Source organism: Ornithodoros turicata, chromosome 6, assembly GCF_037126465.1.
Source record: "Ornithodoros turicata isolate Travis chromosome 6, ASM3712646v1, whole genome shotgun sequence".
In the NCBI taxonomy this organism is placed as follows: domain Eukaryota; kingdom Metazoa; phylum Arthropoda; class Arachnida; order Ixodida; family Argasidae; genus Ornithodoros; species Ornithodoros turicata.
This window is the reverse complement of record NC_088206.1, coordinates 23,971,094-24,242,866: the sequence shown is the minus strand read 5'-3', so window position 1 is coordinate 24,242,866 and position 271,773 is coordinate 23,971,094. Positions and strand designations below refer to the sequence as shown.

Genomic DNA, 271,773 nt, shown 5'->3' with positions numbered 1-271,773 from the left:
TACACTGCTCTCTGTCAATCCAAAATGTTAAGAAACCTTAAATCTGAATATTTAAAACACTAAAAGTGAAGCGTCGGCTCTCTTAGGAGAGTATCGATGTGGATACAATTGTTCGATAACTATTAGTGTGCAGAATTAATATGCAGACAAATGAAAAATGAAAATTTTCACATATCACTCGTTTATTTCCGACTGTTAAAGTGAAAATAGTAAAGAAACAACTCAAAATTTACATATCGACGTTTGTGACGCATCAAAAGAAAGAAAAAGATAGATCAGTGGCCAATGCAGTCTCCCTTCTAATCAATAACAATCATAAGCCTTCCATTCATGGAGTCAGTTTCTTCCTTCCATTCATGGAGTCAGTTCAGTGACTTGTTGACGGTCACTATTTTGTACAGCAGCAGCCACAGCCTCCCAAACACTGTTCAGGTTGGTGTACTGCATAGCCTCACTGTAAATCTCCCTTTAAGAAAGGTCCACAATTTCTCGATAGGGTTCAGGTCAGGTGAGGAAGGGGGCCATATCATCATTTCTCATCTTTTATGCCTTTACTGGCTGGCCACACAGTGGAGTACTTCGATGCATGCGATGGAACATTGTCCTGCATAAATATCATGTCTGAAGATGCAGACCTTCTCCGGGAACGCCGCTTGAAGACTCGTGCTCTTCTACAAACTGGAAGTAGGCTTGAGAGTTCATTTTGATTCCATCTTGAACTGGATACGATAAAACTAGGTCATATTTGATAATACCAGCCCATACCAGCACTCCACTTCACCTTGCTGGCGTCTGACCGAAGTGGAGCCCTGTGCCCGTTACTGATCCAGTCACGGGGGGGGGGGGGTTAATATGTATTAGAACAAAGAAAAAGAAAGAGAGGAAAGGTCAGCCAAACGGGACGTCGGCTTGCTATTCCGCAAAGAAAAGAGAAAAATAAATATACAAGAATAAAGTAAATAAAACGAAAACAAAAGAATTAGGAAATAAAGAATAAACTAACAAACGGTGAAAGAAGATGAGATAAATTAAAGAAAAAGATGACAAAAAAACGATGACGTTCATGCGTTGAGGGTGAGAGGTGAGGGTGGGGCACTGAAGAATGAGATGGCACGACTTGGGTCCACAGGTTGTTCATGAGACTTCTGTCGCTCAGGAACAACCAAACTGCTTTTGTCACAGACCGCTGTGTGGAACGTCGTACTGGACCGAGCAGAGAGGCAGAGAAAAGTCTGTGCACCGCAGCTCGAGTACGCGTCGACTGAGCGTGGCTCGAGGGTGTCGAATATGTGACAGTCGAGGAGGAGATGTGGAATATCAGCTTCAACAGCGCAAGCGGGGCATTTGGGCGGGTGGAGAAGACCCATTTTACAGAGAAGCAGAAGTGTCCTGGCGACATTAAGTCGTAGTCGGTATAGAATGGACGCTTGTCGACGCGAGCAGTGGTGTGTGGCAACGAAATCCATCGACGGGTAGATGGACCGGAGATAATCATTCAATCGGACAGCGTCCTCTTGAAACTGCCGAGTGCCGCTGTGGCGTATTCAGCATCGACATGCTGAGGCTGAAAGTAGTAGCGAACAGTTATTGAAGATAACGTCCCCATGTGCCGAACGTGCTAAGGCGTCTGCGCGAGTGTTTCCGTGCAGGCCGGTGTGACTGGGTACCCCTTGGAGACACAGGCAATGAGCCGAGTATAGAAGTCGGTCTTATGTTGCGACAGTCATGGTGTTTAGGCCGCCGATTGCTCTGGCACAATAATTTGCCAGAACGTCTAGCGACGCCTTGCTGTCCGTGAACACAGTCCATGCGCCAGGCGCTGATGCCGCAGTGCTGTTCAACGCGGTCAGTCGTGCGAAGGGCTCGGATTCGGTAGATGACGTTTCGTAGGGGCGTTTGTGCACCAGTTCAAGGTTTTCATGTGGTATATAAAAGTCTTCTGTTGACCCGCCTTGAGACACTGATCCACCAGTGTACACGGGGGGTCATTGAGAGTAAGGTTAGCTGAAGTGCTCCAACGTAAGTTGATGAGCAACAGCGGGAGGCACAGAGTTTTTCTTCAGAAGATCAGGAATGTGCATGTCACATACAAGATGCCTGCGAAGAGTCCACATCGGCGGGGCATAGGAACGCACTGATATTGTGGTGGGGAGGCACACTTTCAGGCGGTCAACAGCAATACCAAAGATGGAGACCAGACGATTAATATATCGATGAGCCGAAGATAATGGTAGGAGTGCTGTGTCAGGTCCATCCATCTGGGCCGTCGAGAGTAACTCTCATCTCGTCAGTCCATAAACCCTTTGAAAAATCTGTCATCAAGTATTTCACGCCGAGTCTTGACATTTCAACTTGTCATGTCAACTTCTTTCAAATCTCCTTTTTGTGCCACTTTTGACCAGGAAAAGGACTAATAGTTATATACACATTGACGGTGGTCACCTTCTTAGGCCACGCCGTCTCAAACACACGCGCCATTGCACAAATACACATCACCTGATACGCTGAAGTTCAATAAGCATTCAACTTAATACAACGCGGAGTTGGAAATTATGCATAAAAATGACGATATGGGCAAAATACTCACCGCCTAATAAGTGTGTGTTTGATAGTGTACGTACGTACGTACACAATACGTACTACACGTACGTACGTATGTATGTATGCATGCATGCATGTATGTATGTCACCAACTTGGCACAAGTTCGGTAGAAGCTCGAGCACAGCCAACTGCTAGTTGCGGTTTCGTCCGGTTGGATTGAATCAGATTACTTTAGTATCCCGAGAAGCTTGTGAGCCTCCCGCTGGAACTTCTCTGCATAATTCATTCGCATTGTCTGCATGTATTTCACCATTAGATCAATCTGATGACTGGTGAGATGTGAATGACAGAATACTACAATATATGCATATTTATTTATTTATCTATATGCTCAAGGTAGAGGGGTGTGGTGGTTAGTTATAATTCGATGGAATGTACCTCATTCGAAGGAACGAAATTCATACAAAACAATGACGATGGAAGGTGGTTCCACTTCACGCTTGTCCTATAGGTGTGAAGGAACTACAGATATTATAATATGCATATTAAGAGGAAAGGTGCCGGAATTGCGTTACGTGAGTTCCGTTTCCGTTAACGTTTCTAGGCTTCAATTTCATTTCCGTTGCGGTTTCCGGTAGAGATGGGGCGAATCCAGAATTTCCAGACTCCGAATCTGAATCCAATGAAGATTCCACGAATCCACGAACCTTTTGAATCCTTTCTTTAAAAAAGAGTTTAAAAAGCCAGGGGAAAAACACTTTTACTGAAAAGTGTTTTGAAACAGAATTTGATATCTTTTTTTTAATGAATTACAAATTAAATAATAGTTCACTTTCAGAGAAAACATGCCCTATAGTACTTCTCCCTATGTATAACGTGTTGTTCATCGACTACAGAAAACACATAACCTCTCGAGTCTGAATTCTTTCTATAAAACTAAGAAACAATCAAATGCAAAACCACGTTACTTTTAAATTTGTAATGTCGGAACTGTATGCTGTGGTTTTAGAGCGCCCCGGGGCCCGCCGGCCAATCAAGCTTTCGGCGGACTCAAGAGGCACCACTTTTAAAAAGAAACAAGCAAACGTGGGTTCGAAAGTTTCTATTACCTATTTTTGCACGGGTTTTCGGATTCCCGAATCTCGAATCCTTGCATAAGGTTCGAAGATTCGTGCATCCAGTTAGCCCATCCCTAGTTTCCGGTAAAGGTAATGAAAATATTTTTGTTTCTCTTTCTATTTTCGTTTCCTGCGGAAATCGGGTATTAAACGTTTCTCGTTTCCGTTTCTGTTTCCGGTAACCAACCCTGCACAAGGATCACCTGACCCTTCCTGTTGGAACGACGATATACTCTTTTGCAGTCCTGTTTTGGTATATTCCTGTGCATATATGATGTAGGCTACTGCAGTTGTTTTAACGTTTGTAAATGAAGCCGTGTTTCGTGATTCTCGGTGAGCCTTTGAAATATGTAATGTGACAAAAGATGGGCTTCTCTGTACTCAATTTAGGAAGCAGTTTCTTTTATTGGATCGCTGAGGAAACCTTTCAATAAACACATTTTTACGAGGATTGTAAGGCTGGCACTGTGTTTGGATCCACCTGTCTAGAGTACATTTACCGACGTCACAGATTCCTTTCTGGTCTGTCGCTTATTCTTTTACGCGTAAATCCATGTTTGTCTTAAGGGCCCCAGTTATGTAAGCTTGCCCTAATTAGCTTCAATACGTCGTTCTCACTTCCTCCAGAAAGGCGGACCCTTTTTTTATCGTCCAAGTATACATTAAAGAAAACAAATATGTGGAACTTGAAAGCTAATAAGTTAAAAACCTCGTTACATGCGTTTCTCGGGATGGGAAACGCTGACTTGTTGCACTGCTACGATTACGCACACAATATGATAGGACTGGTTGTTTTACAGTCTCCCTTGTAATTATCCCTTTCATGCTGGCGTCGTAACGACATCACGTTTTCAGAGTTGGGGAAATTATTTTGTAATGCTTTACCATTGCTCATTACTTTTTCGTGCTTAGCAGTACATTAGTAATGCCCTTGGTGATGGTGGTGGTGGTGATGGCCCTTACGTTAATCAATGACATTACTTTTTCCCACGAGTCTCTAACATAGTTCTATGTTGTGTTTGAGGTGCATACCGTAAAGAAACGCCCCTGGCCTAAGGCCCCTGGTTTTCTGCTGCGGCAAATTCAAAATTCCGCGGCACCGACTCGTAAATTCCGCGATTTTCCGCGACAAGGAGTCAACGGCTGCTTGAAACAGGAAGCGCTTTATTTTCTCGAATAATGTGGGAACAAAAATATTTTATAAACTTACATGTTCAAAGCACTGTTGTGGTTCAGCATTACATGATATTTTGTGTTCATTTCTGACAGTGGATGCTGTCTGTCACCGACAATCATTTTATACCTGCTGATAGATCTTTCAGCATCTACAGAGGTTATAGGAACTGAGAAATACTTGATCGCAATAGATGCTAAAATCGAAGCAAGCACTCTCATTCCGTCAAGGGTCACGTGTACGTTGGAGCAGTTGGGAGCGTGCGCAGCACGCACTTTCATCTGACGCTCTTTTGCGTAAGCGAGCAATACTTCTCCTGTGAGATGCTGCACGTCTTAGTAACCGTCCACATCGCGTCAATCGCGTCCTTCGACCTAATGGAATTTACGCGATATTTTCAGCAAAATAACGGATTCCGCGAAATTCCGTGCCGAAACGAAGGATTCTGCGAAATTTCACGGAATACTACACATTATACTAATGATAGTAATTAGAGTTTCTGCAAGATCGGCACGTATGAATGATTTCGTCGAGAGACAGGAGCAGTATGTATCATCGAAATGAGCAACCTTGCATTTTTTCTTTTTTCCCCCTTCCTACTATGTACCTTTTGGGCCACCAGCAACGTCGCTCTATGCGCCTTAAAACTAGAAGTTATCTTATGTAGACCGATGAATCTATTCTATTTGTAAATAAGAGGGCGCAAGACACAAGCAACAAGTAACGAAGGGGTTGGTGTTCAAAGATTCCACATGAAGTCTGTCTTCGCTCTTGGTGACCTGGGCGAATGACAAGGTTGACTGGGAAAAACCAGCATCGGTATTCCTCGCCTGTACTAGGCACAATTTTATTATCTGTTAGCTTCAGACAATGCCCAAATTTCCGACCCAGCAACTAATGAGTAATGTCGTTACGCATTGGCTAGCTAGAAAATAATGGCATAACACTACCCCACAAAGTGTAATGCATTAGCGCCACTCAGATCAGTACACTCTGTCCTGAAACCATCCAGAATAGAATAGAAATAGAAAGAAAAAAATAGAAACGTAGGTCGCACTGGTGCGATCGGCTGTTCCAGGACGCTTGACGTGTGAAAGCACTGAACGATTTGAAAGATCATTTCCATCCCTCACGGTCTGAGAATATGGAAGCATCAGAGGTTGGTGGCGAAGCTATCGCCGTCGGTCTGCCTGCCGCTGTGGAGGCAGGGAATCGTGCGTACTGGGCCGACTTCACAGGGAACTGCGACGATGTTAGCATCTGAGGGAAAAACACACAGGACACCCTGGAGCACATCCGGTACCCGGATTTGAACCCGTTTGGCCACCGAGCCACGGGAGCTGGTCAAGCATTTCAGGATCGACGTCGATTTCGTTCAAGAACTCCTGGAGTAGCGCAACGCGATGAAGGAACCCACTCGGTAAATTTACATGGGGAGAAGCTTTTACCCTTGTTTTCTCTCTCCCAAATGCGCTACCAAAGGTACAATTTCAGGGGGGGAGTTGAACCCCCCTATCTGGAGCATAACAAGGTCGAGCTTCGAGAAATTCCTCTCTTCCATGCAGTTGTCGCACGGTTTGAAAAAGTGGTTATGTGCAGAGTTCGAGGTAACTCGTTACAAGTATCTCGTTACTGTAACTAAGTTCCTTTTATTGGTAACTTGTAACTTAACTCGATACTTTTGCGCCGTGGTAACTTTCAGAGGAACTCGTTCCTTTTTCAGGTAACTTTGCCAAAGTAAGTTAAGTTAAGTTCCAAGTTACTTTTAACTCGCTTTTCACTCACGCCCACATATTTTCTTGCTTTCTCTCCGGTTCCTTGATGGCATTTTTTTGTCATAAAACGTGATATTCAATCAATGACAGTATTTTATTCAGGAAGTAAGAACCGCTGCCATTGAAATGAAGCTGAACCATTGTGCGCCCACAGGGAGTAAGATGCAAAGCGTTCGAATAGACCTCTACCAGAGAAACGTCATCAAGGCATTGGTAGACAGACTGTAACCGAAACAAATCGGAAGGAGAGGGCTGGGTTCCACGAACGGGCACTTCTTCGCTGCCTCCCATTGAAAGAAAAGAAAAACCGAGGGTCGCGCCCCTTTAAGGAACCATATCGTAATCCCCTCAAGACCGCGGCTTTCGGGCGCGACCTTGTTCACCTCTAGCTTCGAGCGTAGGTCAATTCTACCAAATTTGTGGCGCTGTCAAACACTACGATTCATTTGTTTACAAACAGGGAGAGGTCTATTGTTGGGCATAAACGAAAACGATCTAAGCGTGTTGCACTCCTCCGCAGGCAACTTAAGGTCTAACTCTACTTCTCACGCGCGTTGCACCTGCGTAATGCTATTTTGTGTCCGAAGTAACTTGGAAGGAACTCGTTCTTTTTTTTAAGTAACTCCGTAACTGCGAGTTACATTTCAGGCTGAAGAACTTCGTTATTAACTTAGTTACATTTTGCACACGGTAACTTAACTTGTAACGAGTTCTTTTTGACGGGTAACTTTTCAATCTATGGTGAACGGGGTTGTTCTTACGGCCATTTCTGTACGGTTGGCAACTCTTTCTTCCTGCGTTTCACTTCATTCAGTGGTGCCTCCCTCACTTCTCGCCGGAAACATTCGGAAATCTTAAAATAACGAGTGCAGTGTAACAAGCCTGAACCAAGGTACTTAAAACCATTTCCTGAAACGACGTTGTATAGTATCGCTTAGATACATTTGCGGCACAAATACTGTATTAGCTAAAACTTCGGAGGTTGCTCTCGATGTCTCTGACTGACACGTACACGTATAGGGACACACGCACATACACACTTCTCGCGGAGCAGACAGTTCGTTCATACGCTTACGTACGTTCGCTTTTGACGCCTTATTATTTCCTCATTATGTTTCGAAATACGAATTGGTCCAAATATATCATTCGATAGACAAGTTGGTATAGAACAGACAACACAAATAATGACTTGGAACGTTCAGCGCCCATTACAGGCGCTACCTGCTCCATTGCGAGGGATATACAATAGTGCAACACACGCACCGGGACTGGGAAGAAATCAATTAGAAAAACACTGTGAGGATGGCTACGCAGTTTGTACGATATATCATTTAATGTATCGTATTAACTGTCTATACCAGAACTAGTTGTGACGTCCATAACAAAGCACGCTACGCGTGAATGCATTCCTTCTGCAGTTGGCAAAGTTTCTTTGTCGAAACACTATCGACTTCGAGACCACGTCTTAATTTGAACACTTTAACAGTCACGTGACGACAATGCAGTCAGTGTGAGAGTTTCAGGCACAAGGATGACGATCATTTTTCGACTGTGCGACCTTATGCACAGCGAAGGAATGCATCCCTGAGCCTCTTTCGCTCTGCTTGTGCGCGCCAACAAGTTCATGCAAAGTGGGCCGGGCAATGTGGCAATCGTTTTTGGAGAAACATAGGCACGTACCCTGAAGGCAAAGGGTTTCCGTAGCTGATGGAAGTTCTTCCCACTGTGTTTGTCGGGGGCAGGGCCGCCTCAAGGTCCGAGCTCATGGCATACCTGGCATAGGAGCCCTACGGAGACGGGCTCATGGCCAGTGGTTGCCATGGTACTCGCGAGATATCGACGAAGGGCGCTGTTTGCATTGCAGGAAATCGATTCGCATGCCAACTCGACATCACACAATGTTTCCACCAAGGCAAAAACACCACCTGACATTCGCGGGTCGTGACTTGAAGGTAAAATAGTTCTTAAAAAGTGAAACGCACTATAATGGTGCACACGGTGATTCACTCCTATAAATCTTACTTTTGAAAGCAACTCGTGAACTTTCTCTTTGAAATTTCAAGGTTTTGAACAACGTAACTGAAAGCAAACTTTTTCTTGCGATTTAGTCGTTTTCGGGGGTAACGACTACTAAAGCCTCCCCGTTAGAGCGTATACTATCCTCACACGTGGCGTTTCTCGCTACATTAGTAAATAATGGGTGTGTGGATAAAATAGAGAGACATAGCATACATTTGCCGCTGAGATAACAGTGAGCGAAGTGAAAGTAAAGCGTGTCAATAATTTTTTCTACAACACGAAAGTAAAGTGACGGAATGTGTCCAATATAAAACTTGTGCCTGTTGCGCGACCGGAACTAAAGAACTTGACGGGTAAGTGAGAGAGAAAAATATTTGTGACGTTTTACGCTAAAAATCGATAGAAGCCCCCAATGCGGAGTAGAAGAGACGACACAACGCACGTACTGCACTTGCACCGAGACATTTTACTGGAACAAGTACGTCTCGAATATCCTTAAAGCGCCATCACCGACTAAAGCAAAACATTATTTATTTTCTTTCGTAGAAAAATCAACCTCGCTCACAAAGACAGTACGCAAAGTGTAAATGCTGTCAGCGATCATTACGTGCTTCCATGAATCTTTAAAAGGAAGACGAAAAACCTCTTAGTTTCGGATTCTTCAGGAGTAAGTGACGTCATTGAGAGTTGGTGGTATCTTTCTTCTAGCAACAGCGTAATAGTCTCCGTTCTCCACTTAACGTCGGACGTCGGCCAGCAGCTGTGGGGAGGAGATTAGAATTAATTTTAGGGGAGCAATGTTGCCAGACGCATTGCTTATGACTCCGTACTTCTCGAGACTAGAAATACTTTTACTATACTTCCGCTTCACATAGAGAGACAATATTTTGGCGAAGCAGTTTCTTCGATAAACTTAACAATCTGATATCTTTAGATTCTTTACTATCTCTTTTATTCGTATAAAGAAAATTATGAATATTTCCCATGAGCCTCACGGAAGCTCCACGAGTTTTATACTCCTGTTGCACGGGCAGTTTCCAATGAGGATTGGAGCCAATGGCCATGGTAAATGGCGTGTAACGTGTAAGCTTCTCGAAGAGCATTAGGTCCAATTACTTCCTGACAGGTTGACAGATTACACGATTGGTGGCGCTACGTGCATGTTCAATGCAGGTTCAATGCAGAGCTGGTTCAATGTGGTTCAATGTGAGATTCCTGTATTCTCCTCTCCGCTGCTCTCCGGACGCCGGAAAGGATTGTGCCAACTCCAGGCTTGCGCCATTTTCGGGCGGCACGAATCGTTGCTCGCATTCTTGCGTTAGTGCCAACATGGCGGACTGGCTAGTTTCGACTCTCTCTCTCTCTCTCTTTCTTTTTTCTTTTCTCGCTTCTATTAATGCATTGCATAGGGCGCTCGCAAAGGAATATGAATATGGGTGATAGAGTGCTGCACGTGTCGGTCACGTACCTACGGTATACAGAAAACATTTGGAAGAAGTGAAATACCTTTAACACAATCCAGAACAACAAACAGTGAAGCAAATTGAAGTTTATTATTCGAGGAGCACACCGGCACAGGACCTGCTATACTGTAACCACTATCCTCATATCCCTCATTGCCTTTTCTCAGATATATATTCTGAGTCGCAGGACAACGTTCTTATGTCTGTCTCGTGCTTTGTGGCGTGTTCCTGGCAAAACGGTAGTGCCTCACAGACCTGATTTTTAATATAGGAGACTATCTTCTTGGTCGGTTGTGACGTCTGTAAAGAGTCATCTTCTGAAATCAGCCTTCGGAAGATTCTTCATACCATGTATTCACACGAGCGACATTCCCCCAGAAGCGGAAGATGCGATAGCTTTCTTCTGTCACGTGAGCGCGAGCGCTCAACGTCGTGTCTTCACGTACACCGCTAACCGTGGGGAATATCCTGCTACACAGCCACAAGATATTCCGTAGCAGACGACAGGAAAACACGCTGAAGGTGTCGTCTGCTAAATGCGCAGTACGCCACTCCCGATATTACGCACCGTGTGAATGCTCAACATAACACGGGTCGAAACTTGGGCTCTGTGAGCAGTGATGTTTTCGCTTTTTCTTCCAATAGTACCCCGTGAGGATGTCGCTCGTGTGAATACACGGATACTTGTGCATTGACATCGGAGCGGAAGACCATCCACTTGAGCCATACTTGACTCGAGTGATCACTTCAGCACTTTGTGGCTCGAATCCGCAAGATTTGCAGATCCCGGCACATACACCCCTAGCTGCGTGAGCGCATGATCTTTCGAGGGCTTCCTCGTCAGTTATATTTTAATCATGCCCAACATGGTTTTCGGAAATCATATTAATGTGAGACGCAGCTGTTTTTGTTCAGCCACAAAGTGGTGTACTGCTGAAAGAGCAAACTGCACGTCATACTCGACCGACAGGAAATTATAGTTAGAGTTCACTAACAGATTACCAGCGTACGTCAAGCGTATCAACCATGAAGATGAAGGAACGAATAACCGAGAGACACGGGACACGCAGGCAAACACGAAAAGTGTTAACGATGAAAGATGGGAGTCACTGAAAACGTTAGCCAGCTGTAGGACTCGAACCCACATCTTCTGGATTACCGGCTTCTGGATTTTGAGGCTTTGTATGTATTTGTCCTTTCTATGTTGTTCCAGCCTCATAACATCAGTCCTCTCATGAAAAGTGTGTCCCGTGTCTCTCGGTTATTCGTTCCTTCGTCATCATGCACCAGTTAGTCTGCGCCCTCTCGACAAAAACTCGCAACCTTGTGCGTTTTCTTCAAGAAACGGGCCTCGCAGAAAGACCACTCTAGTGCACCTCTCATCTACAGTGCGCCTCCCTCCCATCAGTATCGGTCATCCTGCCTATGCCTCACTTTCAAATCGTCAACTCTCTTCTCCACCCCCCCCCCTTTTTTTTTCCATAGCCGTGACGCGGCCAACAACGGCAAGCTACTTCGACCCCCCCCCCTGCGCCCTCTCCCTTTTGTGACCAAGAAATCTGACCTAGGTCAAATGTCTCTTGATTCACGCCGTACAATTGCTCGGTTATGTCTCTTCTACGAGATCTTTGCGTAAATGCATATATGCATAAAGTTGGCACGATGGCACAGTTTGATAAAAAACTAAAACCTTCGCCGATTCCTTTGTATACCACGAACCTCAAAGCAGTGGAACTATACCTTCGCTCTTATCTTGCCACATATATTTTTTCATCACTTCAAGTTGCTCTGCGTGGTATTGTTCACTAACACTAGCAAGTCTCTATCATGAACCATAAGTAGCTAAAGCTATGTACATATTGTTACACACACCCATAAATGGGATGATGATGTGGTGGGTCATTCTCCGCCGTTATGGCGGTACACTGCCCCATTGCGCTTGTGGAAGGGTTGAGAAAGTGATGATGATGGAAAGGTGTCCTATTAGAGTTCGTCCATTAGTCTAGTGCTGGAGAGGAACTCAGCAACAGCTCGTAGGCCTTGCATCAGATGTGAGGGGTCTGACCATGGCCCGAGAATTTTGGCTCAGTCGAACTGGCGTTGATCGACGCGTTGGAGAGCAGTTTCCATGATGCGCGCTCGCGATCGTACTGTCCGCAGACCAGGAGGACGTGATGGAGGTCACCGCGCACACCACGCGCCGACACCGAGGAGGTGTTTGAAAGCCGGTGTAAAAGCCACATGAAGTCTCATGCGGTGGGATACTGTGGTAAAGGAACGCGGCATTCGGCTGGGGAGAGTAAGGGACAATGTGGGGTCAACGGAGTAAAGCAGAGCGTGGGTGGTGATGTCACGTTGCCATTGAGACTGCATCATGGGGCCAGTGAGGCTTGAGAGGAGGTAACGGCGATCCCCCTGAGATAAGATGACCGGGACACGCCGGGTGTACTGGTACGCGCCTGCGGCTGTTCGTTCGGCGTCCTCGTTTCCGCTGATGCCCACATGACCCAGGACCCGCCGGAAGACGATAGAGTGGCCCTGTGCGCCTGCTTTCTTATATACTTGCAGAATTTCAATGACCACAAGACTGAGGAAGCCGCGACGTCCCATAGTTGCCACACACTGCAGCGCAGATCTGGAATCCGTAAAAACGACCCAGGAGCAAACGGTATCAGTAATTTTCCGCAGGGCGAAAAGAATAGCGCAAAGCTCAGCGAATGTTGACGGTGTTTTATGTGAGAGATGACGGCCATCTGAAATTGATTCGGAGGGAATGACAAAGGCAGACGACGAACTTCCCCTCGTGGTTGAGCCGTCCGTGAAAACTGCGGTGGAAGTCTCATAACACGAGTTCATCACATCGAGAGTGAGCTGCTTCGTCATGCATGCAGCAACGTTGCCTTTCTTCCCTGTTAGCGCAGACACCGACAGGGAGATGCAGGGTGTCGGAAAAGTCCAAGGAGGAGTGCTGGGAGCCGTGGGTGCGACCACAAAGTCAGGTATATTATAGTCTTCAGTTGAGAGACATATGGGTGTACGCTGCTGTGCGTGTGTCTCCGGAGCTTCATAACTATAGCGGATGGCGCCGATGGTGAGCTAGAAGGCGAAAGTACTGCCAACACGTCTCCCCGTAGCGAAGAACTTCAAGCCGGGCTTCCTTAGCCTCGGCAATGACCTATGGGTCTCTGCCGCCCGAGGAACTCCCAAGCACACTCGGAGACTGCGCGCCAGGAGGCACTGAAGCTTATGGACTGAACAAGGTGGAAGGCCATTCAACACAGGCAAGCTGTATGTAAGTGACCCGCGAACCAAAGCTCGGTGGACGGTCAAAAGCGACGCCATGGCACTGCCCGGCTACTTCATGCCTGCCAGATGCCTGATCACCGCAATCCACCGGAGGACCTTGGCTTCCAAGTTCGCTATGTGCTTCACCAATGACAGCCTTGCGTCTACTGTGATACCTAGGAAACGATGAAAAGATGCGCTCCTCAGCTGTACACCAGCAACTGAAAGAGGGAAGGGATGCATGTTCCTTCTCGTAAACGGGAGTACCACGGACTTTTCAGTCGATATGTCCATGCCGGCCGTTGCGAGGTAGTGCTCAATAGTGTTCGAAGCATGTTGCAGGCGCCGCTGGATGGCCGGACGGGAATGGGTGGGGGGGATATGCTTATTAAGAAAAAGAAAGGAAAGGCCAGCCAGACGGAGGTCGGCATGCTATTCAAAAAAATGGAAAATGGGGAAGAAAAGGAAAGGGGAAGAAAAGAAACGAAAAGGAAAAGACAAAGAAGAAAAGGAAAGGAAGAACGGGCCGGACGGGATTTGCCGCTGGTCCAAATGCAGATGTCATCCGCGTAGATCGAAACTGAGTTTCTTTCCAATGCAGCCACGAAGACCCGCCATGGCCACATTTAAACAAAATTGGAGTTAACACGCTACCCTGTGGGACTCCATGAGTCATCGATACATGCTCCGTATCTCCTTGACGAGTGCAAACAAATAGTTGCCTGCCATGTAGGAAGCCTTAACCCATGACAGAGCTCTGGAGGGTAGGCCGGCTTGGGTGAGGGGATGCCTCTCAAGCCACCACTCGATTCTGTGGAGGATCGTGCACTCCAACAACTTGCCAAGGCAGCTAGTCAAGCTCACTGGCTTGAAAGAAGAGAACTGAGAGGGCGATTTTTCCGGCTTCAGTAGTGGGACAACTCGCGTGAAAAATTTTTAAACTTGATGAAGATCGGAAGATGATCGCGCTCCCATTACCGTCCAAACCCACCGCCCATGTGATGTGCCATACACAACGGTATGTCCAAGCAGTCGGTCTGAAAGCACCGACCCATGAAGGTTGGAGAACCATCATTCAGAAGGTGGAACCCCATCTTCTATGACGTTCGCCCAAATTTTCCCGCGACTGTCCATCTTTGTGCTTCCCCACAGTGAATGGTGTGCACTGATGTCGCCGACCACCATAAAAGGAGCAGGGAGACCGGCGAACACATATATGACGCTGCGGGACGTAATTGTAGCCGACGGGGGAATGTACAATCTCACAACAGTCAGTGCTGTTCGGCCCATCCGTACCTTGCACTCTATGTAGTCGGAGTGATCACGGTAGGAGCGCGTCAACACAGACGTTAAGCGGGCGTTCACACGGGCCAACTTTCTGCACCAACTCGGACCAACTTTGGAGTTGGTGGCAGTCGGCCGACATCACCGACCATGACCAACTCGAGTTGGTGGGAATCGGTCGCCGAGCGAAAACTTCGGAGAGTTGGTGGTGGTCTGACCAATCAACGCGAGGAGCATTGCCACGTGACCCTCGAGGGCGTCAAGCGATTTCGTTCCTGTCGTACTGCCTGGCATGGGTTCAAATCCTACAGGGGTACATGATAATTTTTTTTTGTTGCTAGCGCCATATAAACATATCAATAGGCATTTTTTGAGATACTGGCGACCTGCTGCCGAAATAAAATGACTTCGTTTTGATTAATGATAGTTAAAAAAAAGTCACCAGCGGTTGGACTTGAACCCATACACCCCGATTGCCGTAAGGTTGGTTGTGGGCGGAGTTAACGAGTTGGTACGTGTGAACGTGGAGACGGTACCGTCTTGAAGTTGGTCCAAAGACGTTGCTTCGAGTTGGTCTGAGTTGGTGCTGAAAATCGGCCCGTGTGAACGCCCCCTGAGTCACTCCTAACGCACACAATAGTTCGAGACTGGGATACGCTATCCAATGTGTAAGTTTTGAAGCGGGCAGACGACGAAGAGAAGAGAAGAAGGAAGGGGATAGACAGAGAAGGTCCATTTCCTTTGTGGCTGAAGAAGTAGAAGAAGGTTGAGGATAGAATAAAGTAGTGCTCATCAGTCATCACTGAGGCTTCCTGGAACATTACATTTTGGCGCGGTCGACAGGATGTGGGTGGAATTTTTCGTAAGACAATCCGGCGACAGCTTTACTCTGGACAGCTACCAGTTGGATGGTGAAGACCCTGTCGCCTTGCCCGAGCTTGTCAGCACACAGGAGCGCATTCAGTATCTCGCATCGAAGAGTAAGCGGAGCATCAATGAGATCGTCAAGAGAGGAAGCATCAAAATCAACATGAAGATGTGCGAGTTCGACGCTCAGATACTGGAGGTTATACGGCGGGCAACAGGGAAGGGAGCTACAGTCCATGCTAGACGCAACATCATACGACCGTCCACCTCCTCCTTCGCGTCACCGATCACCATCGCCCCGAAGGAAGACGGCACGTATAGATTATGTGCGGACTACCGTGTCATCAACCGGAACACGGACCTCTTCCCATATCCGATGCCGAATATAGATGATATCATCAGTAATACAGGTGGCTGCAACGTGTTTTCGTGCGTCGATTTGCAGAAGGGATATTGGCAAATACCTCTCCAGGAGAAGTACAAAATGTACACGGCCTTCGTGACCCCCTTCGGCCTCTACGAATATCACCGGTTGCCGTTTGGATGGAAGAACTCCGGGGCATGGTTTCAGAAGATCATGGATGAAGTATTGCGACCTTTCAATCAATTCTGTGCAGTGTACATCGATGACATTATAATTTATTCAAAATCCCAATTGGAACATCGCATACACCTCGCGGAAGTTTTGGAGGCCCTGTGCACAGCGAAAATGAAAATTAATTTCAAGAAGAGCGTGTTCTTCAAGGATAAAGTAGTCTTCCTAGGGCGGGTACTGGACGGAAACACGAAGACTACAAAGCAGGAATAAGTGGCGCGGATAGGGAATCTCGAGAAACCCCACGATGTCCACTCCCTGAGGGTCTTTCTCAGCTGAGCTGGGCATTTTCGAGCATTCATCCCAGGATATGCCACTCTCACAAAGTGTCTGATGCAATTGACACGCAAAGATGTTCCGTTCTTGTGGACCAACGAGTGTGAATGCACGTACCAGGAACTCATTCGTCGGATATCATCCGACCCGGTGTTATCATTACCGGACTTCTCCCTGGACTTCGAACTGAAGACTGATGCATCTCATTACGGGACTGGGGCCATCCTGTACAAGCGACGTAAAGACAAACCGAAGGGCCAACAACTAGGTGTTTTTGGATACCACTCACACACGTTCTCCGACAGTGAAACAAATGATACGACGACCGAGAAGGACGACCGAGAAGCTGTACTGCTAGCCGTGCGATACTTCCGTCCCTATATTGAGGGGAGAAGATTCTCCCTCTTCACCGACAACCAAGCATTGTCTTACTTTCTGGCCTTGTCGGAACCCAAAGGAAGGCTTGCGAGATGGATTTACGAGCTCCAGCGATTCGATTTCCAAGCCTTTCACCGAAAGGCGGCAGATCTGACTGATGCGGATGCCATCTCCAGGTTGGTGATCTCTCCAGCAAGGGAATCGGTAAATCACATTAAGCGATGGGAAGGATATGAAGAATTGCACCCACAAGATGGCAGACTACGAGTACCTGACACGCTTGTCCCAACAATTCTCGAGCGCTATCACGACAGCCCAGACTCAGGAGGCCACAATGGATTCTGGAGAACATATAATAAGATCTCAAGAAGGTTCACATGGAAGAATATGAGGACGGACGTAAGTATAAGTACGTGGCATCCTGCACAGCATACCAGAAGTACCAAGCGACGTACTGTCAAGCAACGGATACCATGATGTTACCTGTTCACTCGGGTATACCTTTTGAGACCATCCATTTGGATTTCGCGGAGCTCAAAAAGAACGGAGAAGGTGTCGCGCGTACACAGGCGTTTTTGGTAGCCATTGACCGGTGTACACGCATATGGTAGCAGCGCGGCCCGGGAGAGAGGATTCTGCCTGCGTCGTCACACGCGAGGTGTTCAAGACTACGTACCAAAGTTATTGTGTCGGACAATGGGCCAGCATTTAGAAGTCGCCGACTAAAGGAATGGGCCAAACAACGAGGGATACAACTACGGCCTATACAACTCCGTTCCACTCTGCAGCCAACGGCCTGGCAGAGAGAGTAATCCGGGATCTGAAGCAATACATGTGCGACTACCATGACTTTAGAGGAGGGTGGAAGTGCGCGCTGGAAGCAGCAGTGCGCCACCACAATCGGTCCCACACTGCAGCTCTTGGGTGCATTCCATATTTTGCAGCTTACAACATGCCTGCAGTGTTCCCCGCGGCTGAGCAGCTAGGAGTCACCGACCACGTCACTTTAAAGAAGCGGCGCCGATCCGCACAGGAAGAAAAGTACCGCTGTCGCATGAAGAGGAACTTCGACAAACGTCGAAATACAAAGATACCTGACATTAGAGTGGGGGAACAGGTGCTAGTCCGGCAGGGTCTACGAGGAAGTCGAGCCGGGTTCTGCGGCCCATTCGTCGTATGCAAGACGGTCCACCAAGGAGGCGTCTTAAAAGCCGTTGGTTATACAGGAGCCCACGCAAAAAGAGAGATGGCAACGATAAGCAACGTCATTCCTTATCATCCACGGAAGGACGATTCCTAAAGCCGAGGAGGATGAAGGGGGCAGACGACGAAGAGAAGAGAAGAAGGAAGAGAATAGACAGAGAAGGTTGACGATAGAATAAAGTAGTGCTCATCACTGAAGCTCACTGGAACATTACAAGTTTTGTAACCGCTGAGGCGAAAATCTTGATGGACGTAGGCCTCGCAGGTGCATAAGACAGGTGTCTGAAACTGTTGAACGAACGCCTTCAAATCGGGCATCTTGTTACGCAGACCTCTTGCGTTCCACTGCAGTATGGTGGCCGACTTATATAGTCGCTCCATTCTTGGGAGAAAAAGATCATCCGCCGCCAGAAGAGCTTTGACTTGAGTTGAGTGCAGTTGAGCCGCTCCCGGGAAGGCGGCGACGACAGTGCCAGAAAAATCAACGGCGAGATTGCACTAATCGTATCATCCCTGCCCTTAGCAGGGGTGTGTGTATATCGCAACTGGTTGGACGCCGTCGATTGTCGATGAGGAAACCTGCTCCGATGACTGGTGACATCCGCGTAAGAAACCCTTGGTGGAGCAGAGACTGGTGTACTGGCATGAACCGTGGTGCCAGTGACTGGTGGTACTGCTTTGCACCCGTCAGATATCTGAGGCACCACAGAAGGGAGCTTTACAGAAGAGGAGGATGCTTCCTTAGCCCGCCGCCTGCGTAGTACAGCAGGGGTAGGGGTAATAGCCACAGGGCGGTCTCTCCCTTGGACATTCCTCTCCGAGCCATGGTCACTGGGCAGGACCGCTGGTTCATGCCGTTGAGTGGCCATCTTCTTTTGTATACAGCGCGAATCAGAGGCCGCATGAGGACCCCCGCAGTTCGCGCATCGAGGCTGCCGCGTCACGGTGCACTCCACTGCCGTGTATGGACCGGCGCATATCTTGCATCTTGTTGAGCCTCGGCAGTTGCGGGCGATGTGTCCAAACGTTGACAGTTAAAGCACTGAACGGGAGCCCCAATGTATTCTCGCACCGTATACTGCGAAAAACCCAACGACACAGTACCCGGGAGCTTTACGTTGGACTTGAAGGTCAGGATAACTGATTTGAGTGGGATAGACACATCCTGACCGTCTTCTCTGGAAACATGCCGGACTTGCCGCCGTGCTGACACCACGCCCGAGTTTTTCAAGAAAGGCGCAATATCTTCGTCCGTATATGGCAGGGGAACACCGGTGATCTTCCCCATGTTAGAAACGTAAGATTTCGCAATGTGTACCATGCCGAACGATGCCGTACGATGCCAGCGACTGTCTGCAGAGTAAGCAGGTTCTCAACGGCGCCCTCAGACGACACGAAGACGCATATGCTGCCATCCGTGTTGAAGCGGTGCTTCCTACTGGGCTCCTGAGCGACGGCACAGGGGCAACGGCACGTGGACGCATCTTAGGCAACGGCATTTGGATTGACAGGCCAGAAGGAAACCCCCGGCTGCTTGGGAATGAAGACAACCGGTATGCCATCTGAGCGGTTCTTCTTGTAGGTCACAAAAGAGTAAAGAAATTCCCTTCATTGTCGTCCTCATTCATGACTATCGGATCCGCGATCTCCGTAAGTGATGACCAGTCAGCCGGGACCTGGACATCATTACGCATTGAGGCCTCAGACTCACAGTTCTCTGGGCGGCGAGCCACCAGGGACCGACTGCGGTAGACCGGTGAGGAGTCCTACCGGACAGCAGCAGGGGGAGGTCTTAACTTATCGGTGCCATACTGCAGGGCAGGTGCCCTTCCGTAAAATTCACTGTGGAAATATTGGAGGGTGTTAGCGGAGCTGTGGAATACGAGTAGTAGAAGAGAAAAAACCCACAGCCACACACATTGTTAATCTACTATATGTTGCATTACGTTATTATATCTTTTGTATTATCAATTTTTAAGTAAGACTGCTTCTTAACTTACTATATCTTGTGTCACTGATGTGTTTCAGTGTAATTCATTCAATAGTGTTACATTGTGGTCTATTCACTTGTTTTGAATTTGTTTGTATCCATTTGTTCCGAGTTGTAACTCACTCTCCTCTTCAATGCCTTGCCTTGAGGTAATAATAATAAATACTGTGTTTGCATTATTGGGGTACCTTGCATATCTCACCAGTGGTAAGCACCTTACTTACTAAGACACGTGTACTTTGTGACCCAAGTATACAGGGTGTTTCATCTAAAGTGATAAAAAAATTCTTACTCGCGACGTGCTCGCCGGAGGATTGTGGGACTTTCGGCAGTTACCTTCTGGAAACATTTGCCACCATTGATGAAGGCTTTGGACAATTTTTAATTGCAGGAAATTTATTTTTGTCAATTGAACTTTGAAAATTGCCAAGCGAACCTCACTTTTTTTTTTTATAGGAATGCGAAGTCCTCCACGGATAACCGCGCGCAGACCCAACAAAAACTATGCACAGTATTGCAACAGAAATAGTCGAAAAGAATAGTAAAAATTCCGTTTTAGCTCCGCCTGTTTGATTTGCGCAGAGAAGTGCGCTCGCAATGTGCGTCTAGAGGAGGAATTGTCCCCACCTTCATTTCTTTTTTCCTTCTCTGTGGTAAGACGGTTGTTCAGTTTTCTTTGTGATAAGACGGTTGTCCACAGTAGAGCCCTGCACCATCCGCGGATGGAAGCGGATATCCGCAAGATAGTTGCGGATTCGGATGAAAATTTATCATTTTCTGCGGTGTGCGGATCGGATGCGGAAGGCTCGACGTCGGATGCGGATCGGGTGCGGATGCGGATCGGATGCGAAAGCAGCGGATCGGATGCGGATATATCGCGTGCTGCAATCTTTCCACCAGCAATTGCGCGCCGACAGCGAGCGCATGCTCGGGTACACCTTTGACCGTGCACGGCCAAGACGGGAGAGGAGGCATTCTGGCGTCTCGAACCACACGAGCACTGGCGAGGTGGCGTTCCACGCGTTCCAGAAGTCTCTCCATATCGCGTTTGTTGAACGGTTGTTGAAAGGTTTTACTTTGCTTGTCGTCGAGAGTCCTTCCGTGAGAGCACGGAGGCATCCGAAATGACACCAACATGCGGTATTTACGCGTCATTCGAAACGTGCGGATCTTGCGGATCGGATGCGGATGGTGCGTTTTGTTCAGCGGATCGGATGCGGATGTAAACTGTTGTGTATGCTTCGGATGCAGATCGGACGCGGTAACGTGTGCGCGGATGCGGGTCGGATGCGGATGCCAAAAATCTCATCCGCGCAGGGCTCTAGTCCACAGCACCAAGGTCAAAGCGGGGGAAAGAAAGGTAAAACAAAAGGCAGGAACACTTCCTCCTCTCCCCGCATCTTCAGTGTGCTCTTCTTTGCGACAATCGAGCAGGCAGCGCTAAAGCGTATTTTACTAATTTTTTTCGATTATTTCTGTTGCGATACTGTGCAGTGTGCATAGTTTTTGTTGGGTCTGTGGTTATCCGTGGAGGACTTCATATTTCTGCAAAAAAAAGAAAAGTGAGATTCGCTTGGCAATTTTCGAAGTTCAATTGAAAACATAAATTTCCCGTAATTAAAAATCGTCCAAAGCGTTCCTCAATAGTGGTAAAAGTTTCCAGCAGGTAATTGCCCAAAGTCCCACAATCCTCCGGTGAGTACGTCGCCAGTTAGAATTTTTTATCACGTTAGGTGAAACACCCCGTATACATAATCGTACACGTGTGTTAGCGAAATTGGAACGCCACCCAAGCCAGTGTTCCAGGCCGAAGTTTCCCGATCGGCTCCCTATAGGCTCCCTACGAGCGATGCAAAAATATCGAATTTTCGTTGTCGATAAATATCAACGCCGTAAAAAAAATGATTGATAAAATCGATTAAAATATCGATAAATTATCAATATATCGCTATTTCTAAAAGAACAGCGATATATCGATGTTTGAAAAGCTGTCACGCCATTACTAGAACAACTTTTTTCAGTTGTTCTAGTAATGGCGTGACGGCTTTTCAGTTGCCTTTGTTTTATTACCATTCATGCGTATTACCGCTGAGGCACATGATGAAGACGGCGATCAACAACATGCATTACGAGGACCAATGAGGATACGTCCTCAATTATGGTGTTAGAAATATTGGGGAATAATTAGTAGAATAATTAGGTGAGTGCAGACGCAGAGGATGTCGCCCTCTTCGGTTCCGCACCAGCTTGCCTACCTCCTCCTCCTTTGTTCCTCGAGGAGTGGATGTTTGCGAATACGGAGGCACGCCAGCAACAGAAAATCCTCGGTTTCGACTGCCGTGTACGTTGCGCGCTCGGTGAACTCGTTCTGCACATTGCAATGCGTCGTTCGGCACGAAATGCAGCCCCGGACGATCCACGAACTTTTCGAAACTAACAAAATTTTCCCCTAACGTGCATCACATATTAGCAGGAAATATCGGCATCGTGTTGCAAAACCAAATTGTGAGGGAGAGAGGGAAAAACGACGTCAAGTTTGGTTAATAAACTCATTGACCATCTCCTTTTGTCATATCCTACCGCGGGCAGAGGCCGCCGAATTACTAATATAGTTCTACCAGTGTGCATATCGATATCGATATCAATGTAATATCGATATCCGTATATCGATGTAATATCGATATCCGTATATCGATGTAATATCGATTGCTATATATCGATGTATTATCGATATTCACATTGACGTGAATATCGATATTCTTATCGATAAATATCGACATTTTAAAAGTATCGATAACATAGAAGACATAAAATATCGACGTTCCATCCGTACTGTAAGGTTAGCTGTCTGCAACTGCCATATTCGTGCGGTTCGTGACTCCTGCATCGCGTTCGCTGACAGTTTTTACATGTTTTGTATAGAGGTGTCTAAAATAAAGTCGTGCACTAAGTTTTGATACCAAAAATGTGTGGCTATGGAACAGTTGAATACTTCTATACGCAGAAGTTTAGCACAGTTCTAAGTTTGTTCTTCCCCCCTTTTTCTTTTTCTCAACAGATGCCTTCGTCAAATAAGCTGAATCTAATCCATCGACATCACAAGTTCCTGTACAGAAACGAGAAAAGCTCATCAAAAAGCATTTGGAAAGCTTTCTGACGGACCTACGTCGTGCCAGTACCTGAATAAACCGGTATCTTGTGATAACGTGTTGTCATTTTAGCTTAATCACACATATTGTACCTCTGCTCAGACGATTTATATGGACTCTCAGACAAGCTGACCCTCCCAGATGCTGTCACTGCGGTGCTGTAGAAGATCTAGAGCATATTCTTCTTTATTGCCCACACTACCAACCTTCCTGAACCGCACTCTCCTGGTCTCTTAACCAGCTGGACTCTCGCTCCCTCTCTCTCTCAAAATTGTTTGGTCCCTGGCCATAGCCAGCCCACCAACGCTGCGTGCCCTTAAAGCTCTATTACATTTTTGGACACAATAGAACTTCGAAACTTATTATTTTGAAGAGGCTCATTATTTCATTTCCCACATCACCATCAACAATGGGGTAGAGTATAGGATAAGGTGGTCTATGTTGAAGACAGTTTAGCTATATTGTTAATAGCAGTCAGAATAATCGCCTAAATTGTACCATAATTCGTTAACTGAATCCCCAAACCTTTGAGAAATGATGCACAAATTTCTGTGGTGTTAAACCAGATATTTATTTTGTACGAGAAAAAAATGACAGGCGACATATTTTCATCAACTTACCGGGTACATTGAGGACATCAAAAAATTAATGCCGGGTTTAAATTTTGTCTTTTGTTTGGGCCCAGCCGAAACGGTCAGCCACGAGTAGTGCACATGGAAACACAGGGCAATGACACAGCATCATAACGGTGAGGTCATATTTGATTAGCCCAGGAGCAGAAATGAGCAAATTGGAAGTCAATGCTCGCGAAAGTTCCAGATGGAACAAAAAAAGGCCCCTCTCACCTCGACCACATCTGCGAAACAGCGTCTCACGTCCTTCTAAAAAGCCACGTGCAGAACGTCAACACGTTACTTCAAAGCCCAGACAATGGCTGTGCTCACCCTGGTGTCACAGACGAGAAAAATATATTGCTAAGAAAATGCCACGCGAAACACCCAAAATGTCCTCAACTTACCCCCGTCTTCAAGTAGCCCCACTTTACCCTATCGCCCCCGGCGATGAAACTCCCCATTCATCAAGTTTTTGTTATGTGCACTCATGCACATGGTCGTAGGCTGTATGAGAATGCTCATATGGCTCATATGATGTATGAGAAATGCTCATGTAGCTCATATGTTGTGTGAGAACAGGCTCATACATGCTCATAGAAGCTCATGTGATTGCTCATACAGTAAACATATGTATGAGCTCTACGTGTAATGGCTCTGTGATTCTTATCAGCAGGTATGCACAGGGGCTAGGCCTCCATGTATTACACCAGGTCTGAAAGCATCACGACTTCCCCATTGAAAGAGTGTGCCGAACTCAGTTCACTTATTTGTCATATACGGCGCTCGGTACATGGCCCATAGGATGACAATGAGCTTCGGCATAGTTCTGCGCCCTGGGAAATCGAATGTGTTGTGTGGGCTCAACGACGATGATTTGGTACAGTGAGTGTGTCTATGTTGTGTGCCCGCTCGGAAGATAGAGAGAACTATGCCTTGCATGCGTGCGGATTTTTGAACAATACGTACAATTTTTTTTTTCTTGTTTTGAAGGGGAATGGATATCGCTTGTGGATCTTGTGCATCATAATGAAGGAAAGGAAAGGGGCACCGAGACTCTTCCCCTTCTTCTTCTTTCTTTTCATACCTCAAACTCGACTTTTTCTCGCTCTCTCGCATGAGGAGGCGGCAGTGCTCACTACAGGCCACTGATCGTCTGCGAAAAATATATTTCCAACTCCGATAGTATTTCGCTAGAAGACGAAGCCCGTGGTTTCGCAGTCGTGTAGGTCTCGAAAAAATCAATTCCAGAAATTACTTAAATTTAACAAATTTGATAAACGAGGAAATTGCGTGATAACGATGGTTGTCGTCTGCAAGTCCAGAATGTGCCGTGCAGACGGTTCACACCCAAATCACCTCATATCATTGCTCTTGGTCAAAAGTTTTCCAGATAAACATCTATTCGAATACATGGGGACCGTAATTTATTCGTTAGTAGAGCACACAACCGTCAATATCCCTGGAGGAAGCTGCTGCATGCTGTACAACTCGCGAAGGTGACGGTGCGTTCCTCATTGCAGATCGCGGTCTGCTTAGCAGCCTTTTGGGCCGTGTAGGGAGCGCTAAGTGTGGGCAAACTAAGTGTGGCACAGCTTTTTCGTGGGACCTTTTCAGGCCTGGTGTAATGCATGGAGGCCTAGACAGGGGTGACACCCAATGCATTGCTCCATAGACGAAAGCGTGCAGAGCGAACGCAATGCATTCTGGGCAGGTCTCACATATCACAGCAAACGTCAGCGCACACGTGACCTTAAAGATGGCCGCGCCCGAATTGGGCGGCGAAATCGTGAGTGAACAAAATGTTTACTGTTTCTGTGCACCGTTTTAGACGTCTTCCGACCCCGGTAATTATTTTTATTCAAACATATCGCATTAAACAGACAGTTTTGTACAGCTCCTGTCAACCTTAATAATAAGACTGGAAAAAATGCGGTCTCGTTCCCGAGCGCGATTACAGCAACCCTTGGGGCCATGAGGAAATCTTAATTGAACAAAAATATTCTGTGTTCACCTTAAACATTCCCCAGGGTTGCTGTTATCGCGCTCGGAAATGAGACCGAATTTTTTCTAGTGTTGTTATTAAGGTTGACGGGAGCTGTACATGAGGCCTCGTACTGTTGACCACTTCCAAAGGTACGATGACGACTCGGCATTATGACACACTGAGCCGGTGCGATCTACTTAAACAAAGGAGAAATGGACTACCATGTCGCGGAAGAAGCACCGTATATCTTACGCTGGTAAAATACGTTCATCTCTTGGCTTTATGCCGAAGGGAACATATCGGTGTTTCATTTCCCACACGACATGTGAACGACATATAAGCAAAGTCACATTACCTCAAAATGACGTTGCCTATGACGTGTGGCCAGGACGAAATGGCGGTTGTGCGAAAAGCACACGCTTGAGGGTAGTTACAAAAATGGCGGGTTTATGTCACACCTGTGGGCCCGTTTACGTGTTTTGTTTGTCTGTTTTTACGTTCGGACAATGTTTCGGAGCGTGATGCTGACTTTGATTTATTTCTAGTGTTTGCATTACGAGAAGTGGTGCTCGCTCGAATTGTAGGATCAGCGGTGTGGAATGAATATATGTGTCGAGCCTCGTATGTCTGGCACACCAGAATGGGAACAGAAAAGACACCAACGCCCATCCGATGGCACAAACAAGAGGTCTTGTGAGGGTGAGGGCGAGTGAAGGCGTGAAGTTGTGAGGGCTATAAGGGCATGTGCCCGTGAGTGTGGGGGCGAGTGAGGGCTTGCGCTTGTGAGGGCCGTGAGGATGAGGGCGAGTGAGGGCATGTGCCCGTGAGGGCCGTGACGGTGAGGGCGAATAAGGGCATGTGCCCGTGAGGGTGAGTGAGGTCTCACCAAAATGTCCACCTATGGTCTATTGAGATAGACGCGCGAGGGAATTGCGTCAGCAATCCCTCCTTTATTCCAGGGATCGGAACCGGTATTTTTTTCGGTCCGGTTCGGGTTCGGGTTCAGGCATATTGGTTCGGTTCGGGTTTAGCTCCGCTGAACCGAAATTATCAGCTTGAACCGGTTCAGGTATATCGGTTCGGTTCGGGTTCGGGTCAGGGAGAACCCCCCCCCCCGCACATATACAGACAAAAAAAAATCTGTCAGCGGTCGGGGCATTTACAGGGATTGGAACAGTTACTTTTTTCGGCCTCGGTTTAACCGGTCCACAGGCAGTAATTTTGCTACATGCAAGCAAGTTCACGCTCACCGTACACGATTGTAAGAGAAAGGTGTGAGATAACCGTATCAGGTGAGCAAAAAAAAGGTCGGTCAGCACCTCTGAACCGATTCCCGAACCGGTAACCGTATCAATTTTTTCGGTTCAGTTCCGGTTCGGCTCAGGACAAGCAAAAAAATTGTTCGGGTTCGGTTCGGTTCGGGTTCGTCAGAAAATAACGGTTTTTTCCGGTTTTCGGTTCGGGTTCAGTTCCGGTTCCGATCCCTGCTTTATTCCCTTGCCTGTCCTCCGGAGGTTTTTGAATATATAGAGGCTGTTGTCGAATAAACTTTTGCTGTGTAACGAGAATTTGTCTGAACTCCTTGTCTCGGGTCTTACTTCACAGTCATGCACCACCAGACTGTCAGCGCCATTCCCTTAGGTCCCTTTTAATATACGGCTCTGGCGCTGGGTGGGAGAGTCCGCCGTTCGGTTCCGGTCTGTTTGCGCGCGCTTTCTGGTGGGGAGTCCTTGAAGCCCAGGCCCACCTTCCCCTATTCCCTCCATGTTTCATCAGTTCCTCTAGACAGAATGTGGTCCAGATCTTCATCTTCCTTCCCGCAGAGCAAACAATAGGGGTTTCCGTCTTCAAAGAGCTCATTGATTCTTTTTTTAGTGAGGAGACACCCTGTTCTGGCCTGAAATAAAAGGGCACTGTCTCTGTACCCTCTACTCTGCTTCAGGTGCTGGTGTTTGCTTGTATAGGCCGCGTACGTCCCCAGGCTCCCCCTTTTTGCCCCCTCCCAGCGGTGTTCCTCCTCAACTGCTATCTCTTTTCGGACTTTGCCACGTGTCGTGTGGTCCCCTCGCTGTACGTTCTGTCCAGGGTTGAAACTCTTCGGACCCAGTTAGTTTTTAAGCCTCGATACCTTATGTAACGATAGAGCCTCCTTGCATAGCATTGGTCTGGGAGGTGTGCAAGCCGTCCGAGGTAGGTGAGTTTCGCTCGGGCGTCACGTTCCAGGTACGTGAACCATCCCATTTCACCAGTCACTGCCAGATTAGCCGTCGCGCAGTTGCCCCCCAGAAGCCATCGCCCCAACTCGTACGGGTGTCTGTCCAGTAGATTTAGAGTTTGGGGGTTATTATGATGACGTCATTTGCATGCGTAGCTGCTGGTACTGCCATGGTCTTGCACAGCGTACGGCCTACTGTATATGGATTATAAGAGTTCTTCGCAAGGTTCCATGTATGTCCCTTCAGCCGGTTAGACTTTGTGATGATGAGCCTCTCGTGTAGACCTAGATACTGTGCATCAGCGTTGATAGTGACGCCTAAATACTTGTGTGAGCTGCACCTTGTTATAGACAGCTTTCTTGTAGGACCAGTGTGGGAGGATTGTGTACATTGAATCCCATCCACTGTGACTTCTCGGTACTAAACTTAAGGCCGTCCTCTCTGGCCACCTTCCCGCAAATATCTAGGAGCTCCTGCATATTTTTTTTTTTTTTCGAGTCAGAGAGGAGGACGACGTCGTCGAGGAAGGCCAGGCTTGTTGTCTCTAACCTAGCCTCTGTTGTGACATTCGAGAACAGGAGTCCTGGGCCTGTATTTTACAACGTCTGTAGTAGCAGGGTTGGTTACCGAAAATATTATTGTTTCCGGTTCCGGTAACTGAAAAACTTGGCTTTTCGTTTCCGCTTCTGTTTCTGTTTCTGTACGATTTTTGGTAGCGGTTTCTGTTTCCGTTTCCTTTTAAGAATTTCGTTTTCGTTTCCGAGGTAATTTCCGGTACTGGCTTCTGTTTCTCATCCGGAACTCGTACTGTCTGGTTTTGGCTTTTTCATGTCAGATATTCTAGTTACATAATGGATGCAAAAGGACAGCTACACCAAACACAAACACTAAAGACTTTAATGCAAAGCTTGTCACGAATCTTATACACCGCAAGTAGATGCATAGGTTGCGGAAATACATGCCTTTAAGTTTCAAAAGTCTCTGCTCGTGCGTAAAGATAACACGTCATCCAAAACTTTAGCGTCCATCTTGCTGCGCAGTGGGCTCGGTATGGTGATCGGTCTATAGGAGTCTAGGTGCTTTTCCTTTTCCTTTGTATAGTAGCTTTATCTTTGCCTTCTTCCATTTAGCAAGGAATTGCTTTGTGTGTAGGATGTTATTTAGAAGTTCCCTGAGGGCATTTCTTGCTGACGGTTTCAGGGCCTTTAGGAACTCGTTTGGTACCTCGTCTATACCCATGGCCTTCCTGTTGGCCAGATTTGCCACGTGCCGTTTCAATTTCCCTTCCGTTATTGGATACATTAGACTAATTTTTTCGTTCCTGTTTGTAGGCTGTGAGAGGGCTGCAACATCCGCTGTTAGGCTCTTTTGGAGTTCTCCGAAGTGTTCCATCATGTACGTCTCTAAGTCAGTCAATCAATCAATCATTTGCAATCAATCAAGTCTCTTTCGTTTTCCAATTCACCACTGGTGCCCGTTATGGTTGTTGTTCCATTTTCGTCCTCCTCTTGCATTGATCGAATATAGTTGCAGAAATAGCTTCCTGCCTTTCTTCCTGCCTTTAGTATTTCCTCTTCCTGTGCACGGTGCGTGCTTTGTATTTTATGACTAACAAGTTCGTGTACCTTGTGTACCGTGTACCTCTGTCTTCAATTTTCTCTTTTTTTTTTCCCAGTTCATGCGCGAAGCTTTTCACGTCTTCTTCATTTCTGAGCTTCCATAGACCAAGTTTAGTTTAGTTTAGTTTAGTTTAGTTTAGTTTAGTTTATAGTTTAGTTTATAGTTTAGTTTAGTTTAGTTTAGTTTAGTCTCGTTTAGTCTCGTTTTGTCTCGTCTCGTCTCGATTCGATTCGATTCGATTCGATTCGATTCGATTTGATTTGATTTGATTCGATTCGATTCGATTCGATCGGATCGGATCGGATCGGATCGGATCGGATTCGCTTGGCCTTGCCTGGCCTGGCTTGGCTTGGCTTGGCTTGACTTGACTTGATCTGCTCTGCTTCGGTTCGGTTCGGTTCGATTCGATTCCATTCGATTCGTTTTGCTTTGCATTGCTTGTGCATTGGATGTTGATTTTAATACGGCTGTGGTCGCTGCCGCAGCTTCTCACCCCGTCTTCATCGATGTGCATGGATAAGGGGACGGCAACAGAGGACGGTTTGTTTTCGTGAGAACGTAGTCTATGGTCGAGTTACGGGTCCCATTGTTCCATGTTATCTGCCCAGTGCAGCTATCACTCGTATTTAATATATACAGGTTGTGTTGCTCTACCATGTCCCTAAAATTGTCTGCTCGCTGGTCTTCTCCATCCAGTTCCATCGGGTGGCAGTTAAAGTCCCCACTATGACCACTGTGCCTTGTTTTTCCCTGACTAAGATGCCTCTGCGGAGACACCCATAGATCTCCTCGCGTTCCATTCTTTGGTTTCATTGCCCGTACCGTGTATATAGATTGCCACTCCTATATAGATTGCTCACCTGCGTCGGTGATGGTGAGCTATATGTGTTAGTAGTGTAGAAATGAGTCCTATAGCCAGTTTTCTCTAATTCAATTCCAATCCAATTCTAATCCAATTCCAATCCAATTCTAAGCTAAAATCCACTTCTAAGCCAACACAATGCAGTTCTAAGCCAACACAAGCCAAATCCAAAGCCATCTGATTGGCCGCCATTAGCTCCGCCCACTTCCCGTTGATTGGCCCATGATAAGCCTACTGATCTTTGATTGGCTGACCGTAGCTCCGCTCCTTTATGCTAATTAGTTGGCTTGGCTCCGCCCAGCTCACGCTGTATGGCCCGTGCTAAGCCTACTGATCATTGATTGGTTGACTGTAGCTCCGCCCCTTTATGCTAATTACTCGGCTCCGCCCACTTCACGCTGATTGGTGAATGCGTATCGCTGAGCACAGCTCCGCCCCTTTATGCTAATTAACCGGCTCCGCTGATTGGTCCATTCTAGGCCTACTGATCACTCCAGACACCAGATGGCGCAACTTTTTACTGGCTCCGCCCACTTTACGCTGATTGGCCCTTCACAACGATTGGTCCATTCTAAACCTACCGATGGCTGGCCCTGATTGGTCCACGCTAAGCCTACTGAACGGTGATTGGCTTACCTGAATTTGTCGATCCTAAGCCAGGCAGCAGCTTCAGACAAGACACATGACAATTGTTGATTTCAACCTTTATTTGGTACAACAGCCTCCTGGTCCAGCTGTGGGTTGGTTCAGCTGCATCAGAGAGATCATTGGTCCATAATTCTATGTGGACATCTCTCGCGCTCATTGCTCACTCAGCTCCCTCGGTAGATTCCAACTGTTATTGATTCATCTAACTGCAAGTGGTCTGCTCGTTAGTCCATCTGACTGCAAGTGGCCGCTCACCCAGCTCCTTACTGGTTCTAGTTGGTCACACCTCCCTCATAGGCTCCAACTCCGATTGGTCCATCTAACAGCAAGTGGTCACTCACCCACTCCTATTGATCCATTGAACTGCAAGCCACTCATTTCTCACTTACACTCATCTCTAGACGAGACAAATTTAACTGTGGGAGATTGTAACTTTTACCATAAGATATGTTTAGCAAGGGTCATATGCTGGTAGGCTCCAACTGCTATTGGCCCGTGCTAACTGCATGCCTCCACCCTGCTGCTCATTGGTTCACAAGGTTTCTGCGCATGCCCTGACGGCGCCGAAGAAGGTTCCCTACACATTTAATAGAAATTATGCTATTGGTCAAGCTGTGTCATAGGGCACGGCTTGGTTCTGCTGTGGCTCGCCCTGATTGGTCCATGCTACTTACCTCGTGACGCAACTCTTTAATGGCTCTACCCACTTCGCGTTGATTGGTCCATTCTAAGCCTACTGACTTCTAAGCCAGTCCGCGCTAAGCCTACTGATCACTCTACCAGACTTTCTAAACGCTCTAATTGGCTGCTACCGATTGGCCCTCACTGGCCCATTCTAAGCCCACTGACACCAGGTGGCGCAACTCTTCACCAGCTCTGCCTACTTCATGCTGTTTGGTCCATTCTAAGCCTACTGACTTCTAAGCCGAACCACGCTAAGCCCACTGATTGTCCCTTCACACCGAAGCCTACCGATGTCGGCCGCTGATTGGTCCTCGCTAAGCCTACTGAACAGTGATTGACTAGCCTGTCGCTCCTAAACCACAATGCAGCAGCTTCAGATGAGACACACGACAATTGTTGATTTCAACCTTTATTTGGTACAACAGCCTCCTGGTCCAGCTGTGGGTTGGTTCAGCTGCATCAGAGAGATCTCGGTCATCTCTTGCGCTCATTGGACACTCAGCTCCCTCGATAGACACCAACTGCTATCGGTTCATCTAACTACAAGTGGTTGTGCACATTGGCCCATCTGACTACAAGCCTCTCATTGGTCACTTATGTCTAGAGCTCCCTAACAGGCTCCAACTGCAATTCCACTCATCGCTAGACCCAACTGCAATTCCACTCATCGCTAGACCCAACTGCTACTCCCTCTAATCTCGAGATGAGATAATATAAGTTTAACTGTGGGATATTGAAACTTTTACCATAAGATAGATTTAGCCTGGGGCTGGTAGGCTCCAACTGCTCCATGCTTCCATCCGCGGCTGCTCACTGGTTCACAATGAAACTTTTTCACATGCTCTGCCCTACACATACAAGAGATGGCGCCGCTTGTCTTTGCAAAGATGGATTGCTGCCATTGCATTGGTGACTCATTTCTATCCAACTGGTTCATACTTCTAGAGAGCCAGCGTTAGAAGGCTGAACAGCTTACATGCCGCCGCCTCCCGCTGTTCACATCGACACAGTTGGAAACGAAAAAAAAAAACGTGTTTAGGGTACACATCTCGAAACACACAAGTAAAGTTGGCTTCACCTGGTTGCATGGGTGCATTAGGTCAAGCCCATCCCTGAACAAGCTTATAGGATCGTTTAGGATGTGTGTGCTTTGCAGTTCAACCTAAAAATTCTTTCAATCAAGCAGAATGGCAAATAATGCAATGGAGCGTGTTCATTCTTGAGAACTAATTTTGTGACAGAACCCCCCCAAAAAAAAGTTTCAATGTGTATTAAACAAAGTGAAAAAAAAAAACTCATCGTGATGCTAATCAGGGAAGCCAGCACGCGTTCGAAATAAGCAGGAAGAAGCACATGATCGAGAAAACATCGATAGTTGATGCTGTGCAGAGAAGCTGGCTTGAGAGAAAAACAACTTGAATGATCAATAAACCCTATAGAGCTTGGGTCCGTTTTTATTTTAGACAGCGCGCATTCAACACACGAAATTAAATAAATCGAGCAGAATGACAATAGCATAGTGGCGCTATGTGGTGAAGCTCAAGACGCACTGACGCTCCCACGCTTATTAAACAACGCTTATTAAACAATGACGTGTCCCAGGCCTCACCACAACGCACAGTACTAAATGCCAGAACTTGTTTGAGCAAGCCGAAACAAGCTATGGTATTACGGCATGCACGCGCCGTGATGTGTGAAGCGGTGTTCTCCTTTTCGTAATGCTCTCACTTGTTTGATCGCGCAGAACATTTGGGATATGGTATAAAATTGCTTTAAGAAAGCGTGGTAGCCTCTCCACAAACTATACTCGCTTAGACGATGAGACTGGCTTAGGTGACATGACTTCTCAGTTTCTACGCACACTGAGTTCGAATGAACTGAAAATGAGAACAACTGTTACCTCCTCAACTTGAAGACAATATAGTGAGACGTACTTTCCTCGTCGTGCGCTTGACCCACAGCCGACCGTCGGACGGAACTCAAATGCGCGCTTAGAGGGTGGCGCGATTTTGTTTACACAATCACGCCCGAGCGCGCGCCCCTTAGCTGCGAAGGACATTTGGAAACTGCATAAGCGAACCCTTTGTTTTTGGTTACAGAAAGCTTGTTTCGGCAATGAGCAGGTGGTCGCATAGCGTTGTGTGATCGATGGTTTTAATACGCGCGGCCTCGGAAAACATGATTTACGAGGTGACCCAGTTTCTCGGAGAAGGCCTATTTACATCACCTTGACGCAACATTTTTTTTCGCTAGGGTCCGCCGCAGAGTTTGGCCATAAAGTGCGTTTTGATATAAAACGGATGGCTCGAACACATCTTCAAGGTGACCCAATTTCTCGGACTTGCAACCTTACAGAAACGAGCGACCATTGATATAAAACAGATGGCCCCAACCGGCCTGTGTTTCGGCTATCTAGTTTTCTGTGCGGCTGGCACGGTAACGGGTGCCTGGAAGGTGCGCGCGACATTTTGGTATCTCACCGCATGTTGAGCCTGTGTGCGCGGGCAGGCTGAAATCGTGTGAGCTGTCCACGCGCCCGAAGTATAGTGCCCTCCTGTGCCGCGTCGCGCGACAAGAATCTACGTGCGCCATACGGATGTGATGAGGTGAGCCCATTTTCTTGATGAACTTGTTCATAATGCGACCATCCTAATATTGGTGCTTCCAGTAGAGAAGGAACGCGGAGGCGCGGGATGTTCTGTGAAGGCAATCTGGAATTGTGTTCCTTCATACTCAGCTTGGGTTGAGTACGGGCGTGCATATAGCACCAACCAATTTCGGTTTAATAAGCGTTGGAGCCTTATCACATAGCATCACTGTGCTCTATCATTCTGCTTGATTTAGATAATTTCTTATGTTGAACGCACACTGTCTAAAACTGCGTGGGCGGGCTAAAGTCGCGTGAGCTGTCCACGCGGCCGAAATTCGCGCCCTGCTGTACCGCTAGTTTACGAATCCATGTGCCAGTCAGTGACGCTCTTAAGGTGAGCCCATAATTTTTTTATGAGATGAACTTGTTCATAATGCGACGCCGTGCGATTATCATAAATTTATGTTTCTAATGGTGCTTCCAGTTGCGCTCTGTTTCGAAGGTACATGTGCGAGTTAGGTTGCGTGCGCTGGCTATGTTTGCACATAATGTTCTGGGAGAGCAATTGTGTTTCTTCATACTCAGCTTGGGTTCAGTGTTCTTTTTAACATTGAGTACGTGCGAAGCTTCACCGCGTAGCATTGTTTAATAAGCGTTGGGGCGTCAGTGAGAGCCCTATCACATAGCATCACTGTGCTCTATCATTCTGCTTGATTTAGATAATTTCTTGTGTTGAACGCACACTGTCTAAAACTGCATGGGCAGGCTAAAGTCGCATGAGCTGCCCACGCGCCGTCGGAAATTCGTATTTCAGATATTGCTGCATGGTGCTCGTGAATCTATGTGCCCGTCTGCAAAGGTGAGCACATCTTTTTTTTTTTTTTTTCGAGATGAAGTTGTTCATAATGCGACGTTGTGTCCTGAGCTTATATTTCTAATGGTGCTTCCAGGAGTGCGAGGCGTGTTGCGTGCGCTGGCAGAATGTTCTGGGAGAGCAATTGTGTTTCTTCATACTCAGCTTGGGTTGAGTCTGCTTTTTAAGATTGAGTGCGTTTTTGTGTGGTCATCCTAAATTTATATTTCTAATGGCGCTTCTTACTGTTCAGTAGTGCTCGTGCGAACGCGGGGGTGTGTCGCGTGAAATGTACGCTGGCTTTGTCTGAACAGAATATTCTGAGGGGAGCAATGTAAAATTGTGTTTCTTCACACTCAGCTTGGGTTGAGTATTCTTTTTTTAAGCTTGAGTAGGTGCGAAGCTTCACTGCATAACATTGTTTAATAAGCGTGGGAGCGTCAGTGCGTCTTGAGCTTCACCACATAGCGCCACTATGCTATTGTCATTCTGCTCGATTTATTTAATTTCGTGTGTTGAATGCGCGCTGTCTAAAATAAAAACGGACCCAAGCTCTATAAGGTTTATTGATCATTCAAGTTGTTTTTCTCTCAAGCCAGCTTCTCTGCACAGCATCAACTATCGATGTTTTCTCGATCATGTGCTTCTTCCTGCTTATTTCGAACGCGTGCTGGCTTCCCTGATTAGCATCACGATGCGTTTTTTTTTTTGCACTTTGTTTAATACACATTGAAACGTTTTTTTTTGTTTGTTTGGTTCTGTCACAAAATTAGTTCTCAAGAATGAACACGCTCCATCATCACAACACATTGCATCAACACATTGCATCATTTGCCATTCTGCTTGATTGAAACAATTTTTAGGTTGAACTGCAATGCACACACATCCTAAGCTTGTTCTCAGGGGTGGGCTTGACCTAACGCACCCATGCAACCAGGTGAAGCCAACTTTACTTGTGTATAGTGTGTTTTGAAATGTGTACCCTAAACGCGTTTTTTATTTTATTTCCTATTAGCAACTGTGGCTATGTGAACAGCGGGAGGCGGCGGCATGTAAGCTGTTCAGACTTCTAACGCTGGCTCTCTAGAAGTATGAACCAGTTGGATAGAAATGAGTCACCAAAGCAATGGCAGCTGTCCATCTTTGCAAAGAGGGTAATCACAAGCGGCGCCATCTCTTCTATGTGTAGCGAACCTTCTTCGGCGCCGTCAGAGCATGTGAAAAAGTTTCATTGTGAACCAGTGAGCAGCCAGATGGGGTGGGCTTCACCTAACGCACGCATGCAACCGGGGGAAGCCAACTTTACTTGTGTATAGTGTGTTTTGAGATGTGTACCCTAAACACGTTTTTTTTTTTCGTTTCCAACTGTGTCGATGTGAACAGCGGGAGGCGGCGGCATGTAAGCTGTTCAGCCTTCTAACGCTGGCTCTCTAGAAGTATGAACCAGTTGCATAGAAATGAGTCACCAATGCAATGGCAGCAATCCATCTTTGCAAAGACAAGCGGCGCCATCTCTTGTATGTGTAGGGCAGAGCATGTGAAAAAGTTTCATTGTGAACCAGTGAGCAGCCAGATGGGGTGGGCTTCACCTAACGCACCCATGCAACCAGGTGAAGCCAACTTTACTTGTGTATAGTGTGTTTTGAAATGTGTACCCTAAACGCGTTTTTTTTTTAATTTCCCATTAGCAACTGTGGCTATGCGAACAGCGGGAGGCGGCGGCATGTAAGCTGTTCAGACTTCTAACGCTGGCTCTCTCGAAGTATGAACCAGTTGGATAGAAATGAGTCACCAAAGCAATGGCAGCTGTCCATCTTTGCAAAGAGGGTAATCACAAGCGGCGCCATCTCTTCTATGTGTAGCGAACCTTCTTCGGCGCCGTCAGAGCATGTGAAAAAGTTTCATTGTGAACCAGTGAGCAGCCAGATGGGGTGGGCTTCACCTAACGCACGCATGCAACCGGGGGAAGCCAACTTTACTTGTGTATAGTGTGTTTTGAGATGTGTACCCTAAACACGTTTTTTTTTTCGTTTCCAACTGTGTCGATGTGAACAGCGGGAGGCGGCGGCATGTAAGCTGTTCAGCCTTCTAACGCTGGCTCTCTAGAAGTATGAACCAGTTGCATAGAAATTAGTCACCAATGCAATGGCAGCAATCCATCTTTGCAAAGACAAGCGGCGCCATCTCTTGTATGTGTAGGGCAGAGCATGTGAAAAAGTTTCATTGTGAACCAGTGAGCAGCCGCGGAAGGAAGCATGGAGCAGTTGGAGCCTACCAGCCCCAGGCTAAATCTATCTTATGGTAAAGGTTTCAATACCCCACAGTTAAACTTATATTATCTCATCTAGAGATTAGAGGGAGTAGCAGTTGGGTCTAGCGATGAGTGGAATTGCAGTTGGAGCCTGTTAGGGAGCTCTAGACATAAGTGACCAATGAGAGGCTTGTAGTCAGATGGGCCAATGTGCACAACCACTTGTAGTGAGATGAACCGATAGCAGTTGGTGTCTATCGAGGGAGCTGAGTGTCCAATGAGCGCAAGAGATGACCGGGATCTCTCTGATGCAGCTGAACCAACCCACAGCTGGACCAGGAGGCTGTTGTACCAAATAAAGGTTGATATCAACAATTGTCGTGTGTCTCGTCTGAAGCTGCTGTCTGATCAATAGGAGTGGGTGAGTGACCACTTGCTGTTAGATGGACCAATCGGAGTTGGAGCCTATGAGGGAGCTGTGACCAACTAGAACCAATAAGGAGCTGGGTGAGCGGCCACTTGCAGTCAGATGGACTAACGAGCAGACCACTTGCAGTTAGATGAATCAATAACAGTTGGAATCTACCGAGGGAGCTGAGTGAGCAATGAGCGCGAGAGATGTCCACATAGAATTATGAACCAATGATCTCTCTGATGCAGCTGAACCAACCCACAGCTGGACAAGGAGGCTGTTGTACCAAATAAAGGTTGAAATCAACAATTGTCGTGTGTCTTGTCTGAAGCTGCTGCCTGGTGGTGGTGGTGGTGGTGGTGGTGATAGGGCTTGCCGCTGTCGGCCTCACGTATGTGGGCAACGTCACGACTCACGCCCTGGGGGAATGTGCGTCCTCTGCCGACTTCTAAGGGAACTGTGCCGACATATGTCTGAAAGTATCTGAGGAAAACCCAGGAAAAACCCGAGACAGCACAGCCGGCACCGGGATTCGAACCAGGCTGCTGCCTGGCTTAGGATCGACAAATTCAGGTAAGCCAATCACCGTTCAGTAGGCTTAGCGTGGACCAATCAGGGCCAGCCATCGGTAGGTTTAGAATGGACCAATCGTTGTGAAGGGCCAATCAGCGTAAAGTGGGCGGAGCCAGTAAAAAGTTGCGCCATCTGGTGTCAGTGGGCTTAGAACGGGCCAGCGAGGGCTAATCGGTAGGCTTACATTGGGGACGGCCAATCAGAGCGCTGGGAGGGTGATCAGTAGGCTTTGGCTTAGACGTCTGAATCAGTAGGCCTAGAACGGACCAATCAGCATGAAGTGGGTGGAGCCAGTAAATAGGTAAGTTTGAACATCTGAGATAAAGCCGCAGCGGGGTCGCTGCCATCTTGCGGGCGCTACTGAAGGCTATGTTCAGCGGGCCAATCGGTGCGCTTAGAACGGGCCAATCGGTAGGCTTAAACGGGGAACGGCCAATCAGAGGGCTTAGAAAGCGTGGGAGAGTGATCAGTAGGCCTAGAATGGACCAATCAGCGGAGCTGGTTAATTAGCATAAAGGGGCGGAGCTGTGCTCAGTGATACGCATGCACCAATCAGCGTGAAGTGGGCGGAGCCGAGTAATTAGCATAAAGAGGCGGAGCCGAGTAATTAGCATAAAGGGGCGGAGCTATAGTCAACCAATCAATGATCAGTAGGCTTAGCACGGGCCATTCAGCGTGAGCTGGGCGGAGCCAAGCCAACTAATTAGCATAAAGGAGCGGAGCTACGGTCAGCTAATCAAAGATCAGTAGGCTTAGCATGGGCCAATCAACGGGAAGTGGGCGTAGCTAATGGCGGCCAATCTTGGGCTTTGGGCCTGGGCTTTGGAGATGGCTTGTGTTGGCTTAGAACTGGATTGTGTTGGCTTATAAGTGGATTTTAGCTTGGAATTGGATTGGAATTGGATTAGAATTGGATTGGAATTGGATTAGAGAAAACTCTTGGCTATAGGACTCATTTCTATACTACTTGTGTTCTGGCTGACGGGCAATGTTCTGTGTGTACGCATTCACACATGTTCCTGTTCACAAGGAAGCCAACTCCCCTGCCTCTCTTGTTGCCTGTTGGCTTCAAACCATGTCCACTCGCGTTCCAGCAGCGGTGGCTCCGCATTTCGCAGGTGGGTTTCGGTGACTGCGTACACTTTAATGCCCTCTCTAGTCGCATTTTCCTGGAGCTCCTTCCTCTTCAATTTGCTTCCCCCATACATGTTCAAGAGGCCTATGTTCGATTCTGATCCTTTTATGGGTTTCCACCGCCTTCTTTTTCTAGTCCGCTTGTTTCTATTCCAGTCGTGGCTTTTTTCTTTGTAACGCTCATTTAGGGCCTCCTGAGGTAACTGGAAACCTTCATCCTGATTGCATCCATCTCATCCATTCTCCTTCTGCTGTCCAACCTGTTGTGGACTAGCACTTCTAGGATGTTCCAGAGCTGGTCATCTGCTCCAGGGCTTTTGTCCCCCCACTGTCACTCCAAGCCACTCCACAGTGCTTTCGAAGTTTGTTGCTTCGGTGATCCCCAGTGTTTTCTGTGGTTCACCTGATGCCTTGACCGCTCCTCGCTAGCTTTTTGGCTAAAAGACGGCACACTACGCGAGCAAGGCGATACGCTGTTCGCGCAGCTGAAGCCTCTTCACAGTGTATGCCGTCCCGTGTCCACCCTGGCTCTCTCGTAATGTAACTCAGATCTATAAATTCCAGTTTCATTTCCCTGCACAGTGAGCGCAGTCGTTCATTAAGTACTTTGGTTTCGGCCGCCTTGAGTCTTCCTTTAGTCGTTGCCTCAGGTATAGAGCATGTGGCACCCGGGCCTTCAAAGTCTTGAGGTTTTCGTCTTACGAGGTTCACCACGTCGTCCCCGCTGTTCTTTCATATGTCGTTGAGGCCAGCGTGAATTACAAATTTTCTGCGTCTAGGTTGTTGGTTCTTCACGTACTCTTCTATACTCTCGAGGGTGTCTTGCATGGTGCAGCCAGGTTTATATAGGAACTCAAGTTGTTGTTCCGCACCCACAAAGTTGTACAGTTCGTGGGCTATTCTGCCAACGTTGCTATCGCCCACTATCAGTACCACTATGGCACTGGGGCCGTTCCGGTGACTACATTCGAGTCGCAAAGGCCCCCTTCGCGTATCGCCTTGTCCGTCCGTACCGGTGATGATAGGGAGTCTGCTTCCGGGTTTGGCGGGGCTTCGGCCGGCCTGCTCTGGGAGTCTGAGGCTGTGGTCATAGTGTGCGTTTCGGCTGGAAAGTCGCCCTGGGTTTCATAGTCCGTGACCATAGGCGCCGACTGCGGGGGGGCGCGGGGGCCCTTGCCCCCCCGGAACATGAACTAGGGGGGGCGCCGCCTCCCCCGGGAAGTCCCGCTAAGAGACTGACACCAACCTTTGGGGCTCGGCGTGCCCGGGTCAAAAGAGCAAGGAGGCACCAACCCCAAAAATGCATCTTGCAATTTGTAAAATATGTATCCGCCCACCATACTCATTATCACAGTAGAAGGTGAGGCGAAGAAACACACAGGATGACACAACACATAGCCTGAATTTTGCCCATAGCAATCAGATCAATGAAACGAAGCAGTCGAAAAGGTACCAGCAGCTGCCAGTGAGATGTAACGGTAGGATCTTCGGAACGCATATCCGTTGGGAGCGGGTTCAACTCCCGCTGCTCCATTTCATTGAGCATATTCATTATATTGTGCGCATTTCGGGTCAAACACCGAGGATTCAATGCCTTTTGTTCCCTTTGCACTCAGTTTTCAAAGGCGTAATGCCTTCAGTTGTGCACATGTTCACCGTTTACGTTCTCTCTGTCTTTTCTTTTGCTTTCTTCTTTTTTTGCCTTTTTGTCTTCCCCTTTCACTTTTTTTTAATAACAAGCCGACATCCATCTGGCTTACCTTTCCTTTCTTTTTTTTCTTACTAAACATATCCCCCCCCCCGCCAGAGTACTTACTTCGCGGCGCGCCCTTGCCTCCCCCGGAAAAATGAAAACTCTCCGCCTCTGTCCGTGACGATAGTCGTGGCACACGGGACTTGGTTCCGGCTCACCTCGTGTTGAGTTCCCCTGGGTTTCCAACAGTCGTGCTAGTTCCCCCTTCAGTTCTTCCACTTCGCGCTGTGCCATCTCCAGATGACCCGATAGCTCCTCGTTTTCTACAATTCGTGCCTCTCTCTCTTCCTTCAGCTTCAGCTCCCACATACCACTAAGTGCGTCAATATGTACGCAGGTTATGCAGGTGAAGGTGCCACTGTTGGCTTCCTCTAAGTTCTCGAATGGAGTTTCATCCAAAAAGCATCATCGCTTGCACTGCCCGCATTGCACCATATGTTCCTGTTCCGATCGGGTGTCGTCCGCCGGGCCGTGTTTTACTCTGCATCCTTCCGTGAACATTCTCGAACCTCATTTTTTACCCTCACCTTTTCGTGTCAAGGTCGGTCGTCTTCTCCAGTCAGATTATCTCCACGAGGAATAGAGTCAGGGTGGAGCGATGGTGGACTGGCCGACGAGCGATTGCTAGGCCTAAGTAGTATATACCCAGTCAGAAAATTCTGTCCTACGGATGTCCATCGGATATACTTTCACGGAGATACGGATATCCGCAGAATAATGAAATTCCTCCAGTGGAGATACTACGGAGATCCACTTGGCCGGGCTTCGAACTTCCTAGGAACGTGCACTTTGCGGACATAACCAGGAGATACGGACAGAAACAGGAGCTGTTTGGGATACGCGTGTATCTCGAGCGCGTGTTACTTTGTTATTTTTCAGAAGTCAGTATACGCTTTGTAGTAAAATATAAAGCGTGTTTCCGCCATTTTTTTAACATCTGCCACCGTCGCCGCTCGTTTCAGTTTCTGTTGCTCCGCTTTGCTTCCCATGAGGGAAAATCAGCGCGGCGTTTCAAAAATAAATAAATAAATAAAAATTAAAAGAAAAGAAAGAAGAAACAGCAACAAGAGATTGGGGCACTCAGCCGAAATGCTTTGGAAATGAAGTTGCATTCACTTCCAAACAGGGAACAGACACTATACATTGGTGTTCTCGCGAGCTTCTACACATTCGAGAGCCCTGATCGCCTGTGAGTCGAAATGAAGGGTGAGCTGTCTAAGTTTAATTCGATTGCGTGCACAAACAACGGCGAAATTAGAAATTGTTTTGCGTATTAAGTCGGCGTAGAGGTAATATCCCTGTTTCTTACTCATGTAGCTTGAGAAAGTGAGTTGGTCATGGAAAGCCGAATTTCTGCAGTGCTACATCGTCCCGCGTTTCTCTCTCTCTTCAAATACATGATCCGTACAGCATCCCATCACGGAGCTGATTCGGACAATCCGTGAAACGGCCGCAACAGGACCTCCTGCGGATATACGGCTACGGATATCCTTCCACAAATAATCGAGGAGAGTCCCACGGAGGTCGGTTTTCAGATATGGACATTGGGATCTATTTCGGACGTCCGTAGGAGATGGTGTTCTGTCTGGGTAGTCAGCTCAACTGGCCCACAACTCACACAGTGGCCTGGACGCCATTAATGAGCAATTAGAGAAATTTGGGACCCCCCATAGTAATTAGGATAATTCAGGGAGTCATTACACTAATTGGGGAGCATCTAGGACGTGTCCAGACCACTGTGTGAGTTGTGGGCTAGTTGAGCTGATAAAAAATAAAAAATAGGTAGAAAATAAAATAAAAAGATAGAGATAGAGTGGAGAGAAGGAGTTTAGTTGAAGATCAATGACGCCATCTTGAAGAAAGCGGTCCGAAACGGCCGCTGACTGTCGCTGGGCGACGGAGCACGGAGGCAGGTTGCAAAGCATCGCAGCTATGAACACCAGTTCCGGACATCCTGTGACGTCAGCTGTGACGTCATCATGGCATGTCTGGGCAAGTTAGGACAGCTCTGGACATGCAAGGAGAAAAACACTCGTAATACAGAGGCTGGAAAGCAAGAGTAAATATGCAAACCATCAATAGCTAACAAGAAAATAGAACTAGTTACACAACAAATGATCCCACCACAACAGGAGCGCAGAACGATGCGACTGCTCTATCCGACAGCCAGACAGAGAACTGACTCGTAATAGTTTTTTTCTCCTGTATAAAGCCCCACAGCAGCACCCCCTAGCGGTTACTTTCTCAACTAATCTCACAACAAAATTATTAAGAATCACGCCAGCGCTACTCCCGTTCCCAAGGCAGAAGAAGATAGAAAATGGCGGGGATGCCCGGACAACAGCAACCAGCACCCGACGTGCACTGGCACGAAAATCGCAAACAAAGCGGGAAGAAAGTTGGCGTAAGTATTAGTTACACAGCAAATCAGCTCACCACAGCAGGAGCGCAGACCGATGCGACTGCTCTCCGCGACAGCCAGCGAGAAACTGACCAGGACGCCGCTCCGCGGCCGCTACGCATTCGCGCTCCTAGCGCCCTTTGGGGCGACCACCTACGAGAGGCTAAGAGAGAAGAGCATTCCTGCGCCCCCTGCTGGCCGTTCTCATTGGTCGTGACGTCATCCTATTGTCTCAGGGCTACCCTGTTTTTTTCCACTAATGCTCCTTTGGGACAACAGCAACCAGCACCCGACATGCACTGGCACGAAAATCGCAAACAAAGCGGGAACAAAGTTGGCGAAAGCATTAGTTACACAACAAATCAGCTCACCACAGCAGGGAGCGCAGACCGATGCGACTGCTCTCCGCGACAGCCAGCGAGAAACTGACTGGGACGCCGCTCCGCGGCCGCTACGCATGCGCGCTCCTAGCGCCCTCTGGGGCGACCACCTGCGAGAGGCTAAGAGAGAGAAGAGCATTCCTGCGCCCCCTGCTGGCCGTTCTCATTGGTCGAGATGTCATCCTATTGTCTCAGGGCTACACTGTTTTTTTCCACTAATGCTCCTTTGGACAAGGTCAATCTACAATGAAGCCATGGCATGACGTCATCATGCACCTGCGTGGCTCAAGGACGCGTGCGCTCTAGACAGGGGACCTATTATTTATTGAATCACTATCCCAAGATTATATCCTTTATTCTTCTGTAACGATTGAATAGGAAGCTATTGCAGAAGAGCACCATGCATGAAAGCTGATCGTAGGAATTCCAAAGTCTTACTAGATGAGACTTGCAAAAGAACAAAATATCCTAACACGTAACTCCATCAACGGCTAATAAGAGGACTAGGCACTCAACAAATCAACACAGAGTACGGGTAACCAGGAGCGCAGAACTCAGGGCAGCACTATCGTCAAGACAACAATGTTCCTTGTCAAAAAAGAAAAAATACAAAGTGTCAACAAAGGAAAGCATGCATATCGGGGCATGTCAGAACATGTCAGGACAAATTGCACGACTGCTGGGCAACAGAGGAAAACAAACACTTGAACAGAGTGAAAAGACACTCACCATCATTTTTCACGTTCACAGCATTCCCTCATTGTAAATCCGCTCATCACAAAATCCACCTGCATGGTCGAACACCATTCACTAGTGATGAACCACACATCAGCACCCCATCAGGGCCAGACAGAACCCCACCTAAGCTACGCTCTTCGACTGATGATCAACGCAATTGCTAGGATCATAATTACGGTGTCTACACCCGCCAGTGTCCAAGAGAGAAGTGAATCCTTGCGCCCCCTGCAGGCCATTCTCATTGGTCGTGACGTCATCCTATTGTCTCAGGGCTGCACTGTTTTTTTCCGCTAATGCTCCTCTAAACAAGGTCAACCTGAAACAATAGTATCGCGGTATGACGTCACCATGCAGGTGCGTAGCTCATGGACGCTTACGCTATAGACAGGGGACCTGTTACTTATTGAATCACTATCCCAAGATTATTTCCTTTATTCTACTATAATGATAGCATAGGGAACTATTGCAGAAGAGCACCATACATGAGAGGAGATTGTAGGAATTAAGCATTTCATTCCCAAAGTCTTACTAAATTAGACTTTCAAAAGAACAAAATATCCTAACACCCTCAATGCCTACATACAACGAGCTAATCGAGACATGTCCATCCCTTCCGAGTCTGGCAGCTAACTGAATAATGTCGCTTCGTTCCTCGACTGGATAAAGTCATGCACGTCTCCCCCTTGTGGTTACTCTCTGAACTAAATGAATCGCAAAATTATTAAGAATAGCTCTACTCCCATTCAAGGCAGCACTATTGTCATCGTCAAGAATATTCCTTGTACAAAAAGAAAAAACTACATGTAGAAGGAGTCACATCACAGGATGTCTGGAACTGGTGTTCATAGCTGCGATGCTTTGCAACCTGCCTCCGTGCTCCGTCGCCCAGCGACAGTCAGCGGCCGTTCCGGACCGCTTTCTTCAAGATGGCATCGTTGATCTTCAACTAAACTCCTTCTCTCCACTCTATCTCTATCTTTTTATTTTATTTTCTACCTATTTTTTTATTTTTTATCAGCTCAACTAGCCCACAACTCACACAGTGGTCTGGACACGTCCTAGATGCTCCCCAATTAATGTAATGACTCCCTGAATTATCCAAATTACTATGGAGGGTCCCAAATTTCTCTAATTGCTCATTAATGGCGTCCAGGCCACTGTGTGAGTTGTGGGCCAGTTGAGCTGACTATATACTACTGGCCTATTGGCCAGTTGCATCTACGCCGTGATGATCCGAGCCGTCCAGGAAAGGCTGTGGCAGTCTCTACGGGATCATCATGGCAGCCGGCACGAGCACTGACTTTTTAGTTAGCCAGCCGCCTGCGCTGTCTTTTAAAATTCCCGCTCTAAGATGCCGCCCGCACTAGAGTCTCTAGCTATCCCGCACGAAAGCGTCCTCACGTGCCAACGACTTCTACCCCACTCATCTAGGTGGTGTTATCAAGGGCCCGAAACACGTGGCCCGAAAGTTCGCCAGTTCCTTTGCGGCATAAAGTGAGTCGCGTCATGCGTTTCGCGTCATCGGACGTCAGAAAACGTCATAAATTGAACGTTATGGAGACATCCGGTGGGTAGTGATTACTGATTGGTTCCCATGAGGATGAATTCATTTTCTGAGCGATGATTGGCCGCTTTCAAATTTGTTCGCGAGCGCTCAAACAGGCGACAGCGCGGCGGCTGTGCCGGTTGGAACCGGCGTCCACGGAGACGCCGGCGTCCGTTTCAGACGGCTCGTGTTGTGTAGCGGTTGGGTTGGAGTATGAGTTGTGATTTTTCCTGTTTAAAAACGCAAGCTGTGTCATGTGAGTGCCCTTGAACAGTCACAGCTGCCAGGGAAGACGACTACGCAACATTTCTGCTTTGCTTCTTGGTGTAGAAACGATTCGAGAGTCTGAACGCCTCGTACCCGATACCCGGTCAACGACTGCCGACAGGTAAGTCATTTGTCATTGCTTGTTGCCTTACAACACCGCATTCACTTCGTGTATTGTGAATAAGTTGCAGTGCAGCTCCGCTGCTGTTCCGAAAGTATGAAGACGTTGTGATATTCAGAACCGTGGTCCCAACTTCATTCATAAATGCACATTGCTTTCCAAATTTCCATACTCCTTCGTGAGAAATTTGAAGAAAAAAAAACTACCGGGCGGCGGTTCCACTTGTGACGTCATACTTGGAACTGCGCGGATTGGATAGCCACACCTAGCCAGCTCTGCCTGGCAACCAGTTTGTGTTTACACTCCGTCATGGCCGCTGTATCGTGCTGAAATAGCTGTCACCAGCTATCGGGGACCACCGCGCCGTTTTATCATGTTTCTTATAAGAAATACTTCGTCTTCGAGCACGTACTCGTTCTCGTTCTCAATAGCTTTGGCGGTGCTTTCTGCACGCGCAGCAAGTCCGCGCATAGTGCGCTGCCAAAGCTATTGAGAATGCGTACGAGTACGTCACACGTTAGGTGTTAGGTCTTGTTGGTAGCATGAAGCACAGTGCGGGCACAGAATGTCCGCTCACGACGGCCGTCGTTGCACAACGAGGCCATCCTGTAAGGCTTGTTAAAGAAGACCGGCAAAACTATCTTTGCGGCTATTAACGACAGCAATTATCACGGAACACACCCAAAACATTCACCTTCGCCCATAGATCTCCGCCATCGCATCGACGATTTAGCGTTAGCCAAGCCACGAGCCCGGCTAAGCCAGGACGAAGCCGGGACTGGTCAGGGCTTGCCGACCACAGGACCGCCGTGCCAGGGAAATTTAAAAAAAAATGTTTTCTTAAAAACTACAAACAAATGGGTGAAAATTTTTCACATGTATGCTCCCTGTGCGGAAACGGACGCACAGCCCAAGCATGGCTCCATTCTGTCGCAGTCGAAAATCGGCGGAGCTGAGCAGTCAGTAAATCGGGACTGGAATACGCTCTGACCGAGACAGACAGCATAGCTTTGCAGATACTATGGCAGACTATATTTCTGTTCGTGAAACAATATCATCTAAATGTTATGATTAAACACCCGCTCACGTCGTACCATATAAAGGTATGACGCTACTGTAAGTCTGACTCTCGGTGATTTCGCTCGCAAAGTTTCATCCGACTTTGACTTAGTCGCTGTTCTGTACGTAGCGCCAAAGCGTCAGGCTATTCGGCATGAATATATCATTGTGAAGTAGCGCAATAAAAGGTATTTTTTGTACCAAGGTCGCTCATCACACCCCATGGCTACGAGCTTCTCACAACTCAACCACCGTTCTTATTTTTAGCGTTCAATAGCACCTTCATTCTTTCTATTTAAATTGCAACTTTCACATGCATACCTGTACATCTGATACTAATTTTCATCTTGCAGCCACTGAGCTCCAGCCCGCAGTAGCAGTCCTTGCAAGAGGCAGTCTGACATTATCAGGCTTCTTCAAGCAAATTCCGGAGATTTATTAATGTCATGTTGTTTTCGTTACACAAAGTCATGCTGTATACGTCTTGCTTTGTATAACCGCATGTCGCACAATAAAATACTTCATGTGACAAAAATAACCAAGGCTCAGTCGTATTCCTGTAACTCCCACTGCATTCCGACAAACGCGAACCGAAAAACAGTGAATGGAAGAAAAACAAGGAACAACAAAAGAGGACAGGAAGCAGAGCAGAGAGGAGGGGAGTAGTGAGCCAGAAACGGATAACACGTCATTTACGTCTTTCGCGGCATAATCAAAAAATAAAGAAAAAATAGGGTGGCTAGTACTCAGTCATTGGTCAAGCTCCGGAGGTCACGTGAGTTTTCAGCTACAATAGATTTCTACGACAGCTTCGCGCCCCTAGTATTACGTGTTGCCAGGGGGCACCACTATACTTGTTAGTTGCTTTGCAACGAGGGTCCAGCACTGAAGTATGCGGACATCCGTTGGACCTGTTGGAAGACTCTAGAGAACGTATACTTGGCGCGCCGTCAATGGGATTCTCCCCGAGCGTGACCGCCCGGGCGCAGCCATGGATGGATGGATGGATTGATTGTAGTGGCACCCCTGGTGGGCCTCTTTGCAACGAGGGTCCAGCACTGAAGTATGCGGACATCCGTTGGACCTGTTGGAAGACTCTAGAGAACGTATACTTGGCGCGCCGTCAATGGGATTCTCCCCGAGCGTGACCGCCCGGGCGCAGCCATGGATGGATGGATGGATTGATTGTAGTGGCACCCCTGGTGGGCCTCTTTGCAACGAGGGTCCAGCACTGAAGTATGCGGACATCCGTTGGACCTGTTGGAAGACTCTAGAGAACGTATACTTGGCGCGCCGTCAATGGGATTCTCCCCGAGCGTGACCGCCCGGGCGCAGCCATGGATGGATGGATGGATTGATTGTAGTGGCACCCCTGGTGGGCCTCTTTGCAACGAGGGTCCAGCACTGAAGTATGCGGACATCCGTTGGACCAACGGCCATCCGTTGCATAGAGTATATATAGGAAGACTCTAGAGAACGTACTTGGCGCGCCGTCAATGGGATTCTCCCTTCTCCTTTTCCCAAACCTTCTGCAAAGAAGAGATCATCAGGTCCCCCCTCAAGTCCTCCGAGCCCATTTTCATGCTCTGGTAGACGAGAAGTTTTCTACGTTTACGGCAGCATATACTGATGGCGCATCCCGAAACAACAAGTCCGCCTCAGCCTTCGTCATTCCATCCGAAGGCGTCGTGCACGGAAGACGCCTTTCACATCCAACCTCCTCCACAGCTGCGGAACTCTATGCCATCCTTTTCTTTCTACAACACATCGCTGATTTTCCACCCCGGGAATGGGCAGTCTTTACAGACTCCAAATCTGCACTTCAAGCAATTGAAACTTCCGGCATACGAGGCCCATCCGCACCCCTAGTCACAGACGTGTTAATGGCTTACCACACTATCTACGCCGCAGGCCACAGGCTAGTTCTCCAGTGGGTTCCAGCCCATTGTGGTGTCGTGGGGAACGAGCAGGCCGACAGCGCCGCAGAAGCAGCACTCTCGTCTCGGAACCGGACCCGTATTGTTCTGCTCAGAGGAGACCGCCGTTCAATTCTGCGACGTCTAGTGACACCCCTGGCTTCCCGCCAACGGACAACCGACATTCTTCCCCCCTCTATGTTGAACAGAGTTGATCCCACGCTCGCTTTCCGCATGCCACGAAACACATCTCGTCAGGATGCTGCATTAATCCACCGCATGCGCCTCGATGTGGCCTTTACAGCTCAGTGGCGTTACCGCTTGAGACAAATTGATTCTCCCACCTGCTGCCACTGTGGTGCTCTTGAGGATCTGGAGCACATTCTTCTTCATTGCCCTCACTACGAACCTTCCCGAACCACACTCTCCGAGTCTCTTCGTCAGCTGGACTCTCGCCCTTTCTCCCTACCGAAATTGCTTGGTCCCTGGCCCAATCCAGCCCAGCAACGCTCTGCGCTCAAAGGTCTTCTGACATTTCTGGACACCATCGGACTTCGATCGTTATTGTAAAGGGGCACGTTATTTTATTCCCCCCATTCCACCAAGCACTGGGGTAGAGTATCGCCTGTTGCGATGAAACTCCCCACTCTCCAAGGCCGAAAATAAAGTTGTTTGTTTGTTCCCTTCTCCTTTCCCCGAGCGTGACCGCCCGGGCGCAGCCATCCGTTGGTCATAGACAGTGTTAGTGGACGAATTTCTGCCCCCTAACTACAGCGGAGCTGCTCCGTTTGTTGCCAACCCTGTGCAGTCACGTGGGATACCAAACAGGGAAACGAGAGAGAAACTGATGTTCTGAGGCTGGAACAACATAGAAGGGACAGATACAAACAAGCCTCAAATTGCCTAAGAAATCAACGATGAAAGATAAAAGTCACTGAAAAGGATAGCCAGCTGTAGGGATCGAACCCACATCTTCTGGATTACCGGTCCAGGGCTCTACCAATTGGCTCTACGAGCCGATGGAGGGAACGACATCCATCGTAGGAAGCGAGGTAAGCCGTGTAATTGCGTTGAGTACGTACGAACCTTCGGGATACGTGCAAAATTGAGTAGTGCTATCGGAGTCACAAGGTAGACGTTGGGATGTAGTTCCGTATCGGGACCACTGGCTTTTTTCAAAGAAAAAAGAATAAAAACAAAAATCGAACGCTTTTACGTGAAAGAGGAAGTAATTAGTAACGAAATTAAACAGGAATGACCCTCGTATATTGCGTAAAACGTATAAAAATTAAATTTTATCGCCGGTTTCTTGATGGCGATCCGCCATCTTGGCTGGACCTGACTGACCTAACCAGACGCCCGCACCCGCACCGCCTAATGCGTGCCTGGGGGGGGGGGGGGGCTGCGCCCCCCAATCTGTAGAACCTAACTTAACCTAACCTAACCTAACCTAACTTCACTAAAGCGAGGTGATTTAGACTATTTCAACGACCCTACCTTTCGCAAGACGGCAAGTTTCGAATCCGTTAGGCTTAGCATTCCCGTGTTTCTCCTGCGCTAAAAGTGAATCAGATGGGGTTGTTTAAATGCATATAAAAAACTTCTAGTCCACAGAATTTTATAATTCTTACATTTTTAGATTCATTATATGATCTTCTTCCACTTCTATGCAATATTTACTTCTCTAACCCTTTCACTAATTTTCAAAAACGAGTGGTCCCGATACGGAACTACAAAACGTTGTTATATCAAAGGTGAATCATATTATTATCTATGAGACTACCTGCGACACCGCCAACCCTTTGCTCTCCACCAACAGAGATGAACATGTTTACCGCCTATGACGTGTTGAAGTGGCGTTTGTATGCTTTGCGAGCGAAATCAATAAATCGTTACCCATCGCAACAAATGTAGGCATGTATTTCCGAAGACAACGATAATCCAAAGATGAATACACGCAGTAAATCGTCATCTTCATGATGCTCTGCGAACCGCTGCGAACCAACGGGAACCGGAAGTGGCAAGAACGAAACCACCCGCCATTCCTTGCTCTGGTCTGTCGAGCTCCGTGATAATACAGTGACAAACGAACGACAGCACACACGCAAGTGATGTAGTGGGAAAATGTTCACTGCTTATTTGTTTAACAAATACGTATGAGATACCCACATAGTACGCCGAATTTAGATATCAAGTGATAAATATAGGAAACGACCGCGTCAAGTTTAGCGGAATGAAGCAGCCAACGGAAGGCAAGGGCAACGCCTTCCATGACCAACGGATGGCAGCTCCCTTGTGGTCACGCCAAGCGAGTCCGACTCCCCTGGGCCAAGTCCACTATCCATCCATCCATCCTCTACCCGGCGGCGGCGGGGAGCCAAAAATCAAAAAGGCCCGAACTGTACCACGAGCACGACCGTGACTGTGCTGTACTCTGCAATCTGCATATTCATTTTTGGAACGAAATTCTACAAAAAGAGCTACCTTTCATATTCATCGCTAATTCCTTAAGCAAATTGAGGCGTTGTATGTATTTGTCCCTTCTATGTTGTTCCAGCCTCAGAACATCAGTTATCAGTTCTTTCATCTACTTTTCAGGCTTTGCGCACGTGTTTTCCTGTTGCCGTGGCTGGGCACTTACGCAGAATTGCCGACCCAGTCGACACATTACGAAGACACCCTACACAGACAGCGGCAAGTTAACAAACCTTTCTGTGGTTCAGTACAGTTGAATGTATTCATTCTAATCGCAATGAGTGGAGGCGAACGCATCTTCGGTGCCGTCTTAGAGCGTTTCAAACGACGTCAAGAACATTTCTTCAAGAAATGGGAGCAAAAGGTACATGATGCTGATGACAGAGCTCTCAATTCGTCAGACGACGCACTGTCAGGAAGCTGCCTTTTGTCTGCGACTGGGCCCATATTCACTCCCAGTGTCTCTGTTATGTCAGCGAGCGACACAAGTACTAAAGAGCTCAACGACGACTATGATGATGATGATGGTAGTGCATCTACGGCACGAGCTATAGTAGCGAGCCCTCCAAGGAGTTCTCTCCACTCTGTGATCGATGTTACGGGTACAGAAAAAGAGCTCATCGACTGCGACGACGACGACGACGACGACGACGATGATGATGATGATGATGTAGCTCCAGCACGAGCCACAGTAACGAGCCCTCCAAGAGAGAGACTCCACTCTGTGATGAATGGGACAGAACCTGCCATGCCACAAAAACGCAAAATGTGTGTTCTTGAAGAGATTTACATTCGAGGACCCCACTTAGATGTTTCAGGGATGTTGCTCAAGTACATGCTTCCTGAAGGAGCTGAAGTTGTGCGCTGTTCACGGCCCGTGAAGCCTCTGTTGCGCTAATAGTACTTTATCTACTTACTAGAAGATGTAGCGTCCTTTTTGTCACGAAAGCTCGACATGCATGGATGCACAGAACAGGCTGGTTGCGAGACAAAGCAAGTGAAAATGCAGCATATCCACTTAATTTGTACACTACACTACTACTAACACGTACACTACTTCATGAGTAATGAATGTTATGGAAGAACCTGACATCATTTTCGTCAAAAGTAGTTCTTTAGAGTGTCATATTATGTTTGATTGCCATTTGTTTGATTCATGATAGAGGATAATAACCATGTAATGGTCAGGTTGTTGTTTGCTCGTGAAAGCTCGGTATAAAAAGTTTCAATTTTTTTGCATAATTTTGTGCAGTGTTGGATGCACGAAAAGGAACTATTGTAAGAACTGCATACTAGCAAAAGCAAAAGTAGGTGAATAGACAGAATATTTTACAATACTTCACCATGCAAAGTGCTTTATTGTCATCGTAGGATATCATGAATGTATTGATGATTGCTACAGTACACAACACGTGGCTACCAGGTGGAAGGCTAGGGATTAAGGGTAAAAGGGCACAGGCGAGCTGGTACACATCCCAAACAGAAAAACCGGAGACAGGTAAAGAAAGATAAAATCTGTTTTTCCTTGTGTGTGATCTTACTGTTTGTTTTAAGACTAGGGATGTTGTAAGCCCAGATGTAAGCAGGAGCTTGACAGCACAGTGCATAACAAATATATTTGTAGCTGTCGCTATCATTGTTGTTATGAATGCAGATGGGTTACTGATGTTTGTGAAGCTCATCTAAAGGGTGCCTAGATGTCCTCGAGGGACCCACCTCAATTTCTGTCATAGAGCGCATCACTTTGCCTAAATACGTAGTACGCTGTCGTATACCAGATCTTCTCTGGATGTGGACATCACATTTCCGTCAAAATATTTTTGTTCTTGCTGGCAACCAAGCAAAGTGTATAAATCGTTGCTGTCCAAGCAGCAGCCTAGGACTACAGGTACCACATGACTTATCAGTCATCAGTGCTTTCCACAAACTTCAGTTTCAAAAGTTCCCAAAAGTTTTTAGGCTTTGATGATAAATGTATATAAAAATATAGATAACTTCAGGAAATGCACTTTTATATTGAAATAGGCCCTAGGCATGTATCTTCATAACCTTGAGAACACATATCAGTCTTGCATGTGGGTCAAATGCTCGTGAATATGTTTACAGCTGTTGTAAGGGCACGTCAGCTTCAGTGCCCATAGTTCATGATGTCTTGTCGCTTAGGCTACAGGTAATGGTGATAGTAGAGTTCAGTTAGTTAAAAAGCTTCACTCTTTCTTTTCTGTTCACCAAATTTCTAGAGAGATGTGGGTTCCACTTCCAACCTCCAAACCATACAAAAATCCCACTAAAATACTGCTAATTCTCTTTCTTTACTCATATGGGCGTGTAGTTATGACTAAAGAGACTGTTAGAGGGAGTGAGACTGAAGTAGTTCGTGGATGCTATATTCAGCATGTCCTAAGCTGAGTCCTGCTAAGACTGTTAGTCGTCACATTTATTTCAAGGGAAGCCCTCATATGTCAGTACATACAGACAGATTTCACATTTATTTTTGAAATTGTGCACTGCTGCAGTAGAAAATTTGTGAAGGAAACCCTAGTTTCAAAGATCTCCAGATTTCTTTATCTCTCCAGAATACAACTTCTTGCTTCACGATTATTTCAGAAAACCATCCAATTGCGGTATGTTTCCATGGTAAGCATCGGTGTTCACACACGGTTCAGTTCCTGTTACACAAAAATATAGCACTTGATTGTAGCTTCTAGTCCATGTTATTACACCTAGCTCACTTTCATTCATGTTGGGTTTAACTGAGAGGACTCACTAGAGAGAAACAACACAAATCAGTTTCATCAGATCTCCTTGGTTACAGAGCTTGTGAGGCCAAGACTACGGTGACCTGCATAGCTGCATCAATGTTAAGGAGTTAACTGTAGTCCTAAAGTACCATGTTCAAAAGACTCCAGGACTTTCCCAGCACACATTAGCAGCCATCCAAAGTGACACGAATACATTTCACGCCAAAATGCACAGTAGACTAGTTAGCTGACCCTAGATACCCATTCATGAGGAAAGATCAAAATCTTAGCCGAACTATCTAACCATTGTCATCATCCTAGGTGAATATCCAAATGAACAGGTTTCAATCAAACACTGCTTCATGAAAGACTGCATCCAGGGCCGGCGTATGTGTGTGTGTGTGGGGGGGGGGGGGGGGGGCAACTGCCCGCCTAAAGGGGCGCAAAAAGGACACCTTTCGGGAAGCAAGAATACCAAAGGGGGGCGCAAATTTCCCACTTGTCTCCCTGGAGGTGAAAAGTAGACATCGGCACTGCGAGTGTCAAATTTTCTTGAAAAGAAAAAAATGTTACTCAAAAACTTGAGCTTCTCTTGAACACATTCCAAAACAGTGATGGGCAGTACTTGAAGAATCAAGAACTAAAGTGCTTGTACAGTGTGTGTGTAGGGGGAGGGGGGGGGCAGTGGTGACTCGGTGCACCCAGGCAAGGGAGAAGAGGAGAACGGAGAGTGAAAGAGGGAGGAGAGAGATGATGGTGGCACAGGATCGGGAGGGGTGTGCTAACCCTCTTGCTCTGGGATTTCGGTAGTCCGAGAGAACTCCCCACTGCAGAAAACATGCGAGCATCCCTCAGAAGTCTTCATTAGAATGCTCCACATACCACGGTAACCACTAGGATTGTTGGCGAAGTTACCAAGTACATTTCTGAGTACTTGTACAGCCTTGGATAAAAGTTTACAGAACACTGCACTGGCGTATTTCTTTGTCGAAGCGGCACCCTGCTAGCTGCCAGGAAGAGATTGAATAAGAAATGGGTGACCGGCCATTCTGTGCATCTCAGTATGTGTGTCCTCTTCAGTTTGCTGCTGGGGTGTCACTCCAATGGAGAAATATGACACCCCAGTGTTCCGTGACCTTTTCTCACATTAAGTTGTACTTGAAGTACATTTCCAATTGTGTACTTGTACTCTACTGTAAGTACTTTTTGTATAGTACTTTCCCATCAGGTACTCGAGTGCCTGACTGGAAATGCAAAGACAAAAAATGGAAAGCATGAAGTGAGTTTTCTGTCTGGAAACAGTATTTTTGAATATGAAAATAAATTGCTGACCTCCTTTTTCATAGCACACTAAGAGATGCAAGGTTGAACAAATCAGGGAAATTAAAATACTTTCCACTAGCGCAAATAGTTGCGTGAGCATCTAAAAACGGAAATTATGCCATCTGTTACAGTTCATATTCATGGGTGTATATGCACTAACAAGCTGAGCTTCAGGACGAGCACTTGCAAAAAAAGAAAGAAAAGAAAAACATAGCAAAGGAGGAAAAAAGTTGCCCTAAGGAAGTGACACAACACACACTCTGCCTTAGTACCGTTTTTTCCACTTGCTTTTCCTCTTCAAGATGTAGCAACTTGCAAAGATTACTGCCATGACTCAGTTGCAATGTGATTGACAAGTACTTTAAACTTTACTTTAAATAGTTTAGAATGTGGTACTTTATACCGTACTTCAAGTGCCACTGATGCCAGGTACTTTAAGTACAATTGAACCTCTGTATGCAATAAAGACATAAGTAAAAAAATCCCAAACCGAGAAAAGGGGCCTGATCTGATTTTCCATCCTATTGACATACATGCCCTTCCCGTTTCTTAACCTCTTGTAGCAGGCCAATAAATTGCAATACAGTCCTAAATTTGCTATGGCAGGTACATACTGGTATGTAGATGTCATTGCAGCAAAAATAGTAAAAAGGGGATAAGTCAACTTATCCCCTTATTGCATACAGAGGTTCAATTTTGGGTGCCCATCACTGTTCCAAAGACAAACTACAAAATGTGTTAGTTTCAACTTTGACTAAATTTGACAGCGTACAAAAAAGCATTGGGAACGATGAAGTAAAAAAAGGAAGGTGGCACCAAAACTTTATTCGCTTACACAGAATGAACAACAAGAAAGAGTCATCTTCCCATACTTTTCATTATGTCATGCTGCGTGAGTAAAAGTGGTATGGTATCACTCCCTGGTATGCACAAGCTCACCTACCTTTTGAACAGGAACAATGTGACGAACTGCTTGGCATTTGTTACGTGAGCTGCAGGCTAAGAGAGACGAACATTTGTGCTGGATTAGAGCTCTCGAGCATCCTCTGTACTTGTTGGTTTGACAAGGTGGCAGCAGATCTAGAAAGAGGTGATTCAACAGGCTGCACGACACACAGTTTCGCAATAGTACAGTGGGCGAAAACTGCTGCAACACCAACAGTGGATGGACACGTACCCAACTCTACCATTTTAATTTTTCATGCGACATTTTTTTCACCCACCCCTTTAAATGCAGTACAACCTGTTTTTTGGCAATTTGCACTCTATTAATACTTCTGATTTTGATTTTACCTGACAGAACTCCGTCCAATTATTTCTTCAAGTAGAATAGGTTTTATGTCATACACATTGCCCTGTACCACGAATAATGTCCTTTTATTCACCGGCACCAGACATGAAAATCCACGTTTGAAGCAATATCATCTACCTATAACCTGTTTTGAACCAAGCTGTTGACAATGCATTCGCTCGGTGCACACGTCAATCTGTAGAGGTGCAGGGCAAGTAAGACACACACTCTATGTTACGTTGCAACAGTTTTACATAGCATTGCCGACATGCACATGTGAAACACTGCAATAAAGGCATAGGGGGTGCACATGAAAAAAGAAAAAGGCAGGGGATGTCACAAAACATTTGGTGGAGTTCGTTGGGAGGGGAGGGGCTAGGGTGTCTTGGTAAGTCACTGTGCCACTTGCTGGCAGTTCCGACTGGTACATTAGGCGAAATGAATGGGACGTAACTGAGTGCATCTAGGTATCTCTTCTGGCCTGAATAAGAGAATAATGGTACATGTATCTTGCTAGTTCGTGGAAATTTCTACTACGAGAGTGTAATAATACCAAGTGGCAACAACACCATCATGCTAGCACCTGCCTTTCACTTTGACAAACGACTTAATTCCATGCCCTAACGTCAGTCATGCTTCACCCACTAGATGCAAACATGTGAATGTAATCAGCCTCTTAGTTACCCTTGTCTACAGTAATCGAGCAGCCATCAACCACGGTTGCAGTGGTGTAATTGAAAGTATTTTAAAGGGATTCTGTGGGGATGGGGAAGGAGGACTCCACCCACGTTTCCCTCTCCCAAGATTTCGAGAGAGGGAGTGGAAGCTGTACTGGCTGTACCCCCCTGCTCGCCATTACAGAGTTGAGACGAATACAAAGGTAACTACGTCGATTTCCTTATTTTTCACTTCATGTTTATGGGGCCAGGAGCACGTTTAGAGATTGCTACCCTCATCGAGTACCCCACTGCAACACCCCATTGCTGAAGGCGAAACAGTCGGCTTGTTGCAAGAACAAGGTGCAACGCAACAACAATAAATCCAAAAGGTGTCAGAAAACGGAAAATGAGCCGCCGGTCCGAAAATCAATCCGGCCGTACGCGTACAACGCTGGGCGCGGAGCGCCTGTGTTCGTCACGTGATGGGGTCACGTGGCCTCGACAGCCACCTCGCAGAGCGCTTCTCCGAACTTGCGGAGCCAATACGAACTAGGACGCGCTTGTTTCGCTTTGACGTTTGGAGCGGTTTGGAGGGGATGGGATACCAAGACCCCAAGACCGGTTTTGAGACAATGAGGGCCGCCAGTGGTTTCTTGGACGCTCGTGTGATTCGCCTTAGCATTCCTGCTTGTTTGATCGAGACGTCGTCTGATATTCAACACCAACAATGTGGCCTCACAAAGCATGCCCAGTCGGATCGATGCAAACTGAACTGACGCCCAGGTAAACGTGATAGTCAACGTGATCGCCATGATGTGGTCTCCGAATGAAGTGACCCGACACTGCAATGGATGTCTTATTATGAGTTCGTGACATGGAGCTTCCGATTCTCCTGGTCTGTGTGCTGACATCAGTGCAGTGCCTTCAAGTGGGACTGGAGGATGCCGGACCGGGTACAGTCATTTTCCGCACGGGTTTGACGGGCGACTGGACATACTACCTCCACGCAACGTCGCTATCTGAAGGATTCTTCACCGTTGACAACCGCAGTGGCGATGTCGCACTCACGCAAGCGGTGGACTGCACTTCTGTCCGGCGCAATCCGGTGCCGGTGGAGATTGGTGCTCGCCGAGCAACATCTTCGGTGCGCATCTCTTTGTCTGTGTTGTTCCCAAATTGCAGTGTGACAGAAGCGCAACGTACACCGGCTGCAACCGTGCAAGTTCGGCTCGGAAACGTCTCGTCCTGCTTCGTCCGGAGCGAACAAATCGCGCGTCTAACTCATTTCATCCCTGGTGTCACAAACTGCAGTGTTACTTTGGTGAACTCCTCGAACACCTGTTGTGCCATAGAAGGTGAGGATCTGGTCGCTCGCCAAGATGTGTGCGTGAACGACGATGTGCATGTGCCATACCAAATATCGTGCCGTCCCGAATTGCACCAGTTGACCGTAGTGTTTAGTGCACCGCGCCGAGAAAAACGGCATACACTTCATTTTGACCGCAATCTGTACGTTGCCAGTGTCCCCGAAGGCAAAGACAGGGGCTATGTCGTGGAGACCATAAAGGCAAACGATGCCGCGGCGTATTCGCTGCATGCGGTGCTTGATGCGCGCAGTCAAGCCATGTTCCACATAGAGCCCACTTCAGGGGTTGTAACAACAACGACGGAACTAGACCGTGAGTTTATGGATGTGCATTACCTGCGAGTGGTGGCTGTGGCCCACTCGTCTGTCACTGCTAGTACGACATTACAGGTAAATGTATTAGATGAGAATGACCACGAGCCCATCTTTGAACAGTCCAACTACGAAGCGTCTCTCAGAGAATCTGTGCCTGTTGGATATACCGTACTTACTGTGAGAGCCACTGATCAGGACATAGGAGCTAATGCCCAAATTGACTATTCCATACTGACTGGGGACGGATCGGCATTTGGTATTGATGCAAAAACTGGGATTATTACAACAAAGACGTGGTTAGACAGAGAAAAGACATCCTTCTACTCTCTGCTTGTGCAAGCAAGTGATGCTGGATCTGTTACGGAACGCAAGTCATCTTCCACAACAGTGCAAATCACAGTCTTAGATGTCAATGATAACTACCCCCAGTTTTCCGAAAGGTCTTATTCCGTGAAGGTATCTGAAGATATCAATTGGTTGAATCATCCAGAAATTGCACGAATCAGGGCAACAGATGCTGATGACAGATCAAATGCGGCTCTGAGATACAGCCTCATTGGAGGGAACACACAGGGTCATTTTGCCATGGACAGTCTGACTGGGTCAGTTACACTGCTTTCTCCACTCGACTATGAAAGCACAAGAAGCTATCGGTTGGTGGTTCGTGTCCAAGATGGCGGAACACCTTCCAGGTCCAACACTACCCAGTTGTTGGTTAATGTGCTAGACACAAATGATAACGACCCAAAATTCTATACTTCGTTGTTTCACGAGAGTGTGCCAGAGAACGTGCCCGTGGGACACAGCATAGTCAGGGTTCAAGCTTATGACGCTGATGATGGCCCCAATTCTGAAATCTCTTACGCTATTTCATCTTCTGATGATCTACCCCTTCGCATCGATGACATCACAGGGTGGATTGTGACATCGAGGGAATTGGACCGTGAAGACAACTCTAACTTCAATTTTCAGGTGATTGCTCGTGACCACGGGTCTCCGGCTCGTTCAGCTACTGCGAGCATCCTTCTACGTGTGCAGGATGTCAACGACAATGACCCCGTATTTGAGCCCAGAGTCTACGAGGCAACCGTGTCTGAGGCTGACCCTCCTGGCACGCCCGTGGTGAGCGTGACAGCAACAGATAGGGACGAGAACTCGCGTCTCTTGTACCAGATCACTAGTGGGAACACTCGAGACCGCTTCAGCATTGTGAGCCACAACCGCCAGGCTGTCATATCTGTGGCACAGGCACTCGATTACAAGCTCGAAAAGTACTTTGCTTTGACCGTCACTGCAACAGATTCTGGCGGCCGCACAGATACTGCAACTGTCTACCTCAACATTAGCGATGCCAACACTCACCGTCCAATTTTTGAGAGAACACCTTATACTGCGAGTGTCCCAGAAGATGTCCCTGTTGGCACGACTGTGGTGGTTGTTGAAGCCCAAGATGGGGATGTGGGCCGAAATGCTCTCATTATGTATACTTTGGAGGAAGACGTTGAGGAATTTCGCATAGATTCTAGTTCAGGTGCAATAATCACTACTCGTCCCTTAGATCGAGAGAAGACCAGTGGCTACACACTGGTGGTCATGGCACAGGACAGTGGAAATCCTCCACTCTCAGACACCACCAACGTCGAGCTGGAGGTTGCAGATGTAAATGACAATGCTCCAGTGTTTCCCGTAGCAGGATACACGAGTACCATCAGCGAAGATGCTCTCATTGGAACCAGCGTTGTACACGTTTCTGCTGCCGACAATGATCTGGGGCTGAACGGACAGATTCGGTACACCTTTCTTGGAGGGAACGACGGAGGAGGTGCCTTTGGAGTTGATCCCACGTCGGGCATCATCCGTACCAACAGAATGCTAGACAGAGAAACACTACCTGTTTATCATCTGGTAGTTTACGCTGTGGATCGGGGCTCCCCCGTACAGTCTGCATCTGTCCCGGTTACGGTGTACGTAGAAGACGTCAATGACAACCCACCACGGTTTCAAGCTGACCGAATTCGCTTGTTCATTCCAGAGAACAGTCCTGTCGGTTCAGTAGTAGGCCAAGTAGAAGCCAATGACCCTGATGAGGGCCCTAATGCCATAATTCAGTATTCCGTAGTCGGAGGCCCAGATGCTGAAGTCTTTTCTCTAACTGCTCGTCCAGGTGAACCTGCTGAAATTGTCACCAGGACTGAACTAGACTACGAATCACCGCACAAGAAGTATGTCATTATCGTCCGTGCGTCATCGCCTCCATTGCGGAATGATGTTGAAGTAGAGATCTGGGTTACGGATGTCAATGATAATGCTCCAGTGCTCAAGGACTTCCGTATCGTATTCAACAATTACCAGCACCACTTTCCCGTCGGTCCTATTGGGAAGGTCCCTGCGTGGGATGCTGATGTGGGTGATCGCTTACGGTATCGTTTTGTGTCCGGAAATAACGCATACCTGCTCATCCTCAACGAGACTTCAGGAGACATAAGCCTTAGCCCTAGCCTCAACTCTAACGTTCATATCAATGCTGACATGGAGGTGAGTGCTTTTGATGGCATCAATGAAGTGTCCGCTGTCTGCCACCTTTCAGTACGTCTGGTGTCAGAAGCCATGCTCTTCAGCAGTGTCACGGTGCGACTAGCAAACATTTCTCGGCAACAGTTCCTCTCTCCTGTTTACGACCAGTTCCTCAGTGGCCTGTCAGCCATTGTCCCCTCTGCTAGGGAGGACATATTTATCTTCAGCATTCAGGATGACGACAAAGTGCTGAATGTCAGTTTCTCTGTATCTAAAGGCAGTAACGAAGACGTCTACTTTGCCCCACAGTACCTTCAGGAACGCTTGTACTTGAACCGTGCCATACTTACCAAGTTGACAGATGTTGATGTCTTGCCATTCGATGACAACCTGTGCGTCCGTGAGCCGTGTCTTAACTTCGAAGAGTGTCTTTCGGTTCTGAAATTTGGCAATGCCTCTACATTCATTGCTTCAGAATCAGTGTTCTTCCGACCTATTTATCCGGTGCACACGTTTGCCTGCCGCTGTCCAGAGGGATTTACTGGAATGAAGCGAAAGTATGATTGCGACATTGAAGTGAACCTCTGCTATTCAAGCCCCTGCGGGCAAAACGGCACCTGCATGCAGAAGGAGGCAGGCTATGTCTGTCTCTGTCGAGAAGGTTACACAGGAAAGAACTGTGAAACAAAAGTCTGTTCTCATAACTGCACCACTTGCCCCGATGAATCTCAGTGGAGCACCACAAGCTGCCAGTTACGGGCACGCAGTTTTCACTTGGGCTCTTACGTGACGTTCCCATCCCTGAGACAGCGCCATCGCTTGCATATCAAGCTGAGCTTTGCTACACAGAAGCCAAATGGACTGCTCCTTTACAACGGCCGTTACAACGACATGCATGACTTTCTCGCCCTGGAAATTGTCGGGGGAGTTGTGAACCTCACCTTTTCTACAGGTATGACGACGGTTTGGGTGTCCGCGGTTGTCCCTGGTGGGGTGAGCAACGGAAAGTGGCACACTGCAGAGGTCACCTACTACAACCGAACAGCTCAGCTTTCTCTGGACGGCTGTGACCCCATGCTAGCGCGACGCCTGACAGGCGCCCATGGACACTGTGCCAACAGCACCACCCTCCATCTGGAAGAGCGATGCGCAGACTCGATGCAGACGTGCTATCGCTTTCTTGATCTAACAGGGCCTCTGCAGCTCGGAGGACTTCCCGACCTCTCCACGCACTTTCCTGTCTCCCATAAGCACTTTGTTGGCTGCATAAGTGACCTGTACGTAGACAATACACTCGTTGACCTAAACACATTTGTGGCGAACAACGCAACCACCCGAGGCTGTCAGGAAAAGCGAGGTTTCTGCCACACGCAGCCTTGTCAAAATGGTGGCACCTGCGAGGAGGCCTGGAACACATTCGTGTGCCGTTGCCCACTGGGCTTTGGGGGAAAGGACTGCAGTGAAGGAGTGGAACCTGTTCGTAGGTTTGACGGGAATGGCTACCTGGTGTTCAATCCCCTGCTGCGGCCCATCCAGTTTCCGTGGTCCGCAGGGTTGGCATTCCGCACAAGAACTCGCTCTGCTCTCCTGCTTCATGTTCATGTTGGACAAAGCTCACAGACATCACTGCAGGTAAACATCTGGAATGTGTGCTTCTTTGTGAAGCTTGTATTTTTGCACAAATCATGGATGTTGTGTGGATAGGGTTGCCACCTTTCGGAGTGCAAAATACCGGCTGAGGGAGAGGAGGTGGAATAGAGGGAAAGGAGGAAATGTTCGCGGGAAAGGGAAAGTGGGTGAAGGGTGGAAAGTATACAGAGAGAGAGAAAGAAAGAATGAGCATACTTGCTCAAGACAACAATGATAATAATAATGAATAACTAAGAAAACGACTGGTGACTACGGAGTTTGGTCTGTGCTCCAGATTTCTTCAAGCTGTGGTGGAATGTTGAAAGGAAAACCCCGTAAAAACCCCTATGAAAGGTATTGAGCCACAAATACCGGCAAAAGGCTCCCGGTATCACCTTCCTACCGGCAGAGCGAGCGAGCAAATAGCCGGCCCTGCTGGTATAATACCGGCCTGGTGGCAACCCTATCTATGGATAAGATTTTTCTATGGCATAGTGGCATAGTCGTGTTCAGCATAAGAATAGCATTGTCGGTGAATATTTTCCTCCATATATTTAGTTATCAGAGTACAACACAATGTTTGAAAGATATTATTCACTTTTGTCACGTTTATGTTGAGCAATAATTATATTTGCAGTTCAGTGTAAATAGGATATGTACACAAAGTTCTCCACCAGCAACTCACGTGCAGTTCTTAGGTTAACCGCTACTATAGAGTGCCCACAATGGTGGGAATACCTGAGAATTTGTTTCAGATTAGCTCAGAATGGTGCTCAGGCTTATCTCAGGCTTTATCTGCTTGCCTACATCTTTTAAAAGTTCCACAAATTTTAAGGGTATGTGAAAATTTTGACAAAGAATTGACATTTAAAACACTATGCTGTAATCTCAAACTTTTTTCTCAAAGCTAGTTGCGTAGGTTACTAGTAAGCACTTGAAATACAGGGTGGGTGCTCTAAAAGGTCGGTCACATTTTCGTGCATGACGTGATACTTCCATGTCCGATACCTCACTGATGCACAGACTTCTGCTGCCTCAGAGTAAAGAATGTATGCCGGAGAAACCTACAAAAAAATTGTGGTTACCAAGCACTGTGTAACAAAATAAATATGACCATGCAAACTCTCGTCTCATTCCATCAGTATAGCGCAGAGGAAATGCACGAAGATGAAAGTGTGCGTGGTCGTAGTATTTTTTTACGTCGTGCATGGCAACAACAATTTTTTTCGTACGTTTCTCTGGCACAAATTATTTACTGTGTGGTAGCGGAAGCCCGTCTCTCAAGTAGATATAGCTTCATGCGCAAAAATGTGACTGACTTTTTATAGCACCCACCCTTACGTTGTCTTTTTACCAGGAACTACTCGTATTTACTATCACGGAATAAAAAAAAAAAAAACTCGGAATTTATGATCATCGCAACGTTTATGATGATTGATTGGCAAAAGGCATACAGTTCATAATTGACACTGGGTAGTAGTTTATTTATTAATCACTGGATGAAATGTGAAATTACTTATACTCACCTCACAGCCTCAAGAGTCAGGTCTGTGCTGTCCTGAATGGAAGAGATGCTGAACTGAAACAACAATTTTGATGACATTGGATTAGCTTTGTTCGCAGACATCGCGGCACTACTGGCTGGTTACCACAGATAACTTTATCAGCAGGGTGCTAGTTATAGAACCATCTAGCTGTTATATGATTTTATCTTATATATTCTGCCTCTTACACACAGTCTAGCTTTGCTGGACTGAATTTTTAACAAATTGTACTGTGTAATTGCCTTCTGAAATATGGTGCTCTGGCTTGGTATTTCCAAGTCAGTCCCAGGGAAATACATTTGGTCTTTTTTATTTATTTAGTGGCAGTGCATGCGTTGAGAGTTGTGATGTATGTACCTTATTTGGTTCAAGTTAATTGTGCAAAAGGGGTACATAGCACTGCACGCGTCATATTAGGGCCCGAGCCAGGTTTCCGAGCCCGAAAAGTTTTTGAGCTACCGGCACTTCAACTACAGGGTAGCTTGAGCTTTATAGTGTTGGCGGCATGCCGGGCACAGCAATTAGTTAATGCAGGTAGGATAAATGTACAGCTCTGTAGGCGATTGAATTCACACGAAATGTACAAACCCTGTACTAAGCGGCCAAAATAACGCAAATGGCGGCATTGCCAACGCTGCCGGCTCGTTGGTGAAACTGTTGAAACAGCGGCAACGTAAGTACGTGCCGGTGGTGCCGCACGGCATTGCGCTGCACATGCGCGGGTGCGGGAGCAGGTGTACACGCTACACGCGGTTACCCCCAGCTTCCTCGGCAGTTTTGTAATTTGCCGGTTGAAGTTCATGGCGAATTCCACTCTGATAGCAATTTTTGCCCCGCGCTGGGGTTTCCGTGCATCCTCCCGGCGGCGTCGCGCGGGTTTGCTTTGGAATGTGATACGCGCTCTGCGCATAGCTAGCGCGTGACCCGTGTGCTTCCTTGGGTTTGCTTTGGCCACGGGGGTGGGGGTGGGGGATCGGCAAACTGTTTCAGAATCGCACAATCAGAGCCGTCGCGAGGCGAGTTTGTGCCCGGGGCAGTGTAAACTTGAACTGCCCACCCCCCCTCTCTCTCTCTCTCTTTCTCACTGCCGTCAGAAGTTCTGTAAACAAAGAAAAGAAAATGCTCATTTACACTGCCGAGATCGTAAATTCAAATTGTCTTCATTCCCGCTTTATACAGTACAAACAACCTGCCAGGGCCTGCTGTCTGCCACCCTCAATGCACCCCCCCCCCCCCCCCCCCCCATTGCTAGGACTCTGCACACATTATGATTACACTCAGCGGGACGCACCATTATTTCCACTGTTCAAGAGACGTACGACAACCTGCGTGACACACGAGTAAAAAGAAAAGGAAGACAAAGCTCGATATGCTCACTTATCGCGCTCTTCACTGTCGTGTTCTCCTGGCTTTGCCCCAAGGAAACTGCTGGGTCAAAAACTTTTGCTCCTTATAGAGCAGATATTTGCCCCCAGTCCGCCAATGGAATGCAAGCCCAAATTCTGTCAATGGAACAGTTTTTGCCCCTTCCTGGGGCAAACATTTAACCCAGCTCTGCAAATGGAATGCGCCACAGTGTCGCTGTGGATTACGGGTAAAAGGCGAGTTTACCGGTACTGCGTCAAAAGTGGTGCAGGTATACCCGTGTCCACCAAAATCACATACTTCTTGCTCACTTTGATTACTTTTCTCCACCAATTTTCATTGTGAAAAACACCTGAGAAGCCAGACTTTTCTGTCAACTTAATTATGGGCATTTGTCCTTCCACTAGAGCAAAGTTAGACACCGAACATTAAGCGACACAGCAAGCTCTTGTGGAAATGCCTTTCGTATCTGTCAACTGAACTCCATCCTATAACATGCAATCTGTTTACCTGATTACAGTAAGACCCACAATGTTGCTACGAAAAAAACAGTCCAGAATTGACCCTTAAGAAAGCTATGCTGTAGTCGCACCTTTATTTTCACAGCGTTTGCACAGGTCACTTGTAACCCTTTGAACTACTCTGCAGTGCATCCGAGTGCAATGCTGCTTTTATTAAATTCGGTACATGCTGTTTTTTGGGTTCTCACAAAGCAAACCAATCGAGCCACAAATTCTAGCATCCAGTGTTCACCAAATTTAGTGACCGTGAATATGAATTAAAGGGCGTCATGGTGTCTCATAATATTGCAATAGGGTGTTGCACTAGCTGTTACCATGTCAGCCGTTTTTCCACATACCTGAGTCAATCGTCAGGTGAACTGATGAATACTGTGTGAACATGAATTTGTCCAAAAAAGCAGCTTGTCTGCCATACTGACAGCTTGTGAATTTGTTTAGCCAACAATTGGCAGAACTACACTCCAGTCATCATCACGAAAATAAAGTAGTTGTTGTCCTAAGAACTACAGATATTCCAGTGCAAATAGGAGAGGGACAGTGCCCTACAGGAATATGTACATAAATATGAATTACATGTATTTGCGTGACATCCTTTTAGCATCAGTCAGCAAATTCGTATACCGTATTTACTCGCGCATTTTGCGCCATCGCATAATTTGCGCACCCCTAGTCTAGTACTAAAAATGACACGAAAACAAAAACTTGCGTATTTGCGCGCCCGCGTTTTCGCGCGCCGATATCTGGCACGTGTGTCTGAGCACCATCATTCCACCACCAGTCAGCAGCATCATCAGTGCCAGTGGCGATTGCCTCTCACTATGCCGTTAGTGCTACCAAAGTTGTGGTGCTTTTGACTTGCGCATACTTTCGGGTGATGGTCTACTGACGCAATAGACGATACTGTCACTCGAACTACAAAATGCGGAAAGAAACACTGGACAAACACGTTACGACAAACCTTACAGCACAACATCACAAAGTTTGCGAACAGATCGTGCTTTCGGTTGTCAAGTGCGACTAGCGGCGTCTCGACGTATTTCACCGGCATATAACCGGTAGCGGGCCGGCATTTTGCCTCCCGACCGTCAGCGGTTTCGCAGTATTTGGGTACTTCCTTCGCGCTTGCGCAATGCAGTGAGAACGTCAGTATCAGCTCTACTGAGAGCCTACATGACCGGCATGTTGAAATTTTGCGTCGTTTGAATATCGTTACGAATGTTCCCGCGCAATTTGCGCACTCCCAACTTTTCAGACTTTTTTGGGGAGAAAAAGTGTGCAAATTATCCAAGTAAATACGGTAGTTAATTAGCGGGTATAGAAATTGTGTTGCCTACTGAGTGTTGTATTCACACGTACAATACAGAAAGTCGCTTGTGAACAACAGGAAGGAAACAAAAGCTAAACAACTAGCTACATATGATGAGCCCTCATGCAGAACTAAAAAAGTGCACAAAATGAAGTGCGTAGGCATGATGAAAAACAAACTGATGTGTTGCATTAAGAAAACTAATCTGCATCAGATTTGCATCCAAGTAACAAAATGTTTACTTGTCACAGTATTGTAGAAGTAATGCAGCTAGCAATTTAGACAGTTGTCTTAGGTGGGATGAGCATGGAACAGGGCATGCCCACACAGCTTTCCTCTTTGCAAGTAGAAATTCAGTATCGCCGCCCACCGACCAGGCTCGGGCGTTCAGACGAGCCCGTACAGTGTTCATATAGGCATTTGCTCAAATTGTAATAGACCTTTGTATGACATTGCTGTATCCCAACATAGATGCACAAATTAACAAATTATAATTTACTCCTGTTTGAGACCATTGTATTTCATCTATCCTATCTATCACAGTCACTAACATCAGGAGCTGCACTTCTCATGCAGCTGTTTCATTTCGTGCAGCAACTTCGTTCTCCCTTTGCTTTTACAGTATACATCTCATTTTTATGAGAGTGGATACTACACATAGAAAGATCTGGCAAGCCTAACATAAAGTTTGTTTGGGTTTGCAGCTGAAGGATGGTCACATCGTGTACAGCATAGACGGTGAAGAAGTGGTGTTGAAGGATGTCCGAGTAGATGACGGCAAGTGGCACAATGTTGCTGTCAAGTGGATGGCGGGTGAGGTGCGGCTCACCTTGGACTACGGTCAGCATGAGGTAACTACCGTGCATAGGATTGTGATGGGATATTGATGGACACTTAAATGCAGGTGTCAAGACAGCTGTCCGTTGCTATCCAGGGCCTTTATGTGGGAAAGGTGTCCCTAGGTGGCCTGGAAGAAGGAGGTGAAAATAGGTTTGATGGCTGCATTCAGGTTAGTCCTTTCCTTACCCAGACGGCGAATTCGGGTGGCCATTTCATGGCAACACAGCTCAGAAATTGCTAGGTTGGCGCCTGCGTTGGTTCACGTGACCATTGCCATCCGAACATGTGAGCCATCTAGCAGTTCTAGCCACTTGGATCACATTAGACATTGGATCGCATTGGATCTTCAGGTTTCGTCGTCTGCTAACCCACGTGAACTTCGATGTGCGGGTCAATGCGGGTACTCACCACCCTCGCAGTATGGACATGACGACCCCGATATAGTTGGCAACCTGCTGCCCGGTTGTAGGTCGAGACCAGGCAAAAAGTGTGCTAGCTGGCAAATTCCTGGCGCTCGGAAAGCGCAATGCGAACACGCGAGGTCTGGCAAAACTGGCGAGAACAGGTGGGATCTAGCCAAAAAAAGTTGCCACAAAATGACCACCTGAATTCACCATAACTCTGAGGGTGTAGATTCTAGCAGCTATTATTTTGCGTTTTCTGCAAAGGGAGACACCATTTCTGTGTTGTTTCTTGCGTGAAACAATGACATCTAGTAGTCTCAAGAGTACTCCATATCTGGTAGGCATGCATTTCTTCAGAGAAATAAAAACCATGAAATCTACTCTACAGCAACCAGCCTTACGTGACTACTGACATCTGACAGCGAAACGGGGATAAAAATCATCATAGTAATAAAAATCATGGAAGCATTTTTGCTATGGCAAAGTACATACTATAAGAGTTCACAAGTTCTGTATTCCAAAAAGCAGTGCATGTGAAGTTACCTTCTGCAGTACTGGGAAATCTTTGTTCTGTTGGTCTTGCACAACTGCCATATTGAGGCCATTGCTAAATAGTTCCCACCATCATTTCTTTTGTGTTGCCTTCGGTGCATGGCAACACACTTTTGTCGTCCTTCGGCAGGTGCCGCCATACCTACTTTGCAGGTCTGGCATGTAGCTTCCATGTAATTGATGTAGAAGGTCAGTGCTCACACCTTCGTTGTATCTTTTTATTAAATACTATATACTCTGGTAAGTCCTTCTGTGGTTAGCTCAATGAGTGGAACAACTACACTGGGTAAAGTCAGGTTATGAACTGTTTGTTCGATACCAGCGCGAGTGGGATCAACCCTGCTGACCCATTTGTCGCTCACACCACAGCTACCTCCCCCCCTTCCTACCTCTTGGCGCTGGGCTGGAAGGTAGGTCGCTCCATATAACCCGTTTGGGTCTAGATGGAATGGTGGAAACAGGACTTGGTGGTGGCTGGGGCTCGATGAAATGGATAGGACGTTGCGGAAGCTCAAGTCTGGCTTTGACGTAAGCAGGCTTCAACCGGTCTATAGCAATTAGTCTCTTTGCGGCTGTTGAGATCATAGATCGAGAAGTTACCCGTCAAAGAGAACTCGTTACGAGTTAGGTTAACGTGTGAAAAATGTAACTAAGTTAATAACAAAGTTCTTCAGCCTGAAATGTCACTCGCCGTTACTGAGTTACTTGAAAAAAAGAACGAGTTACTTCCAAGTTACTTCGGACACAAAATAGCATTACGCAGGTGCAGCGCGCATGAGCAGTTGAGTTAGACCTTGAGTTGCCTGCGGAGGAGTGCAAGACGCTTAGATCGTTTTCGTTTATGTTCAACAATAGACCTCTCCTTGTTTGCAAACAAATGATGTCATAGTGTTCGATAGCGCCACAAATTTGGTAGAGTTGAACTATGCTCGAAGCTAGAGGTGAACAAGATCGCACCCGAAAGCCACGGTCTTGAGGGGATTACGATGGTCCATGAAAGGGACGCGACCTTCGGTCCTACTTTTCTTTCAATAGGAGGCAGTGAACAAGTGCCCATTCGTGGAACCCAGCCCTCTCCTTCCGATTTGTTTCGGTTTCAGTCTGTCTACCAACGTCATGGTGACGTTCCTCTGGTAGAGGCCTATTCGAACGCTTTGCATCTTACTCCCTGTGGGCGCACAATGGTTCAGCTTCATTTCAGTGGGAGCGGTTCTTACTTCCTGAATAGAATACTGTCATTGATTGAATATCACGTTTTATGGCAAAAAATGCCATTAGGAACCGGAGAGAAAGCAAGAAAATATGTGGACGTGAGCGAAAAGCGAATTAAAAGTAACTTAAAACTTAGCTTAAGTTTCTTTGGCAAAGTTACCAGAGAAAGGAACGAGTTCCTCTGAAAGTTACCACGGCGCAAAAGTACCAAGTTAAGCTACAAGTTACCAAAAAAAGGAACTTAGTTACAGTAACGAGTTACCTCGAACTCTGGTTGATATCGATGATGAAGTGGGGACCGGCGTACGGAGGCTGGAGTGCGCGATGCACAGAGCCTGTCCGCAGGAAAACGTGTTAGCCGGTATGAAGGTTCGGAGAAACATACGGAGCAGAGTTGCGAAAGGCTCAAGTTGATGTTGCCCGAAGCCATGAGAAGGCTTCTCGGAGACGCTGGAGTCTCTAAAAAGTCACTAAGCAACATGCAGGATGTAACTGGCATTGCTGAAAGGCAAATAACGTGATCATGCATATGGTACTGGGCTTCTTTTTCAGACGCCTTTTTATCTTTTTATGTTCCAGTTAAATAGAGTGATCTATGTGCATGTAATTCTAGGGCAAAAAAACAAACAAACAAAGTTTTGCATGTCAGCATTGAATAATATGGTACAGGATGTACGCATCGGCACAAGCAAAGAGGCCTGGTTGCGTCCAGCAGCTGAGGAGAATGTTCGTGACGGCTGCCATGTCTCGGATGCTTGCCTGTCTGGACCCTGTCCACCTCACAGCACCTGTGTTGACACTTGGGGACAGTACGAGTGCCGCTGTGATAAAGGTATGCGTGTCATATAGTCTGATTGTAGTTTGTAACAGTCAGTGCTCTGTTGATGATTTCAGGTTATGTTGGAGAGCAGTGTGTGCCAGTGTGCAGCCTGCTGCCATGTCAAGGAGGTGCAACTTGTACAACGTCAGTGCGGGAAGAGTTCCAGTGCAAATGTGACCCCAGCCACTGGGGGCGCTACTGCCAAGAGGCAAGCACCCAGCCATGTCCTTTCAACTGGTGGGGTTCCCCTACGTGTGGCCCGTGCCACTGTCCCACGCACAAAGGCTACCATGCTGATTGCAACAAAACAACTGGCGAGTGTTTCTGTGAGGTACATGGTGAACATTATCTGTCTGTCCTGTCATGCAGGACGGTTGTTAGACTTTTGATTCAAAATGTGGCTACGCCGATTTCAGGTGAATCATTTTCAGCCCGAAGAGGGTGAAGAGTGCTTTCCTTGTGACTGCTATGCTAACGGTTCCTACAGTAATCGCTGCCATGAGAGCACTGGCCAGTGCCGCTGTCGCCCTGGGGTGATCGGCAGGCGATGTGATTCCTGTTCTAACCGGTTCGCTGAAGTAACACTTCGGGGATGCGAAGGCAAGCATTTCAGGAGCTTCTTTACTTTGTGACTGATTTTCTTTCTTTTACAGTCATCTATGATGGATGTCCACGATCCTTTAGCCAGGGTGTGTGGTGGGAACGTACGCCATTCAATCAGGAAATCATTCGCAGCTGTCCCAAAGGCTCTCAAGGTGAAGAGAGTGGCCTTTACGAAACGTTTTGCCTCCTGTTGTGCTACTCTATTAGCCATTTGCTTGTTAGTGACGCACAAATATTTGAACCTTGAAATTGAAATTGAGTGAAACGTTTGCAGACAAGTCTTCCAAATTCTGGAAATGATATTGCAGTAGACTTTTCTTAATTTTTCTCTGATGGGGTCACTAAGTTTGGGTGAAGTATCTGAAGATCAAATCAAAGAAATGACAGAAAAGCTGACATATGCATGACAAAATTGAAAGCATCGTCTCTGTTTCCAAGTTGGAGGGCAGTCTTCTGATGTTGATCGATTACCATATGATTATGATATGACTAGCATTTTTAAAATAAAACTACCATGCATGACACGGACCAGCACATAACACCCACAAGTTCACTCAGCCAGTGCTTATGCTCAGCAAGCAAGGAAGTACTATAGCATTGAGAAGAATCCCATGATAGTAATTTGTGTATATCAGTTATGTACGTCCTTTACAGGAAAAGCCACAAGGTTTTGTGACCAAGAAAATGGCTGGTTGGAGCCAGACATGTTTCCCTGCATCTCAGCTCCATTCTTGACACTCTCAGAACAACTTCGTGTGGTGGAGCGTGACAAGCTTCCCCTTACAACATACAGATCTGTGCAACTGGCTGGACAGCTGCGTAAGGCATCCAATGTGTCTTTTCTGTATGGCACAGACGTGCTGCTAGCGTCACGGCTCTTGCACCACATCCTCTCCTATGAAAACCATCAGGCGGGCCTCAACCTCACCCACCGTCAAGATCGTGCGTTTATTCAGAACTTGGTGCACACGGCCAGTTCAATACTGAACTCTGATTACGCCAAGCAGTGGGAGCGAGTGTCTGCCACAACTGGTCAGGGTCCTGCACATCTGCTCAAGATGTTTGAGAAGTACGGGCACACTCTGGCCATGAACCGCAAGGACACCTTTACGGATCCATTTGAGGTGTCAGCACCAAACATGGGTAAGCCCTCTAAAAAATACTTCATATACAGTAGGCTCACGTTAATTGGAGCCCCGGTATTTTGTACTCTCGGTTAATTAACATATTTCAGATTTTTGTTTGACCTGCTATATTTTCAATGTAACGATAAGTTCCTTAATTCCAACGACACCTTCGCTTAATTTGATCTCTTCGTTCCCTCGTGAGGTGCTTCTGCTGCAGGAAGTGGCGAAACGAAGCCCACGAAGCGTGAAGCGGCTCCCGTTTTCAACTGGCTACACTATTTCATGGGGCACCTTGAACCATGGTGAATGTACAAGCACAAAATGCGTGCACAAAACGAAACTTTAGCTGCTTGGGTTGCCCATAGACAGACATCATCCGCCAATGCATGCTTCAGTCACTTCAGTCAGTGACACAATGTAGAAACAACTTCTTGCATCGCACAGCACTTCTGGGTGCATTGTCATTATTCTCATCATCAGCATGGTGTATGTTTGTGGATCATACAATTTGGAGACACCGCTCCTCAGATAATGGGAGTGGGAAAAGCAGTCCCTGGCATGCTCTTCCTAAATCGTGCTAGTACATTTGTGCAAGTATTTGTGCTAGTATTTGTGCTAGTATCTAATGATGTCCGATGACCTTGCACAGTAGGTGGTGTCCCTCTGTATGAGTACTGGTAAGCGATGATGATGATGGAATGACTGTGAGGGCCAGATGCGCTGAGAAGAACAACCCCCTCTGTCCAGGTTGATGCTGATAGTAATGAACCTCCACAATCATTATAACCACTAGCATCATATGCAGTCCTACTCTCAGGCAATTGTGTCAATGCCCAATTCAGTAGGTACCTTAAGGACATAACTGGACATCTTATGAGTGGGGTCTGAGGTTTTCTGGAAATATTCTTGGACAAATTCGGGGGATAAAAATTGGGTGGAAAACGGCTGCATCTAATTCAGGGGAATTCGGGTGTATAATTTCTGGAATGATATGATACAGGTAAAATCAGGTTACATATCACAAATGTAAAGAGAAAACAGCTTTCAAGCTCAGTAATAACACTGTCTGCGACAAAATGAGGACGGTGTTAACAGCTCTATAGCAGGGGTGCCGAAGTGGCGGCCTGCGTAGCCACCTAACAAAAAATAAAAAAAGAATATCCGGCCCAAGCTTCATGAACGGTCATGGCGTTGCAATTGGGCTCTGTACTCATGCAGTTTATCTTGCGTTAATCTGCGCTGACTGTCTAAGAGACGAGCAGAGCCGGTTTGCACATGACAAAGACGACAGCAGTAACACAAAGACAACCAGGGAGTGTTGAACTTTCAACCTTTAATCATAATAAACCTTTAATCATGTGATAAAAGGTGGCAAGCTCGACGTTACCTGTCTGTCTGTGTGGCTTCTACCGTCTCCGTGGATGACTTTCTAAACCTGTCACTGCGTCTGGTTTTTACTTGATTGATATTATGCACTATAGTACATTCCTACCAAAATTTCTGAGCAAACCCCACATGGCCAATTTGTAATATTGGTGCCTACAATGCCACCAGAAATGGACTATTTCAGTCACAGGCTTGGTGATACACAAAGGTTCTTCGAGTGCAGCACTCTTGAAAGGGAGCATTTTGGCTCGCCATTTATCTACAGTTGGTGGCAACGTTCCAGATGACTGACGAATGGGACTGATTGACCTGCAGTGCGACGCACCAATAGGAACAAGTTCGCTGAAGTTGGGGCGGCTTCATTTTATTCCTACGTTGGACGCGGACAAAGCTGTCCATATTCGGTACAACATACGTCTAATAACAATAATTCGCTGCTTTACGTCGGGCGATCAACTCTGTCAGCATACATCTGCGAGCAGGCGTTTTCTGTAATGAACCTGAATAAGTCAGTTACACCCATAACTAACAAACAAACCCCTCAACGCAGTTAAGATTGTAATTGCGCAATCACTTTCACACAATGTTGACACAATAGTTGCCAAGAGACAAGAGGTGCCAAGTTTCCTCATGATACAGCAAATAAAAAGGACTGCTGACCGTATGATTGAGAAATGCTAAGTAACCCAAATCTATACGTTGTATGCTGTTTTATGCTCTGGTTGTGTCATGTATATCAGAAAATAGCTACCCCAAAGCCGTGGTGCGGCCAGCGTAGTTCCTCCATGGCTCAATGTGTCCTGGGGACACGAATGAGTTCGGCACCCCTGCTCTATAGCAATTCAAACCTGCATTGAATAAAATGGTAATTCAAATCTGCACGTACATAATGCAAGCCTGCACACACTGTTACAACTCTTCATGTGAGAAACTCTTTCGTTTTTGTTTCCATGTCGAAGTAGGAGAAAACAGCGTTGAAGTTCCATTACGTTCGGCGATTCATTGTTACTTCGGCTCCCGATTACTTTCTTTTCAAAGCTATCTAAACTGCTACCAAGTTGCTTGGCGTTGTTTCGACCGCGCGATAGATGTAGCACTGCCCGAAGCCATGTGCGACGCAACGTTTTTCCGACGATATTACGATGCGTGCGTGTGACCTCAGAAACCCCATTTTTAATGTGCGCAAACACTGTACGCCAGAATCTGTTGACTGTTGATAATTGCGCGCAAACGCTTGTGGTCGACAAATGTCGCAACATTTGCACGCGTCACTCGCTCTGTCCGCGTCCAATACGTTTTGGGTGGTCATCCGTGGGCATTTCTTTGCAGCGTGTAGAAGGCCACGGCGTGCACACTATGTTGTGACACTGGGGAAACATCCCATGTGTTTCGCCCGCACGGCTGCGGTGTCACCTCCTTCCGTCGGTGATCCTTCCCTCTCTCCCGCAGTCGTGTGCCATGGTTCCGTGCCACGTGACAAAAGGGTCCTTGATTCGGGGAGAAATTTGGTTTCACCCGAGCGCTAAATGTATGATTCGGGGGGTAAATTCGAGGAAGAATCGGGTTAAACCCAAAAACCTCAGATCCTATTTATGAGCCACTTCTCAAAGGGCAGAGGTTTACGGGGGAACAAGTTGGTTACAGTTTATTACGTCTTCTTACATGACTTTGTTGTAGGAGTAATTGTGCAACCCTCTGCTTGATGCCATGAGAAGGAACTAACTTTAGCTAGCTATCTTTAAAAATGGGAATGTGCAGTTCTAATGTTTTCTGTATTCTTCAGGATTTCATTGATTTTGGTTTGGCACGTATGCCTAGAACTAGGCCCTGAACTGAACTGAAAAATATGATACTGCTAAACAGGTTTTTAAATGTCAATGATCATCTACAGGGAAGAAACATTAGGACATAACTGCATTTCATGTCATGTCTGAACAATGTGGATGCTTTGCCGAATAAAACAAGTGCCGTTGCTACAGTGAATCGTTCTGATGCTGTCTCTTTCAGTACTAGGGATGGACACCATTTCACCTGCAGAGATGGAAGGTCCCTATGTGGAGAGCAACGGGCTGCAAGGTCCCACGGTCAAGATGCCTAAATACAACAACTATGTTCTCCGTAAAGAGGGTCCAGAAATTTCTTCTGTGTTTTTGTCCTTTGCATCCCTTGGCATCACCGAGCAAACTGGTGAGGCAAAGGGGCGTTCCAGAGAAACAACATTTCTGAGATCTTTCTGTATGCATAGCACTGACAGGGAGGAGGCCGAACCGTGCTGTAGTCGTGTATGCTGTCTATCCCAATGTGCACAACCTTCTTCCAGCTTCTTATGACCAATCTGTCAGGTAGGTGGCCTTTCGAACAGGTTGTCTTAAGGTGCTGTCACACTGGACCGACACGACACCGACACTGACACGGCGCCGACGCCCACGGAAGACAGACGTTGTCACCATACATTGTATTGCCAAGCACACCTGTCACAGTGCGCCGACGGACAGCGGCAAACGCAAGTCGACAAAATGTCGTTTCAGTGTGACAGATTTCGATAACGAAATCGGCAGGCAGACAGTGTCTAACGACATGTCAACAGCAGTTTGATAGTTGCTCAAAAATGCGATGACCGACATACGACATCCACTGCCCGAAAAGGTAATATTTTTTGAAAAATCCATGTTGTGGGTGTTGCGATTATTATTTAAAAAATCAGCGCCTCTGACGGAGGTGTGTTCGCTAAAACCGTTGTCTTTTAGAAAGCTTTCGCTGCGCGCGTCGTGTTGCCCCTCAGCTATGGAGTTCACAACGGAAGATGAGAAAACGTTGATATCTACAATGGAGACAAAGCATGAGATTCTCGTAGCATCCTATGCTTTTTCGTCGCACGAGCCACTTCCTACTCCACAATGATCGTGGCTTTTTACTAGTTTCATCGTCGTCGTCCGAGTCGAGCACAAGATAAAACGCCACGGCGCACATTCCCATACGCTTCTGCTGTGCAGGACGCCATCTTCGAACAAAGTGGTGGCGGCAGTAGCGATGTTGCCGTCGTTCAGTGTGACAGGCATGTTTGTCAGCGGCGGGTGCCGACAGCGTCCAGCCGTGACGGCCGGCAGACAGACAGACGCGTCGCCCGTCTTTGGTCTGTGCAGTGTGACAGGTGCAAGGACACCGTGTCTTTCGATGTCGGCATACAAATTTTGTCGGCTGTCGGTCCAGTGTGACAGCACCTTTACAGTAATAAAATGCCCACGTTAGCTGCTTGAAGCAGCATGCACACATGTTATGCTATGTCACTTGCTTCAGTAACGTAGTATATTCCCTTCCCTTGTCTTTTTGCATTGCCTAAATGATTAGCTTTGTCAGCACAAATGTAAGGTCCAGTCGCTGGCTGAAACCATACCACTAACTCTAAAAAGACACTTGAGTTCCTGCCCTAGATGTAAGCCATTGTATGAGGAAGCGACTGCTATCCACAGACGTCTTTCCCGACTTGGCTGTGAGATTCTGAAGACCACTTTCATTGAATGCCTGCTGTGCAGTGTCAGCTAGAAGTCAGTCAACCTTTCTCCCCTGGAGCTTGCTTTTGTGTCACGGGACCCTCCTGGCTAGGGTTATTTATTATTTATTTGCGATTAAATCAGTTGCTAGTTGAACTCTGTTCCGTGTGTTTATCGTGCGTTCTACCATGTTTATTGATGACCAACGTGCTTTCCACCTACTTGCACTCATGTTATATGTACTTAGAGCCTTGTGCTTTAGGGCTAAACCAGGTAAAACCAATTTCTACCTCTCGATTTGCATCATCGTTACTTAGGCTAAAACCTGAAAGCGCCTGCAAATGAACGTGTCAAAGTGCAAATTCAGCTATACCAATTCAGGCATGGGGAATTCAGCTGAGCTGCTCATATCTCATGTTCACCTGAAACGCGAGACGAGCTCTTTTTTTATTTTCCACCCGAAAATCTGCTTTTCCACCCAGCATGTACAGCTCGAAGCAGAGTTGACTAGAACACCGCTTTGACCAGCGGAGCAAGCGGGGAGCCACCCTGGCGGCGTCTAGTAGAAATAAAGGGCGAGGAGGTTTTGACATTTCCATTCTAGTCGGAGGGGTGTTCGCTGTGGCGTGTCGAAGATTGCGCAATCAGGCTGGCGTTATCAATGCTGCGTTCGTTTGTTTTGGGTGACCGTGTCTGAGGGATTGCGAAGAATCGATGATATCCCGGTGGCGCGGGCCAGGTTAGCACATGCGAACCAGTTGTCTCTCACCTCTCCTAAACTTCCAAAATTAAAATTAAGGTGAAGTGATCCAGATGAGGAAAAATATCAGTAAAAGGATTGATGTGGGGCCAAAAAAAATCAAAATGCGATTTGCGAAAGGTGGGAGAGGCAAATTTGGGGAACGCGCAGTTGAGGTAGGGATGAACCTCTGCTGACGAAAATTGAAGTGTGGACAAAGGTCATGATGAATTTGTCTAGCTCTGATCATCATTCACTACACCACAATAGAAAACCTTCACAGTGACTCCCTGCACTTACGATGGTTTCGCGATTGTTAATTATTTCAAGCCTCTTCGCATCCTCTATTCTGAGCGCAGTAAATTTTCCGAAAGGGAGAAGTTGTTATTCATTTCATTCGATCACACAATGAGCGTTTCGGAAGACGCGTGCCCATGCGCCAACCCGTTTCCAGGCGCGTGCCATGACATCGATTCTCTGCATTATCTCAGACACAATCGCCCAAAACACAAACAGGCGAAGCGTTGATGGCCCCTTATATTTCTGACACCAGGTGACCGCAAACGTGCATTGAGCCCTCAGTAAGAGCAGCTCCCTTTAGTTCCAACTCCACTTTATTCGAACAAATCTTCAGTCCCCTTTGAGTTTGAATTGGACACTATCTTGGACACGTACCCCTATATTGCATACGAAAATTTTTGTTATGTGGAGGAGCCGATTCAGTTGATGTTGTCTAACTGTATGTGATTGGCCATCTGAATTTTATGTACCGTAAAGACTTCTGTAAATGCAAAATGTTATGTAAGAACCGATACCACCGGTTTCGGCCGACCCAGAACCAGTGGTATAGCCGAGTGGGTTAAGGCATCCCGCTCGTTCGCGATAGCCAAGATCGTGCCGAAGACTGGGAGTTTGTGGGTTCGAATCTTACTGCCGCTAGTGCCGTCTGAGGTTTTCCCTAGGTTTTCTGAAGACCTTCTAGATGAATGTCAGCACGGTCCCCCCCCTGAAGTCGGCCAAGGACACATACTAACCCCACCTGCCACCCCACTCCTCCTTGCTGTCTTCTCTCCATCTGTCCACATCTGTACGCTGCGCGTAGATGTGGTTGCTTCGCGGCGTTAACACGGAATTTAAAAAAAAATTATTTATTTATTTCGTTTAACCCAGAGGTCCTTACGGACGTTACGTCCATTGGTAAATAAAATAAAAAGCTGAACTGAATGTTGCTTGGGGTTAGTGCATTGAATTCTGCTTTCATAATGCATACAACAATATGTAATTGGTGGATATTGGCATGCAGGAAACGTTTCGGGGTCCAACTGTCGGTGGCTAGCCCCGTCACAACTGTGGTGGTGCAGCCAGCAAATAGTAGGAGCCCTGTGAGTCAGCTGCAGGTTCGCTTCCAGTTTCCCCGCAAGCCCGAGGGCCAGCAGCCACAGTGTGTCTTTTGGATGTTCTCTGCCAGGTAGTGGTCCCTTCAGTGTTGTTACCTATAGTGTACTTATGAAAAGTGGCCAAGTCTGGTGACCAACCAGTGATATGAGTAAAAAAATTAATAAATGAACAAACAGCTCAAAACCGAAAAAAAAAAAAAACACCATTTACCATATTTTACTGTGTATAACTCGTGTGCTATACATTGTAAAATGCACATTTATCTATGTTGAGTTGCTCTCGTGGTTTTAATAATTATCTGCGTATTTATTTCATAGTATTTATTTGTGTTGCAGCACCCCTTATGTAATGCCCTCGGGCCTTTAAGGGTGTTAGTAAATGAAATGAAAAAAGTGTCACGAAGAGGCAGTGCGCATTATCTTGCGGTGCATGTTTTACATAAGAGTTTTTCTTGGAAAACGCACACAACTCCTAGCCTCGGGTCTTGGCCTGGCTGCTTGACATAGGCACAAATTGTCCATTTAAGTGTCATTTTCAGGAAATATGGGAATCGTATACGAAGACGGGAGTCAAGTCCTGTAGATCACATAAACAAAATACAGAAACCGACACTGAAGATTTTTGTTTAAGTTTAATTTGTACAAGCTTTCGCGTGGAGGTCCATGCTTCCTCAGGTACAAAGTAAAGTGGTGACACACATAAGTATATATAGTATAGCCATATACACGACTAAACACACTGCTGTACAAAGAAAGGGAAGGGGAAGGAGATATGGTGCCACATGTCTGTGTACAATGAATAGCTGGGCAGACGGATAAGTGACCTCTAACCGTTTAAGAACAGTAAAAGGTGCTATCGTGAACAAAAAGGCTCGCCAACCCAGTTTCGCGGAAGGGGGGGGTCAGGAGTATGGGAAACGAGTGGCCCAGAATGGACAAAGGGGAAGGTTATGGATTATCTAACGGAGTGCCAGACGATGACTGAAGCGAAGATTCAAGAATTGTGCACAAATAAATATAGATATATAACTATTAAATTTACATAAGTGGATATAACGAGCCAGGACTAAGATTCAGACCATTTGGTGTGAGACACTTAAATTGCGAAATTAAGTAGGACTCCCTATTCTTACGTTTAATGTCTGTGCGGAACCCAGATTCTAGCAATATAATTTTCAAATCAGTTTCAAAATCGTGATTAGGTTGATTGAAATGAATGGCGACAGGAGTTTGGCGGGCATTTAGGATATCAAATTTGTGGCCGTAAAATCTTTTTCTCATTGTGTTGGAGGTTTCACCAATGTATTGTGAATTGCACTTGCAGCAGAATATCAAGTAACAAATATTGGGTGAATTACAGTGGAGTGAATGACGAATTTTCAAACAGAAGTCACCCAAAGTGCTACGGGCAATGGTGGACGGCGCGATAAATTTACAGGTCTGGCACCGTGCACTACCACAAGGATAACAACCCGGCGAGCGCTTCATGATGCATGATGACGTGAGGATGTCGCATAAATATTTGGATCTACGGAATGCTACTCATGGGGGAGTCGGAAAAACTTCCTTTAATTGCTCGTCAGCATGTAATATATTGAGGTGGCGTCTAAGAATGGAATTGGTATTGACAAGTGATTTATGATATGTAGTGGATAAAACTACATTACTTAAGTCTTCTTTGTGTTTCGGGGTGAATAAGGACTCCCTGGATAGGCTAGATGATTTGGCAACAGAGTCATGGATGAGTTCAAATGGGTAATTTCTTTTTTGGAAATCAGATACCATTTGCTGAGCATGTTTTACAAAATCAGTCTGATCTGAGCAGATTCATTTCAGGCGCAAGAACTGACCATATGGAATACTCCTTTTCTGGTGATTAGGATGATAGCTTTCATAGTGGAGATATTGGCGCTTGTCCGTTGGTTTCTTATATAGTTCAGTGGTCAGCCTACCAGATTTACATGACACTGTCACATCAAGGAAGTTGATGGATGACCTTGAATAGTTACAGGTAAATTTAATTTTGCTATGCAAAGAATTGAAGTGATCAAAAAATGACTGCAGAGATGCCTCATCACCAGACCAAAGGACAAAAATGTCGTCGATGAACCTGAGATATATGAGTGGCTTAAGGGGGAAAGAGTTAAGGGCTAAGTTTTCAAAACGACCCATGAATAAATTGGCATAATTAGGTGAGACCCGGGAGCCCATGGCGGCGCCATGAATTTGGACGAAGTGTTGATCGTTGAATACGAAGTTATTACAGCCAAGAACTAGTTCTAAAAGGGGGATGATAGCGGGCATGGGAAGAATATCGGAAGGGTGAGAATTAAGGAACTGTTCAACAGCAGAGAGACCCTCGTCATTAAGAATATTAGTGTATAGCGAAACGACATCCATTGTTGCCAACAAAATGTCAGCATGGTTACTGAAATGGTCATGGACAGCGTTAATTTTGGAAAGAAAATTGTGTCTTTGACAAAGGATGGGAGAAGGGGTGGGATGTGTTTGATGCAGTGGTCAGCAACTAAGGATAAATTCTCTGTCGGTGTGTTTATTCCTGAAATAATGGACCTCCCGGGGTTATTGGGTTTATGAACTTTGATCAAAAGATAAAAATTACCTGGTGTGACGTCCTTAGGACGCAAGAATTTGGAAATACGGGACGGGATAAGTTTACTAGTGACGAGTTCATCAATTTTCTTATTAATAAGAAGACAAAAGGAAGGGGTTGGATCCTGATCGATAGCTCTGTAGAACGAGCGGTCACTCAACTGCCTGTCCGCCTCTGCGATGTAGTCGGATGTATTGAGAACCACTATACCGCCACCCTTGTCCGCTGGTCTGATGATAATGTCACTATGGGCTTTAAGATTTCGTAGCACTACTTTCTCACTATTAGACAAGTTATCAGTGTGTACAGTAGATTTCGAATAGCTAGTCTTGATATCCTTGTGAACGGCCTTGATGTAATTATCAATGAGGGGGCTAGTTCTAGAGGAGTCCGGCGTCCAGCTAGAGGGGTTTCGGAAGGGCGCAGCATCTGAGCTAGGTTTATCGTGAAAGAAGGTTTTCAGGTGCATTCTCCTACCTAAGTTGTGCAGATCATGCAAAATTTCAAATTCATCAATATTACGCTCCGTTGGTACAAAACTGAGACCTTTTGAGAGAACACTAAGTTCAGCCTGGTCGAGGGTCACATCAGAGAGATTGAAGACGGTGTTACGGCCAGCCTCTGTGGAAGATGGTTCAGAATTTGGGAAGAAATATGGGAAGAAATAAATGATCAACGGTGAGTACGAGTAACGGAGAGAGGCCACAGGTACACCGAGGTAGCGAAGTGGGACCAAGAAGCAGGGGACGACTTCGAGGTGTCAATGATCCTGAAGTCTCTTGAGAAGGCTAGCGTTGTTGAGAAAGAGTGTGAGGCAGAGCGTCACGGAGATCGAAGTATGCTACAACACCGACACTGTCAGACCAAACATGGATTACTCGGAGTAAACATTGTGTGCTGCGATGGATGTGCTTACAAGCAACGCACAGGCTTTGATTACTGTGAACACTAACAGTGATGCAGAGTTTACAATTTCTGTGCAGTATTGGCACTGGCACCTTGACCTACGCAGTGTGCGTTATACATTAGACATTTTCCAAATTCCGCTCATATTCAGGGGTGCGCGTTATACACAGGAAAATATTGTACGTACCAATACTAGAGACTCAATATTGCGGCACAGCCTTTGCGTTTTTCGGGAAAAAGGGTTGCGAGTAATAGTTCTCGAAGGCAAGTTGAGTGCAACATAGTCTGATGAAACTAATTTATATGGTACACAATATATAATTATATTTTCAATCATTTCTCAGCGCTGAGCATAAAACAAAATGTTTCATACTGGTAATGTCTGAAGTATTTTTGAGGTATGTTTGTCGTTTTCACCTGCACAGTGGCAATGGCAAGTGGTCCACCCGTGGCTGCAAAGTGGAAGCAGACGACGGCCACCACGTCAACTGCTCCTGTGATCACCTCAGCAGCTTTACAGTCCTCACTGACCTTGTTAGCAGAGAGGTAGGTTGGACGGATGTGTAATGAATTGGTCACAACACGTGTGGTTGACAATGCAGCACTTGGTTGAAGTGGGCATGGTAGAAGATATACTTTCATGGGTGGGGCTACTGTGGGCCCTCATAATGCTGCTGCTCACATGGCTGGTGCTGAGTGTTCTGCGCGGAGCCTCCACAAACTCCAATTCTATTCACCGCAACCTCGTGGGGTGCCTTTTTGCCGCCCTGCTTCTTTTCCTGCTTGCCCTCAAGCTGAGAGCGCTTCTGCTGCACTATGAGGTGAGTTCAGTTGCAGCCATGTCATGCCAGTTGAGTCATGAAAGAAAGAAAGTTGAGGCACAGACAATGAATTTTCAATTGTATGTGGGCGTATGTTTCAGTTACCCTATCTTTACTTTAAGAATGCAACATGTATCTAATAAAATAGGAATTTGCTGGTTGGCTCTTCATGGAAATACCTAGTGTGGGTGTGGCAAGGTTTCCACATGCTGCTATGGAGATAGTCTTGTGTCTGCAGAGATCTGTTGACAGAGTACAGAAACCTCCATACATTTGTTTTGCAGTTTCCATGCAAGCTGCTGGCGATCTTCCTGCACTACACCTTCCTGTGTGTCTTCTCATGGCTGACACTGGATGCAATTCACTTGTATCGAATGTTGACAGAAATGAAGGACGTCAACCATGGGCACATGCGCTTCTACTATTCTCTCGGCTATGGAGCCCCTGCCATTGTGATGGGTCTGGCAGTCGGTGTCAGAGCTGACCACTACGCTACACACAACTTGTGAGTTCAATGCATTTTTCGTGTTAGGCTACCAGGTGAAGGAGGCGAGGTGTAGCCAGTGTAAATTTGACGATGGTAATATTTCCTTGCCGCATATGAGAGCTTTGAGTCTGTACTCTCGCTACACAGCCTTGCTATTGTATCTTTTTCCTTAGACTTAAGAAAATAATCCATTGTGGCATCATTTGTGACTTTGCTTTTCAAGGTTGTTATTGCACTCAGAGAACCCAGTCTATCCCTCAGAACCATAGAAAATCATGTTATGCAAAACCATCATGTTATGATGTTAGCAAAAGTCACAGTAAGTGCGGTGCTAGTGCCTGCACTTATTTTTCTCTAATTATTTCCGTTTGCATGTTCCACTATCATTACGTATGTACCACTAGACTTACAAGAAACCGAAGCAGTAAGAGCAGTTTCAGATGATCTTCTGTCTTTGATGCCAAAAATAGTAATTCAACTGCACATTAAATCCACATGATTTGGCAGTACGTGAACAGTAAACACATGAAAGACATGCTGTGAGCTTCACTCTTCTTCAGCTTCTCTCCTTTGTGAGGGAAGGCTGGCATGTGCAGTGCTGCAAGACTGCCTCACCATGTGGACTTCACAAATTGAGCATGTGGAACCAGGCATGGACCCAGGATTTTTCTGAGGAGGGGGTCCAGCCATGGACAGCATGCTTGACACGCGATCTAGGGTAAAGTAAACAGATTCAAAAGCGCTACCACACACGGACACAGGGAGAAAGACACACGAGCGCTAGCCCAGACCTGGCTAACCTTTCCTTTCTTTTTCTTTTTTCTTAATAAAGACATACCCCCCTGGCACTCCACTCTTCAATTAAACACTGTGTGAAGACAGAAATTGAGGTGGAGGTCGGAACATCCGGATCCCCCCCACCTCCTCTAGATCCGCCCCTGTGTGGAACAATGTTGCTTCTGAGCACACTTCCCCGCGAAGTATGCCCGCAGAGTTTCCACATGTTGCTGGCAATTGTAGTTACTGGTTGTTTGATAAATGACTGACAGCGACTCACATTTTTACAGCTGCTGGTTGTCCATGTATGAAAACATTGTGTGGAGTATGGTTGGACCCATCTGCGCAGTTGTTCTGGTAGGTGCAATAAACAGATACTGTAAAAGTGGTTAATTTTGCAAGACTTCAATTCAGCGATGCGCGGTATTCTATGCGGTTGTACCACGGAGATCATCTGGGTCAGAATTTGCGGAAAAATAATGATTGAAAAAGAAAGTTACTACTATTACAGTACTTTCATGTGGTACAAGAAAGTAGGGGTGTGCGAATATTCGAGTTCTCGAATTCGAATCGAATATCAAACGCTCGGACTATTCGATTCGCGAATCGAATATCCAATATTCGATTTTTCGAATATTAGACTAGTCTCCGAATATGAACGAGACAACCCGAAAGTGGGCTTCACCTGATGCTTCCGTGCATGAGGTGAAGCCTGCTTTACAAAATTGCCCTTGCTGCAGGATCAACACAGGCCACATGGTGTTTAGTTTAAGAAAACGTTATCCAAACTTAGTTTTGTAGACATTGTCTGTGGAAGGGATGGCGCCCCTCCCACCTACAGTTTAGCGGTGCTGACGGGGGACTTTAATTTGATGTTTGTGAGGTTGCCTTTAAAAAGTTAGGACTCTTGAGTAATGACTACAGCCCACAAACAAGAAGGGTGTTTTAAAGATGTCCTTTATGTCTAAAATTTCAGCAGTGCAACTTCCTCAGGTGAGAGCACAGAAACTAAAGGGTGTTCATGGCAAAGCTGAGGCAGGATGCCAATTTGTTTGTTTCACAAATGGCCTGTGGTTGTCTGAAACAATTACAGCCTCATCCGTATAACATGCTACTGCCTGACATAAAATTTTGAAATGAAGGTAACCGCTCCAGTACTCCAGTAAGTGTAGGCTCACCTGAAAAGCAGGAAGCACTCTCATGTAAAATTAAAGAGTAGGGGCTTTAAACAGAAGAATTGCATGTCTCTCTTGTGACAGTTAATGCCAGAAAAGCTACACTGAAGCCATGGGCCACAAAATGGAAACTTTTAGTGTGAAAGTCACATATTGTAAATTTTGCACGCATATTCGATATTCGATTCAGTATTCACAATTTTTCCCCCCATTCGATTCGATATTCGATTCGACTTAAAATATTCGGATTCACACACCCCTACAAGAAAGACATATATAAGAAATACACGATAAAAAGAAACACACTCTAATGCATCCAACAAAAGGAGCCACAACCACAATCAGTCCCTTCTGAATGGTTATCTGATGTTAAGCTTCTGTTGGTGCTCGCTGGCTTTTGACTCACTGGTTTCTTCTTCTTTTATTTTTGGGAGACGTTCTAGGTGTTACATTTTTGTCTCAGGTTGTGCCTCTGTGTGTTTTTCTTTATATTGACAACCACAACATCTTTTCAGGTCACCCTAATAGTGTTCTTTCTGTCCATTCGGGCCAGTGTTCAGATTAAGGACACAGTCATGGGCTTTGGAAACCTCAGGTGAGCAACATTGTCTGTCTGCAGCTACACTGCATGCAAGCTTAAGTGCATGTATTGATCATGGTCTGACCAGTTCTTTCCTGTGTGTTCTTTGCCTCTGTCGTTTTCTAACAATATGAGAATAGTGTCATAAAAGTCATATTTATATGCGTATCAGCATATACATAAGAAACAAGATTAAGGTAACATGGCATTTAAAGGAGCACAAGAGATTGCAGGGACGTAGAATGTTAGTGATCTAAAAATTAAGGAGTTACTACATTATGCTAGAGTGCACAACAAACATAGACTAGTTGACAGATAAACACTTAAACAGTTGCTGTTGTGCCAGAAGCTTAATCAAAATTGTTCATACATGTTACATGTAGTAACATTGAAGAACCAACGTCAACTTCAACATTACTCGCTCTCACAGCTCCTGCTGACCTCTACATTCTTTCACGACAGTCCGTCAATCACATCTCACAATATCTCATGTCTTCACTTGGCTCTCTAGATGATAGTACTCCTTTGTACATGTATCTAGATAACAGCAGAGAGCAAATATTTATCTGCACTGTGCCATTTCTTTTTTTTTTTTTTTGCATTTTAAGCTGTTTATGCTGAGGTACATGTTCATTTGTCATGGAGCATTACCTTCATGGTACATGGGACAACTGCATTTAACCACACTGTTGAAATCTTTTGTTTGCACTCTTGGGGATTTCAGTAATCTAAGATTTTATTTTGCATCCTTGGAAATCAGTAGTATTAAGCTGTTACCATTCTATCCTCTGTGTGACTTGGGCAGTATTACAGTTGCCGACCGATTTTTCTGGCTTATAGGAGCCACAAAATCTGTCAGAATTATCGGGCAGTCCAAACCTTTAGTGAATGGCCTAAATCCACTTTATTTCGAAAACCTTCACTCAACATAGCCAAAATGGCTTAAAAAAAGCGTCTACGTGTGTGTGCTTCGCAGCTTGAACGCACAACAATGCATCACGGCGAAATTCAGTGGGTGTTGTAATATCCTTGTATGCATTCGCCAGTGTAGTCACCCCAGCAAGGATTGCTGCTGTGGACGTAGGTACATCAACAACATCCTCGAAGTCTCAGAGATAGTCGTAGTTGAAGACAAGCGTATTGAAAGAGATTAGCTCTTGCAACACGTCCGAAGTGGAGCCACGACCTACTAGTACTATACTAGAGACCTGGACATGCGCAAAGCTCCCAATATCCGGGTACTAGTTCTGGCGCTTGGCTATGGGATTTGGCGCTACTTAGCACTATTCGTTACCACATGATTCGTCAAAATCATGGCAATGCATGGTGCGCCATAGGTACATTGACGACGAAGAAGAGGGCAGTGCGTGCATAGCAAACAGCAAGCTGTGTAGCTGACGACCGACAGTAACAATGATGATAACAACGTACATGTCATTTCCTCTCTCCAATAGTGCTAAGTGGCACTCCTAGTGTCCACTAGCATAACTAACCCACGATTCTGCTCTCCCATAGGTGGGGTTCCAGGTTTTCAGAGTTTATTTCTGGGCGTTACCGGAGGATGTTTTTTGGAGTTTATTGTTTTTTTCAAATAACAGAGTTTTTCGGAGTGTATGATATACAGCTCAGTTAATATCCGAAATTTGGAGAAAACTTGATGACGCACGCACAGTTGTGCAGCAAAAGCGCAGTTGTCACATTTATTGCTTCAACATCTAAAGAGACACAAGCTTAACAATCCATTTCGTGCGACGTACACTGAGGTGGTCCGCAATCCCAAATGCACCCTTTCCATGTGCAGTGCTCACTGTTACGCGGCAGTACTTACATACGACAGCCTCTGCATCACGATCGTGGGGCGATGTAAACTCCTTGAAATCAGGGTACTGCTTGACGTAGTCACAGGGCATTCGTTTGCGTCCCATCTTGTCGTCGGCACTGCAACTAGTTGCCCATTCAAAACGACCACTGTGTGTGACCTCGGTTTGATGCTTATTTTAGTGCTTAGGTCACGTGTGGACAAGGAAATCGGGAAACAGACTGGGGAAAAACCCAGGCGGTGTATCCTCAAGTGGTCGAGATGAACACAGAAGAAAACGCTAAGTCACGGAAACCATTATTATGTTGTGGTGTAGCTGACGCAGTATCTGTGGTGGGGCCGGTATTCGAGGTCAGAAGAAACCCATGACACAGAAGGACGCCAGGAACAATAACCGGGTTATCAGGGAAAACATCTGCCAAGCAGAGTTTTTTGGATTAATCCGAATTGATTCAAATTTTATCGGAGTACTTTTTTCGGATTTTTCGTATAAATCCGAACCCTGAACCCTACCCATAGGCAATTGCCATCTGTCCAGGTCTTTCGGATAGCAGTAGGTCATGAGTGGAGCATTTGGTTTTCAGTCGCGCGCAAATAAGCTCTGCCTCCGCCTTCCTGCATGCACGCTCTGCTCTTCTGTGCATGCATCATGTCGTGAATGGCCTTCGTTTCATAATGCAGTACGAAATATCATACAATATCGGGCGATTCTGATGTAATTTTTGCGCTCGGGAGGCAGTAAGTCCTAAAACCATCCAGGCTTGAAGTGAGATGGGTACGATTAATCAAGCACATCTTCCGAGGAACAGTCCAAATTATGGTACGCGGAAATACACTGGGGCAATTGATGGTGTCATCAGGTTTGTTCGAAAAATTGGAAAGTCTGAATTTTTGGGGTCCGAATTATAGGTTGGTGAATGTCATTATTAATTTGTGAGTATCAAAAGATTGGTGAGTGTCACATATTAATTTGAACAACTGTCCAATATGATACTGTCATGTTCATAATGTACAGAAGATTGCCATAGATATGCAAAGTACTGGTGCTATGGACATACTTTTAGGGTTCTGCTGTGGGTGGGTATGCTGCTGCTTCCCCTGGTGGGCAGCTGCTGGACCTTGGCCTTGCTGTCAGTGAGTGAGGAGCCTCCTACGCTTCGCCATGCCTTTCCCATTATTGCAGCCATTACTGGGGTCTTCGTTTTTCTTGGATACTGTGTCTTGAACCAGAGAGTAAGTTTGTAGCCTTAAAGCCCACCTGTGACTACTATTGTGGCATTATGTTGAAACGAAATAATGCAGGTGCGGCAGCACTTGTCCCATCTCTGCGCAAGGATTCGAGGGAAGAAAATGCCACGCAACGAAAGTGCACAAAGGGCATCCATGATCTCTGTAAGTGTAGCAGTAAACTTCTTTGTTAATATGATGCTTAGGGTCTAGTTTCCTTCAGCTTTGCCTTCATGTTCTTCCACTTGTTCTTGTTAATCTGAGAAAGCTACATGCTGTAAATGTGGTGTGGACAAAGTAACTGCCACGCAGAATGGCAGAACATCCAGGAACTGTGTAGCAGATGCTCATACTCTGCCTAGTGCATTAACCAAGCAGGGTTGCATTCGTGAAAACCAACAAGAGCTCCAACCAATAGGCCTAAACGTTTTCGAGGACGCAGTTGTCTTGTTACGTCAAGCCCCGAATTATTATAATTCTTTTTCACGGAAACAAGTTTGACAACTGTATGGATTAGGGGTAGTTAGTAGGGGTGTGCGAATATTCGAGTTCTCGAATTCGAATCGAATATCAAACACTCGAACTATTCGATTCGCGAATCGAATATCCAATATTCGAATTTTCGAATATTTGACTATTCCACGAGTATGAACGACACAACCCGAAAGTGGGCTTCCCCTGATGCTTCGGTGCATGAGGCGAAGCCTGCTTTACAAAATTGCCTTTGCTGCAGGACCAATACAGACTGGACGGTGTTTAGTTTGAGATAACGTTATCCAAAGTTTGTTTTGTAGACATCGTCTGTGGAAGGGGTGGCACCCCTCCCATATTCAGTTTAGTGGTGCTGACGAGGGACTTTGATTTGATGTCTGTAAGGTTGCCTTTAAAAAGTTTGAACTCTTGAATAATGACTACAGCCCACCAGGGATGGGCAGTATTTAAATACATTGTAATTAGAATGCTATTTAAAATATAAATACGTGTATTTATATTTTGTATTTAAATACAGACTCGAAAAATGTATTTATAATTATATTTAAATACCAATTTTCAGGTATTTGTTCTTGCAAATACTTTGTAAATACAGTATATACTGACTCATATCTTAAAGTTGCCCTGCATTTGACCGTTCGGGAAGAAGGGAGAGTATGGGAGTATAAATTTTATGCCGTGTTTGCGCTACCATGCGCATGCGACAAACCATTTTAGATGGCAAGTTTTTCACGGTTGTTGCGGACAACGGTCGCGACTAGCCAATTACCTTGTTGTACGAAGCATCTTCGTCAAATTTAATACAAGCATTTGTTCATCGGCACCTGTGGAGGTGCTGTTCTCCTTTGCGAATCTGATTATACGGCCAAACAGAAGATGCCTAAAAGATGCAGTCGAGAAACTTCTAATATCAAAATTGCCATGACAATCTAACAAATAAATGCTATTGTTCGTTGCTGACTTGTTGTTATGATCATCGTTATTTCTGTAATTCCAGATGACATTTTTCTCACAGTATATATGGTAGTAGTTACGGCATTTAAATACTGTATTTATATTTTGTATTTAAATACTCATGTTGACAAGTATTTATGCAGAGTGTTTAAATACGTACCTCTTTCAACAAAGTGTTTTGTATTTATATTTAAATACTCAAAAAATGTATTTATGCCCATCCCTGCAGCCCACGAACAAGAAGGGCGTCTTAAAGATGTCACTTTCATCTAAAATTTCAGTAGTGCAACTCCTAGGGCGAGTGCAAAGAGTAAAGGGTGTCCATGGCAAAGCTGAGGCAGGATGCCAATTCGTTTGTTTTACAAATGGCCTGTGGTTGTCTGAAGCAATTACAGCCTCATCCATGTAACATGCTATTGCCTGACATAAAATTTTGAAATGAAGGTAACCGCTCCAGTACTCCAGTAAGTGTAGGCTCACCTGAAAAGCAGGAAGCACTCTCATGTAAAATTAAAGAGTAGGGGCTTTAAACAGAAGAATTGCATGTCTCTCTTGTGACAGTTAATGCCAGAAAAGCTACACTGAAGCCATGGGCCACAAAATGGAAACTTCTAGTGCGAAAGTCACATATTGTAAATTTTGCACGAATATTCGGTATTCGATTCGGTATTCGGAATTTTTTTCCCATTCGATTCGATATTCGATTCGACTTAAAATAATCGGATTCGCACACCTCTAGTAGTTAGTATCAGCTTATACATTATTCATAATAGCAGCACAATGAGATAAGACAACAAAACACTTCTACTGCACTCTAAGCAAAAGAAAATTTTATTGTGTGAGTATAACCGTAAAGAGGTCTTGTTCCCCATCTTCTAGTAGAACTGCCATACTTGAAAGGCTTTCTGCTTCATTTTGGTAACAGCAACAAACTGCTCAATAACCTACTTTCCTATGTCGGATAATCTACCGACATTGTGCCATTAATCTAGTTGATAATGCACAGGTACTCTGTTGAGTACTCCCATAATTGTAGACAGCTTTCAGGATCTCTCTTCTATGTTTGGTGTTTGCTCTGCTTATCAGCTTCATATCTTTGAACCTGGGGTCGCACCGGCATCCATGACGATGTACAGCCACACTGTTTGTACCATATTTCTACCCCAGATTTGCATATCATTGTCATTTATGGTAAACTCCCCTCCCCCCCCCCCCCCCAAAAAAAAAAAAGATTGTGAAAACGATTTTACTCAAGTGCAAATGGAGCCACCACTAGAAAATGTACTAGAAAATGCTATTAGAAAATGTTAGCTAAGCACTGCACATTCAACGTAAGAGGTGCTCTTCTGAAATCCTTCTGAAATAAAACTCTATTCTTGTGCTCCTAATCTCAAACAACATAAGACCTCAAAACACCAGGGTCTATATATCTTACGCCTGCTCCTATGCAGGGTACTGCAGGCTTTGTTGTCTTCTCGAGGCTGGTTTATCTCCTGGCAAAGCTGGATCAGCTTGTTTGGGGCTGACAGCAGGAGCAGGACTCCATACCTATTTGCTGTCCTTTTAGGAGGGAGTCCTTTCTTGTCAGAAGATAAACGAGCTTTGAGGAGACAAAAAAGCCTGCAGCAAACCCTACATAGGAACAGACATGTGGAATGCGGCGCTGATGTCATATACAGCATTCCACTATACCAGGTGTTTCATGACGGTCCCCCGACTGAATAATTCATAATTAAACAGGTGGCACTGTCGAAAAGCTTTCTTTTCAGTGGGCATCCCTGAGATATCACCCAAGAGCTGAGCAGTGAGCAGCTCATTTGTACGCTCATTAATGAAATAAGATTCATAAGTTTAAACGTTACTTAAAGGAGCATGGAAGTGACCCCAAAATATTTTTTGTTCACTGCGACGTCTTCTGCAATGAATAAAATGAGCTCCTGCGAAAGATCGATGAGCGCAGGTGACGTACAGAGCACGCGCAAGACTTTGTTCCGAACATCTTTAAAAAATCCTCTCTACATGCAAAGAGCGCATCGGCGAATGACGTATCACGGGCTCCAGCGTGTGACCACTGACGTCCAATGGCATAGCTCAAGCACATATAAGCAGCGTGTGAGCCGAGAAGAAAAAACAAAGTAAGAAGGCACTGAGCAGTTTCTATGTCACGCGGGGCTCATGTCTCTCGTCTGTGACTGCTTTTTCCGACTGCCTTTTGTAAATTTTATTGCACAGTGACAATACGCCGCAGAGCGAAAATATTTTACATGGTGACTTCTGGTGGACAGCTTTATAGAGGAAGCAGGGTTTCGAGCCATGTTAAATGTCACTTCCATGCTCCTTTAAGATACTTTCAGAACCCTCTTTTACCAATCGGACCCTTCAGCGAAAAATATTCCAGAAGAAATCCTCTTTCAACACTGTTTTTTTTTTTTTCTGTTTCAAGTACAGTAAAACCCGCGGATAACGATATCTCGTATAACGATATCCCTAGTAAAACGATGGTTCATGATTTTACCTACAAAATATACATTGTTTCTATGGGGAAACAACTAGCATACTGCAACGGAGACCGCGGTTCCGATTCGTATAACGATGTTGGACATTGTCCCGTGTGCGTAACCTAGTGGCGACAATTGCCGCGATAAGATACAGTAGAATCTCAGTGATACGAATCTCACGGGGTTGCGGAAAAAAAGTGATACATAGGCCAAACAGGAAGGTGCATAAACACAAGACTGCAGGAACTGCAGGAATAAGACTGCACACAGCGGCCATGTAAGGAGCATTGTCAGGGCACATGGCTGTACATTGTTGTGCATGTGAGTACAACCATAGGTTCAAAGATTCCAATGTATTCAGTGAAGAAGAAAGACAAATTTGAAGCAGGTGATTACATTTTGCACTGATGGAAGCCTCAATTTGATAACCGACAGGCAGGTCGTGACTGTATTCTTTAAAGCATTCTTCGCAGTGGTAGTGCACAACATGCCTTTTTCGAGAGCTAATAAACGCTGCCTGGACTAATACGGCGAACATTTTGCAGAGGTCAGCACTGGCTTACCACAATTCAGAATTTGACATCCTGCACCGTACTGTCGGCATTTCAACTTCATCTACGACAAGCCGGTCAACTGCGAAGACCTCAAGCAGTCCCTGGAATAGCAACATAAAGCTGCACCCAAGGAGAGTTCGTGATGGTAACACTATTTTTCTTGCTTCTCTTCCGTTGCTGGTGATGGAGTTGTCTCCATGGTTATATCCCTGTAATTTGAAAATTCAATTTTCAAGCTCTGGAAAACCCTGGAATTTTTCACAGTCCTTGAAACCCCTTGATTTTGCATCTTCTTCTTGTTCTCATGGAGCTGCTAGTGCAAATTCTGCTTACCTGGAGTCAGAGCTATAGTTTCGAAACTACTGGCACTCTTAGCACTTTCCTTGTTTCCTTTCAGTTCCTTTTCTTTCCTTCCTGGAAATGGATCACTATTGTGTAGTCCCTGTGTATTCTGTCGTGTGATACCTGTAGCTTATCAATATTTTTGTGTTTGTTGAAGTCCTGGTCATAAACTGTGTTTTACATGGTGAAAGCACTGCAGCAAGAAGACTAGGAATACCTTTGAATCCTAAAGGCCACATTTCCTTCCCCCTTGTCAGTTTTGTTTTTCATAGGTCACACAACATACTTGAAACCATTTTAAATTAACTCCAAATTAGCCTGCAGTAATTATTAAGCGGTCGGACACGCTGAAAATTCCTTTAACTATTACTTTTTAAGCGTAATGTACTGAAAGCTCTCATTTTCCGTGGCTTGTCGCATTCACAAAGTTGTGGTAGGAGAGTACAAGAAACACCTTTGGTTAACTTTATGAAGAGCGGGAAAGACAACACAGCCCAGTTTTGGATAACCTCTCCTGAAGCCCATAACCAACAACTCCTAAGCACAGGAATTTTTGTCGTGCACTTGGTCTGTGCTGGGCCACAACAGCAGCGCAACTGGGCTGCAAGCCGACTGCGGGTTCGCGACCCCTGACCTAGTCTTTTTGTTGCAGTGCATCCACCATGTGCACGTACCAACTCCACCTGTACAATCTGTTGATTGTTTTACATCTCAGACAAAATGACGGTTGATACTTGAATGGTCCTTGAAAGACCCTTGAATGTTTCTCCCAAAATTCAGTGGGAACCATGATCTCTTATTGTGCTGAACTGAATCCTGATTAGATAAAAATTAAGCGACATACTTAAGCCAGTAGGTTAGCATGATAAGAAATGTGAAAGAGGGAAACTAAGTAACATCAGTAAAATGTACCGGGTTTATGCTTTGATGCAGGAAATCCTTGAGGTCACTGTTGCAAAGCCCTCATATTTTTTTATCATGTGTAACCCTAGAAATTATTGATTACACTAAGACTACGACAAATTACTTTTTTGTTGCTGTTCTTGTAGTTTTTGAATCCATTAGCTTACGATCATGCATGTAACAGCATTTCTGTGCATAATTATAATGAAGGCTTTATATACAGGTCTGCACCATTCGACAACGTGCTTTCATCACCTAAAAAAATGTGACAGCATGCACATTGTTTGTAGCTATCACTGCACATATACAAGCTGGCCTTTATGGTTTTGCATAATGTGTCAGCATTCTGAAACCAGTTTGTTTTGACACATTTGCAACAACATAGACGAGCCTTTGCCAAATGTTTTCTATTTATTTGCAACCAGACATCCTGTAGCCTACAATGTGAGATTGTTATCGCCATTGTTCGCACAATCTGTCCCAGCATACAGTTCACCTACAGCCAGGGGTGGATCCAGCATTTTTCTGAGCGGGGTCCAGGCTTGGACAGAATGCTACATGCACTACCTGGTCAATTGAAGCAGTATGCAAAGTCAGAAATTGAGAGGGCGTCAGGACATTCCCCCCCCCCCCCCAAGTTCACAGAAATGACGGTAGACGAAAAGGATGCGCATACACAACACTGACTTTTAGGGCTATACGAATAGTGAAATTTGGATTCGAATTGAATACAAATTTAATATTGATTTCTTCGAATAAGCAGCACAGAGTACACACAGAGTGCAGTCGCATATTGCTATACAGTCGAACCCGGATATATCGAACTCGAAGGGGATCGCAAAATAACTTGATATATCCATAATTTGATGTATCAGATGTGCCACATTAGCAGCGACCGAAGCACCCGCGCTTAACACTAATCCTAACCGCAGTCATGACAGATGTCGAAAGTAGCGAAAACACTTTACTTTACAGCAGAAAAAATCGGTGACCTTAGCTTGCGTCTTGTTGCGGGCCAAGAAGTTGAGCACACGCGTCTCGATCTTGTCAAGATGCTCCACGTTTGTAAGGCCGGAGCTTCCCATATCTACACAGCAGCGACGGATCACTTGAAACGCTGAGATGAGCTCAGTGGCTGTCGGCAGTGGCTGTGGTTCTTCGTTGTCAGTGCTATCCGCTTCATCTATTCAACCGGTTCTTCATCACTATGTCCGCAACGATGTCTGCATCTGTCCGTTCCACCACAGCTTCCGCGGCATCATCTACACCGTTGGGAGAATGACACCCGGAAACACAGAGTTCACGAAGCGCCCCTGGCTGCTCCTCGTCCGTGTTTTTGCCATTTCCGCCCACGTGCTCTCTCCTCCTCTGCGTCTTTCGCTCTTTCCACCTCTCCGAGGGTGCAAGATTGCCGGCACGAGTGCCCAGAAGAGGTGGCCTTTTTAGGATCTTGACGCTCGATATACCGGGTAACCGCAGTACCGAAGTTCAATAAAGCCATACATGTGTGCTATACTTTTATATGTAATTTTCAAGGGGATTTTTTTATTGTTCGATATACGCAATAATTCGAAATATGCGGGTTCGAAATATGTGGATCTGACTGTACGTACTAAGAAGAAAGTTCAACGACATCTTGTTGTGGTCAGAAGTTGTCACATGAGCAGTACCATGTTTGTTGGTTAGTTGGTGCCACACCTGCAAGGACGTCAGTTTGGACGTAGCAGGTGTTACATCGGACATGGGTTAACTTGTAAGCTTCGGCAGACTTCACAAATTTCAAAACATGTGCTATTGGGGAGTTACAAATGAACACTTCTGGGGAGCCATATGTGGCAAAGCATGTTCTTCATCACAGCTCTTGATGATATATCTTGGGGCTGAGTAGTTTAAGGAAATTGGGCGTCCCTCACAACGGGCTGCCTACATTGAGAGAACTGATGTTCTGAGGCTGGAACAACATACGAGGGGCGTTCAAGTCAAACCGGGACTTTTCATTTTTCGCAAAAGTAAAATGAACTTACAGGCGAGAAATTAGTTTTATTTTTCAACGTTATCTCCAGCTGCACTAATGCACTTGTCCCAGCGTTTCACGAGGGCTTGGATGCCAGCAGCGTAGAAATCCTTACCGACGCGTAGCAGCCATGGTCGGACTGCATTCTTGACCTCGTCGTCGCAGCTGAAGTGGCGGTCCCCAAGGAACGCCTTCAGTGGGCCGAAGAGATGGAAATCCCTGGGGGCGTGGTCTGGACTGTAAGGGGGATGTGGCAGCAACTCCCAGCCAAGTTCCTTTAAGGTGCGTGTCGTGAGATGCGCGGTATGCGGGTGTGCATTGTTCTGTAGGAGGAGGACTCCTTTGGTGATGAGGCCCGGCTTTCCGAAACTGGATGTGTTCATGAGTGATAGTGTTCAACGTTTCCACGGAATGGTCCGTCTTTCGAGCTAGTTCGAGACATGTTATCCGTCGGTCCTTGAGGATCAGGCGCTCCACAAGTTGTATATGGATGTTCTCAGGAACTCTGACACTGGGCTCTGAGCCGCCCCGGCCGGGATCGTCCTGCACTCATGTATGGCCGTCTTGGAACCGTTTGCACCACTCAAACGCTTTGCTGCAGCTAAGTGTATCGTGGTCATACTGAACCTCAAGTCTTATGTGAATTTCAGATGACTTTACGCCTTCATTCACGAGAAACTTCATGACAATTCGCTGTTCGATGTGCGCGCTCACCTCGTTGTCGGCAATCTTTTCTAACTCATGTCTTCTGTTTTGCACAAACTTTGGACCACTACGTGGTGAACGCGGAGGCGTGTCGCGTGTGAAAATGATGAAAAACAAGTAGCGGGAGCCATTTGTACACTCAGGGTACAGAAAGTCCCGGTTTGACTTGAACGCCCCTCGTAGAAAGGACAAATACATACAAAGCCTCAAATTGCATAAGAAATTAACAATGAAAGATGGAAGTCACTGAAAAGGTTAGCCAGCTGAAAGTCGCTGGGGAGGTGTGTTAGCTTAGCTCAATTGGTAGAGCCCTGGACCGGCAATCCAGAAGATGTGGGTTCGAGTCCTACAGCTTGCTAACCTTTTCAGTGACTTCCATCTTTCGCCACCTACATTGCTTGGTGAGGAAAGCATGCATTACAATCCTTTACAGTAATATCCTGTTCAGGGCGGCCATCAGCTATGCCAGTGACATTAGAGGAGCTGAATGTAAAAAATGAGCGATGATGACACACCCTTCATCTGTTGCTGCTAGCTGGGTTTGGGCTCCTCCTCCTTTCACTTTGTGGCTTCCGTTTTCAAAAGAATTGCACTGTATGGCTGCTCTAAAGAGCAACAATAACAGGGACATTGGGTGAAATTTAAAAAACTTATGCACCTTCATCCTAAGTTACGACTCGAGTGGCAGAATTCAACCCAAGGTATATTGCTAGTTGCTGTTAAAGTACTACCTGTTCTATTGTAGCATATGACTATGTTACAATGCTTCCTGCTAATAGAGAAGCATTCTCTCTCTTCAGATCCAGACACTGGAGAAAGAGCCCGCAAACACAGGTCCGAGTCTGATTCTGAAATGTCACTGGACCATGCATCCCTCGACTTGGCCTCTAGCCACACGTCAGATGAGGAGGAATCAAAAGTGTCATGGGTGACACCTCAGCAGGCCTCTGTTGTGCCCCCTCTTGGGTTGCCATCTGTCTGCACAAATGTGCCCGTTGCCCCCAAAACCTTGGAGGAGAAGTCCCTGTGGGGACTGCCTCCTAAACCCCTCCCTTGGACTGAACAATGCAACAACTTGGATCAACCGACAAAAGGCAAAGAGGGGTCTTGTCACAAGCCCAACATGCCTGCCATTGCAGTTTCCGAATCCGAGTGAGTAAAGCTACACGTTATTGCTGTAACGGTGACAGAAATGAGAAAAATATAATTACATAGGGCAAAATGACTGAATGTCCCTGAGTGTGCAGTTTGTGTCATTTGACTCAGCATTTGCAACAACCATGTTATCAAGGATAGCGGATCTACAAATGGTTCAAAACGCAAACAATGACTACAGTAGGTACATTCTGTAATTCTGTAACATTTTGCAAGTTGCTTCGACAAGCTCAAATGGGATACATAGTTGGTATTGACTCTTTGTTGCGCTGACATTTTCCATAGTGTCACTTGAGGATTGCTACATTCAGGGCCAAAACAAATGTGCACAGTGATGTGGGTGTATTGGAGTTACGTGTGGCCTTTGTTGAAGCATGTAGTGTCATAATGCTGCTCTCCATCAAGATACAGTACTGCTATATAAGGGTAAAATTTTGAGTAATTGAAAAGCCATCATGTTAAATTTAAAAGTCCACCAGCACCACCAAACACTGGTAGACAAACTGAAAATCAAACAAAGAAACGAAAATAAGAGCACTGTGTTGGGATTCTTTAAAACCAAATTTTGTTACCAAAATAAAGTTCGTGTTTTGTTAGTAAGAGGCCTGATTATAGTTCGTTGGCAGACGACAGTCATGCAGATGGGCACTCACTTCACTGATTGGGGAATGACTAGCAACCCTGTGTGGCACCAGCCAACATCCAGTCATATTTTTTAGAGAGTGAGAGAGAATGCCTCATACTCTAAAGAGTCTTTATAAAGAAGCTGTGAAGGACCTCCCCATAACTGGTTTACCATAACCTTTCCTGTAGAGAATGCATTACCTTGGCTTTTTCTGCTGCTCTCTCAACCGGCACCTTCCAAGCTATGCTTCGCTTTGCTATGTTTTGAGGTTTTGTCTCAGAGTGCTGAATCCATCCACATTTCATCACTAGTAACAATGAATCAAAGAAATGCATCTCCACCTCCTCAGTCCCAGCAGGCAGATGCACATGAATTTCATCAATGGTAACGTGACAGTGGTCTTTCACAATGCTGTTGAAACTGCACTTTCTGAACTGTAGAAACGATGTTGTTTCTTGTTGTCGTGGCCAGTCTCCCACAGAGCTGTTCATCATGCACATTTCCACGGCCTTCTATGAAGCATGCACTCCAATGTTTAACCGTTTTGATGCTCATACAGCCTTCCTCAAAAACAGACGTTAACTCTCGATTAATATTCATAAGTTTCTTTTTTGCTTTTTCAGCTACTAGTGAAAAATGTATGGCAATGCATAATTCACAATCCAACACACTTCAAACTGGTATCTCCATAGTGGCGCGCTACGGCTTGACTAGTGGATGCCACTGTATGAAATTATGTCAGTGTTACGAATACAACCCACTGAAATTCCCCAAAATATTGACTTGCTTCTGGTGTTTTTTTTTTTCGGTGAAGAAATTCAGGGAAACTTGTTTATTGGATGACATTCATATCACTAGATCAATGAAGATGTCATATACGAGATGAAATATGATTAAGGGACACTGGAAAGTATCCCATACAGCCAGGCGTGCCATATGTACTTAGGTTTACCACAACAGTACATCCAAATGGCCACTCTTGGAACTAGTCAGCAACTGTTTGACATCACAGCATTATAGTGGGAACCTATGAGGATGCGTAACCAACAGCGTGACAACCTGAAACAACACACGTGAAAGGAGACTAGGAGTATTCAGCACATAGTTTGTATTACTAGAGTACAATCCCATTAATTCAAACTCCCAGATAATTCGAACTGATGCTTGGGTCCCGGCAAAGCCATGTGTATTTCAGTGTGGGAAAACACCAGGTAATTCGAACATATGAACATGCGCAACGGTTTATTCTAATGAGGTTGGCCAGCCGCACTGGACCCCCTACTGCAAAGCATCGGCTGGTGCGCTGTTGGCATGAGAGGGACTCCTTTACTCATTACATATTAAGTTTACTTGTTATACTTATTAAGTACATTTCTCATAAAAGCGGTACTTCTGCCAGAGAAAAGAAGGCCAAGGAACGAATCCCCATTAATGGCGTGCGCAAACGTGACTGGCACGGTACAATGCCGCTTACTCGTCGTCGGCAAAGCAAGCAAGCCTCACTGTTTTCAGAGGATCAAAACCCTTCCTGTTGACTACACAGCCAAGCAGGAGACAGCAATTGGATATTTTCTCAAGTTGGGTTGGCGATATTCGCAGTCGCAGGGTTTGCTTTTGGGTTGGGAATAACATCGCAAACAACGTTTATAGAGTCACGGCTGAAGAAGTCAACGCAAGAGCGTAGAACAGTGGTTCTAAAATTATGTTAGGGGAGGGAACGCGTGGTCGTCCCAGCACGACCTCTTGGAAGCTGCTTTCTAGAAGGGGGTCACGCAAACTAGGTTTTTATTTATTTATTTATTTACAAGCACTGCAGACCGCTTAGCCGTCCAAGCAGGAGATGTCGTAAAGTATTGCATTATTTATTTTAATTATAATTTGTTTAAGTACAAGTATTTGTTTCGTCGCAAGATGTCGGCTTGAGCTTCACCATATTGATTGGGCTGTTTGACAGTAGTACTCCGCAAATAACGCATTGTGGATACAACTGATTCTTGTAAAGCTGATGTTCAAGTAGGCAAGGGAGGAGCTCCAAAGAGTATCAGAAGTAGCTCCTACTTTCTAGATGCTTGCAGTACTTTTGGAACACGTGAAAATGAACAAGAGCCCCACATGGTGGTGGTGGTGATTATGAAACTGCTTGCCGTAGCCACCCCAGGTGGTGCAGTTGGATTGTCGGGTGAGTCAGGCAATGATGAGAATACCAGCTGGCTCAACTCTCTACAACGAGCGTCTGCAGCGGCACCTTGGTCTAGTGATCTGTATGCCAATCCCAGTGACGATGACGAGATCAGTGACACGGTCGGATGCAGAGGCTGAACAAGGTCGAACGGGGTATCCCAATAGACGAGTTCAAAAAATCCCAGTGCTCTTTGCGCACGCATTGCATCCTGGATGCTTGCTGAGCGGGGGAACGAAGAATAATCCTTCACATTTCGCTTTCGCTGACCTTGACACGTCATGGACAATGGACCGGTAGGGAAGAAATCGGAACAGTTTGGAGGCCACCCATTTCTTTCGTATTATAGTAAACTCCCACAGTTCAAAGCGACGCAAAGCACTCTGGATTTTCTGAACTCGTCTATTGATACATTTAAGAATCCACAGACGTTCAGAGATCCCAAATTGCTACAGTGTGATGCTGGCACTGCGCAGAGCAAGTGCAAAAAAATTTAGTCTCTAAACTTGGCAAAGTCCAAGTTACCTAACCGTAAGTTAACCAACATCGCTTCGTTTTGTGTTGCTCCCGCGCATCAGCCATTCTAAGCCCAACCGTTCGACAGACATTAAAAGTACACGAAATGATACATTGCTCGGTAATACATTATTTTGAAACACTGTAATTCACACACCTCAAGTTTCAAGTTATTATAACAAGGATTTTGTTATTGTGGATTTCGAAGACTGGGATACTGTGGCATAGCTGTCGAGCGTGCTTTCACTTTCGGCACGTCACGGAACCTCGGGACAAGGCTCGCGGAAAATCCGTTTGAGAACCACTGCCGTAGAAGGTTATTTTCTGCCCTGAGCTGAGCTGTTTTGATGCTTGCCCGTAGATAAATATTCTGGAAAGAATGGGCCTCTTATATTTCCGTCATCGCATGACTGCGAATGTGTGGCAAGGCCCAGCAAGCCTGACGCATCTGCAATGCAGCTAGTAGGTGCTGTCAACTAGGGTAGCCACCAGGCTGGTATTATACCGGCAGGGCCGGTTATTTGCTCGCTCTGCCGGTTGCCGGTAGGAAGGTGATACCGGCAGCCTTTTGCCGGTATTTGTGGCTCAACACCTTTCATAGGGGTTTTTACGGGGTTTTCCTTTCAACATTCCACTACAGCTTGAGTAAATCTGGAGCACAGACCCAACTCCGTAGTCACCAGTCGTTTTCTTAGTTATTCATTATTATTATCATTGTTGTCTTGAGCGAGTACGCTCCTTCTTTCTTTCTCTCTCTCTGTATACTCTCCACCCCTCACCCACTTTCCCTTTCCCGCGAACATTTCCTTCTTTCCCTCTATTCCACCTCCTCTCCCTCAGCCGGTATTTTGCACTCCGAAAGGTGGCAACCCTACGTCAACACATCAAAGCCTCATTGAGAGTGGCTCCCTTTAGTTCAAACTCTGCTTTATTTGAACAAATCTTAGGTCCCCTTGGAGTACGAATTAACGGGATTGCACTGTATTTTTCTTTTGTCAATGTAGGCATTCATATAAATGCATTGATGAACCACTTCCAATTCAATGGCATTTTATTTTTCTCAAACATACATTCATACATGCCCTGAGTCCATGCAGTATGCTTGAATGATTTCCTCAAGGTTAAATAACCTCACAACATTTAGATTCTGTAGCGAGCATTGAAATGGTCGTCTGCTGTGTGTTACAGGGGTAACCACTGGGGGTCTACATAGCGTGGCTTTTTCACTTGCAGGGACAGCAATGACACATCTGTATAAAGATCAGACTCCTGTACATAGTCATCTGCAATGAAGTCAGCACCGCCTCCTGGGCCTGCGGTCAACCCTCTTTGGCCTGCGCTTTTGTTGTAGCTGCTGCTCCACAAGATCTGCCAGCTTACCCTGTTCCGCCAGCATGGATAAGAACGTGCAGATGAACTGGTCGTAATTGTGAGCCCTTCGGCAGTCGTCTATCTGCAATGGCGCAAGTTATTACTTAGAAACAGGAGGCTGTTGACAGTGGAACATCATGCTCCTACAAGAGCAAAGCATGGATTTGTGGAGTCCATCTTCAATAAAACCTCCATAACTTTGAGATTCGGTATCGCACATATGAAACACAAGAGCACCCATTTAGAACTATCACACTTGGCACTTCCAGCACTTACAAGTGAACTTCTGTGGCTGTGCTGAAATACATAGACCTGAATCCGTATCAAAGCAGTGGAAATTCCAAATAAGACAAATAGTATTATTAGGACTTAGAATAACTTTTGTATAGAGGTGTGCAAATATTCGAAATTTTGAATACCAATAGAATATTTGTGATATTCATATTCAAACTTCTTCGAGTGTCCATTTTTTCGAATATCATACCAGCTTCCTACCAAGCTGTTGCGGTAACAGCGAAGAATAGTAGAACAGACAAAGCACACTGAGTTTTCGAAGTTGATACGATAATTTGCAAATGCATCGCTACACGTTCGCTAACCGAAAATAGTACACAGTTGTGTACAGCCTCCATTAAAACTGCAATACGCTTCGTCTGCACAGTCCCAGCTACAGTTGATTGCCAAGCAAAATGTGAACATTCGTGTGAGGCCTATAGTTTGGTTAAATTCTGATTAAATACTAAAATTTTGTTGGTGTTGACCTGAACACCAATGTTCACTGTGCCACTGCACGCACATCTGAAACCTGAGTCTCAAACGCGTTGTTTCAATTTTGATTTATGGTAGTGACATTTTGCATTGCTATACTTTTGAGCTTGAACGAGTCACCAGGGATATAGCATAATCAGATCATCGACGCATGCAACGACAGTGATAATCGAGAAGTGGGATGTGACGATATTTGGACATGATTTCTCCAACCCCGACGTTGTGCGACTGCATGTTAAAAATGCCAACTAGGACGACAATAATGCTGCAGAATCATTTGAAGCTGCACTCACTCTTGTTACAGATGATAGCAAGATGTATATGGCTTTAGATGAAATGAACGAAGCGCTGAACATGAACGTTGCAGAAACGATTGCGCATGGCAAGCACAACCATAAGGCATCATAGAAGATCACGGTTTTACAGGGCTAATGAACGAGGCTGTTTTGCATTACCATCGGGAACGATGGTCTCATGCATGAGAGCACAGTGAAACTGTACACTCTCTTGTGTACATGACAAATGTAGAAGGCATTGCCAGTGCAAGAAGAGAGCACTTCCTACCTTCGTTTTCCTTCTAAATAACCTGTGAACTGAGACGTGCTCATCAGTAAACCATCCAACATTCTGAACATGTCCCGGGCTTCACTGCTCTTTACTTCCATTCTGTCTGTCTGTTTCACCAGCACTTAGAATGCCAACACAGGTGCTCAGTGTCCATGAAGGATTTTCCCAGTGCAGGTTGTTTTTATGGTTTTCAGTTTGCCTTGTGAGAACAGCACATTGTTTCATTGTAAGAACAATTTAACTGTACATGTGAAGATGAGCATGTATGCCTTATAGTAAGCCAATACATTACCTAATACATATTCCTGATCAGCCCCTTTTCAAGTGTGTGTCCTGGGGCATATTTCTAAGGAATAGCAGCACACAACTGTGACCATGCTAGTTTCTGGGGTTTAATTGTTACTCTTAAAAGCCTTTATCCTCTGACGTGATATTCAAAATTCGATTCAATATTCCAATGGCAATTTTGCAGTACATAATTTTCGCTAGGAACCAATTTTCGCCAAATTCGCAAGCACTCTTTTCTTCGCGAATTTAAAGTTCCGCAAAATATTCGAAGCAATGACAGAAAAAATATACGAACAAAATATGTAAGAAATTGGACCCCAAGATGATGAGGCAACTTATGTACACGGTTTCTTACGCTATTTATTTATTTATTTAAACATACTGCAACCCCTTTAAGGGGTTATTGCAGGAGTGCATCAAAGAAGCATTCACAGGAAAATTGGCAGACAGAACCATCCAGAGCGTTCCAGTCTTCAACGGGTACAAATGGGGACAATATTTAGCTGATGAGAGCTTCTGAGTGAGGATGTTCCAGCGTATGATAAATATTTGCGTATATAATATATATAAATATAATAAATATTACACCGCATTGCCTCACAAAGTGTTCAATACTTCTCCGCTACAAGTGCAGACAGAAGTCCAGCCTTCACGAATCCTGTGTGGATGTCAGCATCCTGTGGTTCCGCATCCTTGTAAGCCTGGGTCATGTAGCAAGCGTGTACGGGTTTAAGCACGATGCCACGCGGATCAGGCTTTACAGAAGTTGCCGCATCACTATCGAGTGCCAATCGTACCTGCTCGATGCGGTGACAAGAAAAGATGCAGTGACGGAAGACAGGGCAATTCGGCAATGATCCAGATACCAGTCGAGTAAGGACCCTAATCGCAGCCTTCTCAGATAGAAGGGCTCAAAAGGAAGACAAATGCAACGGGTTATTACCCAGTTGTGATACCTTCTGTTAACTCCTTCCTGGAAGTTTAAGGGGGAGGGCACCGCGGTACAGCAAATTTGCGGTTCTGCAAATAATTGCCTGATCCTGAATCCTCGCAAACTCGCTAATTATTGAGCCCGCAGATTTAACCACTTATACAGTAGTCATATTCAATTCATATTCGAAAATTTAAACATTTGCACACCTCTACTTCTATAGTAAGCCATGGCCTCCACCACAGCACTAACGCTTGCGTTACATTTAAAGGGGCCCTAAACCGCTTGCCGAATACAGTGTATTCTCCAATTGTCATGTTCCATGAAAGAACACGGCTCACATTATCCGAATATAGTAGACTCGTTTATTGATACCCCGACATTTCGTACTTTCGGTTAATTCAAACATGTTTCAAATCTTTTTTTGACCACTATATTTTGAATGTAATGATAAGCTCCCTAATTTCAATGCCATCTTCACTTAATTCAAACTTTTCGTTCCCTCGCAAAGTGTTTCTGCCCGCAGAATGCGTCGAAACGAAGCTTGCAAAGTGGCTCCTGTTTTCGATTAGTTACGCTCATGGGGCGCTGAACACAAAACGATACTTTAGTCCGCCAGTGCACGCTTCAAATGTGCCACACATAATGTCTTCACGGGGGAAATAGTCGACTGATAATTTGGACTTACCAATTTTTCGGACAAAGCTGTTGGCATTGTCAGACGCTTCATAGAACTAATGTGTTTCCATGTCCAATAATTCGGGCTGTACCTAATTCACACCATACTCATCTCGCTTCAGACCTGCATGGTTTCGGGACTTATGGTCTCCCAAGTGCCCAATCTTTTGTCCTGGATTAAAACGAAGGCCATTCCTGACACGACACGTGTGCAAATGCAGCTCATGCGGGAAGGCAGAATTTATTTGCGTGGGACCAAAACCAAACTGAACGCTCTGCTTTAGACTCGTTGCAAAAGCTAACCTTTCAATGGGCATTTCTTCAACTAAGATTATCTCTGAGTATCGGAAATACTGCAATGTCATCCTAAATTTCAGGTGAGGATGTCAATGACACATGTAGAGCGGTAGACATGTTGAGTAGAGAAAACCTTGAAAAATGTGCAGATACATACATAAGGAACCACAATGTCATGCAACATATATGTAGGCAAAATACCGTAATTTCACACATATTAGCCGCGGCTTATGCGCGATTTCTTTTTCTCACGGGCGCTCTGCGGCTTATCCACCGGTGCGGCTTATCTGCTGACTATTTTTTCCTGGTATTTTCCCCATACGCCAGTTTTAACGAAAGGGCCGACAGTGTCTCTGGAACAGCACTGCCCTGCCGATGCACGAACAGTGTGTAACAGGGACGGGTCCACATTTGAGTAGATTGATCTTCCTGGTGCATTCCCCAAAGCAGCTTTAACGAAAGTGGTGACAGTGATTCACATCCTCTGGAAGGCCACTAACCCATCAATCCACAAAAAACGCCCAACAAGGGCAACATCCGATCTTGGCAGAACTCTAGAGCTGACCCCGGAGTATGGACCACAGGGTTTATGGCCTTCTCTATGGTCTCCTTTGTCGCACAAATCAGTCGTCTCTTATTGCCCGCGGCTTATCTGCGAGTGCGTCTTATCTGCTAGAAAATTTTCAAAGCTTTCCTAAAAACGCGTCCTGCGGCTTATCTGCAGTGCGGATTATACGCGTGAAATTATGGTACTGCTAATTCAAACAAAAATCTGTGTTGAATTTACTGTATTGAATTTCTTTAGTTCTAATGAGAGTTTCACAAAGAAACAATGCCATGAAAAACGCATAATCTGCTTGACCCTCTCCTACGTTGTGTCACTATGTAGCCATATATAGCAATGCTGCATTCCAAGCACTGAAGATCGAGGACATCGGATACCTAGCTATTGACAGGCCCTGTTGAGACAAGGGTTGTGTTCGCTTACTGAACACTAGCAACTCAAGAGTAGAGAGAGACAGCTCTTGGTGGATGAAAATACAATGCCGCGGCTCTCATGACGTAACCCCGTGACTCACGATCTAAAATTTGAGGATTCAACGCTTGAGATGCTCAAAAGTCGACTCACAATTACTCTCCTCTCGATGCGGGTTGCTGGAGTCGACGACGTACGATGACTCTCATACGTCAGGATTCCGACTCGCGGGTTGCGCGAGCTGAATAAATGAATACAACCAAGATGTGGCGCGGGGAGTTGTGGTTTTGGGAACATCGCAGTGACCTCACGAAGCAATACAGTGCTGAAAACATAGTGCGCACAGGGAATGGAACACTGTGAACCTTCCATACAATTTGAACGGTTTCTCTTCTTTGGGGTTTTTCAGAGGAAAGATGTTTAGAATTTACCTCACTTACTGATACTAAATAAATTAATGTATAATCGTCTCGACTGGTTGATGGGGTGTAAAATCAAAATGACGCTCGACGATTGTGAGTAGTGGGACATCGCCAAAAGGGTGCAGGGAATATTGTGTCAGTTTGGAGGCATTATGCACTCTTTTTTTTTTGTGGCAATAATTTTTGGAGAATGTTCACCGTCGGCAACGTAGCACAGCGCATCAAATAAAAGTGCACCTTGTATATGTACGTGTTTAGTGCCCCTCCAAGGCTTAAACCAAAGCTAAGAATGCTGTGATGCTCACAATCACTAGCCGCGTTTACATGAATACAACAAAAGCGTATCGAATCGAGTCGAAACCGGAGAGAAGATGATACGGCACCGTTTACATGGATGCGCACCGAGTCCAGACCGAAGATGGTGCCACGCGGTGTCATATCGGAAAGTTAGAGGCGCACTTCCGCAAATACTGCAATTTCCTGTGTCCCGCTACCTTCGTACCGAACGTCAAAACGTCGAAAACGTAGCATTTACGCTCCATTTTCAAGCGTACATCAGAATGAACTCAGCTCTACGGCTGCAAGCCCTGCTGCTTCTGTCAGTGTAGACAAACCTACATATCCAAAATGGAGCGTGGCTGAGGACTCCCTAACATCACCATTTTGTCATTCCGACTGGGAGTAGTAGACGACGCAAGTAGCCTGCTCCGAACTCCCCTTCCCATAATCCTCTCTTCTTCCGTCGATGCGCATCCACTGTCTCGATCCACCTCTGTTTAGCGGATTGAATACGATACGCTCTCCTAGCGAATTGACCCTTTTACATGGGTGGAATCAATTCGACAACTGGATACGATACGCTTGTATCGTATTCATTTAAACGCAGCTACTGTGCAGAGTAGTTCAACTAAATTTGCATCTGATTATTCATACTTGCGTTTCATAGCCAGTGGTTTGGCTGCGATAACATCACTTTGAGAAGCTTGCATTTTTTCGTTCTGCATAGCACCAAGGCTACCGATTCCACACAAAACGTATGGAACATTGTAGCGCAGATACAACACATAGAACAAATACGCAAATGAGCCGAGGCGAACTCCATCTAGGGACAAACACAGCACGCACAGCACCAAGAGCCTAAGGGACAAAGTGAACAGGTAATTCACGAAAATTGCTTTTTCGGCTTTTTGGTATTTTTGGCATTGGCTTTTTCATGAATTACTTGTTATATACTAAACATCATGGCAGTCTCCGTGTGCCTCATGACAGAGCTGTGCAACTGTTTACAACTGTTCGGAAAACAAGGTGTTGAAATATCATGATGCGAGTATAGTGGAGACTATTTGTAGTCAACCTTACAGGAATTGCTGAAATGTTTACTATATGCACTGCCTACATATTAACATCACTGACAAAAAGATCAATTCGCAAAGCCACAGCAAAGTGCAACAAGCGCAAACTACAGAAACAGAGCAGTTTCATTACTGAGAATAATTAGACCCTTGTGATTTTGGGTTTTCTGTGTTTTCAAAAATGTGTTTTTATTTCGGGTGCTGTAAAATAGAGTAAAATCAGGTGGATAAGCAGATTTTTGGCTGACTTCTCACGTTTCATGTGAACACAAGATGCTGAGTGTCTCTGCTGGATGCACAGTGTTTAGCTTTCTCCAGTGCCCACCTTGGTGGAGGAATTTCCACCTTGCCAAGCTCATTTTGGGGGTTTCTCTGGTTTTACCCTGTGATTACGTTAGTGCAAACCAGGTTTCAGCACAGGGTCCTAAGAATAATGTGTCACTATCACTTGCTGCAATGAACTGCTATGTCGATGTCAACCCGTCCAATACTGTGAAGCGCATTGCCAGCAAGCTCCATTAAATATCTTACCTGTTTAATATGCTGGAATATGTTCGACATAAAGACTTTTGAGCTATATCTGTTTATATCAATCCCAGTATAACTGACACTCTGTGCATCCAGCGAATTGGTGCAACTATGTCATTACCTGTTTGGATCTCCATGGAACGGCAATCTTTGCTGCATGCCATTGCCATGTGCTCCATTGTTACCAAAAATGTAGTGACACACGATACGGAAGTAGAGTAAGTAAAGCACACTTACCACATACTTTCGTCTCTTATCAATTTCATCTTTGAGGGCACTCTCACAAGCACAGATCTCCGCTTCCACTGTCTTGAGAAGAGCCAGCAAGTCGTGGGGTGCAAAGGGATGCTCTTCTCCAAAACGCACAGCCACGAGACGATCCACCTCAGGAGGGGGAGAGACTGGGGAGTTGAAGGCACTGCCTGCCTCAGAGGCAGTGTCTGTGCTCGAGGATGACGTGCTAGGCGCTGGGGAGTGTGCTTCCATCAGTGGACTCTTGGCATAATTATGGGCATCCATAGCTGGTTGGTCACGCATCTGCATCCATATCAATGTACAGTAGGTGCTCATTAATTTGAACTCGAGGGGACAACAGACCTTTGTTCGAATAATCGGAAAGTTGAATTATCAGAAATTCACCTACATGTGTTGCAAAACAAAAAGTGTGGTTCGTTAGTTGGGTGGCTACACAGGCAAAGGACATTTTTATTCTTTTCTCTACACAAGCCTGATTATACGTAGGTGTTCAGGGTAGTGCGTCAGGACAAGAGCCGCCAATATTTCGAATAGAGAATGTTCTTCTTCTGCCCAGAAGAAATATCGGCGACTCTCGTCCTGAAGCACTTCCCTTAACTTTTCCTTCCTGGTTTGCTGGATTTCCTATGATTCTATGATTATAAGTAGGAACACACATACCAAGTTCACTAATTCAAGTTCACTAATTTAGCAGTCTACAGACAGAGGGGTATTGAAAAGATACCAATCTATGGTTGACTGCATAACCAATACATAGTAAAAACAAGCAGTTGCCTATGTGTCTCTTTATACAGAGAGAGAGATATATATATAGATACTCATGGAACGATGCGACAGCACCAGAGGGCACGTGTTTCGCCGTGTTTGTGGCTTGTCAGCTCTGGGTAGCTGCGTATCGTTCGGAATTGGCAAACCAGGGGTCTCTCAGCGAGCGATATACACCTGGGAGAGTGACTGAGCACTCCTCAATGCCACAGTGCAAGCCAGTGAATTATAATGAGGGGAAAAAAAGCCATTAAAGAAACAAGTACATGACACCAGACGTGTTTGAAATTCAAAATTACAGATTAAGATGGCTTCTATGGCTGCACGCAGATAAACAGATACTCATGGAATGGTTCATAAAATGGTTCATTTTACTTTTGCGAAAAATGAAAAGTCCCGGTTTGACTTGAACGCCCCTCGTATATAAAGAGACAGAGTATCTTCTTTAGCAGATGGATACATCAGAAGCTTAGCAATGTGTTCAAAAGCAGGTGCCTAAAAATGCCTAATGAGATGATACACCAACGGGCAGAAGCCATTTTCTACCGGAAGGAACATTTTACAAAGCAAAACAACTTTACAAAAAGTGTGAATTAAACGAAAGTGCCATTTGAATTAAGCGGCGTAAAACAATCCGGGCTAAACAAAAAATCTAAAAACTGTTCAAATTAACCAAAGTATGAATTAATAAGAGTCTGCAGTTTTTATGCTTTAATAATTAAATAAAGGCGGCATTCAACTGGTACAAGAGCAATGATGTATAAGTTTCTAAGTGTTCATTTGAAGGAACTAAAGTGAAATTCAACCACCATGTTTTTTACCAATATGTAGAACTCGGCCTTGTCATGTCACACGCAAACCATTATATCTTCTTTCTAATATTTTCCACAGAGATGAATTCAAAGCTTCATGGCCCCCGATCGCAGTGTCCACAGATTGTCTGCCACAAGTTGGAGGCAGCTGTGGATTGGCGGGCAGGAAACATGTGGTAGTGAAATGCTATTATGTAACACCCGCGGGCCGAAATCAGGCTCCAAAATTGCCTTGAATGAGGGCTCAGGCTCGGGTCCAGTCAGAGAGTTCTTGAGCCTGAGTCAGGCCGAGCTTTTGTGAGCCATTCTTTCACATTACTTAAACAAAGCAGCCCGGTGCCTGGGCTCTTCCTTAGTCTTTCTGCTAAAACGCTACAACATAGGTGTCACATTATTCTCAACTTTGCCATGTTGAGGATCACGCCATCAGACTGGCACCCGGGACATGACGCCAATGTTTTGCTACATGCACAAACTGCATCAAAGGCTGAGCTTGTGCGTTCCAGGTATGTGTGGTTTACACTGTGTTATCAGTCTCTACTGTATGGATTGAAGCTGTTTGGTGGATCGCATCACAAATCTGTCTATGTAGCTGCAGGCTGGGCCTCGGTCGAGCTCAGTTTTTGGCAGCCAAGTCGGGTAAGCCTCTGTGGCATCGGTACGAACTGGGCCAACTAGACTACATTCATGACTAATGTCACGGTCCGTCAATACTCTTTCTGGTCAGGAATCTCTGCTTGAATACAATAGGTAAGGTCACGTAGTGACCACAGCTCCCCCGCAGGGGCGATCGCGTCGTTCGGGGGGAGACTCCCTCGTGGAGCAGACGACATTTTCACAGCACTGCGTGTTCTCAGCGAAGATTGGAGCTGTTATTTTTGAAGGTTCGTTTCTGGTTCAGAGCAGAAACAAGTTACACTCAAACTGGTTCATGATTTCACTCGGTACATCTCGGTTCAGTGAACCGATTTTGGACCGTTGATTATTGACCGAGTGCAGACTGCAACTTTGTCTTTTTCTGACACGCAAAATTTTAATTTAATGACGTAGCAACATGATTTAAGCAGGACCAAACACACAAGATAGAATTCTTGCTTACTAAAGTGTTGCCTGACAGCATATTCCAACTAGAAACTGACTAACAAGATTCGGATGTCAAATTCAGCGGCGAAACTATTATAGTGATATCATAGCTTGGGTATATGAGTGAAGTCAGTTCCAGGACATTTCACTGAACAAACTATCTACATAAAATGATGGAACTGCACATAGAGTTTTATTTGGAAACGATCACTGTTCTCACGGCGCAAAAGGAAATTTTGGGGATTGCGCTGAAGCTACGTACAGGGTGTCCCAGCTAAATGCGAACAGATTTAAAAAATATATATATATATACAGTCAAACTCCTTTATAGCGAACACCTTTTTAACGAAAATACCACTACAGCAAATTTTTTTTGCGGTCCCGCTGGAGCCTATAGGTCCAATAATGGACATCCTTTTGAACGAAAATACCTTTACTGCGAATTTTTTTTTGCTGTCCCCTGAGCTTCGTTGTAAAGGAGTTTGACTGTATATAACTTTTTCGAGATGAAATCAGTTGCAATATAGCATATGCTGAAGGGCACTCCTTCAGAAGGCACCAGCAAACTCCTAAGCCAATGTCCTAATTAACTTTCAATAATAAACTTTTTAATTATAAAACCTACGAAGTTGTCCCAATGAGAACATCTGGTCCCTTCGGTCACCTGATACCATAGCCATTTTCAGAACAAAAATCCGTTCAATAGATATCCACAAAAAATTTGTGAAGGAGCACCATTTTTTCCTTTATTTTGTTCATTGCGCATCTCCAGAGGTGCGTCTTCCCTTCTCTCCCAATGTGAGAGGGTGAAGGAGCACAGTGCGGCCTCTTGAGTCCTCTAAAAAGATTAAAAGGACACAGAAAATGCAACCCGAGATAAGGGCAGTTCCGATAGCGTCACTCGATGCATTTGTTTTTGTCTTGTTTCCGCAAGTTACTGAAGCTCATCTTTGACGCATGAGGCGGCATTGTGCTCCTTCACCCTCTCACATTGGGAGTGAAGGGAAAACACGCCTCTGGAGATGCGCAATGAACAAAATAAAGGAAAAAAATTGTGTTTTTGAGGACGATCTATAAACGGATTTTTGTTCTGAAAACGGCTATTGTATCAGGTGACTGAAGGGACCAGATGTTCTGATTGGGACAACATCGTAGTTTTTTTAATTAAAAAGTTAATTATTGAAAGTTAATTAGGACATTGGCTTAGGAGTTTGCTGGTACCCTCCTAAGGAGTGCCCTTTAGCATATGCTATATTGCAATTGATTTCATGTCGAAAAAAGTGACATACATATATATATATTTTTTTAAAATCTGTTCGCATTTAGCTGGGACACCCTGTATATGAGGACAACGTGGTGGTAACTGGTGACAAACAAAAGCAGCTGGAAAGAGATAAGAAAGGAAAAAGGCAGTAAACTGCAGTAAATTTATTGTGTTATTCTAACCTTTCTCTTGAAATTCAGAATGAACACAAGGAAGCAATAATTTTTTAGACAATAATACACAGCCATGAATGAGCTCTAGAGTCTGTAGTCTGTAGTAAATGCGTATTTTCGTTGATGAACTATGGACTGTGTCCTGCCATGAGGTATGATTTGTACATCTCTTCCAGAAGCCTTCAATAACAGGAAGGAGATTACTTTATAATCTGCACTATTCCTTTAAAGTGAAAGGTCTTCGCAGTGATGGAAGCACAATAAGGCTGCACGCGTTGTGGCACGACACTACTGAGCTTTCCCCCGCAAGCCGCGGCTGACCTTGAGGGAGTCTGGGATTGGCTGGCGACATGAAATGTCATTCAGTGTTGAGCCTTGGAATACAGGGTTCTGATACATCAACTCCATGTGACGTAGCTCAGTGATGTTTACTGACGAAATGGAGGAAGGAGAGAAGTGTGCTGATTTCGCTCCTCAATGTGCTTTGTAAATAATGAAAATGCTTGGAGAACAGAAACAAGTTTTGCACATGTTGAGGCACAACAAAACCCCTACTTTCACCCTGTGCAGTTACCTTTAATAAAGTCTGCAGAACAGTTCATCTAGCCCTTTAAGGTTTGTTCACGAATGTTAAGATTGTAAAGGTTGTACTTAGTTTGTAGCTGAGTGTACTTTGAATGTTGAGATCCAACTATTTTTCTTTGCATAATTAACATGCCCCCCTTTGAGCAAATTTATGTTAATTAGCTAAGTAACTATGGTACATATTCTCTAGCTCCACTGGGCAACATAACGATGCCATGCACTGTTGGGACACTTATTTTTTTTTTTATTTTGTACTTGCACGAATTATTAGTCAAGCCCCTAGCTTTCTGCGTTAGAAAATTTACTTTACCATGAAGTGAGATTTACAAATCCACAGGAATCCGCGGGTAGGAGACAACAAGCAAGAAAAAAGTGCAACATTCTATCAAGATCGCATATCGAATCATCCTGTGCACTTTTCCAGCCTTTAGTAACTTTTCGTTGCCCAAAGAAAACTCGACCCAACTCTGTCAATCTCTCTCCGGGTGTGCTGTCATTAAATTTCCTTTCGTCGTGGCAGATTTGACTGTTTAAGTGTCAGGCATTGCAGTCGCGACTGATTGGGTTTAACCCGCAAAAATGTCGCAGATCGATATAAATCTTTACATAATTCTGCAAGACATCAAATATTCCGCGAAAAACAGATGATTCTGAGAGAAACAGCAGGTTCCGCAAGACATGGCTAATTACGCGGAATTTCGCAAATTCGCAGAAACTAGTGGCTGTAATGATTAGGTACACGCAACATTGCCTGAAAGCTTGGAAGATAACCTACTCAGCAGTCTTTTCTTATGCACAAACACACAGAGAAATAACAGAATTGAACCTCTATATAACGAAATTGAAAATGACCACACTTTAGTTAGTTTGTTAGTTAGAATAATTTGTTAAATAGAACTTGTAGAGAAAACATGGTGCAAGCGCCGGCCCGCGTAACCCATTCTAGCGTACATCGTTTTGTCATAATTCTGGCTTTAAAATACGATCAACACTCTTATTCTTGAATATCGTGCAAGTTTTATTGAGCGCAAATATCATCGCCATACTTATGGTGCCATTCAGGACAGCACAAAAAATAAGTCTTGCCTCAGCCGTCCTGTCTGATGCAAGCACAGAATGTCCGTAACTTGCGGACCCCCCCCCCCCCCCCCCCAGCAACGACGCTTTTCTTTTCTCCCTTGGACATGGCATTGATTATCGCAAGTTTCTCGTCAACTAACAAAATCTTTAGTTTTCAAACTGCACTATACTCGTGTTCAACTTAAGAAGGAAAAGAAGTCTAGTCCGTCATCTACATATGTCTTTGGAGATAAGGAGAGACACAATAGCGCACCGGGAGAGATACTGCAGCGTCGCCATGGGGGAGGGCTCGCGTAGTGTCATGTGGCCAGTCTTAGCAGCCAATACGGAAGCAGAGTGAGTGTGATGGATTACATTATCTGACGGAGGAGGGAGAGTGACGTCTCTGTGCCCAGCCATCCTATCTGCGGCGCAGTAATACTCTGAGAGCTGACGGACAAGATTTCCATTTCTGTCTCATGTTGAACACGACTATAATCACAAACAACAATAACACCAGCTTTATTTGAATGATTATAAGCGGGGAGTTTCATCACGAGGCGTGATACTCTACCGGTCTAACCCGTTGCTGGCGGTGATGTGGGAAATGTAATAATGAATCGCCTGACAGTGAGGACCGAAGTCTTACGGTGTCCAAAACGTTTAGAGGTGCTTTTAAGGCAGAGCATCGGTGGGCTGGATTTGGCCATGGACCGAGCAATTTTGACATAGTGAGGGGGAGAGTGTCCAGCTGATTTAGAGGCACTGAAAGTCTGGATCTGAAAGGTTGGTAGTGTGGGTTCCACATCACCGCAGTGACGCCATCTAGGAGAGTAGACTTGTCGCAAGCGGTAACGCCACTGGGCTGTAAACGCACACATCCGATGAGTTAATGCAGCGTCTTGACGAGACACGTTTCATGGCATCGAAACACGAAAGTGGCACGGGAGTGACAGCGTGGCTTCCATAGTAAAAGCAATTAGATGGAAGCCTTATCTGTTGATTACGTCATTCCACGTGACAACGTCAATAACGAATAAGAACGTACTGTGACGTTGACGTCACTCCTCCTCCCTCACCTCTCTCTCTCACTTGGGGACCGGAGCATGCGGTGCTGCAACAGAAAGTTTTTCTGGACTTCTTGCCCTGCAGGCTTCATTAAACAGAACGTGCTTAATGGAGACACTTCGTTAAATGAAGTGCAGAAATAAACTGGCCTCTACGGAGAAGTGCACGTGCAACAGAAATCATACGGTAAATAGAGGATTTCATTAAATCGACGTTCGCTATATTGATGTTCAACTGTCATACGTTAAATAGAGGGTTTTGTTAAATCGATGTTCAACTGTAGCTCCATACCATTTGCTGAAGAGCTTCCAACACAATGGCTCGATTTGTCTTCAAGGTCTTCAGCTTCTGTTCATATGCCTGCCGCCGATCGGGTACCACAGCCATCAAGTTGAAGCGGATGTCACCACCTCCCAACCGTTCCATTATCACCTGAATAACAAAGGCCTTTTATGAGCACCTTAAAACTGTCTTGGCGCATTATGGCCTAAGTTGCTAATGTGCCTTAAAAATACCAATCATCATCATCATCATCATCATCATATGAGCACCTTAATCAGTTCAGGAACACTTTTTCTGAGCACTGCCCAATAAAAAAAATTGTGTCTGTCATCATCACACTGTTGCTTAAATACTGGACAAGGTAAGCCTCATGTAGCCCAATGTTTCTGCAAAGCCAGCACCTTCTGAAAAATCCAGAATCCTCAACCACGGGCATTTGTTGCTGAAAATTGCAATTACAAAGTCATGTCCTAGGTCGGCCTAGCCGCTGCAAATGCAGAGCAGACGACACGTACACCAGAATACGATGTTGCTCTGATGTCGACCAACTGAAAGAAACTTGTGCGTCTGGAAAATTGCTTCATTCCCCTACCCTGAAGAGAGCATACTATGCACAGACCACACAGTATACAGGTCAGTGGTGCCAATGACTGAGGAATGAACGATCTTGAAGTATACAATTGCGTGCCTAGGTAACAAATAAACATTTGCACTTGATATAGATGTGACTTTGTTGTAGCATGCGTTACCATTGCACGTGTGACACCCACATCAGCTTTTCGTCAATAAGTAGACATAACTCCAGATGACAAGCTGATGTTTTTATCAGTCTTGCATGACATGCCCATTTGGAATACAACTACGCGTAATCCTTCAAGGTGTACATGGAGGTGCAGGAGTTACCAACAACTGCAAATGTTTTTATAGTTGCAATAAATTGTTGCAGTGAGACTTTATTGACGTAGAACTGTTATTATGTATGCTGCGTTTCCACATATTGTGGATGTTTTCACATAGTGCGTGTTTCCATATATTGTATTACACTGCATACTCTGTGCAAGTTAAACTTCTGTGCAGGAGAGGGGAGAATGGGTGGAGAAATCACGTGTGCAGTGTTCCTCCACTCACCCGTTGACGCGGAGTAACCAACGTGCTCGATGTTGTGGTTACTTCGTTGCTTCCTTCCCACGTGAACAGACCCACGTGGGCTCTCCGCGTCCAGTTTGTTGTGCTGGGGGGCGGCAAATCGTGTGCCGCGGTAGGTTACGTTAGAGGCTGCAGGAAAGGGGAACTGAGGAGCTGCGCGGAAGCGTGACCTACTTGCAGAGCGTATTGCATTAACTGGTGTGTATGATTTTTATTTGAATTTTGAGTTGTAAATTCTTTTGAATGCCCGTATGGACAGTGTGCGCTCTGGAACCTTCTCAGGCACGCAGCCTTTAGTCCCGTAGCCCATCCAGTTGTATTCTGGAAAAATAAATTGAACTGAATTGAATATAGTGAAGTGCAGACAACTACAAAAAAAAAAGAAAAAGGAAAAAAAAGTATGTTGGGCCTGTGTATCTTTACCCATGTAGCTTATGGAGCATATGCAGGATGTGGAGCATTTCCACTGGGGAAGCATGCGCAAATTGAGACACGTACCCTACGAAACTTATCTGTCCAGTCTTGTCCCTGCTGCCAAGGCCCATGGTCAATGGGGTAGGGCTTGAGGCCATCTAGCTCATAGAGACGTCCGTCAATAGGGACGTAGCTAACAAAGTGAAAGGCCTCCATGGTACGTCCCGTGGGCACTCCATGGGGTTTCTCCTGGGGTGGTTCCGGTTTGGCATGGCTGTTGTGTGCACGGGCGAGCTCTGGAGTGTTGCCAATGGCGTGCCCTTTGTTCTGAAATATATTCCTTCCATTATGTTCAGTCAACGCATGCTGAAAGCTAACCTCGGGTGACATGTTCTGCGTGTGTTCTTTCAGCCTTGTCAGCGTCGATCCCAAGTGGATTTTAGAACAGTTGAGAAGGATGCTCAGGAGGGAATGAGTTGCACAAGAATTAGGCACAATCTGAAACAAAAAAAAAGTTGATTTGAAAACTATGTTTCGCAGTGTTGCTCTGCTCTATACACGATTTTCTGCACTTCTGCACGATCTGCACTTCAAGCAATTGAAACTTCCGGCATACGAGGCCCATCCGCACCCCTAGTCACCGACGTGTTAATGGCTTACCACACTATCTACGCCGCAGGCCACAGGCTCGTTCTCCAGTGGGTTCCAGCCCATTGTGGTGTCGTGGGGAACGAGCAGGCCGACAGCGCCGCAGAAGCAGCACTCTCGTCTCGGAACCGGACCCGTATTGTTCTGCTCAGAGGAGACCGCCGTTCAATTCTGCGACGTCTAGTGACACCCCTGGCTTCCCGCCAACGGACAACCGACATTCTTCCCCCCTCTATGTTGAACAGAGTTGATCCCATGCTCGCTTTCCGCATGCCACGAAACACATCTCGTCAGGATTCTGCATTAATCCACCGCATGCGCCTCGATGTGGCCTTTACAGTTCAGTGGCGTTACCGCTTGAGACAAATTGATTCTCCCACCTGTTGCCACTGTGGTGCTCTTGAGGATCTGGAGCACATTCTTCTTCATTGCCCTCACTACGAACCTTCCCGAATCACACTCTCCGAGTCTCTTCGTCAGCTGGACTCTCGCCCTTTCTCCCTACCGAAATTGCTTGGTCCCTGGCCCAATCCAGCCCAGCAACGCTCTGCGCTCAAAGCTCTTCTGACATTTCTGGACACCATCGGACTTCGATCGTTATTGTAAAGGGGCTCGTTATTTTATTCCCCCCATTCCACCAAGCACTGGGGTAGAGTATCGCCTGTTGCGATGAAACTCCCCACTCTCCAAGGCCGAAAATAAAGTTGTTGTTGTTACACGATTTTCTCACCACTTCCGGTTCCCCTGCTTTCGTGGTTCCAAAACGATATCCGATTTCATAATTGTCATCCGCGCGGCCACGGGTGATAGCCGAAAGTGCCTCTGCGTTCCGCATGCTGTGACGTTAATAAATTTTGTTGAGACGCCGCGGTACTGCGGCATTCGGCGTACTGCGGGTTCAGTTACAGAATGATGGGGATAAACAAATTGTCTGTAGTGAAGTTCAACAGATTCCCATGAGACTAAAAATGGCACAAAGCATGAGCAGCAGCGGTTAAACGAGAGGGGTTCACTCCGATGGATGCATCGAGAATATGTAGCAGGCACTTTTTGAGTGAAAGAAAAAATTTTATTTCCAATAGTTGTATATTAGTTCGGTGATACGGATCTCCACCCTGAATCCAGATGCAGGCTTCTATGACTATGTCCCTCAGTCATGCCACCCTGCATACGTTGTTTACATTGCTTCACTGATCCCTGCTTTGTAAGTTGGTATTGGTTTCTTGGGGATGATCACTGGTGAACTGTTGTTATTCTTGTAGCCCCCGTACACCCTCCTAACCACCCAGATTGGATGCCAAGCATCTTCGCTCATAAGGATATTGCGGTAGGCAACACGTGTGGGAAAGATGCTCTCCAGCTGCAAGAATACGCTCCGATCTCCGGGAGGAAGGCTCGTAGAATAGCTGCTCGTCATTGTCTGTGAAAACAACGAGCAGCATGCACCACAATGAACGCGAGTTACAGCAAGTAACCCTGGAACCGGAAGTTCTCACTGGCTTTGTTTATATGTCCCCGTGAACAGGGTGTATACCGAGTGTTTCACGAAGGTCCCCCGGCTGAATAATTCGTAAACAGGTGTGGTATCGGCGAGGCATCGTCATGATGGCTAGAGGCGTGGACATAAAAGTTTGGGAATGGAACAATGGAGTCAGGCTGGGTAACTGGGCTCTGCCCTGTACATTCGGTGTAAGACACCACAGCATAATTTGGCGACGAGCGGGAACTACTTACGACTTGCTACAATGTCTGATCTTCCGCTGCCACCATTCTTTCTTCAGAATCCTGGTAAGCCTCCGCAGACCTGGCTGTCATGGCGGAAATCGTTCCAGAATTACCTCATCGCAACTGGACTGGACAGTGAATCTGCAACGCGTCGCAAGGCGATTCTTTACCACTGCTTGGGAAGCGAAAGTCAACGGATCTTCGATTTGCTACCATCGGGTGATTCTTCAACTACATCATCAGGTTCAGGAGACTCTACTGGGCAACCGGATGTTTTCGCAAAGGCTTTGCACACGTTGGACGTGCACTATGATGTCGCGACAAACGCAATCGCCGAACGGCATAATTTTCGACAACGTTGTCCACAATCGGGTGAAACGACCGACGACTACCTCATTGCACTTCGTCAGCTAGCTAACAACTGCGATTTTGGATCCACATGCGACACAATGCTCAGGGACCAAATTGTGGAGAGTACGAATGTTCCTCATCTCCGTGAGCGCTTGCTGCTCGAAGGCTCTGGCCTTACCTTGGATAGGACTCTGGCTCTCGCACGTCAATTTGAGCAAACACAGAAGGAAGTGAAACAATTCCACAAGTACGAAGAAGATTTCACTGTACAAGAAGTTGCCAAGCGAGGATTCAAGCAGACTGCTAAGAAGCAGTTCTGAACTGGTAATAGACCATTGGTACCGACGTCAGGCAACCACATTGCTTTTGTTGCGGGTCGGCGGATCATCTCGTGAACTCACCTGTATGCAGAGCAAGAAACAAAAAGTGTTTGGCTTGCAATAAGATAGGACACTTTCGGTCTGTCTGCCGATCTTCTGGCCGAGTTCGTACATTAACTTTGGATCCGAGTACTTCTGGGTCGACCTCACAAGACGACAGCCCAACACTACTCGAACTTGCATCACCCGAAACGAGGCGCAAGACTGGAATATATCTTACAGTAAACGTTGAAGGCACCAAGTATCCGTCCGTCAGTCAGTATCCATTATTTCTGCAGCAATTTACAACAGGCACTTTTCTGGCATTACATTGAGGCTGACGTCCATCAACCTCTTCGACTACTCAAGAACCCGCATCGCTATAATCGGTTGCTTCCCAGCGTCAGTAACCCACAAGAACCGCACAGTGTGTGTGATCTTCTACGTCGTTTCGAGCGGTACAACTCTACTGGGTCTTGACGCGCTCATCGCACTGGAACTTAGGATCGACGGGCTCCAGCTTACGTGCTCTAACACAGTATCTACTCCATTACCGTCAGTACTCGCTTCAGATTTCGCACACCTGTTTAATGGTACGCTAGGAATTGCAAAGAAACTACATGCACAAGGTGAAAGTGCGGTCGGAAGTCAAGCTCGTTACTGGTAAATTGCGACGGCTACCGTTCACAGTTCGCGAACAAGTTTCAGATGAACTGCGATGACTAGAAGAGCAAGATATAATAGAGAAGATTACTGCGTCGGAATGGGTATCACCAATCGTGGTGGTGAAAAAGAAAGACGGCTCCATCCGCCTTTGTGTGGACCTCCGGGAGCCAAACAAGGCAGTCATACCAGATTGTTTCCCCTTGCCCCATACAGATGAACTGTTAAATGCCCTGTCTGGAGCTACGCGTTTCTCCAACCTCGACTTAGCTTCAGCATACCATCAGGTTCCTTTACATCCAGACAGCAGGGATCTAACAGCATTTATAAACCACGATGGCCTCTACCGTTTCAAACGTGTATGCTTTGGAATTGCATCCGCTCCGTCAGCGTTCCAGCTTATGATGTCACTCCTACTGCAAGGCAGTCAAGGAGTTATTCTATATTGACGACATCATCGTGTAGAGGCGAACTGAGCAGGAGCATATGGACAACCTTTGAGCAGTTCTACAACAACTTTTGCAAGAAGGCTTGCGGCTCAACCACAAGTGCATTTTTGACGTCCCCGAACTGACTTTCTTAGGACATACTGTGAGTGCTCAAGTGCTCTCACCTTTGCTATCGGCTACGGAAGCCATCGAGAAAGCCCCTCCGCCAACAGACATAGGATCTCTTCGGTCATCTCTTGGCCTTGTCGGTTATTAGGGTCTTTCATTCGTGTCAAGTCGCTGCTAGCTTCATGTCCAATTCTCCACATGTTCGACCCCCGTCTTCCAGTCGTAGTAACCACCGACGCTTCTTCTTGTGGTTTGGGTGCAGTTTTACAGCAGCTGCAGGATAACCACCTGTGCACTGTTGCTTTTGCATCCCAAACGCTGACTGCCCAAGAAAGGAAGTATTCTGTACGCGAACGTGAAGCATTGGCATGCTTGTGGGCGTGCGAACACTGGCACGTATATCTTTGGGGACGACCGTTTACACTACGCATTGACCACCAGGCTTTGGACACACTCCTGGGTTCACAAGGAAGTGGACACCGGCCCCTTCGCATCTCACGGTGGACCACTCGGCTCTTCTACTACAATTTCACCATCAAATACAAGAAAGGCGACCAAAATTGCTTCGCGGATGCCCTATCCAGGCTACCATTGCCTGCTCAAGATAGCTTCGATGAGGAAGTTGTCTGCGTAGTTTCGTCTGCAGTCTCAAAAAATGAAATGCAGGAAGCTTCACGCGTCGATCCTTCGATTACTGCTGTTGTCAAATTCATTGAAGACAACTCGTGGCCTTGCGCCAATTTACCGACATCACTGCTTCCGTTTTACCGTTGTCGAGATGAGCTTTCTTCCGTGGACGGACTACTACTACGAGGAGATCGCATTGTCGTTCCTCAGGCTCTGACTGACCGGCTCCTGGCGTCTGCTCATGACACCCATTGTGGTATTGTCCGCACGAAGCAGAGGTTGCGAGGGTACTACTGGTGGCATGGCATAGATTCTCAGGTGGAAAAGATGGTACGATCATGCTCTGTCTGCCAGGCTTGCGATAAGTCCGCGAAGACCGCCCAGCAACCTCTTCATCCAGTACCATTCCCTAAAGCACCGTGGTCGAAGCTGGGATTGGACATTGTTGGACCGTTTGAGCAGAACCCACAACCGTATCGCTATGCATTTACTCTGGCGGATTATCACAGCAAATGGCCGGAAGTTTCTTTTTCATCCGCCGTTACAGCGAGGACAGTAACTACGTTCTTGCAACATCTCTTTAGCCGTGAAGGATATCCGGACAAAGTTGTCACAGACAACGGGCCACAATTCCTCGCAGTCGAATTTTAAGACTTTCTTCGCAGTTGTGGAATACGTCATACTCTGGTATCGATCTACTACCCACAAGCCAACGGCCAAGTTGAGCGTTTTAACCACGTCCTCAAGGGCATCGTGCAAATCGCCGCTAATGAAAACAAGCCGCTTAGGACCACTGTGATGGAGTATCTAACTGTGTACAGGTCGACACCCCATGCAACTACTGGAGTTTCACCGTCGGTGCTTCTACACGGCCGCAACCTAAGAACGAAACTGCAGCCGACTGGCATCCCTATCATCACGCCGGAACTCGACATGCCTGCAATTCGGCGTCGTGTAGCAGCCCGGCAAACCAAACAGAAAACAAACAAGGACAACAACAGACGTGCCGTCAAGAAACGATTTCATCCAGGGGAGAATGTGCGCGTTCGCCTGCCTGGTAAGCAGACCAAAGGCAATTCAAAGTACTCAGCTCCTCTTACGATTGTAGCGCTCCGTGGTCCACTCTCGTACCTCCTCGAAGACGGGAGAGTGTGGCATTCATCAAAGTTTGCATGGGCTCAGCCACGAGTACCACCTGCGGGCGACAAAGTGGACACTTCGTCATGGCATGGGTGGTGGACTGTTTCAATTCCAGAAACGGAATCTGCGCCGGTAGAGCAACCCCAGGATGCCCTTGAAGCACCACCACCACCACCGCCATTACGACGTAGCGCGAGAAGTCGTGCACCACCTGTGAGATACCCGCACAGCACTTCAGGGACATAAAGTGGACATTTCATTTCGCTGGACATATACGTTGTGGAATGCTAGAGCATTTGCCGTCTTGTGTGCTGATTTGCAATTGACTTTCTCTCTCCCCCTATCTTTGTTTTGGAAGTTTGTATGTCATGGGATTGTCTCTTTCAACAAAGGGGGATACGTGATATCGGCGAGGCATCGTCATGATGGCTCGAGGCGTGGACATAAAAGTTTGGGAACGGAACGATGGAGTCAGGCTGCGTAACTGGGCTTTGCCCTGTACATTCAGTGTAAGACACCACAACAGGTAGCGCCGTCAAAGAACTTTCTTTTTGGTAAAGATCCTTGGGACATCAGCCATGAACTGAGTAGTGAGCAGTTCATTTGCATATGCTCACTAATTAAATAAACATCCTAACTTCTAAATTTTACTTTGCACGCTTTCGGAACCACTGTTTGACGTATTGGGACTTCAACGAAAAATATTCCAAGATAAAAAAAAAAAAACATGCCAACAATTACCGATTTCTTCGAGTAATTAATCGGTCTCGGTTTTCATATCCCTTGTGCGGAGCAGTGCACCAATGCACTCTTTGGATCAGCTATTCGGCTGGCAATTTCGTGTTCATCCGCCTGGTTCACCAACAAGGGTGACAAAAGATTAGGAACACCTGCAAGAGACTTTTTGGCATTCCTTCTCGATGCAACTGGTAAACAGCGCTGGCTGTTCTGTCCTTCCGTAAGTGAGATAGCGTGCTCTTATCATGGATGATGATGAATGCGCCGCAAGCGCTGTGTGCTAGTCGGGTAGAAAAGGAGAAGGAGGACCAAAAACATCTCTTGCGGTTGTTCCTTATCTTCCGTCACCCCCGTGTGCCAACCAGGTGGATGAACACGAAATTGACAACCGGAGTGCTACCGGACAAAGAGTGCATTGGTGCACTGCTCCACGCAAGAAATATGTAAACCAAAGCTAATTAATTCCTTGAAAAAAAAATAAAGTGTCGACCAGTTTTTATTCTTGGAATATTTTTTGTTGAAGGTCCCGATATGTAAAACAGTGGTTCTGAAAGCATGTGAAGTAAAAATTAAAAGTTAGGATGTTTATTTAATTAGTGAGCCTATGCAGATAACCCACTCATTACTCAGTTCATGGCTGATGCCTCAAAGAAAGTTATTCGGTTGCGCCGCCTGTTTACGAAATATTCAGCCAGAAGACCTTAGTAAAACACCAAGTATGCTGCAAGCAACACACATCTCTGAAACCTCAAGCTGCTCCGCAAGTGTCGCCCTGAATGAAATCAAAGGGGAAGCCAGAATGCTGTTTGCAACCACAGTGACAGATCATGACGATCTTTGTCACTGACTCAGTGTTACAGCACACTTTTACAAACAACACAACCGGTACAGGATACATGCATGTCAGCTCAAAGTTTTAGACACACACTACATAGGCATCATACCTGATGTGCAAAAAAGATGGAGTTAACTATCTCTTCCTTCTCAACTTGCTTCTCTCCTTGCACAACAATTTTTCTTCGGGAACGCCTTTCCTCTATCCATTTGAACAAGAATATGAAGCCATAGACGGGTCTGAAAAGATAGGGGGTGTAAAGTAAATTTCATCGACAATTAATGACAGTAAACTTCATCGACAATCGCCTGGAACACAACGTCAACTGATCATGCACTGATAGGCACCCTAGCAACCGTCAAAACATGTGGCCTACCCTTCGATTGACTTCTGAAGGTCGTAAATTTCTTCTACTTGGACACCCTTGACACCAAAATCTTCCAGCAGAAGAGTGAACAGTCCTGACAACAAACGGGTGGCTCGTGAAACGGAGAAAAGTAGCAGAAATTGTTTACCAACCTGGATCGCTTTCTAGCTGAAGCCAACCATCCGCAAGGCGGTTTAGGTCGACCGGCATTTTCTTCAAGTAATCACGTGGACCCTCGTTATTTACATTTCTAGCAGTGTACGAGTAACAAGAACAAGCAGTGCCTGTGTTTACTTTGTACTGTTCGCACTTCGCCGAGGGTGACTATGTACACATGTTCGCTGAAAAGAGTCGCAAGACGTAGCAGGACGACTCGCGAGTCAAGGCAGATTTTGACACAGAAATGACAAACTACGCAGCGGTATATCTACCTTGCATGTCTGCGATTCCATGATCCTGTGCATCCTCTGCATCATGGCGAAGCCACACGTAGCCAACTAAAGCAAAAAAGCCAAATGCAAGCTCTTTATAGCCAACTGTAGCCATTTTTTTTTAATTCGGCTGCGTCTACCACTGATCTCGATTGTAAAAGGCTGGATCGCGGATAGGGAGCGCGAGCGTGAAGAAACCGGCCGCCATCTTACGGTGCTCACAACAGTCGCCGCAGCGATCATGGCAACTTCTTGCAATTACGGTCGTACCAACCGTACTGGCAAGGTTACAGGGCCTAAATTTATACAGGTGAGTCACTCTTCATCAAAGAATAAATAGGCGTCCATTCTGTATATTTAGTTGACCATTATGAAGTGTTTTTTTGTCCAAAACGAGCACTGGATGCAGGTTGCTTGATCGGTCTTCCGACGTTCAATCGAGCACACTTGCATTTTACCCGGCGGCAAATACAGTTTGAGTGCATAATATGCTTGAAAGAACACGTTACACTACACAGGTAATGTTGTCATCAATATATGTGCGAGCACTCGAGCGCTTTTTTGCATGCATTGCTAGCATGGTACACGGTGTTCTCTGCGGAAGCAAGTGCCACATTCATTTCTTTGAATTACCTTCACGCACAAGTTCGGTATTACGTCATAATGAGACCACGATTGTCACCTTTTTTCATGTATTGGTATTGTTTTGTGCCTTGGTTTGATTTGTGACAAAGAATCCTACGTAACGATGGTGTGGCGCGACTTGAATAACGCCTTTGTCTGAGCTGTATCGTCAGCTTGTTACGATAGTAATAATTTGTAGCGTGTCGTGCTATTTGAAGCAGTTTTTAAGGCAAAAGTGGTCTCTCAATACAGGTTTCGTCATGAGGGCTACCCAGTGAATAATCTGTGTAGTGTGATACGGCTGGGTGTACAGGTAAGTATCACGTTCCTCATCCACTGGTTTCTACTTTACAGGAAGGAACAACCTCAGTGCACGCACTGTGGTTAGCCTCTCTCAGTTTTGCATATTTTCTTACATGTTCACATCAGAAACACACCTTACACTTTAGGCTCCTTCACCCAGCAATATAATAATTAGAGATTATAATTCTTTTTAGAAGAGTTCCCGATATTCTTTTTAGAATAGTTTTTCATCTTTTTAATTTTTAGAAGATACAGGGATTGTAAACCATGTTTTAAACTGATGTTTTAACATTTGTCCAATGCATTTATTAAACAACATATTCATTTTTAACTGGTTGCACCCAAACCAATGTTCTAATGTATTATTTCCTTTGTTGTCGATGCACCATAACAATTGGAATAATCATCATCAATGCAGGTTACTTCACAGCTGCCTCGACATACTCAAGAAATGGGTGCAGAACCTGCGTAATGCCCACAAACTTTGATTACCACAGCACCTCCAGAAAGTATGTGTCACATGGGATTTTTAAATGTATTCACAGTATATAATACCTTGTATTAACTGTTGTAGATCTAAGCCGTCTCTACAGTACACTCTCAGAAATTAAAACCGTGAGAACCGTGATAATTGTTTCAGTTAATAGGCATGCACATATATGCTATAAGAAGAAAATTATTTCTTGAGAATGCACTTCTCTGGCTACTGGTGTTGTTTACATCTACTGTTGATCACATTCATTTATCACGTATTATATTCTTATATATACTATTATATTAACACATATTTGATCACATTAAATTCAAAATTCATCATATATAAGAAAATACCAGGAGGGAAGTTGCTATTCATTGCTCATTCTAACCTAAAATTGAGTGCTACAAATTTAGAGAGAGTACCTGTCCATTGTCATTCCTAAAATATATATTGTCATTGTAGCAAGGTCATAAAACAATAAATGTAGTCTTTTGTGACCTCCCTGCACGTTCATTGTATCCTGAAACGCATAAGTGCAAGAAATAACTTTAATAAACTTGATGTTGTATAAACTTGATATAAAATGTTGAATAAACTTGAACTTGTATATTCTCTTTACTCACCATCAGTGACCTTCTTTACAAAAGCATATCGTGTTAGATTTTTTTTGTTTACGTTTCACAGACGGGGTACACGAGGGCCAATATGACAAAATCACAACTATTTCAAGCTCCAAATCGTCCTGCTGCAATTATCCTGTTGCAGACCATACGTGCTCCACATAACAAGCATGACAAAGTGAGCACTGGATAGCAGGCCCCCGTTCCTAAGCAGCTTTGCTCACGCTGCAGTTGTATTCAGCAAAAGCATGTGAGTACTCGAGAAGGACATTCAGTTTGGCACAACCGCGCCTGCAAATAATCAGAACAAATGAAGGAAGAAACAAACATACATAGAAGGGCTGTACTTCAAAAAAAGGTAAATCTTGCGTCTCAAGGAGGTGTTACCACTTTTAAGTAACTTAATTGATTAATCTTACATCACTACCTGATTAACTGTCCTAACGAGCGTGTTCTAATTGCGTGAAGCAATTAGATCACGCTCACAACGTTTTTGGGCTGCTTCGGTGTGTCCATATGTGCGAGGCAAAGCACCGCAGTCGTTCACTAAAAGACACTTTCTGCGGCGGTGCTTGATATAAATCATACGAAACCGATACACGGCTAAAACAACGGCTGTGATTCTACAGAACGATCTCTTTCTACCATGCGAGTATATCCTTTCCCGGACCGTTCTTTATGGGACAATTTTTGTCCAGAACGCAGCACGGGATATTACATACATGGTGGTTGTTAACCTCACATCGTTTCTTGTTGAAATATTGGCTGGGAAACGTACTGTAGTACAATCCCCAGCGCTGCACTGCTGTGACGGTCTAGTTTCGGAATGCAAAACATAACGTAATTAAGAATCGAACGGCAGGACACCTGTGAAACACTGTTAGGATACATCGGTATACTGGCACCTTACAAAATTGTGTGATGACAAGCAACGATCAACGCCTGCAGCGCTATAAATACTCACAATCTCCGTTGCCTCCCATTGTTTTCTATGGGCGCACACTGCGCTTTAGGGCCTCCCAACATGGCGGCCCGAATGCACGCCTCTCCCCCGCGAGCCCCTCTCCCATGCGCCATCCAGCCTTTATAGATAGAGATCAGTGGCGTCTACTAAAGCAGCGCCGCTGCCAGCGCTGTCAGCGGATGGCAAGTTTCCGTCTACTAGGGCAGCGCGCTCGTTTCGTAGACAACCTGCTGCCGCAGCGCCGCTGCTCCCGCTGGCCAGCGCAGGCAGCAGGTCGGGAGCCGCTGAGCGCGCTGCTGCTGGCTGTGTGACGTCACTATAGCAGACGACATCACGACATCGCCCGCCGCGTAGTTTGAACATGGCGTCCACATCGACTGCTGTGCTCATCACTGTCACAATAAAAACACCGCAAGGATGCGTGAACGTTCTTTTGTCACTCCAGAAGAAGCAAGCAGACTGCGGCACGGTACGTACACGGAACTAATTGAAGTACGTTTCATGTGCCGCGATGTACAACTGAAATAAACCTCCCGCGCCCCTTTTCGCGCGGTTTCGGTTCTGCACACATTTGCTTCTCTACAGGAGCAGTTTTGCAATGTATACGACGGATCAACGAATTATACAGAACTGAGACGTCCCTCGTGATAAAAGGGAGTCGCCTTTGGGCATATATTGGTGTAGAAGCGTGAGGGAGGGCTGGAGGCTAAGATGAGGGCGTCACAAAGCTCGTCTGCTCGTTGGCCGCCATTTTCAGCAAAACCAGCGAGCTTGTCTACTAAACCAGCGCCTGCTGTCGCTAGCACAGCCCCCTACCGGTGCTGTCGGCGCTTTTTTAGTAGACGCAGCCTTCATATCTTTGTATATCTGGTAGCTCCAGGTGCGAGTACAGTCTAGAGCACTGTACCAGACTGTACCAACTGTACTCCAGGTATCTCACTATCGTCACTATCCCCCTTCTGCAGCAACAGGTTTTTTATTTAAAAAACGTGGAGACAGTCCGTGTGAAAAGAACAGGCAACTAATGAATATCACAACAAAAAAGAATAAATTTGTCGTTTTTGCTTCAAGTAAAGCGTACATTTTGAACTTAAATGTTTTGCAGATTGCAAACCGGAGATGCATTTTGGATTCTGGTCGCAGCGCGGCGCGGCGTGCACAATGACCACACCACACCAACCGATCCTCTATCCTAGCCTAGCCTGGGCCCTGGACTTCCTTCCGCAAGTGTTGTAGCGGCGTACGCTTGCGAACTTTGCCAACGCGATATTTGTACATAATGTATGCGTACCACTGTAGCACAGCACCAGTGCTCTAAGCTGGGAAACAGTTTACGAAAAATCCACATATTAGGCAGGCTCGTTTGACGAAGCTCCATAAAACTATAAAATTTGGTAATTGCGTGCATGGACTACGAAAACCGAAGTGATCCGGTGACGCCCCATGTGATGTTCAATTACGAGCACGAGAAGCACGTAGAGATCCCAGGTAACCACGTTATAACAAACGATGCGCCTTCTACGGCGCTACAGTTCTTGTAGCAAGAAAGTGCATGCTTGAAGTCGCCTAGTTGCCGCAAAACGCATCAAAATCGATGTCTGGCAGATGGATCTGTCATGCGGTTGTGTGCACGCATACCAGGCTTGCAAATGACGTTACATATTTTTACACTTACTGTAAGCTTACTACCTGTAGTCAGCAGTGCTCGGCAAATCCCCACCGCAAGCGATTTGTAATGCATGCCGATAAAAATGGTTTAGTACGAATGCTCTATAATCTTATTAGGGGAACTATCGTTGCACCTGTTGTAACTTTGTTATCTCCGCGGTAAAGACTGCATACTCTTTCATAGCAATAAAATGCTTCAGCTCAAGGAGACAAGTTATAAACGGAAGCAAAACAACTCGACTATCAACAGAAGAACAGACAGATTTTAAGATAGCTGGTTGTTGCACTATGTTGCGCAGGTTCATTGTGAAACTGTGATCCAGTGTAAAACACACTTGGGCTTTAGGCAGACGGGCCCCTGTTCCTGGTGAATCACGTCCTGTCTCCCAAGTATTGTCTGCCAGTGTGCTTCTTGCCTGACTCTAGCTGTCTGGTTCAGCTAGGCATGATAGTTAGAGTCGCAAGCATTGGTGCTAGTAACAAGCGTCGACATGAACATTCTGCTGAGATTTTGTATCGTGGAGCTCTGTAGTTGTCATGAAACCCTCTCTTGTTGCCATGTGCTATGTTTGGTGTCATTACAAACTCCAAACTTGTCGCATTTCAATCTGTATATGTCAAAGTGACGTTCTTTTACTTGCTGTATATTAGCTGTACCAGAAACACACTCAATTATGTGTTACTCTTTAGATGTTGTCACTTACAGTTAATATGGGTAGGTTACATGCCGGCCATAGGTGGGCATTTTGGTGAAACCTCACTCGCCCTCACACTCACGGCCCTCACGGGCACATGCCCTCACTCGCCCTCACGAGCATAGGCCCTCACTCGCCCTCACCCTCACGGCCCTCATGGGCACATGCCCTCACTCGCCCTCACTCTCACGACCCTCATGGGCACATGCCCTCACTCGCCCTCACTCTCACGACCCTCACGGGCACATGCCCTCAATCCCCCTCACCCTCACGGCACTCACAAACGCAAGTCCTGAGGGTCTTACCCTCATAAGGTCTCCTGTGAGTGCACTCATGAGGTGTGAGGGGCGCAAGGTCTCTGAGTGAAGTCACTGGTGAGGCCTGAGGTGTGTAGGCTCAGTATGAGGGCATTCAGAAATGAGGTCAAATGACGCATACCAGACGTGCGCAAATTAAATTATGAAGGCATTGATGATATGGTTCCAGCGACACAACCACCGGCTGTGTACACTTTAAAGGGCTGGTGTGCACGTATTTAGCAATTTCGTCTATGTCGCACTGGGAACACAGCAAAGCGTCCCAAGCTGACTGATTACTTGACGATATGGTTCCAGCGACCCAACTACAGGCAGCGTGCACTTTAAAGGGCTGGTGTGCACGTTTTTACAAATTTAGTCTGTGTCAGGCGCTGGGAACACAGCAAAGCGTCCTGAGCTGATTGATTACTTCATGATATGGTTCCAGTGACCGAACTACTGGCAGGGTGCATTTTAAAGGGCTGGTGTGCCCGTTTTCAGCAATTTCGTCTACGTCGCGCTGGGAACACAGCGAAGCGTCCTGAGCTGACTGATGACTTGGTAATATGGTTCCAGCGACCCAACTACAGGCAGGGTGAACTTTAAAGGGCTGGTGTGCACGTTTTTACAAATTTAGTCTATGTCGCGCTGGTGTGCACGTTTTTACAAATTTAGTCTATGTCGCGCTGGGAACACAGCAAAGCGTCCTGAGCTGACTGATTACATGGCGATATGGTTCCAGCGACCCATCTACAGGCAGGGTGCACTTTAAAGGGCTGGTGTGCACGTTTTTACAAATTTAGTCTGTGTCAGGCGCTGGGAAGCCCGACGTAGACGAAATTGGTAAAAACGTGCACACCAGCCCTTTAAAGTGCACCCTGCCTGTAGTAGTTGGGTCACTGGACCCATATCACCAAGTCATCAGTCAGATCAGGACACTTGGCTGTGTTCCCAGCGCGACGTAGACGAAATTGGTAAAAACGTGCACGCCAGCCCTTTAAAGTGCACCCTGCCTGTAGTTGGGTCACTGGACCCATATCACCAAGTCATCAGTCAGATCAGGATGCTTTGCTGTGTTCCCAGCGTGACATAGACGAAATTGCTAAAAACGTGCACACGAGCCCTTTAAAGTGCACCATGCCTGGAGTTGGGTCGCTGGAACCATATCACCAAGTCATCAGTCAACTCAGGACACGTGTCTGTGTTCCCAGTGCGACGTGGACGAAATTGCTAAAAACGGGCACACCAGCCCTTTAAAGTGCACCCTGCCGGTAGTTGTGTGGCTGGAACCATGTCACCAAGTAATCAGTCAGCCAAGACGCTTTGTTTTGTCAGCCAAGACGCTTTGTCAGCCAAGACGCTGCACTGTTCCCAGGGCGACATATACGAAACTGCTAAAAACGGGCAGACCAGCCCTTTAAAGTGAACACTGCGTCTTAGGTGGGTCGATGGTACCATATCACCAAGCAATCAGTCAGCTGAGGACGCTTTGCTCTGTTCCCGGCGCGACATAGACGAAATTGCTAAAAATGGACACACCAGCCCTTTAAAGTGCACACTGCGTGTAGGTGGGTCGCTGGAACCATATCACCAACTAATCCGTCAGTTCAGGAGGCTTGGCTGTGTTCCCAGCGCGACGAAGACGAAATTGCTAAATACGTGCACACCAGCCCTTCAAAGTGCACCCTGCTGGTAGCTGGATCGCTGGAACCATGCCCACGTCTCATAAGCGTCATTTAACCTCATTTCTGAATGCACTCATACTGACCTCACACCCCTCAGGCCTCACCAGTGACTTCACTCACACAGACCTGGCGTCCCTCAGACCTCATGAGTGCACTCACAGGAGGTCTCATGAGGGGCAAAACCTCATGAGTGCAGTCACAGGGGACTTCGTGAGGGTAAGACCTCATGAGTGCACTCACAGGAGACCTCATGACGGTAAGGACCTCATGAGTGCACTCACGGATGGCCTGATCGCGGGCTTGCCCTCACTCACCCTCATCTCAAAGGCGTGAGGTGAGGGTGAGGGGCACTCATGAGGGCCCTCATGAGTGAGTTCGCCCAGCTATGATGCCGGCTATTTGCAATTCAGCAGCCTATAATGCTGGCAAATGCTGTGTTTGAAACTTCATCAGCAATTGACAGCAATGAGTGGAATGGGTAAAACAAATAACGGTGCCGAACTGGTGAACGTGTGTAGGAAAAGGAAAACCTTGAGTTTGTGGAGAAAAATGGTTGAGCATTTGTGCTGTTCCTTACTTTGTTCCTGAAGCTCAAGGATTTGCTCTTGGTATGCATGAATCAAAAACAGTGTATGATGAACGTTTTGTACCACGATGCATATGCAACAGTTTGGAGGCTATGAGACATTTAGTGCCGGAGTCCAGAGGTTTTCCCAGCCCCTCCCCGTCCCCCAAACAAGGAAAACAACCAGAAATGAAAAAAAAAAAGAGAAGAAAAGAAAGGAAAGACAAAAACCTAAAAAGTGAGCAGATATGAGTGTCATCCCCACCCCCCGGAGATTAAAAATCCGGAGAAAACCATTGCCTGAGCCCATCATTCTATAGAGGTCAAATTTTGGTGTTGTGTGCATAACAAATTCTTGTCGTCGTCTACCGCAATTTCTCGTTGGTCATATAGTTTTCGTGTTTTATAAATGTTCAAGTGTGTCCCTTTGTATTCCATATGGTAAAATGAATATATTACGCACACAATGAATTGAGCACTGAAATTTTGTATAATTTGTGTGGCTGTGATCTCTAGAAGTCCCAACTCTGTACGTCGCTAAGTAATTCATTATGTCTAGCCGCACCCACTTTCCCTGCCACACGGAAATAAAACAGAGGAAAGCCGGGCACCACAGAACACTGCATATTACAGTACGCTTCCCGTACGTGCTGAACGGATACAAGCTCTTAGAAACGTGGAAGTAAAGCTCCCTTGACTGTTACGTATGTTGAGATATGCGGGGAGTGCGGTATGCTGTAACTGTGCATACTGGAAAAACTTAGGAGAATGTTAGCTGGTCTGAAAATGTTTTTCGTCAAAACAAGAGCACATGGCACAGCTTCTAGGAGAATGCATGAAGAACGTTAATTTTATTTACGACTTTTGTACCTCTTTTTTCATGCAGCATCCCATAGTCCCTGAGGCAATCATGGCATCTGGTGAGAAGGGTGCAGAGAAACGCTTGCTGGAAAATCTCCAGAACGACCTCCGCCTCCTTTCAAATGAGGCAAAAAAGAAGCATCCACCGCTTAAAGAGGCAAACACACTCTTTATCTCCCTCTCTGTGTGAATGAGACACTGCAAACTTGCTATATAGATGGACAGTAGAATCCCGGTATGGTGACAACGGTTACAGTAAGAACACATTCAGCTAATCCTTGATGATGCATATTTTCTGAATATTCTCAGGAGCCCCCTTTGATATAGGCCAATAGTGACCTTGAATTTAGGCCAATAGGACATAGGGCTCTCTATCTCTAAATGAGATGTTTTAGCATAATGTGGAATGTAATAATGTCTAAATTACATGGGATGTGTAGGCCAAGGTGGAGCCTATTGTATCCGTGCTCTAAGAATTCGAACTGATCTCAGTTCAAATTTATGCCGAAAGTCGTTTGTCATGAAATGAGCTTGAAGAAGTTGTGCGCATGAGGCTGAACATCATGAACATTAACTTAAAGGTTGGACTGGAAAAATGTGTAGGGGAACCTAATCTAAAGGGATTATTCTGGAACATTTGTACATTAGAAGTCTATGTAGTATTCAGTTGCAGATATGGTGCCAGTGAAGCGTTGTCAAACCGAAGAGGATTGCTTATGAGAATGTTCTGTACTATCCTGTATGTGTAGCACTATCCTGGCCTGGCTCTTCTCTTTGACACCCATTTTTTATTTACCCCAGAGGCATTACATAGGGGAAACGTTATAGTGGATGAGGCAATTAAACATAGAAGGACAAAAAAAAAAAAAAAACACGATAAAACCAGAGACACGGAACTCTCTCTCTGGTCTCTGGTTTTATCGCCGTTTTTACAATGTACCAGCTCGCCTGCACCCTTACACTTCTACCATAGAAGGACAAACACAGAGACGTAGGTAGGCAATGGCATGAACAACAGCAAAAACAGAACAACATTATGACAATGATTACAACAACTGCAAAGAAGTAACACTAAAATAAGCAAACATAGTCTGTCATTCTAGTGTACAGGTGTCGAGATAAGTTAATGAACAAGTGCAAAATCAAGGTATTGCAGAACAAACCAAAGTAACGAGATAATGGGTGAATGAAGTGATGTCATAATCACGGCTACGGATAAGTCAAAAGTACGCGGAACAACAGATTAGATGGTGTAGAAAAGAAGGAGCGCTTGGCAAAAGCTTTTGGGGTCATATCTTTGCAATTAGTGCACTATTCCACTCAAGAATTGCTAAAGGAAACAAAAATTTCGAGAATAAGTTAGAAAACTTCAATAGAACCACTCACATTTAAAGTAGGGTTGTGCGAATCTGAATATTTGAAGTCGAATCGATTGGGGGGAAAAAAATGCTGAATATCGAATATTCGTGCAAATTTTACAATACGTGCCTTTTGCACTAAAAGTTTGCGATTTGTAGCCTGTGGCTTTAGCATAATTTTTCTGTCATTAACTGTCACAAGCTAGACATTTAAATCTTGTGTGGGAAGCCCCTACTCTTTCATTTTACATGATAGTGTTTCCGGCTTTTGAGCTGAGTCTACACTTACTGGGGCAATTATCTTGATTTCAAAATTTGATGCCATGCAGTGGCATGTTACACAGATGAGGCTGTAATAGTTTCTGAACATCCGCATGTCACTTGTGAAACAAACAAATTGGCGTCCTGCCTCAGCTTTGCCATGAACATCCTTTAGGTTCTTTGCTTTAGTGTGTATGTCTCACGGGGGCATCTTGTATTGCTGAAAGGCAACCTCCCAGACATCAAACCAAAATTCCCCGCCAACACCGGTAAAGTGCACGTAGGAGGGACGCCACCCCTTCCTCGTGTGATAGATAATTAACTTGGGCTAACGTTATTTCACGCTGAACAACAACGGTCCGCCTGTGTTTTGTTGGTCCTGCAGCACTAGCGGTTTCATAAAGTAGGCTTCACCTCATGCAGAGAAGCATCAGGTGAAGCCCACTTTCGGGGTGGTGTCGTTCATATTCGTGGAATAGTCGAATATTCGGAAAACCGAATATTGGATATTCGATTCGTGCATTGAATACTTCGAGTGATCGATATTCGATTAGAATGCGAGAACTCGAATATTTGCGCACCCCTAATTTAAAGCAATGATCAAGACATGGGGAAATAGTAACTGAGGACTGTATACAACGCTTCTTAATGGTAGGGTGGTGATTATATTGACAGGAGTGAAAGAGCGCAGACAAGCCGGTGCATACTGATGGCTGGAACCGGAGACCTGGAAGAAAAGAAATTTCTTTGACACAGCAATTGTTTATTATGAACCAAATGCTTATATCCACAAAAACCTCCAAAGGGGGGAAAGGGGGTATGACCGAGGGTTTACTCACACAGTTACCCCTCCTGGCGTCCGGTTCATAATAAACAGTTGCTGTGTACAGAGAAATTTCTTTTCTTGCATGTCCCCGGTTCCACCCCTCATTTGTGATTACGTACATATTTTGTGTAAAAGACAGATAAGGTTACTACATAATGATACCATATTACCTACCCCTGTCTTGTTTACCCTCTTACTGTGTATTCGCTCTGTACTATAAATTCTCTCATCTGTACCCAATCTTTTCTTTTCCTTCTTGTTGTTCCTGTTGGCTTCTGTATACAGGGTGTTTCACCTAACATTATAAAAGATAGAACTAAAACATCTACTTCTCTGAACATTATGGGGAACTATCTGAACTATTTAGCTCCAGGGGGGCAGGGGGGGGGAGGTTTTGGCATGACTTCTGAGCACTTTTAATAAATTTAATCTGCAGGATATTGAATTTTTCCTATTGAGCACAGAAATTTGCAAAGGGAGCCTTACGTTTTTTATTGTACACAGTCAGGAAGTGCGTTCCGGATTTACCCCATTTGATTACGAAATACATTCATTACTACAATAGTAATAGCAAAAAAAAAAAAGCAAGACTGTTGTTCTCAGGCGCCAGCAAAGCAAAGCTGCTGAGGCTGCCGGCTGCGCTCAGAAGTGAAGCTAGGAGGCCATGTACCTGCCCCTTATCATTTCCTTTTCGGAGCTGCTTCTGATAACGACAGCATGGTTGCAACACAAAGTTATCTGAAGTAAGAGCGAGACGGAAACAGATAGGGGTGAGTGACCGTTTTTCTTGCGCCACGTGTTGCATTAACTTGAACACGGCCGACAATTCGTGTGCCTCGGAACTATGGTTTTCGCATTCTTTTTTTTTTTTTTTTTTTCAGCTATCACCAAAGTAGCAGGGATGTATTTTGAAATGCAATGGGGTAAACCTGATGAGCAGTTTCTGTTTCTGTAAAGAAAAACATGAGGTTGACTTGGCAAATTTCAGAGATCAATCGGAAACATTCAGTTTCTCGCAAATTAAATTCGATAGAAGTGCTCGGAAGTGATGACAAAATCTTCCCCTAGATAAATAGCGTTGACAGTTGGCCCCACAATGTTCAGGTAAGTAGATTTTAATGCGTTAGCATTAGGACTGTCAAAATGGAAAGCTGTATGTATGTGTGTGTGTGTCTGTGTGTCAGATGGTGAAGCCTCACCTAGGCAGAGGTGTAAGTGGACATGCAAAGGGGATATAAGAGGGTATATCTAAACGGAGTTAAATGATTTGAAATTGAAGTAGTCAAAGGTAATTTACAGTAAGAGGTAAGAGTAATTAAAAGTAATTAAAGCAAGAAAGTTGAGTTTGAAGGTAATGAATGTAAAATGTATGTAATTAAGAGAAAGGTGAAATGATAGTAAAGATTACCATAGGAAATTAAATGCGATAAAAGGTAATTAACTTTAATTAAAGGGGAATTGAGAGTAATTAAGGCAAGTAAACATAATTAAAGGTAATTAAATGAAATTCAAGATTACCTCAGGCATGCTGCAGTTACCTTCGGTAAGTAAAGGGTAATTACAGGGTAATTGAGGCTAATTAATGGTTAATTAAATGGACTTGCATATTGTAATCGAAAGTGTTGAACCAGAAGCCGAGTTGGACCGGAAGTGGATACCCGGAAGTCAAGTATGGATGAAAAAGGCGCTTAATGCTAACGCATTTCTCTCGCATTTACCGCTTAATCGCCACTGAATTTTTCAATATGATGTTTTATCGTGTTAGGTGAAACACCCTGTATATATTTTATGTGTCTGGTTTTTAGCAAATTTAGTTGCTGATTTGAGCCATGTCTGTGTCATCCTTCCTCTTATTCGCACAACCTCAAGCATTTGCCATCACAGTGTTCGTCCACCAGATTGCCTGCGTGTATGATACATTATCTATATAAATATATGTCAGTGTTTTGCATTCAGTGGCAAGAATCTGTCACGATTTGTCTCGCAATTTTTAACTCTCTCCGAAATTCGCAAGAGTGTAGACAGTGGTTCTACCGCGGAGCATTAGAGAGAAGTGTATTCAAACCAGCGTATCGTCTGCAGGCTGCAGAGTCTGGCATCATCAAAGTGCGAACAGCAGCTGGGAAACATGAAGACACCAGACTTGGTGAGACTCTGGGGAATGTTGTATTGCCCTAACTCTTGTCTGTCCATGCAGCACTGCTGTCTGAAAGCCCTGAGATCCTGGAGCCCTTCTTCTTGGGTTGCGATACCAGAAACCCCAAAATTGTGCAGATCTGTTTGGCAGCGATTCAGCGACTCGTCACCTTTGAGGCTGTGTCTCAAGTGAGTTATAAACTTTTTCCTGTCAGCAAAGCAGTCCAAAAGCTTGAGTACTGGCGATGCCTGCCTACCTCATTGGTTGCACGAAAATTCCATTTCTGTAGGAAAAGTATTTAGTGTACCCAAGTGGAGTTTGAGCATCTCGAGTTTTCAACCTCTGGCGCAAATCCTGTGTAGGGCAGCAGGGTAATGTTTGATTTCTGTTGCATGGCAGATTGCAGCAACAAACATCATAACATGCCTGTGGAACCTCATGGAAAGTGGTATTGAAGAGCTTAAGCTCCTACAGACAGTAACGCTACTGCTGACAACGAATACAGTTGTGCAGGGAGATGCACTGGCCAGGGTGAGCACTTGTCCTCTGTATGTACATGTTCCACAACTGTGTAATCCACAACATCACTTGCTGTGCATTCGTTGTCATTGTGCAGGCAATTGTTCTCTGCTTCCGGCTGCACTTCACCAAGAACAGCACCACGAACAACACAGCCTCGGCCACTGTCAGGCAGCTAGTCTCTTCGGTTTTCGAGAGAGTACAGGCTGAGGATGTTGCAGCACAGAACGAGAGTAACAGTGAGCATGTCCTTTCTTACCTTGTGATACCTTCGTGTCCCGGGGAACATTTAGTTGGTACTAGTTTACCTATACAAGTTGAAATGTCAGTATGGGTCAGTACCGCTGCCCTGCAACCCCCACTATTTTGAGATTTGTGTGTTGATCCCGTGGCAGATACATATCAGTCTGGTATACTGTTGCGAGCCGCTGAGGAGGGTAGGTGGCCAGATCCCGACACGGTGGACAAAACGAGGCAGAGGCCGGTTGACGAGAGAGACGACGTATATATTTACATGTTTGTACAGACAGAGACGACGTATATATTTACATGATTGTACAGACAGAGACAACCCGTAGGTTGCAGGTGGCGGCTTAAATAGCCAGCGCGTAGTGGGAATGAGGTTGCAGCCTTGAAGGATTCCGGGAAGCCGTCCTCGTTTTCCCTTTTCATTAGGGAGTGGAAAGATTCCAGTGGTCCTCGGGAAGATGTCCGCTCGCGTACCTAGGGAAGCTCAATATGGCGATATCTCAAGTCACAACAGCTCGTCGCCGCCCCGGGATGACCTCGGACGCACAAGCAGTCCAACACTGGTAGACGGACGAGGTGGTACTTTTCAGTCGGCCAGTAGACACACTGCAAAGTCCCCTGATCAAAGCGTTGACGCAGTCTCCTCAATAAGTGAAATGTCAGGGAGAAGACATGATGACTGAGGTGAGGAGACCGGAACTCTTCTTCAGTAGCCGAGCGTAGATCCAAGACTTCCAGTGGCTGGCCGGGTCTGGCTATCTCGTGTAGGACCCTCGAAGATGAAAGCAACCTCTTGTTTCCTCCCATGTGAATGGCTCAAGCTTCAAAAGGCACCTGGCTACCGGGCTGAGAGTTTTCTGGAAGAATGCTGCGACCGGCGAAACAACAGAACAAAAATCCACAGTCCAGATACACAACCTTAGAGCGCTCTAACCATGTCACCACTTAGCCAGGTTTTTCTGTAAGCTAAATAAGCTTCTAACCAATTTAGGTTCCCCAAAATTTTTTCATCGGACAACATCCCTTCCAGTAGGAGAACACATTTCCCTCGGCTTTATCAAAATAAACAATTTCACTATCACTTTGTTTTTTCCCCGAGCAGTACAACAAGAAAGACACAAACTCATATGTTTTACAAGAATCAAAAATAGCTATGTACAGCTCAGTCTTCACGCTATTATTACTAAACATTAGTTAACAACGACTGAGACAGTCCGCGTTGGTGTGCTTCTTACCCCTTTTGTACCGCACAACGAAGTCGTGTTGTTGAAGTGCTAGACTCCATCTAAGGAGGCGACCGTTTTTGCCCGACATTTGGTTCAACCATGTGAGAGGGCAATGGTCAGTTACCAGAATGAATTGTGTACCGTAAAGATAACACTCGAGTTTTTGAACCGCCCACACCAAGCATGCGCACTCTTTCTCCGAAGCGCTGTATGCTTCTTCTCTAAGTGAAAGTTTTCTGCTCGCATACAGGATGGGGTGCTCTTCTTTGTTTTCGTCCTCCTGACATAGCACGACCCCCATTCCTCTGTTACTCGCGTCACACTGGACAATGAACGGCTTAGTGTAGTCTGGGGATCGGAGAACAGGTGGTTGGGATAGCGCCTCCTTTAGACTACGAAATGCATTTTCTTTGGCCGCGTCCCAATGTATCTGCGTTGGAGCTGACTTTCTCAGTGCGTCCGTTAGCGGACTAGCCATATCTGAGTATTACCGAATGTAGCTCCTATAATAGCCTGTAAGACCTAAAAAGGCGCGCATTTCGGTCTTGTTTTGAGGTTTCGGGAAGTGTGCAATGGCTGACACTTTTAACTCGTCTGGCTTCCGGTGACCTTGTCCAACTCTGTGACCTAAGTACAAGACTTCCGCTTGTCCGAGATGGCACTTCGCCGCTTTTAACGTTAATCCGGCACGCCTCAACCTGTTGAAGACGTCGCGGAGGTGTTCCACGTGTTGGGACCAGGAGTCGGAGAATATGGCTACGTCATCAAGATAGGGGACTGCGTACTTCTCCGCCCCACGTAGTACCTGTTCCATCAAACGAGAAAAACAAAACGGCGCGTTTTTCAGGCCGAAACTTAGCATTAACGGTCTGAAAGTTCCCATCGGCGTCGTGAAGGCCGCGTATCGTTTTGCTCTTTCTGTCATTGGAACTTGCCAATATCCCCTGACAAGATCCAAAGTTGAGATGAATTTGGCTTTACTAACCATTTCTACCCGTTCCTCTAGATTTGGGATGGGATACAGCTGCGTTTTCGTCACAGAATTCAGTTTTCTATAGTCAATGCAGGGCCTAGGCTCTTTGCCCGGAGCCTCAACTATTATCATGGGTGACGCGTAGTCGCTTTCAGCTTGTTCGATTACTTTTAGATCTAGAATGCGCTGAATTTCTCTCTTCATGATTTCCTCCTGGCGTGGAGATATCCTATAAGGTCGGGAGCTTACGGGGACTTCGCTATTCAACTCTATGTCGTGACATATCATGTCTGTTTTTCCTGGTTTGTCGGAGAACAACTGCTCGAACTCGCCTATAAGCTCCCGCAAGTCGTTTAATTGGGGCTCGGAGAGATTTCCTCCTTTCACTACTGACTTCAAAGTTTCATCTATTCCGGGTGCTACTGAGCGAATCTCACCCCATTCAAGAATCTCGGCCGGCTGTTCCTCTGGCACGTTTAGGGCCACACTTACGACATGAGTCGAGTCGACGTACGGCTTCATGAGGTTCGTATGGTACGTTCTCACCTCTTTCTTTCTACCCCTAAATTCGACCATGTAGGTCGTGTCTGATAGTTTCCGTAGGACCGTGAAAGGCCCGTCCCAGTGCACCTAGAGCTTATTTGCCCGCGTTGGTCGTAGAACTAGTACCTTATCGCCCTCTTTATATAGTCTCGGTCGTGCATTGCGATCATAGTACGTCTTGGCGCGTTCCTGCGACTCACGCATGTTTGCTTCAGCAATCTCTCTAGTATCCTGCAGTCCTTGCAGCAGTTCCAAAACGTACTCAACAACAGTATTGTTGCTTTCCTTGCCCTCCCAATTTTCTCTGATTAGCCTCATTGGAGAGCGTATCACACGCCCATATACCAATTCTGCTGGGCTAAAACCCGTTGTCTCGTGTGGCACGTAACGTAACGCGAACATCGCGCCTGGCAAACCTGATTCCCAATCCGTTTTGTACTCATGGGTCAGCGCTCGGAGGACTCGCTTTAGCACGGAGTGCCACTTTTCGACACTATTACTTTGGGGTTGGTACAATGAACTATGGATCACTTTGATCCCGCACTTCTCCAAGAATGTGGTTGTCAGTGCGCTCGTGAATACCGATCCATTATCACATTGAATTTCCTTCGGGAATCCGATGCGCGCGAACACTGATAGCAGACCGTCAACGATCTCGGAAGAGCACTGTTCCTTTAGGGGCACTGCCTCAGGGAACTTTGTGGCTGGACATATCATGGTTAAAATGTACTTGTAGCCTGACTTGGAAACAGGAAGTGGGCCGACAACGTCAATTACTAGCCGCTGGAATGGTTCTGAGATGATAGGTACCAGTGTTAGCGGAGCCTTGCAACGTTCGTTTGGTTTGCCCACTTTCTGACATGTGTCACAAGCTCGCACATACTGTTCCACATCCTTAAAACACCCTGGCCATTACCACTCTTGCAAAAGACGTTGCTTAGTCTTGCGCACACCCAAGTGTCCCGCCCATGAATTGCTGTGACATAATTTTAAAACGTCTCCGCGCAACCCCTGTGGTACCATCAACTGATCAACTACTTTACCCCTTCGATCTGTGTAATGTCGATACAGTATCCCATCTTCGACAACAATGCTCACGTTTCTCTTAGAAATTCCCTCTTCTTGTGCATTCCGGAGTTTACTGAGTGTCGCGTCTTCCCTCTGTAGCCTGACGAGCTGCTCTTTACTGACCCGAACTAGATTTCTCAGCGCTCCGTTCGCCGGTGCAAGATATTCCCCGACCTGGTCTGACTCTGCAGGGTCGCTGTCCCTGGGTTCACTCGTTTCCTCGTCATCATCTCTAAGAGAACTACCTGTCTGATTTACTTGTTGTATTTCAGCAACTTTCACATCTTTCACCAATTCCTCTTTAGCCCTGATTTCGCGTGCTTTCGCTCTCGTTAGAGCGAGTACTTTCTCCTCCTCTATCTTAACGCCTGCCTTGCGCATTAAATGAGCGGTGCGGTTGGACAACAAGTACAAGTACTTCCCAGGCAGTTTGTCAGTAACTGCCGCCTCTGTTTTGAATTCTCCGAAAGGTCCCTTAATGGACACCTGAGCTACCGGCAGACATATGGTCTGCTCCTCTATGACCTGACGGATCCAGACACACTTCGATACATAGTGCTCGGGCAAGATGAATGACGGATGCACCAAATCCAGACTAGCACCACTGTCCCTTAAAACTGTACAGGGGCGACCGTTTACTTCAAATTGATACAGATAGGGCTTCATTAGGTCGTCCTCTTCTGCTTCACTGCTCTCGCTCTCATAAGCTAGAATAACCCGTGGTTTTCTGCACCCTGCCGCGATGTGGCCTTCTTCTTTGCATCTATGACAGATAATAGGCCGTTTCGTCTCGAACGCGTTTACCCTCTGTCTTTCATCGCGACTTTCTCTACGCCTGTTCTCCTCGCTTACGGGGTGTTCTCGGCTAGACGTCTCCGCGGCATTGTTTCGCTGTTCCCGTTTTCGACCGTTCTCGGGAAACTGCTTTTTGTGTCTCCCAGACGCCTTTCCGTCCTTTAGGTCCATCCCCCTCAAAGCGATGTACTCGTCAGCTAAATCTGCGGCTGCTTCAATCGTCACGATCCCGGATTTTTCTCTGACCCACGTGCGCACCTGATTTGGTAGCTCATTGAAAAACTGCTCGATGGCAATAGCTTCCAATATCTTCTCTGGGTCCCCAAATGCTTCCGCACTCTTCATCCATTCCCGGAGATTAGCTTTGATGTCAAACGCTCTTTCAGCGTAACTGTTCACATTTCTGTTTTCCCTGTCACGGAACCTTAGGCGGAATGCCTCTGCCGACAACCGAAACCGCTTTAGTAGACTTTGTTTGACCTTGTCGTAGCATTTAGCTTCTTCCGCGGACAAACGTGCTATACTATCGGCTGCTTCACAAGGAATAACTGTCAGAAGCCTAGCCGGCCACGATTCCTTCGCATAGCTTTCCCTTTTGCACGCACGTTCAAAATTTACCAAAAATAGACCAATGTCTTGCCCTATTTTGAACGGCTGAAGAAGCCTAGACATATCTAGGTTTTCTGTCCTGACGGTGGGTTGCACACTTTGAGATTGACTAGCTCGCTGACGACTAAGTTCAGCCTCTAGTCTCAGCTTCTCCAACTCTTTCTCCTTATTTTCGCGTTCCTTCTCTTCCTTTATATGTTGGAGGGTCTCCATTACATCGTCATCGCCTAAGTCGGCCTCTGTAATCGCTTCAGTGACTTGCGCCTTCTTTGTCGCACTGCTAACGTTTAACCCAAATTCCCGACACACACGAAGCAAATCGGTCCTAAGGAATTGTGTTAAATCCATGATACCAACGGTAATGTTGCCCGCACACACCTCCGATATATTACACAACTCAGCTAATATAAACAGAGGGACTCCTGGAATAGAATTAATTGACCCAAAATTCTAATCCTGGCCAAGGGCAAACATAATCAGATCACTCACCGGTTGAACACCATAACCGTGGACTCCGTTCCGCTGTTGATCACCAGTAGAGCGCCGTAGACTATCCCGTCGCTGCCATCCAGTTGTTGCGAGCCGCTGAGGAGGGTAGGTGGCCAGATCCCCACATGGTGGACAAAATGAGGCAGAGGCCGGTTGACGAGAGAGACGACGTATATATTTACATGATTGTACAGACAGAGACGACGTATATATTTACATGATTGTACAGACAGAGACAACCCGTAGGTTGCAGGTGGCAGCTTAAATAGCCAGCGCGTAGTGGGAATGAGTTTGCAGCCTTGAAGGATTCCGGGAAGCCGTCCTCGTTTTCCCTTTTCATTAGGGAGTGGAAAGATTCCAGTGGTCCTCGGGAAGATGTCCGCTCGCGTACCCCGGGAAGCTCAATATGGCGATATCTCAAGTCACAACAATACCCATACGACACGATTCGTACGGTAATGAAATGCACCGTTTATTTACGCAGATGTAGCACACGCTACAAAGGATGAGGAAGTGTTTCACCGCTGGTGCGTCACATAATGTAACCTTATGGCGAATTCACATGGTCAAAATATAGCAATATGGCCTAGCTCATGAAAAATGCTAGCCTGGCACCTGCGGTGGGTCACATGACACTTGTCATATGAACGTGAGTGCCTGGAATCTGGCGGTTCAAGTCCATTGCGGTGTCGCTGAGGCACCATGGTCACTCCTGTTCTGGATCCGTTGTCTGCTAACGCATGTTAAGTTCAGTTCAAGGGCCCCCCACGATGTGTATGATGGCGCCCATATTTTGCATATTGGTTGCTGTGCTACACACGTTTTTGTGACCATGTGCACACGGGCTGTTGCGATTTCAGTATGGGCTCCAAACTGTAGCAGAGGGCAAACATCAAATTTTGCGTCAAACTCTACAAATCTGCAGCAGGGACATTTGAGATGATACAGCAGGCTTACGGAAATGAGGCAGTCAGTTGTGCAAGGTGTTCTGAGTGGCACTCATGCTACAAGGTGGAACATCGTTGGAAGATGAGGAGAGGCCAGGGAGGCTATCTACAAGCACAGCCCCCCGAAATGTCGATGTAATAAGGGAACTTGTGCATGGGGACCATAGACATCGCGTTCAGGACATTGCTCACATCGTCGATGTGTCATATGGCACAGTGCAGGGGAACCATCACATCTGTTTTAGGCATGCACGGCATTACGGCCAAATTTGTGCCAAGGATCCTGCCCACAGAACAGGAGGAGTATCGTGTTGAGCTCTGTCGGGACCTTCGTGTGCAGGATTTGAACGACCCAACATTCATGTAGGGGTCATGAGACGAGAACGTGGGTATACGATTATGATCAGGAGACCAAACAACAGTCTTCGCAGTGGAAGAGCCCAGCATTCCGAAGACTGCAGGAGGTTAGGCAAGTCAGGAGTGCGACCAAGTGCATGCTGATCTTTTGAGGTGTTCACGAATTGTGCACCGTGAATTTGCCCCTGAGGTCCACACCCTTAGCGCACAGTTTTACTGTGACGTTCTCAGTCATTTGAGGGAGAACATTCAGAGCAAGAGGCCTGAGCTGTGGCGCAGGGGCAATTCGACAAGCTCACAGAGCATTAGAAACTCAGCAGTTTTGGGTCACAGCGGTATAGTCACCATTCCTCACCTGCCCTACTGGCCGGATTTGTCCCCCTGCGACTTCTTCCTCTTCCTCACAATGCAGTTTTGGCTGAAGGGTCGCCGTTTCGAAGCTGTGAACGAGCTGTAGCGTGAATCGCAGAAGATGCTGAAAATGCTCTGAGAACAGGACTTCCAGGGAGCCTTCCGAAAATGTGAAGCAGCTGGGAGCAGTGTATCAGTGTACAAAGAAATTTATTTGAGGGTGATAATAGCGAAACTTAAACAAAGTATGAAATATGAAAGATGAAGGTCACTGAAAAGGTTAGCCAGCTGTAGGAATCGAACTCACATCTTCTGGATTGCCGGTCCAGGGCTCTACCAATTGAGCTAAGCTAACACGCCTTCTCAGCAACTTCCAGGGTGCGTCATCTGAGGGGACAAACCAACCACTCTCTCTCACTCATCCTCCTTTCACTCTTACATTTTTGCTCCTGACATTGAGGCCTGTATGTATTTGTCCCTTCTATGTTGTTCCAGCCTCAGAACATCAATTCTTTCATGTTAAACAAAGTAGATACTTGCCTTCTTATGCGCCTATAGTCTAGGAACTTTTTGATACCACCTCGTAGTTTGACGCCCTGCTGCCTAGCTGGATCGATGCCAGACGAGAAAAGTGCTAACTGGCAAATTGGTTATGGTAGGAACATGCCACGAGAACACACTCGATTGCCATGCTTTGACCGAGAGAATGCAGTTGCTCAGAATCTGGCAAAGAAAGCAGCCAGGAAATGACTATGTGAATTCGTCATCGGCGTCTTTAAAAAATAATGTGGCGACATTCTAATTCTCTAGCCTGGCTCGATGACCTCTTAATAAACACTGCTTTACAATTGAGCAAGGAATTTTTAAAAAGTTCCTTTGTGCGCTAAATGTGTAATCTGTGACCAATTCACACATTTGTACTGGTGCTCTTTTGTATATGTACTTTGTCGATATTTGTTGCTTATGCTAAATATAAACTTGCTCTGCAAAACCAGTTTGAAACGACTCCTTACGAGGTTGTATTTTCAGCTAAAGCCAGTGAGCTGAATGTAGAGGAACTAAAAGTGGGAAGTCGAAACCCTCCGAAGTCCTTACGGCCCTGCGCAGCAGATGCCTTTTTACTCTTTCAGGTAAACAATAAATATGAAGGTAGAACATTTCCACAGGGTTTAATATGTCGTTTATTAATGTCGTGCAGGACCTTGTTCAGATGGTTAATGCTGATCAGCCCTTATGGTTGGTGGGGCTGACCGAGATGACACGGACACTTGGTCTGGAGCTGTTAGAGTCCATCTTATCCGGCTTCCCTCAAGTCTTTGTGAGGCATGCAGAGTTTGGGTTTCTGCTCAAGGAGCGTGTCTGTCGGCTGCTTATCAAGCTGTTCTCACCAAACGCCCGTCCAGCGCCCGACCGACCGTTCTTTCCCATCTCGATGCGTCTCATCCGCATGGTGTCCGTCCTTATCCACAAGTTTTATACCACGCTGGTGACAGAGTGCGAGATCTTCCTCTCCCTGGTGGTGAAATTTCTAGACCATGAGAAGCCTCCCTGGCAGCGAACCCTTGCACTGGAAGTGCTGCACAAGATGTGTACGCAGCCAGATCTCCTCAGGCAAGTGCAGTGTTTTATGTAGCGAAAAGTGTTAATGGTTTCGTGCTTTTGCAGGAGCTTCTGTGAGAGTTATGACATGAAAGACCACAGTACGAAAATCTTCCAAGACATGGTGAATGCCCTAGGTGCTTATGTGCAGGCACTTTTCACCAATGACCATCATGGTGTTGTGGCCAGTCCTCCTCTGGGACCCACTATGGTTCAGCCCCCTCAAGCTGCATTCCTCTACAGGGGTGTGTGGATGCCCCTTCTTACCCAAGTCACTGGCCCAGGGGCAAAAGCCACGTAGTGAGTGTCGATCCATTCATTAGAGGAGGGAAGTCATTACGAAACACTTTGTCCAGAATCAAGTTATCCCAAGTAGGGGTGGCCCCTCGAATCCCCTTTTATTTCCACTGAAAGAGTGAAGTATGGCAGTGGCAGGATCAAGCCTGCAATTTGAATCTTTCATGTTCTTATGCACCTTGAGGCTTGTGTTGTATTTGCAAGTTTTTGTGTTCCAGCCTTGAGACAGTACTTTCCGTCATATTTATTTCTACTGTTCTGGACAAGCTGTATGAAGAATGTGATGCCACTCAGTAGTAGCAGCCAGAAGCCGCAATCCAGGTGGCACCAAAATGGCATTCTGGTCTCTACTTCTCTATGTTCTATCTACAGGGTGGTCCACCAACCATGATAGAAATTCATAGTAAAAAACGTAGGCCCCGGAGAGACATGCGGTCAAGGAATTTTTTCTGTCAATAACTTTTGCCACATATTGGGAACATTTTTATTTCATTTCAATTGATGGAAAGTTAATTTCTTGAGTTGAACTCCGAAATTTCCCAAGGCAACCTAACGTTTTCTTTGCTGAATTGGGTTCCCTGTGGTCATTTTACTCAGTATAGCACATAATCCCACTCATAATGCAATGGCAATACGCTGTGCAAGTGCGTCTCTACGCATGAGAGGAGGCAATGAGAGGGAAGAGTGAGGGCGCCACCGGCGCCAATGGGGCTTTCCGAGTGGAGAGGAGATATGCGCAGAATGCTCGGTTACTTGCTGAGCATATTGCCGAAATAGATCCGCCAAAAATCCATGGAAATGAGCCCTTGGCTCCGCCTCTTTTTGACGGCTCGTAGTTTGAGCGCAAAAGTGCAAAGGAAGAAGGTTACATTGACACGCCACATGGGGGGGGGAAAGGATTACAAGCCGTCGGGTGACCTCATTTTTGATAAGATAGCTCTGATTCCCGCACTCACCGCTCGTGTTTGTTCCGTGGGTAAGGCTTGTAACCCTTTCCCCCTCGTGTGGCGTGTCAATGTAACCTCCTTTCTTCGCAACTTCGCGCTCAAACTACAAGCCGCCAAAAAAGAGGCGGAGCCAAGAGCTCATTTCCACGGATTTTCGGCCAATTTATTTCAGCAATTGCTATTGCATTACAAGTGGGATTATGTGCTACACTGAGTAAAATGACCACGGGGAACCCATTTCAGCGAAGAAAACGTTGGGTTGCGTTGGGAAATTTCGGAGTTCAATTCAAGAAATTAACTTCCCACCAACTGAAATGAAATAAAAATGTTACCAATATGTGTCAAAAATCCCAGACAAGGGATTTTTGTCTGGCAGAAAAAAATCCCTTGACCGCATGTCTCTACTTCTCTATGTTCTATGTCTCTATCTCTACTTCTCGATGTCCAAGACACACACATCATTGTGGGTCGGTAACATAATTTTAAAAAACACCTCGTTGGTAAAAAAAAAAAACTTTGTTAAAACAGGTGACGTGAAAGTACTGCCAGTATTTAAAACTGCTCTGTCACTAGCACTAATATTTCAAAGTTTCCAACATAATGTCATGAAATCCTTGGCTGCACTGTGAGATTTCCGCCTTTTCCAAACTACCCTAAAGGGGCATTAAAGTGCAAAAATTTATCCTCGCAGATTAAAAGGTGCCATTACATTGACACCAACTTGAAAGCAACGGGATTCATTGGTTACGTCGTTCGTGATTTATGAGACAAAGAAACCGCAATTTCAGCTTTCCCTCTCCCTCTCCTACTCAATGGTGCGACAATGCGGAGAAGCTTAGGAATGATCTCCTCAAATAACTTCTTGTGATGGTTGGATAAATTGTTTGAGGAGACCAGTGGGGGCAGCCTCTGCACTGTCATCCTTCTTGAGAAGCAGAGGAAGAAGGAAAACGTAAACTGCGGTTTCTTTTGCCCATAAATCACGAACAACAACACGCATGGCTCTCATTCCTTTTGTGTCGGTGTCAGAGTAACAGCACCTTGTATTCCACGACGAGAATCTTTTGCACTTTAGTGCCCCTTTGACTCTGGCTATGTGAAGCTCACTGTAGTTCTCACCCAGTGTGGAAATGCTGGAACGTGTGGATCCCCCAACGATTGCTGAGGGCTACGGGGTGTCAGTTGCTTATGTCTGCCTGCTGGACGTGGTCAACAGCATTGCGTGCATCGTGAACGAGAGCACTGACGAGGCCTTGCACCGCCAGCTGGTCTCTTCCTCCTGGTGTGGCCTCTTGGCTGCCCTGGCTTTGCTTCTGGATGCCAGGTGAGGAGGAACCGTTCACAAAGAAGACATTGTTGACATTTGCTTTGTGTGGACGTGCAGCATGGATGAAGCAGCCACTGAAGAAATCCTCAAGATAATGCAGCAGTACACGAGCCTCTGTGGCCATCTAAACATGTCCACTCCGAGAGATGCGTTCATCACGACTATCTGCAAGGGATCGTTGCCCCCACACTATACACTCACTGTAAGTCTCTTCAGGCATGAATAATTGTAGTAGCATTTTCTGTAAAAGTTGGTTATTGTTTTACTGAACAGATGTCCATGATGGCTACTGCATGAATGTTCCATAGAAGCATCACATCCCCCAAACTAGACATTTTATTTAGGATGCTCCTTACATTCAGCAAAATACAGTAGCTCATGACTGCTGTTGGTACTGAAACCATACCATGTTTCACATATGATAGGATGCCGTACCGTATGAAACCATAGAACATAGGCATCCACAATTTTTTCACATGCAAGTACAATAGTTTTTTGCTGTGCAATCATATTCTTCTGCAATGAACTTCTGTACTATGAAATTACTACTACAGTGAAGAGAATTGCTGGGACTGTCCAGCACCTGTCACTTTGCCTTTTCCTAGGAGTCTTAAAGTCCTGTCAGCACCATTTATTACTTTTTTTTTTTTTTTGATTGCGTGTTAGCGCCGCGAAGCAACTGTGGCTATGAGCGGCGTACAGACGTGGACAGAAGGAGAGAGGACAGCAGGAAGGAGTGGGGGACAGGGGGATTAGTATGCGTCCTGGGCCGACTTCCATTTATTACTTGAACAATAGAATTTGGTAAGATTGAGTACCTCCCAAACATACTTTTTCCTAACATCAATGCAACATAGAAAACTTGAAGGGAATTGTAAAACAAGATGGAACTTCACCATGAAACATTTATGCCTTAAATGGCCATGGTTGCAAGCAGAAAACATTGATAGCCAAGCTGTGTTGGACTAGAAATAAAGAACAACTCCCATCCACAAGGTTTTTAGCACTGATGCAGGAAGCTGACTACATCCTTGCCAACTTTTCTCACTGCGATTCAGTCTGCGATGAACGCCAACATGCGTGGCTATTGAATAATGAGAAAGATTCCCATGTTGAAGTTCAGAAAGTACAGAGTCCAAGGCTGTGCTAGGGATTTTTCAATATCTAAACAGCTTGCGTTCATTTGGTTCAGGGCTTTTGGCTCGCACGTTTGGTTTCTACTAGGGCTATGTGAATATTCAACATTTCAAATACGAATCGAATATTTTCAGTATTCGTATTTGATTTGATTCTATATTTGTGGCTTTCGAATAAATTGAATATCTTCGAATATTCGAGATTTCCCAAATTCACACGTCTTATACGCACTAAACCCATGCAACGTTCTTCCGATGGGAACACACTGTAATGGTGCGTTGCGTGCCTGTGACATCAGCACTGCGCAGAATCATCAAGCGTATCCGCCAATCATTTCTCGCTGGCTTCTCGCCAGTCCGGCAGGATGCGCGTCGTCCGGTTCAGCTCCACTAGCGATACGTACGCAATAGATGGCTGAAATTTTACGTTATAAATCCATGTAATGTGCCAAAGGTGCAGGGAGCACTCTCCCAGAGTTTGCCAAGATGAAAAGTGCCATCTGCAATGCACACTGTACAGCTTTCTAACACTCATGGCTTTCCATGAAAGTGTGCTGGTGCACCACTGAGAAGAACAACAGGTAGTGCACCATTAAGTGCATCTCCTGTTTTTCTGATGACCATGACTGGGAAATGGCTTATGTGAGCCAGTTGGGTGATTCCACCTTAGGCAAGGTACTCCGGACACCATCAGAAAATTCTTCAAACTTTGTAGGCACATGTTTCCGTATATGATATTTGAGTGCACATAAGATTGAAGTTTTTTTTCCTTGCACAATAAAAGAGCGTGCCAAAGTTTCAGTGTCCGACTGTGGTGCATGTAATGACCGTGGGAGCGCTGTGAGAAATTAACTGGTCGATATTCACGTTTTTCTTGTGACAGCCGCCCGTGCTGTTCGTGCTGCTATATGAGAACCCAGAGAGTCGAATATTTTCCCCAGGACGTCGAAAGCAGCACGATGGCTTCACAAGGACACTATAGAGAAATGTAGATTGAGTGTGTGTCACAGCTTGCACGGTACGTGCATGAAAATTCGATTTTTACATCCAGGTCTCTAATGCAAGTAAAGATGAGCTATTATATATTTATATTTGATTGATTACATTAGTAGTTGTGGCAAGGATAATCCGACTCGCACACATAAAAATACTGTTCAGGCGTCAGAACGTTTCTCATCAACTCATCGTCCAGTGAAGATACATGGTTGAAGTTCATTTGAAAATATATCTTCTGTCTGTGCTTGTTCATGTAGTTAGCGCAGTAGACACGGTCTTTACTTAATTTCATGTTCATGAAAAAGATACAGATGGCAAAGCAACGGCGAGTCGAAACAGTGTCAAAACACAACTGTTACAAACGACATCACTACTGGCAACAGCTAGAGGAACCACTCACTCTCGCAATGACTCCAAACTAAATTAGGTTTTGTGCCTGAAGCCCGATACGGCTCCAGTGCGGGTGGCTCTAATCTTGTTACTCTCGTCGCTGTTCGTTACCACCAGCGGCGGCTCCTGACACAGCAAAGTACACGCCGACGGACACAGAAATCGTTGTCTATGCTTCCATGCTAACTGAAGGACGTCTCCTTGGGTAGACTACAAGTACCACGGTTCGCTGTCTCAAGAAAAACGCGAATATCGACCAGTGAACTTCTCGCAGAGCTTCCATGGTCTACATGTACCACAGTCTGACACTGAAACTTTGGCGCGCTCTAACTTTTCTTGTGCAAGGAAAGGACATTTGATTTTCTGTGCACTCAAATATTATATATGGAAGCATATTCCTACAAAGTTGGAAGAATATTCAAGGTGGTGTTTTTTAGATATGGGCGCTCAAAAACCACACTTTTTCAAATGTTGCGTGTTGTAGATTCCTGTGTGCGTGACAGCACCCTGGGACCTAAATTTGATACCAAATTATAGAGCTCAGTCTCCGCTACATGACGATATGTTTCTCGTTTCACCGGCATGTACACAAGTGCCGTAATAAGCGCAAGAATATGAGCGATGTTCGTTGTTGTTGCCAACTTTATGTATTTTTAGCTGCAAAATAGCAAACCCCCCCGAAAGTGATTCAACGCACTAGAAGCCAACGTAGCTGAGAGTGCGTGGAGAAAATTCAAAGCCGTGAATGCGTTCGTTGGAAAGATATTGAACTGCAAAATCGCTATGCCTGAAAAAACTCTTGGTGAGCTCTTGTAGCAAAGAACCTTGATGTGTGCAAGTGCCACTATTTTCTTTCCAGGTACTGAGCTCCGCATTTCCCAAGGTGAACCCCCCTCATGTAAGAGGTGATGGCCCATCAACACCTTCCCTAGGGCCCTACCTCGGGGGTGATGAGACCCCCCGGCAACAAGTTGTGGCAGTGGGCACTCCCCTACCAACTCCTTCACTCGGCGCACACCAGGGACCAGTCATGGTAGGTTTTCAAAGTCCACTGCATTGAAAGTTTTGAAGAAAATGCACTGTAAGAGAAGTTACATGAAACATATTCTGGGAGCTACTTGCTGAAATCTTCCGTTATCCTAATTTGTCCGCAGTCTGCTACTTTGTTTTAAAAAATGGGCTATTTTCAACTCTCTCTGTTTGGATCTGAATAATTTTATTGTACAAGGTGTCTCAAAAGTAAAGAACACCCATATCAAATGAAAACAGTTTGGTAGGTAGATGATGATTTAATTCCAGATGCAAGGACATCAATTAGGCACCTGTTAGACACCTATTAGGTCATGTCACCAACATGGTGGCAATGCTGCCATTTCGGGGCCAACTTCAGTATTTTTAATGGGAGTGTAGGTGTGACCATCAAATGGCAGAATTTTTTGCCAGAAATACAATGGTGTGCTTCATGTCAACATAACTTTATTCATTCCCATGGTGGCATCTGTTTGTTGACCTCACCATTCACAAGGAAACTTGCTTCATCACTGACAGTGCCTGATAGGAACAATAAGGGTGTGAGGGATCGGGACTCAGGTTCACCTCCCGTGGCTAGCACAGGAGGGAGATACATGCGCAGGGGACGTCAGTGGTCTGCGCGCGCGCAACAGGGGAGAAGGGGGAGAGAGAGGAGGGAACAAGGAAGGGAAGGTTAGAGAATGAAAGATGGAAGTCACTGAAAAGGTTAGCCAGCTGTAGGACTCGAACACACATCTTCTGGATTGCCGGTCCAGGCCTCTTCATTAATTTCTTAGGCAATTTGAGGCTTTGTATGTATTTGACGTTTCTATGTTGTTCCAGCGTCAGAACATCAGTTCTCTCATGTTCAAAGGTTAGAGAATCCGGCATGCTGGAGAGTGAGTGGCGTTTGGGACATTTCGGCAATGTGAGAACTCTTATCGGAAATTGTAAATACTTGTGCAACATTAAAGTGTGCGACTACCTTCGTCGAACCTAACAAGTGGGGGCGCGTCTCAGCAACCCAAGGTGAAAATATCACCCGATGAAGTCAGCGGGACGCCAAATGAGGAGGTAGACGCCGGCATCGCGATACAAAGTTTGCTTGCACAAACTGACGGCTCTCTTCTTCAAAGGGAACAATAGCGGGCCAAGTTTGGCAACTTCTGATGAACACCCCAATCGATACAACTTTCCAAGGCGCTCCATCACCGTCAGGCACGGCAGGTATCGGGGCAGTGCGCCCGACCACAACCGCCGCAACGTCGCTACTGCCATCGAGACCCAGCGGTGCGTTCTCAATCTTGCCAAGATTTTCGTGCTACGAGGACCGGCAGTCGTTGGACAGGTTCTTGCTGCGACGGGAAGAATTCTGCCAAGCTTCGGGCATAACTGGAGACCACGCAGTTGTACAGGCAAGTAGTACCTGGAGCACTGGACGGCAGCACGAAGCTATGGTGGCGCTTTGTCGGCAAGTTCGGTGACTGAGGAACCTTCGTGAACGCGTTCCGAAAGGAAGTCATATCCGACAACTACAAACAACACCTGAAATCGGAGTGGCATTGTTGGACACAACACCCGCAGGAGAATCTCCGCCATTTTATACACGTGATCGCAGAATACTTCGATCAAATCGGGGAGAGCGTGCCAGACGATGAAAAAGTGCTTACCACCAGGAGGCTGATGTGTCCCAAATTCCAGGATTTGGCGAAGATTATGCTGTTCAAAAACCTGCGCGAGATGGCCGAGGCTGCTGGTGGATTAATGGAGAAGGCATGGAGCCATTTGTGTTACAAGCTACCCCCACCAAGCGGCAGCAAAGTAGCTCAAGACTTGGCGTTTGTTGAGGACACCCTGCAAATCCAGCCATCAAGTCAATCGAGAGGTTGAGGAGCCACTGCATGTGCTTGACCTCTACAACCATCAGCCCTCCAACGGCCACCCCCTGTTGACTCTGAGCCAAGGAACACCCAGCCATCCACAGCGTGGGACAGCAGCGCTGGATACGGTAGAAACCAGGCAGGCCATCAATGGCAGTTCCACAAAGAGGGCTTTAGCAATGCTGAAGCTGCAGCTAGGGCACGGAATCAGCCGCAACTTTGCCATCGTTGTGGAGGAATGAGCCACATGGCGAGGCAATGTGCTACAAGACTGTCCAGAGGACAGCCCCGCTGCTATGCATGCAACGGTGTTGGACACCTTCGGGCCAACTGTCCGGGAAACGCGCGGGTGTAGGCACTGACCCGGCCAGCACCTACGACGCATTGCTGCAGGTAGCAGCCACAGCCGACCGCAGGGAGCCCTTGCTGGAGGTGACAGTAGGAAACAGCGTCTTCCAAGCATTGCTGGACACCGGATCCAGCGTGAGCCGTTTTGGAGATGCAGCTATGGCAGCGGCCCAGTCAGCAGGTGCAGCGCCTCGAGAGGGGTCTCATTCCCTCCGCTTAGCAACTGGATATACCAACACAGCACAGTCAGTCAGGTACAGAATTCGCTGGTCTGGCGGCAGCCATAAACAGCACTTTCTTCATATGGCAGGCCTGTGAAGGGAGGTAGTGCTAGGGAGAGACTTCCTTGTGGCAACAGACATTTCGGTTCACATGGGACGCGGTGGGTGGACTCTGGGTACTGATCCACAACAGTTGGTTAACTTCGTACGTTCTCCAAATAAAGGCCATTCCCCACCGGCAATTGCTGACGATGTGTATGTATGATTGAACCCGCAGCAAGCCCTGGGTTAGTGCGCCAGTGTTGGTCCCTAAAAAGTCAGGAGGCTACCGTCTGGCCATTGACTGCAGAGCATTAAACTCCAAGACCCGTGTTCCAGTCTACCCGATGCCCAGGACAGACTTGCCGCTGGCACAGCTGGGACAGGCGCAATGGTTTTCAAATCTCAACCTCTCTCAAAGCTTCTTCCACATCCCTCTTGCACCAGATGACATTGCAAAGACTGCTTTCCTTTGTCCCCAGGGCACATTCCAATTCACACGAATGCCCTTCGGACTAGCAGGTGCCCCAGCTACGTTCCAAATGCTAATGGACAAAGTTTTGCACGGTATTAAGCATAAGTGGCATTTCTGGACGACGTGCTCATATACTCAGAGTCCTTAGAAGACCACATTGTACAGGTGCAAGAGGTGTTAGATAGGATACGTGCAGCTGGTCTTACAATCATCCCGGAGAAAATTTAGTTGTGTAGGCAATCACTCAAGTTCCTCGGTCATATCATTTCCCCAGGGGAATGCCGTCCTGACCCGGGGAAGTTGAAGCAGTACAGTCGTTTCCCTGCCCTGGAAACACTAAGGATCTACAGGCATTCCTTGGCCTCACTGGCTACTATCGGAATTTTATACCAAACTTTTTGGAAACTGCCAGGCCGTTGACAATGCTCTTGTGGAAAAACTGCGTGTGGACCTGGGGTGCCGACCACGTGGCTGCCTTCTCGGCCCTCAAACATAAGCTCTTAGATGCAGCGCTAAGCTTGCCAGACCTCAACCGTCCCTTCATCATCAAAACTGATGCAAGTGGAGTGGGTATTGCTGCCGTCCTACTGCAAGAATGTGAAGGAATCCTGCACCTGGTATCATTCATCAGCAGGACTTTGACAGATGGTGAAAGGAACTACACTAAGGGTTTATCTGAGGTCGCTGTGTCACCCATGCTGCAAATTCTATCCCATAGCCTGGATCAATGTCACTCAGATATTGCGACATCTGAATTCCATAAGAGTGCCATTTATACGTAGATAGAAAATATTTGCTGAATTGAGGCGTGGCTAACCCGACATTCCAGAAACAGACGACGAGAAGTGTGAACATGAGAGAACTGATGTTCTGAGGCTGGAACAACATAGAAGGACAAATACATACAAAGCCTCAAATTGCCCAAGAAATTAATGATGAAAGATGGAAGCCAACTGTGTTTCAGGCTCTTGCCAAATCCTTTTTTGATTGTCCAACTTTTGGTGTATTGGCGGCAGAACATGTATCTCGGAGCTTGCAAAGAGTGTAATGCAAGGCCTGTTTAGGTGGGCATTGTTTGAAATCTGCGATGGCATGTGTGCTGCCATATTTGGAAACTACTGGAGAACTGTCTGCATGTCGTTGCATTGGTGGTGGAAATGTTGTCACACAGTGGGACGTAGGATGGAAACTTGAGAGGTGGAGTCAAGGTTGCAGGCAGGGCCGTTGCTAGGGGCGTGTGGGGCCTGAGGCAAAGGCACATCACGGGGCCTGTTTCACACGATTAAGTGCATACTTGATATTAAAAAAAAAAAAAATCCCTGATTGAGTGCTTCGTGTGCGGGGCCTAAGGCGGTCGCCTTACTCACCCCCCATCCCCCATCGCCAGCCCTGGTTGCAGGTGTAAGGAAGAACTGACATTTGTTCCAAGTGGGACATACAGTCGCCAACCAGCTTTTCAGACGATAAAAATGTGTACTTTTTTATTTCTACGACAACTCCAGGCACCATCCAACTCTCTATAAAGCAAATGTATTTGTGGTCTAATATTTTGTGCCACTTCATCAAAGAATCACTTGATTGTTCGGACACAATAGGACTGATAGTTAGCTGATGGCTAGGAGATGTCATGCAACAGCAGATGGGTCAGCTACGACAAACAGTGCACTTCAAATCTCGCTATTTTGTATAGCTTCTGGTGCAGAGCGGGCACAGAAGCCTGCCCCTAGCTAGAGGAGAAGCTTTTACGTGTGTGCTAATCTGCTCAATCTAATGCTAGTGCTAATAATAGTGCTAATCTGCAGCAGCAGCCGGTAAAATACGGGCCGGGTGACAACCTTAGTGTCAAGTGGTGACGCTGATAGGGAGTTTGACATGGCGGATACGGACGTGGACAAGAATTGGGACAATTGCTTGAATGAGACAACAGTTGAGATGATTATGATGTTGATGTTCACCACTTCTGCAGTATCACCAGTCATGTGAACTACAGCCTTTGCATGCAATGCAATGCAATGCAATGCAATGCGTACAGCTGTATCAACATCAGTTGGTTAACATGGGCATACCTGGCAATGAATGTGCTGACAGAACCGCTGTGGCTCCCGCTCATTGGTGATAACCAAGGTTGTGCTGAAGGCTAGGAGATGGTGTGTTTGAACCCTACCACCGGCTGTGCTGTCTGAGGTTATCCCTGGGTTTTCTAAAGACTTTCCAGACGAATGTCGGCACAGTTCCCCCTGAAACCAGCGGCATGGCTGAGTGGGCTAAGGCGTCCGCTCGTTGGTGGTAACCAAGGTCGTGCTGAAGACTGGGAGGTGGTGGGTTCGAATCCTACCGCCGGCTGTGCTGTCTGAGGTTTTCCCTGGGTTTTCCGAAGACTTTCCAGACGAATGTCGGCACAGTTCCCCCTGAAGTCGGCCCAGGACGCATACTAACCCCCTGTCCCCCACTCCTTCCTGCTATCCTCTCTCTGTCTGTCCACATCTGTACGTCGCTCATAGCCACAGTTGCTTCGCGGCGCTAACACCCAATTAAAAAAAACAAAAAACAAAGTTCCCCAAAGTCGGCTCAGGACGCATACTAACCCCCCGTCCCCCACTCCTTCCTGCTGTCCTCTCGCCATCTTTACACATCTGTATGCTACTCATAGCCACAGTTGCTTTGCGTTACTAACGCAGAATTTAAAACAAAAAAGAACTGCTGTGGCTGCCCTTTCAGCCAATATAACTCCTTTCGACGTTCCTTATCAGGGCCTCAGATCGGCCCTGAGCTAAACATTAAACCAAGCATAGCAGCTCTATTGGGATGCACAGAGCCGCAGTAAACTACATCTAGTTAAGAGTAGCATAGAAAGTCCCAAAAACCGATTACACGGAGTCCTGTTGTCTTGATTAAGGCTGGGACACACGGCTTTTTGCTTCGCGGGGAGGAGCTACCCAACTGCACACACTGTGCAGTTGGGTAGCAGCTTTCCGTGCTGCACATCCTCATCACATGTCCTTCACATGAACCCCATCGTCGTCGTCACTTTAACGAGTTTTACCAATATGGTTTAGATGAACCCCTTTTACCTTTTAGTAGAATTATGAGCTTTTTTATGTATATTGGTTATAGTATAACTGCCTTGTAATTTTAGAAGTTCTTATGCATCTGTTTTTATTGTATCACTCAATCTGTCTTTAACCTTCGTTATGTTTCAGTTTTGAACTTTCTTTTTTTAAAACCACTAGGCACTTACTATAACACTGTCTTGGTGCATTGTGGCCCAAGTTGCTAATGCGCAATAAAAACACCAATCATCATCATATCTGTTGGTTAAAAACAAAAAGAAGCAAGCTGGCACATACTGAATAACTACACAGCTGTGGGTCAAGCAGTGCAAATGATGGAAAGCAAGCAGAAGCACATTAATGTTACAAGGGTGTCTACCATTGGTGATTGATTCCGTGGTCATGGCTCTTATCACGCTGTCTCTGCTTTTGCCAAAATTTCTTGTAAGCATATTCTCACATTTGTTCAGCACAGAGCAGGCTTACATTGCAGGCTTTGAGATACTTTTGTCTATGTGAATAAAAAATTTGGGAAAAAGTCAGGTTTTATCTCTAAGAATCTGGATGGCTCTATTAATTCAGACCAATTTTATGGCTTCAATTTCTTTTCTTTTTTTTATAAATTGGCCAGTGACTGCATACCAGGCTCGATCTAGAGCAGCATAGGAAAGGAGAACAACTGATGCTACAGGTGTACTGGCCATCATACCAATGGGTGTGGACGTCTATTATCTGTAGAGATGCCTTAGGTTGACATTAGAGGAACCAGGTTCTCGTGCATGGTTGTTTGGCCACCTACAATGTAGTCTGAATTTACAGTTAACAGCGAAGAATCTCCAGTGCATGCGTGCCATCTTGGGACTTGCGCACAGCCATGGAGCAGTTCTGGGCACTGCGTGGCACTTGGTGCTAACCACCCTCCAGCACCTTGTGTGGATTCTGGGACTTAAGCCATCTACAGGAGGAAGTCTCAAAGCAGCTCCCAAGAATGACAGCTCTGTCATCACCACAGCAGCCATGGCTGACCTCCCTGTCCTATCCACAATGCTATCTCGCCTGTTTGAGAGTTCACAGTGAGTCTCCTTCTCAGTTCTTGTATGGCATGCCACAATGCATCTTTCAGTATTCGTTTCTTTCATCTTGATTCTTCCTGGAGGAAAGTTACTACAGGGGCTGCACATCGTAATGGGGTACAACAAAGATGTGGAGTCACATGCATTCTCAGTGCACGAGGCTTGTCTGAAAAGCAATGAGACTGGATACTGGGCATGAAAACTGGCATATCTCTGCAGCATATCTTCCCTGTTTGCTATATCTTTCATGATTTACGGTTTATTTTGCTGGATCTTGTGGACACTGTCTGCTTTTTGCTGGACTCACATATATGTTAGTTTCTTCTCATAGTGATTGAAGTACAGTAGACACCTGTTAATTAGACAGTATGGGAGCGCAAAATTAGGGTGATGATGGACGAACACCCTGAGAATCTATTTAAATGCCCTTCACAGATGGAAAATGGTGAATCATTTTCTTTCTGTGAAGGGTATAGCTTCTGAAACACATATATGGTCATAAAAGTGCTGCTACAAAGCTGCCATGAGACCAAAGAAATGCAAACAGAGACCAGGCAACAGGGGAAGAGAGGAAAAAGGTTGGCCTTCTCTCCCCTCCTGCATTTGCACACCCGGCGATACAGGTGCAATGCCAACTTGCAATTGGCCATTTTGGTGCTTTTCAGACATGATTTCTGCTTGTTCTTTCCTGTTCCCATCCCAAATTTTCCACTACCATGTGTAGTAAACACGCATGCATGCGCAATCTCTCATGTCCAACTCATTTGATTTTACACACTGTATCCATGGCAATGTGTGAATGCCCACGAGATCCCTTGCATGAGATGGAATTAAACGAAAGAATGAATTAACAGAAGTGTACTGTACTTCATCCAACTGCTTGTTTTGTGTTTTTCGATTTGGGGCATCCCTGATAAACATAACGCATGACAACCGTATGAACGTAATGAATTAATATTGTGGTGCAATCATTAAATTACTAAAAAGTGTTTGAAGGTTGTGCTTGTTCTTGCACAACACTCAAACTAAATTTACAATTTGAACTCTACAAACATACGTATGTGAAGAGAAAAATGGGCGTGCATAGCAAGCAAAGCTCTTTGCTATCTCACTGAGATTCCTAAAGCTGAAGCAGAATGATTGACATTTTAAAGTTGTACTATAGACAGTGCAGTGCAAGTGTTTGCTGGTGTTACGATTCATGCTGAAAAACAGGGAAGAGCAAGGTATGTTTGCTTACTAAATGTAATTCTTCAGATCCCACTATTTCGAAGACATTTGGTTTTGCGCATTGCTTTTGGTACAAACACCACAAGAATACAGTTAATGAAATCTTCATGACAAAACTATCTGCACTGTGATTTTTATAGCACACTACAGAAATGGTGAGACTGCTATAAACACAGGTGAAGAGCTGTTACTTGACAGGTCACTGGACGACGGTCAGCATGGTAGACGACTACCTTCATGATGGTTTTAATAATGTTTTACTCTGCTTGATTAACACTCAAAGGAGGTGATTATGTTACTCTAAGTCTTAATGTAATACCTGCTCATCTGAGCACATCATGAAAATCAAACTTTCCTATACATTAAACAGGCTTTGTCTTTCTGGCTTGACGCGTTGTTAGGGCACAGTTATATTAGCACCATTGGGGTGTGCTAATTGTACACTCTATGATTGTCCTCTCTTTTACCTGCTGCCAGCTACGTGCCACTGGCAGGCACGTTGTCACGTGTTTTTCACAACTCCCAGTAAGTGGACCATCTTTACTGCCTGTTACCTTGATCATTCGTTGACAATATCTGTGTACTTTCAGGTACCTGGATGACGTTGCGCTCCACCATTTGATTGACGCTTTGTGCAAACTCTCTTCTGAATCCATGGAGCTGGCATACAACAACAGGGTGAGTCTTATTGTGAAGTTGTTCCCCACTAGCACGAGCAAGGTTGTGTTTGCTTGTTTCCCATGGGGGTATGGAGCTCATGCTGATTATAAAATGCAATTTCACGCGTATTAGCCGCGGCTTATGTGCAATTTTTTTTTCTCACGGCTTATCTGATAACTATTTTTTCCTGGTATTTTCTCTATACGCCGATTTTAATGAAAGGGCTGACACTGTCTCTGGAACAGCACTGCCCTGCCAATGCACGAACAATATGTAACAGCGTCGCGTCCACATTAGAGTTGACTGACCTTCCTGGCGCCTTCCTGAAGCAGCTTTAGCGAAAGTGGTGACAGTGATTCATGTCTTCTGGAAGGCCACTGACCCGTCGATCCATGAAAAGCACGCAACAAGGGCACAATCTGATCTTGGTAGAACACTAGAACTGACCTCCTTTGTCGTACACCATGCCGACCCCGGAGTATGGACCACAGGGTTTGTGGCCTTCTCTATGGTCTCCTTTGTTGCACAAATCAGTCACGTTGTATTGCCCACGGCTTATCTGCGAGTGCGGCTTATCTGCCCGAAAATTTTCAAAACGTTCCTAGAAACAGGACCTGCGGCTTATCTGCGGTGCAGCTTATACGTGTGAAATTACGGTATTACTACATGGTAAATTCTGTGAAGGCTATAATAATTTCTTTGTACAGTAGCCAACTGATTTTCCAGGCTTGGCGGTGACCGGAAAAAGGTCCGAATAATACAGCAGTCCGAAACATCGGACAATCACTAAATTAAACTTTATTTCGCCTTAACTGCACTAAAGAAGTCAGTAATTGTGCGCTGTTGCATGTGGCGCCTGCGTGCGATGATATTCGATTCGCGCAAGCGTCATATGTTCATTGTACACATTTGACAACACCACCTTTAGAGCAGGCTGGCCGCACCTTCAACCTATACATTTCTCCACCCGCCCACCTGCACAACACCGCCAACGAGTTCACGATGTCTGCGGTTGACGGTTGGTCAGTGCGTTTGTCTTCCGAGTCTGATTCACTTTTCGGCTGCACGAGCACTTGCCGCACATTTTCGGCATCCACCATCTCGTGCGCAGCTCGAGATTTTTTACAATATCAGCGGTAGCATGCCCAAACACAAACTTGTGGTGAATTCCATTGGGAGAGCAATTTCTGCGCAGCACTGTGTGGGGTTTCGTGCATGCTCCCAGCATGGTCGCACGGGTTTGCTTTGTCAGTGGAATGCTAGCATTCAAGGTACGATGCGGCTCTGTGCATAGCGCATGTCCCGCATGCTTTCTTGGGTTTGCTCTGGTCACGTGGGGTTCAGCAAGCTGCTTCGGAATCTCACAATATAATTACACACTGTGGGAAGCACCATTATTTCCACTGTTCAAGAGACGCATGACCACCTGCGCGACACACGAGTAAAAAGAAAAAAAAAGAAAAGAAAGCTCAAACATCACGGCCTCACTTATCGCGCGCATGCCTCCTCTTCTCTGTCGTGTTCTGCTAAGGTAATCGCTGGGTCAAAAACTATTGCTCCTTGGAGCAAATTTTTTTTTGCCCCTGCTCCACCACTGGAACATTCAGCGCATGCCCCGCTCTACCAGTGGAACAGTTTTTTTTCACTTACAAGGGCAAAACTTTGATCCAGCTCTGCCACTGGAATGCGCCATTACTCAACTAGCATCCCGCACTCCCGAAAGCGCTGGCGCTCACTGCAGCCCTGGCGTCGCCTAGGGGTACGGTTAGGAAGTTTTAGAGTAGTATCGTATCGCCTAGGATTCCGATTATGTACCAATCCAATCCAAGCGCATAATGCATAATGGCAGTTTCGAAGTTGCTGCCATAGTGCCGAAAATGGCCGTATTGGGGCTTTTCAGCAAGAGTTTTAGCCCGGAAAATCGTGCCTTCGGACTTCGACCTGACCAGAAAAACGGTACTAAAAATGTATTGATTCTACGGCAAAGGTCACAGTTTCCCGTGGGAGTCTGAACTAACAAGTCCGAATAATCGGCGTCCAAAAAATCAGTCGGCTACTGTAAATTGTACATAAGTGTTTTATGTTTCCAGCAGTAAATTTGTTATAGGATTAAAAATTTTGGTTGATATCTTCCTCTAGCTTTGTGCCTTATTTCGCGGTGCAGTATGAAACAACTTAAGGCTTTGCCCTAATATTGTAAGCTTACACGGCGTATCAAGTGCCTAATAGTGGAGCATATTTTTGTACCTCGAAACACAACTTATCGATCTTGACGATGTGCATCATTTCAAGCGTGTACTTGGAAGAATGGCTACTTGAGAATGGCTATGCTAATTGATTATGTAAATACTGACAAGAAATATTTATTCATGACATAGCTTTCTATGTAGTACATACATGTAGCAGTATTTGAACGTATTCGATTCATTATTATTTGAAGAAATGCGTATTCTATTTGTATTCGATTCGAACCAAAACTTCACTATTCGCACAGCTCTACACACGTCATTATGTCTCAGTTCTTCATATTTTTCATATGTTATGCTTCATGTTATGTTTTATATGTTAGGTCGTATGACAGACTCTTAGAAACACACTACAGTCTGTCAGAAAAATGAAGAAACAGTCTGCAGACTTTCAGGAAAATGTACGGTTTTTATAGGCTTACCCCATTCACTTTGCAATCCCTTTAAGTTCCTCGTGAAGAGTGTGGACAACAGGACGGCAGACAGGCACAAACAATTACTCACAACCAACAGTTGTTTGTGTTTGCCTATCTGGTCGTCTGCACTCCTCAGTATGAACTTGCAACACCAACGTGCCAAATCTATTACTTTACTACGCAAGTTTAACCTCAGAATCTTGTATACGTGTGTGAAGCCATGTTCTATCTGGTCCCGAAAGTGGTGTGCCCGTGCGACTGAATTTCTCCTTGGAGGTGTCCTTTCTTATCTGTGATTGCATCCTCAACGCAGGAACCTTCACTGTTTGCTGTGGCAAAGCTTTTGGAGACTGGTCTGGTGAACCTGGGCCGAGTGGAGGTCCTGTGGCGCCCTGTGACGCAGCATCTCCTGGAGGTGTGTGCCCACCCCCATGCTCGCATGCGTGAATGGGGAGCAGAAGCCCTCACCTACCTGGTAAAGGCAGCCCTGAACCAGGGGGCTCCTTCGGAGGCACTGCAGACCCTGTTGCTGACGCCACTGGTGGAAATGAGTTCTACCCATCTGGATATTCGACAGAAGCAGCTGGACTGCACGCTTGCCTTACTGCACAGCAATGGAGAAGCCCTCTCTTTTGGGTGGCCACAGGTAGTCTTAATTTTGTTCCTGTAGTTTTACAAGATTAGTTGCCAGCTCCTAAAACTTCAAGGGTGCACAAATTATTTTCAGTATACAGTAGAACCTTGCTAATTCGAACTCGCTTAATTCGAAATCCCGGTCAGTTCGAAGGATTGCAGCGGTCCTGTATTCGCGCATTTCAATCTGGCAGCATAATTTGAAGTGTGTGTGCGCCACGCGTCCTGCTTAATTCATAAGTTTTCCACAGAGCACACATTTTCCGACTGATAAAAAGCACCACATGCCGACGACTTCCCTTTCCTTAGCTATTGGCATTGCATTAGCTTGGCATTCCCTTTCCCGGTCACGAGTAGCGAGTCATAGGACAGCAAGTCAGGTGGCTCAAGCTCAACAGCAAATCATGCGGTGCACTCCCCTTCGCCTTCCTCGATGCCTTCCTGTTTCAGCTGCGCAGCTCAACCATTGCTGCTGTCACATGTCACCACGTTAGCTCATTTATGCTTTGATGTCGCACATTTTTTTGTGGCTCTTAGTTTCTGCCCGAGGTCTATGTCTCTGCAGCCCCTACGAGAGACGAGAACGACATGGCAAAGTAAAGACGCTAACGCTGAAAGAAAATATTGAGATCATCACGACTGCAAGATCGGCAACATGCTTCAAGTCACGCCTGGCCCAGCAGTTCAACGTACCGCTGTCGACGCTTTCGACGATTTTGAAGAACAGCGAAAGGATCATGACTGTGTACGGCAGGACCTATTCATCAAAACAATCACGTGTTCACAATTCAGCTTTCCCAGGGCTCGAGACGACGATGGTCGCCTGGCTGAACAAGATGACTGCGGCAAATCTCCCTGTGAACGGATCCATCCTCAGGGACAAAGCGTGTGATCTCACTGACAAACTTGGCAATGAAGAGTTCACATGTAGCAATAGATGATTCTCCCGCTTCAAGGCACATCATACTCTGTCGTATCTGAAGGTATATGGTGAAAGTGGCAGCGTGGATGAGGAAGTTGTGGACAATTGGAGATCGCACACACTGCAGCCACTTCTACAAGAATACCGCCCGGACGATATTTTCAACTTAAACGCTGCCGCGCTGTTTTACAAGATGCTGTCAGGCCAGACATTTAAGACTGCACCAAGAGCCAAGGGAAAGAAACAGAAGAAAGACAGCATATTGGTCCTGTTTGGTGTGAATGCGTCCGGAGCAGAGAAGCTTTTGATCATTGGCAAGTACACAAAGCCGAGGTGCCTCAAGAACGCGTGCCTGCTGCCGACAGGCGAGGAGATTTATCGCAACAACACCAAATCCTGGGTGACTGCAGCACTTTTTGAAGAGTATGTGCGACTGATGGATAGGAAGGTCAGTGCAGAGGGTTGTCACATTATGTTCATCGTGGACAACTGCTCGGCACATGGCGCCATCCAGTAAAGATAGTCTTCCTTCCTTCAAACACGACAACAATTTTCTAGCCAAACGACCAGGGTGTGATTCTGCAAACCAGGAAGATATACCGGAACCACCTTCTGAGGAGGATTCTACTTTGCTATGAAAACGTGAAGCACTATGAAATCGACCTGCTTGGTGCAATATCACTGATTACGTATTCCTGGAAGCAACTCCAGCCCAGTGTTATTTAGCAGTGCTTTCAGCATGCTGGGTTCCACTCCGGGGAGGCAGCCCAGGATTGCGTGGTAGCTGTGAGCAACGAGGATGTGAACAAAGAGAACGTGGAAAGTCCCTGGCAGCGCTTGGCATCGCAAGTCTCCTGCTCTGAGACAAACCCCAAAGAATGCTTTGGCTCTTTTGAAGAGTGCGCAAGGTTGGCAGATACAGCACAGACATGTACCACCTCAATCGCGGAGGATATCCTGCTCAACACTACGGAGGCGAATGACCAGTGCGACGACGGCAGTGATGAACTGCCCCGTGCGCCTGCGTTTTCTGACGTTGTGTGCAGCTTTGTGGAAGCCAACAGCTCCTGCAGTGGCATGAGGGATATGCTAGCGCGCCCTAACACTCGTTACAGGTAATAAATGTTTGTTGTTGAACAGTGTGTATGGGATCGCTTAATTCGTACGCCCGCTTAATTCGAAACTTTATTGCCGTCCACGCGACTTAGAATTAACGAGGTTCTACTGTACAATGCACACACCTTTTGTGCGCACATTACTATTTGTTTTTCTCAGAATTACGAAAGAGATGTAAGGATAAGACTACAGCTTTTTCCGCCGTTATTAATCCTCTTCTTGTACATTTTAATCCTTATACCATGACATTTAATTCATTTGCCATCGGAATTAATCCTCCTTCCATTATTTTTAATCCTCATTTCACATAATTTAATCCGTTTCTCATGCAATTTAATCCAAGTGACTGTGTGTGGGCTACATGACTTTTTGTTGTGTATTTTGGGACAATTCCCATGTGTACGCATATTGCACATGCTTTTCACTAATATTGTGGGTTTCTGCACCATAACGGGATACTGTGGGACTGTCAATCTGGATTACGGTGTTGTGGGACTATTCCCATGTCTACGAGTATTACCCATGGTTTTCATTAAAAATGTGGGTTCCTGCATTGTAATGGGATACTGTGGCACTCTGTATATGGATTACGATATTGTGGGACTATTCCCAGTTGTACAGATATCACCCATGCTTTTCATTTGACATGTGGGTTTCTGCACTGTAATGGGATAATGTGGGACAGTCGATCTTCATCACGATATCCTGGGACTATAAGCAAGTCCACGGTTATTCCCAGTGCTTTCCATTAAAAACGCGTTTTTTGCACTGTAATGGGATACTGTGGGACCGTCAATCTTCATTACGATATTGTGGGACTATTTCCTTGTCTATGGGTATTACCCATGCTTTTCATTCAAACTGCAGGTTTCTGGACTACAACGGGATACTGTGGGACTGTCTACCTGTTTTAGGATATTGTGGGACTACTCCCATGCGTGCGGGTATTACCCATGCTTTTCATTAATTATGTGAATTTCTGCACTGTAATAGGATATTGTGATCCAGATAGACAGTCCCATAGTATCCCATTACAGTGCAGAATCTTATTTTGAAATAATTAATTTTGAATTTCCAAGCATGGGTATTGTCTACCGGTATTGCACGTGCTTTTCATTAAGAATGCGGGTTTCTGCACCATAATGGGATACTGTGGGACGGTCAATCTGGATTGTGGTATTGTGGGACTATTCCCATGTCTACGTATTTTACCCATGGTTTTGATTAAAAACACAGGTTTCTGTACCGTAATGGGATACAGTGAGACCGTCAACCTTGCTTGCGATATTGTGGGACTATATTCACATGTGTGCGGGTATTACCCATGCTTTTCATTAAATATGTGGGTTTCTGCACCTTAATGGGATACTGTGGGACTGTCGATCTTGATTACGATATCCTGGGACTATATGCATGTCAATGGGTATTCCACTTGCTTTCAAATAAAAACGCGGTTATGTGCACTGTAATGGGATACTGCAGGTCTGTCAATCTGGATTACGATATTGTTGGACCATTTCAGTGTCTATGGGTATTGCTTTTCATGAACTACACGAATTTCTGCACTGTAATGGGATACTGTGATCCAGATAGACAGTCCCATAGTATTCCATTACAGTGCAGAAACCCTCATTTTGAATTAAAAGCGTGGGTAATACCCGTAGACATGGAAATAGTCCCACACTATCGTGATCCGAATTGACAGACCCACAGAATCCTATTACAGCGCAAAACCCGCGTTTTTAATTAAAAGCACGGGGAATACCCGCAGAAGTGGGAATAGCCCCACAATATCGTAATGAAGATCCACAGTTCCACAGTATCCCATTACAGTACAGAAACCCGCATATCTGATGAAAAGCACGGGCAATATCCGTACACATGGGAATAGTCCCACAATATCGTAATCCATATACACAGTCCCACAGTATCTCATTACAATCCAGAAACCCATGTTTTTAATAAAAGCATATGTGATATCTGTAGACATGGAAATAGTCCCACAATATCACAATCCAGATTGGCAGTCCCAGAGTATCCCATTACAGTACAGAAACCCGCATTTTTAATGAAAACGATGGGTAAAATTCGTAGTCATGGGAATAGTCCCACAATACCGCTATCCAGATTGACAGTTCCACAGTATCCCATTAGTGCAAAAACTCGGGTTTTTAATGAAAAGCACGGCGAATACCCATAGACATCCTTATAGTCCCAGGATATCGTAATAAAGATTGCCAGTCCCGCAGTATCCCGTTATACTGCAGAAACCAGCATTTTGAATGAAAAGCATGGGTAATACCCATAGACACGGAAATAGTCCCACAATATCGTAATCCAGATTGACAGACCCGCAGTATGCCATTACAGTGCAAATAACCACGTTTTTAATGGAAAGGAAGTGGAATACCCCTAGACATGCATATATAGTCCCAGGATATTGTAATCAATATCGACAGTCCCACAGTATCCCATTAAGGTGCAGAAACCAGCATATTTAACGAAAAACATAGGTAATATCCGCACACATCAGAATAGTCCCACAATATCGTAAGCAAGGTTGACAGTCCGACTGTGTCCCATTACGGTACAGAAACCCGTATTTTTAATGAAAACCATGAGTAAAATACGTAGACATAGGAATAGTCCCACAATACCACAATCCAGATTGGCCGTCCCACAGTATCCCATTGTGGTGCAGAAACCCGCATATTTAATGAAAAGCATGGGTAATATCCGCACACATGGGAATAGTCCCACAATATCGTAAGCAAGCTTGACAGTCCCACTGTATCCCATTACGGTACAGAAACCTGCATTATTAATGAATAGCATATGCAATACCCGTAGACAAGGGAATTGTCTCAAAATGCCCTAATCAAGATTGACAGTCCCGCAGTATCCCATTAGTGCAAAAACCTGTGTTTTTAATGAAAAACACGAGGAATACCCATAGACATGCTTGTAGTCCCAGGATATCGTAATCAAGATTGCCAGTCCCACAGTATCCCATTACAGTGCAGAAACCCACATATTTAATGAACAGCATGGGTAATACACGCACACATGGGAATAGTTCCACAATATCCTAAACCGAATAGACAATCCCACAGTATCCCGTTGTACTCCGGAAACATGCATTTTGAATTAAAAGCATGGGTAATATCCATACACATGGAAATAGTTCCACAATATCGTAATGAAGATCCACAGTTCCACAGTATCCCATTACAGTACAGAAACCCGCATATCTGATGAAAAGCACGGGCAATATCCGTACACATGGGAATAGTCCCACAATATCGTAATCCATATACACAGTCCCACAGTATCTCATTACAATGCAGAAACCCATGTTTTTAATAAAAGCATATGTAATATCTGTAGACATGGAAATAGTCCCACAATATCACAATCCAGATTGGCAGTCCCAGAGTATCCCATTACTGTACAGAAACCCACATTTTTAATGAAAACGATGGGTAAAATTTGTAGTCATGGGAATAGTCCCACAATACTGCTATCCAGATTGACAGTTCCACAGTATCCCATTAGTGCAAAAACTCGGGTTTTTAATGAAAAGCACGGCGAATACCCATAGACATCCTTATAGTCCCAGGATATCGTAATAAAGATTGCCAGTCCCACAGTATCCCGTTATACTGCAGAAACCAGCATTTTGAATGAAAAGCATGGGTAATACCCATAGACACGGAAATAGTCCCACAATATCGTAATCCAGATTGACAGACCCGCAGTATGCCATTACAGTGCAAATAACCACGTTTTTAATGGAAAGGAAGTGGAATACCCCTAGACATGCATATATAGTTCCAGGATATTGTAATCAATATCGACAGTCCCACAGTATCCCATTAAGGTGCAGAAACCAGCATATTTAATGAAAAACATAGGTAATATCCGCACACATCGGAATAGTCCCACAATATCGTAAGCAAGGTTGACAGTCCGACTGTATCCCATTACGGTACAGAAACCCGTATTTTTAATGAAAACCATGAGTAAAATACGTAGACATAGGAATAGTCCCACAATACCACAATCCAGATTGGCCGTCCCACAGTATCCCATTGTGGTGCAGAAACCCGCATATTTAATGAAAAGCATGGGTAATATCCGCACACATGGGAATAGTCCCACAATATCGTAAGCATGCTTGACAGTCCCACGGTATCCCATTACGGTACAGAAACCTGCATTATTAATGAATAGCATATGCAATACCCGTAGACAAGGGAATTGTCTCAAAATGCCCTAATCAAGATTGACAGTCCCGCAGTATCCCATTAGTGCAAAAACCTGTGTTTTTAATGAAAAGCACGAGGAATACCCATAGACATGCTTGTAGTCCCAGGATATCGTAATCAAGATTGCCAGTCCCACAGTATCCCATTACAGTGCAGAAACCCACATATTTAATGAACAGCATGGGTAATACACGCACACATGGGAATAGTTCCACAATATCCTAAACCGAATAGACAATCCCACAGTATCCCGTTGTACTCCGGAAACATGCATTTTGAATTAAAAGCATGGGTAATATCCATACACATGGAAATAGTCCCACAATATCGTAATGAAGATCCACAGTTCCACAGTATCCCATTACAGTACAGAAACCCGCATATCTGATGAAAAGCACGGGCAATATCCGTACACATGGGAATAGTCCCACAATATCGTAATCCATATACACAGTCCCACAGTATCTCATTACAATGCAGAAACCCATGTTTTTAATAAAAGCATATGTAATATCTGTAGACATGGAAATAGTCCCACAATATCACAATCCAGATTGGCAGTCCCAGAGTATCCCATTACTGTACAGAAACCCGCATTTTTAATGAAAACGATGGGTAAAATTCGTAGTCATGGGAATAGTCCCACAATACTGCTATCCAGATTGACAGTTCCACAGTATCCCATTAGTGCAAAAACTCGGGTTTTTAATGAAAAGCACGGCGAATACCCATAGACATCCTTATAGTCCCAGGATATCGTAATAAAGATTGCCAGTCCCACAGTATCCCATTATACTGCAGAAACCAGCATTTTGAATGAAAAGCATGGGTAATACCCATAGACACGGAAATAGTCCCACAATATCGTAATCCAGATTGACAGACCCGCAGTATGCCATTACAGTGCAAATAACCACGTTTTTAATGGAAAGGAAGTGGAATACCCCTAGACATGCATATATAGTCCCAGGATATTGTAATCAATATCGACAGTGCCACAGTATCCCATTAAGGTGCAGAAACCAGCATATTTAATGAAAAACATAGGTAATATCCGCACACATCGGAATAGTCCCACAATATCGTAAGCAAGGTTGACAGTCCGACTGTATCCCATTACGGTACAGAAACCCGTATTTTTAATGAAAACCATGAGTAAAATACGTAGACATAGGAATAGTCCCACAATACCACAATCCAGATTGGCCGTCCCACAGTATCCCATTGTGGTGCAGAAACCCGCATATTTAATGAAAAGCATGGGTAATATCTGCACACATGGGAATAGTCCCACAATATCGTAAGCAAGCTTGACAGTCCCACTGTATCCCATTACGGTACAGAAACCTGCATTATTAATGAATAGCATATGCAATACCCGTAGACAAGGGAATTGTCTCAAAATGCCCTAATCAAGATTGACAGTCCCGCAGTATCCCATTAGTGCAAAAACCTGTGTTTTTAATGAAAAGCATGAGGAATACCCATAGACATGCTTGTAGTCCCAGGATATCGTAATCAAGATTGCCAGTCCCACAGTATCCCATTACAGTGCAGAAACCCACATATTTAATGAACAGCATGGGTAATACACGCACACATGGGAATAGTTCCACAATATCCTAAACCGAATAGACAATCCCACAGTATCCCGTTGTACTCCGGAAACATGCATTTTGAATTAAAAGCATGGGTAATATCAATACACATGGAAATAGTTCCACAATATCGTAATGAAGATCCACAGTTCCACAGTATCCCATTACAGTACAGAAACCCGCATATCTGATGAAAAGCACGGGCAATATCCGTACACATGGGAATAGTCCCACAATATCGTAATCCATATACACAGTCCCACAGTATCTCATTACAATGCAGAAACCCATGTTTTTAATAAAAGCATATGTAATATCTGTAGACATGGAAATAGTCCCACAATATCACAATCCAGATTGGCAGTCCCAGAGTATCCCATTACTGTACAGAAACCCGCATTTTTAATGAAAACGATGGGTAAAATTTGTAGTCATGGGAATAGTCCCACAATACTGCTATCCAGATTGACAGTTCCACAGTATCCCATTAGTGCAAAAACTCGGGTTTTTAATGAAAAGCACGGCGAATACCCATAGACATCCTTATAGTCCCAGGATATCGTAATAAAGATTGCCAGTCCCACAGTATCCCATTATACTGCAGAAACCAGCATTTTGAATGAAAAGCATGGGTAATACCCATAGACACGGAAATAGTCCCACAATATCGTAATCCAGATTGACAGACCCGCAGTATGCCATTACAGTGCAAATAACCACGTTTTTAATGGAAAGGAAGTGGAATACCCCTAGACATGCATATATAGTCCCAGGATATTGTAATCAATATCGACAGTCCCACAGTATCCCATTAAGGTGCAGAAACCAGCATATTTAATGAAAAACATAGGTAATATCCGCACACATCGGAATAGTCCCACAATATCGTAAGCAAGGTTGACAGTCCGACTGTATCCCATTACGGTACAGAAACCCGTATTTTTAATGAAAACCATGAGTAAAATACGTAGACATAGGAATAGTCCCACAATACCACAATCCAGATTGGCCGTCCCACAGTATCCCATTGTGGTGCAGAAACCCGCATATTTAATGAAAAGCATGGGTAATATCTGCACACATGGGAATAGTCCCACAGTATCGTAAGCAAGCTTGACAGTCCCACTGTATCCCATTACGGTACAGAAACCTGCATTATTAATGAATAGCATATGCAATACCCGTAGACAAGGGAATTGTCTCAAAATGCCCTAATCAAGATTGACAGTCCCGCAGTATCCCATTAGTGCAAAAACCTGTGTTTTTAATGAAAAGCACGAGGAATACCCATAGACATGCTTGTAGTCCCAGGATATCGTAATCAAGATTGCCAGTCCCACAGTATCCCATTACAGTGCAGAAACCCACATATTTAATGAACAGCATGGGTAATACACGCACACATGGGAATAGTTCCACAATATCCTAAACCGAATAGACAATCCCACAGTATCCCGTTGTACTCCGGAAACATGCATTTTGAATTAAAAGCATGGGTAATATCCATACACATGGAAATAGTCCCACAATATCGTAATGAAGATCTACAGTTCCACAGTATCCCATTACAGTACAGTAACCCGCATACACGTATATGATGAAAAGCATGGGCAATATCCGTACACATGGGAATAGTCCCACAATATCGTAATCCATATACACAGTCCCACAGTATCTCATTACAATGCAGAAACCCATGTTTTTAATAAAAGCATATGTAATATCTGTAGACATGGAAATAGTCCCACAATATCACAATCCAGATTGGCAGTCCCAGAGTATCCCATTACTGTACAGAAACCCGCATTTTTAATGAAAACGATGGGTAAAATTTGTAGTCATGGGAATAGTCCCACAATACTGCTATCCAGATTGACAGTTCCACAGTATCCCATTAGTGCAAAAACTCGGGTTTTTAATGAAAAGCACGGCGAATACCCATAGACATCCTTATAGTCCCAGGATATCGTAATAAAGATTGCCAGTCCCACAGTATCCCATTATACTGCAGAAACCAGCATTTTGAATGAAAAGCATGGGTAATACCCATAGACACGGAAATAGTCCCACAATATCGTAATCCAGATTGACAGACCCGCAGTATGCCATTACAGTGCAAATAACCACGTTTTTAATGGAAAGGAAGTGGAATACCCCTAGACATGCATATATAGTCCCAGGATATTGTAATCAATATCGACAGTGCCACAGTATCCCATTAAGGTGCAGAAACCAGCATATTTAATGAAAAACATAGGTAATATCCGCACACATCGGAATAGTCCCACAATATCGTAAGCAAGGTTGACAGTCCGACTGTATCCCATTACGGTACAGAAACCCGTATTTTTAATGAAAACCATGAGTAAAATACGTAGACATAGGAATAGTCCCACAATACCACAATCCAGATTGGCCGTCCCACAGTATCCCATTGTGGTGCAGAAACCCGCATATTTAATGAAAAGCATGGGTAATATCTGCACACATGGGAATAGTCCCACAATATCGTAAGCAAGCTTGACAGTCCCACTGTATCCCATTACGGTACAGAAACCTGCATTATTAATGAATAGCATATGCAATACCCGTAGACAAGGGAATTGTCTCAAAATGCCCTAATCAAGATTGACAGTCCCGCAGTATCCCATTAGTGCAAAAACCTGTGTTTTTAATGAAAAGCATGAGGAATACCCATAGACATGCTTGTAGTCCCAGGATATCGTAATAAAGATTGCCAGTCCCACAGTATCCCATTACAGTGCAGAAACCCACATATTTAATGAACAGCATGGGTAATACACGCACACATGGGAATAGTTCCACAATATCCTAAACCGAATAGACAATCCCACAGTATCCCGTTGTACTCCGGAAACATGCATTTTGAATTAAAAGCATGGGTAATATCCATACACATGGAAATAGTTCCACAATATCGTAATGAAGATCCACAGTTCCACAGTATCCCATTACAGTACAGAAACCCGCATATCTGATGAAAAGCACGGGCAATATCCGTACACATGGGAATAGTCCCACAATATCGTAATCCATATACACAGTCCCACAGTATCTCATTACAATGCAGAAACCCATGTTTTTAATAAAAGCATATGTAATATCTGTAGACATGGAAATAGTCCCACAATATCACAATCCAGATTGGCAGTCCCAGAGTATCCCATTACTGTACAGAAACCCGCATTTTTAATGAAAACGATGGGTAAAATTTGTAGTCATGGGAATAGTCCCACAATACTGCTATCCAGATTGACAGTTCCACAGTATCCCATTAGTGCAAAAACTCGGGTTTTTAATGAAAAGCACGGCGAATACCCATAGACATCCTTATAGTCCCAGGATATCGTAATAAAGATTGCCAGTCCCACAGTATCCCATTATACTGCAGAAACCAGCATTTTGAATGAAAAGCATGGGTAATACCCATAGACACGGAAATAGTCCCACAATATCGTAATCCAGATTGACAGACCCGCAGTATGCCATTACAGTGCAAATAACCACGTTTTTAATGGAAAGGAAGTGGAATACCCCTAGACATGCATATATAGTCCCAGGATATTGTAATCAATATCGACAGTCCCACAGTATCCCATTAAGGTGCAGAAACCAGCATATTTAATGAAAAACATAGGTAATATCCGCACACATCGGAATAGTCCCACAATATCGTAAGCAAGGTTGACAGTCCGACTGTATCCCATTACGGTACAGAAACCCGTATTTTTAATGAAAACCATGAGTAAAATACGTAGACATAGGAATAGTCCCACAATACCACAATCCAGATTGGCCGTCCCACAGTATCCCATTGTGGTGCAGAAACCCGCATATTTAATGAAAAGCATGGGTAATATCTGCACACATGGGAATAGTCCCACAGTATCGTAAGCAAGCTTGACAGTCCCACTGTATCCCATTACGGTACAGAAACCTGCATTATTAATGAATAGCATATGCAATACCCGTAGACAAGGGAATTGTCTCAAAATGCCCTAATCAAGATTGACAGTCCCGCAGTATCCCATTAGTGCAAAAACCTGTGTTTTTAATGAAAAGCACGAGGAATACCCATAGACATGCTTGTAGTCCCAGGATATCGTAATCAAGATTGCCAGTCCCACAGTATCCCATTACAGTGCAGAAACCCACATATTTAATGAACAGCATGGGTAATACACGCACACATGGGAATAGTTCCACAATATCCTAAACCGAATAGACAATCCCACAGTATCCCGTTGTACTCCGGAAACATGCATTTTGAATTAAAAGCATGGGTAATATCCATACACATGGAAATAGTCCCACAATATCGTAATGAAGATCTACAGTTCCACAGTATCCCATTACAGTACAGTAACCCGCATACACGTATATGATGAAAAGCATGGGCAATATCCGTACACATGGGAATAGTCCCACAATATCGTAATCCATATACACAGTCCCACAGTATGTCATTACAACGCAGAAACCCATGTTTTTAATAAAAGCGTATGTAATATCTGTAGACATGGAAATAGTCCCACAATATCGCAATCCAGATTTGCAGTCCCACAATATCCCATTACAGTTCAGAAACCCACGTTTTTAATGAAAACCATGGGTAATACTCGTAGACATGAGAATAGTCCCACAACACCGTAATCGAGATTGACAGTCCCACAGTATCCCCTTATGGTGCAGAAACCCACAATATTAGTGAAAAACATGTTCAATATGTGTACACATGAGAATTGTCCCAAAATACACACAAAAAAGTCATGTAGCCCACACATGGTCACTTGGATGAAATTGCATGAGAAACGGATTAAATTATGTGAAATGAGGGTTAAAAATAATGAAAGGAGGATTAATTTCGATGGCAAATGGATGGATGTCATGGTATAAGGATTAAAATGTACGACAAGAGGATTAATAACACCAGAAAAAGCTGTGGAAGAGCCTTATGTTCTTTAAATATGTGTTATTTGTACATTCCTCTATGTCCCTGACGAAGATATGGCTGTACCACGACAGCACCATTCGCTACTGTGTAATTTTTTCTGGGAGTGTTCTTTCATGACATTCAGTATGTGTGCCGCAACACCTGTCCATGCAGGCCGTGCGACATAAGATGCCTATACAGACATGTCATTTGAATTGACCTGCACAGTACCCAGACCTGTGTAAGGCGACCACACTGCATATTGAGAAGAGTCTCCACCACATGCAAGTGTTCACATAGGGTGGGATGAACAGTGCAAGACAACAAAAATTCCAGTAATGCATGCAAAGCAAATAGCAAGAAGCTCTTGCAAGAAGCAGGGAGATGGGAGGCAAATATGTGCACCAGTAAATTATTCACCTCTGGAATATGATCTCCCGCAAAAATATTGCATCCGGTGGCATGGAAGGTGACCTTGTTTGGGAAGATCGTGATAACTCACTGTTAACCAACACGTGTTGTTAGCTTAGAGTAGACCATCGTTAACTCGAACTTGGATATCTCGAAACCCCGGATAACTCGAAATTTTTTTTCATCATGTAATATTCTACTATAATTGCCATGTATTTGCCCCCTATCTCGAAGGGCGTTGAGGGAAAAGCAGTTGTACAGTGACAAGGACATCTTCAACCTCGACGAGACAGCTTTGTCTTATAAGATGCTTCCCGGCTGAACCTTCGCACCGAAGCGCAATGCTTGTGTGTGCGCAAAGCAGCGAAAAGACAGGACCACGCTACTTTTCGGAGACAATGCAAATGGCGAAGAGAAGTTGCCACTTCTGATCATTGGCAGGGCACGCAACCCAATGTGCTTCAGGAATGCACGGCTGCCAAGAGATGTGCGCAACAAGGCGAACAAGACTGCGTGGATGACGGCAGCTCTATTTGAAGAGTATGTGCGTACTCTGGACCGCAAATTTGCGAGGGACAATCGCAAAGTGTTGTTCCTTGTGGACAATTGCCCGGGGCATGACAAGATTGAGAACCTTGACGCCATCGAGTTAGAGTTCCTGCTGCCCAACATGACTTCCGTACTGCAGCCGATGGACCAAGGCGTAATCGCGATTGCTCGAAAGCTGTACAGGAAAAGTCTGCTTCGTCGCATGTTGCTGTCCTACGACAGTGGAAAATCTTATGAAGTTGACCTGCTTGGGGCAGTGCACCTCATCCACAACGCCTGGACGCAAGTGCCTGCAGCATCAATTGCGAACTGTTTCGCGCACGTCGGCTTCTCACGTGCTGCACGTACGCCAGAGTCGTGCGTTGAAGAGTTCATCGAGTGCGACGCGCTTCTCAGAGACGTGGTCCGCGTTACGGGCAACGAGGAAAACGTTGACGAAAGCGTAAATTTTGATGAGTACGCACTGTACGATAAGGATGTGCCAGTTACAGGTGAAATGAGCGACGCAGAAATTGTGCAGACGACATTGAACACAACCGAGGTTGACTGTGCCGAAGTCGTTCACTGTGAGGAGCCGCAAGAGCTTCCGACAACGGCGGAGTTAAGAAACGCGCTGCGGTTGCTCCGCAACAAGGTTGAGTGTAGCGGTGGGCAAAACAGCCTAATGCGGTGTGTGAAGGTACTTGAGGACGTGTTCCTGACGCCGGAGACGAAACAAACAATGATAACGAATTTCTTCTCTGTACAGTGAGCGAATAAATAAAGCTGGTGAGTTCACCAGCTGTCTAATGTAAGCTCGGCGTGTTTTTCCTTACCTTGGCCGCCAGTATATGTTGAAAATTGCGATAACCCGCTTATCTTGAAACCCTGGTTAGCTCGAAATTTCTCCCGGATTTTGGGACTTCGAGTTAGCGGGGGGTTACTGTATATCAACATCTGAGGCTGCTTATTTGTGCGATAAAATGAAGCAAAATACGTATACGCAATATCAAGTGCAATGGTGAATGACTGTGGGGCCCTGTGTTTTTGTGTAAAGCCCATTTTTACTCCCCGATTTGCATCGTCAACACTTCGGGTTAAAATCGAAAAAAAAACTAAAAACGAACTCTGCATAGTGCCAATTCATCCACCAATATGGGCACTGGAGATCGCTGAACACTACATTCAGCACAACTGTTGCGCATCTTATGTGAATCTAAACTGCGAGAAGCACTCTTTTTTTATTTTCCACCCGAAAATTACTTTTCCACACGATATCACCTGATTTTACCCTGTTTTATGGCTCCTGAAATAAAACACAGGGCCCTATAATGAGGTGACCCGTATGAGTGTAACATTCCTATCAGATTTTAAGAATAGCCTTTCCTTATCATGTGAGTGCCATCAGGGGAGCACAAAATTCCTTTGGTGGCCAGATCCTGGCAAACCTTGGTCAAGCAGGAGGCCTTCCAGGTCATTCTATCCTCGCTGAATTCATGTAACAAGGCACTGCAAATGCATCACCACTACATTGCATTCCTCCACAGGTGTTAACAATAGTGGGAGGCATCTCGGAAGCCCACGGCGACTCCCTCATCCGGTCAGCTTTTCAGTGCCTGCAGCTCATAGTTGCTGACTTCCTTCCCGTCATGCCCTGCCTACAGTTATGTGTTGAAACAGCTGCCAAGTTTGGCTCACAGAATCAGGAGCTCAATGTGTCTCTCACAGCTATAGGCCTCTTGGTAAGCTATACGTATAACATATTAACAACTGCCTTTATTCATTCACCTTACTTCTCCCTCTAGTGGCACATGGCAGACTACCTGTACCAGAATGCAGAAAAGCAGGAGGGCGATGCCCTGTGGATGTGCTTGTTCCAGCGCTTGGGTGAGCTGTGCGTGGACCCTCGTTCAGCTGTTCGTAAAAGTGCTGGTCAAACTCTGTTCTCTACCATCAATGCCCATGGCTCTGTGCTCCAACATGAGACATGGCAGGCTGTTCTCTGGCAGGTAGGATATGCTGTGACGTCAATGTTTTCAAGCTAGCTACACTAAAGACTATCCTTGACTTTGCTGACCAAGAGCGAGGGAGGCTCCGCCTCCAAATGGCGCGCCAATAGGAGGGCTCAGGAGGCAGAGCGCTACGGCCTCTGCTCTTGCCTAATAGATGGCGCATCGGTAGCGCTCGGATCGGGATATGTGAGCCGCTGTCGTCTGTTTCTTCCGGTAGAGCTACGACCTTGAAGCCTCTCCTGTCGCGTAAGAGATGGCGCAACATTGGCGCTCGGTAAGGGCACGTGTGGTCGTCACAACTTTGAGCCTCGACCTTGAGACTGGCCGGTAACCTAAATTCCGATGACGCGGCGATAGCAAACCATAGTGCGTAGTTTTGACGATTATGCTTCATGGATGTGTCATTACGTTATCAAATTTGTGGCCAGTTCAACGTTTCGCCCCGCTCTTATGCGTGAACACTGTCTCAGCTCATGAAAAAGGAAAGAAATGTTGCTGCTTTTGTTCTACTCCTCGCACTGAAATAAATCATTTAAAATAATTGAACCTCTGTATGCAATGAGGGGATAAGTCGAGAAATCCCAAAATGAGAAAAGGGGCCTGATATGATTGTCCGTCCCATTGACACACATGCATTTCCCGTTTTTTACCATGCTGTAGCGGGCCAACAAATCGCAATAAGGTCCTAAGTTTTCATTGGCAGGTGCATACTGGTATGTAGATGTCATTGCAATAATGTAGATGTCAAACTAATTCTGGTCCCACAAGTGCTGACGTACTGGCCAAGGCATTAGCTGATAAATAATGAATACATAATAAATTCAAGTTGATGATGAAGAAAACTGTTACAGTGCATATACAGGTGACCCATCTGCTGGACTTGCTTCATTATACAGTCAACCCTCGATTTATGAACACCCTCGGCTCCCCGAAAAATCGTTCATAAATCGAGGGATTCATAAATCGAAAATTCCGTTAAGTGAGTACAGTAAAACCCGCGGATAACGATATCGCGTATAACGATATCCCTCGTAAAACGATGGTTCACGATTTTACCGTCAAACTACACATTGTTTCTATGGGGAAACGACCCGCGTACAGCGATGGAGACCGCGGTTCCGAGTACTCGTATAACAATGTTGGACGCTGTCCCGTGCGCGTAACATCGCGGCGCCGATGATACGAATCTCACGGGGTAGCAGAAAATATTCGTAACATCCGAAATTCGTATTAAACGAATTAAATCAAAATCAAAATTGAGGCAAGAAAATAGACAGCGAATTTTCCAATACTGTCAGTGAAAGAGGCCGGTGGTAACGCGTTTGTGTGTCGGTATTTGGCCAGTGCTGCTCAAATTCGCGCGATGACTCAAAAGGCCCAGCACGTGCTTTCCACCCGCGCGTCGCGCGACAGTGTTCTAAAGCGAGCTTCTCCTAAAGCACGCAGGCGTTAGGTGAAGCCGACTTGCGGAATGGTGACGTGTAATGTTGCAAGAAGTTGTCCTGATATGTTCCCTGGTTCCCTCCACGAGTTCTGACCGCTGTTCTCACAAGCCAGTGCGATGTCACACAGCTTCACGTTTTTCTTAACATCTGTTTTATTTTTCTTTTATTATACGCGGGGTGGCGCGTGACTTTTCGGGGACGCGCTATTTAGGTCAACCCTCGTGTAACGATGTACCCCGTGTAACGATGGAATTCGCGATTACCGTCAGTATCGTTATACGCGGGTTTCACTGTACTATCGAGCAAATGGAACAGTATTTCCGAGTTGATATTGTGTAATTTTGCTTTGGACCATGCCTTCTGCTGTATCAGTCTCACAAAACAGAGATGTTAGCGCATTCACACTCAGTTTATTATGCAATACTAAATAGTTTAATTTTGCTTTGGACCATGCCTTCGGCTGTGTCAATTGAGGTCAGGTACACTTCTGCAAAAACCCGTTTGTTGTTCGGATTTCGAGGGGTTAAGAACTAAGGGTGCAATACCTCGAAAACGTTTTGTCTGTTCAGGCGTCATTCATAAGACCACGAATAATCCCTTTGAAGGTTTTTGTTGGCCTCGGAACGATCCGTTCATAAATTGAAAGCAAAAACGCTGGGCAACTCCTAGTTGGTTCCCAGAAATTCCATTCATTATTCGAATATCGAGGCTCATAAAACGAGGGAAAAATGCATGTAAAAAGTTTGGTTCCTCGTGCTAGTGTTCATAAAACGAGGGTATTCATCAATCGAAGGTTCATAAATCGAGGGTTGACTGTAATTATATTACCCTCAGGCAGCCAGAATCATTCCACTAACCAATGAGTGTGGTGTCGCTCATCACCGTAGTTGTCTCGCAATGTAAAGACACGAATTATCGTTTCACTGCTGCACATACAAAGGATCTCTAAGGTTAACTTGTTATGCCCAAACTTCAAATGGTGTGCTTGGTAACATATTTGCTTGAGGATGCCTATCTGTGTGGTAACATATTTGAGGGTGCCACATGAGATGATGCACAAGACCTGCCTAATTATATATCTGGATGCTTTTGAATCCGTTTTTTGAATCCGAATTTGAATGTGCCTAGGTGCTGTTTCCTCTGCTCGATCGTGTGCGTACACTGTCTGGCTCTGCGTCGACAGAGAAGGTGAATGACATGGGAGGCAATATCCTGATTCACCACTCTCGTAACACGGCTCAGAAGCAGTGGGCAGAGACACAGGTGCTGACTCTCTCAGGTGTGGCCCGTGTCTTCCACGTCAAGCGGGATCTCCTGCAGACCCTTGGAGATTTCCCTAAGGCCTGGACACTTCTCCTTGAGTTCATCGAAAACTCTGCCCTCAGCAAGAACAATGAGGTAATTACTAAGAGCATGGAAATACAGTTGAACCTTTATATAACGAAATTCAAAATGACCACATAGAATTACAAAAAGTTACATAGAATAATTTGTTAAATCGAACTTGTCGAGAGAAAAAAAATTGTCACAGCGCCAACCCGCACAGCCCATTCTAGTGTACGCCGTTTTGTCATAAGACTGACTTAAAAATATGAACGGCACTCTTATTCTTGAATATCATGCAAGTTTTATTGAGCACAAACGTTATTACCGTACTTACGGTGCCACTCAGGAGTGTAGAAAAAAAATTCAGGCAAAAAGTTTTGCCTGCGAAGTTGACAGAGAAGCTCAGGCAAAAAGTTTTGCCTGAACCGTCCTTTCTGATGCAAGCACAGAGCATCGGTAACTTACGAACAGCAACATCGTTTTTCTTTTCGTCCTTGCACATGCCATCGATGATCGCAAGTTTCTTGTCGACCTGCAAAACCTGTAGCTTTTGGACTGCTCTAATCGCAAATAACCACAGGAAACAGATCAAAACACCGAGAGCGACACGGGAGCGACCACGTGGCTTCCATAGCAAAAGTGATGAGATGAATGCCCGACCTGCCGATTACGTCATCCCATGTGACAACGTCGATAACGAATAACAACGCACTCTGATGTTGATGTCACTCCTCCGTCACCTCTCTCTCTCTCTTACTTGGGGACCGGCACATGCGATTGCATGCGGTGCTATAGTAAGCTCTGTCGGGTTTCTTGTGCTGCAGACTTCGTTAAAAAGAACATGCCGAACGAAGACACTTCGTTAAATCGAGCGCAGAAATGCATTGGCCTCTACCGAGAAGTGTACGTGCATCAGAAATCATACTTTGTATAGAGGATTTTGTTAAATTGACGTTCGCTATATCGAGGTTCAACTGTACTTCAAATTTTTGGTTGTGAACCAAATATGGTCAAACATTGTCCTAGCAAAACCTGATAAGTGCAACAAAATAATTGACATTCATCATCAGGCTGTCATAGGGAGCAATGCATTTTAACGTCCACTAGAATGAAAGAGTTTCAAACTGGCACTTCGATACAAAGAAAGAAACGAATACCCAAAACAGCAGTTACTGCATCGCTAACACGTGCCAAGAGCTAAAAGAAACAAGCTGACGGAGCAACTGCATGCCGCTGCAGCACAACGACAAACGCATGCTTCTAGTTGCAGTCTACTATGTGGTCAACCATCCTTCGTCAGCAGTGCAAAAGATTGTCGTCATCGGAGAAAAAGCCTGAGCTTGGGCGACACAAAGGACTAGAAACACAATCACAGAGAGCTCAAAGCAGCAACAGCAATTTACTCAAGACAGCACAAAACTTTTTTACAGTACAATGTGGGAAACGGCAAGGGAAAGTGAGAACAGCCTTCAGTGAGAAGGGAAAGGGGTGGGAGCGCGATATCATAAAGCCGCTTCAGGGGCTGGTGGGTTACAGCGGACAGCTCGCTAACACAGTTTCCCGAAGCTTGAATGGCCAAGGCTTCTCGTAACAACCGTTTCCTTTTGGAGAAGTATCTGTTAAAACAAAATTTTTCCGAGGGAATCACAATTTTTACAAGCTTTTAGATGCTGAGCTAGGTTGGAGCATGTAAAAATTGTGATCCCGTCTGGAGTGAAACTTTTGTTTTGGACAGACACTTCTCCAAATTAAAGGAAACGGTTGGTACGAGAAGCCTTGTCCATTCAAGCTTCGGGAAACTGTGTTAGCGAGCTGTCCGTTGTAATCCACCAGCCCCTGAAATGGCTTTTTGATATCACGCTCTGCCCCCTTTCCCTTCTCAGTGAAGGCTAGCCTTCACTGAGTGCAGTGCAATACAATGCTTTAGTGTGCAATGTGAGAAAAAGCAAGGGAAAGTTTCAAATTCTCAAATTTTTGTGCTGTCTTGAGTAAATTGCTGTTCCTGGTTTGAGCTCTCTGTGTTTGCATTTCTAGTCCGTCATGTCGCCCAAGCTCAGGCTTTTTACTCTGTGCATTTCGTCCACCAGCTCGCCTGCCTTTATGCTATTTTATGGAGGTGTGCGAATATTCAAAATTTTGAATATGAAAGGAATATCTGATGCTATTTGAATGCTATTCGCAACCTATTTTCAGTATTCGTAGTTTCCGAATATTTTTCGAATAGTTCTGAAGCGAGGTATAGCAATCGCTATTCTGCAAGTCGGCTTCGCGTCACTACATCCAATGGTTAGGTGAAGCCCACTTCAAGTTACCGCCATTGTTATTTTGGTGTGCAGCTCCATTCTGCAAGTCGGGTTGACCCCATTACACTCTAGCGTTAGGTGAACCCTGCTTTACACTGTTCGCAATTTTCTGTCACTAAAATCTACAAATTTTGTGAGCTCATGGTCAACACTACTCTGGACATTGCAGGTTCCAGGATATGTACTCCTAACTTCCAGAGTTATGCTCAGTAACAGATGGAAATATGTGCAGTTTCTAAAAAAAGTACAGGAAATTCACAGTGTAAACATACAAACGAGGAGATGCACACAAAGCAGGCTGCATGGATCATGTTGACTAACTCTCAATGCAGTTAATCCTACTAATGCAGTCTACCATACATAACACAGAGGGACCCTTCTTTCATGATACGTTATGCCGGGTGAAAAGGCTCACATGTTTGGAGCAGAACATCATTGAATGAGCACAACACCACAAAATATTTCACCACGAACTATTTGAGATTATTCGAATTGGGCCTTTTCTGATCATTTGAATTGGATTCGCCATCTGAAGAAATTATTCGAATTCGATTTGCAGGGTACGTGAAATATTCGTAAAATATTCGCAATGGAAATTTTACTATTCACCCAGCTCTACTATTTTATCATTCTGATAGGGCTAACGTGTCGTTGGCTTGCTGGCGATGGTGTACCGGGAGAGGGACATGCTGCTCAACAGAGTCATGAAGTGCCGTTTCCGGTGCAAGTACGGGTGCAAGCACCGACATGACTACTCATTTAGTAAAAACTTAAACTGTGTGGATTTTCCTGTAACTGATACCATCATTGCTACATAGACAGCCTACGAGGGGTGAGCCAAAAATAACGAGAATTGTTTTTTCAAAATTCATGTATTTCTCAGAACATTTCCAAAATTTAATCACCATCACTCTCCCTGAGACACAATGCACTTAACCCACTGCTTTTTCCATTCTTCAAAACAGTTAATGGAACTCTTGGAAAGTCATAGACTTCAGTGTCTCCATCGTTTTCTTCTTTACTTCCTCCACATCTTCAAAACACTTCCTTTAAAGGAGCAGTCTAGAGGCCCACAACTTTGTTTCTGTTTTTGGTCAGTATAGAATGTTAGGTGGCCGAAAACAGTTTTCCCACAATTAGTGCAACCGTAGCGAAATTGGGACGCCTGCAATAGCTCCCCGAACCTCCCGTGCGCGAAACGCGCTCCTTCGCCTTCACGATAGGGACTGTGCGACAAACTGGTGGCGCCGCGATGCGGCCTCTGGAGAAAGTACCTTGCGTGATAGCCGCCGGGTAGCCAGCTTTGTTTACATGTGAAGTGCGGGTATCTTTTTTTGCCACAGCATCGCTGACTGTGCCAGCACCTAAAATAACTCTTCATTAGGGACCAGATGCTTCATTTCTCGTGATTTCTACGCTTCCAATAGCGCCGAGGTCACTAGACTCTTATAGCGTTTGTGACGCGCGTTCGGTCATTGCATGAGGTGTGCACAACATGAGCGAATATATTCTATTTCTTTTGTTCTAGTTTCAATGAAACTGAATGAGGACCTGCAAAATGATCAATGATTAACAGTTGTTACTTTCGTGACGGTGAAACGCCGCTGGATCACCGTCAAAAGCACCGACCAAACGGCAACGTATTTCGAGATAATGATTGAGGTGTTTCATCGCCAGTGCCCAGAGCCGATATTGCTCTCGGTATGACGAGTCTCACAGTGAGAACAGAAGTTCTACGTTGTCCAAAAGGTTTAGTATTTACTCACCGACCATTTCACAGCTGTCGTCCCGCAAGCTTACGGCGGTAGCCGAGGTAAAAAATCTCTTTAGAGTTATTGTATCTGAAGATACTAGAAAAACTGCAGTACAAGTTCAGGCAATAAGTTGTGACCCCACGTGTTTATTTGTATGAATAAAACGGACGCACGATGTAAATTTCAATGACGAAGCTATGTGTGTGCAAAGACGACGAAAGAAATACAAGACTCAGTCAAAAACATGATATTACAAATGGCTGGTGTCAGAGGAATACACGTATTAGCCTTCGCTAGCAAGCCATTTTGTGAGGAGTCAAATAACCATCCTCTCGACGTATCACTTACAGGTGTTTTGACCGGGCAGACGCGAGTGGCTGTTCTCCTTCCGTACTGTTAGATGCATTATAAATACGGTGGTTGCTTCTGTGCAGTTTGAGTCCATTCTCTTCGTTCGCGCCCCAGAAAGGTTCCACATTATTTGCACTTCGAAAATTAGCCCTTCTAATTACGGAGGTCGCCACGCAAGCTACGGTTCCACTTGAGAATGCATAGAACGGGCGGCGTGGTATCACGTCTGATACGTCCAAGACTGCCACTTGCGGCGCTGTCGCGAAGGAGCAGCGCGCCCCCTGTAGGTGTCGCACGGTCCCTATAGGCACGTGATGAGCGCCACCACGCACGTCACTATGTGACGCAAGTGGTGAGGACGCTCCTCATTGGACCTGGGGTCACATGATCGAGGTGAGCAACATCGCGCAGGCCAGAGCGTCTGCTACCGCTTCGGAGACTCCATGCGTTCTCCGGCTACGTGATGTCCGAAATGGAGGGTTTGAAGGCTGTCCACGACATAGCCACGATTTTTTGGGACCGCAGACACCACGGGAAGAACGAGTGGTACAGCCCGAAATTAACTGCGCTTGTACAGAGAAAACCCCGTGCTTCTCGACAGTGTGCAGCCTGTGCGACCGTTTTCACCACGCAGTTGGTTCAGTGGCTAACAGGTGGCGCCACAATACCGCCGCCATCGCTTGCTTTCTGCTACTGTGAATTCTGAGATTGCACAGAAGCCACGGATATATTACTCTTGTGATCGTAATCTTATTTTCTCAGGCTGCATATATGCTTTGTTTTTTTTTTAGAAAACGTGATATAAATCATATAAAGAATAGAAGTCAACAAGAAACAGCTCACAATGTTCGTAGCAGACGGTTTTTCTTACGAACGAATGAGGGGCTCTCTACCACCAACGTCGCAGTAGAGGGGGTGTGGTCTGCAGTTGGAGCGCTCCAGCCTGTCACCGCGGAAGCGATTTTCCAAATTAATTGCACCGTGGTGAAACAACTTTGGATAGAAATATTTTGTGGGAATGCTTTTCACACACTGCTTTACAAGATGACAGCAGTTTTTGGCCATGTTAGATACCACTTTAATGCTCCTTTAAGGTCCCTTTTCAGTCTTGGAAATAAAAAAAGTCGCAAGCGGCAACATTTTCACATTTGATTTCACTTTTCTTGCCTTCTCCTGTCTCGGAGATGACGCACTTTTCCACTGACTTGATTTCAGCTTAGCCGTACCTGTAACCCCACGATTTGTCTCCTGTGATGATTTTGGACAAAAAGTCTTGATCAGTTTCCAATTGATCCTTCAGTTCACGGCAGATGTCCAAGTGGTTGGTTTTCTGATCCTCAGAGAGCAAATGAGGAACAAATTTTGCGCTGATTTGCTTCGTTCGAAGTTGTCGCAATTAATTGACTTGAACTCCAAGAAATTCCAGTCAGTGCTTTCAACTCGTGAATTGTTCGAAAATGATCAAACATTATCGAGTCTCGAATTTTTTGGATGTTGTCGTCGGTTCTACTTGTTGGAGGACGGCCAGGTCACGGTTGGCCTTCATGCAACATATCACCAAGTTTGAACTGAGAAACCATTCGTAAACCCTGGCCTTGCTCAAATCCAGTTCTTTGAAAACCTCTTGAACCATTGTGACAGTTTCTGCTGCTGTTTTCCACAAAAGGAAACAGAAGTTGACGAACACACATGGTTCTTTCACGTCCGCCATCACAAAATTGACTGAGACTGTGACAGAGGCTCAAGGAAAACAACGCACTGATCTAACAAATGCTTGGGCCAACGATGCCACTTGGCCAACTGATGCAGAGGGCAGTGTAGTACATGTGCCTAGTGGCAAACATAGGTACTAATGCCCAACTCTTCTCTATAAAAACATTCGTTATTTTTTGGGGTTCACCATTATGTATAAGTGAAAACACTATATTAAATGCAGCTTTTCCATTTGGGCATCACAGAGATAACATTTTTTTTTTTTTTTTTGCCAGGGGACGGCATGACCAAGTACAAAGGTTGTGGTTTGAATAATAACTTGATTTTCAGGTTTCTCTGTCTGCCTTGAAGAGTTTTCAAGAGATTCTGCAAATCAGCAAGCAGCATCCAGAGGGTGCACTGTTGGTCTCCCCATCCGATCCACAGGGAGAGGCGGCACTGTGGGCGAATGCCTGGCGTGTCTGGTACAACATCGGCATTGAGAGTACCAGGCCTCCGTCGGACAGCACTGTTGAGGATGCACGCTGCACAAATAATTATGCACTCTTATACATTCCATCTCAGCCCTTCCTGACTGCCCTTGTACAAATATTCCCTCACCTCTTCCAGCACATCAAGGAGAGGTATGGCAGTTTCTGACTAAATGCTGGAGCATGAAGAGCTATTGTGTTTGCTAGGTTTTCCGCATCAGACTTCCACAAGTTCTCAACAGTTGTACAGAATGCTGTGGCTGCTCCCATACATGGTGAAGCTTCGCCTATTATCCTCCCAAACCTGACTGAGGTGATGCTCACCCATCTCCAGGAATCGGTCCTCAATGCTATGGATGCCCTTCACAAGGTAAGTTGTGTGGCTTTTTAAACATTTTAAATAATTCAGATAAATGTCTGTATATGGTTGCTTACTTTTAACTAGTATACAAATGATTATCACTTTTTAAGGATGCTCTACTTGGTAACTGGTTTTACAGAAACACCTAGTTTAATCAGTTAGTCAGTCTCTTTATTTCACCAACATGCTTGTTCACCAACACGCTGAGTTCATCTGGCAGATGAACTGAGTGGAAAAGCTGTGAGCAGCTTCACGAGCCCCTGGCTTTGTTTTATAGTTACTACTTACTTTTACATCTGTATACTATACACAAAATTTTAAACATTTTAAGACAAGAGCTGTTTGCAACCCCTAAAAAATGAGTATGATTAATTTTAGTGCCATTCCCAATGAACCTATTTGAAGAACTGATAAATTATAAAAGGGAGGCTGTAAAACATAATCTGTTCTTAAACACGGAACTTTCCATGAATTCCTCTGGCGAACATTATGAGAAATTTTATTTGGTTCTAATGTAACAAGAGATGGATAATTTTACATGCCTCTGTACAAATAGACCTACAAATGCTAAACATTTAAAAATATTATTGTGCATAATTGTAGAAGCCTATGTTACTATTCGGATAGCCTTTTGCGCATGGCCAAGAAACAATTCAAAATTTTCTTTGACATGATTTCTCCACACTGCATGACAATAGTTTACATGAGACATGGACACCGAATTATAGCTCACCAAACCAAGTGCACCAAAAAGTGCACCATCGCAAGCGCATTATAGCATAATACTAGCTCGATTCAAAACGGAAACATGCATCTATACCTGTGTGGGAGCTAACTAGCAGTCAGCCACACAGGAGGAAGCCCAGAGATGAACTGTTTATTCTGCGGGCACGTAGCGCGTCTGTTGCGGTAGTCGTCGTCGTTGGTCCCCACACCTGCTATAGTCATACCTAAAATGTGAGGTGCATATGGTTTCTTTTGTGGACCCTCGTTGAGAACCACGCTGGTCTATGTGCACCCCCTTCCTTATTGCTGCCTCCCATTTACTTTACCCTCTCCCATGCACAGAGGCAAACTGTCATAGTGTATTTTGGATATGCCCGCTACCTAATATGCTCGTCTCACAGTAACTGCTCACTTTAAAACCCTTTAATTTCACGGCACACATTTTTCGTGAATCGGGCCCTGGTCGCGTATTCGCGGCCCACTAAATTTGTCAAAATCTAGATTTTAAAGTTTGCAGCTTAGTTGTGATATGCCTTAATTTGTTAATTCAAGTGTGGAAGAAATATTGCTCAGTTCAGCTGTAGGAGGTATTAAAATGACGTAAGATACAAAGAATACAACATTTCAAAACAGTTTTATGTGCGACAAGCTGATGAAGTGCAGACTCTGTATAAAAGCTCGTGACACATTAAAATTGTTTTGAGAAGAGGCTTCATTCTTTTGCTGTTTTTGCCATTTCAATTTCCTAGCTAGTGAGAGAAGGTCCTGACTAAATGCTGGAGCATGAAGAGCTAGGGAAGGTTCTAGTTCTATTCCCTAGCTATTCTAGGGAAGGTTCCTAGAGATGGAACAAAGAAAATAATGGAATTCATTGCATGAAGTGCATATTGCAACTATCTCGATTAGTTCAAAATTGTATGCGAAGCCCTCAGGCAACCCAAGATAAGGTAATCACTCATTTTTCAGATAAAATGGATAAAGTGGTTGTAATCTGTTATCTAGTTAAATTCATCCATGTTTGCCACATTATAGCTGGTGTAATTTTTCCAATATCATACCAAATCATCATCATCATCACAGCTAAATATAATATATCTAACTTTTGAAAACGACAACACTTCAATGCTGTTTTTTTAGTATGAGCACCTACTCCCCCCCCACAATTGTGCAATCCCTTACCACCAGCCCCTTTCAATTTGGATAAACGTTTCCTCAAGTGAAGCCTCAGTATACAGGGTGATTGCTCTAACGTGTCCAGAAATTATATTTAAAGCAAGCGATAAAAGAAAGTCAAGTGGTACTTTTCTGCTACTTGCAACAGGTACTGCTTCACTAGTAGCACCTGCTTCTTAGTCAAGTAGCTGAAAAGTGAAAAGTAGCGCTCATTTCTCTTTTATCGCTCGCTTTAAATAAAATTTCTGGACAAGTTAGAGCAAACACCCTGTATACACTAAGAAGTGTACTTAGAGAACTTTTGTTTGAGTACTTGATACCTTAAGTACTTTGTAAACGCTAGCTAAAGCAATAACCTTATCCTGAACTTCACACAGTCGCACCAACAAAGAAAGTAGAATTCTCAATGTACTTTGTCGTGGTGCTTGTGCCTGCAGCGTAATATCTAATGCCCAAGTACATGTAGAGATGCTGTTATCAGGAAGCAAAATACTAGCAGTTGAAAACATGTTGAGAAACCACATACTATCATGCGCAGGAGGCTCTTGCTGGAACAGAAAACCTGCAAGGGATGGTGCCATCCATCTTTGGACAGCTCCTATCATTCGCCTGCTATGCATGCCAGGCCCACGGGAAGCCCCGCCCCAAGCACCATGTTGACTGGGTCACACTCAACTTTGTGCCCTTCGGAGAGCGAGCCATGGAGATGGCTGTCTCTCTGTATGTTCAAACAGCTCAACGACCAGTTGTGGTGCAGGCCTCTATACTCCACTCCATCATCAAGGTGAGCATTTCTCTCACAGCATAGATCCTGTCAGGAGGAATTATTTAATAATAATGTTGTTCTGTAATTTGTTGCAACGCATTTTACGAGTCTGACTCGAGCTTGCGAAACAGGGAGCAGCAAATTATGTGGTCCCAGTGAGCACAATATGTCTCAGAGATATCCATATGATATCCCAATTTGGATAATAGGATATCCCAGAGACTTTGCTGAATAGTCTATTTACATCCACGAGATGTACAGGGGACTAGCAAATTTTCCGCAGTTGTAGATTCAGGGAAAGACTCAGCAATGTATCTCGAGGATATTTGGACATATATGGGCCGCGATTAGACCCATTCAAATGGTACTATTCTTTTTTATTGTATGTCATATTATTGATTGCGCTGTCATCGTCATATTATCATCAGCTCCTGATTATCACCAGCTCGCTTGCATCCCACTTTTATGTTCAGTGTCATTTATGTTACTGTCCCTGTTACAGTCCATTTTTGTTACTGGGTCCCTATCCTCGTCAAAACTAATCGACCTCGATTACTTTACGTCACAAGCTGTAGGGGCGGGGCTGCCACGAAATACTCTGTCCTTAAATCCCGCCCGTTTCAATTGAAATTTATACCTAGTTTTCCTTCGCAGCCTCTCGGCCCTAATCTCGGACCGTGACCCTACGTCATTTTGACGTAACAATGACGTAAAAGATTAGTTCCAAAGCTGAAAAGCAATGTAGCGAAAGAGGGTTGATTACTTTGAGCGGCGATGGGTTTCGTGATGGGTCCGCATGTGCATTTCCGTTTATTGTACGTTTTGTATAATGTCTGTATGTGTTCGTCACAACAAAAAAAATCATACCTTTCTTCGTTTTTGTTTAATAATGATAAAAAAGCACCGCGTAAAAACGTTTCTCTGCGCCGATCGCGGCATCGTATGCGTGAAAGTGGCGGGCTCTTCGAAGCGTCGTCCGAGCCGTACGTCGTACAATCAATGTTATTGCAACGTAGCGGTGTGCACACAAAAAACTCATCGATCAAAGTTCACTGTTTGTTGAGTAAAACTATCTCATTTGCGGTATCATTACCACCCCCACAGCTCACGAGCAAAAGAAGCATATTGAAATGCGAATTATCATTTCGCATATCGAGCACACGAACACACAGAAAAAATATAAAGAAAAGCTCATAAATAAAGCTCAAGATTTAAAGCACAAACCGATTTCTCATAAACGCGTTTACGGCTCGCGCCACACTCTCTGTTCGACCCTTTGCAATGATCCTTTGTGCTTTTATCGTTTTGTTGCCTGCCATCAGCGCCATCTCACGGGCACATACCGAATTATAAATGCCAAGTACAATCACAGTGTCACACAAACATTGCCATCTTGCACACGTGTAAGTCAAGAAAAATGACAAACAGCAAAAAAGGAAATTACGAGCGTGCTTTTCCGCGCATTTTCCACGAAATTCAGTTTTATGCCGGTAGAGTTTTCTGTTTCCAAATAACCGAACCAACCCAAACCAAAGAACCGAAGTATCAAGGCAGGGCGGGCAGATCACCGGTGTGGCCTTCGGATTCTCAGGAGGAAACACCGATAAGGCGGGTCGCTTTCCAAGATAACACGTGGGGCGATTGGTTGATAGAAGGTGTCAACCACTTTTAATATTCACGCCTTTTTCGATTGTGCACCAATGACAGAAGAAATTTAAAGTAATTGAGGTAGATTACTTTGACCAGGATAGGGCCCCTGGTGTAAGAAAGACAAGCATAATAAATTTTTTTATATTGATGAGACAGAATGACGCAAGTTCATAAATCACATGAAGCACAGTTTGCACTGTGCTACCTGTACCGTCCAGCTAACGCATGTATGTGTGCGCCCCCGGTAAACCATCTACCGTACGTCCTAGGCTCGTCTACGTCGCAGAAGCTCGGTGGACTTGCTACTATTGTTTGATGCAACAGAGCACAGTTTGCAAACTGTGAGAAAAGGCAAGTGCCATAGGGGACAATCTAGACACGAACGCCGTCTGAATAGCAGGCTTCACCTTCCATCAGGGTTGCCAGATGCCAAACTCGTCTCCCGCCAAAACGGATTCAGAAAATAGCCCAAACATAGCAAAACGCACGCCGACGCATAAAAGAAAAAATAGCCAAAAGCGTTTTCGTTACTCTGTTCACAAAACCCGGAGAATATACAGCAAAAGATAGGGGCATGCAACTTCACATGGGTTATGAGAAGCGCATATGCATAACTCTTGGCTTATGGATACAATAGTTCCCTTATAAACTTGTTCAGGAAGACGTTGGATGGCACAAAGTCTTTACAGCAACGTCCATTTGTCCGTCATTCCGTATGCTAACCGGTGTTCTGCCAACCGTCCCATGGCGCGGACTGATGAAGTCTCCTGTATAGGAGACACACGCCAGGAGGAAAGCACACGCCAATGAGATATCGTGGAAGAAATGCCAAGAGCATCCGAACGACGTCTGAAGTGACTATGGAGAAGTTGCTCAAAAATGCGACAGAGGACGGTGCTGAACGCAGCGCAGGTAGCAGATGCATTTCTTCGGAGAAATTCTGTTGAGCGCGCACGAGAAAATGTGATGCTGACAACGTGCACCCAAGAAACTATGACGCCGCTCCTGTCGCTCTCGCATCTCCACCGAGATCTCGCTTCAAAAAGTCGCTCATGCGGATACCTGGTTACTCTCAATCAGACTTGTACGTATTTGGAGTATTGTATTTAAAATACTGTATTTTAAATACAATTTGCGGTATTTTGGTACTCTACTCAATACTTTCGGTTTTGTGTATTTTACTCTATTTAAAATACATTTTATGGTATTTTCTACTCAATACTCTAGTTACATATTTTGGATCTCCCTCTCAAACTTTCTGTGTCTAGTCTTTCCATTATCTTGCTTGTTCTGTGACAATTTCCTCGGACTTGACTCGGACATTGGCCCTTCCTGGAAGTCCCCATTTAGAGATCTTGCCCCGTGTGTACTAATCCTCGGCGAGTGAGGGTTCTATTATGTGTGCCCTGACGCGGTAACGCCGAATTCTGACCTCGCCGGGCAGGGACCTGTAGAAGTTTGCTTTGTTCTGGGTCACATGTGCTTAGTGGTGTTATGTAGTATCTCTTTGTCATCTTTTTGGGACTTGTGTTTAGATGACTCCTATCACGCAGGGGCGGCTTGCGTAGTACGCGGGCTTTAGGTGATTCATGTCACATAGCGGCGACTTGCCGCATTGACCAGTGACGTTTTGCGTTCAAGGATAAATAGTATCTTAATTGTATTTCAAATACTTTTTGAAGTATTTCGTACTTTATCTTAATTACTTTAATTTTCATGTATTTATACTCTATCTTAATTACATTCTTACGTCAGTATGTATTATCTTATCTTGAATACATTTTTGAGTATCTTGTACATGTCTGCTCTCAATGCAGTTCATCCCACTAATGCAGTCTACCATACCATCTACCATACTCAACACAAAGGGACCCTTCTCCCACAATATGCTATGCTGGGTGAAAAGGCTCACGTTTGGAGCAGAACATCATCGAATGAGCACAACACCGCAATTAGAAATTATTCGAGTTGGGCCTTCTCCGATTGTTCGAATTCGACTCGCCGTCTGAAGAAATTATTCGCATTAGATTTGCAGTGCAAGTGAAATATTCGTGAACTATTTGCAATGGAAATTTTGCAATTTGCACAGCTCTAGTTGTATGAGGGATCTGTATCAAAATGTAGCAGCAGGCACCAGGTTCCCTTTTGTTTTGGTCAGGGCATTCGCTTAAAATAGTGAAAACCTGGAAAAGTCAGGGAATTTGAAAGCTGCAGTTTGGTAGACACCCTGCAATCCAAGCTGCAATATAGTAGGTAGTGTGTCAGTTAAGGTAGGGAACCCTAGAAAAAGTATTTCCTCTTATCATGCTGTGGTGTTCCACTCCTACTGTCATAACGGCGTCTGCCGGCCCTAAAAACGAATCCCAACACGGACTAATTTGCAAAATGCACACCTACATAACTGACTTACATGAATACTTACCTAATTTGCTTATAAGTTACATGTACATCAGATGCAACAATCCGTACGTCTTGCCACTGTTCACTGTGAACTGAGAACAGAACATAACGCGAACAATGCGAACAAGTGGAGCATCATGACGGAAGGATATGCTGGTGGGAAAGTGATACACTTTGGCGTTTATTTAGGCTGTTTTTGTCCGCCAGTGATAATCATCGTGTATAAAAGTTGTCAAAATGTTCTGATGTAAAGCATATGTTGTGCTTTCATATGCAAATATTCAATTAATTTGAACTAATACTTACGGGGACTAACTTCCGGCGTGGTGAGATACTGAGCAGAGCGGCGGGAGAGAGAAGTCACGAGGCAGGGCAGGCCATTGCAGAGAGGGTATGCAATCGCTGAGCTAGTGCAGATTCACAAACTGCCGCAGACTGCTCTGCTTGTACTTGGGAAAATATGGAGAGGAAAAATGTACCATCGCTCTGCTTCCAATTTCTGTCACCCGGTTTAGACACCATGGTGACACTCACGTATCATTCTCGAGTACGGTTTGTGGAGGCCAGAAATTACAAAACAAATCAAACCAATCAAACACATGAAAAAAAAAAAAAAAAAGGAGGGCCTACATTACTAGACGTGGTCAAATTTCTGATCGAACAAAAATTCAGAAGTTCGTCCTTGTTTGCAGGCTGTTTGCGGGAGAAACCGCCTTTGCTTTTCCTCAATCGCGCGGCGATTTTTAGCAGCATGCCGCGCCATTGGCCAATCAGGTGGTCAACAGAGATTGAATCACGCACTTGTTTTCTTCCGTATCCGGCCTCTCACCCAGTCTGCAGCGTACGTTGACAGCGTCATCAGCGTCCATATTGTGAGAGCCACAGAAGCTGCAGGCGATGGCGGCTGCTGGGCGAAAAGCACTCTCGTGCAGTGTCACCCCGCAGACGGTTTCCGCACATGTGTACCGCATGTGGGTACCTGCCCTTGCGGTGCTTTTGTTGGATTTGCGCCCACGGTCGGATGATGGTCCCCTGTCACTCTAGCTAAACAGACGTGGAAGGAAATGCTGGACGAACACGCTCTGAACTTGCAGACAATATGACGAAGTTGGCGAACGATACCAGCTTTCGAGTGTCAGTGCAGCTAGCGGTGTCTTCCGGCAGCGTCTCGCCTCTACCATCGCCGTGTTGCCAGCCGACGCCGGTTACATGGTTCGCGCTTGCACAATGCAGTGATAAGGTCAATACCGACTCTGCTGGAAGTCTATATGACTGGTATACTAAAACTTTAGAATTTGCGTAGTTTAATATCGTTACGAATGTTCCCGCGCAATTTGTGCATCCCCAACTTTTCTTACTTAACTTGGGAGAAGAAGTACACACTTTATACGAGTAAATACGGTATACTGAACCTTCTCAAAGTGGATGTTTTTGTTTTATAAAACAGGATGCTAGCAGCACTAGCAACCGTACTCGCCTGTTTAGCTGATAGTAGCAGAATGTGTTATGAGCCAGTGAACTGAGATTACCCCGTGCAATATCAGAGAGTAGGACTGGTGGTTAATCACAATTTACTGGTCCAATGATGTAATGTGTGTCACAAGGAAGTACCTGTATTGTAAACCAGTTTTCCGGTTCTATCTGCAGATTTTATGATCCCTACAATGAAATTTATCTTTCGGTTAAAGGCCAGTTCCCACATATTGCGCTTTGCTACATAGCACTAGAAAATTGCGCTATATTTTCCTCCTCGCATTGCTACAAACCGCTATATAACCGCTCTTGTCGAAGTAGAGCCCCGGTCAACTTTTCTTGCGCTGTATTGAGCGGCGAGTCTGCATTAACCAACCGTGAGTTTTTTTCAGCCGTGACGTCGCGGAGGTTGGGGTTTGTGTTGCTGCCGATCACTCGAAGCAGCAAGACGGGAATGCAACGACGACGACGTGAAAATGGCCACGAGTTTCATCTGCCAATGCATGGATGTTTGGTTACTATAGTCCGGTATTGCGATCACAGCATCAAAAGTGTCATCCCCCTTCATGCTGCGGATACCCGACGCTGACAGTGCATCACGTCGCAAAGAGATATCCCGTGACCCCAGCAGGATAGCGCTATGTGCTCGGTTGTATGTGAGAACGGCAAACGGAAAAACAGCGCTAGGTTTCGAGTGCTATTTTCTAGCCCTATAGAGCGAAACGCTATATGTGGGAACTCGCCTTAAGGTTTATGATGTGCCAAAAATGCTGGAAATGTCTGATGAAATGCACCAGTGCAGGGGACAAAAATGCACCTTGAGATCAACTGCCTTTCAGGCACATGAATGGCTGCAGTATGACCAAAGCATATACAGGGTGTAGAACTATGAGCTACGAGAGCAGCATAGATGTCCTTTTTGCAGTTGAGTTCTACGGGCAGGCGAGTTCTACAGCCATCCTCTCGAAGAAAGTGTGCAATACAAGATGACTAATTACCTAAAATTTGGTAATAAAATTGTTAATTAGGGGATTTCGGGCACAAGCAATATAGCAGATTGAGAGGCTGTCCTAATTGCAAGCCATTTCACATTTAACAAATCTGGAAACATGCACGTGCGTTAAAATATCCATTCCTGAATTTTGATATGCAAATGAGCCAAAACCGCGGTGACCGGGAACGCGGGGGGTACAGTGCTCATTTCACGTCAGGGGGCCACATGATTTGGAGCGATGGAGGGGATTGTATAGGTGCCGCTCATCTGGCCAGATAAACCACTTTCCGGCAAAGATAGGCCTCCACCGGCGACTGTCCTTGACTTTGCTGACCAAGAGCGAGGGAAGCTTCGCCTCCAAAATGCGCGCCAATAGGAGGACTCGGAAGGCGGAGCGCTGCGGCCTCTGCTCTTGCCTAACAGATGACGCACCGGTAGCGCTTGGCTCGGGATATGTGACCCGCTGTCATCTGCTTCTTCCGGTAGAGCTACGACCTTGAAGCTGACCCGCAGCCTCTGCTCTCGCGTAGAGATGGCGCAACATTGGCGCTCGGTAAGGGCATGTGTGGTCGCCACAACTTTGAGCCTCGACCTTGAGACTGGCCGGTAACCTAAATTCGACAGTTATGCTTTGTGAAAAAGGAAATAAATGTTGCTGCTTTTGTTCTACTCCGCACTGAAATAAATCATTTAAAATAATTGTACTTGTGTGTGTCTTTTTCTTTCTTTTTGTAAGTAGTTATGGAAGTATGTAAAAAGGAAAGAAATGTTGCTGCTTGTTGTACTCGTCACACTGAAATAAATAATTTGAAATAATTGTACTGTGAACATCAGTTCTCTCATGTTGTACTGTGTGTTTCTTTTTTTTTTTTTTTGTAAGTAGTTACGGAAGAAAATAATTGTACTGTGTGTGTGTCTTTTTTCTTTTTCTAAGTAGTTACGGATGAAACTAATTGTACTGTGTGTGTGTGTGTTTCGTTTTTGTAAGAGTTCCGGGACATTTGATCGAAAGCCGTTTGATCGAACGCGGGACATTTGGTCGAAAGCCATTTTATCGAACACCGTTCTTGGAGCGTTGATGAAACAAAAAAGAAGAAAACAACAAAAGAAAGCTTCAGTTCTAAACGCTGTTATCCTAAGGAATATTTCACTATGTGCAATCCACTTGCCCATCAACACATTGCTTATCCTAATCCACTTTTTCGCATCCAGAAGGCGATCCGATGGTGTGCCTTTTTCCCCCGCTATTTATTTGCATTAAGTGCTGAAACTGCGTTTGCACGAGCTTTGAAAGTAAAGTTGAACGTTTAGCTCCACTCTCATGTCTTCATGGCTGTTACTGCCTCAGCGCATTGCTAAAAGTACCCGCAAACATTTCATTTGGCAAAATGCTCCGCAAACTGGGACAATTTTTCCCTACGCCCACGCTAACGTGAGGCATGTTGTCCGCTGCATTTTTCCGACATATCTGCCGGAAATATGCAGAAGGTATCAGGGCCTTGGGGAATTGCTTCTTAATCTTTTCACGTTGTCTGTGTGTTCTGTTTCACGACCGCTGCCGTTTCGATCAAATGGTGTTCGATCAAATGGCTTTCGACCAAACGACGTTCGATCAAATGTCCCGGAACCCTTACAAAAACAAAACACACACACACGCAGTACAATTAGCTTCTTCCGTAACTACAGTCGACCCCCATTTATCCGGACGGTGCCGTTCCCGGCGAAATCGTCCGGATACCGGGGCATCCGGATAAATGAAACGACCGAATAGAAACGTCCTACACAGCAAGGTTTAATTAAAACACAGAAATCTCGTCAATGACAGCTGTTACATAGTAGTGTAGCCACTCGATTCCTGCAAACTTTTGCTAACTGCGTAGAGTTGAGCCACGCTGTTGCGCTGCTCCAAGAATGTCAGTGCGGACGCAAAGCGTCAATGTCGGAGCCTTGTTTCTCACTGGCGTCATCGGCACCGTCTTGCTGCACATCATCGGAGGGGATAGCAGCAATCACACCGTAATCGGTCATAGCTGCACACGCGTCATCATCCTTATCAACGTCAACGTAGTCAGAAACCGCAGCATCATCTACGGCAGTCGCAGTGAGCCTCTGCATCAGGGATCGCAGCTCAGCTAGGGGAATGTCTTCATCGGCCAACGGGCCGTAAGCAGCAGGCCCTCAGGTTGGAGTTTTCCCCTCTAGAACCGGACAGTTGCTCGAGATATTTCCAAATGACTCGACTGGTCAACGTGACCCAACGCACACAAATAGAAAAGGGGGTCATCGTGCACGGTTGTCTCCCCTACGGAGGAATGTAGGTCCCTGACGTGTGACGGGAATAACCACAACACAGCGAAAAGGGTGACGAAGCGGAGTCAGCTTCTCCTCTTACTCACGATAGTCCGGATATCTGAAGCTGGATTACAAGAATTTTCGACTTTCGTTCCCTGGAATTCTTGTCCGAGTCCGGAAGCTGAAGTCCGGATAAACGAGAACAAAATACATGAAGGAAACTCCGTCCCCGTGCCTTTTGTCCGGGTACCGCGGGATCCGGATAAATGAAGTCCCGATAAACGGGGGTTGACTGTACTTACAAAAAGAAAAAAGACACACAGTACAATTATTTTCTTCCGTAACTACTTACAAAAACGAAAAAAAAAAAACAGTACAGTTGTTTCAAATGATTTATTTCTGTGCGAGGAGTAGAACAAGCAACAACATTTCTTTCCTTTTTACATACTTCCATAACTACTTACAAAAAGAGAGAAAAAGACACACAGTAGTACAATTATTTTAAATGATTTAGGTCAGTGCGAGGAGTAGAACAAAAGCAGCAACACTTATTTCCTTTTTCATGAGCTGAGGCAATGTTCACGCATAAGAGCGAAGCGAAACGTCGAACTGGCCGAAAATTTGGTAATGTAATGACACATCCATGAAGCATAATCGTCGAATTTAGGTTACCGGCCAGTCTCAAGATCGAGGCTCAGAGTTGTGGCGACCACACGTGCCCTTACCGAGCGCCAATGTTGCGCCATCTCTACGCGAGAGCAGAGGCTGCGGGTCAGCTTCAAGGTCGTAGCTCTACCGGAAGAAGCAGATGACAGCGGGTCACATATCCCGAGCCAAGCGCTACCGGTGCGTCATCTGTTAGGCAAGAGCAGAGGCCGCAGCGCTCCGCCTTCCGAGTCCTCCTATTGGCGCGCATTTTGGAGGCGGAGCCTCCCTCGCTCTTGGTCAGCAAAGTCAATGATAGTCGCCGTAGAACTCAACTCCAGAAACATCTATGCTGTTTTCATGCTGCTTTCATGCCTTCATGCTGCTAAAAAAAAAACACCCTGCATAGCAGCCGGAGGAGTAAAAATGGCCAAATCAACCAGTTAACTCCAGGACTGTTTCAGCCCAGCACAGGAGAAGGCTCTACAGTCCTGCCCATGCAATGTCTATTACGAAACTAAATTTTATAAGCGGCAAATTGGAAAGGGTGTTTATATTAAAATTGAGATGTTTCGAAATCATTCTTTTCGAAAGTTCTTTTGGTGTGGTGATTTTGAAAGATAAAAGCATTCCCAAGAAGCAAACCATTCCATGATGGTGATAGTGATGCATGTAACCTCCCATTTACAATGATGGAGTACTTGAGGGTGTTGTTGTCAGTAAAGGATACTGCCCTATACCGGGCATGTTTTGCTTGTCAGAGGCTTGTCAATCAAGTCCTTACTCAATATTTTCAACCACATTTGAGCAGACAGTCTTTTTGGATGGAAAATTGCTAGAATTATACCACCTTTTAAAGGGGGACTCCGGGACAATTCGAAATTCTTATAGTGACTGTGTAAATGGGTTCAGTACATTGTTCAAAAATGAGAAACAAAGTTGGTTTGGCGGTCGGGGACTCGTTAGTTGCCTAAAGAGCTGGGAAGCTTATATCGAAATTGAAACTCGGGAAGGCTCCTCACTCCAGTCTCCTGGACCCCGCGTGACGTGACAGGCAGTCTTGTGTGGGCCGTCGGCTGTTGGTTTTGGGTGCGCGCTTGGCAACTTCTTCGTGCGACATGGACGACGAGTCATCTGCTTCCTCATTTCGTTCTAAAGTATACACTCCACTGGTAGAACAGAATCTACAGAAAGGCAGCACTAAGGAGCAGTGAAAACTCCCTCCACAACTTCGTTTGTGGTGTCGGCGGGGTGTGCAGTGAATACTGTACATTCTAGTACACAAAAGATGAGAGTACCGTAGTTGACCTCTAGTACGAGAGAGAGGTCTCTGATATGCGTATCCTCTAGAAAACTCAACTCCTATGGAGTGTGTCGAATTCGACCAGCGGCATGGCCGAGTGGGCTAAGGCGCCCGCTCGTTGGTGGTAACCAAGGTCGTGCTGAAGACCAGGAGGTGGTGGGTTTGAATCCTACCGCTGGCTGTGCTGTCTGAGGTTACCCTGGGCTTTCCGAAGACTTTCCAGACGAATGTCGGTACAGTTCCCCATGAAGTCGGCCCAGGACGTATACTAAACCCCCTGTCCCCCACTCCTTCCTCCTGTCCTCTCTCCATCTGTCCACATCTGTACGCCGCTCATACCACAGTTGCGGCGCTAACACGCATTAAAAAAAGTGTAGAATTCGCGATGTATTGAATCTGCTGCAAGCCATGTCTTTAGCAGACAAAATTTTTGTGGGAAGTCATGTAGAGGACGATGGTCTTCCTCTACATGAGTCCCGACCGGTGGTGGTGCTATGCCATGGAGAGGCGATGACGGTGGCCTATCTCCATGGCCGCACCAGTGGCACTGAAGCTGGTGCTCCAGGCGCGTGTCCATCCTCGTCGTTGTCCACCGGCCGCCACATCACTCCTCCCTCAGATGCGGAAAGGCGATAAAGCAGAAGGTGTCCACGACTTCATTTGAGGAGGGCAGCGAGGGCGACCGTGGATGACGTGCACGGTTGAACGGGTGCATGGTACGGCACACGTTGGCGACACGTTGCATCCTCGTTGTGATGGATAGGAGCGGAAGAAGACTGTTGGCGTGATGTAAGAGATCTGCAGCGAAGTTGCGGAGGGCACTGTCGAAGTCGATGCCTGGGGTGCCGCAACCGGCATGGGACACGTCCGGGTCACCAGATGTAAGGACGAAGATCTTCCTCTACATGAGTCCTGATGGTATGCCGCGGTATATGCGGTGATGGTATGCCACAGAGAGGCGATGACGGTGGTCTATCTCCATGGCCGAGCCAGTGGAACTGAAGCGGGTGCTCCAGGCACGTGTCCATCGTCGTCGTTGTCCACCGGCTGCCACAGTCAGACACTGTGGCTACTCACTGTGTTGATGCTATTTCGCACTGTTTTGATTACATCATTCCAGGATATCTGGTTGGGCCTACAAGGTCACGCTGCACTGCTTATGGCTGGTTTTTGACAAAGTTTCTGTAAATTCATACTGCACCTAGTGACAGGACAGGACACAGGTTCCTGTTCATGGCTGCCAGTAGCCCTGTCCCCGTGGATCTTTCCTCTAGAAAGTTTCTTCCTGGGACATTCTTTCTGAATCCTGATGGACAGCTTTATCATAATTTCTGGCCATGAACGTCCTCCAACCGAAAATTAGTCTTTTAAGATAAAAGCACCTCATATAATGTGCAGCAGCATATAACACGCACACTGTGTTCATGCTCAGAAAACAAGGACGCATGACGTTGAGCTGGATTGTCATGTGACAGTAATTCCTGATAATTTGTGGCTTTGCACATAAAGAAAGACGACTATAATCATGAGCCACGCCACAGTCTTTCGTGCTCCGAAATCTCCACACACGACCACTGCATGTAACGTCTGTCACGGAAGACCGCTTGTCTAAGCAATGTGTATCCTGTCACCATGTTCCTCAGCTCATCACCCTGCCGTGCTCATACGGGTTCGAACCCGTAATCCATGATCAAAGCTTGCTGCCGCCATAGAAAATACCATAGGATAACAAAACGACGATAACGCGCAACACTCTATAGCACACAGGAGGAGCGTGGAGGCCAAATTTCACTGTATAACCCATGCATTATACTCCGAAAATTATCGTACATGAAGTGGCACACCTTAAAGGAGCATTGAGGTGACATTTAACGTCGCTCGAAATTCCGCCTCGTCTGTCAATCTGTCCACTAGGAGTCACCATGCAAAATATTTTCATTCTCTGCGGTGCGTCATAGCTGTGCAATCGAATTTACAAAAAACAGTCTGAGAAAGCAGCTGCAGATGGCCGTAACGATACTCGCACGATGTGGTGAAGACTCCGTGCCTTGTTTCATAGTTTTTTCTTCGCAGCACACGAGCTGCTTATAAAGGCTTGAGCTGTGCCGCCGTACGTCACTGGTCACGTGAGGGGAGTAGCATACATCACGACGTACTCCCGTTCTGCGATGCGCTCTCTTCTCGAGGAGAAGGATTTTTCGAAGGTGTGCAGAACAGAGTCCTTGTACTCGCTCTGTACGTCACCTGCGCTCGTCGTTCTTTGGCAGGAACTCATTTTAATCGTAGGAGAACACTCCGCACTGAAAAACTTAAAAAAATGTGGGGGTCACGTTAGTGCTCCTTTAACGGAACTTCCCAAATTTGCCTTGAACAATCATTTCCTCAGAAACAATGCAACCATTTTCCTCCCAAGTGTAACAAGGCTGGGAAAGAACACAGCAAGAAACACAGCTGTGAAGAGTTTAACAAACCATCTTTATTTTGAAGAATTTCTCGCAGATCATTTTTCCAGCTCAATTATTCGGCGCACCGAAATTGGGCATGCACACAACGGCTACCTTTATAGAGCGTAGTAATCCATGCAGAAAGTGTTGTTCCTCAGTTATCGTGTTGGCCACTCATTTTGGTTTCCTTGTAACTTGAGCTTATGTATGTTTAGACACATCTAACCTCACATAACTTCAGTGCACAGTGGGAATATGGAGCACAACTGCAAATAATGAGTTGTTTATATTGGTGGAAATAATCTGACCCATTAATCTAACGAGGTGTTCACGATCAGAACTGATATTCAAGTAATTTGTTCCCCAAACCCAAAACTGAAGGGAAGTGGCTGCATGTGCCTCGGGCATTACCTGTCTCGCCTGTGTTCATACAACTTTCAACATAAAAATAGGATGCAAGAGAGCTGGTGACATTCGTCTGTTGCTTCATGTCCGTCCGTTGTTGTCCCTCAATCTCAAGGAGTGCCACCATGTTCACACGGCTCTCCTGACTTGCAAAAATTTGGCCGACATGCCATGCCAAAAGATCCAGGGTGCAGGCGAGCCGCCACATGGCAACAGGAGTTGTCACATGACGTAAAGCCACAAATTATTATTATTACATGGCAACAGGAGGGGTGACCTGGGACAAGGAACAGAAGAGAGAAACAGTTTGTCCCTTTTGTTCCTTGTCTCGGGTTACTCTTCCTGTTGCCATGCCTTACTGAATTTCTTCAATGCGAGCGCTATGTCCTACTACAAACCACAAATTTTGAACTGCACTCCGTATGTAGCATTTTTTTTAACTGTCCGTCGCTGTGGCAGTGATGTGTTTTGTACTGTATGTATTCGTGGCATGCCAGCAACTTCGATATAATCAATGCATGTGTAGAAAGCACAGAGCTTGTATAAATGACCGCATATTATCGGATCGCACTAGCTTGTAGCTATGATCCGACTGGTATATAGTGCCTTACCATGTATATTACGATCTTGTCAGTTCAATAAAAAAAAATATATATTTAGGGTGACCTAGAGGCCTGGCTCTATGACACAACACAGCAGCACGTCTGCAGAAAACTGTAACCAGCCGTCCCTTTTGCTAGCCTCCCAAAAAAAAGCTTCCGAGTCATACTGAACAAGAACCTCGAACTTGAGGGGAACGAAAAGGACAGTGAGATGTGGAGGATCAAACTCGGTAACCTCACTCGACCCGGGAAGGGAAATCTAGCTGGAAAGCAGTGTTGTACCCGTTACCGAAATATGGTATCGCGATACCGATACTCGTTACTTGAGTAAAAAGTATCGAAATACCGATATCGATACTTCTTTTGTAAAGTAACGAAGTACCGCTACCATTACTAAAAAAAGTAACGCGATACTTTGGGCGATAATTTTGTTTGAAATACGGAGATGGTGCAACATGGAAATATCGCTTACATGAACAGTTCTGCAGTGAAAAGACAGCATATTTCATATGTAGCTCGGAAACGTTATGCTTGACTTTTAGCAATAGCTGGTTCTTGAAATCGTCTTCTGTCATCCTTGCAGGCTGTGGTGTCTCTGGCAGCTGACAGAGGCCAGTGTGACAATTACGTTAGTGTCAGGCCCACACATACCATGAAGTCCAATGACCCAGGAATCCTATCTGAAGTTTACAATGCCACAGTATATGTGAGTGTGACTCAGTGCGACACGGCAGCTTAGCAGTGGAATTTAGAGCGCACTGTTAAAGAACTTGACCTCTGTTCGTTGACCTCAACTCTTTTGTTGAACACAGCGTGGTTATTTCCTTCAGTTTCAAAGCAAAACGGTGAACACGTGTTTGGTATAATTTCATAATTCCGATTACGGAGAACGTAGGCGTGTCCACAAGCTTCTTGTCGAGGACTAGGCAGACCATTGACAATGAATAAGAGTAAGAAATATGGTCGGTGAAGAAAGGGTGGGGCACTAAAAAGTATCGGTATCGGTAACGATGCGTTACCATAAATGCGTAACGGAAATACTTTTCCGATACTGATTTTAAAAAGTATCGCCAATACGCACTCTGATGCCGAAAAAGTATCGATTACTGTAACGGCGATACGTACAACACTGCTGGAAAGTGAATTTTGGATAGGCCTCTGGATTTACGGTGCTGTGTAGTGGAGGGAGGCTGCTGTGTGGGGCACGAGATGCTGTCACTGGGCTGTGTGCCGCATACCTTCGTCTTTTTTGTCGTATTGTGAGAACGGAGAACCGGATGCAGGGTGATTCTGGTATTAAAATTCTCTAGAAAAATTTTCTTTATTTCTCTGCCCAAGTTTTGGCCTGCGTCTTTTAGTGTTTTCTGTAGAACGCTTCGCAACTTGAGTGCCCACTTTTGGTAATTTTTCTGTACTTTCTGTACAACAACCTCGAAATATGAATTAGGAAAGCTAGTGATTTTCGGTGAAGAGACAATGCAGATTTCGGAAAGCTATCGAACAAGGCTGGTGCCGTGAAAATCGGTCCACTATATACCAAGATAGAGTATAAAGGAAAGTACAAGGTAAACTACTTTGAAGTATACTGAACAACCATATTGCACATTTGGCTTGTATTCCTTCATGTTTCACCATTTGGTGGTGAAAAAAATCGATACGATTATTTTTTTTATTGCCGTTTAAATGGCTCGGCAGTCTTCGGCAGGCATTTTTGGCATGTCTAATTGAATGACTTTCTCAGGGTGTCTACCCACCTGGAAAACCTGGAATTGTCAGGAAATTTTTAGGTGACAGGAAAAGTCACAGGGTTGTCAGAGAAGTTGCCAAAAAGCAGCTGAAGTCAGGGAAAATTGCAGACAAGTGCCATGGCGATATGCTGCGAATCGTGAGTGCCGATCAGTGCTGCTGAGCGGCCACGCCTCAGCAATGTTGCCACGAGTAACAGTTTGTCAATACGACTAACTTGGAGGTGAAAAGTAGGGCAGCCTCACGAATAAGTGGCTTTTAACAAAAGAAGACAAGGGTCATCAGTGAGGCACAGTAATAGCTCTCCCTACTGCAGGAAAAAAAAAAAGGTTATCTAAACATTAAGGTAAAACATGTATGTGTATTCTGTTCGTTTAAATTCAATAAATGATCACGCTCCCTTTTGTTTTGATCAGGGAATTTGCTTGAAATAGTCTGAAAACCTGGAAAAGTCTGGGAACTGAAGGCTATAGTTTGGTAGACACCCTGCTCTCTGCAATAATGATGCATGTGAAAATTTGTGCGTTGGACAAATAAGAAGTCATTGGAAAGAAGGAAATTTTGCTTTGAACTGGAATTCACTGTGCCAGTTTTTTTGATGCAGCAGTGCATGTTTTTTTAATAAATGTATAAAATAGGTCTGCATCTACTGACTAAAAGAGACTTCCCTTGAAAGAGATATAAATCAGTCTACAATGTTATTGCAGATGGCCATGCAGTCATGTCACCTGGCCAGTTCACTGCTTACTCATGAATATGAACCGGAAGTATATATTTATGCGTGTATTTACATGCACGCAGGCAATCGGCTGTACTAGCGCATAGTATTATCACTGCCCAAGTTATCAACCTTCACAGTGCAAAGAGTTCAGGTGCTAATCTCAGCACATGATTTCGGCACATGATGTGCTTTCAGTCAGAAAGAGGAGAAAGCCAATTGAGACAAGGCATTTCCTAGCACTCCTCACCACCTTCACATATATCGCACACTTTGTGGAGAAAACTTAAATGAATACAGGAGCAGCACAAAACTTTTGTTTTGTGCTAAACGAGCAAAAGTAATAAATTTGTTATTTTTTATTATTTATTGCTGTTTATTCCTACCTTAAGAGCAATCAAATCTGGTTCTTGTGAAAACAAAAAAGACTCAAACACAGGTTGCAAGTAATCTAAAGTGATAGCTCGTATGACTTATCAGCATTTTAAACCTGTCAACAATGTACTATTGTTCAAAAATGGCCATTCTAGATATAAAAATTATTTATTTATGTTTTCAAATTTTTCCTTGCATTAGCAGTTGAGCACCTCAGTGCTTGACAGGAAGCTTCTTGAGAAAAGTATATGGGACATGCTGTACACCAAGTACACAACTTGAAATAGTATACTTAAAGTAAAGCACAACTAGAAATGGACTTGAGTACTTGATGCTTCAAGTATTTCTCATCAGTATTGCCCCTGTGGGAATCAAGCATTTTAAGAGCAACATAGCTGTAAAATCTTACTCACCAAATTTGTTTCTATTTTAGAATACGGTAAATGAAGTCTCACATGGCAACACTCTCGAAAACGTGATTATTCATGAACTTAATACATCAAATATGATATCCACATGATAATACAAAACGCGGAGTCCAGAAACTTCTTGGAAGTTATGTAGCATTTTACGCCAACGTGCCACATGCTAACTCGGGCATCTTGAGCACAGTGGTTACTGAAGCGGTTACGACATCACATTGTTTGGTTACAGCTATGTCCGTCTTCAGCACAGATGTTCATGTTCCAGAACAGTGTCAAATCACCAGTAATTTATGCAGATTTCTTCGTTGTTTTGTAAGTTCTACTCAGCCTTCTGGTGCATTGTGTATGATGTCCAGCAGGTAATGTAACAAATAAGGGCCATCAACTGATTACACGTGGGTACTCAGAGGGCAAGCAGCTTACACTGTCATTACTGCTGTAACGGTAAAAAACACCCCTATTAAGTTGTGTATGTAGTCAAACTTAGGATGGGCCCCTTCAATCTGCGCTAAATTAACTGTGTGACGTTTTGTTCTGTCGGTTGAGGATGGATGTATGACCTCAACTAAAAAATTCCTGCTGCATGGCCCTCTTAACATACGTAACTTACTAGCTAGCTACTCCCTACAGCTGGCTAACCTTATCAGTGACTTTCATCTTTCATCATCTTTCATACGTAACTTGTTAGCTTTCATAGCGATGGGAATTTTATGTAGTTTTATGCAGGACTTTAACTTGCACACGTGCCATTTAGTCTTTGGTGTAGCTCTGTGATTTTAATTCTAAACTAGTCCATTCGTACATTCACTGCAGCTTGGTGTATTTATATCCACAGGTGCTGCGATACCTTAACAACTAAAATCGCTAGCAGTGGCACAAACAGGCAAAAAAATGTTCTCACGGGGTGCTGGTTGTTCCGCTGCTTGGTTGATTGGTGCTTACGAAAAGGGAGGAATAGCGAAAGGTGGAAAGAACATTTATTTAGAGGCCTCTTGTGACTGTGGGTGCTCCCCAGCATTAGGGACAACAATGCAACAAAGTAGAAAATGTTAAACACACTTTGGCGGATTGCTCAACAGAGCAAAGGAACGTCGGCATATATCACAATGCATAAATTAAAACAAACATCACAGGTGCACTTGTCATGTCACAGAACAGCGTCAGCTGTGTTTGCTGGCAAATAGAAGCTGCCGTAGTTTATCCACCTCCGAACGCAGCATGGAAAGTTCAGTGCGGAGCTGCAGGTTCTCTTGCTCCAAGTACAAAACCCGTAGCGTCGTCTGCTGCTCTTTAATGCGCCTCAGCTCCCGGGACCGCTTGGCAGACTCATTGTTTCTCTTGCGTCGCTCCCAGTATGCATCGTCTTTACACTCTGGAGGGATTGGTTGTACAGACTTCTTGGGTACTGGGAGGATGAGTGGGGGCATACGTGACGTCAAGGACATGTCGATTGCAGAACTTGGTCGCTCCAACAAATCTTCACTGTTCTCACCTGCAGGGGAAAAAAAAAAAATCCTTGTACAAAGTATTCTCAAGCATTAGGCTGATGGACCATACCGAAGCAAAATTTTGCGCGCAAAGTTGGCGGGAAAGAATGGAAAAGAAAAAAAGTGATTTGAAGACCCTCGAATGGGAGTTGACTGAATGAATGACAATACCTATAATGAATCGCGTGTGGCACGAGATCCGCTCTCGGTGACGTAAGCACGGGAAAACGAATCGCTCTGGTATTTCCGGAACATTGAGTCACAGTGCGCAATACTCCGGCGCCTGTCAAGGAGCGCGTGCGGTCGTGCGTCAGGGAGTAAACCGCACCTTATGAAAAAGTCTGTGGACAAACATCTTGTTATCAACGCAAATCTTGGGATAATAACGAAAGGGTTTTGTCTCGTTCCTTGATAACGATTCGGGGTTTTCGACACAAAAGCAAAGGAGACAGGGAACACTGAGAATGTTTGACATCAGCACATACATTTGTACGCATGCAGTATAGTTAGTATAGCACTGGACCGCAATTTGGTGTCTTCCTTTTTTATATCTTTGGCTAGCAGCTCTGCTGTCCATAACAGAAAATTTGTTGAGAGATTCGCGTGCGTGCGCTGGGAAAAACTCTCAGTCAAGCATTTCGGCATCGATTCGTCTGCTTGCTCGCTGATTTGATGCACTTGGGTTCCACAGTTATGAGCTTTTATCGCAGATCAAATCAAAGGCGAGAAAACGCAAAACGAAATCGTTAGATCGTCGCAACAAATCGAAGAAAATCGTCAAAATTTAGCATATTTACACATACTGTTCGTAGCAATCTCAGTGGGAAATTTGTAGTGAAACATTGTGGAGCGCATTAGCTGCCGACAAACTTACTTGCGCAGCATTTCTGCTCGACGTCGCTTTGCCAGACGACGTGATGAGGGTCAAGCAGGTGGACGGGACCCATATCTTGTGCTGTCGCAGACGCGGCGTTACGCGAACTGTTGACGGGTAGGGATTCTTTTCCCTCTCTTGCTACTTCATTTCGGCGAACGCGTTGCGTGCGTTGCGTCATCCTCTGCGCCATCTGCCGTCATCGCGACAATCGGAATTTCCGCGAACAGTTTTCTCGGAAATCGGACCGAGGGGTTGAAAGCGCGCTCAAGATGATATCACCGTTCGCAAAATAGCGAAGGCTCTGCCGTACTGGCCATACGCTAACGGAAGCATATGTACTGGGGTCAATCCTACGGTGTTGCGCACGGAGAGCAGTGTGTTGCCATCGGCGGCACACCCTCATTAAACATATATTCAAGTTTTTCGTTGTCGTACAAAGCGAGAAAACACGAGTTTCAATAGATAGAAATGCACATATAGAAATGTTTGTCCATATGTTTGCTGCAAGCAGGAATACTTTGTTTTGTCAGGTCAACAACCTCTCCGCAAAGCGTGAATGAATGAATTTCTTCGGAACTGTATGATGTTGCCAATAAGACGTCGTCTCGTTTAGCGAGTTGGTGAATAACGTTTCCGGCATATCCTTAAGATTTCTATAGTTTCCGGAGAATATATGTGCGGGGGAAATCCGCCGTTGCGGTTGTCGGCGCCTGATGCAATCGCGATGCAAGGATTACCGTTGCTTGCTGTAAACAGAGTGCTCCAGCGGTCTGCGATAAGATATCGGGCGCTGTACGTGTGAAACAATGCGCGGAGGCTACGGCACGCGCGCGCTCGCTTCAAATAAAACGGTCCGCAATAATTGAACCCGTGGGTACAGTAAGGGGATATGTCGAGAAATCTCAAACCGAGGAAACTTTGTTACATATTTGTTAAAGTAATTGCAACTCGGTTTACTCGAATAACGCAAATGCAAAATGTGTGACATACCTATATGTGTGTGTCTACTCTACCATCCATTTCCAGGTAGCATCGTTTTCGGTGTGTGTGGTTTAGCAGAAACTGAACAAAATCCAGGACCATAACTTATCCCCTTTTCCAATATAACAGCGCATGTACAGGGTTTTGGTGCACAAAGATACAATTCTCACGAGTCAGACCTTGGTGGCTGAATGTTAGTGATGCCAGGTAGGGTGAAGTGACCGGTGTGTGGTGGAGCAGCCATGATCGGGCTGATTGTGGTGCTAAACGAGCGCACTCTCAAATGATGTCCTAAGATGACCAGCACAGTACAACTTATTAGCACAGTGCATGCGTTTTTCCGATCACAATGCTCAGTAGCACTGCTGACACGGTCAAGTAAGGTAGGAACAACATGTTTTTCGAGTTGAAGTCGAAGTTCATTTCTGCATCGTAGCAAAATTTAAGCTACACCATTTGTATGCGTGCGTGGAAAAGGGGCCTGACCTGACTGTCCATCCCTTTGACACACATGCATTTCCCGTTTCTTACCCTCCTGTAGTGGGTCAATAGATTGCAATACAGTCCTATTTTTTTTTTTTTTTTTCAGGTACGTACTGGTATGTAGATGTCATGGCAAGAAAAAAACTAAAAAGGGGATAAATCGACTTATTCCCTTATTGCACCCAGGGGTTCAATTGTATGAGCATATTTTATGCGCGCAGGGCCCGTCGAAACATTTCCAATGAAAAGAAATGATGCAATTACGCATATTTCTTCTCATTGGAAATGTGATAGCTCCTCAGGAACATACTCCGGGGTGCACTTTATTATGGAGCAGTGCCGGGGGGGGGGGGGGATTCATACCCTACGTCCCCGAACTTGTACCTTTGGTACCTGCAAAAAAAAAAAGGAGGGGGGGATTCATACCCTACGTCCCCGAACTTGTACCTTTGGTACCTGCAAAAAAAAGAGAGGGGGGGGATTCACACCCTACGTCCCCGAACTTGTACCTTTGGTAGTGCATTTGCGAAAGGGAGGGAGAACTGGTGTGGAATCTCCCTCCCCATGTAAAGTTACCATGCATAGAACCCCTCCTGGAATATTTACTATATTGTCCAAAGAGACAATTATTATACACATGTGGGAGTAAAAGACCGAGTCATCCTATTGGCGCGCCATTTGGGGGCGGAGCCTCCCTCGCTCTTGGTCAGCAAAGTCGAGGATAGTCGAGTAAAAGCGGGTTTTGCCAGGTGTAACCCTAAAACACAAAGCTCTATACGTATACAGTCAATCCTCGATTTATGAACAGCTAATGTTCAAGGAAAGGTCACTAATAAATCAAGCTTCAGAATTGGGAAGGGATGCGTCCTTTCCCAGAGCATACCCTTCAGTATGCAAGGGAGTTTGTAAATTGAGAGTTGACTGTAGATGAGTGCTACAAAAATCAAGTGAAGGTGCGTATTCCCTATGTGTACAATGCCACAAGTATGTGAGCACACTTTTTTTTTTTTTTTTTCGTACATTGCATGGTAAAGAAGAGTTTTGTGGCATTCTCTATTCAATTCTGCAACTTCAATTGTGACACGTGAGCTGCCTGTCTACAATCGAGCAGCACTAACAGCTTGGATGATATTCTCAAAACACATGTATATAACTCTTAAACGGACGTTCCTTCACTTTAGTGTTAACCGTTGGCAACACCGTAGGAAGAGAGCAATGTTTCGGAGACATTGTACAATATTCTTCTGCAGCGCCTTATTATTTTGAGTGCGTCATATTGGCTAGAAATGTGGCCAAGCTTCCAACGTACTGCCTCTAGCTGTGAACTTTTATTAAAACAGACGTTCTAATGTTCCCAGTGCTATGTAGCAGCTCCTTTCTTCCAGTTTCACAAGAGCAATTAATATTCACTTTGGCATCCTGACAGTGTCTTTTATACATCTCACCAGCTCTCTGTAGACTACATTAACAGCCTCTGCTGATATTTTATTCCATGGTTTACTTCGCAAATTTTCACAAGCGTGGTGCCTGTGGTCGGAACAAAAGTCCCGGTAAAAAAGAGATCTAAATCAAATAAATCTGACTTAAATAAGAAGCTCTTGCAAGCAGCAGTTCTCAAGTAGCTCTTGCTGCTTTTTGGCAACACTCCCCCATAATGCTGTACTGCAGCATAGAGCCCTGCACGGCCGTTGCCCCGACCCGGCCCGCGGGCCGAGCCAGGCTTGTTATTGGCTGTGTGCTCCGGGCCGGGCCGAGCCCGAGCCGACAAAATACGCTAGCACCGCGGGCCGGGCCGTTAAAATATGCCACCACCGCGGACCGGGCCCGGGCCGACAAATATGTTTCAGAGAGTCAGGCCCGGCCGGGCCACGCAGCTAATTCCACACAATGGAGATGCATTAGTTCATATCGTCATGCACTTGCGCCATTCCTGTGCATATTTTGCAAGAACAAGCAAGGGATACTGCGTTAGGCATATGATTCGACCCTCTAGGACATTCTGAAAGCCACTTTACATTGCTCGTTACTCCTCACGTATTTCACAATCACTTGGCAAAGCTTGGTGAGAGGGGGGTATGGACTGGGGGAAGGAGTTTGTCGACAGCATCCTCTACCTCCGCAAAATCTGACAGTGTACGATAACGCCCATACCCCCGTACGTTCTGGATTTAATTTGGTGTGGTGCGGTTATGGTGTTATACCACCATCACTTGTATGTTTGTCTTCTCTCCTTATAAATTTACTGATAAATTTCTTTGATAATCGCCAGAAACGCGTACGTCGCGGCTGGAAATACTGTGCCGGGATCTACTTGCCGGGTCACCGGGCCGGGCCAGGCTCTATGTGCTTAGATTCTGGGCCGGGCCGGGCTCTAGTCACTGGGTCACCGGGCCGGGCCGGGTCGGGCCTCATAAAAATATGAAGGTCCGGCCATGTTTTGATGGGCCTGGGCCGGGTCGGGCCCAGAAAAGTCGGCCCGTGCAGGGCTCTACCGCAGCGTAGCGAGAAAGTGAAATTAAATGAAAAGTGAAAAGTCACTTTTTTAAATAGTACAAAAATCAAGATCTTTGTACAACGACCCGTTCACAATGCAACACAGATTGGTTCTGGTGAAGTAGCAGTGGCTTTAAAGTGCCACTCCAGACTCGGAAAACAGCGTATATTTTATTTAGTCCATGAAAAGAATGTGCCTCAAGGAATCTATATGCAAAATTTCAATTCTGTTTACGAACGCTGTGCATTTCTGTCAATTTTTGAAGATCTGCTGAGCCTCCACAAGTTTCGATGACGTGAGGAGCGGGTGACGTTATCATAAGCCCACAAATTGCAATGATGTCATGTTCTGGAGAGGGTACTCCACTCCTAGCAACGACGCCGGCATCCGGGGAGGGTCACGCGGTGGAGATGTCAGGTGACGCTGACCCAAAGAGGGTAAAATGGGAGAGATGTCTTCCCCCTCCTTTGTATTTTCTCGAAGGTTGGAGCGGTCCGTGTATATGTCACGTGGAGCTTCGCTTACGGAGTGCAAAAAGTGAGCCTCCCGGAAAATGCGAAGTGCAACAACGTTGCCAGATGGGAGCCGGGCGCTCCGTCTGAGCCTAACATGACGTCGCAGTTCTCAAGAATAAAAATTTATTTTTTCTAGCTTTTGCGTCACGTAGAGCCAAAATATTTAGCAGGGATGTAAAGTGAGACAAGAAGGTTTCAGTAACATAACTTTGGTAGGATTCTGAAGACACGATATTTAGTCCGTAGTGGCACTTTAAATGGTCTAGAGGTATTCTTTAATTTTGCAGCTTGCCATGGCAACAACAAAAATATATGACAGTGCAGAACAGTACTTGAAATTCCATTTGAAATGTCTGTTAGTAATCCGTGAGCCATAAAGAGGGTCTTCGCGTTTTCGGCACTTCCATATGGTGTTACGTGCCAAAAGTGCTGGTACCCAATTGCTTTTTTTTTTTTCCTCCTGGGCATCGTATTTTCATTTTTCTTTCACCTCGTTTTCAGGTGGAATGCGGGGAATAGTGCAGTGCAGAGCCAGCCTTTAGTTCAGGGAAAAACCTTCCCTTGCAACACTTTTATTCCTGGGTCTATGGGGTTCAAGTACACATGGAAACCTCCAACAAAAGAAAGGAAATTCTTTGCATTTTCAATGTCCTCCTACGAAGCTGCTTTGCTTCCGTGAGTCATTATAGCTTTGGCGCAGATGTTTTGTAATGCCGAAAATATCCGAATTTGGCAAAAGATATAAATGCCGAAAAACACCCGCCGAATATCCCCAGGAATAAATGCCGAAAACGCGGAACCCTAGCCATAAAGGTTTCATATTGCATGCTGTGTTTCCTTCCTGGTCTTGTCTCCATGGTGTCTTGTCACCGTAGTTTTGGCGCTCTATGGCCTTTGTTGCCTTTGTGCCATTAAACCCACAATCTCTCTCTCCATGGTGATTTCAGAGACGTGGCCTGCTTAGGCCAAAGCAAGTGCTTGTCGGGGGGGCATGTAGATAAATTTAGGAAATGCTGTTGCTGAAAAAATTGTTGCTTTTTTGAGGTGGCAGGGACACATTTTTTTAAAAATTTGAACGTGGCTACAACATTACACTTTTATTGACAGAGCCTGCACATGCCTTTAAGCATGAAGTACAACTGCCCGAGTCCCAGCACCTGGAAATTAGCTGTCAATTCCCTTCTTGCCGTCCTCCGGGTTGGCTTGCCGATTGCGCATGCAAATCGTAAGTGAAACAAGGGTGAAAATACTAGCTTTAGTACTACGTTGGCACAATTAACCATGTCCGTTATTTGTATGTGCAGCAGCGAATTTCAAGAACATGTGGCCAGACCTCGCTGTCACACTAGAAGAGTTCCTCTTCTCCTCAAGGTAACACTCTCCCCCAGTATGTCCTTTTATATTTATTTGTTACTGTACCTACATTACAGTAGGTAGTGGGGGTTCACGAGGAAAGGAAAAATAAAATAAAAGGAAGTCACACAACAACATACAACAATCAGGCACCACTAGTGCACAGTTTAGCATAAAACAAGTTAACATATGGTTCAGAAACTGCAGCACCAGACAAACCATTCCGTTGTGATATTGTCCGCGGAAGAAAATAATAGTATTTAAAAACATCCATCCTTGCGATATATTTAGATATTTTTTCACGTGATCTATCCTGGCCACAAATGAACTGAACACTGAATAATAAGACTGACTGAATAATAACACTGAACTGCTGCAGGTCAAATAAGCTGTCTTTGATTCACCAAAAAGTGCAATGGGCGGCGTAAAGGAGAGCAAACCAAGTGCATGACAGGTGCAGCCCTCATGCGAACTACGCTAGAACCCAATTGAATAGAAAAGTGTACACCTCACGTTGTTTTTCAGAGACATCTGTAATGTATCGCAACATATTTTGAGCGTGCGTAGTCGTATTAATTGTCTCAACGAGCAAACATAGACCTATCCATACAGAATTGATTGCTAATATGCACAAAAATAGCTGATAAGACACCACCAGCAACCACAGCTATCCTATCCATGTCGTCTTCCCTACCGTACACAAAAAATTGCACATACGCCTAAGGAGTTGGAGCATTTTCGTGAACTCGTGCTGCACTTCCGCGGCACTTTCCTCAGTCTAATGGTCAAGTGCAGTGCAAAGGCTGCTCTTCCACAGAATCAAATGTGGGAAGTTGCACCATTCGCACTACAAGTTCACAACACAGTTCACAAGTTCACTACTAGTTCACAAAGTGCAGGCCAATCGAAGGCAGCTATAGTTTTAAAGGAGCTCTGGAAGCCGTCTAAAAAATTTTCCGTTCCGAACGCGTTGTGGAAGCAGGTAACTTAACTTGATGATTAACAGGAAAATTTTCTCAATACGCAGGTATTGAGACACTTGAACATCGCGTTCCCACTCGACTCGGGTCAAACGAGGAGGAGAATGAAAAAAACGTCATTCGTGAAGTAATAAAAGTGGAAGGCGGCGACCGCGCTTCTATCCGTGTCAGTGATAACTGGTTTTCTTTTCTTTCTTTCCGTTTTCTTTCCCCCTGCTTTCTCCCTGTCAAGCCATGAATAAGGGAGGACCTCGATATTCCTGGTCGTGAAACCCCCGTTCTCGAGATTCATGTTCTGGAAACAAGGAAAACCAGGGAAAATGTTGCTTCGTAAGATGATATGCCGCGATTACGAACATAACATCACTATTTAACCACTCAAATTCAGGGGTTTTCGATATGTGTCCAAGCCGACTTAGCGAACGAAAGGCACATTTTAGCAGCCATTTGGCTCAGCAGTGCGGCATGTTGGTTAGTTAATTGTGTGCTTGCAATATTATGGCTTGGTTAGTCACAGTTTGCCGTTGGCAGCTTCTAGCGCGCGACATGTGCATTTTATAGTCAGCTAAAATTTACGCTAGTCACGTGTTGCTTCAGTGCACGCTGATATGTCGGCGGACGCAAACCTAACCGGCGTTGTCGGTGACTATATGGTGGATAAAACTGATGCACTATGTGGCAACAAAACAAAAGGCGCCGAGCACGGATGAACTCATACTTGCGTGTCTGCGTCGTCCACATTTGTAGTCTGCGCCGGCCAATTCTCATTTAGCTCGATGATTGTTAAGTTGACCATAAATTGTGGTGGTCTTATGACACTGGTTGGCTATGCTAGTGTGTAACTCGGGCAATGAATGTTCAACGCCTGATGCCACGATGTGCCGGCGACGGCATATTGCGATAGATTTCACTGGATTGTATCTGACAACGTACCGGCAAGAACACTACTCCAGCTGAATAAGCTTGTGAATGGCTAGCAAAGTTGCTACTTGAAGTGACGGTGATCATAGCGAATTAGTGATATAGCGGATATTGATATAGTGACATAGCGAACGGAATTAGTGATCATAGCGATGCAGCGATCATTTTGAGGCGTGAACTGAAGCAGCACTTAGTGCTGCACTGTGTTTATACTTATTGCCGCCAACAACAAACAGTCACCACGATAACGAACGACATACAAAACACAGACATGAACAGAACAGCGTTCAACTGGCACCTGAAGTTTACTTTCATAATCCACCTACTCCGGAAGATCGCTTTAGGGAAAGCAAGGTCGAGCGGGGAGAGGTTGACCGATTTTTGGTTGACTTTGCTCGGGGAGTTCAATGAGGATGGCCTCCACAATCTCACGGCCTAACCTTGAACAGTGTATGTAGACGAATGTTCGTTTACTGTATCTGATAAATCAAAGAAAAAGCATAAAGAAACTTCTTCCACCGTTGCGGCGGGGTTCTGAGTGAAAAATAGCAGACGTCGTTCCTCGGAACCAATCAGCGGCTCCACTTTTCCGACGTCAAAATGACGCAAGCGGCTCGACGGCTCGTTCCGGGCATTGCCACCGTTGCGCACGGTCGCGATTTTCAAAATCGGAATTCTGCGATATTTGTGCACCTGTTGATAGAATTGCTTGGCATGGCGCATTTTAATAAGCATACGAACTGCGTGGTTAAAAAAAATGGTAGTGTAAGTGCTTTCCGAGCTCCTTTAATGAATGAATGTGTGGTGTCGAGGGCATACATATCGATTTTCCACCCCTGAAGCGTCGTCATATGAGAGCTTCCCCTCCCGATGCAAGTGGCAAACAAATAAGGAGCAAGAGGCAGGTGGGCTGCACTCCATAGAGTAGTTGGAGGCAGAAATCGTTATCCACATTGGCCAGGACATGATATGGCCTGTCATGGCGTGGCTACAAAAAAGCCTTAACTGTAGCAGCTGCTTTGATGCTCTCGCCCATGGGTCTGCTTGTTGAATTCCTGGCATATGAATGTTTGTCGTCCTTCATTCTAGCTCTTGTGCGTCTTCGTTCAGTGTCATTAGTTTTCGGACTCGTACGCTGAGGCTGCCTAGTAGGAGAGAAAGATTGAATTCAGTGCAGCATCGCTACGTATTTGAAGCACGTGCTACAACACTACATGACACAGTCTTAGTACAAAAGTGAAACAAGTGGAAGCGTCAAACACATTCACTTCAACTGCTTTGGCAATGTGTGCATGCATGCTTTCTGTACCACATGATATCCTTTCCTCTTGCACTTGGTTGAGGTCATACTCTTCTCTTTTTGTCCTTCTTTCAGTTTTCTGGTGTCTCTTTCTGAGAGCACTACATTGTGTAGTTGTACGGATTTTGAGACACTCCAAGGAGGAATTGGGATTTGTATGAATCGCTTGATGTGCAACTCCAGGTGAAATTAAGTTATCCATGGTTGAAGTTGTCCTAGTTTGCAGAGTGCAAAAAGAAACACAAATAAAAAGAACACGACAAGCACTTGATATCAAGTAAAGCATTATTCAATCTAGATCAGGTCTTATGCAGCAGGACCTTTAAGACCTTGTGTAGCTTCAGTAAACATTCTACTGATAGTGAGCGTTTGGTTTGCCTGTTGCTTTGTGCCGTTTGTGCTGTGAAAGCATGCACCCAGAAAACGGTTTAGGTTAAGGGACTCAGCAGAAAGGTGAGCTTCCTTTAAAAGCAACGGCTCATCTTGAAATCGGATAATATTTCTAAAACAGAAGACAATGATTTTTATAATTTTTTTTACCCTTTCGTTGTGTGTTCTGACTACAAAAAAAGTAATTTTCTTTGCTACGTAAAATTCATTCTAAGGGGCACTAAAATGCGAAAATGTTTCCTAGCTGAATCGAATATGATGTTACCTTGACACCAACACAAAAGAAATGGGACTCATCAGTTCAGGAGAAAAAAAAACAGAAAGAAAAAACACCAACCAAATTTATGCTTTCCCACTTCCACAAGAAGGCTGACAATGTGGAATTGAGGTCTCACTGGTCTCCTCAAACAATTTGTCCAATCATCAGGGCAAATCATTTGAGACAACCAACCCGAGGCTTCCCCGCACAGTCTCGCTTCTAGGAGAAGGAGAAGAACGGCTTAAATTGCGGGTTCTTCCGCTCATACATCGCCAACGACCCAACCGATGCATCCCATTCCTTTTGTGTTGATGTCAAGGTAATGGCGTCTTTCATTCCACAACAATAAATTTTTGCACTTTCGTGCCCCTTTAATTAATGAAGAGGATTGTTGATTTGTTTCCTCCTACAAAACTGGATTTATTATGCAGGTGTTATATTACAGACAATATATGTAATTCTCTTTGTGTGTCACAGTAATCCACCACCAACACAGAGTCTGGAGGAACAGCAGTGTGATGAAATGCTTGACTGCAAGGTAAGCTTACAAGAGGCATCTTACATATTGCACAGGGGCACCATTCGGGATCTTCCTTTTTGGCAGGTTGTTCAGCTGATGAAGGAGTGCCTCCTTCCACACTCCAGCCACATCCCAAAAGAGTTTGTGCTGAGAATCGTTGCCCTGCTCAATAAGGGCTCCATCCATTCTGCCACAAGTAGCACACCCGTAGGTAAGCATAATTCACAGTTCATTTGGATAGGAAATGTCATGGACAGCAGATAAAGCTGAGTTTGAATTTGGCTCAATGCCATGCAGCTGCTTAGTAACCGCCAACACAGTGGAAGGTGTCCCACATTATATTGTCACGGATGAAAACAGACGAGCGAGACGGCGAATAATCGGCGGACGCTTTATTCTAGCTGCTTAGCTGGCTAACACAAGAGCGGTAGCTCTTAGACAGAACTAAGGTAAAGAAGCTGGGAGCTCACAAGTTTTTATACACAGCGGCGAACATTGTAGAAAGCGCGCGTCGGTGAAGAAGAGGAAGTAGAGAAGCTTCTCCAAGGTCGTCGATTCATTCCATGAGATTGATGCGAGCGAAGGAACAGAGTTCCTTCGCTGGAAGCATTGCTTGCATGGAAGCATTGTTCTGGAAGCATTGCTCGCTAATCAGCGCGGCGTGTCGTGGATCTCAGCCCGTCGCTCGACGGCTCCCCGCCCGCTGCCGCTGTTCCGTGTGGTCGCTTCAAAGATGATACGTGGCATTGCCCCCTTTGTAGACGTGGCATCGTCCCGATGCCTGAACTTGTGTCGAGGGCGCTAGAGCAGATTTGGCGGGCGTTCCGGGCTCTCGAGGTAAAGAAGTAGCCAATTTTCTTCAGGTTCCGGGGATGATCCAATCTACCTGGAGTAGTACGGCTTGAGGCGAACGACGTGAACTATTTCAGGGGTCGGGGTTCGCGGATCACGGGAAGGGTCCGAGTAGGTCCGTCCCCATCCGAGATAAATTCATCCGAGATGAATGTTTCCTTCGGCCAACAGAGAGCCATTCGGGGCTGTGTCACTCACAGCAGTAATAATACGTGATGACAAGGAAGGAAGGTTGACCCGCTGACTTGCTATAGCTGCCACATGCGTATTTGTGCGCTTCTCCGGGCTTATACGTGTCAGCCACGCATTATCGTCGTCTTCCCCTTCTGGCGTCTCTAAGGAAATTACTCCTGAAAGAACTGATGTTCTGAGGCTGGAACAACATAGAAGGGACAAATACATACAAAGCCTCAATTTGCCTAAGAAATTAACAATGAAAGATGAAAGTCACTGAAAAGGTTAGCAAGGCTGTAGGACTCGAACCCACATCTTCTGGATTGCCAGTCCAGGGCTCTACCAATTGAGCTAAGCTAACACGCCTTCTCAGTGACTTCCAGGATGCGTCATCTGAAGGGACAAACCAGCCACTCTCTCTCACTCATCCTCCTTTCACTCTTACATTTTTGCTCACTCATACACACATTCATACGACAGGATCGACGCAGACTGTCGGACTTGTTGGTGGACTTACCGTATTCGTGAACGTTGCTGGGAATCTCTCGAGGTGTAACGCTGATGCCATCCCTTGTGTAGTTGGCAACTTCAGTTTCCAGGACGTTGGCTCCAGTGATGTGAGAGAAGCCCAGAAGGGAATCACAGATATAGAACAAGATGCTACAAAGAATGTGTAACTGAAACACTGAAGCAGAGTGTCGAACCGAAACGATTTTCGTTCCGGTTTTTGTTCCGGTTACATCATAAACGGTCCGGTACCGGTTCTGCTCCGGAGTAAAAAAATACCGGTTCATACCGGTTTTGAACCGGTTCCGCTTCTGCTGGGAATATTCATCCCCACAAAAAAAAAATCAATGTTACAAAATGTAAACCCGTTTATTCCGCATACACTGTATTTAATACCAATAGACAGCTGTGAAATTGGTAGCTCCTGGTTCCTGTAGGTTACTGTCTGTTCAAATGGGCTTTCTCCTTTATTGAAGCGCATGCTACAAACGGATTTGTTTGTCGTGATGTCATACGTAAAGTACTTTCTTGCTGGGTTGGAGCGATTGCGTCCCATCCGAATGTCTATTGCTACTGTCTAGCCAGCAAGCACCACCGCACGAGTACGACGCAAATCGAGGAACACCTTCATTCACAAATGCGCTCGATGGCTCCATTTTATTTTCTTAGTGTCCTGTCCACAAAAGGGTTGCCACTTTGCACGGGCGTGCCCTCGCGTATACGTAAATGTATTCAACTTAGCTGCTCTCAAACAAGGGACGCGTTGTGCGACATTACTGATAAAGAAGCCGTTATGCAGACCACTTGGGTCGCTGTTTAGTTGAGGAGAGTTTGGGGGGATCAAATTAAAACGAACACTACGGCACATTGCTAGAGAGTCACATGTACCTCGAAGTCTGTGTGCGTGCGCGAACTATAAACCATTACAAAGGGAGCCTAAGGGTCATACTATACCGACATACATTCCACCGTAACCGTAACCCTCGTATAGTATCCATGACATGACTTCAGAGCACACGACGTCTGTTTCGTTCGCCTATCCATAGTCCAAACTGACAAAGTTTTTTCTTGGACCGAAAACCGTTAAATATATTTTTCGGTTTCCCTCCTGAGCAAAGAAAACGTATACGGTTTCGATTCCGTTCCGGTTCGCACCAAAATAGCGTGTGTTTTTTTTTTTCGGTTTTCGGTTCCGGTTTTCGGTTTGCTCCGACACCCTGGTAACGTTTGTCTAAACTCATCACTGCACCTGCACATGCAGTCGTGTCTCGACCAACGATTACTATAGTAAACATGGGAATGTGTATAGACAACAGAAATATGTTAATTGCAAGCAGATTTTATTACAACACCTCATTCAATAAAATAGAATAGAAATAGAAAGAAAAAAAGGGAAATTAGGTCGCACTGGTGCCGTTTTGCTTGAAAACGATGTTGTTTTACCGACATGTGCTCCTGTCGCAAGTGCACCCTCAATCGCAGTTGTACAAATTTGTCCACGATTACATGATATAGTTCTTCTTTGTGTTGGTGACAAGCCGGATTATTGTCCACGTTATTATGAATAAAAGTCGACACAGTCTTGAAAGGTGAGTGCATCGCATAAATGCGTTTCGAAGCAGATATCGCCCTGAATGCCTCTTCACATTGCATATGAAGAAATGTGCTGCACTGCACGGTGCCCAAAATATACCGAAGATTCATTGCACCACGTACGTGTTCACGAAGCTCCATGAGCTTGTTGTGGCTTTCCGGAGACTTAACGTAATTTAATTTAATTTAACGTAAATGACCACTGAGCAATGCCGGAATACACGGTACACACTGTACGCTGCAAAGGTGCTTGCTTGCATCGCACACGTACGAGCTCCTTGTTGGTTCCCGTTCCGCTCTCTTTACTTGCGCGAGCCAAACATCTTTCCGCTTTTTTGATGCTGGGAAGCGATACAAACGCGCACCTTTCCGAGAGTGGTTGGCACACTCGGGCACACAACACCCTGGCATTTTGCTGCACGACGTATCATGCGAGCAACGCGCATTGTAGATCTCCACGCACGCTGGTCTTCGTCCACCAACCGAATATATTTGCTCAATCAAATAGGAACTGCTCAGACATGAGCGAACGCTGGTTCGCGACCTAGCTCTTTAGCCGACAGATCAACGACCTCATACCAACAATACGGAGATGAACTGAGCCCTAGCAGTGGTTCTCAAAGAAATAGAGAAAAGAAAGGAGGAGCACTTTCATGCGTAAATTCCAATGCAAAAGAACTGTGACCCGAACGTGGTACGCGCAGAAAAAATGGGACGGAACACTGGTACCCGAGGAACGGAAACGGAAATGCATACCACTGTCCTCCATTACCGGAAACAGAAAGGGGAACGAAAATTATCGTCCTGTATTGAATTCGGGTGATGGCTGTTACTGTTGTGCGATGACATTTCAGTGACTTCATTTTATTTTTGTATTTTTATGACTCCATTCCCTGTAATGCTCTAAATACTACATGACAGCATGGAAACAAAGCGCAATATTGGATATCGAGGGTACATCACTCGCTTACTTACTCGTGACATTACCTACCTACATGATATCAAAACATGAGACTTACACAACATAGACTCCATGCACTCTACTCCACCCTAGCATGAGGATGACAGCATACGATTTTTTATTTGTATTTTTTTTCCCTTTATTTTTTTACTTTCATTTCACGTGGCAATTCGACATTTGCTTTCAAAACTTCGCTGTAAAAGTCGCGGATTTCGCCCTACAGACTTCAAAATCACTTCGGTGCATTCATTATAAAGGAATTCGTTGTAAATGTCCGAAGTATATCTTGAATCCTATGGGCGCCTGACCAGACCGCGAAAAACGATCGTTATAACGGTCTTTTCGTTATAAAGGCGTTTGTTGTAAAGGAGTTTTACTGTATACACTCCTGAAAACCCAGAACAATGTCTATACATAATATGTGGAATGAAATTAAAATCGATATTGTTTTTTGCCACTGTGTGTTGTGTCCAGCTCTCTGTTCACCAAAGCTTTCTCTGCAAATTTAGTACAACACAGTGAAAGTGACAGTGGGCAACACAGCCTAGTGCTTGAGGATAAACAATGAAAACAAGTAGTAGATTGAGCTTTGAAGTTCAAGGTCACACTTTGTCCAGCTTGCTTGTCTGTTACTTCAAAATCACATTCACGTGCACCATGCTGAAACATTTCCTAAAGTTTGGTGTGTCTGTGTTGTATGCCATTTTTGTCGTTACAGTATACTTTGTAATACACCTGAAGTTCCGACCATTTCGAAACGTGAGATTAATTAGTACGGTTTTCTTTTTGTCGACAAAAATACTGTAAACCTGTTCAATTTTGTGACACGAATTTATCGCCAGTTGGGCCTAGGGCACATTATTCGTGGCTTCTAAATTTTGTGAATTCTAGGTGCTAAAGTTCATGGGTTGATTGCCTCATTTTGCGATATGTTCTAAATTGTGCTTACTATATCTAATTAATGTGGTAGTGTGCATGCTTGTGCTGTCAAGCAATTCAAATCAGGGCTCGAAACCGTTATTTTTGGGGGTTCGGTTCAAGTTCTGGTTCAAGGTTATCGGTTTGGTTTGGGTTCAGGTTCAGCGCAACCAAAATAATGGTTTGAACCAATATTAATCAGTTCGAACCGGTTTACGTGTACTATGCTAATCAGTGTACCACGTGTGAGAGGTAACATCAGGTTCTGGCGATCGCTTGCTGTTCCTTCCTTCCTCTTACACCCTCGACTCTACACTTATAGCTACAAAGAGCCATGCATTTCACAGCAGACCATCCTTTACTGTACCGAAAAGTGCTGGGAAATGGTGTATAGCATACCATTGAACTCCAGTGCAGAAAGCTATCGCCAATTTCTAAAGAAAAAAAAGAGCAGTCGGCGTCTAGCTGGTGCCAGAGCTCGACGCTCTGCACCGTGCCCTGGACCACAAGCCAGCCTCTCTCCCGTGGTCGCTAGTTGTCCGCGTTGCTTGTGGATGTCACTGTGAACTATTAAAATTTAAAGAGTGATACTAATTGGTAGGGTAAATGTAGGTAAGGTAAAATTTACGTTTCCTTCACACTGCGACGCTGAATGAAAGGAGCAGCCGAGGCAACAATGCAAAGTGTAGCCGTCATGTAGCACATCTTTTTTTTTTTACACCTCGAGTCACAAAAATGTACAGGGATGTTGTGAACCTTTTGGAGGTGAGGCTGTAGTAGTGCATGGATTCACCACTTGTTGGTTTATCAATTTGTTATGTCCGCTCTGTGAATTCTGCAAGATTCCGAGCGATGCAGGGAGATGGTGGGCGGCAGTCGAGTGGGCAGGTATAGGCGTTTTTACCGTCTGCGATCCGGTTACTGCATCATATTTTTTCGGTTCCTTCAAGCTTTAAAAATAAAAATAAAGTGTTTTGCAGTTTTTGGTTACGGTTCAGTTCCGGTTTCGACCCCTGGTTCAAATGCTTATAGCAAGCATAATTAGCAAGGCTTATAGCATAACTAGTGAAAATACGAATTATGTTTCGGATTGTATCACTGTTTTGGAAGTGTAAATTTTTGCTAGAAATTTTTGGCATGGCCTTAACGAAAATTAGGTGCACGCGAACAATGGTGTTTTTACAGTACACATTGCATAGACAACACATATACAACAAAATTGTTCCCTGAATGCCTCTGTGGGCTCGCCTCTATATGCCATTAATTACTAAAGTTGATTCTAATTGCTCGATACACTGCTCATGGCGTACATCTGGCAGTATATTGTCACATTGTTTTTAAAGACATCTTTGATAGCTTAAAACTGCAAATACAGCAATAATGACTACTAGTACTGTGTTGTTAAAGCAGATTTGCAAAGTTATCCTTGAAGGGACCATTTCCATATTCGCGTCGCCCCGGGCGACGGAATGTCGAACGTCGTGTCTTTCCCCCCTATAATGGTGACACTTTTTGGACTGGCACATTGCGTGGGAAAGTATAAGCAAGAGAAGAGATTGGAAGAAGAATGCGGAAAGAGTGAAAGCGCGTTGTACTCATTACCAGACCTCAGACGAAGATATTCCAAAAGCTGGGCGTCATAACTGGAGAATGAAAAAAATTGTCACCGACTTAACGCAACGGGAAATAACAATTTATTTAGACGTTTCGTCTCCTATGCGGGAGACATCATCAGTGATAATAATAATTCTCTCTGCTGACAAGGGGAAGGGGACCGTCATTCTAGACAAGACCGACTACCAGGCCAAGATGCAGACCATTTTAAGTGACAAGAAACATTTTGTGAAACTTTCCAATGACCCCACAGCGAAATCTGAGCGTTGTCTCAATGAACACCTCCGGCGCCTAAAAAAGAAGGGCCACCTCGACGAGTCTACATATCGTCATCTTTTCTCGTCCGACGGTTCCACTCCAAAGCTGTACGGCCTCCCCAAAGTACACAAACCAGAATGCCCCTTGCGCCCTATTGTGTCCTTCATTGGTTCCCCAACTTATAACCTCGCCAAGCACCTGGTGGACATCATCTCGCCCGTAACTGGAGCCAACGCCCTGACGGTTCGGAACTCTCGTGAGTTTGTGGAGCTGGTGCGTGAGCGCGTACTCGAGGATGACGACGTGATGGTGTCTTTCGACGTGGTGTCCCTTTTCACAAACGTTCCGACTGTTCTCGCGGTGAGGGTCGCCGAAAAGCGGCTCCGTGATGATGCCACCCTCAGTGCACGTACTTCTCTGACTGTGGAAGACATTATTGTCCTGCTGCGCTTTTGCCTCAAACAAACATACTTCACGTTCAATCAGGAGATGTACCATCAGACTGAGGGCTGCCCAATGGGTAGCCCAGTGTCCGTGACACTGGCCAACTTGGTCATGGAGCACGTGGAGGAATCTGCACTAGAGCAAGCGCCCTGCCCCATTAAATTCTACCGACGGTACGTTGACGACACCTTTGTGATTTTAAGCAGGGTTCACGTCGATGCCTTCCATTCGGTCCTAAACAGTGTTGAACCTTCTATTCAGTTTACTTATGAAATCGAGAAAAACAACGTGCTTCCTTTTTTGGACGTAAATGTACATCACGACCAAGTAGGACAAATCAAAACAACGGTCTACCGTAAGGCCTGCGACACTGGCAACTTCCTGGACTTCAATTCCCACCACCCTACCGAACACAAGCGAGCCGTCGTCAGAACCTTGTTGGATCGTGCTGAGCGTCTGCCTCCGACTCTCAACTTCAATCTTCAGAAGAGACCACCGCCAATGAACTGCTTAGGAAACGAGGTTATCCCCAGAAGTTTATCGATGACACGCGCAGGCGTAGAGAAGACAGGCAGCCAAAGGAACCTTCCACACATAATGGGACCATCTCAATTCCCTACGTCAAAGGGGTTTCGGAGCGTATTCGGCGCATTCTACTACCTTTGGGGATAAAGACTTGTTTCAAACCCCATATGAAACTTCGACACATCATTTCAAGGCCAAAAGATCCCACCCCACCTGGAAGCGAAAGCGGTGTTGTTTATAGGCTATGTTGTTTGGAGTGCAATGCCACGTACGTAGGTGAGACAGGCAGGAAACGGGACACCCGTATTAAAGAACACAGACGAGACGTTGAAAAGGCGACCAACGCAACTAGGTCAAAGACTGAGCTCGTGGATCATTGCTGGACAACGAGACACGTGTTCGACTACAAGGGTGCCGTCACCTTGGCACGTGAACAGCGGTGGGGACCCAGAAAATTCCTCGAATCGTGGCACATACAGAGGGAGCCAACAGCATGTAATGCCAACCGTGGCCCACTTCCTGGACTGTACTCTGGCCTCGTAAAACCCGTAAATAGCAAGACCGGTTTTAGTGCTCCTCATTCCCGTCCCTAGACTTGCACTGATGATGTCTCCCGCATAGGAGACGAAATGTCTAAATAAATTGTTATTTCCCGTTGGCGTTAAGTCGGTGACAATTTTTTTTCATTCTCCAGACCTCAGACGCCCGCGTAACCTTGAAACCGATTATCTCCCCACAATGAACATGACAGTCGCCCGCAGGTGGGTCCATAGCGATGTTTTCCGCTCAAAGATGGCGGACACAGGGGCTGGGCATGAGCATACGCATTGTCGGAAAAGGTCCATTGTGACAAGTTAGAGAGCTCCAAATTTTCTTTCTGATCAGAAAGTCGAACCGAAAACCATTATTAACCGTTACTTTTTGGCCGAACCAGAACTGAACTGAACCAAAACAGTCGACACCATCTTGGAGCTGAACCGGAACTGAACCGTTAAAAAAAACAGTAACCGGTTCAAATAACGGTTCCTACGGAACTAAGGGAGGGATAACAAGAGGATAGAGACGTAGCAAGTGAGCTGGTGGTATAGATTCATAACTTAAAAACCCGAGACTAGGGGACAAAAAAACGACAACACAGACAAGGTCTCAAACACAGCTGAAAGTTTACTCAACAGCACAAACATATTAGGAGTTCAAGTGGGTGAGACAGAAGGGTGAGGAGGACGTAAGAACATCCCCAAAACCAAGGGGAAGGTCAGGGAAGGCTTGCTGACTGTCATAGTCGCTAGGGCATTAAGGACAAGACATGACAGGTAGTGCAACCTGAACTGTTAGTGCTGAGAACCAGAAGAAGAATGTCTTCCGTTCGGGGCCTTCTTTTATTTACTCAAAGGGGAAGCACTGCGCATGACGCAACAGCACCCTTGACAATTATCGAGAACAACATGCGCGCCGAAACAAGATATGAGCAGGCATCAACCCTAGATACAATCATCAGATATGACACTGACACAGTTCCCAGCAGAGATAATGGACAGCGTTTCCTTCATAAGCCTTTTGTTAAGGTCACTTTCACTGGACACTACAAAGGTTTCATGCCATCTGGGCGCACAACCTCTACAGACTTGTTGGTGTTTTACCAATTCGGAAGAACAATCGTTATATTTTACTTTGAGGGCATGCTCCCACAGGCGATCATTTAGGCAACGTTTACTTTGACCGATATAACAGAAATCACATTCCAGAGGTATCTGATATACAATATTAGAACGACAGTTCACATACACAGTTCTGTGGATTTTACACAAAGTTTCAACTTTTTCAAAGGGGGTCAACGAGTCAAAGTCATTTCTAAATACAAGGTTCACATCAAATTTCTTTGCAACAAAAAGCAGGTTATGAGATATTATGAAAATAAGGAATCCAAGGAATAACGCGCGGACAATTGCTCACCGGACAGTTGCTCACCGGACAATTGCTCACCAAAAACTGCTGAGGCCGGACAATTGCTCACCGCCTCTTTCACCACACTTATAATGTGATTTTATTTCGCGTTTCTGGCGCTTGACTTTTTTATGTTAGCTGAACTTCTTTTTTAGCTGTGTAAGTTGCTTCAAATAGATCTAGGAATCCACCAGTGAAGAGGGTGAGGCGAGAGGTTGTCCACTTGAAGGCACACTTGAAGCGTCTTTGTCAGGACCTGCGTCCATGGGGCGTTCCTAGAGGATTATTTCCCAGGGGGGGAGCAAAGTGCTTCCAAGGGGGCAAAGCGTGCAACCACGTCACCTCCTTCCCTGGAGACGGACGCTGCGGACTGTGCGGGTGTTCACAGGTTTATATTATGATGACTCTGAGAAAATAATCGTGACCTATGAATAAAGAGTGCGCAATTTTACAAAGTGACCTTGTCCCCCTCTCGGTACGCTCATGCCTGCGTCACCAGGATCTTCCAAGACACGAGACGGGGAAGATTTAAAATCACATCATTATTTAACCACTAAAATTAACGAATTTTTTATGTCTGTCAAAGTCGGTTTAGCGAATGAAAGCCACATTTTAGCGCCCGTTAGGCTTAGTAGGGCGGAGACGACTGAACAGTACGGTGGTTAGTTTATTATTAGGTTGGTCCAAGTTCAGTGTTTGCACCGCTATGTCCAGGTTAGTCTAAGTTCGCTGTTGGCAGTTTCCCGCGCGCAACTGTGCATTGTTTAGCCAGATAACATTTATTTACAGTAGTTTGTTTTGAAATGGGGATTTCGATCACTTTATTTCGATGTACACCCAAGGACTATTCTCTAGAGATCTGGCCTAGAATTTTCCCTCTCCCTCGCGCGCCCCGCCCACCCGGAGCGCGCCAATGGGAGGACGCGTGGGCGGAGTCGACTTTCATTGCCATCTGGGGGCAGAGGTTCGAACGTAGACGGAGACTTGCTTTTCGCGATGCTACGTCCACTAGGTCGTTCCATTCACCATGGCCCTGAGTTGGCCCGTGTTCCATAGATTGCACTGCTCGATCTGTGAATCTAGGGACGCGCGTTCCTTGGGACCACGAAAATGGTCGGCGATAAGTACTGTGTCTGAGCGATGCTCGCGTTTGTCTGTTTGTTTTCGCTTTTAATGAACGTTTTATGATGGCTTGTTTTTGCTTTTAATAAACGCTTCATGATCGGCATCCATGGGCGATGCACGCGTTTGTTTGATTTATTAAACATATGGAACACGCGTTGTTAGAATGATCTTGATAAGACGTCCGCGGAATCGTTGCGCCCGTGTTTGGGTGATAGTAGGGCGTTCTTTGGCGTGTGCCTTCCCTTTTATTGAGCATGTCATGCGATTCGTGTGCAAGGCGCTGTGGACCGGACGCGGGCGGTGAGAGGTATGCCCCACTTTTGTTTTTTTGTCGTTTCGCGGGACAATGCGTCATTACGGACTGTTTCCCTCTGCGGTTTTTTTTTCCCTCTCTCTTTCATACGCCCTTTATGTCTTCACTGCGCCATGCGACACGTGTTGTTACTAAAGGAATTTGATAAGATTCCATGCCCGTGCCGTTTTTGTGCGTACGTTTAGGTAATGACGACAGAAGACTCTGGTTCTTTTCCCCCTTTTACTGAACATGATGACACACGTTGTTACAGAAGGACTTTGACGAGACGCCCAGGCCGTTTCTGTGCGTATGTTGGGTAATGCTGGCTAATGACGACAGAAAACTACTGTTTTGGTGGTTTCTTTCATTAAACTTTGGTGGCACCGTACCGCTGTCAATTGACTGGGCGCGCATCATCTTTCTATGTGAAACCAGGAGACGCATGCAACTGACCACAGCGGGCTGCGAAATTAATGCACATGACATTTATTGCAAGGAACTGCATGGACAGGCTTTTGTTGGCGATGACAACAGTACATGGGGTTGAGGGCTGTCCTCTGAAACCCTGTTGTCACACTGTTTTCAGGGAAGGCACACGCCAAAGAACGCCCTACTATCAACCAAACACGGGCGCAACGATTCCGCGGACGTCTTATCAAGGTCATTCTAACAACACGTGTTCCATATGTTTAATAAAGCAAACAAACGCGGACATCGCCCAAGGACCCCGATCATGAAGCGTTTATTAAAAGCAAAAACAAGCTATCATAAAACGTTCATTAAAAGCGAAAACAAACAAACAGACAAACGCGAGCATCGCTCAGACGCAGTACCTATCGCCGACCATTTTCGTGGTCCCAAGGAACGCGCGTCCCTAGATTCACAGATCGAGCAGCGCAATCTATGGAACACGGGCCAACTCAGGGCCATGGTGAATCGAACGACCTAGTGGACGTAGCATCGCGAAAAGCAAGTCTCCGTCTACGTTCGAACCTCTGCCCCCAGATGGCAATGAAAGTCGACTCCGCCCACGCGTCCTCCCATTGGCGCGCTCCGGGTGGGCGGGGCGCGCGAGGGAGAGGGAAAATCCTAGGCCAGATCTCTAGAGAATAGTCCACCCAAGTTCAGTTAACAAATAAAAAGTCAAGTATATGAGCACCATAAATGATAAATAAAATCACATCACATAAAACCGCAAAATAAAATTACATATAAGTGCGGTGAAAGAGGCGGTGAGCATTTGTCCGGCTGCATCGATTCTGTGGTGAAAAATTGTCCGGTGAGCAATTGTCCTGGATCCGGAATAAGGAATCCACAGGAACTCTCACTATGTACATTGGCTCTCCTTGAAGAATGCAGCTTTTTCTTCTAGATTCTCTGTTTTGCGGATGTCCATGCTTCCCTGCCCCATGAGACCCAAACCTAATCATGATTCACCTTGCAACATTGTTAACCCCAGCAATGTTCCCCTGTCATCACATACATAGAATATTTTGTCTAAAGGACCAAAATTTTGTTTAAATTTAAGGCCGTCAAAGCTTGATGTTGCCGCCTGCATTTTCAAAGTTTCCTCCGCTTTGAATGACCCTGAAAAATCCTCTGCCTTTTCTGAGCAAGCTATGAGACAGTTGTTGCAATGTGTTGATTCAAGCTTTCCTGCAACGAAACAAAGTACTTTGCCTATAAGAACCATTCAAAATGAACTTCGAATGAAAGGATTATATTTATTGCAAACGGACAAATCATCAAAGTTTGCAGTCCTTCCTGCGAGCCTTTTTGAATCTAGAAAGACGGATGCAGTCGCGAAATTGCTTAAGCCGTTCCCGGGCAATTTGCAGAAAACAATACAAACCTTATCTTTGCTGGAACTATGGCAAATTAGTTCCTAAACCTATCCTGTCTGCTAATAGCTGCCATTCAAAAACCGTCAAGTTTGGAGTCATCACGGGGTTACTGTCAAAAGCTGTGAAAGAGTCTTGTGTTCACCAGTTGCATTCTTCTCTGTGCCACCAACTGTCTCGGTTGAGGGACGTGGGGTACTCCCATTGTATGATTTTTCATGGTCTAATGCCGCTTGGAAACAAGCTTTTTTCTGTTTCCCTAAAGGAAAAGAATGTTACTGGTCGTGTCATAATTCCTTATTTTCATAAAATATCTTATAACCTGCTTTTTGTTGCGAAGAAATTTGATGTGAACCTAGTATTTAGAAATGACTTTTGTTTAGACTCGTTGACCCCCTTTGAAAAAGTTCAAACTTCGTGTAAAATCCACAGAACTGTGTATGTGAACTGTCGTTCTAATATTGTATATCAGATACCTCTGGAATGTGATTTCTGTTATATCGGTCAAAGTAAACGTTGCCTAAATGATCGCCTGTGGGAGCATGCCCTCAAAGTAAAATATAACGATTGTTCTTCCGAATTGGTAAAACACCAACAAGTCTGTAGAGGTTGTGCGCCCAGATGGCATGAAACCTTTGTAGTGTCCAGTGAAAGTGACCTTAACAAAAGGCTTATGAAGGAAACGCTGTCTATTATCTCTGCTGGGAACTGTGTCAGCAAGCCTTCCCTGACCTTCCCATTGGTTTTGGGGATGTTCTTACGTCCTCCTCACCCTTCTGTGTCACCCACTTGAACTCCTAATATGTTTGTGCTGTTGAGTAAACTTTCAGCTGTGTTTGAGACCTTGTCTGTGTTGTCGTTTTTTTTTTGTCCCCTAGTCTCGGGTTTTTAAGTTAAGGGAGGGAGTTTGCATGTTGTGCATGAACATAAAAACATATGTTTTTTTTTTCATATTTTTTTGTCTTTTATTAGCTTCATAGCCTTTCTGTTGCTTGCTGAAAATGTCGTGCCCTGCAGGAATGTTCTGCATTTTCTCGAGTCGCGAAATAATAACAACAACAACAACTTTATTTTAAGATGATGAATGGGGAATTATGAATGGGGATGAACGGGCAGTTATGACTGAAAACTGTTATGACTACTAATGTCTGAGACATACACAAGAATATATACAAGGATTTGGGATCAATGACAGTTTTGGGTAGCTTTCAGGAAGTGACATATATTATAATAATATACTCAACCTGAGCTATACAGGGTGTCCACCCTAACTGCAGAAATGATTGCTGACACATAGCGCTGTCCAAGAGAAACTGACTGCTCTCCTATGACGTTTGTGTTACAAACAGGTGCTGCATTGTAAGATCAGCCCGTTTGTGACACAAATGTCATAGGAGAGCTGTCAGTTTTTCTTTGACATCGCTATGTGTTAGAGATCTTTTCCACGGTTATCATGGACATCCTGTATATAAATGCAAGTAGGCGGACCAACCGATGGATATGTCGTCGGCTGTGCAACTTGCGGTCTTTCAAATGTTCTCTTCTTCATTTTTTTTTCTTCTGTTGTTTTTAGTGTAGTGAATTGCGAAAGCAGACTATCTGAGCTCAAATACAGCATGTGTCTGTGCGTACGACGCTGCAGGATAAACTGCCAACATGCGTGTGTGAACTTACAAAAGAACATACCAAGCTCGTTTTCTTTGTGCATTTGAAATAAAAAAGGTAGAAACAGCCATACTGACATCGTATTTAAAAATCGTGAATCGGTCGAAAATGAGTCGAACTCTCTGTTTGCACTTGCTCTTGCTCTGTCTTTGTTTCACAGACACTTCACTCTAAGGGCGACATGGTAGCACGGCAGTGGTCAGCGATGAATGATAACGCGCCTTTTATATAAAGCCCGCGGGCTCAGAATCGCGCCATTCCAATCCAACTACCATGAAGCGTCGTTTGCTGATTAACGTGTATTCACGTCTCCTGACTGGTAGTCACTGTATCAATATCAATTACTTAAATGACTTAGGCCAAGGCAGGCTTGGTTGACTGTTATATTCCTGCAGAGATTCAGTGAACAACTACGTGCTGGGGCAGTCAACCCAAACAGGTAATTCATGGTTATGCTTCTGTCGTAATCACTACTAATCTTGTCTTTTATATCGTGCAAAATCTTTAAAAAACCTTCAACGACCGTTGACGTCTTCCTATCCACTGTACCACAGCACTGTACCACACAAACAGAAGTGTGCTTTAACCTGCCTGTTGTGCTTCATTCCCAGCCATGACTCCTGAACCGGTTCGTGAACCGAACCGTTTGAAAAAAAAAAAAAAAACGGTTCGAACCATTACAGTTGCCTTGTGGAGCTGAACCGGAGCTGAACCCTTATCGTCGAACCCAAACCCGAACCTGAACCGAACCGATAAACGTTTTGGTTCGACTCTCTGTTTCTGATTACTGTACGTATAAATGGTTAAATTCGCGAATTTGTGAGAAGCCAGGATCAGGCTATTATTCGCAGAGCCTTAAATTCGCGGTACTGCGGTGCGTCGACCCTGTCTCTTTGGGGTCCTCCACCTTGAACTTCCTGGAAGAAGCTAATAAAAGGTATCACAACTGGGTAACTCGTTCAAATTGTCTTCCTTTTGAGAACTTCTGAATGAAAGGGCTGCGATTAGGGTGTCCTACTCGGTTTGTATCTGTGTCATTGCCGAATTGCCCTGTCTCCCGTCATTCTTGTCATCGCATCGAGCAGGTGCGATTGGCACTCGATAGTGATGCGGCAACTTCTACAAAGGCCTATCCGCGTGGCAGAGTGCATACACGCTTCATGGACGATCCAGGCTTACAAGGAACTGGAATCACGGGACGCCTGCATTCGCGCGGGATTCGTACGTGAAGGCTGGACTACTGTCTCCAGTTGCAGCGGCGAACTGAACACTTTGCGGGGCAATGCAGTCTAATAGCGTAAGAAACCCCGTGTACATAAGTTGACACAGGGTCCTGGGTAAAATTTCTTACATATTTCGTTCTCGTATTTTTCTGTCATTGGTTCGAATATTTCGCGAGACTTTAAATTCGCGAAAAAAAGGGCGTTCGCGAGTTTTGCCGAAAATAGGTCCTCGCGAAAATTACTACTTATACAGTATTCAGTCCTTCTGAGATTTCTGATAGCCTAGGATTTTATGGGACTTCTTTAGATCAAGGCAATCAAAGTTCTTTGATGTGCCCACTGGGTAATTTAATTTTCAAATCAAGGAATTGAGAAATGCTGTATGTACATATTGTATTATGTATGTTGGAACAAAGTCATAAACAGATGGTTGTGCGCTGTTTTTCATTACATTGTTGTTGTTTGCAGTGTGTATATCCACAGTTTGTGAACTAAATTTTGTGAGCTAATCTCACATTTTATTAATACATATATGTAGTTTCTCTACATGTTTAAAAGTTACCTTTTTCCCCCATCTTGGTGACATGTCTGTCTGTATGTTGGTTTGTTGGGTATGTATGTTCGGTCTGTCTGTTGTATCTTGGATATGAAAATGCCTAAATTTGGGTGAAACTGCAGATAGGCCAGCACATGTAGGTAAAGTACTTACACAGAAATATGTATTTCAAATTGGTATGCTACACACGTTCTATGTGATTGACAATATCACAGTTATGCACATGTTATGCACATGTGTATATGTTCTCTTTGTAGACACGGAGTCAACAAGGAAGCTTCGCGAGGAGTTTGCCAAAGCATGCTTCGAAACGCTGCTACAGTTCTCATTCCTTGGAGGCATTGTTCTACCAGAGGGTAGTGTAGTCAACCGACTGGCTGTCACTTCACTTCTACATCGCTTCCAGGAGGTCTGTTTTGCTTTTGCATTGCAACATCATTGCCCACTCATGGTGCTATCACACAGGTGATCTGCCACTACGTGGAGGACGAGCAGCTTAGTGGCAAATGTCCCTTGCCCCGTCACCGCATGGCTGAGATCTCTTTTGTCCTCAAGGCTGTAGCAACACTCATAGCATCACTCAAGAAGGCACCTCCTGATAATGGTAGTGACACTTTCCTGCCTTTTTCAGTATAAGTGGCTCATTTCACTTTGATTTAGTATCTGACCTTGAATCCAAACCTTACTGAATGGAATGCAGATGGCATAGAGATATTCGAGGTAGACTAATGGAAGAATGAATGTGTTTAATGAAGAAGGAACATCATGCTCGGACATCATAGAGTCACAAAGTTCTGTGTTGTGAGTGCAGATGTGACAAATGAATGAATGAACTTTATTTCCGCAAGTTTTTGGCAGGAGTCTTAGAACATTCACTGTATCGACTTGACTCTAGTCTACAGATCCCAAACAGTAGAACTGGCATTAATGGCTGCATATACAACAATGGAATCTAAATTCACAGATTGTGAATTGGTTTATGTGACACAGACAGTGAATCAAGCAAAGTTATTCAATACATATAACAGTGGACAGCATAACCACTGTTATCCATAAGACGTTCTCCTGTGGGAAGTCTTAAAAAGTCTCTGATTTCAGTGACCACAGTGACAAGTATCTTCTTTCAGAATAAACATCGAAAAATCATTTGTCAGTGATTTTCTAGCTACTGTTTGGTAGTAGCAAAGCAGTTTACATCTATGAAAGCTACACACATATTTGTATCAAATTATGTTATTCAAAAAGCCTTCCGGTGGAGGAGTTGTAAAACGCAGACTGTTCAAGGAACTAAGAAATTGTTGCAGTCTAAGTTTGGCTTAGTTGTGGTATCCCATACCAGAAAGCAGTAGCTAAAGTGTGAATAAAGGGATGTGTGGTAGATTAACATAACAGTTCTCTTTGTCACAAGTGTATGGTACCTATATGGGAGAAGTAAAGATTACGCCTATTCTGAGGCTGTCAGCGAAATTGCTGGTTGAGCTGCTGATCAGCTCTGTCAAATGTGTGGGTCCACTCTACATGTAGAACAGAGTAATGATCTGAAATTAGTTTCCAGACAGCTCCATGGAGCAGTCATAGCCATCTGATACAATTTGGCACCAGAATCTACACGTTACTCATTTCTAGACCAACGATCTTAGGTGAAACTTTGTATCTCATGCACCATGAGGGACCACCCTCGAACAATAATTTCCTGGGTCTGACAGAGCTGCCAGAGAAACAAGATTCTGTGCAGGCTGATCTTCTAGTTATTTCAGAATTCAAAAGATGTGTAAACAGTGGGTATTAGTCTTGTGGCATGAAGCACAAAGATGTACTAGGGCAACCAAGACTATAGTTCAAGAACACAGAGAGAACAGTGAAGACGATCGTTGATTTATTATGGTACAAGCTTTCAGATGGAATCCATCCTTGATCAGGTGCGATACATTTGACAGGTGGTAGACCTATATATGCTGATGTACATCAGAGAAAGGGGACAAAGAAGGTGGTGAGGAGGATCCTTTCGAACAAGAATTTGTATTTCCTCCTCACCACCTTCTTTGTCACCTTTCTCTGAAGTACATCAGTATAAATGTGTACCACCTGTCAAATGTATCGCACTTGATGAAGGATGGACTCTTGTCCGAAAGCTAGCACTGTAATAAATCTACGATCATCTTCAGTGTTTTTTGTTTTTCTGTTCTTGCGTGGCAAGAGAAATTATTGCAATTATTTGACCATGGACCAAATATAAGAAATACAAAAGCAAATTTATTGAATCAAAGGCATTTTGTAAACGTCGTTCAGAATCATCACTCCTTGATCCCTCAAAATGCCTAAATGTAGCATCCTAGGTTTAAGCATACCCAAGGGACCTTTCCTTCTACATGATACATACCTCTAATCCAGCTCTCTGTAATGAAGTCGACAGGGACCAACTCACCAACACTTAATTAGAACATTTTGCACATTACAATGAAGTATTGTTGAATTATCACAGATTACAATGTGATATGGCCTGTAACCATTTCAGGTATTCAAAGTGTTGCTTACTAAATTAAAGCTAATCAGACATTATCTACCCTTAATAATACCCTGTGAAGGACATCCAGTAGAACCATGTGAATAGAATTGCTCTTCGGAAGTAACTTAGTTACAGGTAATCACTTACTGAGCAATTAGACAGTAACTCTTGTTAATAACTCTCTCTTGTATGGTGAATACCAACTCACTTTTACTTTTATTAGACAGAACAGGTAATGAACAAAGATGCAACTAGTTTCTGAAATTATAGAGGTAAACAGAAAATTGTAAAGGGACACCAGCTAGTGAGTTAGTACTTCAGAATTTCCAGTTTACCATTATAATTTCAGAAACTGCATCTTTGTTAGATACCTGTTGTTGATTAGTATTCACCATAAAGGTTGCCCACTGAAAGAGTTATTAATAGGGCCCGGAATTATAGGCGCTAAAAAAGTACAAAATAGGCAGGCATCTAGGCCCTAAAAATCACAAAATAGGCAAATATAGGCAAGATAAATTAAAACCGTTTAGTTGCATATCTGTTCATTTTTCTATACATTTCCTCAGTAACAAGAGACAATAAATGACATCTTTAAATTCTCAAACTTAAAGCTTATCCTGTTCGCCCACAGGAGTGCCTTGTATCTTGAGAAACTTGCTCGATGTCACGGGCGCAAACTTGAAAGAAACTATTTCCCGTGGGCTCAGCTGTTCAGCTTCAAGATATGCTTCCTCCACTCTCAGGATCATCCCAATCTGGAACATTGTTGAGAGCCCCGAATTCTTTCCAATCAACAATTCCATCTTTGCAGCGGCTGTGGACCCCTTCCCTTCCAGTCCGCGAAGCACCGTGCGCACATGCTGTAGGGTTTTAAGTGCTTCGGTTAGGGGAAGTCCTATTGTCTCCAACTTCGTCATACTAGCTGTGAGCGAGCTAAAGTGGGCACTAATGTAAGGCAGGTCCATCTCAATTTCTGGGTTGCTGAAGAGCTCTCTCGCTGCTCTTACGGATACAGCATCGTCTGGAAGCTCCTGCAGAACCGCTTTCACCGCGCGAAAGTGCTCAGAATAGTACATGGCCGCACTTAGCCATGTACCCCATCGTGTAAGAACCGGTTGCGGTGGCAGTGGAATACTCGCTGCAAACTCTCGGAAAGCCGCAACTCTGGATGCAGCCTTCAAAAAAACCTTCTTCGTGTTAGCGTCCACTTCAGGGAAAGAATAGCGAATGACTACAGCAACGCGGTGCATGGCGTGAACGACACACGTGACGTGAATCATCTTTGAGTACAGCACTTTGAGTTCTTTCCCAGCTTTACACATGTAGGAAGCACCGTCACTCACGAAGAGAAGAACCTTTTCATACTGTGTGTTTCCGGGCCAGAGAAGTTTCAGAGAGGCCGTAAAAAAACGGGCAATAGTTGAATGATTCACTTTGTCTAGCGCCTCAGTGTTCAGTAAGATTGGGCGAGATGCTTCATCCTGCTTCAACGCTCCCACGACGAAATTTGCCACATAGCGTCCGCTGGCATCGCTGCTTTGGTCCACGGACACCCACACGTAGTTGTCGCCAATCTCGGTCCTGATTTTAGTCCGGGTCTCTTCGTAGCACTCCTTCACGTATCTTTTCCGCAGCGTTGACTCGTCGGGTACGCGTTCCTTCGTATACTTCTCGAAAAAGCACTGGAGATCGCCGTTTGTTAGTTTCCACAAGGGTATATCTGCAGACAAAAACGCTGTGCACAGATCCTTGGAGAATCCGTTACCTTTTGACCGTCCATTGAACGCATCAGCCAGGAGTTGTGGAGTTGCAACCTTCTTGTTGTCACTCGAAATGTGCTTCAGGGTGGCGACGTGTTGAACAACATGATACCGCTTCTTGCTGGCGACTGCAGTTTCACATGCCGTACAGAAGAGTATGTTTCCGTCTGTTGAAAATACCTCGCCGAATTCTCGCAGTCCACCGTCTGCAACGGACTGCTTGGTGCTGCTTTTCCCTTTGGCATGCTCGGTTTTGCGCTGGAATTCTGATGACCGCTGATCGTCGCAATGACTATGTCTGGACCACACTAGTACTTTGAACTACTAAAAGACAAGATAGCCGAAAACATCGCATAGCAGTGACGTGAACAGTCCAATGACAGGTCGTCTTAGTAGCCTCTCTTTGGGCGACCCGTGCCTTGAGGGAGGCTACCAAAAGGGGGCAATTGTCCTGTACGTGACAATGTAACTGCAGTCCAAAACTAGTAGGTCACTGTTTCGTCCATTAAAGGTCGCGTGCTCTGAGTCTGGCGATGAGTCAAGAGGGCACGGAAATCGAGCTAATGCATTCCTTATGCTTTTTTGATGCGACTGTAGTGTGACTCACGCCTGCAGGTTGTCCGCGTGGCCCAAAAAAGGCAGTTACGAAACACAACAAGTGGAAAAAAGGCAGTTATGGGACATAGCTGGAAGAAAGGCAGATAAGCCTGAAAATGTCTCATTTAGGCATTTATAGGCGTTTTCAGGCAAATGCCTACAAATCCGGGCCCTAGTTATTAATTACAGTTACTGGTTAATAGCTGAATAACTGATTACTAAGTTACTTCCCAAGACTAAGTAGAATGGAGGAATGAAGACAAGTGAGTTTAGAGAAAGCAAGTGAAAGATGGCGGTGTGAGGCAGCTCCTGTAATGCGCGATGACTCAAGTGTTTAGAGAGAGTAAAGCCTCTTCATCTTTTGAAATTTCAGGAGGATAGTAAAGATGATGTGCGGAGAAGAGGGGAAAGAAAAATTAGCAATTGGTTACACCTCGCGATTGCTGTTGCCAGCCCAGTTGATAGAGAAAGCCTGCGCATTGCCTCCTCTCCCTCTTTCAATTAAGAGTCAGAATTTATCTGCTACTGCGATTCACCGTTCTGTGAATTCAAGAACCCCGCAAATGATTGCAGCTCACCTGGAACCTGCAGACCTAAATGTTTAGACAAAAAGTGCTAGACGCTTTCCAGAAAATCAGTTTTGAGAAAGATTGAGACAGTTTTGCGCTTTATTTCTAAGGTTTCCCATTTAGTACGCTGGGATGTTCAATCACAACTCCCAGACGACGGCTGAAAACACGTTTATAATTGGCTGCAGCCATTGAAAACATGATCCTGATTGGCTGACTCTTAGTTGTTACGCCACGTCGACGAGCATGCAGGCTTTCTGTATCTAGGTGGTGTTGGTTGAACTCTCAATTGATTGGGCAAGCCTCCTGAAGGAAGAAATGACCTTTGCTCTGGTGTGAACATTTTTCAGTGGAGCAGAGCGTCTGGGAGCAACTGATTGCCCTTTACCCTCACCTGGTCAGCTGCAGCACGTCAACATCTGCGCAAGTGTGCCGTTCACTGCGTGAAGCACTTCACGAGTATTCTGACCTCTTGGCACCACCTCGATTGTCGATACACCGTAATGGTCCCACCTGTAATCAAGAACATGAAAGGCGTGCATAGAGAGTGTCCTTTAGAGGTGGCTGCCTGGCTTGGCACACAGCTGTAAATTTTGTACATAGTTTAACATCCAAAATGCAACCAAATGATATGACAACTGCATTATGTGCAGTCACTATAAGTTTATCTGGTACAGTGACATGGTAAACATCACAGAAGGGGTAGTCTGCATGTAAATATTACTTTAAAAGGCAGAGGTGCAATTGTATGGCAGGCTTTTCACAGTGTGCAAGGTGCTTTCATAGTGGTGTCGGTGTAGGATGCTGATCGGTAGTTTATTTCATGATTGCGTAGCTTTATCTGGCTCGGTGATAAAAGCAGGATTCCGAGTCTGTAAAGATACGTATGTTTCACTCGTGTAAAACAAACTCGAAAAGTGGATTGAATTAGTGATGGAACAAATGTGTCAAATGAGAGCTTACAATGAAGATTTTTAACTTGAATCAGGGCAGGCCCATATTGTACCAAAGGTATTCAATTATGCAGCCATAGAAATGTTCTTAGCCTATACATACTTACAATTGACTGTGGAAGTGCACATGATAGATTTTGCTACATAAATTAACCAGTGAATTTTGTTGTTGGTTTTCCAACACAGCCGATCTCTTTTAATAATGTACTGGCCACTTCAGTGCGCATGTAACATGGGTCTCCATCCCCAAGTGATTTACATCAAGTGTGCTCTGCAAATCTGTTGAAAAGAAAAAGCTCATTATAAAAATTTGTTGTCGCAGGTGTGTTTGCTTTGAGAGGCAGTTGACATGCTCGCAGGTTTTGACGTAGAACTATGTCCTTCCCTGAGTCTGTGTGAGGGGTTTCGGATGTTCTAAAAAGTGAAAAATCTGGAATGCCCACTACACAAAAACTACAAGAGCATGATAATGATTTTGTGCCATTGGATAGAGGACAGATATCACCAGGTGTGTGAGTGGCCATGGGTGGTTGAAGGGGATGTCAAATAGCACGGTGCCACGTACTTGCCGTGCGACATACTTGTTTGGAATCCCCAGCCTGTGGCCCACCTGTCCCCATCGGTGGTGCTGCTTGCGAAGGACCCATGCGTGCCCATGCATTTATCGCCTCCGAGGGGAGGCCGTGTTTCACACGACGCCACCAACTGGGAAATTTGTCCAAGATCTGTCCATCTGTGATACTTGAGCGCCTAGTGCGTCATCTGCTAGCATTCTTTCTCTCCATGCTAGCAGACGACGACCAGGTATCACAGATGATCATTCCCGGTTGGTGGCATTGCCTGAAGCACGACCTTAAAGGGACAGTCTTGTACAGTTGGGGCGATTCCGAAACGGCAAGTTTGGCAAGAAACGACCTGTTCACGGGCACCTCAAAAATAAATAAATTGAACCTGAAATTGAAACTTAGCCAAAACTATATATTTTCGAGTACTGTTCACATGCAACCGTCAAAGTTTCATTCAGAATAACAAAGTCGTCTTCAAGGGATTTGTCGAAACATGCCGTAATAGCAGACGACGAAACCTGCACATCACTCTCATGCAACGTCACGCATGACATCGGCCTGCGGGTAAGTAGTCCACATTTCCTATTGGCTGGGCGAAGAGTAAAGCAGCGAACGAAGGAAGTTGCTTGAATGGTTAGCCAGCTGCAGGACTCGAACCCACATCTTCTGGATTACTGGTCCAGGGCTCTACCAATTCAGCTAAGCTAATAACACTACTCTCCAATGATTTCCAAAGTTGCACCATCTCAAGGGACAAACCACATCCACTCAATCACTTGTTCCACTTTCACTCTTCCATGTTTTCTCACTCACACACACATTCATACGACGGGGCAACGCAAGCGACATCTATTGAACACGATGGAAATTGATGTTCTGAGGCTGGAACACAGAAGAAAGGACAAACACACAAGTCTCAAGTGCCTAAGAACAATGAACGAAGAAAGACGGAAGTCACTGAAAAGGTTAGCCAGCTGCAGGACTCGAACCCACATCTTCTGTGTTCCAGCCTCAGAACATCAATTTCCATCGTGTTCAGCAAAGCAGCGGTTTGCAGTTGTTGCTGTTGCCATGGTAGTTGCAATTTGCAGAAGGATCTTGGGTTGAGTCATCCCCATCAACTTCCCTTTGCTCTCGAAATGATGACGCTCAGACGTATATCTCCGCGAGCGGAGAATGTAGCCCGTGCATTGACTTTGGGGTTTCCGAGAATGTGGCGCATGATCAGGTACGGGGAAGCTAAGTCAAGTGTTTTCTTTCCGCGAGTATTTAATGCGGTTTTTAAATAAACGCGCACTCCACCTCCATGTAGGGTAAGGTGGGGCAAGATGAGACACGCGGCAAGATTCGACATTTTTTACTCGACGGCGCCTGTCTGAGAGGGGAGAGGCGTTGCCCCTGCCAACATTCTAGACAAGTGATCCAAGGCACAGATTGAGAAGTACCCGTCAAAAAACTCGTTACAAGTTAAGTTACCGTGTGCAAATTGTAAGTTAATAACGAAGTTCTTCAGTCTGAAATGTAACTCGCAGTTACTGAATTACTTAAAAAAAAAACGAACGCGTTACTTCCAATTAAGTTACTTCGGACACAAAATAGCATTACGCAGGTGCATGCAGGTGCAGCATTATACGCAGGTGCAGCGCGCGTGGGCACGTTGAATTGCCTGCGGAGGAGTGCAAGCAACTGACGTGGCGCCCGAAAGCCACGGTCTTAAGGAGTTTACGATATGGTCCCTAAACGGGACGCGACCCTTGGTCCTACTTTTCTTTCAATGGAAGAGCGAACAAGTGCCCGTTCGTGAAACCCGCCAGCCCTCTCCTTCCGATTTGTTTCGGTTTCAGTCTGTCTACCAATGTCATGATGACGTTTCTCTGGTAGAGGTCTATTCGAACCACTGATCTTTCTCGCAAAGGAGAGGGGCGCGTGGGAGAGAGGTGCGGCAACCGGCCGCCATGTTGGAGGGCCCACTGGCGCCGGCTCCTATAGGAAACAATGGGAAGCGATTTGATTTGGACTATTTATTGCGCTTTAAACGCTCCTCATTGCTGATTAGCACGCATCTTCCTTAGGAATCAGTGTGCTGATGTATTCCAAACGTGCTTCAGGCGTGTTCCTGTGGTTTTTAATGGTAATTGCCTTCTTTTTCTTCTCCGCTGCCTGTATTCCGAATAGGGGGTCGTTAACTGTCGTGCACAGGGCGCACGCGCATTTGGTAAATGTCAACTTATAAAATTAGTTATTTTTGCTGAGAAAGGTTTCACACTGTTTGTTATTGTAAGGTACTTCCGTTTTTATATTTTTTGTTTGTTTTCGTTGGTTGTTCGGTTTTCGTGTGGTGTACCGTGGTTCTCGTTCGTTATTTGGTTTGGCATTGTATGGTTCTCGTTTGACTTTTCCCGTTATCATATTATGTTCTACGAGTGTCTCTGTGTGTGTTGTACAATAAGACCTCGATCCTTATTCTGAAAGGGCTCACCACCAGCAATGGGGTGGAGTATAGACCCTGGCGATGAAACTCCCCATTCCTCATCTTAAAATAACGTTATTGTCACGAATGCTTTGCAGTTGTTCAGCTGTCAGCGTATTTCATTACAGAAATTCGAGTCGCTGTGCACGAAGAGCATGCACATGCATGACTTAGCACACACGCTGTAGGAGCGACTGCACATACGAGGTTAACACAGCCAGTTTATTTACTTCCACTGTACCTCACAAATGAAAAGAACAGTGGAACAAATTGGCATATTGGCGCAGGTTCTGCATCCGCTCCTCCGGCACAGCTGAGCGACTGTGACGGGAACCTGCAAGCACAAGCGCATTGTTTATAGAAAATACATGGTCTTGAGATGTATAGGAGCAGCCACACATACTTTCTTAGTACGTATTGGCACCAGCGAAGTAGCAATGCAAACAAGTCCGAGTTGTCAGACGCATGCGATACGAATAAACAGATTTTTCCTCAAAATAAAGAGCTTACCTGTGAAAAATTATCCCTCTTTCTCTGTCTGTGCGAAGTGTACTCAAAGCTGCAACAAACTGGTATGACATGCCCTTTAGTTTTAGTAAATTTTAAAAAAATACGGGCAGCCCCGCTTGAACTAAATGCAGACGACAGAATGCGTTGGGCCCACCAATATGGCGGTCGGTGACCACCACAGGGGTGGCATCCAATGTATTGCTCCGTAGACGGAAGCGTGGTGGGCGAACGCAATGCATCCTGGACAGGTCCTGCTCGTACGTCACAGCAAACGTCAAGGCGCACGTGACCTTAAAGATGGAGGCGCCCGTGATCGGTCTCCAAACCGTTTGTAAACAATGCGGTTGTTGTTTCTGGACGACGTTTTGGATGTTTTTCTATCACGGTAATTATTTTTATCCGATAAACCCACAGTAAAACGCGCAGTTTTACACATAAAGCCTCGTATTGTTGACAGCTTCCAAAGAGGTGATGACGACCGCGCGTTAACACTTACGAAGCCGATGTGATGTACGTAAACTTTGGTGAAATGGGCTACCATGTTGCGGAAGAAGCACCGCATAGCTTACGCTGGCAAAATATGGTCATCTCTTGGTGTTATGACGGTGAAAATATGCCGCTAAGCGGCAAAACGACACGTAAAGAAAGTCACATGACCTCAAAATGACGTTTTCTATGACGTGCGACCAGGACAAGATGGCAGTTTTGCCAAAAGCACCCGCTTGAGGGTAGTTACAACAATGGCGTGTTTGTGTCACCCCTGTGGTGACCACGCTGTGGAGCACCTCATGCGCGATCCAGCCGTTTACAGCAGAGTTATCTGGGCGCCGCCATCTTAGCGCACGTGACCTTGCCCGCCACTGCTTGCCTTCTCTTTCGGCTGCCCGTTGGCACGGCGCACGTAGTACGGCGGTGCAACCCAGAGACGCTTTCTCCGATTTTAAATTTTTTGCAATGAATTCCGGATGGAAGGATGACACGAGGCTTTGGCCGAAGCTTCAATGGTCAGGTGAGTGCATGTGCTTGGTTTAGAGTGATATTTCTGTCCTCGTGCGTCCCAGATGATCGGCCCCACTAACACTATGCTCGAGTTACTACATACTACATATTTCGGTGGGGGGTTCCCTCTTCTTTTGTTGCGCATACGTTACGTTGTGGGTACGTTCATAATGTAATATCGTAAGATCGTGATTTCTTGCTTTTTATCGCAAGAGTTGCAGTACAACTACCTGAGAAAGATATGCATGTAAGGGTTGTTATGTTGTCGTTATATGAAGTAGCATATACTTTTATTGTTGATTTCAGATGTATACAACCACATGATCAACGAGCTAGAAGGAGTCAGAAAGCCTGCGCTGAGCTATAGAGAATTTGCAAAGGGAACGAAGCTGTTTGACAGCGGCCATGTCGGTGTAGTACTGTGCCAGTGCAACGATGGTGTATGAATTTTAAAGGCCGACATCAGGTCGACACAAACAGTGAGAAGAACGTGTAGTACAGAGACTAGCTTCGGGCAACTTTGGCGGCAACATGCACAACATGCGGGTTGGAGCAGCAGGTGCAGTCATACTTGTACACCGCTCATCAAGGTTGTAGAGGCGACAAACAAGGGGCTCACGATCGAGTGCTTCGTGCACTGACAAGGCATGTACACGGAACCGTTCAACTGCAAGGAACGTGACCCCTGCAACATGGGGAAAGTTTATTCTCACAAGCAGCAGCCAACGCCTACAGCGGAGTTTGGTGCTCACACAGAAATGCTGCGCCACTTTGAGGGCTGCATTACTTACCCTCGCCTCGCTGACTCTCCCGGTTTGAAATCCTTCCGATTCGATACCTACTGTTGTCGAATCAGCTTGTTTTTCTCTCTTTGTGGAAACCCGTGCATTGCAAAAGGCCTCGAACGCGGGCAGTCTTTGTATAGCGACGGCTCGTGAATTTAACAAACAGCTTCGTCCCACACGATCAGATCTCTGTCACAGTTTCTACACTCAATCGCGGAACAAGTCTTCCCTCTGCTTTTCCAGATTTTGCACAGAACTGTACCACAGCGGCAAAAAAAAAGGTCGGAAACACTCACATAGGCAAAGGTACACAGGCTCTCGCAGAAGGCAAGCAATGGCGTGGCTACTGTGGCGCCATCTACAAGCGCCAGAAGCAACTGGCTGCTGTAAACGGTCTCATTCGAACGCTTTGCATCTGCGAGCTGCGCTACAGCCAGGCCCCCATAGCTCCCCCTCTTCGCGGCTCTAAAAAAAAACGTTTGCACGTCATAAACACGTGGTATAACTCCGTCAGGCATCATAGTTGATACCCATTGGCCGAAGGACATTGTGCGCTCCGCTATTGGTTGGCAAAGTTTCAAAAGAGCATTCTCAGCCGCCGGCTCTAAAGCGAAACGCACCGCCTCGAAAATATTGCCGCCACCGGCGTGCGAGCTCGGAAGATCTCTGATTGGCTGCGCAATATATGTATAAATATTTGGATGCTCATTGGTCGAAAAAACTGGCGTCAGTTTCCTTGGCGCTGATTGGGCGAGAGTCATTTGGTTGAGGCGCACGTATCCAAACGGTCGGTCGAACGGAGGAGAAAGAAGAACGACAGAGGAGACATCGCGTCTGTCCGGCCACGCGTGTTCTCTCGGACTGCAACCGTTGTGCACGCAGACGCCAGGGGTAGTTTGAGGGTTTTGAATGCTTTAGATTTAGATTGTGGCGAACTGCTAATGCGAGAACGGAATGACACATCCACCTAGTGATGGGCGATAATCATCCAAACATTATCGATAGTACTATCGATAGTTGAGACGACTACTCATTTAGCTATCGATAGTTTTGCTGAAAGCTATCGATAGTTTGAACTATCGATAGTAAGTTGGACACAACCCAAACCCGCTTGCTGCAAAAATGTAGAAGTGACTGCTCCAAGTTGTATTATCATGTAATCAAATACCTTTATTTATAGTTGCACATTATTGATATTTTCAGACAGTTTCGGACTGTTAGCACGAAAAAATGGATTACATAAAACAGAGGAACTGTTCCGAAAAACAGACGCGAGCCTCTGTTCTGCTTAAACCAACAAAGCAGAAAAAGAGATGTCGTGGATTGTTGTGCGCTATGCGTTTGGCTAACATTAATCAGAGCAGTAGCGCACGCTGTCAGACTATCACTACTTTATGTTACTGTCATGCTAATACGGGTTTGTGACAATTAACGACCACCAATTCCTCCTCAGAAGGGCCCACATTATAGCATTGCACATGTATAATACTCCGATATTTCATATTTCATGAACTTGATAATTTATTTCCCATGATCATTTTTCTTTCTTTCTTTTCTTTTTCCCCCCGAGGGGTAACAACCAATCAAGAGGGAAACTCGATAGTCGAACTACATGCGAAAACGAGAATTTAGAAGGTTTTGTTTCCGGTGAAAATATGTTCATCTTTTAAACTGCGTGTGATTAAACTGTCGATACTTTGCATGAGCGAAATGCAAATTGAGACGGTTTCGTTTTTAAAAGAAAGATTATAAAATTTTGAATTCGTAGTGAACAAAGTATTGAGAGTTTGCAGGAGCAAGACGCTAATCCAGAAAGTTTGGTTTTCAAACGAAACCTTCTCAAATTTTAAATTTGGATCGAACAAACTATTGATAGCTTGCAGGAGCGAAAAGTGAATTCGGAAGGTTTTGTTTTGAAAGAAACATGCTAACATTTTAAATTCGCAGTGTGCGAACTGTTGATGGTTTGCATGGGCGAAACGCGAGTTAAAGTTTCTTTTTCAAAAGGAACATGCTGAAATTATAAACCTGGAGTGAATAAACTATAGATACTTTGCAAGAGCGAAACCCGAATTCAGAAAGTTTAGTTTCCAAAAGAAACCTTCTCAAATTTTTAATTTGGAGTGAAGAAACTGTTGATTGTTCGCAGGAGCAGCACTTAAATTTAATTTCGGATTGGGTAAACAATTGATAGTTCGCAGGAACGAAACGCGAATTCAGATGATATCGTCTTCAAAACAAACATGCTAAAATTTAAATTTTTAGTCAACAAACTATTGGTAGTTTACAGCAGCGAAATGTACATTTCTCAGAATGTTTAGTTTTCAAAAGAAACAAGCTAAAATGTTAAATTCAAAGTGAATATTTTGGAGTGAATTGGTAAATTCATAAAACTCAAACTCAATAAAGTATTGATAGTGTGCAGGAGCGAAACGCGAATTCAGAAGGTGTGCTGGATTGGCTTGGCTCAAGTGACGTGAAGCTCTGTGAAGTCCTGTCACGACACTATCGATAGTCCGGAAAACTATCGCGATACTATCGAAATTCCGGTTCACTCGATAGTTGGACAATCGATTGTTCAAAACTATCGATAGTATCGAATGTTTCGATAGTATCGCCCATCACTACATCCACCTGATCATCACAACAGCGGGAATACGAACATGACATGGAGATGGAATCCCTGCACCTACAAAGGACGCAGAAATCGTCAGAGAGGAAGTCTGCACTTTTTCCGACGTACTGCAGGTGAACGATAAGACAAGTTTGATTACTTTTTTGTGACCGAAGGAAGTAATGCAGGTTTATCACGTTAAGTGTATTACGTACAACATTTATGAGTCACTCGGTACGTTAGCGGCGTTTCATTGTGCAGTGCATTGCCGTAACTTGTATGTTTCTGATATGCCGCTAATCAAATTATGTGTGGTTATGCTAGTTGCCCCTCATGCATGTCGCAGCCGTTCATTCACTGTGATCTACGAACATTTGTGACAAGTGCGCTTTGGTGTTCAGATACGAAATCAAGATCGACTGCCTATCATAGCAGTGATTTTCGTGCAGAGTTACGGATCATCAATAGACTTTTTTTGTTTTGTTTCAGTTCTCCCGCAGCCTAGGGCAACAACGATGCACATAGCTCAGCATTGGCTTCTGAACTGCCCTTCGATGTCGAAGCACCTAAAGCTCCAGTGAAGCCTGTTACTACAAGACGTAAAAAGATATGTACTGTAGCTTTTTCGAGGCAGTTCCCGAGGACAAATAAACTTGATTTGTCATACACCATCGCCTTTTGATTGTCTGCTTTGGGACAGCATGATCGTTGCTCTACAGCTAGCGCCGAAGACAAACCAAACGGTGGCTGGGGCGTAGGGGGGACGAGAGGAGAGACGAAAAACCCGAGGAGAGAAGGGAGAGGAGGTTGAGAAAGGAGGTCGGTCTGCGCATGCGCACTGGGCCCCAGCTTTTTTCCCGCGCTGCACCTCGGAGACGCTGTGAGTGGCTCCTGGGGATCACGTGGTTTGGGTGTGTGGCGGCGCCGAAGACGATCGCACCATCCGTACCACCCGCGCTTCTTCTCTTGCGCTGCAGTCTTGTAAATAAACTCAGATGGCTTCCCCTCAAGCTGGTGACCCGAACGTGGACCTTGCCCCTTCTGCTTCGCCGTCAGCGGTACCGGCCTCTTCAGTCAGCCCGGCATTAAGCATCTCGGCTTCCACGCAAGTCCGTCTCCCCCCATTCTGGGCCCATGATCCCCTCCTCTGGTTTGTCCAGGTGGACAATTTCTTCCACATGCGACACATTACATCAGAAACCACCAAGTACCAGCACCTGGTTGAAAGTCTTCCCCCGTCCGCCGCCGCTGAGGTTCGGGACATTCTCCTCGCGCCGGCGGCAGACAAACCCTATTCAGTCCTCCGGGACGCTCTCGTTAAACGGCTCATGTCATCCCAGGAGCACCGTTTGCAGCAAGTGCTTTCATCTGAGGAGCTCGGTGATCGTCGCCCCACTCAATTTCTCCGCCATCTGCAGTTCCTTCTTGGCGACAAGGCATCATCTATTGACCCTGCTATCCTCAAGGAACTTTTCCTCCAGAGACTCCCTCCCCATGTACGCGTGTCACTAGCAGCATCGGGCGCCCTGCCCCTCTCAGAGCTAGCAGAACTCGCCGACCGCGACCTGGACATCGCCCCTCGCACCGTCGCCGCGATGCCCTGCAATACGCAATCTGATGATTCCGTACTCGGCCAGCTGCGCCAGGAAGTTGCGCGCCTCACCGAACTTGTCTCACACCTGTCGCAGCAACGCTTCCCGAACCGCGGGGCAAGCCCCTCACGGCGCACACCTTCGCCGGCGCGTCGCTTGCAGTTCCCCACGCGCTCCCGCCGCACTTCACCACCGGCCTCCACCTACTGTTGGTACCATCACACATTCCGCAACCGCGCTCGTCGCTGCCAGCAGCCCTGTACTTGGCCGTCGGGAAACGGCCTGGGCGATCATTAACGGCGGCTAGTGATTCCCACCCCCCTGAGTGCCGTCTCTTTTTCGTCACGGACAAGATTTCCGGCACCCGTTTTCTCGTGGATACTGGTGCCGAAGTCAGTATTATTCCGACGACGCCGTTCTACAAAAGAACTCGGCAGCAAACCTCTCCACTCCGGGCCGTCAACTCATCCTCCATTGCCACGTACGGCCAACGTTCGCTCACCATCGACGTTGGCCTTCGCCGCCGCTTTCAGTGGTTATTTTGGCACCCCACTTTCGTTCCGGCTCCCGCCACGTCTGTTTTTGAGGCGATACTTCAAGAGTTTCCCGATATCACTCGTCCACCTAACGTCAACAGCCCGGTCAAGCACCATGTCACACATTTCATCACGACAACGGGCCCGCCAGTACACTGCCGCCCACGGCGACTCGCTCCAGAACGCCTTACCATCGCCCGCGCGGAGTTTGAGCATCTCCTACAACTGGGCTTTGTCTGACCTTCGTCAAGTCCATGGTCATCCGCATTACACATGGTCCCTAAAAAGACCGGCGACTGGAGACCATGTGGCGACTACCGCGCGCTCAACAACGTGACAGTTCCTGATCGATATCCCTTGCCGAACATACAAGATTGCACGGCCCATCTGCACGGATGCACTACCTTCAGCAAGGTTGATCTCATCAAAGCATATCATCAGATTCCGGTTGAGCCCTCCGGCATCCCAAAAACCGCCATCACCACACCATTTGGTTTATTTGAGTACCTGAGGATGCCATTTGGTCTGCGAAACGCTGCACAGACATTTCAGAGATTCATAGACGAAGCATTGCGAGACCTTCCCTTCTGCTTTGCGTATCTCGACGACTTGCTCATCGCCAGCGCCGACGAGGAACAGCACATGATGCACCTCCGTCAACTTTTCCGTCGTCTCGACGAGTCATCAATCCGTCATAAATCCTGCCAAGTGCCAGTTTGGCGTGTTCGAGCTGGACTTCCTCGGACACCGAGTAACCGCCGCAGGAATTCGTCCCCTCGACGGCAAGGTTGAGGCAGTCCGGAACTTCCCCCAGCCCACCACCAAACGCAAGCTGCGTGAGTTCCTTGGACTGGTCAATTTCTACCGGCGTTTCATTCCCGGCTGCTCGGCCATCATACACCATCTGGAAGCGATGCTTTCTTCTGCTGCGCCGCGTACCACCCTCGACTGGACACCTTCGGCCATCGAAGCTTTCAGCGCCATCAAAGCCGCATTGGCGAATGCCTCGCTCCTTGTGTATCCAATTCCAGGCTCTCCAACATGCCTGATGGTGGATGCTTCCAATACTGCTTTAGGAGCTGTCCTTCAACAGAAGTTGCATGGCGTCTGGCAACCCATTTCATATTTTTCACGTAAGCTCAAACCACCGGAGACACGGTACAGCACTTTCGGCAGGGACCTGCTCGCCATCTATAGTGCTGTACGTCATTTCCAACATTTCTTGGAAGGTCGTAACTTCTTCGTGTGCACTGACCACAAGCCGCTCACCTCAGCCATTACGTCGAACTCTACCAACCGCTCACCGCGCGAAGCTCGCCATTTATCCTTAATCGCCGAGTTCACTTCCGACATCAGGCACGTCAGCGCCAAGGATAACCCCGTCGCTGACGCGCTTTCACGAATCTCCGTGGGTGCCCTTACCTTTCCCTGCACCGCTACTCCCTCCATGGATGACATCGCTGCCTGTCAAGATACCGACCCTGAATTACTCACCCTTCGATCGTCAACCTCCACTCCGCTCCGCTTTGACGACATCACCCTACCGCACTCCTCTAGACCTGTGGCTTGTCACACCTCCACCGGCACGCCACGTCCTTATATCCCTCTTCGGTACCGCAAGCTTATATTCGACGTTCTCCACAACCTATCCCATCCCAGCATCCGAGCGACACAACAGCTCATCACCAGCAGATACATCTGGCCTGGCATCAATCGCGACATCAGATACTGGACCCGCGCATGCATCCCGTGCCAGGGTGCCAAAGTTCATCGGCACACTCATCCGCCCACCGGGCAGTTCCTTCCACCTGACGCCCGTTTCAGCCACGTCCACCTGGACATTGTAGAGCCCATACCCCGTGCTTGCTCGCTCGGAACACCACTTCACCGTCCAACTCCCTCGACGACAGGACGTCGTCGCGAAGGCAAGACTGAAGCCCGCATTTCTAGACGAAACCGCAACCACCCTTCCTGTGCCTACATCTGGGCCCCCTCTGCTACCGCCGAAACGCCCCCGCAGGGTTCACTGGGCGCTACCGCTTCTCCAGGTGGGGGGCTCCTGTGGCGGCGCCGAAGACGATCGCACCATCCGTACCACCCGCGCTTCTTCTCGCGCCTTTACCGGTGCGTGCACCACTTCGATTCCTGTCCGGCTCCGGTGAACAGCACCGTTCTGCGGCTGCAGTCTTGTAAATAAACTCAGATGGCTTCCCCTCAGGTGCCCGCCATTTTCCCTGGACTATTGCGTAAACGGCAGCTTCCGGGCATTCTTTCGCGGGCTGCCGGTCTGGAAGGGCAGTTACGAGAAGAGAAGGGAAAGAAGTGGCAGGCGACGTCTCGACGATGTCAGTTGACAGCACCGTATGACCGCATTGTGCAAAGAGAAGTCGCAGATTTGTTAGTGTGTCAAAGTGACTCAGCGAGTTTTGTGATGTTTCCCGACACAAGTATCCTACGTACGAACAGTCTCTCGAGTTCAGAACTGGAATGCAGTGGTGAGCTGACGCCTGAGGAACACTTGTGAGCGCCGTCGCATTTTCAAATGCAGTCACAACGGGGACAGGATTCGGTGTCCGTGCGACAAGCATTTCCCTCTTCGTTGAAACCTTCGCACTGCGACCAACGAAAGGAGATGCTCACCGTGAAATCGCACGCACTCGTGCGAGCGTCTCGCTTCAGGAAGTAGTAGAGTGTGCGTGTGTTTTAAGAGTTCGAACTTGGTCAACGAACGCAACGATTTGGGCTCTGTACGGACGGTGAATATTTGTGTCAGACTATTGAGTCAGTACGATGTTTCAAATAAATGTGTATTTTGTCCAAAATTTGCATAGTAGTTCGGGAATACGGAATAACGAGCATCGGGCATGAAAACGAGTAAAAGTAAAAGCCGATGGTAGCCAGTACGGAGCCGAAAAGCGAGCCAAACTGAGAGACTCCTGATTGGCCGAATGGTAGGCATCATAGTTCATTTTCATTCGCCACACTGTGGCGGGAGTGTGCATATATCTGCTGTCGCGGCAGCGATAGCTCTCTTCTGTTTCGCTGGCTCGTTAGCTATGACATTCTTCGTATGTTGTGCCATGGAAATCGAAAATCCTAATCTCTGGTCGCCGAGAGGCAACTATTGCTGCACATCAAACGATGGATACGCGATGATATCCACGCCTCCTGTAACCCGTTTCTCGGAAAGTCACACGGGAAGGATAGGAGAGAAAATTTACAATGCGCGGCACATTTTATTTCACGGTGAGGAGAGCGCAAACTTTTAAACGCGTGTTGCAGCCAAGTGAAAAGTGGGTACCAACGAAGAGAACTGTCGTATGCAGTGTGTCGGTAACAAGACGAGCGATTTTGCAAGTATCCCTTTTTATATATCCACGGCCTCTCCTGATGCATACTGACAAGCACATCACGACGTGGACGCGGCTGACAGGAGGCATGCTACTTTTCATTTCGTATGGGGGCTGGGCTACATACTTCTAAATCATTGTGAACTCTGGCTTCCTGAAGCATGTGCAAAAAAGGCGATGTAATTCTCATTGACGAAGATTTCTGGGGACACGTGCAGACGCGGAAACAATGATAATCCACCTCTCAATGAACGCCGTGTTAGTCATGCCACCCTTCTTAGTGGGGCACCTCGATTTAGTGAAGATACAATGGACCTGGCGTGCAACATATCACAATTAATAATACGTACAAGAATAAAAATACTTAAATACACGTAAATAAACGGAATACTCGAATTCTGGTCACACTTGTGCCCTACATGTGCGACATATTCCACATGTGTTCCGTGCTGATGAATTTGCTTCGCCTTGTGCCAAAGCAATATTTTTGTTCAGTATATTTTAGCGTAGGGAATAGGAATTGTTGGTATGACAGATGCCCAATATGCGGAACATGCATCATATGGATTTTTCAATTTCGTGCATTGCCAGTATCGGTAGCTCATGTAGTAGCGTGTACGCTTTTACTGAGCACCCCAGGTGCACGAAATTTTCCGCAGCCCTATACCTGGCTACACGTGCAGCATGCAGCTAGCCATGCTGCAGACCCCCTTCCGTGTAAATTTCTCAATTATTATTAGTGTGTGAACTCATGCAAGCCAAGGAAAAATCAGCATAGAAGATTTCAGCCCCCCCATACCTAAGCGCAAACACAACACACTCGCCTCGTCACTCTACAGCATGACTATGCGCGCGCTTTCCGCGAGGGGTGCTGTAGCACAATAGCTAGAGGCGCCTCTGGCGAACCGCAGGTCGCCTATAGTTCAGCTTCATTTCAATGGCAGCGTCCTTACTTCCTGAATAAAATACTGTCATTGATTGAATATCACGTTTTATGGCAAAAAATGCAAGGAAGAAACCGGAGAGAAAGCAAGAAAATATGTGGACGTGAGTGAAAAGCTAGTTAAAAGTAACTTGGAACTGAACTTAAGTTGCTTTGGCAAAGTTACCTGAAAAAGGAACGAGTTCCTCTGAAAGTTACCACGGCGCAAAAGTACCAGTTAAGTTACAAGTTACCAAAAAAAAAGGAACTTAGTTACAGTAACGAGTTACTTGTAACGAGTTACCTCGAACTCTGATCCAAGGTATATCTAAACAGGCAGCGCAACTCCCATAGTATGGTGAGCTAGAATGACTGGTGTGATATAAGCGGCCTATCCGATGCATGGGAGCGCTTGGTCGCGGACGTGGCAACCGGCCATGTGCGATTGTTCACATGGATGCGCTGAAGCTCGCTGCGCGCCTTGCGGAAGGTTTTTTGTGGGGATCCGAGGTACTCTTCTGGGGTCGGATTCACAAAGAGCTCGTGCGACGGAATCTGTCGTATCTCCGTCGTACGGGAAAGTTACGACGAAGTGTAGATTCACGAAGGGCGCACGTCGCAAAATCTTCGCAGCTTCGTTTCGACGCCTATGCGGGCGTCCTCATCGGACAAACGCAAAAGAAAATGGTACAGATCCGAGCTCAGCTTTATGCCTTCGTCATGTTCTTGTAGCATTCCGTTAGGGGCCCCTTGTGGCTATTGCAAGCACTGTTATCAGCATGAACATACGAAAATTCCAGAAATTTTCGCACCTCCCATCTATGTTCACGACCTGCTAGATATTATAATGACCATGTCATAATCGGCCACTCCTATGAGGAGCCTGTCCGCACGATCCGCTAGGGGCGCTACTCATCGGCTCGCGAGATCTACATTACGATTGGATAATGGAAATTTGAATTTTGAACGCGCAGAAGCAGACGTAGGACTACCGTAATAGACGACAGCAACAGCTCCTATGAAAACGCGTAGTATGCTGATGATAATCAACTTCAGAAAGAAGCATTCAGTAGGACATTCACTGCTTGTGCAAAAAAACTAAGGTAAGCTGAAGTACGAAGTATTGCAGAAATTGAGGAAGCAACAAGAGGACCGATGAGTAACACCACTGCTAGATTCCAAATGCGGCGCTGGGAAGAGGTGCCTATCACATGGTCGCTATAATCTAGTAGGTCGTGGTCCACATACAGGGTGTCTCGCGTAACGTGTCAAAAATTATATTGAAAAATCTACACGTCGGAAAATTAAGGGTATTCACCTTCAGAGAGTTTTTGCCGTTGTGTGAGAACACTTTTATTAATTTTTCGCCATAGGAAATTTAATTCGACAGATTCGGGAAGCACAGGTCGGGTTTAGCCTACCACGGAAAAAATCATTTTGTGGTACAAAAGTAAGGACCAGAAAAAAATTGGGGAAAAGCGGCTTTTCTGACGCATGTATTTCAACGGCGCACGAAATCGGTCGCAAAGGTGCGATGAGAGGAGGACATGCCCCTGCCCAGGTGATAGACAGAACACTGCAAAAAGCAAGAGGAAAGGGAAAGGAAGAGACATCACAATAATAATCTGAGGCTACATGGATTCCCATTGGTACAGGGCAGGGAATAAACAGGGGCATGTACTCCTCTTATTGCATGTTTGCGACCGATTTCGTGTGCCGTTGAAATACGCGCGTCAGAAAAGCTGATGTTCCAAATTTTTTTCCGCTCCTTAATTTTGTACCCCGAAATGAATTTTTCCGTGGTTGGTTAAACCCGACCCGTGCTTCTGTCGAAAAAATGTTGCCCATCTACTAACGAATACTAACGAAAAAATGTTAGGTTGGTTAGGCAATTTCCGGACTTTAATTCGGAAAATTAAGTTTCTTATAGCGAAAAATTCATAAAAGTGTCCTCACACGATGGCAAAAACTCTCTGGAGGTGAATACCGTTGACCCCTCAATTTTCTGACGTGTACATTTTTAAATATAATTTTTTGACACGTTACGTGAGACACTCTGTATACCGCATGTTTAATCTGTGACATTTGTGATGTCTTGCGCGGTAGCAACATCACCTGATGGATGTAGGAACAACTACAACTGTAATAGTTCATCGGATAGATCGGCTATATATGGATATCATGCGCGCAAATGAGCCGTTCATGTTTCCTTTTCCGTTTTCAAGTGCTGCTGTTAGTAGTATAGTTTAATACTGTATAAGAGCCGTTACGTACAACGGCCACTTTTTCTAATCCAAGATGGCCAATTCTAATCCAATTCTAAGCCAAAATCCAGTTCTAAGCCAACACAATCCATTTGTAATCCAACACAAGCCAAATCCAAAGCCATCTGATTGGCCGCCATTAGCCCCGCCCACTTCACGTTGATTGGTCCACGCCAAGCCTACTGATCATTGATTAGTCAATCGTAGCTCTGCTCCTTTATGCTAATTAGCTGGCTTGGCTCCGCCCACTTCACATTGATTGGCTCATGCTAAGCCTACCGATCGTTGATTGCTCAATCGTAGCTCCACCCCTTTATGTTAATTACTGTTCTCTGCCCGCTTCACGTTGATTGGCCCCCATGGCAGCTGATCGTTGATTGGTTGCCCGTAGCTCCGCCCCTTTATGCTAATTACTTGACTCCGCCCACTTCAGGCTGATTGGTGCACGCTGATCCTTTATGCTAATTAACCGGCTCTGCTGATTGGTCGTACTGATCACTCTCCCAGCGCTCTTATGGGCCCGCACCGCTGCCTTCACCAGCGCGGCGGCAGCCCCGCTGCGGCTTTATCTCAGATGTCCAAACTTACCTCGTGGCACGACTGGTTCCACCCACTTCATGCTCATTGGTCCATTCTAAGCCTACTGACTTCCAAGCCGGTCGACGCTAAGCCTGCTGATCACTCTCCCAGTTCTCTGATTAGCCGTCCTTAGTCTAAGCCTACCAATTGGCCCTCGCTGGCCCGTTCTAACTCCACTGGCACCAGATGGCACAACTCTTTACTGGCTCCACCCACTTCATGCTGATTGGTCCATTCTAAGCCTACTGACTTCTAAGCCAAACCACGCTAAGCCTACTGACTGGGCCTTCACACCGATTGGTTCATTCTAAGCCTACCGATGGCTGCCCCTGATTGGTCGACGCTACTTATCTCGTGGCACAACTCTTTACTGGCTCCACCCACTTCATGCTGATTGGTCCTACTGATCAAGACTTCTAAGCCGGTCTACACTGAGCCTAGTGATTGGCCCTTGACACCGTTTGGTCCATTCTAAGCCGATGGCTTGCCCTGATTGGTCCATGCTAAGCCTATTGAACAGTGATTGGCTAGCCTGTTGCTCCTAAACCACAATGCAGCGGATTCAGACAAGACACGAGAATTGTTGATTTCAACCTTTAGTTGGTACAACAGCCTCCTGGTCCAGCAGCATCGTAGAGCATGGGTTGGTTCAGATGCATCAGAGAGATCGTTAGTCCATAATTCTATCTGGTCATCTCTTGCGCTCTTTGGTCACTCGGCTCCCTCGGTAGACACCAACTGCTATTGGTTCACCTAACTACAAGTGGTTGTGCTCATTGGCCCATCTGACTACAAGCCTCTCATTGGTCACTTATGTCTAGAGCTCTCTAACGGGCTCGAACTGCAATTGGTCACTTCCACTCATCGCTAGACCCGACTGCTATTGGTCACTCCCTCTAATCTCTAGATGAGATAATATAAGTTTAAATGTGGGATATTGGAACTTTTACCATAAAATAGGTTTAGCCTGGGGCTGGTAGGCTCCAGCTGCTATCGTCCCATGCCTCCATCCGGCTGCTCACTGGTTCACGATGAAACTTTTTCACATGCTCGGATGGCGCCGAAGAAGGTTCCCTACATATACAATAGATGGCGCCGGTTGTATACAGCTGCGACGCGAGTGTGAAAAGAAAAAGTCAATTTCATTGGTGACTCATTTCTATCCAACTGGTTCATACTTATACAGAGCCAGCGTTAGAAGGCTGAGCAGCTTACATGCCGCCGCCTCCTGCTGTTCACATAGCCACCAGTTGGGTAGTTTCATTTTAAATCGAACAACGTGTGAAAGTCGTATTTTTTAATTCACCCAGAAAAAATATATGTTAGAGGACAGCTCAAATGATGCAAATCGCGCCCCGTGCGACGCTCGTGCATGAAGTAGTTTCCGCGTAGGAGAGGAGGAAAGTCTGAGGCTGCTTGGGCGCGCTTTCTTCTGGACCGACTTTGACGGGATCTAGCACCGCTGATTTTATGTCTAGGAACTGGAGGTTTTTTGTGATTATAGGCTTCACAATAGACACTGTCGACAGCCACCCACAGAACTCTGAGAGCCACAGATTTTCTGCTAAAAAATGCCAGATTTGGCATAAACGTTCAAAAAGCCCAAACTTTGTTACCAATTTTCTTCATGACGGAACGTCTGAGAACATCGAGCTTAGTGCCATTCGATAGGACACTGAAAGAGCTTTCGTGCTGTATAGAGCTAATTTTTCTCAGCCCAGTGGCTTCTGTGTTATTAGCTTGAGAATCACACATGGTAGGCGAAAATTGCCAATGTTGCACCTCAATTTTCTCAAAAATGCCATCTT

The 271,773-nt window shown here is 45.6% G+C and overlaps 5 protein-coding genes and 2 long non-coding RNA genes across 10 annotated transcripts; 4 read left to right on the top strand and 3 right to left on the bottom strand.

Moving 5' to 3' along the window:
• Window positions 1-51,865: 51,865 nt before the first annotated feature.
• Window positions 51,866-53,848, top strand: LOC135396442 (uncharacterized). The gene is made up of 2 exons (XR_010423386.1): window positions 51,866-52,266; window positions 52,339-53,848. It is a non-coding gene; the product is annotated as an uncharacterized LOC135396442 (long non-coding RNA).
• Window positions 53,849-54,631: 783 nt separating this feature from the next.
• On the bottom strand, window positions 54,632-66,511 carry LOC135396443 (uncharacterized). Of its 2 annotated transcripts, none has more exons than XR_010423388.1 (4): window positions 66,279-66,511; window positions 65,580-65,632; window positions 57,223-57,359; window positions 54,632-54,884 (listed from the first exon to the last, which is right to left on the bottom strand). It is a non-coding gene; the product is annotated as an uncharacterized LOC135396443 (long non-coding RNA). The 2 variants fall into 2 exon arrangements; XR_010423387.1 differs by having other exon boundaries at window positions 66,186-66,510.
• LOC135396440 (protocadherin-like wing polarity protein stan) lies at window positions 58,769-106,277 on the top strand. The gene is made up of 21 exons (XM_064627404.1): window positions 58,769-64,056; window positions 69,494-69,640; window positions 69,694-69,798; window positions 72,467-72,629; window positions 72,692-72,948; window positions 73,034-73,217; window positions 73,271-73,372; window positions 73,875-74,363; window positions 77,741-77,920; window positions 77,979-78,075; window positions 81,267-81,431; window positions 85,306-85,426; window positions 85,483-85,701; window positions 85,986-86,206; window positions 87,256-87,322; window positions 88,656-88,735; window positions 91,604-91,772; window positions 91,842-91,931; window positions 96,256-96,409; window positions 101,029-101,380; window positions 105,937-106,277. Exons 1-21 carry the CDS (start codon window positions 59,104-59,106, stop codon window positions 105,959-105,961), a joined length of 8,340 nt encoding a protein of 2,779 aa, XP_064483474.1. The 5' UTR covers window positions 58,769-59,103; the 3' UTR covers window positions 105,962-106,277.
• On the bottom strand, window positions 105,737-130,299 carry LOC135396441 (ubiquitin carboxyl-terminal hydrolase BAP1-like). 3 transcript variants are annotated; one of them, XM_064627406.1, is made up of 9 exons: window positions 130,229-130,299; window positions 129,950-130,138; window positions 129,807-129,891; window positions 129,540-129,669; window positions 122,166-122,285; window positions 121,872-122,114; window positions 120,237-120,377; window positions 113,119-113,418; window positions 105,737-106,156 (listed from the first exon to the last, which is right to left on the bottom strand). In XM_064627406.1, exons 2-9 carry the CDS (start codon window positions 130,005-130,007, stop codon window positions 105,998-106,000), a joined length of 1,236 nt encoding a protein of 411 aa, XP_064483476.1. In that variant the 5' UTR covers window positions 130,008-130,138; window positions 130,229-130,299; the 3' UTR covers window positions 105,737-105,997. The 3 variants fall into 3 exon arrangements, with proteins under 3 accessions (XP_064483476.1, XP_064483477.1, XP_064483475.1); XM_064627407.1 differs by having other exon boundaries at window positions 129,950-130,047; window positions 130,229-130,291; XM_064627405.1 differs by having other exon boundaries at window positions 129,950-130,281.
• A 4,095-nt stretch (window positions 130,300-134,394) lies between these two features.
• Window positions 134,395-253,101, top strand: LOC135396438 (protein MON2 homolog). Its single transcript, XM_064627402.1, has 28 exons — window positions 134,395-134,705; window positions 139,013-139,144; window positions 143,515-143,578; window positions 143,630-143,757; window positions 143,969-144,100; window positions 144,186-144,327; window positions 152,725-152,825; window positions 152,894-153,306; window positions 153,361-153,594; window positions 155,662-155,862; window positions 155,923-156,067; window positions 159,247-159,420; window positions 166,231-166,484; window positions 168,305-168,392; window positions 171,350-171,682; window positions 187,014-187,208; window positions 187,272-187,475; window positions 190,052-190,321; window positions 196,701-196,993; window positions 197,048-197,210; window positions 199,639-199,884; window positions 225,283-225,400; window positions 225,480-225,546; window positions 229,856-229,916; window positions 229,983-230,109; window positions 246,651-246,802; window positions 246,859-246,997; window positions 252,176-253,101. Exons 2-28 carry the CDS (start codon window positions 139,037-139,039, stop codon window positions 252,367-252,369), a joined length of 4,746 nt encoding a protein of 1,581 aa, XP_064483472.1. The 5' UTR covers window positions 134,395-134,705; window positions 139,013-139,036; the 3' UTR covers window positions 252,370-253,101.
• Window positions 218,299-220,020, bottom strand: LOC135396439 (transcription factor ces-2-like). Its single transcript, XM_064627403.1, has 2 exons — window positions 219,700-220,020; window positions 218,299-218,830 (listed from the first exon to the last, which is right to left on the bottom strand). The coding sequence occupies exons 1-2, from the start codon at window positions 219,890-219,892 to the stop codon at window positions 218,499-218,501; spliced, it is 525 nt and encodes a 174-aa protein (XP_064483473.1). The 5' UTR covers window positions 219,893-220,020; the 3' UTR covers window positions 218,299-218,498.
• An 8,616-nt stretch (window positions 253,102-261,717) lies between the features above and the next one.
• LOC135398363 (uncharacterized) lies at window positions 261,718-262,611 on the top strand. The gene has a single exon (XM_064629776.1). It carries the CDS (start codon window positions 261,718-261,720, stop codon window positions 262,609-262,611), a length of 894 nt encoding a protein of 297 aa, XP_064485846.1.
• The last annotated feature ends 9,162 nt before the right edge of the window (window positions 262,612-271,773 follow it).

Excerpts from the sequence above, each read along its gene's own strand:
- LOC135398363 (XM_064629776.1), top strand. The coding sequence starts at position 261,718 with ATGGCTTCCCCTCAAGCTGGTGACCCGAACGTGGACCTTGCCCCTTCT.
- LOC135396440 (XM_064627404.1), top strand. The coding sequence starts at position 59,104 with ATGGAGCTTCCGATTCTCCTGGTCTGTGTGCTGACATCAGTGCAGTGC. Across the intron at positions 73,373-73,874 it reads CTGTCCCAAAGGCTCTCAAG|GAAAAGCCACAAGGTTTTGT; the intron begins GTGAAGAGAGTG and ends CGTCCTTTACAG. Across the intron at positions 85,702-85,985 it reads CGCTTCTGCTGCACTATGAG|TTTCCATGCAAGCTGCTGGC; the intron begins GTGAGTTCAGTT and ends TTTGTTTTGCAG.
- LOC135396438 (XM_064627402.1), top strand. The coding sequence starts at position 139,037 with ATGGCATCTGGTGAGAAGGGTGCAGAGAAACGCTTGCTGGAAAATCTC. Across the intron at positions 143,579-143,629 it reads ACATGAAGACACCAGACTTG|CACTGCTGTCTGAAAGCCCT; the intron begins GTGAGACTCTGG and ends CTGTCCATGCAG. Across the intron at positions 153,595-155,661 it reads CCAGGGGCAAAAGCCACGTA|TGTGGAAATGCTGGAACGTG; the intron begins GTGAGTGTCGAT and ends GTTCTCACCCAG.
- LOC135396441 (XM_064627406.1), bottom strand. The coding sequence starts at position 130,007 with ATGCCGGTCGACCTAAACCGCCTTGCGGATGGTTGGCTTCAGCTAGAA. Across the intron at positions 129,892-129,949 it reads TCAGCTAGAAAGCGATCCAG|GACTGTTCACTCTTCTGCTG; the intron begins GTTGGTAAACAA and ends GTTTGTTGTCAG. Across the intron at positions 113,419-120,236 it reads TGGAAGCTCTTCAGCAAATG|ATGCGTGACCAACCAGCTAT; the intron begins GTATGGAGCTAC and ends ATATGGATGCAG.
- LOC135396439 (XM_064627403.1), bottom strand. The coding sequence starts at position 219,892 with ATGGCGCAGAGGATGACGCAACGCACGCAACGCGTTCGCCGAAATGAA. Across the intron at positions 218,831-219,699 it reads CGAGCAGAAATGCTGCGCAA|GTGAGAACAGTGAAGATTTG; the intron begins GTAAGTTTGTCG and ends TTTCCCCTGCAG.